This window comes from Lotus japonicus, chromosome 3, assembly GCF_012489685.1.
Source record: "Lotus japonicus ecotype B-129 chromosome 3, LjGifu_v1.2".
In the NCBI taxonomy this organism is placed as follows: Eukaryota; Viridiplantae; Streptophyta; class Magnoliopsida; order Fabales; family Fabaceae; genus Lotus; species Lotus japonicus.
The window spans coordinates 86,950,027-87,233,353 of NC_080043.1; the positions used below are offsets into that span (position 1 = coordinate 86,950,027).

Here is a 283,327-nt window from a genome sequence, read left to right on the forward strand (position 1 = left end):
AGCAAAGAAATTGAGAAGAAGATGGTTGAAGGTGGAAAGTACCATTGATTATAGGAACAACTGCCAGAGGATAGGTAGTAGATAACCTCCTTAGGGAACGACCTTCTATGCACCAGCACGGCAACAGCTGGCCGGTGGGATGTCGAACCTCCTGGCTCCTACATCTAGAGTGCCAGAGTGCGTGGGAAAATCGATGAAGTAGAGGGGACGAATGGGGAGGGGATGCTTGATGCTCATGGGCATAGATCATAGATTCTCTTCTAGGGTTCAAGCATCAAGAACAACCATGAAACAAGTGGAGTATGCAGCTGTCAATGACGAAGAAATTGCTGGAAATCACGTGAAGAGAGAGACGGAAATCATGTAGTCAAGGAGGATAGGTAGTAGATCAGCTCCTTAGGGAAGGTGACAGAGGGCTGTGTAGGGAGGTCTGAGCTCCTACCTCGGTGACAAAGGTTTGTGGAGGGAAGGAGGTTTCAAGTGGCTACTACTCCTAGACATACCCAGCCCACGAAACCGGCAGGCCCAATCGCAAACGCAGTGGTAACAAAAAAAAAATGGCACTGGTGAACAGTGCAATTGGATCTTGCATTTTAAGTTACTAGGATTATGCCCGTGCGATGCACGGAGCTTGATTTCTTAGTTTCATTGTAGTTTAAAGCCTGTTTGGATGCAGATAAAAAAGCACTTATTGGAGCTTAGTATTTTTTTTTTGTAAAGAAGCTCTAATAAGTTGGTATCCAAACGGTTATGTATTAGTTACATAAATATTAATTAACATAATTAAAATGTTTAAATTCAATGGCATACTACTACTAATTTTATAAGTTCTTAGCTGTTTCTTCTTAGAAAGAGGGTTAAAGTATTGAATTAAAGGGATGTGCACCGTCTGTGTAAAATTAATTTACACGTACAACCAATTGATTTCCGCAATCATAAAATGTATTTTTATTGTAATTATAATAAAAAATGAACATCACTGTTCATCGTACGTGGCATGATGTGATTTGATGACAATGTAAAACAATTTTACACTGGCGGTGTGTATCCATTAAACTCTAAAGTATTTAGATATAATAATACAAAAAATTGTTCGGTATATAATTATAAGTTAGTGAAAATATTGGATTTACGTCCCCGAATGATAGCTCATGTGGTAAGAGCTAGCTAGGGACATATGAGTTGCGGTGGGAAGGTCAAGGGATCAATTCCTGTATGAAGCAATTTATCTTTTGATGTACCAAACGAAAATATTTGATTTACTCAACATATGTTAATTCTAACTCAACATTATTTCTTGTTTATATCCAAAATATTAACCAGCAAATTGAATAGTGCGTACAGGAAAAATAGACAACTAACTTATAATCAACGACGTCCCTAAGGTTAACTCAAGTGATAAGAGTTAGGAGATAGAAATGTTGGGTGAGATGAAGGGTGAAGGTTTAGGGTTCGAACCTTGAGGAGTGGCTTATTTACTAACATTACTAACATTTGCCTATAAAAAAAAACTTATAAGTATCAACGTAAGCGTAGGAAAAATCACTATTATTATCCTCCATTAGATTTTGATTCTAGATAGAAAAATCTTATGTCTAGTATCTTAATTTATAGTTTACTTGAAAAGTATTTTTAAATAACAAAGAAATATTATTAAATTATTAATTAGTCACCACTATTATCATGTATGTAAGATTATAGTTTACACCTGCGATGCACGTAGTAGCAATTCTACAATTGTTAATTGTTCTTTAAAAAAAACAATTGTTAATTGTTATGATAAATTAATTAATTAACGGATGGATATGAATATTATAGACGATAAAGTTCTACCTACCGGTCATTTAATACAAGTGTAATCACAATAACTCAAATGCAAGACAATTTACTTAAAGTTAGTTGATTTACGCTCTTTAACACTACTTTAAGTGTAGAACAATCATTTTACTATTTAGTTATGAGAGATGCTCTTATATGAGGATAGTCAAACAAAACCAAAACATGGCCATCAGATCTAATAATGAATGATGATGATTAAAAAATATTTAGATTAGATCAAGAAAAGAAAATTAATAGAAAGCAAAAAAGCAAACATATGGATATAGAATTTCGAGAAAGCAAAAATATCCATTACCCAAAAGTCCAGAAATAAATACTTAGTAAGAGATGATTACAGTGGTAGTAGCATATGTTGGTTCAAAACCTGAAATGAAAATAAGGCCTTTTCCATATCTTGATCTATAACCCGTGATTCAGAAAAAGAATTAATGTCAAACTCCATAAAGGAATTGAAGGTGCAATGGGAAACTAAAATCAAATACAAAACATGTCACTCCATGGCCATGATTCGACAGCACAATATTTTCATAACAATGGTCATTCACATAATTGAAATTCACTGCTATTAGGTGCTCAACATTTATTGGAAATATGACATTTGTTTTTTTTTATAAGCAAAAGAGTATATTTAATGAGAAGTATGAAGGGTACTTCAAACCCGATACATAGAGAAAGCTTTAAAATCTAATACAATAAGGACAAAACATGCCTAAGAATAAGCTTAACAGCTACAGGGTGTAGCCTAATACATAATTCTAATCCATCCCTCCAACCCTATGCAAGAAAGCACTAAGAAAATCACAATAAACTTTACATGCTCACTAATAGCCAACTAAACATATCCACGCAGCACATAAAGCATGGTTGTGCCAAGAAAGAAGACTTGCCAGTTTTTATTTATCTGTCAAAACCAAAACAGATAGTTCCAAAATCCTCCAACATCCAATATCATTAGCCACGAGACAACACAAACAATTAGCTATCTTCATCAAATCTGCCAACTCGGTCCTTAATGGTTTCCAAATTTCACCAGCCAAGCAGAATACTCGCCTGCAAAAATCCACAGCCCACACCACTAATCCAGCTTCTATACAAACTGAAGACAGTGCAGAAAATAGAATATGACATTTAATTAAACTCATTGAAAGATAAATATTAAACAGATGGAAAAAATTAAAACAGAGGCGGTATTATCAAAACCAAACAAAACATATTCTTCGCACGTGCATAACAGTGAACAACAAAACATAATGAACCCAAAATGTCATCAACACTTAGCAGGTTTGGATTTTCTGAAGGCTGCTGATATGGCTTGGGTTTCCATGTATTTTTTCCAGGCCGCAGGCTACGTATTGGATGCAATTGACCACCAGTACATGCCATTGTGATGGATAGGTTAACAACTGAAATTAAAGGGAACTGGATGAGCACAGAACGTCTGTGTAAATCAACAACAAAGGGGTCAATTTATAAGCAAAAGAACGGGCATGCATCAAGGCCTTCAGATCAGATAAGAGCAAAGTTGTAAAGGAAAAAGGGGGAAATAGGGTGTAGGCACACAACCTGTAAAGAAGAACTTCCAGCTGGTTTTGGTAGGTATCAGTGACTAATCATACCAGCTGTAAATGAGTAAGCTTCAATTAGATGACAGAATAGGTAATAGGTATACAGAATGTAGAGAAGGGTTCACACCTGTTAGAAGAGGTGGATAATGGAATGCAATACCTCTTAAACCGGACAACCCTTTACAGTCATAGATCATAGATTCTCCTTTTAGAGTTCATGCATCAAAGAAAGAACCGCAACACAGCTGGTCAAATTCCATGTGCTTGAGTATTGCAGCGTTGTATGATGATGGAAAAAATAGCTGGTGGGATGGAAAGAGTAGGGGTAGCTGGTGTTCCGTCAGGTACATTGGGGAAGGGTTTTCACAGGTTTTTTTCTCTTTAAACCAGAATGTAAAGACTATGGCTAGCTGACTGGTCCATAGGTATCCAACAAAGCCCACTAACTGACTGGCCCAGTAACATGAAATGTGACAAAAAAAATGGCAACAATGAACAGTAATTTGGGATCCTGCCTTTTAAAGTAGTAGAGTAGACTAGTGATTATACCCGTGCGATGCACGGGATCTAAATCATTGATTTCGTTGAAAAAATTACAATTAATTTAATCCAACAATGATTAATTATTTTATTATTATTATTTCTCAGATCCCAACATACCTCATATATTTATATTATTTATTTTTTAAATTTAAAATTAAAACAATGATCCAACTACAATTTATTTAATTAATATTTGTAACAATAGGATTTAGATATAGATTTAGTTAATATTTAAATCCGGACAAAAAGATACAAAAGAGAAGCAAAACCAGATTTCGATGGTCAAAACTAAGTACACACAGGAAATAAAACATATATAATAGAATGTATCACACAGTGCGATGCACGAAGACTAAGTCATTGATTTTATTAAAAAATTATATTTAATATATCACAAAATATAATTAAGATTAATTAAATCCAATCATGCTTCCTTATTTTACTATTACTCATATATCACCATACCACGTATATTTATATTATTTTTTCTAAATTTAAAATTTAATATTAAATCAATACTCCAACTGAAAATTAGTATTATTAATATTTATAAGAATATAATTCTGTCAAAAAAAAATTTAAAATTAGATTCAATTAATATTTAAAACCAATTTCAAAAGTAAAATACATTTGTATGCTAAGAACATACAAAAATACACTCCCCTCCCTCAAGGTTTTTGATAATAACACTTAATCTATTCTTACTTAAAATCTACACTCCACCCCCAACTCATCAAACAAATTAACCCTATATTAAAATATGTTAATATAATATTCTTTTTGCATACTATTAGGTGATTCTAGTGAATATTAGTGAGCATTGATCTACATAAAAAAATCATCCTCCAACTCCATCCGTATTTATTTGATGCTACATAACCAACTCTTGTCGACAACTAAATAAAGAGAAAATCAATCAATTAGCGAAAAATCTGTAATTGGATTAGTGTTTGTTATTCAGTTGCAATTAAACTTGTAAAGATTGGAGAAAAGGGGTGGCCGAAAATTAAGGGTGCAGATATTTTAGGGAAAACCGGTTACAATTAAGTAATTTAGGAGAAAATAGTGAAATTGGTGAGAGCATTAAAGGAGTGTATCAAAATTATAACAAAGTAAAGTTTGATCGTTAATGAGGGATTTGAAGAAGGCAAAAAAACTGACCAAGTAGTGGAAATTTGCTTTCTGATCATGCCAAGATGAAGACCGACAGGAAATCTTTCTATTAATACCATAAGCTTTCTAAAGCATGACGTTGCACTGTGCAAAAAGATCAAGTATTCTATACTGATATCATCCATTTTAAATTACATTACATTACATGTATACCAAAGCATAGAATAATTCTACTAAAAGCATTAAGCAATGGAGGTAATCAATTGGTGAGCGATGTGGGATTAGGGTAAACATTAGTTGCAATAGATAAAATGGACAGCAACGTAAACACCTATATTTTTTTTAGAAAAGTATTAAGGTGTTATTTACTAATTAGGATGAATTTTTTTAAGAGTTGTATTATATGTGAAAGTATATCTGACACAGACATACACACTCAAATAGGGTAAATTTAATTAAGACCATACAGTAGATGCCTAATGTGATATAAAAGTGGTGGGGTTTTGATTCAGGACTTCAGGTGTTACTTAAAGCATAGACAATACATGTCTACTATTGAAGGACACATACATTAGTTCTAACCTATCTTTATAACCTATTGAGTGGATCACAAAGGGTCTTCAATCACAAACCCAGTTCCACTGATCGTACCTTACATCAATCAACACATAAACAACTTTCGCTTGGTGCCAAATTCCACTCAAAAATGCTTTTTTTTTTTTTTCATTCTTTCCACCATCCATATATGAAAATTATTGCAGTAGATTGATGATTTCCTGATTGTTGCCTTAATCCGCTGGCCCTGTAGATTAACGAAAATGACATGTTGTAAGCTATATAATAGATCAAACCACATCACAACAAATAGATTCAATGATTTAGTGCTATTTATATATGAGAAAGTAACTTAAATTATCTATTATATAAACAAATCAACAAATAACACCCCTGGGATTGAATGACAGTAAAACTATAAGAGTTACACTGATTGGTTAAGAACCCTCCTTAGATCTATTAGAACATGCTCATAATACATACACAGACAATTTCAAGAACAACCCAATGAAAATGTCAATATTGAGGTACATGAAAGCAATTGGTGAATTTAAACAAAGAGATAGTATCTATCATACCTGCAGAAATAGAGATCAGTGTATATAAACCAAATGTCTAGCAAAGGGATAATTAGTTCCATATCACAGTAGAAACAGAAGAGGAAATGCAGTTCAAACCCAAACGTTAAGATACAAATGACATCAAAATAAAAGAAAATGAAAAAATAGGTTCAATAAGTGGGAACCCTATCAGTTAAGCAGAAATTCACGGTTCTTCACACTGATTCCTCGTCACAACTGATAGTGTAAACTTTTAAAAACATCATTTTGAATACCAAATATATATTAAAATAATAGAAGACCAGAAATTGTGAATCCATGTACCTCCAAAGAGAAAGGTTGAAATTAAGTAATAATTGATATGTTAAAGGATTTGGGAGAGCATTATGTGATTGTCGAAAATAAATATAGCTGAAGTTGAAGAATTGGGAAAAATGGCACACTTTAGAGAGTTCAGGCATGATGATGAGATTGTTGTGACTTGTGAAAGACCAAAAATGAATATAGCTCTGAATGACTTGGCTTCTTATGGAACAGAATAGTCAGTAGAATCCTTAGGGAGTACTGGTGCATATTCTTCCTCAGCTTTAAATGCTTATACCATCATTCATGTGTGTGTGAGGGAGCTTACTCATTTTTATTGAGGTTGAGTGCTTCCACAGTTATCATGTCAAAGTCAGTTTTCTGAGTTTGTCAATATGTCTTGCTTCAATTGATTTAGTTGAATATTGTTTACATTACAGTAAAATGTAGAACTCTAATCCACTTCTAATCCAATACTCAGTATAGTAAATTTAACTATACTGATGAGCATGTGACCATATGGTGACATAAAAAAGTGGGATAAACCAACATTCTATCCAAAAAAAAATTGGTTCCACATCACAGCAGAAAAAGCTTACGAAATGTATATCATAGCCAACGTACAGTCTAAGAAGACCTCTAAATAATGGATATACAAAAAAATAAGTACAATACGTTCACACACTATCGGTCAATCAAAAATTCAAGTTTCTTCACAACTACATTATGTAATCTGATATGTAATAATGGGTAAATTTGAAGGATTAGCGAGATCATTGCTTTAATTTCGAGAATTGAAAGGTTTGACATAGAAATAAAAACTAAAGACAACTTGGTCATCCATCGAAAAATTGTCTTCATAATTAATACCAATAAGTGCACACCATATCAGTCAAGCAGAAATTCAGTGTTCTTCACACCTAAATTATGGACCCTAATATGTAATAGTGATAATTATAAAGGATTTGGTAGAACATTAAGTGACAGTTAAAAAGGGACAGGTTTGACAGAGAAATAGAAACTACAAACCTATTGGTCATAAGTCGAAAAAACAGATGTTTAGAAGTAGTCATGCATGTGACTTGGTTAGCGAGGTCTGTTAGTTAGTTTTGGGGGAGTTAGTGGTTTGGTGGGAACTGGTCATTGGGTATCAGTGTAACTCTCAGAAATAAAGACTTGTCCACTGCTAATAAAATTGCTAAAATACTATAACTGACATTAACTGTTTAGTCGTCACAAAATAGAGCTCTCCCAAACACTATAGATTTCTAATGTGCTTAAAAGAGAAGGGAAGAAGTAATAGCTTGACAACATTACTTAAATTTAAGAAAAATATATTGGTAGATAAAGTTTGGTCTCCACTTACCTGAAAGGTAAGCAAAACTTTCTGCTTCCTTGTATATAATTCAAAAAAGAGCAAGAGTGTCTCTAATGAATCAGGTGAATTCTTCTGCAGCAACTTCAAGTATTTAGTAGCTTCCGACAGTGGAGCATCAACCTAAGAAGGGAAAATCACACGCATAACCGGACTATATCAGTCCTAACAATCATAATGACTACAGTAAAAAAATATTTTGGAATTATATCAGTTTTTGATAAACATGACAACTTACAAACGTTTTAATAGTTTGATAAATGTGTCAAGTACACAAATAATGAAAGTATGTTTCTTTTTCATCAACTTTAATTAGTCAGTGACTCAATTCCATATAGTAGTTTTATTTGAAATAAAAATATTCACATTCACCTAATGAATCTAAATCCTATCTTCCCATATGCAACAAAAGATATGCAAATGCATATGCCCTTGCAACACCATCCTTTATAATAATGAGCAGTGATTTTCTTTTGTGCATTTCTAAATCTTATCACTTTTTAAGACCCATATTCTCTATCTCTAAGTCAAATATAACACCCTTTGATTATCTTAAATATTTAGTGTTTTCTACCAAGATCTAAAATGTCAATATGCATGGTGATTGGTGAAAATGACCATAATGGTAACCGGTAGTAAGAATCAAGGAGAAAACTTCTATTTTATCCATTAAATTATAAAATATAAAACACATGCTAAAGAGAATCGCAATGGTTACTGAAGTTGAAGGCACTAAAATTTAACCTGCAATAACTTCTCCCCATGTGGATCAGGATTCACAAGTTTTACATGCCGTTTTCTAGACTTGGATACCTCACTGGCACTTAACTCTTCATTCTTTTCCTCTGCCCCCTGAAAACAAAATAAAACAATAGGATGAATGAATGCCCTTCCTGCACCAATTTCAGAAGAAGCTATAGAAATGAGTACAATACTTTCTTAGCTCTTGCTTCTGCCTTTCTTTGTTTTTGTCTCATTTTATTTTTCTGAGAAGGAAGTAACTTTGACATCTCCTCATCTACTTTGACACCATCACCACTCACCAGCAAAGAGAAGCACATGATAGGAAGCAGTAAGCTTTCCAAACCAGCACACTCTAGCCATCCCCCCTTTTTTTTTGAAAGAGTAAGAATATCATTAGATTTATTTGAGATTAAGCCACTGCCAAAGTAATAATAAATACAAAACAATTACTCATTAAGAGTTTATGATGTGTAAAGCATGCATCTGTAGATGATAGAAATCAATTTGCATGGCCAATGCACACAACCTTTCCAGCAAAAACCCAAACACGACATTATCACTCTTGATGAGTAATTATAGTAGCATGAACAAAAGCCCAACTGTGAAACAATAGATTGAGGATATCAAACAGCCAGCTAACATAGTTAAAGGCAGCATACCTTATGTTTCAGAAAAGAACACAACCAATCTGGCGAGTTTTCCCTTGAGCTGCTCATTTGGAGTGAAGAGTGGTGAATGAAAACATGATCTGATCCCTGAAAGGAAAAAAAAACACAGTTGACAAATTGAATTTAATTGAAGCAAACTATCGAACATGTTGTGTGCACAATCTTAATTAGAATGAGACATTGTGAGAACTAATTGTAACCTGTGAAAGAGGCAGAGAATTAGCCACAGAACATTGAAGAAAAACGGCTGAGGTGCTTTAACCACTCAACTTCGTTCCTCTTCTCGTCGCCGCCGCTAGGTTAATCAAAAGCATGAGGGCCTACGATGATCCGGAATAAAATCAGGAAGCGGTTTTGGTTAATCATCTTCCTGGTTCCCTCTCTGAAGCTTGAATCGGGAAGATGATTTGGTAGAGAGAGAAAAATCTAAGGCTATGCATCTATGCAATCTGGAGAAATTTTGGATGCGTTGGAGAGAAGGTTGAGCAGAGATTCTTTGGTCATGGTGTTGTAAGCAAAGGGAATTAGATTGATCCAAACGTGCCCGTGAATGAAGCTCAAACCAATTTTTATAGCAACCATCATCAACTAATTTCAGATATTCAACCTCAATGAGAGGGGTAATTAGGGTACAAATTCTATGACCAGATCAACCCTAGGAGATTTGTTGCATAGAGAGGATAGGTAGAGGTGAAGATTGCAGAAGATTGCAATATGCAGTAGAAGATTGAGGGACCGTACCTGGTAGCTGTATCGGATCTCTGCATAGGGCACGGAAAAACCGCTCCAAGACCCGACCCTTGACCCGACCCTTGCAGATTTCTTTTGATGAACAGTGCTGAAAACCCTCTAGCTTTAGTTAGTTATAGATTAGATGGCAAGTGATATGGCTATATCATTAGCATGTAATGAAATGATTTTTATACGATGAATGAGAATGGAAATTGATTTATATCCATTGTAAGCCTTTATTTGTTAACTTCCAATTACATGAGAAAAAGCTAAGTAAAATGCCAATATCTAGTACAGCCTTTGTTATAGAGTTAACATGAGCATTCCAATAGCATGTCTAGTAAAAAGCTAAGTAAAATCCTTCATGTACAGGACTGAATTAGCAATAGCATTCCAATATCTTCATCTTAAAAATCAGTTCATAGAAGTACACAGCAATGTTTGTGAACGTGAGGGGTAGTCAAAGCATTTTCTCCTTAGTTAAATTGTATTCCAAATTCAATGAAATCTTTGTTGTTACACTAAACTTACTTTGTTATAGCAACAAATCTTGAAATCTGAGAAACTCAATGATAGAAATATATTATAAAGCCATTCATGTGTTAATCAGTGCTACACCAGAAACAAAACGTAAATCTCATTTACTACAGATCAGTGCTACACTAGAAGTTGACTAATCTCTAGAACTCAAACAAGCACTCAAATGTCCATCGCGGTAAAAGAAGAAGTGAAGGACCACGTTCATTTTCTCTTTGACAGGGGAATGAAGTTATCCTATGAATTGAATTCCTATATAGGAAAAAAAAGAATTGTCAATCTAAAGCACAAACAAAACAGTAATTAGATTTAAGCAAAAACAGCATACATCTATAGGGAAAATATAGAAAACTTGTGTCATATTAATTGAACCTGTGTCATATTAATATCAAGTGATGTAGGACCTGGACCAGAATCGAATTCCTATATAGGAAAGAAAAAGGATTGCCAATCTATAGCACAAACAAAAGAGGAATTAGTTTTAAGCATAAACAACATGTATCTATAGGGAAAATATTGAAAACTTGTGTCATATTAGTCTAACCTGTATCATATTAATATCAAGTGATGTAGGATCCATACCTTCATGTAAAAAAGGCACATTCTGCATACACAATAGTCAAAAGCAAATTTAACTCATTAAATGCAGCATATATTTTTAACTTAGACAAAATTTTAAAGACTAGCAATTGTCTAGTTATACCTGAACAGATGGATCTGGGATGCTCGAAGAGTATTTTTTTAGCAATGGACTTAACTTAAAAGTGCCTTTTCTTCTTTTTTTCTTCTCCAAGCAACTTTTTGGCCTACCTCTTACCCGAGATGCACTATCCTTCTTTTTTATACCCTTTGCTTCACACACTTCATCTATTTCAGTAGTTTGCTCATTCAAATCATCTAATTCTGCATTTGGTGTGGAAGATCTCTTACTTAAGATATTATCAACTCCAATGCCAACTTCCACCATTTTTCTTGCAAAGAAGGCTGAAGTATCCTCACACTCAGCAGCTTTACTTGATATTTCTACTGCAACACGACAAAAATCCTTTTTGCGATTTGAGACAATCAACTTTGGATCTTCTTTGACAATTTGTCCCTTGTTGTCTATAACACATCCGCTTCGTGCATCCTTAGTCCATCTCTTGAGGATATACTCTGCCGGAATAACAATTATATTCACATGATTAAGTATTCGAAGAGCATGGCTACAAAGGATACCAATAAACTGGAAAAGTTGACAACTACACTCAACACTTTGATCTTTAGGATTGAAAGTAACTTTGTGTTGCCTTGTAATCCCAAGTAGACACACTTCATATTCATATACGTCCAAGTATTGGTTGCAAACTTTCAGAACAAGATTACAAGATTTTTCGTATTCTGCACGAACTAAAGAGAAAATTGTCGGTGTGAAGACATCTCTGGCATTTTTCAGTAATAGGATATTCATTTTCAATGATGGCATTTTCTAGCTCATCTCATAGTTGGACTCTATCTCCTTATATCGCATGTCCTCCAACAATCTTTCAAAGTTCCGAAAAAATTCAAGCACATTAAAAGTGGACTTCATGTAAAGCCTCAAACGACCATTGAAGCTCTCACATAGTTGGGTTGTTGTAGCATCAGCTGAAAAAGTATGCCGCCCATACACCAAAGCCTATTTTTCTTTCTTCTTAAATAAATCTTGCATCCACTTATTTTCTTGCAGGTCGTGCCTTTCAAGCATTAAGAAATTCAGCCTCACACTCAAAGTGATAAATGCATTTTCTGAACTCTCCAGCAAATGATTTAGTTTTCTAAAAGACATGATTTAGATTTTTAAGTGCATTTTGGAATAAATGCCACAAGCATAAACGATGATATGATTCAGGAAAAACCTCTGCAATTGCTCTTGCCATGGCAGCATCTTGATATGTGAAAATTGTCTTTGGCTTTTTTCCACACATAGCCTTGAGAAAAGTCTTAAACAACCACTCAAACGATTCAGCGGTTTCATCATATAGTAATGCTGCACCAAATAATACACTTTCCCGATGATGGTTGAAACCAATGAAGGGAGCAATTGGTCGTAAATTCTTATTAGTGCGGTAAGTGGTATCAAAGCATACCACATCTCCAAAATAAGCATAATCCGCAACCATTTTTGCATCCGTCCAGAAAATATTAGTTATTTGACTATCAACATCAAGTTAAATTTCATAGAAAAAGGACAGATTCTCTGTTTTCTTTGATTTAAAGTAATGAAGAAGAGTGTATGCTTCACCTTCTTCCATTTCCTCTATCCTCTTAGAACTCAAATGATTGCTGATATCTTTAGCTGTGCATCCAACATTCTCTCTCCCTCCAGCCTGTCGACTCATAAACTCAAAAATTAATTTTTGATGTATACCAGAACAAGCTGTCATTTCAACTTCAGCCGCTTGAGAGACAGAAACTCTCCTTTGTGAGGGCAATTTATGCCTACTCCTCGGAGTTGCAAGCTCATGATTATGTCCTTTCACAAAAGAAGTAACAACATATTTTCCATTTGATGATCGACCAATAACCATGTGTGCTAAACATCCTGTTATGATATCTTTTCGGGCAATTTTTCCTTCATCATCTTTGATCCTTTTAAATCCTTCCTTAAAGCAAACATATTTTCGAGATATCACAATCTCCTTATCTAATTTGCTTGTATTCCTCCAATCTTTTCTAACGCTGAAACCAATGAATCCAGCATACATGTTATAAAATCTATATGCATGATCTTCCGTATCGAACTCCATGCCAACATAGGGGGTTATATCTTCCTGAGTCACTTCATGCTCAATATTATCCTTCCATTTAACTAAATAAAAAGATAATATATTAAATATAAGAAAGGTAATAGTGCAAAACAGAGGCTTAGAAAACAATAAACTAAACCAGTAAAAAGACACCTTAAAAGACAAAAGTATAAAAGAGTCAAAGCCCTCTAACAGAACCCGCACACTATTTGATCATATAGTCCAAACTTGATTCATTGGATTATTTTGTTTGCCACATTACTGCAGTAACATCATGCAGTTTTAGTATAGAAACTATAACTTGATGAATCAACCACAATATTCCTCATGCCACCGTAAACTCTAAAGACTAAATTAATGATAGGGACCACAGGAATAAAGAAAGAAATCAAGGATTACTCACCCACCAACAAGAAGGATCCAGTAACAATCACAAAAGATAAAACTTCTCTATTTAAAAAAAAAAAACAGAAATTTCGTTTATAGTTCTAAAGATCTATAGAAATTTTCGAGAGTTGTATTAGAAAAGAATACATACCATTGGAATCAGGAATAGTATGTCCATCCCCTTTTTCCCTTTAATACCTGAGCCACTTCATGCTCATTGTTGTTAACTCTATGTGAAGCAAAGAGAAACTTTGCAATTGTAGAAGGTAGAACGATTGCAGAAGACAGAACGTTTCTTTTGGTTCCCACAAAGAAGAGTAAGCGTTGAAGAAATACGTGGGGAACAGGTTGGTTAAAGGGAAAAGGGGAAAACGACACTGAAAGGTTTAACAGAGTGAATTCCCTAAACCCTTAATTATTGTTAAGTGTATTCACTAATTCACATGTCAATTTTTTAGAGGACAACAGCACCAACAGTACCAATGGTACTGCACCTAAGTTTTTCCCTTTTCACAAATGATTATGTGGAATGAGCTTTTCAAAATGTTTGACAAAACAAATATTACGAACCTTTATCTAGTGTTGGAGTTGATATATAAAAATAGTAAAGTTTTATCGGAGAGAATAGAGAGGAGATAAGAAGAAAATTGAGAATGTAAAAGATGTGATAGGTGATATGATTACAAGAGAAGACAGAGATAGGTAAAAAGTGGAGCGAAAATGAAGTGAGAGTGTGAATGAATTATAGCTCTAAAATCAAAATTAATTTATTAATGAAAAGAAATATTTTTTTTTGTTAGTGTTTGGAAGATAAGAGAAATAAGGGTTAAATATGTTTCAATGTTTATATAATATAGGGTCATCATCAAAAGGCTTAAATAACTTTTTAGTCTTTGAAATTGTAAGGGGATCAAGTCTGGTCCCTATAAAATTTTCGCATCTAATTGGGTTGTAAAATTGTTTTTTTATTCTAATTAAGAAAAATGATTTAATTAGATTAAAAAATAATATGAGAGACTTAATTTAATGCGAAAATTTTACCGGATCCAAATTTGATTTCCTTTATAATTTCATGGATAAAAGAGTATTTGTCCCTCATCTAAATCAGGTTTTTAATATAAGTGTATCTAAAATAAGAACTAATGGCGTTATAGTGTTTACATGACTCATTTGTCGACGTGGTGGATTATTAGAATCTGCATAAATTTTCCGTACATGTTTTAAACACTCTAAATATTTCTTTCACCAATTTTAGAATCTTGGACTTTCAATCCTTCTTCTCCTCCCTCTTTCTCTTTCGCCTCTCATTCACCTCACCTTCATTTCTTTCAACCTTTTAAAAATAAATTTAATCAATTAAGTTCTTAAGATTTGAAATATAATTTTTTTTAAGCAAGTGAATTAGTGTAGTGGTTGAGCACTTCATCTTTTAAATAAGTAGTTGATGGTTCGAATCCCAGCTCTTACGAATAGAGAAAACTCATTGGTCAGCTTCCTACCGCTTAACGCGTTTAGTCTTACGGCCGTCGACCTTGGTCAAGACCAGAAATATAATTTTAAGAAAAAGAGTGATAGTGAAATTCAAAAGTCAAAACCCAGCAAGCAGTGATCTGAGAGAGGAAGAAACAAACAATGGCGGAAGCAGCGAAAACCAGAGAAGCCCGAAGAAGACGAAGAATCCTCGAACAAGGTTCCGACCGCATCGCCTTCATCACGGGTCGGGTCCAAACCCTTCCCCAACCCAATTCGGATCCTCCTCCCGCCGCTTCTTCTTCCTCCACCATCTCCGACCACCCAAACACCGCCCTCCCTCCGCCTCCTCCTACTGGTTCGTACCCTCATTCCAACTCTCCCTTGTGTGCAGTTGCGGAACCAGATGAAGACTCAATTTCCCTTTTGCAAAATCTCGATGCTGCTGTAGAAACCCTAATCCAATCACTTCCTACAGTTGAGAACGAAATTTCAACTGCCCCATGTTCTGAAATTGAACCTGAGCTAGTAGAAAATCCACAAGCAGCACCTCCAGATTCATCGTCTCTTGAAAATTCACATTACCAAAACCTACAGGATCATGAACAGCGTTTCACCATCATCCCAAGTGACATAAGTTCCGCTATCAATTCCTCGAGGGGAACCCGGTTTTTCTGCTCCATTATTATGGCCATGTGGGTTATTGCAGCTTATGGGGGTTTGTTCTCATTGCTGGGTATCCATTTGGTTAAGAGTGTTGTGATAGGCTTTAGGCCAATCTACATTGTTCTGCTGACGAATTGGAGTGTTGTTGCGGCGAGGCTTTTTGCTGGGAGGCAGAGAGGGTTTGGGAGGTTATCTAGGAGGGGAAGTGATGAGACTTTAGCTTCTTCTGGTGATTGGGGTGCTCAGCTTGCTAGGACATTGGAGATTGGGTTGTTGCTGCAGAGTGTGTTGGATGCTGTGTTCATGGATTGTGCTGTTTATGCAATCGTTCTCGTTTGCGGTCTTTCCCTCCTGCATACATGACAAGTAATACTTTTGTTGATTTGAACCTTGTCTTGTGTTCTTTTTCCTTTTGTTTGTGCTTTGTGTTTGTGACATAGCACTCAGCGAGGATGATTAGTTTTTGATAATTTACTCCCACTATTGATTGGCATGTGTTTCTTGCATTGTACTCTAGTTACTGTGGTTGCTAGTTACTAGGCTAGAATAGCATAAACCCAACACTTTTGTAAATAGGGTATAAGTGATTCTTATCAGCTTAACCAAACATCTGCTAAATTACTTATGCTATACATGAACTCAAATAAGAACATACCATGTTTTAGATTTGAAAGAGTGAAAGTGGGAGTGTGTTTTACCTATAAGGAATCTGCAATGTATATCTGAATCCGGATTTTTCATATAGTGATGCATAGGTTGCTAGGTCTTGGTCAGAAAACCATGATAGTAGGGGTGTCAATGGGTTGAACTAGTCCATGAGCTCTGAATCATTAGCTGCTACTAGCCCTTCACTTATAGAGAAGAAAGTATAGATGTTCCTTATGACTGATTTCACAGCAAAGTGGCCAAATTCTGCTTCTGCCCTCCCAGACTCATGAAATGAGTTAAAATTACGACTAACACATTGGAATGAATATAAAATTTTTGATGCCTTGTGGAAAATTGTATCTTTCAGACTTCCAACTTGGTAATATTATAGAAGCCTTAGGGGTGATTGGTGAAGGTGGTTCTGGATAGCAAAGGGAACTGGAACTATGAAACAATGCTAGCATTAACAGCTGCTGCTCTTTTTAGGTGCACTTCAGCTGCAAGATATCCCCTGATGGCACTAAAATCCTTACTCCATGCCAACAAGGAAAGCCTGATATAAACAATTTAATCTGTGTCTGCAGCTTTAAACTATTCCTGAATCAGAAGCAGCTCTATTTTCCCCATCCTCTCATTCATTTTCCCACTGTTTATACACAACCTGTTCAAGCTTACTTGCAATACAAGATAAAAAAAAAAATTAGACAAGATTAACCATCCCCTAGTTTCTGTTCGTGCGCTTCCATATCTATTTGAGCTTGTGGCTGCTGCATATTGAAGATCTGAACTGAAGTTCACAACTTGGACCTTGAAACTGTATATCAATGTCATCTCAGTTGCGATATCAAGATGAACGCGACCGCAATTTAAAATCTTGTATGTAGTAGTTATGACGTGGTATATCCACAACTAGGAAGGGTCCAGGACTATTATCCACTGGACACTCACTTGGCTCTGGTCATAGAATACTTTCAATATGCAAGTAAAGCCCACCCAAGTTTTGTCCAAAAAAAAGCCCACCCAAGTTTTGTCCAAAAAAAAGCCCACCCAAGCTCTGCTTGGCAATTGATCTTACATTCTCAATTCGTGTACCACAATACAACATTCATATGCATCTTTCTTTCTCTCTATCTCTTTCTTCTTATCACATTATTATATCTATTATTTTTCTCTCTCCTCTTCCTATATTTAGGTGTCTATAAAAAAAATTGATGCACCAATCTTGTTGATCTTATGGTCATGCCTGTTGACAAATTCACAAGTACAATAGCATGTGTACTCCATCTTGATGCTTGAAGAAAACAGAAGGACCATGATTTCAAATCAACTAAGGCGTACATACTTCCCTTTCCTGGCTTCGGTGGGTGCTTGGAATTTAGAAAGTTCATAGCCTCTGAAATGAACCAAAGGCAACAATCATTTTGTGCCTCCATCTATACCAGATTTGTACATATTTATTTGATTTTTTAAACTTTAACATCAATTCATTCTCATATGAATATATTTTTTTAATGAAAAAGATGATATGAATTAATTCAGATTATGATTGAATTAAATATACTAGTATTTCATTAAAATTAATGAAGTGTTTATCATTTTTTATTTTGTATGAAATTTTGAATAATTACTAGTTTGAAATGAAAAAAAAATAACATTATTTTTCCATACCTTGGCAACCCAAATCTAAAACTATAACTTAATCTATAAAAGTGGATGAAGAACGTAACTCTCGAGCTGAATTATAAAACATTTTATATTATCGATTATTGAAAATTAGGTGGCATTTGTTTCAAGTTATTTTTTTTTTTCTCTTTCAAAATCTTAAAATATTTTATTAATGTAAAAATTGAGTAAAAATTGTACCCAAATTTGATTTGAGATACAACTGAATTCATAATCGTTTAAAAAAGAGAGAACTACTAAGCAATATAAACTATGGGTGTTGCTGTGACGGATCATGGTTGTCTTTCATCTGACCTTGAATATTAATTAGTTTGCTATTTTAAACCCTAGTTCAATCATATATCTGAAGAACTTGATGTCTCCGAATGATAGCTCAAGTGGTAAAAGTGAAGGGTGAAAGATTGGGTGGGATGAAGGGTGAAGGGTCCAGGGTTTGAACCATGAGGAAGACTAATTTACTAACATTTCTAACGACTAACATTTATATATATAGAGAGGATGTATCATGTGAGAAAGGTGTTCTTATGTGAGAACATGAGAATAAATCATGACCGTTAGATCTAATTATGAACGGTCCAGATTAAAACATTAAGTCATGTGAGTTTTTAAGAAAGTCACATGACTTTTTTAAGTGATCATGTGAGCATTAAATTGTTTTAATCTGGACCGTTCATGACATGATCTAACAGTCATGATTTATTCTCATTTTCTCACATAAGAACATCTTTCTCATATGATACATCCCCTATATATATATATATATATATATATATATATATATATATATATATATATATATATATATATATATATATGAAGAAGTTGATGAAGTGCAGGTTTAACTTAGACTGGATGATAATATGACAGGTCTGGATTGGCTCGGGTGACAAATTATATGTGATTTTTTGATTATATATATATATGAAGAAGTTGATGAAGTGCAGGTTTAACTTAGACTGGATAATAATATGACAGGTCTGGATTGGCTCGGGTGACAAATCATATGTGATTTTCTGATTCAACCAAGAATTATAAATATTATCTATAAATTAAGCAGTAACAAAAAATATTGAGGAACAATAACAATTTTTTTCCACTCAAGCAAAAAGAGGTACAAGATTTAAAGAGAGACGGAATAGGACTCTTGATGTTATATATTTTAATTTAAATCGTTATATACATTTCAATTCGCAAACGAATATCTCTTGATGTTATGAAGTGTTGTGTTTGAAAACCATAATCAATTCTATAGGTTAAAATAAATTCTATGAAGTTCAATGATGTTTGGTGTACCAATAAAATCAATTCTACTTCTTCAAAGAATTGGATCCATTTAACACAGATAGTTGCTTCTCTATGAGGTAGAATTGTTTTTAGCCAATTATAACTGAAGGATAATACCAATTATATGATAACTTCATAGAAACATGATATCAATCGAAACTATCAATGATCAACTATTAATTTTCATGTCACCACAACTTTAGAGGGGTGGAGTATTCATGTTCATCACCTGAGCTTTCCAAAATACAAGGATGTTTCATGTGATGTGCCTGTTAAATGATCCTTGAGTACACATGTACTGATAGTGATAACATCAAAAGGTTCATAAAAAATATTTTGTTCACACTTCTTTTACGCTCACAACAAGAGAGGCGGGAACAAAAGAAAAGAGACAAATGAAAAATATGGTGAGTGATAAGATAAGTTCGTTAGGATATCGATACTTTATAAACAATCATGTTGCTGATAAAATGTCACAGTCCCAGACAAGTTTCCTTTAGAAGTTAGCAGCATTATTTTGACAGTAACTTTCAACCTGAACTTGCAAAAGGAAATCCTACCAACTCTAGTTCTTCACTAAAAATTACTTTGATCAAAGGAGGCCAGCTTATTGCCAATTACATTATGAGCCAGTTTGAATACTTAAACAAAAGAAAAGTTAAAATGACCTTGTCATAACAATGAGTCTTTACTCTTCTAAATAATAGTTTCCCACATAAATTTAAATAAACTTTAGCACCTAAACTTTTTAGAAGTTCTCTCATCTAACTTCTCCATACATACCTATAAACTCATAAGGTCTTTTATGAGTAGCTAAAACTCCCATAAACTAGAACCTAATCCAAACTTGACCCATGACACTGAACATATTTGCTTTGAGGTCCAAGATGATGACAATTCAAACACTAGAATTGAAAGAATATAATCTGTTAAAGAATTTCATATTAATTACATCCCTCATGGAGTGATGGTACTATCAATTGTCCCAGAACATCTCATAAGACCATATGGAGACAAGATTATCTCCACCAAAAATCTCCTTCCATATACAATGTTATTATTGTCTTAAATGAAACTAAACAAATAGAATAATTGTACAGCTAGGAAAAGTTTGTGTATACTGTGAGAATGCAATTTGTCTCAAAGGCTTCTATGTCCCTTACTCACAGATCTCAAATTCTCTGGCTGCAGAAGATCATATCCATCCATGCCAGTAAAGTCCTCCCCGGAATCACAAGATTCATAAAGCCTTAACAAATGAAGTATGTGTAGCTATGCAATGACAAAATCATCAGGGTCATGACACCTATCATAGTCATCGAAAGACGAGGGGTGATAACTTAATTTGTTAACTCAGTTTTGTTCAGCTGCTTCTGCACAAGTTGTTCCCCATCTCCTAGCTCCATTTCCTTTTCTAGATTCCCGTGTTCATTCTGAAACATCATCTCTATCTGCTCCAATGACTTCCCTTTGGTTTCAGGTACAAGTGTGAAGACAAAGACAATGGCAAGAGCAGAAATAGCAGAAAACAAAAAGAATGTTCCAGGAAAAGTAATTGCCTCAGATATAGACAGGTAAGACATGGCTACAATGCCGCTGCAGACCCTATTAGCCACAGCTCCAAGCGCAGATGCTTGAGAGCGCACTCGCAAAGGGAAGATTTCAGATGTCAAAACCCAGCACACAGGACCTAGTCCAACTGAAAAGAATGCTACATTCCCACAAACAAAAAGAATACCTAATGCAATCGTAATCGACCCTTTTCCAAACAAAGCAAGAGTAGCCCCCATGCTGAACAAACAAACTGTCATGCCAATTGTGCTTGTCAAGAGAAGGGGCCTTCTACCTACTTTGTCAATGAGAACTATGGCTACCAAAATAAAAATGGTTTTTGCTACACCTACAGCAACAGTTGCAGCTAAAAGTTTTGAATCATCCTCAATCCCAGCAGCTTGCAAAATTTCAGGACTGTAATACACAGTTGCATCAATTCCCGAGATCTGTTGAAAACATTGGATCCCGAGTCCAGTAATCAGCATCTTGCGAAGTGCCGGAGAAGGAGATAGCAGTTCACGCCATACTGGTTTCTCCTCATACTTATCAGAATTGGAAAATTCAGCAGCCTGTTGTATTTCTGCAAGCCTCTCCTCCACTTCTTTCTCATCTTCATTTGTTTTCAACAGCACTGATCTAGCTTCATCAATTCGGTTCTGCATTACCAACCACCTTGGGGACTCAGGAATAATGAAAAGAGCAACGGCAATGAACACTGAGGGCCAAATTCCCACACCAAGCATTATTCTCCAGCTTATGTGTGGCGAAAAGCCAGAAAACGCGTAATTTGATACATAACCAAGCAAGATTCCTACATTTATAAAAATCTCAGGGAAGGTAGTGAGAGAGCCTCTAGTGAGGTTTGGTGAGATCTCAGCGATGTAGATAGGGGAGATCATAACTCCAAACCCTATTCCAATCCCAGCTAGAAATCTTCCGACCATTAGTATTGCATATGAAGGAGCAAAAGTCATTGTGAGTCCACCCATTTGGAAGATAATTGCAGCTAAGCCCATTGTCCATTTTCTACCAATAATATCCGCTGTTCTTCCACCAGCCAAGCTACCCAGTAGAGAAACAATGCTCAGAATACCAATCAAAAACTCAACCTGAAACTCGGATATCTTCAGATCTTTTTTAATATATAGTACTGCTCCGCTCATCACTCCTACATCTGCAAAATCCAAAGATTAATTCAAGTGAACTTTTATGCATGTTTGGAAATCCTTCTACAATTGATTCAAAAGTCAAAATCAATTCAAAAGGAGAAGCTTATGCAACTAGTTTCTGGGTGCTAGCCAGAACTGATTCTGAGCAAAAAATATGTTTATGTGATTCTGGAATTAGATTTGAAAATCAAAATAATATCCACAACAAAAACCACTAATTAATCAAGATATAGTTGAAATCTCTCAGATGGCCAAACCCTGAACCCAAAATCTGGTAGATCTGATATCATTGATACTAAGAATGCAAAGATGAATCAGACATGAGACATGAAACAGAATTGGTCAACACAATCTAAATATCACAGTCAATGAAAAATGCAGCAACAAAATTGAAGATGGTTTTGACAAAATCAGGACTTTTCAACATACCATAGCCAAGAAGGACATTGTTGAGAGAAGCAAAGATAGCACATGCAATCACATATTTCCTGGTGCTGTTCCTCTTATCTTCTCGTTGCTGTTGGTGCAGAACATCATCATCGTTATCCTCAGGAAGCTGAGAGTCCATCCTCCTGTACTTGTTCTTTGCTCCCAAGGGGATTGCCGACAACCCCATTTCCCCATTCCCGTTTTCCTGGAACATCATCGCTATAATCTGACACCCAATTGGACAAAGAATCGTGGGGTGAGTGGTTTTTGTTGTTAAAACCAACAAGTTGTGAAAAGTTGCAAACGTTGAGTGGTTGGACTATGCTATGAAATATCTCAGACTAAGAAAACGGAAATGATGGATTGGGGTGTTAGATCTGAGACTGAAACTGAAGGAGAAAATGGAGCTCCGAGATTAGAGGACAAGACTGAGCAACAAACAGGGTACAAAGTGCCAATCCCTTTTTGTCACGCAAGCAAAGGCAGAGGAAGCAATGTTTCTTCAGTTTTTACTTTTTACATTCATATGACACGGTTTTAAGGATTTGACTCCGACAATAATCAAGGTTAAATGGTGCTTTCAGGGCAACAGATATGCTTGTAAGATGTAACCCCCCACATTTATGTTATTATTCCTAGAAAAATTTGATATAGAAAACTTGGTATATGTTAATTTTTTCATCATACACTTTTGCAGAATTGCTTTTTTTTATCTTGATTGGAATTTTGGTCTTTTACATACTCAGACATATAAATTAAATTATTATATATTCATATTGTTTAATTTAATCTATATGAATTATGAAACAGAATACTCCCTCCGTCCCTTATTATAAGACTCATTTTTATCTCACAATAAGAGGTCTTATAATAAGGAACGAATGGAATAATATTTAAAAAGTTCACAATTAATGAATATGAAAAGCAAACATAGCAAATTTAAAAGTAAGTGTTTCGTCATAATCTTTTAGTTAAATGTATTGAAGAGGGAAACGCTGTCGCAGATCCTTTGGCCAAGCTTGGTTCGACTAACGTGAGTGTTTGTAATGTTTAGAGCTCTCTTATAGTTGGAGCTATGCCCCTTTTTACAGGCTGATGCGCTTGGTGTGGTTTTCTTAAGACCGTAATTTTTTTGTTTTTTATTTTGTTGTTATTAAAAAATGCATTGAAGAAGAAATAAGAGAAATATCCTAATTAAAAAAAATGGTGGGAAATGTTTTAATTAAAGAAAGAGCATAACTTACAAAGTACGAAATGCCATATGATGAAAAATAGAGTAACTTATTTTGTATTAGTAAAAAAACTGATGGGTACTTTCATTAACCGCATAAGCTTGGTCTCCTTTGAACAATTCAACAAATTCATGGGGGAAAAGTCCTGCTAGGCAGCTTGGTGAGGAAAAAGAAATTTCTTTACTTCAAAGGCCAGAAGAATTATAGTTGACTTTGGAATTTGAACAATGAAACGAGTCTACAAAATACTATGAAAAATGGTCACGATAAAAAAAAAAAACTCAAGAATAATAGGTGGAAAAAACTCCCTAAACCTAAAGAGGAACCCAGAAACAAAAAAGAAAAAAATAAATAAATTACCGATTTAAATTAATTAAAATCCATTATTTTCTTTTGTTTTAGGAAAGTTAATTAAAAATGTAGTTGGTGAATGGATAGCAATTGCATGCATCAGCATTGCTGTTAAAATATAAAATTAATAATATAAGTAATGTATAGTTTTTATTTTAAAAACAAATATTATCTAGTTTGACTAATAGGGCACTTTGCATTTTGCATGCGTGCTTGCTTATACAGTTACTTATCATCATTTCTTTCATAAAACAAAAATTAAATATTTAAATATTGGACTTTCGATATTAATTTGAAAATCATACTATTAGTCTTAGACTTCAACTTGGACTATTTAAGAGAAGGACTCCCACAATATGGCTCTATGAGGCGTTAGTTGAGTATTTACATAGTTGAGGTGTTAGTTTTTTTTTGACTGACTGAAGAAAAAAAATTAACACCTAATGGAGTAATATTGAACTAATGGAGTAATATTGAAATAATAATTATAATAGTCAAATTTAATCAATGATCTACAAAATATGATTAGATAAATATATGAAAATATTTTAGGCTGAAGTTGAATAGAAAGTTTTTTTTCTTAACATAAGTTGAATAGAAAGTAAATTATATAAATTTTACCATTGATATCACCATATAAAATATCTCAGCTTGTGACAAAATTATCTTTTGTTTATTTATACATATATTTCAAAAATGAAAATTGTATTACCTTCCAAATCCAAGGTGTCGGTGGACTGTAATAATGTGTTAATGGATTTGCAATTCATTCCCGCGACGTACCGACAATATTTCGGTACTACCGCAAAAACTCAAACAGCCATTGCCAGCAATCATCTATTTTAATTTTAAAGGCAAAAAAATTGAAAGAATTTAATCAAGGGTTGATAATGAAATTTGAGTAAGAGATTTTATAAACACCTATTGTCCTATTAGTTATTGACGTTTTTTTGATTATCGACAATAGTCAGTACTCAGTAGCTCATGGAAAATTTTCAATAGGCTGGCCAAATTATCTGGCCGATGAAAATTTTAAATTTTGAAATAACCAATAGCCAAATTCGTTTGTAAGTATTGTCCAAATTTTTAGACCTCAAGTTATTGACAAACGACAATTTTAATTTTAAAATCGTCGGTAAAGTCGTCAGTAATTTAGTAGTAACCAATTTTAACAAAAAAATAATTATCGTCAATTTACCACCGAAGGTCCATGTTGTCAGTAACATTTTTTATTTTATTTTTTAGAAAACACATTAGATTGTCGATAACAATGAAATTTTGTGACAGTTTACATGCCGTCGGTAAAACTCGACAGTTTTACGTGTTTTCTTGTAGTGAAATATGCATGAGTTGGTTAATGATAACTTAAATCCTACAAGGCATCTTGGACCAATGTGAATAGTGTTAAGCAACTCAAATAAGAAACCACCATTGTAAGTGCTCTAATTAACTTGAAATAAAAGGGATCAAAATCACACATCAATTATAGTAGACGGATAAAAATATTGAGCATAAATTTGATGGTGTTTGTTAATAAAACAGTTTTATGAAGGGAAAAGAAACTTCAGTTGGAGAGCTAGCTCTTTTAGGAGGTTGATGATATCAACTAGAACATTATTGCATCTCATGGATGATATTACTTATTAAAAAAATTATTATACATGGAATCACTTAAATTAAAGATTGTGAAATTTGATGATATGTAAGCTGATTCTAATTTCCTTGCAATAAAATAAAATACTTTTATGGAATATATAGTTATTTTGTTATTGTGTAGGGCATGACACTATGCTCTAAGGATAACTTGCATTCATACCTCGACCACCACTCAATGGGAAGGTCAAAACTATGAGATTACTGTTATGATACGTGATATGCACCGTCCACAAATGACAACTTCTATTCATACATCTGATATCTCACTCAACTTGAAGACTAGAGCTAGGGGACTATTCGTTGAACATTTTGCCACCATGCACAAGGTCCAAGTTTCGACAATCATGGAATGACCCGGAACATCTTCCTAGTGCACGATAATCACCGAGTGAAGAGGTTGAGTAACACTAGCGCATGATGACCCATGAACACCTTTCTTTGATCATGCAATGACACAACCAACCAAGACCAAGTTATAATATAGGGAAAAACCTCCTTGGCCCATGGTCGGCATGAGTACCTAGGCCAAGTATTGTTTACACACGATGATTTAGAATCTTGTTGAAACATGATCGATGCCACACACTGTGATCGACTTCTCAATTGTCAACTTACCCGAGGACGATAACTTGTCCGAAAATATTCAAACCACTCCCAACACTCTAGCGCTCGAATATCTCAAGGTCAACAAGACAACAACTCTTTGAATGGTTTATAAATTATTTTTATTTTATTAAAATAACTTTAGTTTATTCTAGAATAATATTTATATGTATAAGAGTAGATCCTATGTATTAAAATTTAGTGTTACATAATAAAATGTTGAATTTAGTTTTCTATAAATTCTTAAATATTAAATACGTCATATTTTCAAAATTTATAAATAATAAAATGGGATTTATTTACTAATTAAAATTAATAAATCATGAAAATGCTTTCAATTTATTATACCCAAACTCATTGAAAATTAAGTACCGCCTCTGAATTTCAAAAAAAAAAAGTACCACCTCTCTTAATCTATCCCAATTAACACACAAAAAAATATATACCTTTATTACTGTAAATATATTCCAAGTAAGGTGGTTGATGCTAGGTCTCGACTTCAGGGTCTACAAGGTCGTGTTCAGGACCAGAGTATGGTAGTAGCGACGGGGGAGGTGGAGAAAGAGTTGGACGTTTTATTAGAGCAAGAAGAGATTTTATGGGGACAACGATCAAGGACAAATTGACTTAAACATGGAGATAAGAACACCCGGTTTTTCCACCAGAAAGCGTGTCAACGGCAGAAGATGAGCATGATTGAGTTTATAAAAGATGATGGGAACATTGATCGCGTGCTGGCAGGGTATTTCTCACAGCAGTTTACCTCTTCAGGGCCTTCAGGTATTGAGGAGGTCACATCTTTCAAATGGAGGAGGTGGTGGGGTCCCGGGGAAGAAGAGGAAGAAGATCGATGGTGGGGGAGAAGAGGCTTTTTTTTTTGATACATCGGAAGATTAACAAGTAAATAAAACGAACTAACTAAACCCAATAATGTCCTTCAACAGAAGGACTTCAAGCTCCGGGGAGGGGGTAGCCAACGCACTGTAGCCAGCAACGGGGAGAAGAGACCCTATCTTCGCCAGACAATCTGCTACCATGTTCACGTCTCGACAGCACCAAAAAAGCTCCACTCGCCAGTTCCTTGTCATCAAAGCATGGATTTCACGCAGCACCCACCCATGGGCATGAAAGCTTGCACGGCTAGGGTCAGCTATCGCATCAATCAATTCTTTGCAGTCAGAGTTGCAAACCAGCTTACGAGTACCGTTGTCCCAAGCTAACCGGAGACCATCCCTCAACGCGAGCGCCTCAGCAAGGAAGGAGCAGCTAGCAGCTTCCAAATATTGAGATATGAAGCCATTAACCCACTTCCCCGAAGAGTCTCGAAGCACGCCACCACCTCCCATGACAATCGCATCTTCTCTATAGCTCCCGTCACTATTAAGCTTCAAGAACTCTGGAGAAGGAGGTTGCCACCTATCAATGAGAAGGTGATTATCACTATGAATCAGATCAGGTTCCAAAATGCGAGTTACATCATCATGCTCATGGCATAACCTCCTCCAAGCACAATCCAACGACCAAGGGTGAGGATCCAATATCATGTTACACCGCCATTTCCAGACGTTCCACAAACCAACCAGAAAACGAGTAGCATGGCTGCCACGAGCCTGGGATTGGATCCAGGATGAGAGTTCCAAATTCCAAAAATCTTTCCAAGCCCAAGCGCCAAGCTTTCCCCAAAGCTCCTTCGAGTGAGGGCAGTCACGCAAACCATGAAGCTCATCTTCACGAGGACCAGAACAACGAGTGCAAGCTTCAGAGGAGGCCAAATTGCAGCGAAAGCGATTAGTGTTGACAGGCAGAGCGTCGTGCAAGCAAAGCCAGACAAAGACACGAATCTTTTCCGGGACAACAAGCTTCCAAACCCACGACCAGTTCTGGACAGCTGCTGGCAATGGTGTGCGATCCCGAAGCCAACGATACCCCTCCCTTACGGTGTACCTTCCATCATTAGTATGGTTCCAAGTCCAGTTATCAGCTGCAGCAGGGTTCAGATGAGGAGTCACCCTAGAGAAATAGGCTTTTAGCTCATCGGGCAACCACGTATACAACTTGTCAAAGTTCCACTGGTTGTTTTTAATAAATGGGGAATTTTATTAAAATAACATGGAAATTAACAAATGACATGGAATGACATGTAAGAGAGAGACCAATTGCCAACTCATCACTTAACAGAATTAATTAACGGCAGGACAATTTACATACATTTTATAAATGTTTTTTTTTTTGTTTGAAAATCACATTTTATAAATGTTAAGGACCTTTTTCTATGAATTTTTTTGTAGGGATGGATTCCAATTCACATCTATTTAAGCCTTTCAAGAATCTAGAAATTGGAATTAAATTCCAAACAACCACTTAGTTAATCTAACTCGTGAATTTATTAGAGTTTATATGACTAGTATTGCAAAGTGCTTCAATTATGTCAGGTTTGTTATAAATTTCTTTCAACTAACTTCGATTTACTTAAAGGGTAGTTTGATTCAGTTATGCAAGATTCGTTATGATTTTGTTTCAATTAATTAACTATGTATTCAATTAAACAGCAGCTTGATTTAGATTAGTTATTCACAAAAAAAAGATTTAAATTGGTAATTTTTATTAAAGAAAAGATTAAATCTGGAAATATGATATAATGATTTTTTGTATAAAAAAATTTAACAAATTATAAATTTTGAATCTCTATAGTTTAATTTAAACCAGCAAGTAATTAATCTTTTGAAGTACCAAAAAAAACCACTAAGTAATCTCACACATTATATGTTTAATTTTAATTTTTACCACCTATATTTCAATATGTAGATTTAAGTCAAGTTAAAAATTCTTTATTTTGGACTATCCACTTTTTCATTATTTTTTATCCAATTTTAAAAAATCAAGTTAGCATTTTGACTATTTTCTTTTCAATTATCAAAACTTATCTTTATTTCAAAAAAAAAAACTTATCTTCAATTTATATAAGTAAATCAATAACTCCTTAAAAAAAAAAGTAAATCAATAACGAATCAGAAAAGATATTATATTGATTTAGTTGGGGTTTTGAGCTTTAAATAGAGTTGTTTCACATTTTCACTTCACTTATTTCCAAATCACATTTCACTGATTACGTTATTCCTTTCTCTCTTGCACAAAACACAAGCTCTCTCCAATGGCATCAATGGCAATGTCAGCAGAGTCATCCCAACCCAGAAAATCACTCATCATTAAGCTTCATTATCCTCGTTCTCTACAGCGTAGTCCTTCTTCTTTTTCTTTATCCTCTGATCAGGCTATGGATTCTCATGCCAAGAAGAGGAAACTACTGGATGATGATTCTTCAAAGCAATCAAGTAAAATCTTCAAGACTCATTCAAGAAGAAACGTGTATGGAGATCAGTTGGAGATGAAGGATTCTCACCGCAAGAACGTTGTTTCCAATGATGATTTTTCTGCAGTGACTACTGCCACAAGGTGTACTGGAACAAGAACTGAAAGAACAGAGCAACCTGCGAAAAACCGAGGAACCAAGTTGGCCTCAAAATCAAGAACTTCAAGAACAGGGTCTGAGGAAGAGTTTGAGTTGTTCAAGGATTCTACTTGCATGAGTGTTTCTTCTTCTGTGGATACAACTGCAAGGAGTAATGGAACAAGACCCAAATGGATCAAAACAGAGCAACCTGCGAATGATTCAAGAACAGGGTCTGAGGAGTCGGAGAAGAAGATGGAGCTTTATAAAAAGATGCAGTTGTGGGTGATTTTGAAGCGGATGATGATTGGAAGAGATGGTTGGGCTTTCAAACACCCTCTTGATCCATTTGACTCTGAGAGTCTATTAATGGAGAAGAACAAGAAAAAGAAGCCAATATTGGGATTTGTGGACATTGAATCCAAATTGAAGAACTGGTTGTACTCAGAGCCTGAACAATTTGTTGATGATATGCGGAATGTGTTCTCTCATGCATTGATGTACCCTTCCAGGAGTGAAGTTCACATAATTGGAAGGAGGCTTAGTGACAACTTTGAGCACAATTGGACAACTTTGAAGAAAAAGTGGGCCTCTGAGGACAGAAAACAAAAGAGATCGAAGAAGGTTTGATCCAGGGAACTGAATGCAAAAGCAATGTCTTGGACAACAATTGATGATGTTTTCATTCTTGTCAATGTAATTAATACCATATGATTTGGTTAATTAGTTTCAATTTTCATGTTTTTCCTAGTGTTCTGGAACTTATATGTAGCATTAATATTGATTATATATGCTCAATTTTGTCAGTGTAATTTTGTTTCTCAGATCTTATTCTCCATGATCATTTGTTTCTCTGATTTTATTCTCAATGATCACTTCAAGAAAACAAACATTATTGCCATATTGATTGAGACCTGTTTAATTCAAGCATACAAAATCTTAATAACTAAGACAGGTGTGTGTATGCTATATATCCACCAATAGTTGTGAATCTGAGTCAGTGGAAGAAAAGAGATGGCGATGGTGAAAGCAAAGACCTTATGTCTGGTTTTGATGGATCCACTTCCCCAACCTTAGCTTCTTCTTTGCAGCTTGTACCAGACATGTTCCTCATGATTAATTTGCCTTTTAACTGCATTCTCTCCTTTCTCAAACTAGGTTTATGCTTGCTCTAGTGGTGTCAAACTCACATTTACTTCTACTTCATTCTAGGTTCATAAACATGACACAAAAAATTTAAGAAAGTTTATTTATTTATTAACCAAAATTTGAAGTACATATAAGGCAAATTCAAACTACAACAGTAGTACCTATTGTTAATTGTAGCTTATAATTTACATCCAAAGTTGTAGATACGCTAAATAAAGGATAACATTAGATGAGAGCAAACTATAATTATCTTGACATTGCATAATAACAAGTAAAAGGAAGTAAGTAGTATACAACCATCCTTGAAGCTGAAAAATGAAGCTCATATAGGATGGAGGGAGAGCATTGAGAAGGAAATAACAAAAAAGTTTCCTTCTACTTTGTGATCATCATGCTAAACTAATAAAAGCAGCCAATAGTGCAAAACAGTAAAAATTAGAAGGGGGAAAACTGGAAAATCAGAAAATTAACAGTTATCTCCTGGTCTCTGAGCATCATTGCCATCATGAAACTCTTGCTGATTTTGATTCATAAAAGGAAGCTGTGATGACTGCAAAAGAAGATTAGTACTGTTTAGGTCCAAATCATCCCACACAAGGCTACCAGGACCCCAACCTTCAGGAATTGCATTAAACCATGAAGCCATTTCACCCCAAACCAATTCCTGAGACTGTGAAATCCCAGTTTCAGCATCATTGTCAGCATTCTCTCCTGTTAGTGGTGCTGATTGTCGAATTGGTTCAGGTTGCTTTGATGTTGTTGATGTTGAACCTTCATGAAAAGGAGGAGAAGGAGTCGGAGCTGTTATGGAAGATGCTTCATCCTTGTTAAGGAAGAGGTGAGGGAAATTGAGCTTAGCGTTCTCTCCTCTCAGCTTAAATGCTTCACGATCATAGGCCATGGCAGCATCTTCAGCCTTGTCAAATGTCCCAAGCCAGAGGCGAGTCCTGTTTCGAGGCAGTCGAATCTCAGCTACCCATTTTCCCCAATGGCGTTGCCTCACTCCTCTATAGAGCTTGGTAGCATTCAGAGCCTGTGTTGGGGGTCCAAACATTGGTCTCTTACCTGCTCCTAACCTGTTATTCATCATCATCACCCTTTCTCTAGGACTTAGATGATGAAGTTTTTGTTGTTGGTGAAGAGGGACAGAAGAATTTTGGGCTAAGAATTGTGGATACCCCATGTTCTGCTGTGGCTCAAAAGATATTATCTGTTGTTGAGTTCGATGAAGAGAAAAATTTGTGGTTCCAGATTGGTGTGGGAATGGCATTGGAGGTTGAGAGTCTTCCAAAGCAAAAGGAAAGAATATTCTAGATGAAGGAGGAACAGAAGAGGAGGAAGGAGGTTGCAGAGATATATCAGAGGATAGTTTGTTTGGGGTTTGGAGTTCAGGGCTACAAATCTTCTTGAGAGGTCTATGTGACTTGGAAGCATCATCAAAAACTGGCTTCCATTGACTTTTACCTTCACCTTCACCAATAATTTTGGAAGTGTCATCAACAATCTCTTTGTTAGATTTTCCACTGTTCTTAGCTGTGTCCATCAACACCCTTCTTCTGATCAAAATCTAAAACAGAATCGGATGCCAAAGCTCATCAATTTGGATGACAAAAACAGAATGACAAGCAATGCAAAGAAGCTCTTCAGTTTGGTGGTTAATGCAAGCAAACTGGTGATGGAGGAGAGTTTTTTATATGTGAAGAATGAATGAAATGGTTGAATTCAAATCAAACCTTTTTCTTTCTGGATAGCATAAAGCAGCAAGTCTCATCAACCTTGGGTCCCTGTGCTGCCTCTTCAGTGTTCACTCGTGTGGTTATGTTTGAGTGACTCATCTGTTGTCGCTGTCTGTTTGAACCTTTACAAGTGTTGCATTAAAACACCAGGATCTGCATTTGTGTGGTCGGAAGGAGAACAATCATAGACTCTTTTTGGTGTTGTAAGAACAAACAGGGATGAATGACCTGCTCATGCGTGTAGGGGAAAAGCCATATCATATTCATATGGTGTTGGTGTTTCTGTTCCTGTTCCCACCTTTGGAGTCTTCTGTCTTAAGGAGGAAGAATGTAGTAAAAGCAGAGGGTTTCATTCGAGTTATAGGCACCAAAGGCAGGGGACAAATTTAAATAATAATAAAAAAGATTGATTAAAATAATGAATTAATAAGTAAAAATAATTATATTAATTTTTAACTAATCTTAATATATAATAAGGCTCAGGATCTGTTGTCATTGCCTAATGGGAAGCCTTTACGAAGGACATTCTGAGTGTAAGGTTGGCTCTAGGTCACCTAGCTTGTTTGTTTATACTTCAGATCGTTGTGCGACTGCTTAACCTTTAGATTGGATGGACTATTCCTCTACTATGTCATTCAATCCGCCCTTATGACATTTGCTTAGTTGCGAGTTCTTTGTATCGGTTGAGATGTTGTTGATCCTTTTTTGCTAGTCGGAATAAATGATGATTTGTCAAACAACCACATCACCTTTAGTTAATTGATTTGTGTTTTTTTGTACATATAGTAATGTTAGGGACTAAAACCACCTTATTTCTTTGTAATTAAGTACTATTTTTTTAAAAAAAAATTTGGGACTAAAATTAAAGGACATCTATTTTTTAAGGACCTAAAACATATTTAAGTTAAAAGAAATGCTAGCAACACATTTTTCTAACATTCACTCTTTGACTAATCAAAACCAAAGATTCACTAAATTATATGAGTTCACACTCAATTTAGTGAGACATATATGAAATTTAATCAATAAAAAAATGTTAAATGACTTCTCTTAAACCGATGATCGGAGTGCTATAAACACTTACTTTAACCTTTTCTCATTAAATTATGTGAGTTCCTCTAAATTGAGACACCATATTCTCTAAATTGAGACACCATATTCTCAATGGGTCACATGATTTTCATCTTATCAATAAAAAGAAGTTGATAAAAAAGAGTGTTAAAGTGAGCGTGGAGTAGCAATTTTTCTTTAAGCTAATTGGCAGCGCGCTGTTTCTGCAGGCAATTCAAATCGCAGCTTTCATTTTGCTCCGTGCAACTCAAGCATGTAAGGGTTTTGATGTTTTTCACTATGCCACAGTTCCTTCTTCCTAACCCTAACTTTAGCTTCTTCTCCCTGTTCTTGTTTGCAGTTGATGGCTGGAAAATATGAAGGAATTGCAGTGGGAATCGACCTGGGCACCACCTATTCATGCGTTGGAGTGTGGCAGGAAACTCACAGCAGAGTAGAGATTATCCACAACGACCAAGGCAACAAGACAACACCATCTTTTGTTGCTTTCACTCAAAACCAACGCTTGATTGGTGATGCTGCTAACAATCAAGCTTCTGCTAACCCTGAAAACACTGTCTTTGGTGAAGTTTCTACTTTATTTTCTGCTTATTTGCTTAAAGTTTCTATTTTTATTTGACTATAGTGCATGAATGATAATACATTGTTGTACTATATTTCTTCAGATGCAAAGGGATTAATTGGTAGGAAATTTAGTGACCCTGTGGTTCAAAAAGATTTAATTTTGTGGCCATTCAAGGTCATTGCTGGTGTTAATGACAAGCCTATGATCCTTGTTAAGTACCAAGGTCAGGAGAATCGCCTTTCAGCTGAGGAAATCTCGTCGATGGTCCTCACCAAGATGCGCGAGAGTGCGGAGGCGTATTTGGAATCGCCGGTGAAGAATGCTGTCATTACTGTGCCTGCTTACTTCAGTGATTCGCAGCGAAAAGCCACGATAGATGCTGGTACCATTGCTGGCCTGAATGTTATGCGGGCAATCAATGAACCTACTGCTGCAGCTCTTGCGTATGGTCTTGACAAGAGAAGTAACTGTGGTGTTGAAGAGCGGAATATTTTTGTGTTTGATCTTGGTGGAGGTACTTTTGATGTGTCTATCCTTACAATTAAGGATAACGTTTTCAAAGTTAGGGCCACGGCATGAAACACTCACCTCGGGGGAGCCGACTTTGATAACAGAATGGTGAACTATTTTGTAAAGGAGTTCAAGAACAAGAACAAAGTGGGACATAACTGGAAATCCAAGAGCTTTGAGAAGGTTGAGAGCCGCATTTGAGAGGGCGAAAAGGACACTTAGTTTTGCTGTTGATACCACCGTTGAGATAGATGCTCTAATCCAAGGCATTGATTTCTGTTTTTCAATCTCTCGTGGAAGGTTTGAGAAAATGAATATGGAACTTTTTGAAGAGTGTATGGAGACTGTAGATAAGTGTCTTAATGATGCTCAGATGGCCAAGAGTAGTATACATGATGTTGTCCTTGTTGGTGGCTGTTCTAGGATTCCAAAAGTGCAGCAACTATTGCAGGATTTTTTCAATGGGAAGGATCTGTGCAAGAGCATTAATCCGGATGAGGCTGTTGCTTGTGGTGCAGCTGTCCAGGCTGCTCTGTTGACTGAAGGCATTAAAAATGTTCCAAAATTGAAGCTGTTGGATGTTACACCGCTATCTCTTGGTATAGCGGTAGGTATAAATTTAATGAGTGTGGTAATTCCTAGGAACACTACCATTCCTGTCAAGAGGCAAAAAATATTCACTACACCTAAAGATAACGTAGATACTGTCTCAATTAATGTTTATGAGGGCGAGAGAGCAAGAGCGAGTGATAACAATAAGCTTGGTATTTTTTGGCTTTCTGGTTTTCCTCCAGCTCCTCGTGGCCATCCGCTAGATGTATGCTTTGCTATAGATGAAAATGGCATTCTAACTGTTTCTGCTGAGGAAAAAGTCACTGGTAATAAGAATGAGATTACCATTACCAATGACAAAGAAAGAATGTCACTTGAAGAAATTGAAAGATTGATTAAAGAAGCTGAGATATACCAGGCTGAAGATAACAAGTACCTTGTTAAGTTCAATGCAATGAAAGCTTTGGATGACTATGTTTATGATATGAGGCATACTTTGAAGAACTAGAATATCTATGCAAAGCTCTCATCAGAAGAGAAGGAGAAGATCAATTCTGCAATTGCGAAAGCCAGAAATTTGCTTGATGATGATTATCAGCAAGATGAAGATGTGTTTGTGGATTGTTTGGAGGATCTTGAGAGCATCTTTGAACCCATTATAGCCATGGATGGCTAGTTCTTATCAGTCCTAAGTTTTTATTGTGTTGAATTGTCATTTTGTTTGGGCTAAATAAAAACCTTTATGATCATATTAACTATAAATATTTTAGTTGAACTATTTTGTGTTGGACATGTTTTAATTTTTACTGTGCTTGACTTAGACAGTTGCTAGGATTTCTGGAATTTATCCCTGAACTCAAAATCTATCACTTGCTAAATAGTATACTAGTGATCTATCAGTTCATGAATTTATCTGGGTTTGGGTGTTGGATGATTGAGTACATATCTTTGACTTTTTTTAAAGAAATAAGATGTTATTCACTACAATAACATTCACATTAGGAGGATACTGTTAACTGGATGTGATCAATCTTTGCCAAAATTTAGAAGATAGCCAATCTTGTTGGTAAGCGGAATGTTTTCATCTTTGATCTTGGTGGAGGCACTTTTGGTGTGTCACTTCTCACAATGAAGGGTGACAGCATTGAAGTGAAGATTTGTTCCTAATTGTATCAATTAAATAAATTACGACTTTGTGTCTTGTGTGTTTGATCTGTTTCTAATGTTTCACTCAGTTGCTTACTGAGGTTAGGTTCGATATTTTTTAGTTTATTTTTGTGGTACGAATCTTCAATCTGGAAAAATTCAGCGATGGATTTTCTCCATGCTTAGTTGTTCAACCTATTTGTGCGCGAGTTGTTGTTGCACATACAGTTTTTCAACTCCTGTATACGAATTTTAAAAGATTGTTCTTTTGCATATTAGATGTTTAAAAAATGGCCAAGGTAGGGAGAGATCTTAGCATGAAATAGCAGAGTCACATACTTGGAAATTAGAGGCATCTCACTGGTTTATTTTGTGGTCAATGTGCTTCTACTAATTGTAGGTGAGCCGGTGAGGGCAAGGCTGTGGAAAAAGAGCTTAAAACTACGACAACAACAAATGCTGTAAACCAAGACAACACAAATATTCTGTTCTCGGTATGATTGTTCCATCCTTTGTTCAACCTCATGGCTGATTAGCTTTAAGGACTGTTTTTAAGACTATATAATGGTTTGAATATTTTCAATCCAATTTGTGTATGAGGGGATACTGTCTCATTCCCTCTTTGTGTATATATAAAAATTGTTGAGATCATTGAAGCTACTGCATTACCCTGAAGTCCTGAATTCGAAGATAAGAACAGAAAGTAATGAACGTAGTTCATTTAACATTGTAACTTAAATAGTCTCATTCTCTTGTATTCTCCTTAAATCATTCTTGTCAATGTCAATGGTAATACTGTTATTTTCCAGGCACTAGTTCTACTGCTTTATATATATATATTGATGTCCATTATATTAGCTATATATTGCTAGCAACTATTCTTTTTGAAAGTTGTTTATGGCTTCCCTATTGATTTCTCTAGTGACTATAAGCCTAAATTTATTGCATGACTAAAAACTATAAGTTCATAGAAACTTGGTTATGCAATATAGTAATATTATATCAAGTCTTCAAGATGACGAGGCAACTTATATTCCAACAAAAACTCCATGTATATATGAATCCATAGGGCATACATAATTGTATTATTCTCATTAGACATCCCATAAAATAAATCAATGCTGAACTACTTTGACAGAAAAAAAAAATCATTAAGCTATCTTAGCCTTTAAAAGTAAGAAACAATAGTCAGGATTTTGCAGTAGAGAAGCCTTAGAGAACTTGGATGGAGATAATCCATTCTGCATTTTCTCGTTAGACATTTTCTTCTGTTCACCTTGTTGAATTTAAGTAGATTTGATCTTCATCTGTGGCTTCACTGACCAAGCTTCCCAACATCCTTGATCATTGTAAACACAACAGTAACAAGGTTGGTCCAAATTGCACTCACACATGATGAGAGTATGCAGTAGTTTTCCTTTTCCCTTTCTGCCACCTTGACCACATGGTGAGAGTATGCAGTAGTTTTCCTTTTCTGAGGCTGCATGTTGCTTCAGTCTCTTTTGGGGATAACTACTTGATTGTGAAGTTCCTTCTACCAAATGCTGTCTATAATGAGTGTGATGATGCATTTGAGAAGAGTGTTCTCTGCGGGGCTTTCCATAATACATCCTGTATTCAGTTTCCAATGTGTCATGTCTTTCAGGTAAAGCTGACCTCCTTCTTAATATTCTCTTTGTGGAGCTCCTTTTCATTAACTTGTCACTAGTTGATTCATCTTGATCCCTGAGAAACTCTTCACATTCGTCATCAATGACATTAACATATTCTACCATTTCTTCAGCATTTGCCTCGAAACTTGGCTCATCAAAAGAGTCATCTACTTTCTCCACTGTCTTTGGTGGGGGATAATGTTGCACAGTTGACACCAATGCAGAAGAATCACTCAAGGTAGATTGTGGGAGAGAGAAAGCATCACTTGATGTGACATCTCTATATTTTTAAATTCTAAGTTATTTATATTTTAATATTATTTTAATATTAAAATATTAAATTCTAAGTTAATATTAAATTCTAAGTTATTTATATTTATATTTTAATATTATTTTAATATTACTTTTTAAATTCTAAGTTATTTATATTTTAATATTATTTTTAAAAGTTGTTCCCAATATGTGCTCTTTTCTTTTCCCATTAATTTCCCCTAAATTGTCTATTTTTCTCCCTCAATTTCGTTTCTCTCTCTTTTCTCTCATCTGGCATTTTAAATTTTCAGTTTCCTTTTATCTTTTTTCTATTTCCCCATTAATTTCCCCTAAATTGTCTATTTTTCTCCCTCAATTTCGTTTCTCTCTCTTTTCTCTCAACTGACATTTTAAATTTTAAGTTTCCTTTTATCTTTTTTCTATTTCCCCATTAATTGCCCCCCCCCCCTCTCTCTCTCTCTCTCTCTCTCTCTCTCTCTCTCTCTCCCTCCCTCCCTCCCTCTCTCTCTCTCTCTCTCTCTCTAGGGATCTTTGTGGACCTTGGGTCTTTTTTCTTGATATTTTGGCCGGTTATCTTTAGGCTTTAGGACTTTTGTTTCTTCTTTGAAGCCTAACATGGTTGGCAGTTTTTTATGGGTTGGGTTGGTTCTTATTTTTTGGTGGTCTACACTCATGAGGTGGACCGTATATCTCTGACTTTTTCCTCAATAATACTAATAATTTTTGCTTTCGAAAAAAAAAATTCTTATTTCTGAAATGATTATTAAAACCTTTTATTTTCTTAAATATCTGGAAATCAATCAAATTAAAATATTGCAATTTTCCCCGTATCCGTCAAATAATAACTACTTTAATTCTCCAAAATAATTAAACATATTTATAACCTATTTAAATAAGATTGATGAAAAAAATTTAGTAAGGAGTAATAACATTTAAAATAATAATAAGAATATTAACATTTAAAATTTAATGTATTGTAATTTAGGTTCCTTGTAGTACGAATGTCCTGTACGATGCTAGGACAATAGGTTCGACAATCACTTAACAGTAAAAACAGAACTTAAACCAGAAACAACAAAACACAAGAATTGTTAACCCAGTTCAGTGAAAAACCTTTCACCTACGTCTGGAGGGTTTGCACCCAAAGAAAAGAAATCCACTATCTCAAGAATCAGGAATTATAGACACTCATGAACACAACAGTTCAAAGTTCACTTCCTAATCTACCAAGTGTATTTCTACTTAGAATCTCAACCTAAGTATGAGAGTCCCTCTCACTTTCTCTCAATCACTGCCACAGTGATTGGTGAATACAACGAACAATCGGAGTTTGAATGTAATCAAACACACAAAACCCTTATTTGATTCTCTCACTTTCTCTCAATCACTGCCACAATGATTGGTGAATACAACGAACAATCGGAGTTTGAATGTAATCAAACACACAAAACCCTTATTTGCTTTATAGAATCAGTGAGCAAAGAGGATTCACAACTAACAAAAGACAAAGCACAAACACAAATCCTAAAACACTTGATCTCTCTCTCTCTTTTAGCTTCGGTTGTCTACAAGTTTTAGGTCTTCATCCTTTTATAGACTTCAGCAGCGGTAGCATGGGCTCTAGGGTTAGCATGAGCTGAAGTAACAGATTGCAGTAACAACAAATCAAAACGCAATCTTGAAAGATTCGGTTTGTTTATTGCACAAGTAAAGATAGAAATCAATCTTTTAACAAAGATTGTTTCAACAAATAACAACCCATAATTAAAACCCTTCTGGAATAGCTACTTGCTTCTCAAGTAACTCAAAAACATATCTTCAGTAAATCTTCAGAGGGCCCACAATAAAAACTCAAGCTAAGGACTGATGCCCTAGCTACACGGAATCAAATGCCACGACATCTGCTTCGACAATCGGTTGTTTTGACAAAATGCAAGGCAACATGTACTAACATGTATGTTTTTTTATTGATACACATTATTTAGAGCATGTATGACTCAATCAAAACATGTATATTTATTGCTACACATCATTTTAAATATCATACATTGATCTAGCTTAAGGTACCACAGCAAGCACCAAGATTTTTTTATTGATTTTTTTGATCTTGCATTTAATTTCCAAATCACAATTTTCCCTGATTACCGCTATTTCTTTCTCTTTGCACTTCAAAAGGCTCCAATGGTAATGGCAGTGTCATTAGAACCTAGAAAATTACTCATCATAAAACTTCATTATATATCCTCATTCTCTACAGCATGGGCCTTCATTTTCATCCTCTATGTGTATGGATTCTCAAGAAACTACTGGATGGTTCTTCAAAGCTAGAAAGTAAAATCTTGAAAATTCATTCAAGAAACGTGTATGAAGATCAACGTGAGAGGAAGGATTGTCACTGCAACAACGTTGGGTATGAGGAAGAGTGTGGGTTATAGAAGGGTTCTCATTGCAAGATTGTTTCTGCAGTGGCAACCACTACAATAAGTACTAGAACAAGTCCTAAATGGATAAAAACAGAGTGATCGGGGGGCGGCCAAACTACCCGGAAACTGGGGGGGTAGAGGAGTGAAGGAGGGGAGGTGGTGAGCCTTCGAGCTGGACGTTCCCGGGAGGGGCTCCTGCAAGGGACTCTGATGCCTAAGTCAGTAATGGAAGGTGGAGAGTTTAGCAAGAAGGGTTGAAGAGAATATGTTACCTTGACAAGGGGGGGAAGCCCCCCTTAATTATATACAAGTAGAGGGATTAGGGTTGGAGTCATGCAACGACATGCATGGCTTGTACTTGGATCATCCACGGCCGTTGGATTCTCTGCCGCAAAGCTGTGATCCAACGGCCTAGGGTACCTCGGGATCCGTGCCCAACCACTAGTACCGTGGGGTGGTTGGCCTAGGTCAACCCCTACGTAGTGGGACCGACGGTTGTCCTGTACTAAAGGGGAAGACCCGTCCGTCAGCCCTATGTGGGGCGAGGGGGCGGTGGTGACCGTCTGGTTAGGTGATCGTCCCTCAGTGATGGTGGTTGTCCTATTAGGTATCTGTCCCAGGGTCTACCCCGGTCGTCCGTACCCAGGGTTTCCTAGAACACAGAGTAACCTACGAAAAATAGAGAAATCAACTTGGCTGATTCAAGAACAGGGTCTGAGGAGTCTGCATTCAAATGCAAGAAGGTGGTGATGATGGAGCGTTACAAAAAGAATAAGTGTTGGGTGATCTTGAAGCGGATGATGATTGGAAGAGATGGTTGGGATTTCAAACACCCTCCTGATCCTAATAACTCCGAGAGTGAGACTCCGTTATTGATGAAGAAGAAGAAGCCAATATTAGGATTTGTGGACATTGAATCCAAATTGCATAATTGGTTGTACTCTCATGCGGAATGTGTTCTCTCATGCATTGGTGTACCCTCCCAGAAGTGAAATTCACAAAATTGGAAGGAGGCTTAGTGACAACTTTGAGCTGGCATGGAAATCATCTGTGAAGGCTAAGTGGGCATCTGAGGACATAAAACATAAGAGATCGAAGAAGATTTAAAACAGGGAACTGAATACAGAAGCAATGTGTTGGACAACAATTGATGATGTTTTTATTCTTGTTAATGTAATTAAGACCATATGATCCCGTTAATTAGTTTCAACTTTCATGTGTTTAATTCGTTTTCTTCTAAAACTTATGTAGTACCTTGATATTGATTTGATATATGCTCAATTTTGTCAGTCTAATTTTAATTTGTTAATTTCTCCGGTTTTATTCTCATTTATGACTTCAACAAATCAAGCATTATTGTCATATTCATGGTGAGGATCCCTGGAGGTTAGTTAATTTGGAGGCTTTTAGTTTTGCAAACTTTGATTGGGATTCCAGTAGTTTTAATTCGTTAAGTTTAAAGTCACTCATTTGTTTCAGTTCGTGTACTGTGTTGTTTAATTATAAGGTGATCATTGAAGTCCTTAATAAATGACCTTTCTTGGATGAGTTTATTGAACCATTGTAAATCAATTTTATACCTTGAAAAAGCACATCAGAGAATGGCAATCTTAGCCATGAGTTAATTCATCATATCACATGCATAATTTTGTAAGGAATTTTCTAACTTACTAACAACTAACCACTAACATTTTCCTATATATAAAAAAAGGCTTAAATACTCTGTAGGTTCTTGAAATTATATTGACTTATGAAAATAAGTCCCTGAATTTCTTTTCTGATTTGGGATCCTTGGAATTTTTTTTAATCTAAATAAGTCCTTATTCGTGTTATGTGCTTATGTGGCTCGAATTTTGCACAATCATCAATTCCATATGGATTTTTTATTTTTCTTTTATTGCACATGTGTTAATAAATTATAATTAACAAATAATTTTTAAAATTAATTCCTAAATCAATTAATCCCTAATCCCTAACAAATAAATCAGAAGAAAACAAATTATTATTCACTATGCAATTCTTATTCATCTTTATGATGAGTTCATTTTCATCTTCATCCTCTTCATCTTCATCATTCATCCACTCCCACTCCCACTGCCAAACCTCCATCGCAACCCACCCCCAACCATCAAAATCCCAAAAACAACCCCCAACCCCAACCCCACCGTAAAAACTCCATCGCAACCCACCCCCATCCCCAAGACCCCAACCACCAAAATCCCAAAAACCAACCTCCAAATCCAACTAGCGCACCCCAACCACCACCTCACCTCCAAATTCATCATAATAGTCCAAAAGTTCTGATTTTGAAATGACCCATTAACAATGGAAGAGAGGGATCGGGATTGAGTCGACAAGGGGAGATGGAGCGGCGCGGTGCGAGGGGCCAAGAAATGACGGAGCGAGATCTAGATACGACAGACCACTACCACGTCGTGCACTTTCCATCGCAAACTTCAGATCGAATTCCACCTTTGCATTCAAAGTTTCAACTTTTAACCTTAAAAAACACTGATTTTTAAACCGCAATATTTGGATCTCTGTCTATGTGAAGGTTGGAATTTTTCTGGGTTCTGAGTTTGAATTAGAAATGGATGAATTTGGGTGATTGAATGAGGGATTAAGGTGAGAGACATTGGGTTCTGAGTGAGGGGTGATTGGGTTCTAAGTGAGAGGTGATTAAGGTGAGAGAATTGAAAAACCCAATTTGGGTGATTGGGTTCTTCCTCTGTTTTAATGGTGGATATGGAGCAGGTGGTGATGTTAGTGGAGCACCTAACACACGAGATTTTAGGCTTTTGGGATTATGGATTAGGGATTAATTTTAAACTTTATTAGTTAATCATAATTCATTTAACACGGTTGGAATATAAGAAAAATAAAAAATATACTTGGAATTGATGACGGGGTAAAATAAGAGCCACATAAGCACAGAACATGAGTAGGGACTTATTTAGATTAAAAAAAAATTCAGGGATTCCAAATCGGAAAAACATTTTTTATAGACTTATTTTCATACGTCATACAATATTTCAGGGACCTCTAAAGTATTTAAGAAAAAAAAATATGCATTAGTCCAAAATTCAAGTCCAAGTGTGACCTTGAAAAAACATAAGATTATTGTTTCTTAAATGCTCACGTGACCTTGAAAAATATTGCTTGAAGCATTTTTTTTTGAAAGGCATATGATTTGTGATATCTCAATGTTTTAAACTTGCCTAGGTTCAGGTGGATGAATTTTATACCTTGATTTTTCATGATGAAGCAATGAAAGTTGAGCATCTGCTTGCGACGTACTTCAGAGCCTAGACACGACCATGTTTCAGTGTGGCTGTGTGGGGTGTATTGTGCTTAATGAGAATACACTTGATGTAGAAAAACACGTGGCTAGGCATATCTAAAAGACTTGACTTTGCACTTGCGGATCTACACTTCAATACTTTTTTCTTTTCATTTCATAAGAGTATTACAATAGACAGGGCATCGGATGAACTTATGGTGATTCACAAGGGCACATAATCTCATACATTAAAAGTGATAATATTCAATTTCTAGAGCTAGTCATGATTGAACTGATGCTGGTAGGATTTGTTTTGTATGGAAGCATGCTTATGGAACACCACATCTCTAGTGTCAAATATGTCCGTTTATGTATATTTTGGTAAATCAATAAAGTGAATTTTAAGGTACCCGTATTTTCTAGAGTGTGATATCTACATTAGGCGGTTCAATAGACTAATGATATGTGGTAATAAAAATTATGATTCTTGTAGTTATAATTATGATGCAATAGTGCTCTCTTTCACTATGCAACACAACTGTCATCTGGTGACTTTTGTTGTTGGCGTCCACTCTCTTGAAGCGGTTAACACGAACCTCGATCCTAGCATTGGGCTTGAACGACATGGTTTCAATTAAGAGAGATGCTTTCACTGATTGAATCACACAATTAATCTTAAAGTACATTATTGGAAAATACAATTATTGACTCATGTGATACATGAGTCTTTATTACTATGTTAACTCATTTTAGGTATCATATCTTAACCTGACTTAAAGTACCACAACAAACACCTAACAAATAAATAATCAACGAGCAATCTAGAATTGTATACAAGTAATATTTGGGTACCTTATGAAATATTTAGATCATGTTTGGTTTGTTCATTTACTTTTTTTATTTTTAAAGAAAACAAAACATTTTTAACTGATTACCGTTTAAAGAAAACAGAAAAAAATATGAAGAAGATTATGAAAATGGTAGTGAAGAAAAGGGTGTGAAGACCCAAGTGGTGCACAAGCTTGCTCTCCACCTCTATCTCCAAGATCCACTCACAATCACTTAAGAATCAAGAAGAAAATTGGTTTAATCCAGTTTTTGGTCCCCAACCTTTGCCATAAATATGGCTCTAGTCCCTCGTCGGATTCAACGTCTTCCTCCTTCCTCATCTTCAAACCCCACAACCTCACCCAGCAACAATCCTCTTTACTCGCCCACAAGACCACCACCACCAACAGCAGCAGCCGCCACTGATTCTTCCTCAAAATTGCAACGTTTAACAACCCATTCCCCCATATCCAACCTTTTATTCACTGTCAAAACACCATGGTTATGGCATCCTCAAACCCCCAACCCAGATCCAACTGAATCCCTATCCCTCAAAGCCCCAACCCAGATCTGGAAACTACGGTGGCTGGTCTCCATGACGATGATGGTGGCGGCGCGATTTCAGAGCATAAATGTCGCGGCGGTGCGCGTTTGACGAACCCTCACCGACCACCACGACCTTCGTCTCACCTTCGATCGAAGCTTGCATCACCAAGCCACCATATCGAAGGTTCGAACTTCAAAGATCAGCTTCTTGATCTGCCACAGAGGGTGGGGACGGGGAGTGGGGGTTGAGGTTTCAGTTGCAGGTGGAGGGTTGGGGTGGAGTTGCGGTTTGGGGGTGGGGGTGGAGGTTGAGTTTCAGTTGCAGATGAAGAATGATCTAGGGTGGGGTTTCTTGATCTGAGAAATGTTGAAGATGAAGATGAGGATAAAATTGGGTTTCTGTTTAAGATTTTTTTTAAATAATTTTACTTTTTAAATTAATTATATTTTTTTAAATGAAAAAGAAAAAAAAAGCCACCTAGACCTCATTAATTGACGTGGCAAGAGCCACATCAGCTAGCGGAGCTTCGACGTTGACTCAACCAGCCGGAAGGACCAAAACCAATCATTTTGCCAAAAACTGGGGACCAACCCCCACCTTTACTCCGACGAGGGACTAAAGCCATATTTATGGCAAAGCTTGGGACCAAAAACTGGATGAGAAAATTTAAAGTTTTTCTCCTCTTTCCTTTCCTTCTCACTCGCGGCCTTTTTTCTCTTTTGGTGGTGGAATAGTGAGTTTTTCACTTAAATAAGGAAAGGAAGGAAAAGTGTGTGGAGGTGAGTGATTGGCTCTTCTCCACCAAACATAGTGGACAAGTGTTCCTCCACAAGAGGTTGACACTTGTCTCGGGTCCACTTAAGTGAAAATATCTTGGAGCAATAGTCGGTATGTTTTTTACCCAAAAATCTTTCTTCGTCTGGGAAAATTTCCTTTTTGGAAAAATATTACTCGTGGAAAAATAATCAAAACAGAAAAAGAAAAATCTTAGAACAGGTCCTGAACATTTTACTTCGTGATCTGAAAGTTCCCTAAAAAGCCTCTGTGGAGGTTGAGGAAAACTTCTCCTGGTCCTGGAAATAAAACATATTGATATTACATTTAAAAGTTTCGAAATTGTACACACATTCACAATCAGAATCCTTACAGGTCTTTTTCCCGCTCCGATTAATAATCAGGGTTTAATTAGTATTTTTACAACGAGAAATCGTCTTTCAAATCTTCTGAATCGTAGTCAGGTTGTAAATACGATTCATACATTCGAAGTGGTTACGACTTCAAAATTGAAGATGCAATGAATCAAAATAGAAGGTTACACTCTAGAATACAAACCCAACGTAAATTAAATTACTAATTTCTATAGGTAAAGAAAGAGAACTAAAATTGAAATTAGAATCTGTCGGAACCACCTCTGTTACCCACCACTGCCTCGCCCTCTCTGCTGGCCGCCATTCGAGAAGAGAAGTAGTGGAAGGGGAGGTGAAAACTGAAAGGTGTTAATGAGGAGAGAGAAAAATCATTAACTTTGTTTGGTACGAAATTACAAATATACCATTACCAAACTCTTTCCAAAAACAAAATTGTGGGGGTTAAATGTGTCCAAATAGAAAGGTGTTGAGTGCTAACTTATTCCTTCTAAAAAACAAGTGGGAGTAAGTTGGCATTCCCCATATATATATATATGTATGTGAAGAATACTAGTGGTTCAAGGGAGATGAGAGAGGCTAGAGAGAAATGCTCTGATTGGAGGCCACCGGCGCGATGGCACCGGCCATGGAGACAGTCGGAGGCAAACTTTGCACGGCGGCGGGTGGAGATTCCACGATGGCGGCGGGACCACCACTACACGGGATCCATCGGAAGACAACAACAGCAATATCACCGGAGCTATGGAGCTGATCGTGCCGGTAACAGACAGACCAGTAAGCAACTAGAAAGAGATGGTAGATTTGCTGACCATGGAGGACTTTGGAGAGAAACCGATAAACAACTAAATCGACAGCAATCACGTTTTAACCAAAGGGGAGCTAATGTGCAACAACATAGGCAACATCATGATTCAAAAATCCAGTCAAGAATTAATGGGCCACAAAGAACCAAACATCAAACTGAATCATTCTCAGTTTTTGTGGATGGTTTAGGTGATAGAATGACAGCTCAGAAATTACGCTCAATTTTTGAAAAGGCAAGACGATTGTAGAGTGTTTTCATTCAGCAGAAGAAAAAGTATCATCGACGTTTTCGCTTTGGTTTCCTTTGTTTTCATCGAGATGATGAGGTACATACCTGGTGGTCCAAAAATCGAATATTCAGAGACCATTGCGCACACCTGTGGCTCCTCAACCCAGGAAAAATGATCAACGGAAAGTGTGGAGACCAAAAGTACAACAGCTGGGGAAAAACCAGGAACCGTCTCCAGCAAGAGAAATAAATTTAGGGACGCAAGGTGATGTATTCCAACCAGAAACATGTCAACTAAGTGTGATTGGGGCTGATATAGATGAAGACTGGGTTCTGAGATGTGCTAGGGCACGCACCTTATTGACCATGCCAGTGGAAATATTACAGGATCAATTCAGTCAGATCGGTTTATTCAATTTTCGCTTAATCCCCCTGGGAGCGGATGAGGTGATACTGGAATTTGAAACGAAGGAGGAGATGGAGGGACAGAGTGCATCTTCTTCTTAGAACAGAAGCTGTATGATATAAAGTCCTGCACAATCCTTTCTTTTGGTATGGCTCAACTAGTCTGGATTCGACTATGGCAGATCCCGTTGGGCATGTGGAGTGAAGCATTCTTTACTTCTGTCGGAAACAGGTTAGGGACCTATGTTCAGTCTGATTCAGCTACGTTGTTGAGGCATAGAGCTGATTTTGCTCGTATCTTGGTTCGTACGCATCATCCGATTCTTCACAGTTTTACCATGGCAGTTGATGTGAGTGGTACGTCCTGTATTGTTTTGGTTGAAAAGGATCCTATAGCTTATGATTATGGGGCTGTACAGGAGAAGCTGTCAACACCAGTAAAAGTTTACAATTCAGAAGAGGTCTTGAGCGATAATGATGGAAGCATGGGGGAAGAAGGGAGAGATGACGAATCTCCAGTTGATGTTGATTAAGATGAAGAGGATGAGGTATATCGGGAGGGAGCGGCGGAGGGATTGCAAACTCGCAGTGAACCAATTTCCACTGATGCATTGGGGGATGTGTGCGTGGAGGACCTCATCAATTTTGGTTGCACAATTGAGGAAATTAAGGTGTGGAGAGAGAATTTAAAATATGAAGATATCAGATTTAAAACTAAGGATATCAGTTTTAATGAAAAAGAAATATTAGATAAATATTTTCAAAATCAAGGAAGGGGATTTGCAGTTATTGGTTACTCTTTCAATCCTGAAGATTTGAATAAAAAATCAATTATTTGGCCTTATAATGTATTAAACTGGGACCCACAGCTACCAACAAAAAAATCAGGAGATAGAGCGTGTTTTCCTATCGTCCAAAATCAGAAAAACAGCTTCGTGGATTTTGCTGTATCTGTTGCAAATTTGCCAGTTTCTGAGGCTAAGGGCATCACAGACGTGTTTGTGCATACATCCCCTCACCAAATCATTCGACAACGTGCAAGTCCAGAGGCTACTATGCGCCTAGCTTCTTCACTCGAGAATATAGAATTTCCACGCTCACCATGCTCATATTCTCTTGCTGTTCCTGACCCAATCACGCCTGTTGTTGTTGCTGCTGATCCTGTGAATCAGGCAGAAGAGAACACACCAAACACAAATTCATTAAAGAAGTCTTCACAGCGGGGACGTCAAAAGGGAAATAAGAACAAACCGAAGCCCCTTCCACTTGATTTTCTAGAGCCGGTGCCCGGGGAGGATGGAATGTCAACTAGAGCTCAGAGCACATGGTTACTTGGCAAACGTTTGGGTTTGAAACCGCGAGGATCAGAGGCTCAGATGCTTCGTGGCTTAGAAACTCAAATACGCCAAAATCATCCACATCTTAATTAGTATGTCAGGACCTTGGCTGACATGGAACGTCCGTGGGTTAGGAGGAACAACGAAGTGTGAGGCAGTGAAAAAAAAAATTTGCATTTGAAACTAGAATTGGTTCTGTTGCAGGAAACCAAACTGAATGAACTTCGGGAGCGAACAGTAATTTCTTGGACTAAAAGTTTGAATATGTAGCATGCTGAATCTAGTTCTGTTGGAACAGCTGGGGGTTTGATGTGTTTGTGGAGGGAAAATTCTTTGCAGGTCCTGACAGTGGCTATAGAAACTTGGTTTATTCTGCTGACTGTGAAGTTGCCTAATACTGATCACACAGTGTTGATTGGAAATGTCTATGGTCCTCATTTTGTGACGGATCGAAGCCTTTGTTTTGAAGCTCTACAGCAATGGGTTTTGCGCCATTGAGGTCTAGTGTGTATAGGGGGAGATTTTAATGCGGTGCTATTGGCCTCTGAACGCTCTTTAGGGCGTGCTCTGGATGCGAGTGACTCATCCTTTCAGCAGTTTGTACAAGACAGCAATTTAATGGATTTGCCACTGAATAATGGAGAGTTTACTTGGTTTTCCAGCCGTAATGACGGGATTTAGAGTCGTTTGGATCGTTGGTTGGTGTCTGATGAGGTCCTGGTAACGTTCTCTAATATTTCTCAATCTGTTTTACCTTGGAATGTGTCTGATCATAGGGCGGTGGGTTTGTTTTTTGGGGTGTCTGATTCGGGACCTAAGCCATTTTATTATTTTAACCATTAGGTTGATAAGGAGGGTTTTAACGACTTAGTGGAGTCTTGGTGGAGGTCTGTTGTGTATCAAGGGTGGTCGGGTTATGTGTTGCAACAAAAGCTAAGAGGGTTGAGAGGAAAAATTAGAGAGTGGCGTAGGAAGAAGGGTGCGTGGGGAGTAGAAAAAATTGCAAATTTAGAGAAGAGATTACAGGAGGTGATGGGTGAGTTAGACGCTGAGGGGGGTTCAGAGGTTCTGAATAAGGAGAGAAGGACGGTTTTAGAGGCTTTGTCGCGGGCATATCGTGAGGAGGAAAGAATATGGTTACAAAAGTCAAGGGTAAGGTGGTTGAAGGAGGGGGATAGAAACACAAAATACTTCCACCGTGTGTGTAAGGCACGTACAGTAAAAAAACCATCACGCAGCTAAGGTATGGTGGGCGGTTGTTAACTACCCCAGATGAGATAAAAGAAGCTATGCGAGCCCACTTCATTAATTTTTTCCGAAAGGATGGTGGTCCTAGGCCGTGGTTCTCCAACATAAAATTAAACAAGGTGTCAGATGCACAAAAGCATTTTTTGGAAGCTGATTTTACAGTGGAGGAAATATGGGATGTGGTGAAAACTTTTGATGGAAATAGAGCCCCGAGACCTGATGGTTTCAGTATGGATTTGTAATTCATGTTCCCTGTAGTACGATTGTCCTGCACGATGCTGGGACAAGAGGTTCGACAATCGCTTAATAGTAAAACAGAACTTAAAGACAGAAACAATAACACACAATAATTGTTAACCCAGTTCAGTGAAAAAATTTCACCTACGTCTGGAGGGTTTGCACCCAAAGATAGGAAATCCACTATCTCAAGATTCAGGAATTACAGACACTCATGAACACCTCAGTTCATAGTTCACTTCCTAATCTACCTAGTGTATTTCTACCTAGATACTCAACCTAAGTATGAGAGCCCCTCTCACTTGCTCTCAATCACTGCCACGATGATTGGTAAACAACAATGAACAATCTGAGTTTGAATGAAATCAAACACACAGAACCCTACTTTGCTTTATAGAATCAGTGAGCAAAGATGATTCACAACTAACAAAGAACGAAGCACAAAACACAAATCATAAAACACTTGATCTCTCTCAATAGCTTCGGGTGTCTTCATGTTTTAGGTCTTCATCCTTTTATAGACTTCAGCAACTAGCATGGGCTCTAGGGTTAGCATGGGCTGAAGTAACAGATTGCAGCAACAGCAAATCCAAACGTAACCTTGATAGATTTTGTTTACTTATTGCACAAGTAAAGATAGAAATCAATCTTTTAACAAAGATTGTTTCAACAAATAACAACCCACAATTAAAACCCTTCTAGAATAGTTACTTGCTCCTCAAGTAACTCAAAAACATATCTTCAACAAATCTTCAGAGGGCCCACAGCAGAAACTTAAGTTACAGACTGATGCCCTAGCTTCAGGGAATCAGATGCCACGGCATCTGCTTCGACAATCGGTTGTTTTGACAAAATGCATGGCAACATGTTCCAACAGGATTTTTTCAAAAAATTCTGGAACTTAATTAAAGATGATTTGCTCTGTTTCTTCAATGATTTTTTCCTTACAGGGCGGCTAGTAAGGGGATTAAATCCTACTTTTATAGCTCTTATTCCTAAAGGGGGTCAACAAGAGCAAATATCAGACTACAGGCCAATCAGCTTAATTGGAAGTATTTATAAATTGTTGTCAAAAGTCCTTTCTGTGCGTCTGAGTTCGGTGCTGCCATGTTTGTTAAGTCAGAATCAATTCGCTTTCACAGCAGGCCTCCAGATTGCAGATTGCTCTTTAATTGCTAATGAAATTGTTCACACCATGGCTTCAAGGCCAGAAGGAGGTTTGTTATTTAAAATTTATTTTGCAAAAGCTTATGATAATGTTGAATGGGATTTTATGCTGGAGCTTCTGCAGGAAATGGGTTTTGGGAAAAAATGGATTAGTTGGATGCAGGTTTGTGTTTCTACAGCTTCTTTGGCGGTCCTGGTTAATGGCTCGCCTTCTGATTTTTTCAATATTCAGAAGGGATTGCGTCAGGGTGACTCCCTCTCACCTTTACTATTTAATATTGTGGCAAATGGGATGTCTTGCATGCTTAATCAGCTACTAGAAGGGGATGCACCATGTGGAGTGGAATTGGTGCCGGGGTTCCGCATAAATCATTTACAGTTTGCAGATGATTCTTTGCTGTTTTCTAACTGTGATGAGTTTCAGTTCCAGACTTTGTCTATGGCAATTGAAGCTTATTTATACAGTTCAGGTTTGAAAGTAAATTTTAATAAATCAGCGGTGTACGGGGTGAATGCTCATCCTTCTTTGGTTCAGCAAGCTGCATCTTGGTGGAATTTTAAAATAGGTACACTACCTTTCATTTATCTTGGGTCTCCATTGGGTGGTAATCCTAGAAGATTGTCTTTCTGGAATCCGGTGCTGGAAAATATGACTGCAAAACTGGGCTTATGGAGTTCCCGCTTTTTGTCTTTAAGTGGGCGATTAGTATTGATAAAATCTGTTATGAATGCTATTCCATTGTACTATATGGCTCTTTACAAAGCTCCAAAGGGGATAATTCAACGGATAGAGAAGATTATGCGTCGTTTCTTATGGGGAGGCCCTTCCGGTGAAAATAAAATCATGTGGGTAGCATGGGAAGATTTATGCAAGGGTACTCGGTTTGGAGGATTAGGAGTTGGTTTCCTTGAGTGGAAAAATAAGGATATGCTTTTGAAGTGGGTGTGGCGGTTTGGAAGGGAGGGAGATGCACTATGGAGGGAGGTGGTTTGTAAAAAATATGGCTTACCACTACAGCTGATATCTTTTAATGTTGATCCTGCTGATGTGAAAAAATTATCTAAGCCTTTGGCAGATGTGTATGGCATTTGGCGTGATAGTGGGCTAGTGGGAAATGTTTTTAGGGATGGGATAGCTTGCCATATAGGGAGGGGGAGTGGTGTATTTTTCCGGTTGGATATGTGGGTAGGCTCTGTGCCTTTTCGAGTGGCTTTCCCTCGGGTGTTTGCTTTGGCAGTAAATAAAAGGGCATTGGTGTGGGAGTGTGGCACGGTTGTAGGTCCTCAGTGGGTATGGAATATTGCCTTTGTACGTGATTTTCTGGGTTGGGAGAGACAACAGTATCATGATTTGTAGGCACTTCTTCAGACTTTGGTTCCCAAACAGGGGGAGACAGCGGATACAGATTTGCTCATTTGGAAACATGATAATATGAGACTATACAGTGTTAAGTCTATGTGTGCAGTAGTGGAAGCTCGGTGGTTCACTGAGGAGGGATGGTATGTCCCTCAATTCTTGAAGCCTATTTTACCTTCAAAAATTGCTTTATTTTTGTGGCAGGTGCAGAAAAACAGAATTGCTTCGAAGGAGAATTTGGAACAAAGGGGGGTGGTCTTAGAGAATGGAGCGTTCTGCAATTTTTGGCTTGTTTACAACAGAGACGGTGGCTCATCTTTTTTTGCATTGTCCCCGGATTTGGATGCTATGGACAGCTGTGTTACAGAGGGAGGGCACTACGTGGTTCTGCTCCAGAATTAGTTTCAACATTGCTGGCTGAATGGAGCCTGTTACGCAAAAATACCTCAAGAATTTTGTGGGAGTTGATTCCTTATGCATTGTGCTGGGAGATATGGATGGCTCGGAATAATGTGATTTTCCATGAAAAACTTTTTGATGCAAAAGCCATTTGGGAGTCTCATGTATTTTTATTATTTACTTGGATAAGAGCTTGGTGGCAAGATTGTCCTTATGATGTAAATCAGTTTGCAAGGGGTTTCTCAAAAATTGATTTACATTCTAAGGGTAGTGTGCGGCCTGTCATACCTTGGAAACCATCTCAAGGAACGACTTTGAAATTCAATGTGGATGGTTCTTTCCAATCAGGAAAAGCAGGCATTGGGGGGATTCTGAGGAACAATGCGAGGAAGGTGATTGGGAAATTTTCTAGAAAGGTGGAGGTAAGACGAGCGGATGAGGCGGAGGTTTTGGCAATCTTGTATGCCTTATTATTTTATCAGCAGTTCATGGTATGCTCGGTAGAAATTGAGATTGACTCAAGTCTTGTTGTGGATTGGGTGAGCGGATCAAAAAACAGACCTTGGAATTTAACTAATGAGTTGAATATGATTGACTATTTATTTCCATTGGTGGGGTGTTGTGGGGTGTCCCATATTTTGAGGGAGGGGAACATGGAGGCGGATGAACTAGCAAAGGAGGGATGTTTTCGTGAGGTGCCAATTTGGCACTATGCTGGGCAACAAGGATGACATAATTTTTTGGGCTTTTGTTTAGTACTTATTGTTTTTGCAGGGCCACAAGCTAAGGGAGAGTTTGGCTGTGGAATTTTTCGGCCCAATTTTGCAGCTGGTTTGCTGGTTGTTGTTTGCTGTTTGGGCTTGCTGGATGCTATTTTTCTGGGTGTCGTTTGCTGTTTTCTATTGTTGCTGTTGCTGCTGTTGCAGATTTATGTTCTGATGTTTGCTGCTGCTGCTGTTGTTGTTTTTGCTGTCTGTTTTGCTGATTGTTGTTGTTGCTGTTTTGTCTGGCTGCTGTTTCTGGTTGCTGTTTCGCCTGGATTCTGTCTCTGATGGCTGTTTACATGTTACAGAAAATTCAGAATGCTGCTGTTTTTACTATATACGAATTTCAGCTGCTGTTTGAGCTAATTTTCATGTTTTCTAGTAGCAGGGTGGCTTTCCCAAGTTGGTGGTACTCTTTTTCCTTACTGGGTTTTTTCCCAATGGGTTTTTCTCAGTAAGGTTTTAACGAGGCTCTTTCTTGGGAATACGTTAGAAGCCATCATGCGGGTTGGTGGTGGGTTTGGTGCCCTTTTTTGCACATAGTTTTGTCAGGAACCAATCTGTTTCAGTGTCAGGAACCTTTCTGTTTCAGATTGTACTTTGCTTTTGTCTTGAGTTATTTTGACTCAAGCATTTACTTAATAATATTCATTTCGTTTTCAATATATATATATATAGAAAAAGAAAAATCTCAGAACGGGTCCCGAACTCTTTACTTCGTGACATGAAAGTTCCCTAAAAAACCTTTGTGGAGGTTGAGGAAAACTTTCCCGGGTTCTGGAAATAAACCATTAGATATTACATTTAGAAGTTTCGAAATTGTACACACATTCATAATCAGAATCCTGACAGGTCTTATTCCCGCTCCGATTAAGAATCAGGGCTTAATTAGTATTTTTACAGCGAGAAATTGTCTTCGAATCTTCCGAATTGTAGTCACGCTGTAAATACAATTCAGACATTCAAAGTGGTTACGACTTTATATATATATATATATATATATATATATATATTGTTTTACTTGCAAGTTTTAGCACACGCATATCTTTACGCCAGCATAAAAACCGAGGCGTAGGTCAGAAATTAACCATTTAGTAATTCCAAAAATCAAGGTCTTTTAGATATACTAAGGGTATACCGAACCTGGAAGGGACCATCCTTTATATAAAAAATATTTCAAGACATAACATATAAGATCCATTCATATTAATTATTACCTTGATTTAAGAGTCCTTATTCTCACACAGGCTAGACATTGTTGATATTAGGCCAAAGTACAAGGGCCAATTATTTTATTCCATAATAGAAACATAATGCTAGACATTAATTGGTATTTGATATTTAAAAGTATTAGTTATTGCATAAGAGTAATATAGTTGGCATCTAGGAGGGATGTCACAGTTTGTGTCGGTTTTTTGTTGATTAGTGTCGGTTTGAATACTCTTTTTTGGTGAACAAATAGTCGTCATATAATTCATTGATGAGGAAAAGTTAATTTCTACCAAACATTGGAAAAGACACCAGCACATTAAATAGGGGGATATATGGTTGAAGGGGTTTCACTATAAAGAGGGGAATAGATGGCTGAAGGAGGGAATTGAAGTATTGATGCAAATTTTTTGGTTGCGATATTATGTCTGAATTAATTTATTGTGTAAAATTGAAATAATTATTTTTGTAATTAAGAACCAATAGATGGATGAAACGTTTTACGAAAATGTATTATGTGATTTTAACATCAATTTAATTTCCTCAAACTTTTATTCAACTGAACATAAATATATATTTATTGTTATTCATACTAAGTTCCAACTTCCAAGAATCCAAATCTATAATAAACAACCTTTTATTAAATAAAGTTTTGAATATGATCATATACCGCATTGCCCACCTGGCCCACCAAAGAGAAAGGCTTGGCGATAAAAAGGTCCTTCATAACCATGATACAACACGTCATAACAATTAGATGTTGTGTCACAATTTGGCTTCATGTACTTGGAATTTACTTCAACTTCATTGTAATTTGAATCCACAATCATTAGATCTGCAATGTAACCCGAGTTTTTGAATAACTCTTGAGGCAATCTTCCACTACCCATTGGGGGACTAATCGTATTGGGCGGAGCAAATGTTTCACCACCATATCTAACCAAAGACGAACCCTTACTTAAGTGAGTAAATATTTGTTTAGGCCAATATCCCATTGGAATATGATCAAGACTACCAAACAACCACCAATGACCTGTGAATTTATCCTACAAATAATGATTCAATTAAAAAATGAAGATATTTCCCAAAGACATATTTAAGAGGATTTTAAATCTAGGTCAATAGATTATCAATTTGCTACAGCCGTATATATTTAAATTATGTTACCTGTTTGACTTTTATATCTGATAAATATTTTTCTTCTGATCCAATAACAGAGCTGTGCTTTAAGACTTCTCCTAAGCTAAATTGTGAATGGACTTGCACAAAACCTGGACATAGTTGATTAAAACATCCAGTTTTATGATAGCCATCTGCCTGCATGTATTTATTTAAAAAAGCATAAACATATTATGTAATTTAGAAAGAAAATACAATCCATTAATTTATAAGTCTTACTGTCCAATGTGCAGTTAAACGTATTTGATGGTCTCCATACAAGCTAGGATGAATCTTGCACAATAATGTTATTATAATTAGAAATAAAATACATAGAATAAATAAAATAAAGGAAAAAAATTAAGAACAAATTAAATAAGGTCATTTAAATTATAACATTATTCTCAAAAGTTTTACTATGTTATGAAACCTAAAAAAATCATAAACAAGATAAGAAGTCACTTACACCGGTTCCGACTTGTATACTATTGAGTTCTGTAGGTGGACCACTTTGAATCCAAAATCCACATATGCTATATTGGTTTGCATGAAGCGATAAATTATACGTGCTAATAGCTGCACTTGCTCCATGAAACGTTATATCCTGGGTTGTATCCAGGGTAGCAAACTAGAGGAGGATAAGATATGAGAAAATGAGTAGACATGTTTATATGTAATAATTAGTTTAAAAGATTTAATAATGAAAATATAATTAATTATGAAGTCAGCATTATTGACAATAATTACACATTAGACCAGCTTATTTGCTTCTTTTATAACTAAATGTGTTTTAAATTGAAAATATATGTTAGGTAGTATAGTAATGAAAATTTAAATAGGGAAGAGTAAAAAAAATAAAGTAATGTTTCTATATTTTTTAAACCAAAATGATTTTCTATATAAATATTTTAATAATAATCAATCAAATAAAAAGTTTGAAAACAAAATACTTAAAATTAATCGACTTACATGATGCCCAGGGTAACTTTTAGAATATTGAGTAAAATTATCAAGTTCGGATCTTGAAGATGGATGAGTTTTCAACTTCTGTCTCATTGTTGTCTTGATAATGGGCACTTTACCGGGACGACATCCTCTCATGGAATTTTCATCTTTGTTAGCTTTACCAAGGTAAGATGATCTATTTTGCATGCGAGTCCTCATAAAAGTTGGAAAAAGCTTTGTTAAATGAGAAAAATATATTAGATACAAAATTTACAATTAAAATCTAAAAAGATAAAGGATATAAGAATTAATACAAAAAATGATTTCCTCGTGCAAGGTCCGGTGATGGTTACATAAGAATGGAAAACAATAAGAAAGGCTCAAACAATAAGGATATTTACCTGAATTTTGTGATTTTTTAGTAAAGGGTGTTGAAAAGCAGGTTGCTTATAAATTTCAACGCAATCAAAATCATCATCTATTGAACCCTGCATTTATTAAGCATATGTGATTTAAATAAGTCAGCAATATCCTTTGAATTTGAATAAATCCTTTTTGCTCTAAAAAAAATAAGTCAGCAATAAATCAAAGACTTTAGATAGGACAAGTTAAGAATGCAATACCTGGGTGCTTTGGTGGTCATGTAATCTATGAAATTGTTGTTTCTTTGGTTTGTGTATTCTTCCTCCATCAATTTCATAGCCTTGTACACAAAAACTAACAATCAGAAAGAGAAATATTATTTTCATAATTTCCTTAAAACAATCTTAGTTATTGATATATATTAGTTATGTGTGCAAGCTTATGCCACTATATATATGTAAAAGTCACATGAACAAGTATTAAATTATACATTTATTATAACAATATACAAATATTGTAAATAAAGAGAATACAATATTACTTAGTTACTAATAAATATTTATATTAACTATTTTAGTAATTTCTAATTGTACAACTTTTCCTTTTCTCATTATGAATGACAACTTGAGAAAAAAATAAAGATAAAATTGGCTTGACTTTCACATTAACAATACTATTAATTGGTTATTAATGACTTTTTATATTATTCATTATATTATATTAATTACTAATTATGAACTTTTTCTATTTTTCATATTATCCCAACTAGAGATTTTTAAATAATAATAATAATTAAAATTGACTTTAATTAGTTATTAATAACATTCTATATTAAAAACTAACCAATAATAAATTTTATGTAATGTCAAAAATATTGTAAATAAAACAAGAAATTGATTACTCCTTTCTTTCACACTATTCCCATTTTTTCCCATAATTCCTAGTGTATAAGTAAAAGCCACTTGAACAATTAATAAATGCAACATTTAATATATTAATGCATGAACATTATAAGTAAAGGAAATAAAAATTAAAATATATAAAAGTAATATATATATATATATATATATATATATATATATATATATATATATATATATATATAACCACAAGGTGTGGCGTGATTTTTGCTCTCATCATTTCTTAAGCATAAGATCAAGGGTTCCATCCTTGTCTATGGGAAAGAATCGCATTTTGTGGTAAGTCACTTGTTACTTACGGCAAACACCACGATAACGTGATTAGCGACTTTTGTCTCGATGTTGAAGACTCAAGTCTCAACAAAAAAAATTACATAAATATTAAAATCGAATTGGGTATTATAATAATAGAAATATTAATGTGCCATTGAAAAAACTTTAATGTGTACACCAACAATAACTAGCTATATTGAATGACAATTGACACCCAACAATAACTAGCTATATTGAATGACAATTGACACTATTAAATATGCTAATTATAAATTTAAAAACTTATAATATATAATTTAGCATTGAATATATTAAATTTACATGAGTTTAAATTTATGCGTTTTAAATAAATGAAAATATTTATGAGTCATTGAAGACACGTTATAATATTCATTGTATTAACCATTAATGTTTTAAATTTCCAAATAACTATTACTTCTATTTTTTATAAGAGGGAAATAAAAAATTTATGAGTAAATCAGTATTAATTACCTTTATTGAATAAAAAATAATTTTATTAATTATTGATTTTAAAACTTTTAATACACATAGATAAAATATTAAATATAGTAAATAGAATTGAATTTTAAATTAATAAATGACATCTTCCATAAGTACTCTTTTAATAGGTAAATGTTTTGAAATTAGTTTGGGGAGTGAGGTTCAATGTAACCTATACTGGTATGAGGGACTACCTATTATTAGCCCATAAGCTTCTGCACAACCCTGGGATGGAGAAGTGGCTTAGGTCAATTTTGCTAGCTAAACGACTGTTCTCGCCAAGAACATAGAGTGAAGGCATAGTGCCAAGAGTGTGTGGAATGTGATCGGAGATTTTAGAGAGATGAGCTCTTAACTGCTTAGAGAGAGAAAATATAGCTGAATTTCAATGTTGTTATTGCCAAATGAGCTAAGAGTCCCTTACAATTGGTGCTCGTTCCCTATTTATAGGTGTGGGGTTGGGCCTTCGCGCCTTTTGTATACACAAGTGGGTCAGTTGGGCCTCGGGACGAAGGGCCCAAAGGTGTTGGTTTCGTCCCGCGCCTAAGGCTGGGGCTCCTGGGGCCTCGCCCAGTCCAACGACTTAGGTCAATTTTGTTTGACGGGTTTAACAGGCAAGAACAAAAAATATTTGGGCCTTAAGGCCGGAAGTGATATTAGGCCCATATTGGAAAATAATCTTTTAACAAAGTCTGGTGGGGTTTTAGTTGTGGGATGGCTGAGTGGAGCGGACGGGTCGACCCGTGGCCCTTACCCGGATACGATTGACAATCAAATTGATGTCGCTGCTTATCCTCTAGCAATAGAGGCACCTAATTCTCCAACATTGACAGATTTGATCTCTGATGCGCCTAGTCAATCTCCTTCCCTGCGTCCTCGAGGAAGAGTGGGATAGGATCTGGTCACACCACTGTTGCTGCTTCGGCGGAAGGGGTAGTGTCTTCGCCGCTGAGTGTCTTCACAAGAGCCAGAAGTGCATTATTAAGGTTGGGTATGATGTTTAATTGTAGTGATGAGAAACTGCATCAGTCGATCTTCTTCCATTTGTTCATTATGTGCTTTCATCTGGTTGCAAGTGGGCAAAGTGCGATATGTCTCCAATTCATCATATAGGCCTGAGTTTTGAGAAGTAGGTTGAGACACCCATGGTTCCTTGAGAGAGAGAGATGCTAATGAATTTTGAATTTGATATATTGCTGGAGCATTTTTCTGTGAAAATTGATCTTTGAAGTCCTCCCAAACTTGATGGGTTGTTTTAGCATGAACAACCCCTTTGGCTAAATTTGGTTCTACTGAATGAGTGAGCCATGATAAAATCATGTTGTTGCATTGATTCCAGATAGCATAATCTGCCGGATGGTCTTTTGCAGAAGGTGGTTGAATCGATCCATCAATAAAACCGATTTTGTTTTTGGTTGTGAGGGTATGGATCATGGATTTACTCCATTCTGGATAATTGGTGTTGTTCAACTTTGTTGGAACAAGCATGTGACCAGGGTGATCATAACGATGAACATAGTATGGGTTTGATGGATCTATACCAGAATTGTTGCTTTTGTTGTCTTTGGATTGTTTGGAGCGAGATTCTTTTGGTGGTGTGTGATCACTGTGTGATGAGGTTTTTGGATCTTGCTCTGATGTCATCTTAAGAAGATAGTAGAACAAAAGAAATAATATGTCTGTTGTTGTAGAATAGTGTGAATGTTTCTAATATTTTATTCATTAACTAAGAAGATATATATAATACAATACATGTGTGCAAAAGAATGGAAAACCTACTTTTTTTTGAAGTTTCATACTTGTATTAATTAAGAGGTAGAAGCCTCATTACAAGTACAAAATATAGCTTCTTGTCTAAGCCAGTGGGTTGTACCAGGAGGATCAAGTTCTACCCAAACATGATCCTAGTAACTAAAAGCTATGTGAGCAATATGATCAGCTACAATGTTAGCAGTCCTACGACAATTAGAAAGATTACAATTATGAAAGCTGGAAGAAAGGGATCTTCAATCTTGTACAATCGAGGCCAGGTTGTTGTTGAAAGGGACCGCTCTCTTCTAAGCTTGAAAGAGGTTCAGGCAATCAATTTCAAACTCAATCTCCTGGAATCCCAGGTTCTTTGCCAGTGTCAAGCTCCAGTGGAAGGCCAACGCTTCTGCGATCTCAGGATCGAAAGTGGAGGGAATAAAGTGTGCTCCAGCAGCCATGGAAATTCCCAGGTGATTACGGAAGATAACTCCTAGACCTGTGCCCTCAACCTCACGGATAGAGGCATCAAAATTTGCTTTGATGACATTCCTAGGAGGAGGCTTCCAACGAGGGGGAATAGCTGTAGGGTTGTTGGCTTGTTGTTGTTCACATTTTTCCTCTGGGATTAGCATCATAGAGGCCTGATTGACTACCTGCATGGGAGACAACTTCTTATGCTCAAAGAGTCAGAAGTTCCTTCTCTTCCAAATGGCCCAAATCAGGCTAAAAGCTCATTGGGTTCCTTCCTCAGGAAGCGAAGCCAGCAAAGATTGCAGCCACCCCTGGAAGGTTTGGTCAGGGTACGAAGACCAAGGGGGGGGGGACAGAAACCATATGCCTTTTGCTTCAGGGCAGGTTAAGAGGGCATGCATAGTAGACTCAGTTTCTTCACCGCACATGGGGCAGGTCAAACCAACCATGATCCCTCGTCTAGACAAGTTCAGCATCACTGGAAGAGCTTTGTTAGTAGCCCGCCACACAAGTTCCTTGCATCGGGGGAGGGTTTTGGTTTCCCATAAATCAGACCAGAAGTTATCTGCAGAGGAGGGGGAGGGGGCTGCCACGTTATGCTACGTATGGAGGAGATGGTGGCCTGACCTCACATAGTAGTCTCCATTCTTGGAGTTGCACCACATTAGTCTATCAGAGGTTTGGATCAAGGGGAGGGGTATCTTGAGGATTTGTTCTTTTTCAAAGGGGAAGAAGTCTATCAGATAACAAAAATGTCCTTCAAGTTATCTAAGGCTTGATAGTCGTGATCCACAATCAATGGGATACAATGAAATATATAAGGAAGGGAGTAAATACATAGAAGAGAATATTAGACCATCTACAATGGTGTTGAAGTTGGTATGTTTAATGTTGAAATGTGTGTGCAATGGTGTTTAAAACAAGTGTTGAAAGTTGAAAGGGAGAGATAGAAGTTGAAAAAATTCAACACAGCTTAAACCTGCATCCGGAGCCACGTGGCACGCCCTGGTTGGTGACCAACAGGCGCGTGCCACACATGCGCCGACAAGGCGCGTAACGTGTCAGGTGGGTTGCATGTGGGACCCGTGGGCGCTGCAGGTGGGACGCGTGGCACGCCCTGGTTGGGCATCGACAGGCGCGTGCCACACACGCGTCAGAGGAGAGAGGGAGGCGCTGCAGTTGGACACGTGGCGTTGTTTGATTGGTCCGGGCGATTTTCGTTTATCCTAATCTTTCCAACTCAATTATTTCATTCAAAAAAAAATTTAAAAATATAATTTTTTTACCAAAATTCATGATTTTTTTCTCTATAAATAGATACTTGATTCGTTTGATTTGAACACAAAAAAAAAAACCAAGTTTTCCATCATCTTATTATCTTTCTATTATCCCCTTTGCTTTGAAATGGATCCCAACAATTACCATTTCAACACCCATAATTCTTCTAACTCATTTAGAAACCAAAATCCCAACTAAGAAAATTAAATATATTATTGTGTGCTTAGTTTGTTGTCTTGCATTTTAAGTTAAGCAAATAAAATATATTATTGTGTGCTTAGTTTCTTTTCTTCCATTTGAAGTTAATAAAATAAAATAAATTATTGTGTATATTTTTTTAAAAAAATATTAAATTGTTAAGTGTTTTAATTTAATTTACGTTAAAAAAATATTACGTTAATTTAATTAATTTAAAAAAATAAAAAAAACATTAAATTAAATTAAATCGATAATAGTTTATTTAATTTAATTTTTATCGAAAATTTTAATTTTATGAAATCATAAAAAGAAAAATATAAAATTAAATCAAAATATGAAATAAAAAAAGTGGTGGGGTAGAGGGTTGAATGAAAAATCATTGGAGTGGGTAAAAGTTGAATGAAGTGTTGAACTAGAGAAAGAAGGTGGTGTGGAGTGTTGGGAAGAGAAAAAGTGGAGTGTTGAGAGTGTTGAATGTTGAAACGATTGTAGATGGTCTTAGGAATGGAATAACTACAGCAGACACATGTAGTCAAGAAATAAATTAGGTAGTATTTGACCCGACTTTTTTTTTAACTTTAAAGTTACTTTAAAGTAAAAGATAAAAATAAGACCTTAAAAAAAGTTAGAAGTTGTTTGACCGTTTTCTTTTTTTATAACTTAAAAGAGACTTTTAAGTTAAAAAGTGTTTGGTAAAACATTTAAAAAAAAAATGATTTTATTAAGAACTTGTAAACATCTAACAATCTTGGACTCCAACAATCTTCAAAACATAGGGGCGAAGCTTTTGTGATTGAGAAACCACGTGGGGAACCCATAGTACCAGAGGCAAGCTTCAATATAGGTACCACGAATGATCCTTCCCTGATCACAGAAATTGATTTCAATTTCAAACAACACCATCTCACACAAGCTAAACCCTTCAATTGGCCCCTCAACACCCACAACAAAGACCCAAAGGGTACTGTTGGTAACTATGAACATAGTGAAGCTGGCTTTGTAATTACCCTTATGTAAAGTAAACTGTAAGTGCTAAACTTGCAGTACATCATTCCAAACCATCCATCGCCGCTGTAGTGGACTTGGGTTGCTGCCATAACTATTTGATATGCAGATTGGGGAAGAAGACGCTGCCGACATCCATGGCGGCGAGCGGAGAGATAGGTTGTTGTTGTAGCTATTTTAGATGCAGATTGGGAAGAAGACGTCACCGAGATCCGCGACGGCAAGCGGAGACTTCAGTTGATCTGTTGCTGTTTGTAATGCAGATCGGGGAAGATAGATATGGAAGAAACCAAAACCCTGTTTTGGGAAGACATTAGAAACAACTCAGAGTAAAAAGCACAAATAAGTTACTTAAAAGTAAAAAGCTCATCTCCCTTACTTTTTCTTAAAAGTTACTACTTATTTTCATTTTATGTTGTAAAAAATAAGTTACTTAAAATTTTAGAGATTTTTAAAGATTGTGTTTGGCCCAACTTTTACTTAAAAGTCTAAAATAAGTTGGGCCAAACACTAGGCTTCGTTTAGCCCAGCTTATTTCGGACTTAAAAGATACTTTTAAGTTAAAGATAAAAACAAGAGCTTTTAAAAAAAGTCAGAAGAAGCTGTTTGTCAATTTTGATTTTTATATAACTTAAAAGCTACTTTTAAGTTAAATGTTGTTTGGTAAAACTCTTTTAAAAAGTTTCATACTTACATTTTTATTTTTTATATCAATAAATATAAATTTATTTTAGCTAGTAATTTATTTTTACGACATAAAGATAAATTTTATCACAGACTTATATGTTATTTTCAACACAATTAAAATAAAAGACATGCCAACAATAAATCAAAAGACACAAATCCATAAAAAATCATAAGTGTTTAATAAGTAACACGTGAGCAAACCATAAATCACCGAAAAATTATAAGCCACAGATCTATTCAAAGAATTCATAAGTTAACGATTTCTATTTTCTACCAATCCAACTACTATTTGATTTCTAACTCTATCCATGACACCATCTGTTGCTCTTATAGAATTATATGAACTCGTATGTTCATCAATGTTCCTTTCTTCTTCACACTTGGTCATGTATCCTGGAACACTATCACACTTGTTAAATTCTTCATCTTCAACACCACATATTCGAATAAAATTATGAAGTGCTGTTGTTGCAACTATAATCTTCTGTTGTTTGATCAATGAATATGGTCTCATATCACATAAGATATGCCATCTTTTCTTCCATACCCCAATTGTTCGTTCAATGACATTTCTCAATGAAGAATGTGCATGGTTGAATATTTCTTGAAAACCTTCTGCTTAACTACCAGCTCTAAAATCAGGAATGTGATATCTCTCACCCTTGTCTGGTGCTAGATAACCTTTCATGTTTGGGTATCCAGCATCCACAAGATAATACTTTCCTAGATTTTAAAATATTTTATCATTAAAAAGAAAATGTTAAAAAATATAAAAATAACAAATCAATGTTAAAAAGATAAGTTCTTATATACCTTGAGGAGGGTGAGGAAACACATTTTTCATTTCTTCAATAGCTGATGAAAGAATGCGTGTATCATGTGCAGTACCAGGCCAACCGACAACAACAAAAGTGATCAACATGTCAAAGTTGCACACTAACATGACATTCTATGTTGGATATCCCTTTCTACCGATATAGCGAACTTGATCTTTGGTGGGAATAATGGCAGGTATATGTGTTCCATCTATAGCACCAATGCATCCTTCAAAATAAGGCCAAAATTTACGATCATTCATGCACTTGGACTATAGTGCATGAATGATGATAGTCCAAGTGCATGAATGAATGATAGTCCAAGTGCATGAATAAACCCGGGATAATTCCCAAGAACATATTTCGACACTGTAACCCTTTTTTCGAGGTGGTAAAGCAGCATTAGCAAAGAAGTTGAGAGAAACCCGTTCAATCCACTTGGGCAAGATAGTCTGAAAAGCCAGCGCAAATTGGCACGTCGGAAATGGAGGAAAAGGCGTATGCGTTTTCACCAACGTGTATACGAACTTGCTCCTCCCAGGTGGAAATACGAGTCTGGACTTCTTAGCCCGAGTCTCCCACTTCTCCTTTAGAACTCTTGCTGCTTTGTTTAAACTATCCCTAAAGTTAGTGGGATAGTACACCACCTCAAAGTACTCTTGGAAAGCTCTAATCTTGGCTAAATTCATACCTCTGGATTTCGGCGCAGCCGGGTCCTTCTGCAAAGCACCAAAAGCAGTTGTCATTTTCTCGTAACAAACAACTATACGAGTCTCAATGGGGACACAATACCCGACCCACCAAGAGTCGAATTCTGGAGTCCCATAATTGATGGGCTCGTACTGGAAAGGCGAAATTTAAAAAGTACTAGAGTTGTAGTGCTCCAAGTTGATCCTAAAAAGCTTGATGGATTTGATGGTGTTGGGATACAAGATGAACCCTTCAGTAAAAAGAGTTCGGGGCACCATCTGACACAAACCAAATTGCCTAGCAACTAGTTGCGGGTTATGATCAAAGAGGTTAAAATCCGACTTATTGAAACCGACATAGAGGGCTTTGGAAGACAAGAAATCCTCCCAAATGCCACGGTTATCAGTTGTGACCCGGAGTCGAGAAAAGGGTAAGAAGTTCTCAACCACAATGACCCATAAGAAGGTTGGGTATTTGGACTCAATGAAGGGTGGTGGTCTTCTAATTTGTAAAGGAAAGTGAAAAAGTTCCTAAACTCCGCTTGGAAATTGGAGCTGTCAAAGGTTGGCGTAAAAAAGAGAAGACGGTGAGCGTCGATTTCAAAAGGACCCTGAAAAGGGGTGTCGGAATCCCGTCGAAATTCAGGGCCAGAAATAGCTACAAGCCAGAATTGCAAGAGCCACATAGGGCCAGAAATCGAGAAAGCCCCATCAAGTTGAGGTTGACGAAGAAGCTCGACAGCTTCACTAAGGGATTCGTAAAGTTTTCCAAGGACCATCTGGCCCAGACCAATTGGCGTCCCTTCATGAATCAGGGTGTCTAAGGGCAAAAGCTTGACGGGAACCTTCAAGGATTTGGTGCAAAAAACATGGGCTGAAAGCCAAAAGAGCAAGAAAGCGAGATGTTCTTGGTCGGTAACAGGGCCGGAACCAGGATTGTGGAGCTTGATGAAGTTGGAAAAGTTGAAGTCATTCCCTGGCTTGGCTTTCAGCGTGATCGGAGTTTTCGGCTCAAGATCGTGATAAAGAAGGCCACCCGGACGAAGTCCCGTAATGGCGGCCACGTCGAGAAGAGTGGGGTAATCATTCCAAAAGGCACGTGAAAGTAGTTACTAGCTCTTTCCCAAAAGAAGAGAGCGCTTAAGAGCATAGCCACCGTGCGTATGTTCCGGAACCGCCTAACGACGCATGGCAGTTCTCTTCCTCGTTAGGCGGTTCCGGAACATACGCACGGTGGCTATGCTCTTAAGCGCTCTCTTCTTTTGGGAAAGAGCTAGTAACTACTTTCACGTGCCTTTTGGAATGATTACCCCACTCTTCTCGACGTGGCCGCCATTACGGGACTTCGTCCGGGTGGCCTTCTTTATCACGATCTTGAGCCGAAAACTCCGATCACGCTGAAAGCCAAGCCAGGGAATGACTTCAACTTTTCCACTTCATCAAGCTCCACAATCATGGTTCCGGCCCTGTTACCGATGATAAGCCAATCTGCAAGTATACAGATTTGCCCGTAGTAATATAAAAGATATCGTACCCAAGGGATTGTGTTCAATTATCGATTAAGACTAGTTCTATGATTTAGTAAGCAAAAGTAAAATAAGATTGGGGGATTTGATTTAATTGTTCAATTGCAGGGAAAAATGAGAAAGCTAATATAATTTGTGAAACTTAATTTGGAAAAATAGCACCTGGATTAGCTTCGCCAATTATCACTTATGCCTAATCAAACTTGTTTGTGTGAAATAAAAATTACTCTCTATGGTGATCTAGCCTAAGTTCTTAACTTGCTAATTCCTTAAACAAGAAAGACTTTTAATCTGAATATTAAGTCTGTGTTACGAGCACCTAAACCAACAGATTAAAGATAAAATTATAATTCCGGCCACCACTATTATCTCCTACCCTCATTCCTAAGGTCGTAGAGAAAAGTTAATAAATTCCGTTCCCTTAAATCCCTAATTTCTAATCACTCTTCCAAGTCTCACAGAAATTAGTAAGGTATTGGCTTGCAATCAAATAGAATTAAAACTGAAACGGAATTCATAGATTGTAATAGGAATTCATCACACAACCAAAGTACAAATTAAAGCATAAGATCAAAAAGACTAGGCATCCCAAGTGCTAAAGAGAATTAGTTCCTCATAGACATGAGGAATAATTCAAAATCTAAGAAGAAACACATAGAAGATCAAAGAAAACCTGGAAAAATTCCTTCAAGAACCAAAATTGGGTCTCTGGCTTGCTCAAATTCGTCCAAGGGTGCAAAGAACATGAAAAATTAGGTTTAAAACGCTATTTATAGTGTTTTCTACGTTCTGGTGGGGCTGAGATCCAGTGTGGCGGGGTGCAGCTTAAGAACATGCACCCTCGCAATTCCTGACGTCTGATGCGGATCAGGTGGTGCACATGGGTGCTAGTGCACCGTAACAGCATGTGCGCGCAGCAGGGAATCAGAGCCACGTTTTTGTCCTTTTCTCCTGAGGAATGATCTGGTGCGGTTGCACGCGCGGTAAGCCTAAATGGCGCGAAATCTGGTGCGTCTTTTTCCAGTGAGCTGACAAGTGGCGCGATCGCACCAGGAGTACACGGTAACTTCGCGCGGTCGCGCGGCACATAATTCCAGCCTCCAGAATTCTTTTTTTAATTCCGAATTTTCTCTATCTTTTCCAAATCTTCCCCTAAAACAACAATAAAAATAAAATAAAATCATTAGAAGATAATAACAGAAAATAAATAAAAGATAAAAATACTTATAATCCTAATAAATCCATAAAAATAATATATAAACTATAAAAATAACTAAAACATATTTAAAATATTAAAATGCATGAATTACTTCTAATGTGTCCTAAAATGACCAAAATATCCTAAAAAATATTTAAACTAAATGACAATAAACTAGGAAAATAGCTCTAAATCTCGGGTCATCAACCGACCAAGAACTTCTCGCTTTCTTGCTCTTTTGGCTTTCAACCCATGTTTTTTGCACCAAATCCTTGAAGGTTCCCGTCAAGCTTTTGCCCTTAGACACCCTGATTCATGAAGGGACGCCAATTGGTCTGGGCCAAATGGTCCTTAGAAAAATTTACGAGTCCCTTAGTGAAGCTGTCGAGCTTCTCCGTCAACCTCAACTTGATGGGGCTTTCTCGATTTCTGGCCCTATGTGGCTCTTGCAATTCTGGCTTGTTGCCATTTCTGGCCCTGAATTTCGACGGGATTCCGACACCTCTTTTCAGGGTCCTTTTGAAATCGACGCTCACTGTCTTCTCTTTTTTACGCCAACCTTTGACAGCTCCAATTTCCAAGCGGAGTTTAGGAACTTTTTCACTTTCCTTTACAAATTAGAAGACCACCACCCTTCATTGAGTCCATATACCCAACCTTCTTATGGGTCATTGTGGTTGATAACTTCTTACCCTTTTCTCGACTCCGGGTCGCAACTGATCACCGTGGCATTTGGGAGGATTTCTTGTCTTCCAAGGCCCTCTATGCCGGTTTCAATAAGTCGGATTTTAACCTCTTTGATCATAACCCGCAACTAGTTGCTAGGCAATTTGGTTTGTGTCAGATGGTTCCCCGAACTCTTTTTACTGAAGGGTTCATCTTGCATCCCAACACCATCAAATCCATCAAGCTTTTTAGGATCAACTTGGAGCACTAAAACTCTAGTACTTTTCAAATTTCGCCTTTCCAGTACGAGCCCATCAATTATGGGACTCCAGAATTCGACTCTTGGTGGGTCGGGTATTGTGTCCCCATTGAGACTCGTATAGTTGTTTGTTACGAGAAAATGACAGCTGCTTTTGGTGCTTTGCAGAAGGACCTGACGGCGCCGAAATCCAGAGGTATGCATTTAGCCGAGATTATAGCTTTCCAAGAGTACTTCGAGGTGGTGTACTATCCCACTAACTTTAGGGATAGTTTAAACAAAGCAGCAAGAGTTCTAAAGGAGAAGTGAGAGACTCGGGCTAAGAAGTCCAGACTGGTATTTCCACCTGGGAGGAGCAAGTTCGTATACACGTTGGTGAAAACGCATATGCGTTTTCCTCCATTTCCGACGTGCCAGTTTGCGCTGGCCTTTCTGACTCTCTTGCCCAAGTGGATTGAACGGGTTTCTCTCAACTTCTTTGCTAATGCTGCTTTACCACCTCGAAAAAGGGTTACAGTGTCGAAATATGTTCTTGGGAATTATCCCGGATTTATTCATGCACTTGGACTATCATTCATTCATGCACTTGGACTATAGTGCATGAATGATGATACATTGTTGTACTATATTTCTTCAGATGCAAAGAGATTAATTGGTAGAAAATTTAGTGACCCTTTGGTTCAAAAAGATTTAATTTTGTGGCCATTCAAGGTCATTGCTGGTGTTAATGACAGGCCTATGATCCTTGTTAAGTACCAAGGACAGGAGAATGCCTTTCAGCTGAGGAAATCTCGTCGATGGTCCTCACGAAGATGCGGGAGAGTGTGGAGGCATATTTGGAATCGCCGGTGAAGAATGCTGTCATTACTGAGTGATTCGCAGCGAAAAGCCACGATAGATGCTGGTACCTTTGCTGGCCTAAATGTTATGCGGATAATCAAGGAACCTACTGCTGCAGCTCTTGCGTATGGCCTTGACAAGAGAAGTAACTGTGGTGTTGAAGAGCGAAATATTTTTGTGTTTGATCTTGGTGGAGGTACTTTTGATGTGTCTATCCTTACAATTAAGGATAAGGTCTTCCAAGTTAGGGCCACGGCTGGGAACACTCATCTTGGGGGAGCCGACTTTGATAACAGAATGGTGGACTATTTTGTAAAGGAGTTCAAGAACAAGAACAAAGTTGACATAACTGGAAATCCAAGAGCTTTGAGAAGGTTGAGAGCCGCATGTGAGAGGGCGAAAAGGACACTTAGTTTTGCTGTTGAAACCACCGTTGAGATAGATGCTCTATGTTAGAATTTTGGGTCACAAATGTAACTTTTAATTGTGTTAGGGCCATTATTTAATTAGCCAAAACTAAAGTGGTCTATTTAATATTGATCTTATGGCTAAGGGCATATGTGTTATGAAAATGTATTGTGCGGATACCATAAGGCAATATTCTAATTTGATGAGGGGCCAAATTAGAAATATTGAAAACAGAATTGTAACTGATGCAGTTACTTATAGGGTTATGGTCCCCAATTGTAGACAACACAGTAACGTGAAAAGTTTCTCCTCATCCCCATCAGAGGAAAACATCAGGAAACCCTAAGGGTGATCTACAATTGGAAGATCACAACCCCAGATCCTTCAGCGATTCCCATGGCTCATTCAGGTACGCTTCCGCTCTAGATCTTCATCATGTTTTTCGGGTATGAGTTAATCAAGTGTGGTTTAGGATTATGCTCCTATTTTCTATATGGGTAGAAAAGGATGTGGTTAGGAATAAATCCTTATTTGTTAGAAACTTACAAGTGGTATCAGAGCCACCCATACCTAATTCATGTATGAATTTGGTAATTCTTGAAATTAGGTTTTCAATTTTGTGTTATTTGAAATTATACTCATTCAGTTTCATGAGAATTGGTGTTTGGGTTATAGTTTCGTGATTGCTGCTTCGGTGAGTTATCTTGGTGAATTATTTATTGGTTATCCATGTGTGTCAAAATTTTGACATTAACGTATCATATATATGTTAAACGAAACTGTTGGATGCATGTTTTTTTTTCTAAAACAGTTCGTTGTTGAATTTAGATATTGATATTCACATATTGATATCAATAACCGTTTTTGATATTCACGTAATATATATATGCTGCAGTGATAACTTTCATTGATGCTTGTTGAATGAATTTTGGAAATGCTTGTTGATTTATATGCTATAGAATGCAACATGAAAATTCATTGCTGTAGAAAGCCAATGATCTAAATTCAGTTTCGGTTCCTGCAATTTGTTCATACTGTTCATGCAGTATATGATTTAAGCTGCAACTTTTGTTTGCAATTCAGAAACCATATTCTAGATTGCCGTTTTGTTTTGTTTTATGGTTTGATTAAAATCAAAATCAACAAGAAAAGGAAAACTGTATGTCTGCTGCTCTCTGATGATATTAAATTGATACTAAATTCTTAGTATTTGTTAGTATAATCTTGGGCAAGAGAAATTTGTTTCCAATATGGTTATATCGAAAGATTCTGGAAAATTATTAGTGTGCGTTCAAATTTTGGCTATGGTTTGTATTTTTTATACAATTGTTTAATATTTTAAATGAGTCAATTAAAATAAGAAAGTCACAAAAGTGACCTCTTTTTATGGAGATTGCTCATAAGAAATATTAAAAGTTTGTGCGTGTGTATGTTTATCCATGCGAGTATTAATGGACCCCAAAGGAAAAGTTAATGCTTGGCCGGATTTCATACACACCTGTGATGATAAACATGTGATAATTTTAAGGGTTTACATGTGAATGATAAATCAATCCAAAGAAGGGTTTGTTATTTGACATGATTTATTATCAATGTTTGATCATTACAACAAGAGTACCACTAGCAATTAGTATTACTGTCAAAAAACATGATATTGATGGTGCACTAGGTATCTTGAGATGGGTTATGCCATTATTTGAACATATTGATGATTCTATATTTTATGATATGAGCATATTTATAGTATCTATTTTGTTCTACATTCAGCTACTATTGGTTCGAAATCTGCTAATCTAAATTTCGGTTCCGATCCTTAATGGAACAAATTTTAAGGACTGGAAAGAGAACATGGAAATTGTTCTTGGCTGCATGGATCTTGACCTTGCACTAAGGGTGGAGAAACCTGCTTCTCCTATGGAATCTAGTACCTCTGAACAGAGGAAAGATTATGAGAAGTGGAATCGCTCCAATCGCATGAGTCTTATGATCATTAGGCGCGGCATTCCTGAGGTCTTTAGCGGTACTATCTCGGAAGAGATAAAAGGTGCAAAAGATTTCCTTGCTGAAATTGAAAAGCGCTTTGCAAAAAGCGATAAGGCGGAAACAAGTACTCTTCTTCAGAACTTGATTTCCATGAAATATCAGGGCAAAGGAAATATAAGGGAATACATTATGGGCATGGCAAATATTGCTTCAAAACTTAAGGCGCTTAAGCTTGAGCTGTCGGATGACTTGCTCATTCATTTAGTATTGTTTTCTCTTCCTGCACAATTCAGTCAGTTTAAGATATCCTATAACTGTCAAAATGAGAAATGATCTCTTAACGAGCTCATTTCATTTTGTGTGCAAGAAGAGGAAATGTTGAAGCAAGATAGGAAAGAAAGTGCTCATTTTGTTAGCACCTCTAAAGACAAGGGCAAAAGAAAGAAAAATGTTGAGCCCAAGAATGAAGCTGCTAATGCTCCAGCACAAAAGAAACAGGAACATGATGATAATTATTTCTTTTCCAATGTGTCTGGACATGTGAAAAAGAAATGTCCTAAATATCACGCTTGGCGTGCAAGGAAAAGGTTGCCTGAACTACCGAAAGCCAAATGATGTTGAAAGATACATTTATGTTGGAGATGGAAAGTCGGTGGAGGTGGCATCTACAGGTCATTTTAGATTATTATTGTGTACTGGATCTTATTTGGATTTGAAAGACACTTTTGTGGTACCGTCATTTAAACGGAATTTGGTTTCAGTTTCTTATATGGACAAATCTGGTTATTTATGTTCATTTGGAAACAATAAATTCAAGTTGTCTTTTAACTCAAATATTGTTGGAACCGGTCCACTTATGGGATATGATAATCTATATTTGCTGACACTGTAGCTACCTATAGTGAATCTCTGAATGTGGAATCGTCCCACAATACACCATGCCAGGGTCACCTAGCATGAATGGTGTGGGTGAAAGACGTAATCGGACTCTTAAGAATATGGTAAGGAGTATGATTTGTCATTCTACTTTGCCAGAGTCACTCTGGGAGAGGCACTAAAGACTGCAGCTTACATTCTAAATAGAGTGCCAACTAAGGCAGCTGCCAAAACACCTTATGAGCTTTGACTGGGCGAAAGCCTAGTTTGAAACATTTTCATGTATGAGGATGTCCAGCTGAGGCAAGGCCTTATAGGCCAAATGAAAAGAAATTGGACTCCCGAACAGTGAGCAGCTACTTTATTGGTTATTCTGAAAGATTCAGGGGCTATAAATTTTATGATCCCAAATTAAAGACAATTTTTTTATAGACGGGAACAGCCATGTTCTTTGAGGAAATTGAGTTTGGAGGGGAGAATGAGATTAGGGACTTTGTTTTAGAGGAAGAGTCGGTAACAATTCCAAAACCGATTCATACAGTTGCTTCTGATGAAGCAAGTACGGAACCTCTACAAGACATTGTTGTTGAACCTCCTCCTACTCAAGATGATATGGTGGTTCATGAAGAACAAACTCAAGATCCTCAAGAACAACTGTTACAAGAACCAATACCTTTGCGGAGATCCACTAGAGAAAAGAGAAATGCTATTCCAGATGATTACATAGTCTTTCTCCAAGAACATGAGGAAAATAATGGTATGATGGAAGCTGATCCAATCAACTTCCAGCAAGCCATGCAGGATTCCAACTCTGAAAAGTGGATTGAAGCAATGAAGAAAGAGTATAAGTCCATGCAAGACAATAAGGTTTGGGAACTTGTCCCATTACCGGAAGGTGTGAAACCCATTGGTTGCAAATGGATATTTAAGACCAAGCGGGATTCTAATGGTAATGTGGAGAGGTATAAGGCTCGTCATGTGGCTAAGGGTTATACTCAAAAGGAAGGGATTGACTTTAAAGAGACTTTCTCTCTGGTTTCATCGAAAGACTCTTTTAGGACAATCATGGCTCTTGTTGCACATTATGATTTGGAACTCCATCAAATGGATGTCAAGACAGCGTTTCTCAATGGAAACATTGATGAGACAATCTATATGGTGCAACCAGAAAACTTTGTGTCAGGAGACCCAAAGAATACGGTTTGCAAATTGACAAAATCCATTTATGGACTAAAGCAGGCATCTCGTCAGTGGTACCACAAATTTCATGAAGTAATTCTCTCATTCGGTTTTGAGGTGAATGTTGTTGAAGATTGTGTGTATCACAAATTTAGTGGGAGCAAATATATTTTCCTGGTTCTGTATAATAATGACATACTGCTTGCCACTAATGATATAGGCATGTTGCACGAAACCAAGAGATTTCTATCAAGAAAATTTGAAATGAAAGATCTTGGTGACGCTTCCTTTGTATTAGGAATTCAGATACACCGAGACCGATCTCGGGGTATTCTGAGATTGTCACAAAGGAGCTATATCGAAAAGGTACTTAAAAGGTTTGGCATGCAGAATTGTACATCAGGGGATACTCCAGTTGCTAAGGGAGATAAATTTAGTCTCAGTCAATGCCCAAAAGGAAACTTAGAAATTCAGGAAATGCAAAAGATTCCTTATGCATCAGCTGTAGGGAGTCTTATGTATGTCCAAGTTTGTACGCGTCCAGATATAGCGTTCATAGTTGGGATGTTAGGCAGATATTTGAGCAATCCAGGAATGGATCATTGGAAAGCAGCCAAAAGGGTTATGAGGTATTTACAGAGAACAAAAGATTATATGCTCACATATAGGAGGTCAGACCAATTGGAGATCATTGGATATTCTGACTCTGATTTTGCTGGATGCCAAGATAGTAAGAGATCCACTTCAGGCTATATCTACATGTTGGCTGGTGGTGCAGTTTCTTGGCATAGTGCCAAGAAAACTCTCATAGCTTCATCCACCATGGCAGCAGAATTTGTAGCATGTTTTGAGGCATCTAACCATGGTATTTAGCTGAGGAATCTTGTCACTGGGCTGCGAATTGTGGAAGGAATTGAAAGACCGCTTAAGTTATACTGTGACAATAAATCAGCCGTCTTATTTTCCAACAATAATAGGAGCTCGACCAAGTCAAAACATATTGACATCAAGTTCCTAGTTGTTAAGGAAAGGGTACAAAGTGGACAGATTTCTATAGAACACATAGGGACAAACTCCATGATAGCGGATCCTCTTATAAAAGGTCTTCCGCCTAAGGTCTTTCATGAGCACACTGCTCACATGGGTGTTTTGCAGTGTGAGGAATGCTTAGTTTAGTGGGAGTTACTCATATATAAATTATGTGTTCTATGTTTGGTATTATGCATGCATACTCTAGTATTTGGATATTTTTTTGGTTAATTATAAAGTTTGATATTCTGTTATTTATGCTTTGTACAATAAGGTTATTGAATGATCTCACTAAAGTAAAGTAGGACCAGTTGAAAATTGACAAGTACAGGCCACTTTCTTGTGATTTTCATGCTGCACATTTCATAATGAATCTATGTCATTTAGTTATGTCAGTACTAGTAATCATTGATGGGTTTAGTTATGATTGATATAACGAAAATCACTTTGGTTCTATGTACTGGCATGGCTAATGGACGAGATTATTTGGATATGCTTAAGGTATATAATGGCATTTTTGAGCTCATAAAGTCTAACACATGTGTAGAGTTACATATGTGACCAGTGGGAGATTGTTAGAATTTTGGGTCACAAATGTAACTTTTAATTGTGTTAGGGCCATTATTTAATTAGCCAAAACTAAAGTGGTCTATTTAATATTGATCTTATGGCTAAGGGCATATGTGTTATGAAAATGTATTGTGCGGATACCATAAGGCAATATTCTAATTTGATGAGGGGCCAAATTAGAAATATTGAAAACAGAATTGTAACTGATGCAGTTACTTATAGGGTTATGGTCCCCAATTGTAGACAACACAGTAACGTGAAAAGTTTCTCCTCATCTCCATCAGAGGAAAACATCAGGAAACCCTAAGGGTGATCTACAATTGGAAGATCACAACCCCAGATCCTTCAGCGATTCCCATGGCTCATTCAGGTACGCTTCCGCTCTAGATCTTCATCATGTTTTTCGGGTATGAGTTAATCAAGTGTGGTTTAGGATTATGCTCCTATTTTCTATATGGGTAGAAAAGCATGTGGTTAGGAATAAATCCTTATTTGTTAGAAACTTACACTCTAATCCAAGGCATTGATTTCTGTTTTTCAATCTCTCGTGGAAGGTTTGAGAAAATGAATATGGAACTTTTTGAAGAGTGTATGGAGACTGTAGATAAGTGTCTTAATGATGCTAAGATGGCCAAGAGTAGTATACATGATGTTGTCCTTGTTGGTGGCTGTTCTAGGATTCCAAAAGTGCAGCAACTATTGCAGGATTTTTTCAATGGGAAGGATCTGTGCAAGAGCATTAATCCAGATGAGGCAGTTGCTTGTGGTGCAGCTGTCCAGGCTGCTCTGTTGACTGAAGGCATTAAAAATGTTCCAAAATTGAAGCTGTTGGATGTTACACCGCTATCTCTTGGTATAGCGATCCGTATAAATTTAATGAGTGTGGTGATTCCTAGGAACACTACCATTCCTATCAAGAGGCAAAAAATATTCACTACACCTAAAGATAATGTAGATAGTGTCTCAATTAATGTTTATGAGGGCGAGAGAGCAAGAGCGAGTGATAACAATAAGCTTGGTCTTTTTTGGCTTTCTGGTTTTCCTCCAGCTCCTCGTGGCCATCCGTTAGATGTATGCTTTGCTATAGATGAAAATGGCATTCTAACTGTTTCTGCTGAGGAAAAAGTCACTAGTAATAAGAATGAGATTACCATTTCCAATGATAAAGAAAGAATGTCACTTGAAGAAATTGAAAGATTGATTAAAGAAGCTGAGATATACCAGGCTGAAGATAAAAAGTACCTTATCAAGGTCAATGCAATGAAAGCTTTGGATGATTATGTTTATGATATGAGGCATACTTTGAAGAACAAGAATATCTATGCAAAGCTCTCATCAGAAGAGAAGGAGAAGATCAATTCTGCAATTGCGAAAGCCAGAAATCTGCTTGATGATGATTATCAGCAGGATGAAGATGTGTTTGTGGATTGTTTGGAGGATCTTAAGAGCATCTTTGAACCCATTATAGCCATGGATGGCTAGTTCTTATCAGTCCTAAGTTTTTATTGTGTTGAATTGTCATTTTGTTTGGGCTAAATGAAAACCTTTATGATCAAATTAACTATAAATATTTTCGTTGAACTATTTTGTGTTGGACATGTTTTAATTTTTACTGAGCTTGACTTAGACAGTTGCTAGGATTTCCGGAATTTATCCCTGAACTCAAAATCCATCACTTGCTAAATAGTACACTAGTGATCTATCAGTTCATGAATTTATCTGGGTTTGGGTGTTGGATGATTGAGTACATATCTTCGACTTTTTTTAAAGAAATAAGATGTTATTCACTACAATAACATTCACATTAGGAGGATACTGTTAACTGGATGTGATCAATCTTTGCCAAAATTTAGAAGATAGCCAATCTTGTTGGTAAGCGGAATGTTTTCATCTTTGATCTTGGTGGAGGCATTTTTGGTGTGTCACTTCTCACAATGAAGGGTGATAACATTGAAGTGAAGATTTGTTCCTAATTGTATCAATTAAATAAATTACGACTTTGTGTCTTGTGTGTTTGATCTGTTTCTAATGTTTCACTCAGTTGCTTACTGAGGTTAGGTTCGATATTTTTAGTTTATTTTTGTGGTACGAATCTTCAATCTGGAAAAATTCAGCGATGGATTTTCTCCATGCTTAGTTGTTCAACCTATTTGTGCGCGAGTTGTTGTTGCACATATACAGTTTTTCAACTCCTGTGTACGAATTTTAAAAGATTGTTCTTTTGCATATTAGATGTCTAAAAAATGGCCAAGGTATGGAGAGATCTTAGCATGAAATAACAGAGTCACATACTTGGCAATTAGAGGCATCTCACTGGTTTATTTTGTGGTCATTGTGCTTCTACTAATTGTAGGTGAGCCGGTGAGGGCAAGTCTGTGGAAAAAGAGCTTAAAACTACGACAACAACAAATGCTGTAAACCAAGACAACACAAATATTCTGTTCTCGGTATGATTGTTCCATCCTTTGTTCAACCTCATGGCTGATTAGCTTTAAGGACTGTTTTTAAGACTATATAATGGTTTGAATATTTTCAACCCAATTTGTGTATGAGGGGATACTGTCTCACTCCCTCTCTGTGTATATATAAAAATTGTTGAGATCATTGAAGCTACTGCATTACCCTGAAGTCCTGAATTCGAAGATAAGAACAGAAAGTAATGAACGTAGTTCATTTAACATTGTATCTTAAATAGTCTCATTCTCTTGTATTCTCCTTAAATCATTCTTGTCAATTTCAATGCTAATACTGTTATTTTCCAGGCACTAGTTCTACTGCTTTATATATATAGATTGATGTCCATTATATTAGCTATATATTGCTAGCAACTATTCTATTTGAAAGTTGTTTATGGCTTCCCTATTGATTTCTCTAGTGACTATATAACTAAATTTATTGCATGACTAAAAACTATAAGTTCATAGAAACTTGGTTATGCAATATAGTAATATTATTTCAAGTCTTCAAGATGACGAGGCAACTTATATTCCAACAAAAACTCCATGTATATATGAATCCATAGGGCATACATAATTGTATTATTCTCATTCTCATTAGACATTTTCTTCTATTCAGATCTTCAACGGCCTCTACATCCCATAAAATAAATCAATGCTGAACTACTTTGACAGAAAAAAAAAATCATTAAGCTATCTTAGCCTTTAAAAGTAAGAAACAATAGTCAGGATTTTGCAGTAGAGAAGCCTTAGAGAACTTGGATGGAGATAATCCATTCTGCATTTTCTCGTTAGACATTTTCTTCTGTTCACCTTGTTGAATTTAAGTAGATTTGATCTTCATCTGTGGCTTCACTGACCAAGCTTCCCAACATCCTTGATCATTGTAAACACAACAGTAACAAGGTTGGTCCAAACTGCACTCACACATGATGAGAGTATGCAGTAGTTTTCCTTTTCCCTTTCTGCCACCTTGACCACATGGTGAGAGTATGCAGTAGTTTTCCTTTTCTGAGGCTGCATGTTGCTTCAGTCTCTTTTGGGGATAACTACTTGATTGTGAAGTTCCTTCTACCAAATGCTGTCTATAATGAGTGTGATGATGCATTTGAGAAGAGTGTTCTCTGCGGGGCTTTCCATAATACATCCTGTATTCAGTTTCCAATGTGTCATGTCTTTCAGGTAAAGCTGACCTCCTTCTTAATATTCTCTTTGTGGAGCTCCTTTTCATTAACTTGTTACTAGTTGATTCATCTTGATCCCTGAGAAACTCTTCACATTCGTCATCAATAACATTAACATATTCTACCATTTCTTCAGCATTTGCCTCGAAACTTGGCTCATCAAAAGAGTCATCTACTTTCTCCACAGTCTTTGGTGGGGGATAATGTTGCACAGTTGACACCAATGCAGAAGAATCACTCAAGGTGGATTGTGGGAAAGAGAAAACATCACTTGATTTGGTGACATCTCTATCTATCTCTTCTCCTTTTGTGGAGTGTATCTTAGATCCTGCTATTGTGTCATTTATTTGGTCATCACTTTCCACAAATTGATATTCTTTACAATCTTCCACCTGGACATCAATATTGAACATTATAATTAATGTCGTATTAGTTAACAATGTATTATATTATCACATTGACCATAAAACAACAGAACCACATGCAATTGTTGTGTTAAATATCTCAGACCTTTGGTTGGAGACTGTTGTGAATTTCATCAACCACCCTGCACTTCATGCCATCCGGCACAGGCTTTACTGACAGTGAGAGGTTCTCTATCAACTGTGATTTTGAAACTACATGAGTATGAATTAAACAAGATGGAACAGAATGCATCAACTTGAAGTTGTTGTTTTGCATTTAAAGAAAATTGGAGAAAAAAAAAAAACAAAAGGAGAAACCTTTTTGTTAACAAGATTCCTCGGAAGAAGCTCCACAGCTACGGTTGCAAAGTTCTTACCATAACGATGTTGAAAGAGCTTTCTGATGAGGCGGAGTTCAGGAAAACCCGCACATCTTGCAGAAGCAAATATGAGACTAGAAACTGCTTCATTAATACCAGGTGGGCAATCCCTGATTTTGGCAAGTTAACCATCCATAATTAAGAAACTTTCAATCAAGACTAACTTTGATAAATGTAGGTAGGTAGGTGTGAAATAGTACCTTTGCTTTCTGATGTAAGAGAGTTTGTTAAGGATAAACTCAAGGAATTGGTCTATCAAATCATATGCTGCAACTAGTCTTTCACCTTGAATGAGCTCCTCAACCTGAAATATTGAAACAATTACTTGACCAACTTGAAATTTTGTGGTATATTAATTATTTTTTGACAAGAATGCGTTTGTTTAATCTCTCTATTTCTACCCTCCCAAACATTAAAAAAAGCTTTGTTACATGAAGTAAAGTAGTTGTTCAATTCTTACATTAAGGTATATGAAGTAACAGGAATATCTGGTTATATCAGAAAGAAGAAATTAAGCAGAGAGGAAATACTGAAGTGATTCTTTATGATTATTCATGACCATTCATTCAATAAATGCAATTAACCAATAGGCATAACATAATACCAGTGTAACAGCAGTTTCATGATGATGACCATTGTTGAATAGCAGAGCTATTTCTTCCCGCAATTGTGTTGATATTGACTGCCTCTTCCACTTGAGTAGCCGGAGAGTACACCGGGCTTTTATTATCAGCTTCTTGCTGCAAACCAAGAAAAAACTCTTTACTAAGTTAAACATTCTAGTTAAATTAATGAAAGAATGACAAGCTTCTAGACAATGTATGGTTACCATTTTGAAGCTTTTGACCATCCGAAGAACGAGATGCCAAACATGTTAGGAGTAATCTGGTAGTATCGCAAACACAAGAAAGTGAGAGGAATTGTGGGAGTGAATAGAAGATGAACGAAGAAGATATGTAGAAGGGATCGTGTGACAGTTGTGTACTAATTCGTGGAGTTATTTATAGCTTGAGGAGAGTGGGGTGATCCCACAACTATTTCAGTACAAAATAATGGTTTGAGTCTTTGAGATTGTGTTCAAATATATAATAATGATTAAAACTCTAGTTATTGATTGTAGAAAAAAATAAGGTAATGTGGTATCAAGAATTTTTTTTGGGTGTGGTACCCATGTGATATTTAAAGTTATAATTTTGTTGAAAAAATGCGAAATGATTTATTATTGCAATTTTAAAAAGGTTAATAATCAACTTAATGAATTAATAAAGCATAAAAAAAACTTAATGAATTAATAACATAGACTTTTTAAGCTTGTTTAGATTATACTCTCTCCGTCCCCTATTATAAGTCACTTTTTTTGAGTTTTTCTTGTCTCATAATATAAGTCACTTTACATTATCTATGAAGCATTAATTATATTTTTCCATGTTTACCCTCATATTTAATACTCCACATTCAAAGAATTTTTATGTTTCCCAAAATTTTGCTTGATTTCCAAGACCCTTATAGTTTAAAGGTAGTGGAATATTAATATAGAGAGAGAATTTCAGGGCGATTTTGGAAAGTTTTTTTAAAAAGCTACAAATTTATTGCTCTTAACTAATTTTAACAATTTTTCTTAATTCTAGAGAATTGGTTAAAAGTGACTTATAATAGGGGACGGAGGGAGTATAATACACAATATGAAAATTATGGTTTTTAGTTCAACTTGCAATTCCGAGAGATCATCTAAATTCCTTTCATGTTAGGATCTTCCCTCTTCATGCTCTACCCATATTAAACCTCTAAATCTTCCTCCATCCTCTTCCTCTAAGTTTGAATTGTATATTTTCTATTGCTCTATATCATTTTAGGGTACCATGTCTTGATCTGGATTAAGGTACCACAGCAAACACTAAAAAATAATCATGAACTAAATTTGAGTAAAATTGTCAGTAATGATGAATGTCTCAAACTTATTATACCCCAAATTTATCGGAAATTAGGTGACACCTTTTTTTTATAGGCAAATGTTAGTTGTTAGTAATCTTAGTAAATTAGTCATACTTAGGGTTCGAACCCTGTACTATTCACTCTTCATCACACCTAACTCTTATGTCCCTAGACACTTTTTTTATACATCGGAAAGATAAATTGTACCTGGCAGGAATCGATCCCTGGACCTCCCCCTATCTAACTTATATATCCCCATCTCCTACCACTTAAGCTATCCTACGGGGACATGGACACCTCTTCTAATGTATCCTCACTCACACACACATATATATATATATATATATAAATTAAAACCTGCAGAATTGTAGAAATAAAAAATTAATTTACGAAATTTGATATGATGAATTCTTTTATTAAAACATCTTAATTTTTTCTGAATGGTTTGAAATTAATTTGAATATTTTTGGACTCAATGTCCAAAAAAATGTTTAACCTTAATTTTATTGTTGAACATAATCTTTTATTTTATTATAAAATATAGATTTAAATTTTTTGGTACAAAATATAGATTTAAATGAAGTCAAAAAAATGAAGTATTTTTTGAAATGAAAAAAATGAAGTTAAAAGGTTATTTATTTATATTTTCCGTTTTTATTACTTTTTTCATCCAGTAAAAAAATTAAATTATCTTCTTGTCTATCATCAAAAGTTATCTTCAGTTTCCTTGCACCAAAAGTTATCTTCAGTTTAAATAAGGAAATCTGAATCGAATGGGTAAAGATTTTATTGATTGATTTTTATTCGGCTTGCATTTAATTTCCAATTCACAATTTTCACTGATTATCGTTATTCCTTTCTCTTTTGCACTTCTAAAGGCTCTCTCCAATGGCAATGGCAGTGTCATAAGAACCCAGAAAATCACTTATCATAAAGCTTTATTATCCTCATTCTCTTCGTCTTCATCCTCTGAGGCTGTGGATTCTCATGTCCACAACCAGAACAAGAAGAGGAAACTAATGGATGATTCTTCAATGCTAACAAGTAAAATCTTGAAAACCCATTCAAGAAACGTGTATGAAGATCACTGTGAGACGAAGGATTCTTTCTACAACAAGGACCATGTCGGAGAAAACAGAACAACTTGTGAAAAACAGAGAAACCCGGTTGGCTGCAGAATCAAGAGCAGGCGCTGACGAAGAGTGTGAGTTGTTAAAGGATTCTCATTGCAAGATTGGGCTTAATTGCATTTTCGTCCTTGATGTTAGACCAATGTGTGATTTTGGTCCCTTTATTTAAAACGAACAATTTTGGTCCACCAAAGATCAAATTGTGTCAATTGGGTCCTGTCGTTCAATTGTTAACCAAGTTAGTCTATGTAGAGCCCTTTGATGATATGGATCTGACAAAAATTGTCACTAAGCTGCCATTAAGCTGCCATTAATTAATAGAAGAAATAAAAAAATAATTACACACATACAAACAACAACAACTTTCCCCATTTTCTCTAAGCTCTTTATGAATCTCGTTTTCTGTTTATCTTCCTGATATTCAGTTCCTTTTTCTTTGGAACTCACTATCTCTACGTCTCTCTTTCTCTCTCTTTGGACCTCGATCTTAGCTATCAAAGAAGGGTGGTCGGCGCGTAAGAGCTCTCAATCTAGTGGTTGTGGGGAGCTCGTCTTCTCCTTCTCCTTCAACAAAACCTCATCGTTCTCATTGGTTCAGATCTCCACTCCATCGTCGTCATTGATACCCGAGTTGAGGTCGTTTCATGTTTTGTCACTCATTCAGGTCCATCACGACCCCCGAACCTCACCATAGATTAGCCTATTGCGGTCACAAATAAAGGCCATCAAGCCCATTGTGGTCACTTGATGTTAGACTCATGCCATGCAAGTTAGTTATCATCTCAAGGCTCCCAACCTTACATGGGCACCTCAAACATCATCACATTTATAGGAATATACTCCCTCCATTCCAGAGAGTTTGTAGTTTAAGGTTGTGGCACAAAGAGTAAGAAAACAATTATTGATAGTACAATTTGACTAGATTGCCCTTATTTATGATGTTGTATTTCCAAGGATAGTGGTAACTTTATCAAGAATTGCACTAAACATAGTGGATAGAGAAAGTTTAATAAATAAGGGTATAGAAGGAAAAATATGGGAAAAAATGTATCGGCATACTAAAACAACAAACTATTTGGAATATTGAAATCATACCCAAAACTACAAATTTTCTGGAACGAAGGGAGTAACTTGCATGCATATCATAAATAAAGGGTAGCAACCTAATCACATAGGGCATGCTCATAATAACAATAGTCAGCAATCATATATTATCTCTAGCATATATAATCATTGACAATCCTACTATCATATTCACTATCACATAGTTCATAGCAGAGTCATACATAATCACATCTTCAAGTTTAGCTTTTATGCTTCATGATCTTCTGCGAGAGAGAGATAATATATGTTGGAGCTTGTACTTCACAAAGATTCTAGCCATTGGATCAAACGGTGCTTTTGTCAGATGCATTAAATGCATGACACTGTTTGATGAAGACTTTTTTTTTTTTGAAAAGATGTAGTCTGACAGCTGGTAGGTAGCATTGGTCTTTGCTTCTATCCGTTGATAAGCAAATACGACAACTTTGTAGTGACAACGTTGTACTTCAGCTTTGGTCATTGTGCTTTGTCAGTTCACATGATCTTCTATCAAGACTTATTCTCTAAGTTTGTTTGAGATATTTTTCTAATTTGAAGGCGGGGCTTATTCTTCAAACACTGCAACTTGCTTTGTTTGAAAGTCTTCTTTCTTCAGACGTTCCTTTTGCTTCAAACGATCTTCTTTCCTCAAACGGTTTTCTTCCATTTCCTATCATTGGTCATTTTGAGTAAGACGATAAGCTTTGACCAGTAGAATGTAACTTCTTCACTGGGATTGAATTGTCTTTCCATATAAGCTGTTTAGCTTGGACAAAACAAAGTAGGCATATACGATGAGTCAAAGCGTTCCTAAAATATGAAATTTTTAGTGTTCCACTTATGCCCTTAAAATTGTTATCATTCAAAACATGATAAACGATATGAATAAACATTTGAACTTAATAATACACTCATAGCCCATCAACTCAAAGCTGGAGGCCAATACTAACCTTTGCTCAAAAAGCTTCCAAAAAAAATATGAAGAAGATTATGAAAATGGTACTCAAGAAAAGGATGTGAAGACCCAAGTGTTGCACAAGCTTGCTCTCCACCTCTAGCTCCAAGATCCACTCACAATCATTCAAGAATCAAGAAGAAAGTTTAAAGTTTTTCTCCTCTTTCCTCTCCTTCTCACTTACGGCCTTCTTTCTCTTTTGGTGGTAGAATAGTGAATTTTTCACTTAAATAGGGAAAGGAAGGAAACGTGTGTGGAGGAGAGTGATTGGATCTTCTCCACTACACATTGTGGAAAAGTGTCCCTCCACAAGAGGTTGACACTTGTCTCGGGTCCAAGATCAGTCAGTACGTTTTTTACCCGAAAATTTTTCTCCGTCTGGCAAAATTTCCTTTTTAGGAAAAGATTACTTGTGGAAAAAGAATCAAAATAGAAAAAATAAAATCTCAAAATGGGGTCCTTAACATTTTAATTCGTGACCTGAAAGTTCCCTAAAAAACCTATGCAGAGGTTGAGGAAAACTTCATCGGGTTCCGGAAATAAACCCTATCGATTTTACAGTCAAAAGTTCCGAAGGTGTACACACATTCACAAGCAGAACTATGACGGGTCTTATTCCCGCTCCGATTACAAATCTTGTCTTAATTACTATTTTTACAACGAGAAATCGTCTTTCGTCCGAATTGTAATCAAGTTGTGAATACGATTCAGACTTAGCATTCGAAGTGACTACAACTTCATACACACACACACACATATATTTATTATATCTTGCAATATGTTTATTATATCAAGGATGGTCCCTTCCGAATTGTGTGTGTGTGTGTGTGTGATCTATTATATTTTTTCACTTGCAAGTTTTAGCACACACTTCTCACACAAATCTTTACGTCAACATAGAAATCGAGGCGTAGGTCGGAAATTAACTGTTTAGTAATATCAAAAATCTAGGTCTTTTTAGATATACTTAGCGTATACCAAACCTGGAAGGGACCATCCTTGATATAATAAACATATTGCAAGATATAAAATATAACATCCATTCATATAAAATATTACCTTGATTTAAGAGTCTTTATTCTCACACATGCTAGACATTGTCGATATTAGGCCAAAGTACATGAGCGAATAATTTTATTCCATAGAAGAAATATAATGTCAGACATTAGTTGGTATTTAATATTTAAAAGTATTAGTTATTGCATAATAGTAATACTAGCTAGTTGGCATCTAGGAGGTATGTCACAGTTTGTGTTGGCTTTTTGTTCATTAGTGTCGACTTGAATACCTTTTTATAGTGAACAAATAGTCGTCATATAATTCATTGATGAGGAAAATTTTATTTCTACCAAAAATTGGAAAGGACACCATCACATTATAGAGAATGATATATGGTTGAAGGGGATTCACTATAAAGAGTGGAATAGATGTCTGAAGGAGGGAATTGAAGTATTGATGCAATTTTTTTGGTTGTGATATTATGTCTTGATATTATTTATTGTGTAAAATTGAAATAATAATTTTTGTATTTAAGAATAAATAGATGAATGAAATGTTTTACGAAAATGTATTATGTGATTTTAACATCAATATAAACTTCCTCAAACTTTATTCAATTGAACATGTATATTTATTTTTATTCATACTAAGTTCCAACTTCTAAGAATCCAAATCAATAATGAACAACTTTTTATTAAATAAAGTTTTGAATATAATCATATACCACATTGCCCACCTGGCCCACCATAGAGAAAAGCTTGGCGATAAATAGGTCCTTCATAACCATGGTACAATGCGGCATAACAATTAGATGTTGTGTCACAATTTGGCTTCATGTACTTAGAATTTACTTCGACTTCATTGTAATTTGAATCCACAATCATTAGATCGGCAATGAAACCCGAGTTTTTGAATAACTCTTGAGGAAATCTTCCACTACCCATTGGAGGACTAATCATATTGGGCGGAGCAAATGTTTCACCACCATATCTAATTAAAGTTGAACCCTTACTTAAGTGAGTAAATATTTGTTTAGGCCAATATCCAAATGGAATATGATCATAAGTACCAAACAACCACCAATGACCTGTGAATTTATCCTACAAATAATGATGCAATTAAAAGATGAAGATATTTCCCAAAGGCATATTTAAGAGGATTTTAAATCTCATGTAGGTGAATAGATTATCAATTTGGTACCGCCGTATATATTAAATTACGTTACCTGTTTGACTTTTATATCAAATAAATATTTCTCTTCTGATCCAATGACAGAGCTGTGCTCTAAGGTTCCTCCTAAGCCAAATCGTGGATGGACTTGCACAAAACCTGGGCATAGATGATTAAAACATCCAGTTTTATGATAGCCATCTGCCTGCATGTATTTATTTAAAAAAAGCATAAACATATTATGTAATTAAGAAAGAAAATACAATCCATTAATTTATAAGTCTTACTGTCCAATGTGCAGTTAAACGTATTTGATGGTCTCCATATAAGCTTGGATAAATCTTGCACAATAACGTTATTATAATTAGAAATAAAACACATAGAATAAATAAAATAAAGGAAAAAAATTAACAACAAATTAAATAGGGTCATTTAAATTATAACATTATTCTCAATTTTTTTACAATGTTATGAAACCTAAAAAAATCATAAACAAGATAAGAAGTCACTTACACCGGTTCCGACTTGTATACTATTGAGTTCTGTAGGTGGACCACTTTGAATCCAAAATCCAGATGTGCTATATTGGTTTGCATGAAGCGATAAATTATACGTGCCAATAGATGCACTTGCTCCATGAAACGTTATATCCTGGGTTGTATCCAGGGTAGCAAACTAGAGGAGGATAAGATATGAGAAAATGAGTAGACATGTTTATATGTAATAATTAGTTTAGAAGATTTAATAATGAAAATATAATTAATTATGAAGTCAGCATTATTGACAATAATTACACATTAGACCAGCTTATTTACTTCTTTTATAACTAAATGTGTTTTAAATTTAAAATATATGTTAGGTAGTATAATAATGAAAATTTAAATAGGGAAGAGTAAAAACAATAAAGTAATGTTTCTATATTTTTTAAACCAAAATGATTTTCTATATAAATATTTTAATAATAATCAATCAAATAAAAAGTTTGAAAACAAAATACTTAAAATTAATCGACTTACATGATGCCCAGGGTAACTTTTAGAATATTGATTAAAATTATCAAGTTCGGATCTTGAAGATGAGTAAGTTTTCAACTTCTGTCTCATTGTTGTCTTGATAATGGGCACTTTACCGGGACGACATCCTCTCATGGAATTTTCATCTTTGTTAGCTTTACCAAGGTAAGATGATCTATTTTGCATGCGAGTCCTCATAAAAGTTGGAAAGAGCTTTGTTAAAATGAGAAAAATATATTAGATACAAAATTTACAATTAAAATCTAAAAAGATAAATGATATAAGAATTAATACAAAAAATGATTTCCTCGTGCAAGGTCCGGTGATGGTTACATAAGAATGGAAAACAATAAGAAAGGCTCAAACAATAAGGATATTTACCTGAATTTTGTGATTTTTTAGTAAAGGGTGTTGAAAAGCAGGTTGCTTATAAATTTCAACGCAATCAAAATCATCATCTATTGAACCCTGCATTTATTAAGCATATGTGATTTAAATAAGTCAGCAATATCCTTTGAATTTGAATAAATCCTTTTTGCTCTAAAAAAAATAAGTCAGCAATAAATCAAAGACTTTAGATAGTACAAGTTAAGAGTGCAATACCTGGGTGCTTTAGTGGTCATGTAATCTATGAAATTGATGTTTCTTTGGTTTGTGTATTCTTCCTCCATCAATTTCATAGCCTTGTACACAAAAACTAACAATCAGAAAGAGAAATATTATTTTCATAATTTCTTTAAAACAATCTTAGTTATTGAGATATATTAGTTATGTGTGCAAGCTTATGCCACTATATATATGTAAAAGTCACATGAACAAGTATTAAATTATACATTTATTATAACAATATACAAATATTGTAAATAAAGAGAATACAATATTACTTAGTTACTAATAAATATTTATATTAACTATTTTAATAATTTCTAATTGTACAACTTTTCCATTTCTCATTATGAATGACAACTTGAGAAGAAAAATAAAGTTAAAATTGGCTTGACTTTCACATTAACAATACTATTAATTGGTTATTAATGACTTTTTATATTATTCATTATATTATATTAATTACTAACTATATACCTTTTATATTTTTCATATTATCCCAACTAGAGATTTTTAATAATAATAATAATTAAAATTGACTATAATTAGTTATTAATAACATTCTATATTAAAAACTAACCAATAATAAACTTTATATAATGTCAAAAAATATTGTAAATAAAACAAGGAATTGATTACTCCTTTCTTTCACAGTATTCCCATTTTTTCCCATAATTCCTAGTGTATAAGTAAAAGCCACTTGAAAAATTAATAAATGCAACATTTAATATATTAATGCATGAATATTATAAGTAAAGGAAATAAAAATTAAAATATATATAAGTAATATATATATATATATATATCATGATGCTAAAATCTTTTCTAAGTTTGACATGAAATCCGAATTTTGGCAAATTCAAATCAAAGAAGAAGATAGGTATAAAACCGCTTATATAAAACCACAAGGTGTGGCGTGATTTTTGCTCTCATCATTTCTTAAGCATAAGATCAAGGGTTCCATCCTTGTCCATGGGAAAGAATCGCATTTTGTGGTAAGTCGTTTGTTACTTAGAGCAAACACCACGATAACGTGATTAGCGACTTTTGTCTCGATGTTGAAGACTCAAGTCTCAACCAAAAAATTACATAAATATTAAAATCGAATTGGGTATTATAATAATAGAAATATTAATGTGTCATTGAAAAAACCTTAATGTGTACACCAACAATAACTAGCTATATTGAATGACAATTGACACTATTAATTATGCTAATTATAAATTTAAAAACTTATAATATATAATTTAGCATTGAATATATTAAATTTACATGAGTTTAAATTTATGCATTTTAAATAAATGAAATATTTATGAGTCATTGAAGACACGTTATAATATTAATTGTATTAACCATTAATGTTTTAAATTTCCAAATAACTATTACATCTATTTTTTATAAAAGGGAAATAAAAAATTTATGTGTAAATCAGTATTAATTACCTTTATTGAATAAAAAATAATTTTATTAATTATTGATTTTAAAACTTTTAATACACATAGATAAAATATTAAATATAGTAAATAGAATTGAATTTTAAATTAATAAATGACATCTTCCATAAGTACTCTTTTAATAGGTAAATTTTTTGAAATTTGTTTGGGGAGTGAGGTTCAATGTAACCTATACTAGTATGAGGGACTACCTATTTTTAGCCCATACGCTTCTGCACAACGCTGGGATGGAGAAGTGGCTTAGGTCAATTTTGCTAGCTAAACGACTTATGTCAATTTTGTTTGACGGGTTTAACAAGCAGGAACAAAAAATATTTGGGCCTTAAGGCCGGAAGTGATATTAGGCCCATATTGGAAAATAATCTTTTAACAAAGTCTGGTGGGGTTTTAGTTGTGGGAGGGCTGAGTGGAGCGGACGGGTCGACCCGAGGCCCTTACCCGGATACGATTGACATTCAAATTGATGTCGCTGCTTATCCTCTAGCATCAGAGGCACATAATTCTCCAACATTGACAGATTTGATCTCTGATGCGCCTAGTTAATCTCCTTCCATGCATCCTCGAGGAAGAGTGGGATAGGATCTGGTCACACCACTATTGCTGCTTCGGCGGAAGGGGTAATGTCTTCGCCGCTGAGTGTCTTCACAAGAGCCAGAAGTGCATTATTAAGGTTGGGTATGGTGTTTGATTGTAGTGATGAGAAACTGCATCAGTCGATCTTCTTCCATTTGTTCATTATGTGCTTTCATCTGGTTGCAAGTGGGCAAAGTGCGATATGTCTCCAATTCATCATATAGGCCTGAGTTTTGAGAAGTAGGTTGAGACACCCATGGTTCCTTGAGAGAGAGAAAGATTCTAATGACTTTTTAATTTGATATATCTTTGAAGTCCTCCCAAACTTGATGGGTTGTTTTAGCATGAACAACCCCTTTGGCTAAATTTGGTTCTACTGAATGAGTGAGCCATGATAAAATCATGTTGTTTCAATGATTCCAGATAGCATAATCTGCCGGATGGTCTTTTGCAGAAGGTGGTTGAATCGATCCATCAATAAAACCGATTTTATTTTTGGTTGTGAGGGTATGGATCATGGATTTACTCCATTCTGGATAATTGGTGCTGTTCAACTTTGTTGGAACAAGCATGTGACCAGGGTGATCAGAATGATGAACATAGTATGGGTTTGATGGATCTATACCAGAATTGTTGCTTTTGTTGTCTTTGGATTGTTTGGAGCGAGATTCTTTTGGTGGTGTGTGATCACTGTCTGATGAGGTTTTTGGATCTTGCTCTGATGCCATCTTAAGAAGATAGCAGAACAAAAGAAATAATATGTTTGTTGTTGTAGAATAGTGTGAATGTTTCTGATATTTTATTCATTAACTAAGAGGATATATATAATACAATACATGTGTGCAAAAGAATGGAAAACCTACTTTTTTTTTTGAAGTTTCATACTTGTATTAATTAAGAGGTAGAAGCCTCATTACAAGTACAAAATATAGCTTCTTGTCTAAGCTAGTGGGTTGTACCAGGAGGATCAAGTTCTACCCAAACATGATCATGGTAACTAAAAGCTATGTGAGCAATATTATCAGCTACAACGTTAGTAGTCCTACGACAATTAGAAAGATTACAATTATGAAAGCTGGAAGAAAGGGATTTGCAATCTTGTACAATCGAGGCCAGGTTGTTGTTGAAAGGGACCACTCTCTTCTAAGCTTGATAGAGGTTCAGGCAATCAGTTTCAAACTCAATCTCCTGGAATCTCAGGTTCTTTGCCAGTGTCAAGCTCCAGTGGAAGGCCAACGCTTCTGCGATCTCAGGATCGAAAGTGGAGGGAACAAAGTGTGCTCCAATAGCCATGGAAATTCTCAGGTGATTACGGAAGATAACTCCTAGACCTGTGCCCTCAACCTCACGGATAGAGGCATCAAAATTTGCTTTGATGACGTTCCTAGGAGGAGGCTTCCAACGAGGGGGAATAGCTGTAGGGTTGTTGGCTTGTTGTTTTTCACATTCTTCCTCTGGGATTAGCATCATAGAGGCCTGATTGACTACCTGCATGGGAGACAACTTCTTATGCTCAAAGAGCCAGGAGTTCCTTCTCTTCCAAATGGCCCAAATCAGGCTAAAAACTCATTGGGTGCCTTCCTCAGGGAGCAAAGCCAGCAAAGATTGCAGCCACCCCTGGAAGGTTTGGTCAGGGTACGAAGACTAAGGGGGGACATAAACCATATGCCTTTTGCTTCAGGGCAGGTTAAGAGGGCATGCATAGTAGACTCAGTTTATTCACCGCACATGGGGAAGGTCAAACCAACCATGATCCCTCGTCTAGACAAGTTCAGCATCACTGGAATAGCTTTGTGAGTAGCCCGCCACACAAGTTCCTTGCATCGGGGGAGGGTTTTGGTTTCCCATAAATCAGACCAGAAGTTATCTGCAGAGGAGGAGGAGGGGGCTGCCACGTTATGCTCCGTATGGAGGAGATGGTGGCCTGACCTCACATAGTAGTCTCCATTCTTGGAGTTGCACCACATTAGTCTATCAGAGGTTTGGATCAAGGGGAGGGGTATCTTGAGGATTTGTTCTACTTCAAAGGGGAGGAAGTCTATCAGATAACAAATATGTCCTTCAAGTTATCTAAGGCTTGATAGTCGTGATCCACAATCAATGGGATACAATGAAATATATAAGGAAAGGAGTAAATACATAGAAGAGAATATTAGGAATGTAATAACTACAGCAGACACATGTAGTCAAGAAATAAATTAGGTAGTGTTTGGCCCGACTTTTTTTTAACTTTAAAGTTACTTTAAAGTAAAAGATAAAAATAAGACCTTAAAAAAAGTTAGAAGTTGTTTGACCGTTTTCATTTTTTTATAACTTAAAAGAGACTTTTAAGTTAAAAAGTGTTTGGTAAAACATTTTTAAAAAAATGATTTTATGAAGAACTTGTAAACATCTAACAATCTTGGACTCCAACAATCTTCAAAACATAGGGGCGAAGCTTCTGCGATTGAGAAACCACGTAGGAAACCCATAGTACCAGAGGCAAGCTTCAATATAGGTACCACGAAAACATAGAAAAGGAAGGGTGAGTGCGGCCTTGCCCCGCTTAGATGCGAGCCCCCTCGATGTCGAGGTTGAGAGGAAGAGGAGCGCCGCCGCTGTAGTGGACTTGGGTTGCTGCCATAACTATTTGATATGCAGATTGGGGAAGAAGACGATGCCGACATCCATGGCGGCGAGCGGAGAGATAGGTTGTTGTTGTAGCTATTTTAGATGCAGATTGGGAAGAAGACGTCACCGACATCCGCGGCGGCAAGCGGAGACTTCAGTTGATCTGTTGTTGTTTGTAATGCAGATCGGGGAACACAGATATAGAAGAAACCATAACCTTGTTTCGGGAAGACGATAGAAACAACTAAGAGTAAAAAGCACAAATAAGTTACTTAAAAGTAAAAAGCTCATCTCCTTTACTTTTTCTTAAAAGTTACTAATTATTTTCATTTTCTGTTGTAAAAAATAAGTTACTTGAAATTTTAGAGATTTTTAAAAATTGTGTTTGGCCCAACTTTTAATTAAAAGTCTAAAATAAGTTGGGTCAAACACTACCTTAAGCCTTCGTTTGGCCCAGCTTATTTCGGACTTAAAATATACTTTTAAGTTAAAGATAAAAACAAGAGCTTTTAAAAAAAGTCAGAAGCGGTTTGTCAATTTTCATTTTTATATAACTTAAAAGTAACTTAAAAGCTACTTTTAAGTTAAAAGTTGTTTGGTAAAACTCTTTAAAAAAGTTTCATACTTAAATTTTTTTTTTATATCAATAAATATAAATTTATTTGAGTTTAATTTTGATGCACCGACGGTGTAAAGTTTTTTTACACCGTCAACCAATCAGAATTCAAGGATGTAAGAAAATCTCTCTTTTTATTTAATTTCATTAATTGACATGACACATCCTTGATATCTGATTGGTTGACGATGTAAAAAAACTTTACACCGTCGGTGCATCAATCTTTTTCTCAATTTATTTTAGCTAGTAATTTATTTTTACGACATAAAGATAAATTTTATCACAAACTTATATGTAATTTTCAACACAATTAAAATAAAAGACATGCCAACAATAAATCAAAAGACACAAATCCATAAAAAATCTTAAGTGTTTATTAAGTAACAGGTGAGCAAACCATAAATCACCGGAAAATTATAAGCCACAGATCTATTCAAAGAATTCATAAGTTAACGATTTCTATTTTCTACCAATCCAACTACTATTTGATTTCTAACTCTATCCATGACACCATCTGTTGCTCTTATAGAATTATATGAACTCGTATGTTCATCAATGTTCCTTTCTTCTTCACACTCTTCCATGTATCCTGGAACACTATCACACTTGTTAAATTCTTCATCTTCAACACCACATATTTGAATAAAGTTATGAAGTGTTGTTGTTGCAACTATAATCTTCTGTTATTTGATCAATGGATATGGTCTCATATCACATAAGATATGCCATCTTTTCTTCCATACCCCAATTGTTCGTTCAATGACATTTCTCAATGAAGAATGTGCATGGTTGAATATTTCTTGAAAGCCTTCTGCTTGACTACCAGCTCTAAAATCAGGAATGTGATATCTCTCACCCTTGTCTGGTGCTAGATAACCTTTCATGTTTGGATATCCAGCATCCACAAGATAATACTTTCCTAGATTTTAAAATATTTTATCTTTAAAAAGCCAATGTTAAAAAATATAAAAATAACAAATCAATGTTAAAAAGATAAGTTCTTATATACAAGGAGGGTGAGGAAACACATTTTTCATTTCTTCAATAGCTGATGAAAGAATGCGTGTATCATGTGCAGTATCAGGCCAACCGACAACAACAAAAGTGATCAACATGTCAAAGTTGCACACTAGCATGACATTCTGTGTTGGATATCCCTTTCTATCGATATAGCGAACTTGGTCTTTGGTGGGAACAATGGCAGGTATATGTGTTCCATCTATAGCACCAACACATCCTTCAAAATAAGGCCAAAATTTACGATCATCTTTAATTTTGCTGGAATTTCAAAAAAGTTAAAATCTGGAGGCTTCACAATTTCCTTTGCTAATAAACATAAGCCATCAAGAACTTCACCAAACTTCCTACTTACGGTCTCTCCTGACTTCCCAAATTTATTCTGAACATTCCTATTTATCTCACTATGTGCACAAGTCCAAAGAAACATGGCTATTGCCTCCAATGATGTCATTTCCTTAGAGGGATCTAGCCAACCATTACTCACCAATAATTTTTCAAGATTTAGTACGCCATGAGACTCCATTCTAAACATGTTGTAACTTTCACCTGGAGTATTAAGAGTTTCTTTAACCCACTTCCATCCTTGAGAATATGCACTAGTTTTATAGAACTCTGCACATTTCCTTTTTTTAACTTTTCTTGAATATGCACTAGTTTGAATAGAAGTCATCTGTAGAATAATTTGAAAACAAGTTGTTAATAACATCTTAAAATGTAAATCCATGTTTATAACCATAATCCAAATGCATAAACATACACTTTCAATGCAAAGTTCTAATGATTAACATGAGAAAAACAAACAGAAAGCCAAACCCAAACCAAAAGACTAGAGTTATTTCTATGCCACATACTTGAACAAAATCCAACCTACCAAAGCATCTATTGAATCAATTAAGGATATAAATATGACTCTATTTTCGCTAACGGTAAGTAATTCTAATGCATAGTTAAATTGATGGTCATCTAAGCGCCCTTAATTGATAAGAAGAAGAAAAAAAATGAAAAAGTAAGACTCATAACCACTGTTTCCCCTCAAAGACTATCTCCTTCTTCTCAAGAGTTTTCTCTAAATTGACTTCACACTAATCACTTTGATGAAAGACCAATCGGACCCTAAAAAATTGTCCAATAAAAATTCATACACTTTACTCTATTTAGCATGTTCTATAGACAAGGTCCACCATCATCATATTGTCTATCAATATCTTTCACTAATATTGCAGAACATAGATGATATATTTGGCAGAAAAAGGAACCTAGTGTGTGATAAATATTTTTAACAGCCAATTGAATTAAAATTAATAGGTGCTCACAAGGTGCTCAAACAGAAAGATAATGAGTATATACCAGAAGTCCAAGAACAAAACTAAACAGAAAAAATCTAAGAGGATACAACGAGGTTACAATCCAGAAAAAACATTAACCCTTGGTTCCATACATGATAACTTTTATTCTATCTTGGTTATATCCCCTTCCCGTTATGCAGCAAACCCAAAAGCGTGATTATTATCTAACCCAGCCCGCTGTGAAATAACACACAGTATAACAATGGCAATTTAATAACCAATTTGATAACATGTCTAATTCCTGGGAAAAATCACAATTAGGGGAAATAAAAAATAAAGAACGAGACAGTAGAAAAAAAGAGGTGCAACGTACGGCTTAGGAAGACGGTAAAAGCTCACCACGAGAGTCCGTAGAGGAAGATGATAGAGGAGACGGTCAGGGTTCCAAGAGGAAGAAGTTGGAGATAAACCACAATAAACCCACGTAAACAGACAGGTACAAATAAGTTGGGCAAAAAAAAGGCTCCTTTTTTTCAAAGCTCCTCCCAATACCTTTTACTAAAAAGTTACTTTTATCATTTTTCTTTAATAAAAATAAGTAACTTTTAAATCGAAGAAATTTTAATGAAATTTGTTTGGCCCAACTTTACCTTAATAGTGACTTTTAAGTAAAAAATAAGTTGGGTAGTTCATAATTCCTTGTGGCATATTTCTTCAGTAAATTATCATAGACTCTATTTACATTGAAGCTGACAACTATTCTGTTGTTTCTTTTTCAATGGGTCTAGTAACAAAGCCAGACTGACAAGGTAGATCTCATCCATTGTGGCTGGGGCTGATTAAGTGAAGTTTGAATTTGAGAGACATGTTATTTGGGTTATGTTTTTATTTACTTAGTATTTGGATTGTTTTTGTCAGGATTACTAGGATTACTGTTAGTGGTTTTTAAGTTGTGGCATTTTTGTTCATGTTTATTTTATAGTTTCAATATGTGTATTGTTTCTGAATTGGTTCTTACTAGCAGAGCGAAACTGAGAATAACAAGGTATATAGATCTCTTCTCTTATGATTTGTTTTCTTTAGTTAGTAGTACCTAATCCTTTATGTCGACTATATATTGTCAATGATTTTGTTTTTGTATCATAGAAGAGATTGAATTGAGATGTTTTAGTAAATTTAAATAAAGATTTTTTTTATATATTTAGATTTTGCTCGTTCGAAAGACTTTTTGTGTATTTATTAACTTGGTGGTGATATGATAAAAATATTATAGAGTTTAAAAAAATAATCTAAGAAAATTAAATATAGAAATGAAACATAATAATCTAATTTTGTTTCCCTCATGTAACAAAAAAAATCTAAACATAAAAATCTAATTTTTTTTTGAAATTGGAATAATATATAAAAATCAAAGAGCCATGGAGACGAGTACATCCGAAGTGAGCAAAAAGTCTAGTTCCGACGGAGTCTCTTCAATCCAAACGGTGTCTGGAAATTTTAAAGAGTGTTTGGCCAAGTAATCAGCCACCGAGTTACCAACGACGAACAAAAGATAAATCAAAACAACTAAAGTGTGAGACCAAGTCTCTACAATCATTCAAAACTAAAAATAAATAAGAAGACCCATGCCTATCCTTATGCCTTGCTTCATATAATTGTAAGCAATCTGTCTCCAAGATGATAGTAAAGAAACCCAAGTCCCTGGCCATGCATATACTCCACCTGAAGGCCATTGTTTCCGCCACAACTGAAGAGGGAGCACCCACCGGTCCTGACGTTGCTGCTGCCAACACTGCAACATCTGAATCTCTAGCAATCATCCCAAAGCTGGCCCCTGCAGCTGCCGTCCAAGAGGCGTCAAAATTAAGCTTGAAAAAATTCTCTCGTGGGCGCTGCCAAACCGCACAGCACTGCGCTACGCTGCTGGCCCTGGCTTTTCCTGTGTCAACCTCCTCTTCCGTCCATTGAAGCGCAGCCAAACGCTGCAGAACCTTGTCAAAAGTGGGCTGGGATCCTTGATGAACAACTCTATTTGTCAATTCCCATATAACATAATTCATAGTTAATCCCATCTCAATTACTTCCTCTTCATTGGTCCCAAAAATCTGCTTCACATAAGCAGTTGCACTGTCTCCAGGAGTGAAACGCATGCCAAAGGGGATGGCAAACCACCACCGCGAGACCACCGGGCACTCAAACAGCAAATGTGACCCTGTGTCAGCTTGGTCATTGCAGAAAGAACAACCCCCATCAACCTGCATTCTTCTTCCTTAACCGGAAAAATTTCCAACGTCGCCCTCCAAACCGCCTCCTTCACACGTGGCGCCATTTTGTTGAATGGATTTTTACCGAACCACTTCCGACTCCCTCAAAATTCAATTGTAGTACAATAAGGGTTTTTATCATCCTCATGGAATTGAAAATACAACGCCGTTCTCTAGTTGAATTACTTGAACAATGGATTAAAGGTTGATTGTGGGTGTTTTGATTACCGATAAATAGCATATGGAAAAACGCAACAAACAATAATAAAAGGATTGTAAACAAGTTGAGAAAATGGTTGGGATCGGGTTTCATCAATTGACTTCGCTCTATTCTATGATTTCACATACAAACCATGATTTATGATTGATTTCATCACACCATTTCTTAACTTCATCATAGTTCCCTAATGACAAAGATTATCAAATCACTTCCCAACTATCAATTCCTTGAATAAATTAGAAAGCAAGAAGCATTAAATTTAGGTGTTCTTTGACTCTTGATTTGTTTTGCACAGTTGAATTTGCTTGAGTCTCTTATCAGTATTGATTGCATGAGAATGATGGGAAATGATCAAGGCAATTTTGTTCAATAGTATATATAGCTACTTGACCATATAGCTTACCCTTGTATAGGAATATCTTTTGTTACCCCATTTGAGCAAAAAAATTGATAATTTTCTTGTATATGATCCCAAGCTTAAAAGAAAAACAATGTCTCTTCCTTACTTTCTAAGTCAAGAGAGCATGCATAATTAGATTGTATATAAGTGTGCAAGTTGGGGGGAGTGGAGGCTATTAGCATCTTGTTTTGAAATTATCAATTTCTCAGTCTTGTGTGTTTGAAAAACAGAAAAAAAGAAAAGAAAAAAAAAGAGAAAAAGAAAAAGAAAAAAATGGTGTATATAAGAAAAAGAAGAAAAGAAAGAAAAGTGTAGGATTGAGGAATTGAATGGAAATAAAAGGGTTTGTGATATAATTTGTGAGAAAATGGTGACAAAAGAAAATATTGGTGAGGAGAGTGAAGGATTCATGATTTGCATTACATTGTGTTTGCTCTCTTGATTAGAAAGTGTTTGAATATCCAGAAAAACCAATGTTTCTTTGAAAACCAAGCCTCATTACAACCCTATAAGACCTTAGTGATCCTTGATTTACCATGCAATTATGACAATTGTGAGACAAATATCAAATTTGAATTGTTGTGATTCAATGGTTGACATTGTGTGAAACACTTACCCTATTTTGGCTTTACTATTTGTCAATTGATTGATAGATTCCTTGATTGATAGATTCCTTCTGTAAAGTCTGTCTTAATTGGAGAGAGAAACAATAAAAAAATTTGAGAAATTCTATTTCTATTGTACTTCAGATTTCCTATCTCACTAATCCAAACCCTATCTCTCACATTTTCACAATCTCTTTTATCACTTTTCTGATAGAAGATTTTTCTTCTGCATTTTCTACACCCATTCGATTAGTTTCATCTCCTCTCTTCAAGCTTAAAATCTATCTCTTTGAAGGCTTACTATTTGACAAAAAAAGGAAATTTCATCCGTTGTTCTTCTTCCTTGGGGTCCTCACATTTTCATCAGGCTTGATTTTTTATGATTTTACTGCCTCTTTTGTTCTTCTTCTCTGTTGTTCTTCGTCCTCCCTCTTGCATGCAAGGTGTTTGAGGTATTGTTTTCATTCTCTGCTTCTACTAAATGTCTCTCTTTTCTCTATACCGGATTATTTCTCCCCAAACCCTTCTCTCTATTTTTCAGACCCTTTCTCTTCTTCTGCCTCTCCCTCTTCCTCTCTAAGCAGCCATCCAACCACTTGATCTAATCATCCTCCAAGGCTTGATTTTTATTTTGTACTTATCTGTATAATTTTTCTTCTATTTTATTGTGTAATTAGTCCTAAAGAAACAATTTTTTCGCACTCTACCTTAGACTCTCTGAAGTTTTGATCTGATGCAGGTCTCCACTAAATCAAGGTTAGTTTGTTTTATTTTCTTAAAGTTATATTTTGTCTGATTTAGAAAAAAAAAAGTAAATAGATTTTGTATTTTAAAGTATTAAGTTTGTTTGTTATTCATTTAAAAAAAATTGTTATTGAAGTTGTTTTGTTTACACAGGGTTTCAGGAGTTTCAATTTGTTAGAGGTTTTCACTAATGAAGGTTCTTCTTTGCATTTTAAAGTTGTATTTTTTTCTCTCGTGATATTTGTATTTTGACGTTTTCAATACCCTGAAATGGTGTAAATTGAATAAAATAGAAACCCCAATTAAGGAGTGATACAGTACAGTGTTTTGATATTAAATTTGTAAAATGTGAGTGGATGGTTGTTTGTGGCCTTACTATTTCTCTTGAGTTGCAAATTGTTGGAGGATTCCACTAATCAAGGATTGTTCATTGAGTTAAGGTTTAGATTTTGATTGCACAGTTTTTTTTTATCAATTTGTTTTGTTTTTTAGATTTGAATTTGTTTAAGGGCTGCTTTTAGAGATTTTGTTATTGATTCTGTTATCAATTCTTTCTATTTTATTTTTATTATTTTATCTTCTCAATTTTCAACTTAACACTGATTTTTCTCCCTCTTCACTCTTGAATTTTTAATTATCTGCCGTTCCTTTTTGGTTCTTTTTTCTTTGTTGTTCCTCATTCTTTTACATTCTACCGCCTGACTAATTCTTTTTTATTCTGAGATTTTGAATCCTTCAACTTTGAGCTTATTTGTGTTCTATAATGCTTTACTCATGCTCTCACTATTTTGTATATGAAACAGTTTGCTACAACTTCTTTGAATACAAATCTTTGATATCTTTTACGTTCTATTTCAGATTTGACCGGTCAGATGTGTGTTCCTGTCAAGATTTTATCTTTATTTTTTTCTATTTATATTCTATTGTCTCTCTATATTGCTTTTGTTTTCTTATATGGATTGTTTCTCTGTTAGGTATGGCACGTAAAGCTAACTCGATCGCTGGAGTTGATGAGTCAAAAGAAACATGAAAATCAGGTGTCAGAATAACTAATCTGTCAAATCTGGGCATTCTTTGTGGTGCACATAAGGTGCTTGATGAAATGCTTGCTTCGTATATGCCTTTTTTGTTCACCTAGGCACCAATATAATCTTGAGTTGTGATCATGGCTATATTTTTTGTTGTAGGACCAACCCAAATATACTCACTTTTTGTTAGATTGAATGGATCTTGATTCCATTTTGACTTAATTTTGGGCTTTCATTTGTTTTTTCTTTTGTATATTTTAATTACGTTCGTTCTTCTTCATTATTTCTCTTCTAAGTTCCACTATTGTTTCGCAGTGCCTGGCAAGACTTTGACGGAAATTGGGAGGAAAAATCAGAAAGTGCACGTGAATTAATAACTCAGGTCCAGAAGGGGAAAGGAAACCTTAGACAGCGCATTGCACTTCTAGAGAAGGACCTGGTTAGAGCTCAATCGTGGCCTCCTACTAGAGACAATATTGAGGACAGGAAAATGATGGAAGAAGAGTTATCGGGGCTGCTGGAAAAAGAGGAGATTTATTGGCGACAACGATCTAGAGCTATATGGCTAAAGGAGGGTGACAAGAACACAAACTTTTTCCACAACAAGGCCAACCAAAGACAGAAACGAAACACAATCAAGAAGCTCAAAGATCAACAAGGCAACTGGATCCATGGAAGACAAAAAATTGCTGACATGACCCGAGACTATTTTATGAGACTTTTTGGCAGCGAAAGCACGTCAAGGACTGATGAAGTTTACAGCTGCATTCCAGGAAAAATAAACCAGGCGAATATGGAAGAGCTTCCAGAACCTTTCACACATATGGAGGTTAAAGAAGCTCTCAATCAAATGCATCCATTAAAAGCCCCTGGACCGGACGGTTTCCCAGCTCTCTTCTTTCAACGGTACTGGACACTTGTGGGTGAGGATGTTGCCAAAACAGTCCTATCAGTGTTAAACGAAGGTGCTGATCCAGCAAGCATCAATCGCACTTTTGTATGCTTGATACCAAAGGTCAAGTGCCCTGAAAGTCCGAAGGATCTCCGGCCAATAAGCCTTTGCAACGTGATTATGAAGATAGTCACCAAGTGTATAGCAAATAGACTTAAACCCATGCTTGGTGACATAGTCTCGGAGCAACAAAGCGCTTTCATTCCGGGTCGACTCATAACAGATAATGCCTTAACAGGATTTGAAGTTTTCCACTACATGAAGAAAAAGAGGAAAGGAAAAAAGGGGTATATGGCGGTTAAGCTAGATATGACCAAGGCATATGACCGCATAGAGTGGAATTTTTTGGAGAAGGTGCTCACAACAATGAGGCTACCACGACAGCTCATATCTGTTATTATGAGGTGTGTCACCTCAGTCTCCTATGGGATTCTGGTCAATGGAGAACCCACCCCTTTCTTTTCCCCCGAAAGGGGGTTAAGACAAGGGGATCCTTTATCACCTTACCTTTTTATTCTGTGTGTTGAAGCTTTTTCAGGTTTAATCACAAAACAGATACAGAAGAAGAAGCTGCATGGAGTTAATGTAGCAAGAGGAGCCCCTCAAATAAGCCACCTCTTCTTTGCTGATGATAGCTTGATTTTTACCCGAGCCAACATGGAGGAAGCAGCTAAGCTTATGAAAGCCATTGAAATGTATGAGCAAGCATCAGGCCAACTAGTCAATTTAGAGAAGTCCGAGATCTCATTCAGCCGAAACGTGCCAAACTCCAGCAAGGATATGATCCGCAACAGGATGGGAGTAAAGGCTGTGGATTCTCATGACAAGTACTTGGGCTTGCCAACCATCATTGGTAGATCAAAGAAGCAAATTTTCTCAAAGGTACAAGAGAGAGTTTGGAGGAAGCTTCAAGGATGGAAAGAAACGACTTTATCAAAGGCCAGGAAAGAAATCCTCCTCAAATCTGTGGCTCAAGCTATCCCAAATTATATCATGAGCTGTTTTCAAATACCAAGTGGAACTTGCAGCAAAATTGAAGGCTACATGGCGAATTTTTGGTGGGGACAAAAAGAAGGAGAACGAAAGGTGCACTGGACAAGCTGGCGGAAACTTTGTATGCCAAAAGACAAGGGTGGCCTAGGCTTCAGAAATTTAGAGGACTTCAATAAAGCTTTGCTAGCCAAACATGTTTGGAGACTTCTCACCACGGAAGGCTCTCTTTTATTCAAGGTGTGGAAAGCCAAATATTTTCCTAGAGGATCTCTCCTAGATGCCAAGATAGGCTACCAACCCAGTTACGCATGGAGAAGTATTTGGAATGTATTGGAAGTGGTAAAAGAAGGTCTAAGATGGCGGGTTGGAAATGGTAGAAAGATAAATATATGGCATGATCAATGGATCCCAGGCCCAGGAAGTGGAAGAGTTCTCACAGCTGCAAATAATCAGCTTCATACAGTGGCAGATTTGATCCATGAAGATACGCGCACTTGGGATTGGCAAACCATCAATATGAACTTTAACCCTCAAGAAGCGGCAGCGATCAGAGCTATCCCTTTGAGCTGGAGACAATTGGAAGATTTTCCATATTGGCAATGGAGTAAGGATGGTATGTTCTCTGTTAAATCCACTTACTATCATTTGCAAACCAAGAAATACTCTCATATGCCCAGTTCAAGTTCTCAAACCTTCCCCTGGAAAAAACTATGGGCAGCACCGGTACCCAACAAGACTAAGCACTTTATGCACCGTGCCATAAGTAATAACCTCCCTTTTCGTGAAAATTTGAGGAAAAAGGGTATACAGGTTGAGGAAGAGTGCGCTCTATGTGGTCTCCATGTGACCGAATCTCTGCAGCACTTGTTTCTTGAATGTCCCTGGTCTAAAGCCGCTTGGTTTGGTCACCCTATGGGCATTATGACAGAAGCAGTAGAAGGAGGCACTTTGCAGTGGTTCAAGTCGTGGTGTGTTGCACACAAACCGGAAGAATTGGCCTTACTTTTCCAAGGAACATGGACCATATGGAAAGCTCGAAATGAACATCTTTTCAATGGTAAGCTTGCAGATCCTATGGTAGTTATGCAAAGAGCCATGCTTTCATTACAAGAGTGGAACGATGCGCAAGGAACAGAAAAAACGAACCCCCTGGAACCCATCGTCAGAGTCTGGAATCCTCCACCCTCAAATAAGCTCAAGATCAACTGTGATGCAGGGTGGACTGGAGATACAGCTACATGCTTTGGAATGATAGTTAGAGACCATGAGTCGTGTATGATGATTGCAGCAACTCACATGGAGCCTTGTCGTTATGACCCAACGGTGGCAGAAGCTTTGGCTATGCGGTGGTGCTTGTCAACGGTTGCTGAGTTAGGCATGGAAGAGGTGATAATTGAATCAGACTCAATCATAGTAATCAAAGCCATGCAGAAACAAAGATGCAAACCAGATATTGAGCCCATCATCCAGGACTGCAAATTCCTAGCACAAGCTTTTAAGTCCATCTCTTTCTCTCATGTCAATAGGCAGGCTAATAATTCAGCTCATGTAATAGCTTCCTTAGCTTCTAATTTTCCTTCTCATATTTGGTGGGATAATCCCCCTGCAACAGTTGCAGAAGCTATTTTTGTAGACGCTTATTCTACTATTCAATGATATTGCCGTACCGGTATTCAAAAAAAGTTCCACTATTGTTTAGAATTAAATTTAGTGCTTAATTTAATTTTCTTAATTTGATTTAATTTATGAGTGTAAATTTTTATTTTTATTTTAAATCCATGTCAGCACACTTAACCTTGTCAGTGTGTCATTTCATCACTCGTCGGAGCTCCAGGCTCCGGCGAGAACTGGCTCCACACGCTTTACAAAATCGGGGACGTTTTCCACAAATTTTTCCGATTAGGGACTTAGATCATATGGCGAGATAAAGACAGGGTGAGGATTAAGCCTAATAATAAAGTATAAAAAAACATTATAATTTATAATAAAAAACACAAAGGTTGCTATTACAAATTATAATTCAAAAATATAAAATAAAAATCTAATTAGGTTTGATTTCCACACAATGGACATGGTCTATTCTGTGAAGCATATTCAGACATGCAATTCGATTGATATGCGTGTCTGCATGGATAACTGAGAAGTGCGTCATCATCTACAAAAGTATCTAGATATATGACGCACTCGGTTAGATTGAACGGGAGTAAGTTATCTGAATGAGAAGATAACCCACTTAAAAAATATGAAGAAGATTATGAAAATGGTAGTGAAGAAAAGGATGTGAAGACCCAAGTGCTGCACAAGCTTGCTCTCCACCTCTATCTCCAAGATCCACTCACAATCACTTAAGAATCAAGAAGAAAATTTAAAGTTTTTCTCCTCTTTCCTTTCCTTCTCACTCGCGGCCTTTTTCCTCTTTTGGTGGTGGAATAGCGAATTTTTCACTTAAATAGGGAAAGGAAGGAAAAGTGTGTGGAGGAGAGTGATTGGCTCTTCTCCACCACACATTGTGGACAAGTGTTCCTCCACGAGAGGTTGACACTTGTCTCGGGTCCACTTAAGTGAAAATATCTTGGAGCAATAGTCGGTACGTTTTTTACCCAAAAATATTTCCTCGTCTGGGAAAATTTCCTTTTTGGAAAAATATTAGTTGTGGAAAAAGAATCAAAACAGAATAAGAAAAATCTCATAATAGGTCCTGGACATTTTACTCCGTGACCTGAAAGTTCCCTAAAAAGCCTCTGTGGAGGTTGAGGAAAACTTCTCCGGGTCCTGGAAATAAACCATATTGATATTACATTTAAAAGTTTTGAAATTGTACACACATTCACAATCAAAATCCTGACAGGTCTTATTCCCGCTCCGATTAATAATAAGGGTTTAATTAGTATTTTTACAACGATAAATCGCCTTTCGAATCTTCCGAATTGTAGTCAGGTTGTAAATATGATTCATACATTCGAAGTGGTTATGACTTCATATATAGAGGATGTATCATATGAGAATGGTGTTCTTAGGTAAGAATATGAGAATAAATCATGACCGTCAGATCTAATCATGAACGGTCAAGATTATAACATGATGTCCTATGATCATTAAATTGTTTTAATCTTGACCGTTCATGATTAGATCTAACGATCATGATTTATTCTCATATTCTTACCTAAGAACATCATTCTCATATGATACATCCCCTATATATATATATATATATATATATATATATATATATACTTGTAAGCTTTAGCACACACACATCTTTACGCCAGCATAAAAACCGAGGCGTATGTCAGAAATGAACCATTTAGTAATTCCAAAAATCAAGGTCTTTTAGATATACTTAGGGTATACCAAACCTGGAAGGGATCATCCTTGATATAATAAAAGTATTTAAAGATATAACATATAAGATCCATTCATATTAAATATTACCTTGATTTAAGAGTCCTTATTCTCACACATACTAGACGTTGTTGATATTAGGCCAAAGTACAGGGGCCAATTATTTTATTCCATAGTAGAAACATAATGCTAGACATTAGTTGGTATTTGATATTTAAAAGTATTAGTTATTTCATAATAACAATATAGTTGGCATCTAGGAGGGATGTCACAGTTTATGTCGGTTTTTTGTTGATTAGTGTCGGTTTTAATACTCTTTTTTGGTGAACAAATAGTTGTCATATAATTCATTGATGAGGAAAAGTTAATTTCTACCAAACATTGGAAATGACACCAACACATTAAATAGGGGGATATATGGTTGAAGGGGATTCACTATAAAGAGTGGAATAGATGGCCGAAGGAGGGAATTGAAGTATTGATGCAAATTTTTTTGTTGCGATATTATGTCTGAATTAATTTATTGTGTAAAATTGAAATGATTATTTTTGTATTTAAGAACCAATAGATGAATGAAACGATTTACGAAAATGTATTATGTGATTTTAACATCAATATAAACTTCTTCAAACTTTTATTCAACTGGACATATATATTTATCGTTATTCATACTAAGTTCCAACTTCAAAGAATCCAAATCTATAATAAACAACCTTTTATTAAATAAAGTTTTGAATATAATTATATACCGCATTGCCCACCTGGCCCACCAAAGAGAAAGGCTTGGCGATAAATAGGTCCTTCATAACCATGGTACAACGCGTCATAACAATTAGATGTTGTGTCACAATTTGGCTTCATGTACTTGGAATTTACTTCAACTTCATTGTAATTTGAATCCACAATCATTAGATCTGCAATGAAACCCGAGTTTTTGAATAACTCTTGAGGCAATCTTCCACTACCCATTGGGGGACTAATCGTATTGGGCGGAGCAAATGTTTCACCACCATATCTAATCAAAGACGAACCCTTACTTAAGTGAGTAAATATTTGTTTAGGCCAATATCCAATTGGAATTTGATCAAGACTACCAAACAACCACCAATGACCTGTGAATTTATCCTACAAATAATGATGCAATTAAAAGATGAAGATATTTCCCAAAGATATATTTAAGAGGATTTTAAATCCCATGTAGGTCAATAGATTATCAATTTGGTACAACCGTATATATTTAAGTTACGTTACCTGTTTGACTTGTATATCCAATAAATATTTGTGTTCTGATCCAATGACAGAGCTGTGCTCTAAGACTTCTCCTAAGCTAAATTGTGAATGGACTTGCACAAAACCTGGACATAGATGATTAAAACATCCAGTTTTATGATAGCCATCTGCCTGCGTGTATTTATTTAAAAAAGCATAAACATTTTATGTAATTAAGAAAGAAAATACAATCCATTAATTTTTAAGTCTTACTGTCCAATATGCAGTTAAACGTATTTGATGGTCTCCATACAAGCTAGGATGAATCTTGCATAATAATGTTATTATAATTAGAAATAAAATACATAGAATAAATGAAATAAAGGAAAAAATTAACAACAAATTAAATAGGATCATTTAAATTATAACATTATTCTCAAATTTTTTACTATATTATGAAACCTAAAAAAATCATAAACAAGATAAGAAGTCACTTACACCGCTTCCGACTTGTATACTATTGAGTTCTGCAGGTGGACCGCTTTGAATCCAAAATCCACATATGCTATATTGGTTTGCATGAATCGATAAATTATACGTGCCAATTCTTGCACTGGCTCCATGAAATGTTATATCCTGGGTTGTATCTAGGGTAGCAAACTAGAGGAGGATAATATATGACAAAATGAGTAGACATGTTTATATGTAATAATTAGTTTAAAATATTTAATAATAAAAATATAATTAATTATGAAGTCAGCATTATTCAGAATAATTACACATTAGACCAGCTTATTTGCTTCTTTTATAACTAAATGTGTTTTTAATTGAAAATATATGTTAGGTAGTATAATAATGAAAATTTAAATAGGGAATAGTAACAAAAATAAAGTAATGTTTCTATATTTTTTAAACCAAAATGATTTTCTATATAAATATTTTAATAATAATCAATCAAATAAAAAGTTTGAAAACAAAATACTTAAATTTAATCGACTTACATGATGCCCAGGGTAACTTTTAGAATATTGATTAAAATTATCAAGTTCGGATCTTGAAGATGAATGAGTTTTCAACTTCTGTCTCATTGTGGTCTTGAAAATGGGCACTTTACCGGAACGGCATCCTCTCATGGAATTTTCATCTTTAATAGCTTTACCAAGGTAAGATGATCTATTTTGCATGCGACTCCTCATAAAAGTTGGAAAGAGCTTTGTTAAAATGAGAAAAAGATATTAGATACAAAATTTACAATTTAAATCTAAAAAGATAAAAGATACAAGAATTAATACAAAAAAATGATTTCCTCGTGCAAGGTCAGATGATAGTTACATAAGAATGGAAAACATTAAGAATGGCTCAAACAATAAGGATAATTACCTGAATTTTGTGATTTTTTAGTAAAGGGTGTTGAAAAGCAGGTTGCTTATAAATGTCAATGCAATCAAAATCATCATCTATTGAGCCCTGAATTTATTAAGAACATGTGATTTAAATAGGTCAGTAATAAATCAAAGACTTTAGATAGTACAAGTTAAGAGTGCAATACCTGGGTGCTTTGGTGGTCATGTAATCTATGAAATTGATTTTTCTTTGGTTTGTGTATTCTTCCTCCATCAATTTCATAGCCTTGTACACAAAAACTAACAAACAGAAAGACAAATACTACTTTCATAATTTCTTTAAAACAATCTTAGTTATTGAGATATATTAGTTATGTGTGCAAGCTTATGCCACTATATATATATGTAAAAGTCACATGAACAAGTATTAAATTATCCATTTATTATAACAATATACAAATGTTTTAAATAAAGAGAATACAATATTACTTAGTTACTAATAAATATTTATATTAACTATTTTAATTATTTCTAATTGTACAACTTTCCATTTCTCATTAAGAATGACAACTTGAGAAAAAAAAAAGTAAATGTAAAATTGACTTGGCCTTCACATTAACAATACTATTAATTGGTTATTAATGACTTTTTCTATTATTCATTATATTGTATTAATTACTAATTATAAACCTTTTCTATTTTTTATATTATCCCAACTAGAGAAAATATTTTAAACAATAATAATAATTAAAATTTACTATAATTAGTTATTAATAACATTCTATATTTAAAACTAACCAATAATAAATTTTATATAATGTCAAAAAATATTGTAAATAAAACAAGAAATAGATTACTCCTTTCTTTCACAGATTTCCCATTTTTTCCCATAATTCCTAGTGTAGAAGTTAAAGCCACTTGAACACTTATTAAATGCTACATTTAATATATTAATGTATGAATATTATAAGTAAAGGAAATAAAATTAAAATATACAAAAGTAATATATATATATATATATATATATATATATATATATATATATATATATAATAACCACAAGGTGTGGCATGATTTTTTCTCTCATCATTTCTTAAGCATAAGAACAAGGGTTCCATCCATGTCCATTGTAAGACCTGGATTTTCAGAACAAGCTAATTTCCGACTCACGCGTAGAATCAGTGTAAGCGTGACAGGAGTTTGATATTTGAGAAAGATTAATGAGGAAGAAAGTTCAGGAATTGCTTGAGGAATGTTGCGTAGTCATTTTAGGAATTAGAGCGAGTCGTCTGCACACCCGCCTTATGGCAAGCGTGTCCAGAATAGGCTAATTTCGCTTTAGAGCAACGTTTTAAGTGAGATTTCGAATCCTTGGAAAATTTAAAGATTTTCTTTATTTTTCCTTCGACCAGCGTTTCATTTCGGAACTCTGGACTGTACGCACGATAGTATTCACTTTTCGGAAGTCCGACGACGCTAATTTCCTTGCTTCGAAACCCTAGATTCGAGCGATGGATGAAGACTTTTTCTATTCGGGACTTCTAAAGAAGTTTCCGTCCGCGTTGCCAGATTTGTTTCGACATTTCCAATCTTTCTTCAGAAGGAAGTTTTGTCGTCTGAGCATCACAGCAAAAAGTAGTTTAACGGGACAGATTAACTTACACCGCCTTTGGGATTTTAGATATCGTTTTTCCCAAATCATAGATAATTGTTTTGAGTTCTGGAATTCTGACGCCAGAATCTCTCTTAGAATTCCTCGGTGGACGTGCTGCAAAAATCGGAATCGCGAAATTTTCATTTTCCCGCGATTTCACCTGCCTATAAATAGCTCGAAAAAGCAAAATCTCTTCATTCTCACCCATTCAAGGCCGCGAGCAAGGAGAGAGGAGGATAGGAGAAATTTTCGCGAAAACTTGACCAATCTTCGTGCAGTTCGTCCCTACTTCTAGGTATTGAGGTAACTAGCATGAATCCTACCTCTGTTTACTGTTTCTGTTGCGTTTCTGAAGTCGTTTCTGTGCTCACAGTTTTGAGCTTTTTCTAAAATTGTCCGATTTCCTTGATTTCTTGGTTGGGTTATGTTCCTTATGTTCCCATGAGTCTAAAACCTCTGTCAGTAATCGCCGATTGCGATTCAGTTGTCCAAGATCTGAAAAATTGATTCAAAACCCCATTAGTCGCACATTTCGAAACTTTATTGTCGAAAAGCTGTAATCTGACTTCGTGCCTTTAGGATTTGTTGTCACGGATGTCATGAGGATCAATGCTGTCAAATTTGTTTTCCGAACTGATAACTTTGAAGTTTTGAGCCTTTATTTTGGACCAAAATGCCCCTGGATAGTCGTATTTTGACCCGATTGTCCGAAAATTGTTCCGACAATTTCTTTGCCTTAGTTTTACCCTAAAACTACCTTGTGAATTGATTTAGATCGAAGAAAAAGTTCGAAAACCCTATTTTCCATAGTGGCCGAAACCTTATTGCTTGGGTACCGTGTCCAAAAATAATTTTTGGGTCTCTATGACCTGAGCCATTGCGTAGCTCTTTCAATTGTCGAAATTTTGGCGCCGGTTTCGTGTCATTCTGAGTTCTGTAGCTCGAGTTATGCTCGTTTTAGCGAACGAAGTCTCCGTTGTCAATTTGTGCCTAAATAGGAACTCTGAAGCTTTAGAGGCTTTCTTTACGATTTAGATTAGTATTAGTAGATCGTGTTGCTCCTAGTGAAGCTTGTGTTGATGATTGTGTTTTCTTTGTTCTAGGTTCGCAATTTCCATGCCCAACTTCTACTCACGAAGGTAAGGGTAACTCGGTTTTAGAGCGTCTTTGAGTCTTGCATGCTTTTATCGCACTGCCTGTGTTTGAGATGAAGATGTTTATATTGATTGGCACATGATTATGATTATTATGCTGAATTTGGAAAATGTTTTCTGAGAGGCTTCGGCCGTTTACTGGTTTCTGTCGTTACTGCTTCCTAGTGGATGGAACATGTGGTTACTTTGGATTGGTCCTTGGGTGGGCTTTGTTATTGTCTGACTTGGCATATAGGGCTTGAGTCAAGTGGCGATGAGGAGGTGTGTCCTATCATTGTCCCATCTTGCGAGGTGCTAAGTGGCGATCAGGAGGTGTGTCCTATGATTGTCCCGTCTTGTGTGACGTTAAGTGGCGATTAGGAGGTGTGTCCTATGATTGTCCCGTCATGTATGACGTTATAAGTGGCGATGAGGAGGTGTGTCCTATCATTGTCCCGTCTTGAGAGACGATATTGATCGATCCATTTTGTTAGCAGCATATAGTTGCATTATAGGGAACTAACACCTGACCCTATGTTGTTGGATTTTCGTATTGGTTTATTGATATCTGATTTGATGTTACATTGTTGAGGTTATTATTATCTGAGTCCGATTTATGTTTAAGTTGTTGATATATGAGTTGAGTTATGTTGCTAGTTATTTACCATGCCAGGTAATTAAATTCGAACAGCATGATTTTTCTCTTTTATACATGGTAATTGCATGGAGTTAACCCTTTCTATTTGCTACTTGTTGTTTGGGCGCTTAACGCTATTAGGCGATGGAGATCCTTCCGCCGAGGCATAGCTACTCGAGTTGGAGATCGAGTTGTAAGCGGTGGAGTAGAGGTATGAGAAGCAGCTTTGCTTCTCTTCTTGTGGATTATGTTGGAGTCTCTTTTTCTTTATGAGAACTCTGTTATTAAAGTCTTGCTTCCGCCACTGTTAAAGTGCGCATGTTTATTCTGAACCTTACTTATGGTATTGTAAACTATTATTACTGTATATCGGGAAACAAGTTATCTAAATAAAGTTATGGTATGTTTCCAACCTTTTAGCCGAAGTGTTTAGTTGTTTTACAGAAAAAAATTCCCTTGGTTTTTAGGGATTGCAGATTGGTCCTTAGACTTTGTTAGGTTACTAATGTGACTCCTCAGTTGAGAAATTGGGGTGTTACAATTGTGGTATCAGAGCTTTGGTCTAGAAAACCAGAGCTTTTGGGTAGAGTGCCTGCTTAAGATGTTTGAACTCTGTGACCGATTGATGGGGTGTCATTCGGAGGAAGAGTGTGCTTGATTACTGTTTATATAGATTATTTTTGAAGGTTATTCGTAAGTGAATAACCTTATGCTAGTTATTGTTAATTATACATTTGATATAAGTATATACATAGTTAGTTATTATAGAACTTTGTGTTGTTCTGGCATGAGTATCTGTTGTGGTCTTTGACTGTTCATGAGAACAGGAACATGAGGTTTCCACAACCGATCGAGACTCAAGGTTCAGACAGCATGAATCCGATGGAGCAAGCTATTGCTAATCTGACTGCCCTTATGGCACAACAAGTTACTAACACTGCTGCAAGGGAGGAAGCTGAAGCTCAACGTGCTGCTACTGCTGCTTTGGTGGCTGCACAAAACCAAGCTGAAGAGAATGCTCGCCGTGTTCAGCGGGAGGAACGTGAATTAGCTGCTGCTCAGACCAGGGGTCTGAATGATTTCAAGCGTCAGGATCCGCCGAAGTTCTCTGGGGGCTTCGATCCGGAAGAAGCTGACTTATGGCTCCAAGAGTTGGAGAAGATCTTTACCTTCTTGCGTACAACTGCAGAGATGAAAGTTGATTATGCAACCTACCTGCTAACGGGTGAAGCTGAGTATTGGTGGCGTGGGGCTAGGGCTATGATGGAGGCTGACCATCAAGCCATCACTTGGGAGTGTTTCCGTGGAGCTTTCTTGGACAAGTACTTTCCTAGAAGTGTTAGAGCCGCTAAGGAAGCACAATTTCTGAGACTCCGTCAAGGAGGCATGACCGTTGCTGAGTATGCTGCAAAGTTGGAGTCGTTGGCTAAACACTTCCGTTACTTTAGAGGACAGATTGATGAAGGCTACATGTGTGAGCGATTCATTGAGGGGCTGTGTTATGAGCTGCAGAGGGCGGTGCAACCGCTAGGACTGAATCGCTACCAAGTGCTGGTGGAGAAGACCAAGGGAATTGAGGCCATTGATAATGCAAGGGGCAAATTCCAAGGTCTGAACAAGCCTTACCAAGGAAGTGGAGGTCCGGCTAGGACTAACCAAGGAAGAGGTGACAAGGGTAGGCATTTCCAGAAGAAGCCGTATGTTCGTCCTCAGGGTAGGGGGACAACTTCTGGGTCCTTTTATCCTACTGGTGGAAATGCAATTGCACTAAGAACCCCATCTGGGAATCGGGAGGATGTGACTTGCTTCAGGTGCAACAAAAAGGGGCACTATGCCAACCACTGTTCTGAGAGTCTTGCGGCGTGTTGGAACTGCAACAAGCCAGGCCACACTGCTGCAGAGTGCAGGATTCCTAAAGTTGAGGCTGCTGCAAATGTTGCTGGGGCTAGGAGGCCTACTGCTGGTGGAAGGGTCTACTCGATCAGTGGAACTGAAGCTGAGGAAGACGATGGTATGATCCGCAGTACCTGCGAGATTGCGGGTAATTCCCTTATCGCGCTATTTGATTCTGGTGCTACGCATTCATTTATAGATATAGCTTGTGCGGCAAGGTTAAAGCTAGAAGTGTCAAAGCTACCGTTTGACTTGACAGTGTCTACCCCTGCATCTAAGAGTCTAGTAACTAACACTGCATGTCTGGAATGTCCTTGGATGTACCTAGATAAGAAGTTTGTAGCAAACTTAATCTGTTTACCTCTCAAGGGATTGGATGTGATCATAGGCATGGATTGGTTGTCCCACCATCATGTTCTTCTTGATTGCGCCAATAAGGTAGTTATCTTTCCCGATGCTGGACTCGCTGAGTTCCTGAACTCGTACTTTTCAAAGCTTTCTTTGAGGAAAGGAGCTTTGAGTTCTCTCATGTCTACAACCGTGGTGGAAGCTAAGGAGAATGGAGTACACGGAATTGCTGTTGTGCAAGATTTCGAGGATGTGTTCCTCGAAGACGTACCTGGAATACCTCTGGTCAGAGATATGGAGTTCACAATTGATATAGTCCCAGGCACTGGACCTATATCAATCGCACCGTATCGTATGGCACCGGCAGAACTGACTGAGCTGAAGAGTCAACTCGAAGATTTAACCAAGAAGGGGTTTATCCGACCTAGCGTTTCTCCGTGGGGAGCGCCAGTGCTGCTTGTGAAGAAGAAAGACGGAAGATCGCGACTTTGTGTGGATTATCGACAGTTGAACAAAGTCACGATAAAGAACCGTTATCCGTTGCCAAGGATTGACGATTTGATGGATCAGTTGAAGGGTGCTGCTATTTTCTCGAAGATTGACCTGAGATCGGGATATCACCAGATTAGAGTCAAGGATGAGGATATTCAAAAGACGGCGTTTAGGACACGCTATGGGCACTATGAGTACTTGGTGATGCCGTTTGGAGTTACGAATGCACCAGCTGTATTCATGGACTACATGAATAGGATCTTTCATCCATTCTTGGATCGCTTCGTTGTGGTGTTCATCGACGACATCTTGATCTACTCGAGGAATCGTGAAGAACACGAGGAACATCTACGTCAAGTATTACAAGTTCTTCGGGATAAGGTATTGTATGCTAACGCGACAAAGTGTGAATTTTGGCTCGAAGAAGTAAAGTTTTTAGGACATGTCATCTCAAAGGAGGGTATTGCTGTGGATCCCAGTAAAGTGGAAGCGGTACTTGCATGGGAGCGTCCTAAGACTGTGACAGATATAAGGAGTTTCATCGGTTTAGCTGGATATTACCGACGATTCATCGAAGGTTTTGCTAAGATTGCAGGACCATTGACGAAACTCACCCGGAAGAACCAACCTTTTGCTTGGACAGAGGATTGTGAACAGAGTTTCCAAGATATGAAGAAGCGTTTGACAACCGCGCCAGTTCTGACATTACCACAAGAGAAGGAACCCTACGAGGTTTACTGCGATGCTTCGTACCAAGGTTTGGGTTGTGTGTTGATGCAACACCGAAAGGCTGTGGCTTATTCTTCAAGGCAATTGAAGATACATGAACGGAACTATCCTACGCACGATTTGGAGTTAGCGGCTGTGGTATTTGCGCTCAAGATTTGGAGGCACTATCTTTATGGGAGCACTTTCACTGTTTTTAGTGATCATAAGAGCTTGAAGTACCTGTTCGATCAGAAGGATCTGAATATGAGACAAAGGCGTTGGGTGGAATTCATCAAGGACTATGATTTCACTTTGTTGTACCACCCAGGAAAAGCAAATGTTGTAGCAGATGCACTAAGTCGCCAGACAATTCATGTTTCATCGTTGATGATTAAGGAATTGGAACTTATCGAGACTTTTCGCGACCTCAGTTTGGGTATGCAAGTGACACCTGGAAAATTGAGCTTTGGGATGGTGACGATCACTAGTGATTTTCTGAACGAGATCAAGGTGAAACAACTGTTAGATGAGGAGCTGAGCGAGAAACGGAACTTGATCATTTTGGGAAAAGCGCCGGATTTTGAGGTAGGAACCGACAACATTCTGCGTTGCAAAGGACGTGTCTGCGTACCATTGGACATGGAGTTGAGAAGGATGATTCTTGACGAAGGTCACAAGAGCAGATTGAGTATTCATCCGGGATCGACAAAGATGTATCAAGATCTAAAGTTGAATTTTTGGTGGCCAGGAATGAAGAAGAATGTAGCAGAGTTTGTGGCGGCATGTCTGACATGTCAGAAGGCGAAGATAGAACATCAAAAGCCTGCGGGTATGTTACAGTCACTTGATGTGCCGGAGTGGAAGTGGGACAGTATCTCTATGGATTTCGTGGTAGCTTTGCCAGCTACGAGGAAGAGATTTGATTCCATTTGGGTCATTGTGGACCGTCTGACGAAGTCAGCACATTTCATACCGGTGAAGACCACGTTCAATGTGGAGGCACTTGCAAAAGTGTATGTCGCTGAGATTGTACGACTTCATGGAGTACCATCGAGTATTGTTTCTGACAGAGATCCGAAGTTTACTTCGCATTTCTGGAAGGCGTTGCACGAGGCGCTTGGGACGAAGTTGAGGTTGAGCTCTGCCTATCACCCTCAGACGGATGGACAGACAGAGAGGACAATACAGTCATTGGAAGACTTGCTGCGAGCCTGTGTTCTGGATAGTCAAGAAAGCTGGGATGAGCTGTTGCCGTTGATCGAGTTTACTTATAACAACAGTTTTCATGCTAGTATTGGAATGGCACCTTATGAGGCTTTGTATGGGAGGAGATGTAGAACTCCTTTATGTTGGTTTCAAGATGGCGAACATCTTCTCGTTGGACCTGAATTAGTACAACAAACTACTGAGAAAGTGAAGCAAATACAAGAGAAGATGAGGACGTCACAGAGTCGACAGAAGAGTTATGCTGACACACGACGGAGAGAGTTAGAGTTTGAGGCGGGAGACCATGTGTTTCTTCGCGTGACACCAACTACCGGAGTGGGAAGAGCGATAAAGTCGAGGAAGCTGACACCGAAGTTCATTGGACCGTATCAGATTATCGAGCGAGTCGGTAAAGTAGCTTATCGGACTGCGTTGCCACCTTTTCTTTCCAAGATTCATGATGTGCGACACGTGTCACAATTGAGGAAGTATATTCCTGATCCCTCTCACATCATCAAGGAAGATGATATTCAGCTTAGAGACAACTTGTCTTTTGAAGTGGCACCAATGAGGATTGAGGAACGTAGGATCAAGCAGTTGAGGAACAAGCAGGTTCCTCTGGTAAAAGTGATTTGGAACCAAGTCACGGGCGATGCTACTTGGGAACTAGAAGAGAGGATGAAGGAACAGTATCCGGAACTCTTCACTGAGCCTTAAGTTTCGAGGACGAAACTTTCTTTTTGGGGGGTAGTATTGTAAGACCTGGATTTTCAGAACAAGCTAATTTCCGACTCACGCGTAGAATCAGTGTAAGCGTGACAGGAGTTTGATATTTGAGAAAGATTAATGAAGAAGAAAGTTCAGGAATTGCTTGAGGAATGTTGCGTAGTCATTTTAGGAATTAGAGCGAGTCGTCTGCACACCCGCCTTATGGCAAGCGTGTCCAGAATAGGCTAATTTCGCTTTAGAGCAACGTTTTAAGTGAGATTTCGAATCCTTGGAAAATTTAAAGATTTTCTTTATTTTTCCTTCGACCAGCGTTTCATTTCGGAACTCTGGACTGTACGCACGATAGTATTCACTTTTCGGAAGTCCGACGACGCTAATTTCCTTGCTTCGAAACCCTAGATTCGAGCGATGGATGAAGACTTTTTCTATTCGGGACTTCTAACGAAGTTTCCGTCCGCGTTGCCAGATTTTTTTCGACATTTCCAATCTTTCTTCAGAAGGAAGTTTTGTCGTCTGAGCATCACAGCAAAAAGTAGTTTAACGGGACAGATTAACTTACACCGCCTTTGGGATTTTAGATATCGTTTTTCCCAAATCATAGATAATTGTTTTGAGTTCTGGAATTCTGACGCCAGAATCTCTCTTAGAATTCCTCGGTGGACGTGCTGCAAAAATCGGAATCGCGAAATTTTCATTTTCCCGCGATTTCACCTGCCTATAAATAGCTCGAAAAAGCAAAATCTCTTCATTCTCACCCATTCAAGGCCGCGAGCAAGGAGAGAGGAGGATAGGAGAAATTTTCGCGAAAACTTGACCAATCTTCGTGCAGTTCGTCCCTACTTCTAGGTATTGAGGTAACTAGCATGAATCCTACCTCTGTTTACTGTTTCTGTTGCGTTTCTGAAGTCGTTTCTGTGCTCACAGTTTTGAGCTTTTTCTAAAATTGTCCGATTTCCTTGATTTCTTGGTTGGGTTATGTTCCTTATGTTCCCATGAGTCTAAAACCTCTGTCAGTAATCGCCGATTGCGATTCAGTTGTCCAAGATCTGAAAAATTGATTCAAAACCCCATTAGTCGCACATTTCGAAACTTTATTGTCGAAAAGCTGTAATCTGACTTCGTGCCTTTAGGATTTGTTGTCACGGATGTCATGAGGATCAATGCTGTCAAATTTGTTTTCCGAACTGATAACTTTGAAGTTTTGAGCCTTTATTTTGGACCAAAATGCCCCTGGATAGTCGTATTTCGACCCGATTGTCCGAAAATTGTTCCGACAATTTCTTTGCCTTAGTTTTACCCTAAAACTACCTTGTGAATTGATTTAGATCGAAGAAAAAGTTCGAAAACCCTATTTTCCATAGTGGCCGAAACCTTATTGCTTGGGTACCGTGTCCAAAAATAATTTTTGGGTCTCTATGACCTGAGCCATTGCGTAGCTCTTTCAATTGTCGAAATTTTGGCGCCGGTTTCGTGTCATTCTGAGTTCTGTAGCTCGAGTTATGGTCGTTTTAGCGAACGAAGTCTCCGTTGTCAATTTGTGCCTAAATAGGAACTCTGAAGCTTTAGAGGCTTTCTTTACGATTTAGATTAGTATTAGTAGATCGTGTTGCTCCTAGTGAAGCTTGTGTTGATGATTGTGTTTTCTTTGTTCTAGGTTCGCAATTTCCATGCCCAACTTCTACTCACGAAGGTAAGGGTAACTCGGTTTTAGAGCGTCTTTGAGTCTTGCATGCTTTTATCGCACTGCCTGTGTTTGAGATGAAGATGTTTATATTGATTGGCACATGATTATGATTATTATGCTGAATTTGGAAAATGTTTTCTGAGAGGCTTCGGCCGTTTACTGGTTTCTGTCGTTACTGCTTCCTAGTGGATGGAACATGTGGTTACTTTGGATTGGTCCTTGGGTGGGCTTTGTTATTGTCTGACTTGGCATATAGGGCTTGAGTCAAGTGGCGATGAGGAGGTGTGTCCTATCATTGTCCCATCTTGCGAGGTGCTAAGTGGCGATCAGGAGGTGTGTCCTATGATTGTCCCGTCTTGTGTGACGTTAAGTGGCGATTAGGAGGTGTGTCCTATGATTGTCCCGTCATGTATGACGTTATAAGTGGCGATGAGGAGGTGTGTCCTATCATTGTCCCGTCTTGAGAGACGATATTGATCGATCCATTTTGTTAGCAGCATATAGTTGCATTATAGGGAACTAACACCTGACCCTATGTTGTTGGATTTTCGTATTGGTTTATTGATATCTGATTTGATGTTACATTGTTGAGGTTATTATTATCTGAGTCCGATTTATGTTTAAGTTGTTGATATATGAGTTGAGTTATGTTGCTAGTTATTTACCATGCCAGGTAATTAAATTCGAACAGCATGATTTTTCTCTTTTATACATGGTAATTGCATGGAGTTAACCCTTTCTATTTGCTACTTGTTGTTTGGGCGCTTAACGCTATTAGGCGATGGAGATCCTTCCGCCGAGGCATAGCTACTCGAGTTGGAGATCGAGTTGTAAGCGGTGGAGTAGAGGTATGAGAAGCAGCTTTGCTTCTCTTCTTGTGGATTATGTTGGAGTCTCTTTTTCTTTATGAGAACTCTGTTATTAAAGTCTTGCTTCCGCCACTGTTAAAGTGCGCATGTTTATTCTGAACCTTACTTATGGTATTGTAAACTATTATTACTGTATATCGGGAAACAAGTTATCTAAATAAAGTTATGGTATGTTTCCAACCTTTTAGCCGAAGTGTTTAGTTGTTTTACAGAAAAAAATTCCCTTGGTTTTTAGGGATTGCAGATTGGTCCTTAGACTTTGTTAGGTTACTAATGTGACTCCTCAGTTGAGAAATTGGGGTGTTACATCCATGGGAAAGAATCGCATTTTGTGGTAAGTCTTTTGTTAATTAGAGCAAACACCACGATAAAGGGATTAGCAACTTTTGTCTCGATGTTGAAGACTCCAGTCTCAACACAAAAATTACATAAATATTAAAATCAAATTGGGTATTATAGTAATAGAAATATTAATGTTCCATTGAAAAAAACTTTAATGTGTATACCAACATTAACTAGCTATATTGAATGACAATTAACGCTATTAATTATGCTAATTATAAATTTAAAGACTTATAATATTTAATTTAGTATTAAATATATTAAATTTACATGAGTTTAAATTTCTGAGTTTTAAATAAATGAAAATATTTATGAGTCATTTTAGACACATTATAATATTAATTGTATTAACCATTAATGTTTTTTTTTGGTACATAACCATTAATGTTTTAAATTTCATAATATCTATTACTTCTATTTTTTTTAAGAGGGAAATAAAAAATTTATGTGTAAATCAGTATTAATTACCTTTATTGAATAAAAACTAATTTTATTAATTATTGATTTTAAAACTTTTAATACACATAGGTAAAATATTAAATATAGTAAATGGAATTGAATTTTAAATTACTAAAATGGCATCCTCCATAAGTACCCTTTCAATAGGGAAATGTTTTGAAATTGGTTTGGGGAGTGAGGCTCAATGTAACATATACTGGTCTGAGGGACTACATATTATTAGCCCATAGGCTTCTATACAACCCTGGGATGGAGAAGTGGCTTAGGTCAATTTTGTTTGACGGGTGGCAGGAACAAAAAAGATTTGGGCCTTAGGGCCGAAAATGATATTAGGCCCAGATTGGAAAATAATCTTTAAACAAAGTCTGGTGGGCTCAATTTAAGAATCAATAGATGAATGAAAATATTTTACGAAAATCTATTATGTGATTTCAACATCAATATAAACTTCCTCAAAATTTTATTCAATTGAACATATATATTTATTTTTATTCATACTAAGTTCCAACTTCCAAGAATCCAAATCAATAATGAACGACCTTTGATTAAATAAAGTTTTGAATATAATCATATACTACACTGTCCACCTGGCCCACCAAAGAGAAAGGCTTGGCGATAAATAGGTCCTTCATAACCATGGTACAACGCGTCAAAACATTTAGATGTTGTGTCACAATTTGGTTTCATGTACTTGGAATTTACTTCATCTTCATTGTAATTTGAATCCACAATCATTATATTTGCAATGAAACCCGAGTTTTTGAATAACTCTCGAGGCAATCTTCCACTACCCATTGGGGGACTAATCGTATTGGGCGGAGCATATGTTTCACCACCATATCTAATCAAAGATGAACCCTTACTTAAGTGAGTAAGTATTTGCTTAGGCCAATATCCAACTGGAATTTGATAAACACTACCAAACAACCACCAATGACCTGTGGATTTATCCTACAAATCAATATATATTAGAAAAGAAGAACTTCCATCAGGCTGATTTAGCGACGTGTCATTCTCACGTTAACTCCCGGTGACGTGTCGTTCTCACGTTAATTCTCATTAAAAAAATTTCACGTGTCATTATTAGGTTAATTCTCATAAAAAATTTATTTTTAAATTTTAGATTTGATTAGGATTTAGGTTGTTTATTTCTTGATTTAATCTTGATTTAATCTTAATTTATTTTTAGAGCATTAATTAATTTTTAATTTTTTAGTAAAAATATTACTTAGTTACTAATTAATATTTTATATTAACTATTTTAATAATTTCTATTGTACAACTTTTTCATTTCTCATTATGAATGACAACTTGAGAAAAAAAATTAAAATTGACCTGACCTTCACATTAACAATAATATTTTTTTGATAAGCACATTAACAATAATATTAATTGTTTATTACTGAATTTTTCTATTATTCATTATATTATATTAATTACTAATTATAAACTTTTTCTATTTTTCATATTATCCCAATTAAAGAAAATATTTTAAATAATAATAATAATAATTAAAATTTACTATAATTAGTCATTAATAACATTCTATATTTAAAACTAAACAATATCAATTTTATATAATGTCAAAAAATATTCTAAATAAAACAACAAATTGATTACTTCTTTATTTCACAGTTTTCCTCTTTTATCCCACAATTCCTGGTGTATAAGCAAAATCCACTTGAACAATTATTAAATGCTACATTTAATATGTTTTTTTTTAAGCAAAAGGAAATATATATAGATAATTAGAATGAGACAAGAGCTCAAAGAAAACAAAGGGGATGAGATGATTAGTGCAACAAAAAGCTAATCATCGCGCAACTAAAAACAAACCCAAAAGAACAAAAGCTAGAAAGACCCCTAGCGGCAGCTAAGCAGACCAAAAAGAACCCCACAACTACCCAAAAAAATACAGGATATACCAATAATAAAAACAAGCCAGACAACCAATTCTGCCCTAACCTACGCGACATGATATTAGCAGCAATGCCTTGAAGGGCCACTTCGTCAGAGCAGTCATAAGTCATACCCAGTCGAACCCCTAAGGCCAAGGCAGCTCTCGCACGCGTCATAACACCTTCAGGTCCCTTGGAACTCTGAGAGTCAACAACCACCAATTGGTTTTCCGAATTACCCTTAACAACTGCCCCGAAGTCAAGAGAGGACGGGAACTCAAGTTCCACATACAAGGGCGGAATAATTTCTTTCTTAGGTCGCCCACGGGGGCGAGGCGCCTTATGTTAATGTTTGAATCTACTAACTTACAAAGGAAGGATTGAATTCACTGTTCATTGCTCCAACTTTTTTTTTTTGGGACGGGAGAGAAAATTTGGGCTGGACCTATTGAATGATGAGGTGACCCCTTTCATTGCTATTCATTCTATTAGGTAATAGACAATTCAGAGTATGCTACCCCAATTGTACTTGTCTGCCCTCTTCCCGGTAGGTGTATAGCAAGCAGCAAGCTATCCAAGAAATCAGGCTATGACTTAGGGAAACAGGGAGAATAGCATGGTGTCATTGGAGTAGCATATTATGTGTCATTGCGGGCTGGATTCTCGACCACCACTGGCGCCGCCTCACCGTTCGTCCACGTCCGGCGCCAGCATCCAGCGCCCCCCGTCGGAGAGATCTGTCGAAGGTGAGGAGGAAGATAATGCGAGGCCGCGACTTGGTGAGCTCGAGACGGGGAATGGCCGGGAAAGCTTGAATCAGACGGCGGCGGTGACGGTGGTGATGGGTGTCGGGAACAGGGTGATGTATAAGCTAGCGTTGGTTCCTTTGAAGCAGTACCCTTTCTTTCTGGCTCAGACTGGAACCCTATATCTTGGTCATCATCTCATGCTCCACAAACCAGCTGTCGATTTGCTTTACAGGTTGGTGCCTACGCTCTATTTTGAATGATGCCCCTCTATATTGTAAGCAACAAATTTCTCTTATAAATCATCTTCGGCTGGATTCTGGCATAAAGTTGGACCTATAATCCTAGAATGTTCATCCAGCACCCATTCTCCTCTATCTGTTAAAGCTACGAAGGTACCTACAAGCTATCAAAGTTCATTTTGCTTTACAGGCTGTGTATCTGAAGCCTACACCCATCTTCATCATCTTTATAGCTTGACTGATTTCATGCACCACCAATTTTGTCTATAAATTGAACCATTGTGTGTGAGGATGTGCATCTGTTTGTTGTTCGTCCAGTCCTCCCTCTTTATGTTGCCCTCTTCAGTTAAGATTCATAATTGGATAAATGTGCAAGTTACAAAAGATGCATTTCAAATCATGCTTGATTTCTCTTTTTCTATGATTTGATATTTTCAAATTCTTCACTGATTTCAGTTTTTCCATATTTTTTCCTTGATTTTTCTATGATTCCATGATGTTTGGTTCAGTAAAAGCATGGAGGGTGCTTAATGTGCCATGAATCGTGGTTTTTTTACCTGTTGATGTGTTCACCTGTTCCCTTTGTAGTTTATTTTCAGTTTTCTCCACTTTTGTTGATCTATTGAGGGCTAATTTGTTGATTTGTTTAGTGTTAGTGTGTATTGATTAATTTGCTTTCTTCAGTTTTGTCATGCCTCTGGTCTTCTTCTCAATGTGTTGTGTGGAATTGTTAGGAGAAACTTCTTTAAGGTAATTAACCCAATTGCTTTTTCTCACATTTATTCATTTGTTCTTGCAAGGGCAGAACTCAGAAGCATGCTTGTGTTAGATTGAATCGATCACTAGATGTGTGTTTGGTAAGTGCTGTGTATTTTTTGTGTATCCTCTATACTTTAATTAAAAGTCCCAATGTTAAACATAGCATAAGATCTAGCTTATGTGTACTGTGTCATCGCTATGACACTATCTTTTGGAATTTCTGGCATATTAACTATGTTTTCACCTTAATTTCCTTCAGGTTCTCTCGCCAGTTCCTTCTCCTATTTGTCATACACATGACTTCATTATCAATGTTTCTGGTACCATGACCATAGTAACTGTTTCACTATTTGGTGGCTTCATCATTTCACAACGTAAGAATCAAGAACTTCTTTTCTTTTAACCGTGATTTTTAGTTAAATAATTATGTTCATTTTCTTAATTGTAAATGAATTTCTGGCTCCTAGATGGGAAAAGGTAACCATTTATTACTTTTGTATTTCAAAGAATACACATTGCATGCAACTAAAAGTGGTGGCTAAGCCTCTCTTTTCTTTTTGATTATTAAGGAGACCAGTTAGATTCAATTGTTAATAAGGTAATTCAAAGGCTCAAATTACTAATTAGAAAGCCTCTACCCCTTTTACTTTAACTTTCAAAGTTTTTTCCATGCAATGGAGTGCATTATAATCTGTATTGCAAGTGTCTATTTCCATTGCTTGTGGTAGATATTAGTGGGAATATGAATACCCCTTTTGCTTAATATTCCTCTTTTGAGTCATTAGTCACCAGTGTTTTTCCATATTTCATTGACAAGTGAGACTAAGGGATTTCAATTGGAATAACCACATGCAGTTGCGCAACAATTGCTTCTAAATTCAAGGACAAAACGACAAGACAGTGCAGAACAAGGTGAAGTTTTTGGAATTCAGAAGTGTTCTTTCGAATCTTGATGATGATGATCCATTCAAGATAATCTATGTGGTTTTTTGTTTTATACTTTGACTTTCATGGCTCTTGCTTTATTGCTATTATCTGTCTGATGGTTATGTAACTGATAAATTACCAGATGGTACACTTACTTGAATTCTGACTTCAAAAAAGGAGGATGGACTTATGAGGTAGATTGCTGCTCCCTGTGTTAAGCTGCTCTCTCATGCCACATATTTGGCATAGGAATTTAACAAGCTTACTTTATAATATTTATCTATAGAGCTTGTAAAAATATGCGCTTCACTTATAATATTGATCCTTAGAGCTTGTAAAATATGGACTTCATCTTTTCTTTTTTGTTTTTCTTTTTGTATTTTCCTTCTTTGTGGGTAGGTTTCAATCCATTCATGTACTTAAGGATATTTTTAGTGCTACTATCACTGAAAAGCCATTTGTTCGGCATCAAAATTTACTTTAGCCAGAGTAGGTTATAACTGAATCTAACCAATATCTTGTATTTCTATAGGTCTGCAGATGACACCAATTAGTGTTTAACTTAACATTTAGCATATCTGATTAAATGTGACTTTTGAGCTAATTTCTTGCTATTAACAAGAAGCTTACTTTCCAACAAGACCATAATACAGATACAACATCAGAATCTGCAATACTTGAGAAGATGAGGTATGGTAACCTAGATATCAAAATACACAACTTCTATGAAAAAGAGTATGAACATGTCTCTCTATGGAGTATCCAGTAAGTCCAATTTTCAGATTTAATATAAAGGGTGGGGAAGGGGGAGTCCAGACCTAAGTATTGTCAAGTTTAGAGAGATTTTCTCTTTATCTGGACTGGAAAAATCAGAGAATTTATTTAATGTTGCTCCATGATGTTTATCACATGGGTTCAGTATTAGAATATGGACTTCACAGGTTTCTGTACCGATTCATGGTATGGAATTCACGTTTGTGTGTGCCTTACCTTTGGTTTTAGATGCATGAAGAATCTCAGAAATTTAATCTGTCTTGAAATTTCATATGATTTTGTGTATCTTAAATCTGAAAATTAGACTTATTGGATCCTCCACAGTTTGTCTCTTGCCCATAACTCTATGAAGTTTTTATGATTTCTCTCCTTTTGCAGGTCTTTTGTTTGAAGCAAAACAATGGACTTCTTTACTAGAGACATAAATGAGGAATCTCTCCTTAGATGTCCATTCTTAAGGAACATCAATGAGCCTACTAGCTTCTTATTCTCTTCACCGTTGGCTTTCTCAATGCCTGTAAGTTTTCCTTCTTAGTTGACATAATTCTCACTTTATCATTTTCTCCAGCTTGTTTGCATGTGTTTTGATGTTACCTAGCATTTAATCTTAGAATGATGCCTATCATATCTTCCTCTTCTTACATACTTACATCTATCTAATACTAAAGGAAGGCTTGAAAGATGTGCATGTTAACTAAAGCTTATATTTCATGAAACAAATTGTGCTTTTATGAGTTCCACTCCCATGTACTGTGACTTATAATATTCTATGAGATCATCTGTAATATGAAGAGCTAAGAGTTAATGCTGCAAGCACTCTATTTTCCCGTTCTGTTATTACTCTTAAATAGACCACATGCTTACATTATGTCTTTCACAGGTGCGTGGAGGTGGAGCTAAAGGTCCAATTTTTGAAGATATATGGTCTGAATTTTGATTTGGCATTTAGGCTTTTCCATTGGAGTGATTTAAGATAAATGGGTTGGAGTGGTCTGATGAGGGTGTTATTTGGGTAATATGTGGGTTGGAGGGGTAAGTGTTGTATCTGTTTTGTTCTTTTCTATTTTTTCTTTTGTTCTTCTCTTTATTGTAATGGGTTGGGGCACCCCTTGTACTTCCCATTAATAGACATTTGACTTATCTAAAAAAAAATGTATAATTTCCACATACGGATTGTTGAACTGTTTATTGTATAGTGCTTAGTTCTGCTTCATTTGGCTACAAAGGCATGATACATGAGACATGATGGCATGAGCAATGGTCGACTTATACGTTGCTAATGCTCTAATAATTCAAAGTTATTATTTATATGTTTTATCAAAACTGGAATCCCATGAATTTTTTCGGTTGCAAATCTAAATCCAGATTTGGAACCGATTCAGGTTACTGGTTATTTGAGTCTTGCAATTTTTATGGCTAAATTTAAGCTAATAACAAATTAAGAATTAATATTTAATTAAAAACTGTAAAGTCATTAATTTAATTAGGGTTAATTCTTTTTTTTTTAAGTGGTAGGAGTTTTGGGGGTGGAATATATTTCCACTGTTTCCCTATAAATACATTTCTATGCTATACCTGTCAACTTCACATCCCTGGTCATCCAATTTCTGATTGAAGATTTACTCAAACTGTGCATAACAGGCATTAGCAACTATTAAACAATGAAATCTGTGATTTTGGGAAATTTCAATAACAACCATCATTCCTTCTTGAAGCCCCTTTACTTTGATATGGTATGTACATAACAATATTCATTCTTTTCCATAGATCTTTAGTCCGTGCTCTTTTCCATAGATCTTTAGTCTGTGTTGCTTCTACATATGTAAAAGGGATCTTTGTTTCGTAGGAATATGTTGTTGTCTCAAGGCGGTTTATGAAACGAACATCCACATATCCTACATGCTGCAAAGGATCAACTTTCTGACCCCCTCGAAAATATTTTCTATGTGCAAGTGAGTATGGAACCAAATGAAGTGCACTTTCAAGGAGGATTTGAAGTTATTCGTGAAAGATATCAGTTTGTTGGCACGGTCTTTATTCATTTTAGCCATGTTGGTGGAGCAAAGTTTGATGTCTGTATGTTTTATGATGATGCTGTGGAGGTAGAATATGCGAACTTTATTCAACCAGCTCCTGCCAATGAATAATTTTTGTGGACTTCTAATCTGTCTCCTGCATTATGAAGAGGGAATCGACCTCTGGTTCAAAGTTTTGCGTTTTAAAAAATTGATAACAAATCCTTTAAACTATTTTTTTTGTAGCCCATACCGGTATTAGTTGTGATTGATCATCTTCACCATCGCCCACAATCAGTTAGTGTTAGACTAGGTAATGGTATTACTAATGAATGACAACTCATTTGGGACAACAACAGGCAGTCAATGCATGATGTGTATTGGCTGGTATCAATTTTTCATATCGAAGAAACTCAAGTTCCGTGATCAACTACAATTCTTCAAGCTTCCACAAAATAATACTTTTAAAGTTGTTCTTTTTCAAAACTAATAGCTGCTCTTGACCGTGTGTGAAAATGAAGAATTCGTTTCTTCAACTACAACAGTTCCTTTGATAATTTAGCTTTGTCATCTTTTTGCTAGCTTGCATTTGATGTCTGTTGTTCTTTATCTAACGGCAAAAACTTTATTCTATCTCTTGTAATGATTATTTTATTTGATAAGCCCTTATATACTGTTCATCCTATCGATTTTTAAGTAAGCTATGTCGTAATCACACGGTTAAAGCATGTAACAGAATATATTAAGTCGTCTTTGATACTTGATAATCGTTTACTGGTTCATATTCAACTGATGCTCCGGCATTTTTAATGATTCATATCAAAGTCACAGATCTATCTAAGAACAATCATTTTAAATGCATAAAATAAGCATTAGTGATATGTATATACACTTGAAGGATAAAAATCCAGATAAAGAGTAAGATAAACAGGTTCCGTGCATCGCACGGGTAACATCCTAGTACTATAAGTAAAGGAAAAATTAAAATATATGTAAGTAATATATATATATATATATATATATATATATATATATATAACCAGAAGGTACAGCGTAATTCTAGCCCTCATCATTTCTTAACCATAAGATCAAGGGTTCCATCCTTGTTCATGGGAAAGAATCGCATTTCGTGGTCAGTCATTTGTTACTTAAAGCAAACACCATGATAAGGGGATCAGCGACTTTTCTCTCGATGTTGAATAATACAGTCTCAACAACAAAAATAACGTGAATATTAAAATAGAATTAGGTATTATTTTAATAGAAATATTAATGTGCGCTTTTCCAATGCAGCAATAAAAAGAAATATTAATTTGCCATTGAAAAAAATTATATTTTTAATTATAATAGTTAATTGTAAGAAACTTTAATGTGTATACCAACATTAACTAGCTATATTGAGTGACACTTTATGCTATTAATTATCCTAATTATGAATTTAAAAACTTAGAATATATAGGCTATGTTTGGCATGTCATTTCAGCTAGCTTATAGCTTATTTGACTAGCTTAAAGCTTATTTGACTAGCTTAAAAGCTCTATAAAAATGTTTGGTGAAGGAGCTTATTTCAGTAGCTTAAAGCTGTAAGCTATAAGCTATCTCAGGTAGCTTAAAGCTTAAAGCTTATAGCTTATTAAATATATTCTCATTTTTATCCTTATTATTTTATCAAAATTTCACATTTAGCCTTATATGTTTTTTACTAAACCTATTTACCTACTCATTTTCCGATGTACAAAAAAAAACGTATTTACTTATCAATTATCACACTTGTCTCATATGTACACCGTTCTCGCACATAAATAATTACTACTTTAGAATAAAATAAATAATTTTATATTACAAATTACAAATGATTTGTTTTACTCTATTTAATTTAATAAAAATATAGAAAATTAAATAAGTAAAAATTAATATTATATTTTTAAGATGATAAATAATTTGAGTGAAATTAAAATATTTATAATAATTTTAATATTAATATCATATAGGTATTAATGTGAAAATAAAGTAATGTTAAATATAAAAAGAATTATACAAGTATGTCCTTTTATGTCATTTTACAATTTCAGCTTGTTCAACAACTAGTTTTACCAAACACTTTTGTTTAAATTACGTAGCTTTTCAGCTTTCAGCTAGCTTATCAGCTTTCAGCTTTCAGCTAGCTTTTCAGCTATCAGCTAGCTTTTCAGCTTTCAGCTAGCTTATCAGCTAAACGTGCCAAACATAGCCATAATTTAGTATTAAATATATTAAATTGACATGAGTTTAAATTTGAGTTTTAAATAAATGAAAATATTTATGAGCCATTGAACACATTTTAATATTAATTGTATTAACCATTAATCTTAATAATATATAAAGCTCATCCACCAAAGTGGGACACATTGCTACATAATTTCCACATGTTTGCATTCTATTGGTTGTTGCCATTGAATTTCCAAATGACATCTTCTCATTGGTCCACATTGATTAGTTTTAATTGGTCAAATTAAGAAGTCAGTAATCCAATAAATAATGAACCAATAAATAAAACGTAAGGATTTTTTTAACCAGAAATTAAATCACCGTTTGAATTATTTTCAATAACTGTACTTGCAAATCTTCATTGATGATATATGTGGAAATATTTTTTTGGGTTTAAAGTAGGAAGATTTAAATTTGGAAAAATACCAAGTTCTTAGCCTATTTTTCTTTTTTCCATGCTTTATGATTTCATTCTTTGGTCAAACGGTATTAAATTTTTTTTATTAATAAAAAAAATTAATCATTCAATCAACAATGTGGGAAATATATAAAGCTCATCCACTAAAGTGGGTCACATTGTAACTTAAAAACCACATGTTTTTCTCTCATTGATTGCTACAATGATTTTCCAATTGTTTAATATTTTTTTTTTGAACTCTCCAAATATTTAATTTTGATCGGTCCATATTGTTAATTATATAAATTAGGAAATGTAAATAAATCATGGATTAAAATAATGCAAGGATTCAGGTAGGCCTAGAACGAACCTGACTTCTCAAAAAAAAAAAAATGAACCTAGCTTGATCTGCATTCATTACCGTGTCCTACTCTGAATTTCAAATTCAAAAACTCTTTTTCTATCGAGAGTCTCATTAATCATTTTAAACAAATCTGGTGAGGGAAATCAGATTTGGCGTAAACCTCAATCTATCAATGAAGAGGTTTCTAACCCAAAAGAAAAGAAATCTTGACAAGGTAAAATTGAAACTCGTTTAAAAGCTTTTAACTTAGTAAATAGACTTTAAAACCAAAAGTCGTTCAAACATAATTAATTTAGTAATCATTTTCCTATTATTTAGAACTTAAAGAAATCCTCAAGGTTCAAAACTTAGTCTTAGGAGTTCAAAATCCAACTTCTTCATTCTCAATTCAATAGAATAATATGTCGATTCATGTTGAAGTAAACAAAATATGACATGAGGTGAAAAGGGCTTAAATGAAAGAAAAGACTCATTTTGTGCTCTAATGTATTAACAATTTTAATTCCCCATCTTGAACTTCTACGATTTTCATCTCTACTAAGTATTTATTTCATCATGAGTATAAAATTAATGTTCCACAATAGTTATTACTATCATATTGTTTATTCAAAGTAAAATCAACTTTCTATTCTTTCTTCGAATTCTTGGGCACATCAAGAATGCCAAAACTCATCTTTTAATTTAACATGTGGGAGTAAAAGTGTTAGAATGCTCATGCCCAGAACATATAAAGACTACTTTAAAGTTTAGATTATGCAAGACCATTTTCAAACACATTATGGAATCAATTAGTCATACCCCTTTTCTTTCAAAACCTTCTGTTTAATCTTTATATCTTTATAAGAGAAACTTTTTCTAAAACTTTAGCTAACTTAAACTTTGAATGGGAATAGAGAAACGTAAACACTAAGCCAAAGTTTTATAGGTTTTAATTCCCAAAAAGTAAACAACACTTAGCACCGAAAATCATTGGTAGGGACGTGTGTGTAATTGATTTATGCTGAAAATGGTAGTTAAAATGAGAACATATACAATAACTAATTCATAACTAGAAATATTCAGCACCAAACTTGAAACACATTTCAAGTCCCAAAACTATGTATTTGTCAAGAAAACAAGAAAGAATTTCAGTTTATGTTATACCCATTACTTATGGTTAAAGTAAGACAATTATTACTTATTATTTTTACTACTTCATACAGCTATCACACAATGCTACCATATAATCAGAGTTTTAAAATTGATTATTACTTATTCCCTAATCATGCATAACTTCCAATAAAATGAAACAGTACATTCACAAAGGTGCTACGTTTCAAAATCTACAATTTTATGTAGGCCTTCACCAAACCTTTCAAGTGCAATAAGAACTGAACTCGCATGCCCTTGTAATGGACAACCAAGACACCAATACTCACACACAAACAACAGACGCATAAGGGCCCTATTGACACAAAACTTTTAAGCACAAAGTCCATGTCTTTCTCCTTCTACCTCAAGTCTCATGGTCATGGGACTGAGCTTCAATTCTTCCTCTGTTCATGGCCTTCTCTTCCTCTGATGACCAGCAAGCCCTGAGCACGGTGGCAGAGAACAAGGAATTTGGAGATTAAGAGAAAATACAGAGAAAAGAATTAGGGTTTTGAAAAGAGAAATTTGAAACTGATTAGGAGAATCACCCCTTACTGATGATTGGGCCTTGGATTCAGGAAGAGGAGGTTGAGAGCTTCAAGAAATATGGCCTCCTTTCTCAGAACAAAGCTCGCCGGAGAAGACGGCGGCGGAGGCGGTCGCCGGAGTCACGGTGGCCGATCATCGAATCGATAGAGGGGTTTTGAAGCGGATGTTGAGGGGAGTTCAGTGGTGATATTAGTTTCTCCAAAAAACTGAATGGTTCGCCGGAGATCGGGCTTTGAAGGTGGCGGCTAGGGTTTGGTGGTGGTGACCATGGTGGCTTGTTCATGGTTGCGTGAGGATTAGGGCGTGGAGGTGGCGGTTGGCACATGGTGGTGGTGGTGGCGGCGGCGGCTCTGGACTCAGTGGCGGCTGCCATGGGAGAAGAAGATCGTGTGTTGGTGATGATGAGTAGTTTAGGGTTGCAGAGGAAATAAAAGTGAAGAGAAGATAATGAGAAGAAGGAGAGTCAGAAGAAAGAGAGAGATGGTCGAGTGTGTGTGTGGGGGGAGCGTGAATGAGGGAAATTAATTCTGATTGGTGGGGCCCATGGAGAGAATAATTGGGTTAAGGAGAAATTCTTTTGAGTAATTAAAGGGAGAGAAAGTGATCAGAAAATTTGAATGTAATAATACACAAAAAAATAATTATAATTAAATTCTTACTTTTAAATAATTTTATAAAATCGAATTATTAAAATTAATTACTACTTAATTAATTTTTCCGAATCGCAATTAAATGCTGTGAGGAAAATATTCGTAAAGGTATTTTCCGCCTCCGTGGCGTGAATAATTTTTCAATAACAAATAATTAATAATATAATTTAAGGAAATTAAATGTATAAACTTTTTATTAAATTTCGGGTCTTACATTACATTACACGGTGTTGCTATTACAAATTATAATTCAAAAATATAAAATAAAAATATAATTAGGTTTGATTTCCGCACAATGGACATGGTCTATTCTGTGAAGCATATTCAGACACGCAATTCGCATGATATGCGTGTCTGCATGGATAACTGAGAAGTGCGTCATCGTCTACGAAAGTATCTAGACATATGACGCACTCGGTTAGATTGAACGGGAGTGGGTTATCTGAATGAAAAGATAACCCACTCAATTCAATCTGAGGTTGTGCTTGAGCACGTGCTGCTTCTGCAGCAGCAGCAACACGTGCTGCTTCTGTAGCAACACGTGCTTCAGCACGTGCTTCAACATCTCTTATAAGAAGTAAAATAATTCTGTAGAGTACATAAGTTAATACACGAATCAAAATAATAGAAACTATAAATGTAATTATTTTGTGATGATGATGGCCTTCATTACTTTGAATAGGAGTCATTTTCCTGGAAAAAAGAAAGATATGTTAGTTTTAATTTTAAGCTATATGAAGTCAAAGGAAATACAAAATGAAAGATTTGATTTCTAGGAACATCATTCCAAAGAATACAATTTTATACCTTGAAACAAGTACCATATAGGCTATAGCATATGCTTCACAATTAACCCCACTATATTAGTTTTGGGGTCAGCTGTCTACACATATTTATCCTGGATAACTAACTACTTTACTATGATGCCCTTAACATATAGAACTAACAAACTTTAGGTCCCTTTACCATACTGTATAAAATAATGGGGAGCTCAACATACGAAGTTCAAATCTTAAAGGAATTCAATAATTGGATAACACCTATAAGCTATATAACCCAATCATTCATAGCTTCTAAATTGCTATTTCACAAAATATGTTAAGACATAAACACACGTAAAATTCAAAGATGTACCTCAAGCCCCTCAACTGTGTCCCTATATCCAGATAGCAAATATTCTCTGGTCAGAGTCTCCTCAGGGCAATTTGGTGTTTGGGGGTGAAAGTCTGGGGGCCCAAGCCTGACATTAAAAAGTAGCATTTATAACTAATAAAACTAGCTTATAAGGAAACATAAAGCAAAACTAAATATTACCAAGTTGAAATCCATATGGCTTATTAAATTAAAGGAGTGTTTCAATTTTCAAAGGAAAAGTAGACATAAAATGAGACTGAATTTCTTAGTAACTGATTGTTAACTCAAATACAAACTCACTCCCTGTGAACTCCAATCTAATTATTTTCATAAAAACTTACCAAAGCCGATGTTACAACATCTGGATTCAGGATTTGGACCGTTAAAATAATTTTTTAATTTTTTAACATAATTTAAAAATTCCCACTGTATCTTAGAAGAAAATAATTGTTTACCTTCTGGCTTAGATACAATAAAAACAGGGAGAAATAAACAAAGAGATTACCATTTCTACAGACTAGTAACAATGCCAAATGAATGCAAACAAAAATATATTTATGGTATAAATTGGTTCAGTATGTGTGAGTGTGAATAAAAGGCTAATTCAAGCTGTTCCACACGCCACCAAATGACTCAAAAACAAGTAACATGAGACCAAAGTGTAGAAGTACAACTAGAAATGACAACCAACAATGAGGAGTTATAAGAGCTGAGAACCGCTAGAGTAGCCAAGCAAATGGTAAAAGCTTCAGTCCAATATGTATCATATTTAACCAATACAGCAAAATAGAAATTGATTGTGAATCTGGAAATATTAACCTGGTTCTTGAATAACGACTCCAGCAAGGGGAATGTTGCAGAACTATTCAATGCATTCACAACGTGTAAAGCTCGAGATGCAACATAAGCATTGTCATGGTATCTGCAATTTCCAGAATGAAAAAAATTGCTCTCAATACACCACATATATATGGAATAGCTTTTGAAGCCATCATACAGTTATGTTAATTATATGATGATGATTTACTCTACTAGCACACTCATCTACCTTTTCTGAATTTCAGGACTGAGCATGATTACAGGATTTATAAAATCTAAAGATGAGACCTCCCTATGTCTTTCAAGTGCTTAAAAGAGTTTTCTATTCAAGAATAATACAACTTAAGCAAAAGAAATCTAGCCTAGCAATAGCAACCATTCCAAGCCAAGCACAAGTCACATGATTTGAATACTTACGAGGATGCCAATTAATATACAGTTTCGTAGATTGTGTGTTTGGCCTCCAATCAACCAATCAATCTTGTTTCTCTGAAACGAATGCACATTAACCTCATCATATTCACACAAATAATCACATCCAACAATTATATATAACAAGAAACTTCTATAAATGACTATACAGTAGGTAAATAACAAAAAGCAAAGGAAAGAGACCTGCGAGCAAAGTAGAAGCTGGGAGACTATAGCATCCGCCAAAATAGACCTGGGATGTAGAATAGAGTTTTGTAAGTTGTTGCCAGAAGCAAAATTGAAACTCAGATCGAAGTGGAGTTGAGTTCTTACCAGGAAAATGCAAGTGAAGCTGAGAGGAAGAGGATTGAGAGGAGATTTAATCAAGAGTGAGTTCAGAGTGAGAATGAGAGCGAGAGTGAGAATGAGAACAAGTTCAGATTGAGCGCGGGGGTGAGAAAGAGAGTTAATTAATAACAAATTTGTGGGCCCCCTTAACTATTAAAATTAACGACATTTTCCGGGGTTATCAAACCCCCACGAAATAGCCTTTTTTTTTTGTAGTGCTATCTTACTATCATAGCTGTGTCGTATTATTTTCTTCAGTTATATAATCATCCTTAATAAGATAATATGTTCACCAATTAGCACTTCTATTATGGATATTGTTTTGAAAAAATAAAATCACATCAGTTACACCTATGTACGCAAACCTGTACAAAAGTGACTAATTAGTGTATTGATTTTTTAAAAATGCATACATTCTTCCCTATTTAACCTTGGTCATTTTCTCTCACTAATAATCATTGCATTTATACCAAAAGTCATAGTTAGTTGGATTAGTAGTACTTAATGGTAGGTGGTAACTTTGGAATTGAAAACATACAATTAATGTAAGGGGTAAATATGGAAGAGTACAAAACCTTTTGCTAGATTATTGTAAGAGGTCTTATATTTAGGAACATGAAAATTTTGAAACAAGGTCTTATAATTAGGAACGGAGGGAGTACTATGTAACACTGGACATATCTAAAGAAGTAACTCAATTTGATTTTTCAAGAACTTCCCGTTCTGGAAAAGCTAAAGCATGCTGGTAGTTTCCAACTTCAACTAAAAATCAAAAGTAGATCAGATTAGTATAATAGTATGAGTAGAATGAAAGATTGAGATTTCAATAGAGTATAAAGACGAGATTTTCTAAAGATCAAATTAGTAATAAAGAAAGGTACACAAAATACATAGTATAAAGAGGCTTAGTATGGTGATAAAAACACAAACAAGATAGCACATGATAGTAAACATAACATTGGAGGATAATAAATCTATAAATTACAAAAAATCATGAAAAATAATCAAAATTTAGACCATGATTTAAAATTTAATGTTGACAATCACAGCACATGATAGTAATATGTCATCATTGCAGTTATTAGCATGAGTAACTGAAACAATACAGCTGAAACAAATTGTAAAACTGTACATTATTAGCATGCGTAGTCAAAACATGTTAAAGAGCAAATGCAGCTTTTATCTTGAGAATGAACTAACCTTAGAGTGAAAGTGGTACTAGCTTGTATTAAAGCTCAACCTGAAATCTATAGTGCTTTAGTTCTCTGTTGCCTTTCTAAGGAAACAAACTGTTTGTAATTTAGTTAAACTATTTCCACTTGGTTAGGACTGGTTCGGACATATGTAAATGCTAGATGTATCTGTCTGGGTGAGGGAATGGTTTGGACATATGATTCTATGCTATTATTTTAATGTATGCCTTCATGTAATCATTTTGCTTTCAGCAAGATAAGATGCTGAGATCATTTGGCCCTGCAAACTACCTTCCCAACAGAAAAATGAAATTTAACCACATAATAGTAAGCGTAGCTCTTGGTTACATGCTTTATTTTTGAAGTGTAAAAGAAGAGATATATGTCAATAATTAGATTCCACCTAATTGTCTTGTTATGCCTCTGGCACATTTGTCAAATGTTTTTAGTTTGTCTCACAATTCATGTGGGCTGTAGATAATCAACATGTAAAATGCATGGAGGTATATTTTTGAATTATTTCGATGTCTATAAAAAAATTAATTGAAATTTAATTTCTCTTAAATTTGTATTCATGTATCTTAAAGTCGATCGGTATTTAAATATTTAAATGTTACAAAAACATTAGTAACATTTTTTATTTGTTACAAATAAGTAAGCTAGAAACTTTAGAAATGTTACAAAAATGTTAAATCAGTAAAATGTTGTTAAGGTAAATGAAAGTGCTGTTAAAAGTCAAAACCACGACGTGGGGTATTATTTATTGCATTTCATAAAATGTTGCTCCCCCACCGTAGGCTTTATAGTAAGGATGTATGAGAGTAGGCATGTGCTTGCAAAACTGTTTGATTCCTACGTTTTTTATGCTTTGCACAGTTTAGTTAATTCTCCTTTTGTTCCTATTGTATTTGAAAAGTATAATTGAAAAGAAGCATAATTGAAAAGTAATAAACAAATATAGACTAATAACAAAATACATAATCAAAATTGGCAAAGAAGCATAATTGAAAAGTAACTAACAAATATTGATTAATAACAAAATACAGAATCAAAATTGGCAAAGAAGCATAATTGAAAAGAAACTAACAAATATAGATTAATAACAAAATACATAATCAAAATTGGCAAAGAAGCATAATTGAAAAGAAACTAAAAAATATAGATTAATAACAAAATACATAATCAAAATTGGCAAAGAAGCATATTTGATAAAATGTTGCTAATTAAGGGAGATGTCAACAACTTTTTTTCCCCATCGTAGGCTCCTTCTCTCGCTATCTCTCTCTACTTCTAGGCGTGGCATGATTGATTATGGAAGGTGGGGGAAGAGGCGAGCTTGGTAGAGGGAGGTTATAGTTATAGACAATGGATGGCCAGAGATAGAGGATGGGTGGCCAAAGTTGGTGGTGATGGTGGCATATGCGGTGGGGGAATGGCTTGACAAAAGGACTTCTGACTCAATATTTAAGTGTAGGTGAAATTACAATTCTACCCTCAATTATTTGTTTGCATATGATGCAGCACTACAACACTTCTCCAAATGCTGCATATTAGACAACACCCAGATTGAAAACCTGCTTTTGCTCAATTGCGAACTACAGTCTACAAGATATCATCAACTGTGCTAAAATTCTTTATAAGTGTGTGAGATGAAATTTGGACAACAAGAATTTGATAATTCACGGTGTGGAATACAAGTTGTTTAAATTAATCCAATTATAATTTATTTCCCCAACAAGGACCAGACCTCAGTCAACCTTCAAATCCCTTTCATTCTTTTTTGAACCACTGATGATAAAAAGTATAATGTTAATAACTGGAGCTCAGAAAGACTCCTTTCTACTTTTTTTTATCAGCAACAGATAAACAAATGAAATAACAGTTTAATTTTTTAGTTTTCAGAACAGAATGAAAGTTGAAACAGGGGCACATTAGTTAGCTAAACAGCTTGCTAAAAGAGAAACCATAGCAAATGATGAAAATGGATATTGGATTAAGCATTATGTACAAAATAATTGATAGTCATCTCCTAGCTCTCATCACTCGACATATAAATAGTAGTAAAACTGCTTCCTTATTGGTCTTCTTAAACCCCACAGTGAAGAAAACACTGAATCGATTGCAAACAAGAACATGGTCAAGAGAGAAAACAAATCATCAAACACAAATCAAAAGCTCTTCTTCCTTTCTGGTGACTTGGCAGAAATAGCAGACCTAGAATTGCAGGATCTGCTGCAAGAACCAGTTCTCATGAACATCAAAACTGAAGACACAATTTTCTTAACTTTCACAGCAACCCTCTTGAGTTTAGGCTTTTTGGGCTCCACAAAACCATTCAAAGAAGACAACGTGTAGGTAGTGAGAAAGATTTTCCTTTGCTTGGCTCTCTTGCGTCTGTAGCTGATAGATTTGAGCTTGTCTTTGCCTTGCAGACCGATAAGCTCGTATCTGTATCTTCTGCTTATCAGCTTATGGAAGCAGTGGTGTTGCGAACAAGTGTGGTCATAGCTACAAACTCACTGAGACAAGAACACAAACACCTTTTGAGAGATTTTGATTTGAGTGTGATATAATGGTTTGTGCTTGTGGTTTTGATGTGTTCTTTCTTTATAAGGTTCCTCTGTTTATGTATGTGAATTTGGAGTGCTTGATGATGAGAGTGGTCTTAAAGACTGGTGTAAAAGGGTGTTGACCGTTATTTTCATTCTTGGCGTGCGCACCTACATCTACATGGTTCGTGGAAACAGGTAAGGTGAGAGATTTTTACCAAGTAGAGTATGAGTTTTGTTATTATGATTTTACAAGTTAGGTAGCTCTACACGTGGTACAAAGGACACTGCCACTAACTACTTCTAGAATTCATTCTTGAATCTTTGTAGATGAGATGAGATAGCTTTAACACTGAAAATCTACACTTAATTTAAATTTCTTACTGATATAAATAATATTAATTTTGACATGAATTTATTTGAGCTTATATGATAAGTATCCGAGTATTTAGATGAGCTTATGTTGTAAGTTTTTTTTTTGAAAAGTTATGTTGTAAGTTGTTTTCAATTTAATTTCATAAGAATAAGCACTTATACATTTTTTTTTGGATCAATGTTAGTTGTTAATTGTTAGTAAATTAATTCATTTGTCAGAATTTCGAACCCTAGCCCTCACCCTGCAAATCCCTTCATTCTCTTAGCTCACCAAGTGACTTAGCTCACACCCTCCCCCACCCCAATATGCACTTATGCATAGATGTATGGTGTGTTTAGGTAATAACTTAGTTAACCTCTAATAGCAAGAAACATTTATTATATAAGTAATTATTAATAAATTAATTTTTAAGTTTGTTGCAATTCAAAAAAAATTACGGTAAGGTATAACTAGAGGAGAAGCTATTGATACCCCTTCTTCTGCCGCTGCTCACCATGCAATTTCCAAAGTATGCTTTTATATATAATGTTATATATAGATCACTATTAACACACTTGTTTTTGTATATGTGTAAAAGAATTGTTTTATTTACTAAATAAGTTCTTATTTATTTACCTTTTACCTTAATGTAGACGGGGGAGCTTATTCCTGATAATCTGGGGAGCAAAAAAGGAGAAAAGGATAAACCTCATAAGAAGCGACGTGTGAAGGATTTGGATCCTCTGTGGACTGGGCGAGCCCTTAGAGGGGCAACGCCCAGCATGTATCCCGCCCTGAGGCGGGGCCCTGGCCTTCAGATGAGCCTTGATCTCGGAGGCCCAATTGGCCCAATAGGTAGTACCCAAGCTCTATAAATAGGAGGTAGTTATCAATTGTAAGGGACTTTTGGCTCATTTGATGAAGTAACACATAAAATTCAGCATTCTCTCTCTTACTCTCTCTCTCTAGCACAATCTCTCTACCCTTAGGTACTATACCTTTCCTCAATGTTCATTCCCAGAACATTTTGGCGCCGTCTGTGGGGACTGTAAACTTTCTACTCCCATTCACGTGGATTGATTGTGCATGAAGTTACCTCTGATTGTGATTAGGCAACTCTCTGGTTTTCCGATTTTGATTCTGTGACTAGTGTTGGTTTTCCGATCGAGTTTGCATCGTTTCTGGTTTAGATGGAGACTCGACGCAGGAGGCAACATCATTCACCAATGCGACAGCGGATTTCGCCGCCTCGGCGGCCTCATCGTGTGGACCTGGATTCTCCGGTGCGAACGGCAGGAGTACAGTCGCCCTCTCCTCCTCCATCACCACCACCTCCTCCATCGCCTTCACAGGTGGGATCTCGGGAGCACTCACCAGGGAATTCACCTGCTCCGGAACAACAACCGGCGGTGACGCAGGAGCAATGGCGCCATTTGATGCGCAGCATTGGCAACATCCAGCAGCGGAATGAGCATCTACAGGCTCAGTTAGATTTCTACCGTCGCGAGCAGCGAGATGATGGAAGCAGAGAAGCAGATTCCGTGGCTGAGTTCCGTCCGTTCTCGGAAGATGTCGAGAGTGTGGCGATTCCGGATAACATGAAAACGTTAGTTCTGGATTCTTACAGCGGAGATTCCGATCCGAAAGATCATCTACTGTACTTTAATACGAAAATGGTGATAATTGCGGCGTCAGATGCGGTGAAGTGCAGGATGTTTCCATCGACGTTCAAATCGACGGCAATGGCGTGGTTCACAACTTTGCCGCGTGGATCGATTTCAAATTTCAGAGACTTCTCATCCAAGTTTCTAGTGCAATTCTCGGCAAATAAGAATCAGCCGGTGACGATCAATGACCTATACAATATTCGCCAGCAGGAAGGGGAGTCACTGAAAGAGTACATGGCAAGGTATAGCGCGGCGTCGGTAAAGGTAGAGGACAAGGAGCCTCGAGCTTGTGCTTTAGCATTTAAAAACGGTTTGCTGCCGGGAGGGTTGAACAGCAAATTGACACGTAAGCCGGCGCGCTCGATGGGAGAGATGCGTGCTCGTGCCAGCACTTATATTCTCGACGAGGAGGACGACGCTTTCAAAAGAAAGCGCGCGAAGTTGGAAAAGGGCGACACGTCGCCCAAGCGCGTGAAAAAAGATAGGAGCGGCGAAGATAAGGGGGATGGCAAACAGCAGAGGCCAGGTAAGGGGAAGTCGGTATTCAAACCGACCAAGGAATAGCTGTATCCACGGCGCGATGATTATGAACAACGTCGGCCTTGGCAATCTAAGTCTCATCGCCAGCGGGAGGAAACTGATATGGTGATGAACACAGATGCATCGGATATGCTCCGAGGGGCAAGCGACGCAAATCTAGTGGATGAGCCGGAGGCCCCAAAGTATCAGCCACGGGACGCCAATCCCAAGAAGTGGTGCGAGTTCCACCGGTCCGCCGGGCATAATACGGATGACTGTTGGACTTTGCAGCGGGAGATTGATAAGTTGATTCGGGCGGGATATCAAGGAAATCGTCAAGGCCAGTGGCGCAATGGTGGCGATCAAAACAAAGCGCACAAGCGGGAGGAGGAGCGAGCGGACACTAAGGGCAAGAAAAAGCAAGAATCAGCGGCTATCGCCACAAAAGGGGCTGATGACACGTTCGCTCAACACTCAGGACCGCCCGTCGGGACCATCAACACCATCGCCGGGGGATTTGGCGGCGGTGGCGACACTCATGCGGCGCGTAAACGCCATGTTCGTGCCGTTAATTCCGTTCATGAGGTCGCTTTTGGATTCGTACACCCTGACATAACAATCTCGATGGCGGACTTTGAGGGGATAAAGCCTCATAAGGACGACCCGATTGTGGTACAGTTAAGGATGAACAGTTTCAACGTTAGAAGGGTACTCCTGGATCAGGGTAGTTCGGCTGATATTATCTATGGTGATGCATTTGACAAGTTGGGACTAACTAACAATGATCTAACTCCATACGCGGGAACCTTGGTAGGTTTCGCGGGGGAGCAAGTAATGGTGCGGGGATACATTGATCTAGACACAATATTTGGGGAAGACGAGTGTGCTAGGGTTTTGAAGGTAAGGTATCTGGTTCTCCAGGTGGTAGCATCCTACAATGTCATCATTGGGCGAAATACATTGAATCGCCTTTGTGCTGTAATTTCGACAGCCCACTTAGCGGTCAAGTATCCGCTAAGCAGTGGAAAGGTGGGAAAGCTGAAGGTGGACCAGAAGATGGCGAGGGAGTGTTACAATAATTGCCTTAACTTGTACGGCAAGAAGAGTGCGTTGGTTGGTCATAGATGTTATGAAATCGAAGCTTCGGATGAAAATCTTGATCCCCGGGGCGAGGGGCAAGTAAATAGGCCCACGCCAATTGAGGAAACGAAGGCGCTAAAGTTTGGCGATCGCACTTTGAAGATTGGGACCAGACTGACGGAAGAGCAGGAGACGCGCCTGACAAAACTGCTTGGGGAGAACTTAGACTTGTTTGCTTGGAGCTGCAAAGACATGCCTGGAATTGATCCAAACTTCATATGCCATCGATTAGCATTGAATCCAAGTGTCAAGCCAGTTTCACAACTTAGGAGGCGCTTGGGTGGCGACAAAGGGAAGGCGGTGCAACAGGAGGTCGACAAGTTGCTGGCGGCAGAGTTCATCAGGGAAGTGAAGTATCCGACGTGGTTGGCGAACGTCGTAATGGTGAAGAAGGCGAACGGGAAATGGCGAATGTGTGTAGATTACACAGACTTAAACAAAGCATGTCCAAAAGATTCGTATCCCCTTCCCAGCATCGATAGCCTTGTTGATGGTGCCTCGGGCAACGAACTGCTTAGCTTGATGGATGCTTACTCTGGCTATCATCAAATCCGCATGCACCCGGCAGACGAGGACAAAACGGCTTTTATGACTGCCAGAGTCAATTATTGCTATCGCACCATGCCGTTTGGACTAAAGAACGCTGGGGCTACCTACCAAAGATTGATGGATAGGGTTTTTGCTGGGCAGGTGGGAAGAAACATGGAGGTTTACGTTGATGACATGATTGTTAAATCAGTACGAGGTTTAGACCATCATCAAGATCTGGATGAGGCATTTGGCGAAATAAGGAAGCACAGTATGCGCCTCAATCCGGAGAAGTGCTCTTTTGGTGTTCAGGGGGGCAAGTTTTTGGGATTCATGATCACATCCAGAGGAATCGAGATAAACCCAGAAAAATGCAAGGCGATTCAGCAGATGAAAAGCCCTTCCAATGTGAAAGAAGTCCAACGTTTGACGGGGCGAATAGCAGCTTTATCTCGGTTTCTTCCCAAGTCCGGTGACAGATCTTTTCCTTTTTTCAAGTGTCTTCGTAAGAATGTCGCATTCGAGTGGACGGCGGAGTGTGAGGAAGCTTTTGTTCGCCTCAAGGAACTCCTATCGTCACCGCCAATCTTGTCGAAACCAATGCAGGGACACCCGCTGCATTTGTATTTTGCTGTGAGCGATAGTGCTCTGAGTTCTGTGATGTTGCAGGAGATAGATGGCGAGCATCGAATTGTTTATTTTGTTAGTCACACACTCCAGGGCGCGGAGGTCAGATATCAGAAAATTGAGAAGGCGGCGCTGGCGGTCCTCGTCACCGCCCGGCGGTTGAGACCTTATTTTCAGAGTTTTCCCGTAAAGGTGCGGACGGATTTGCCCTTGAGACAAGTATTACAAAAACCGGATTTATCAGGTAGATTGGTCGCCTGGTCGGTTGAATTGTCAGAGTATGGTTTGCAATACGATAAGCGGGGCACGGTTGGTGCGCAGTCACTAGCTGACTTTGTGGTCGAGTTGACTCCAGATCGGTTTGAAAGAGTGGACACTCAGTGGACTCTCTTCGTGGATGGATCCTCCAATAGTAGTGGCAGCGGCGCGGGAGTAACGTTAGAAGGGCCAGGGGAACTAGTGTTGGAGCAGTCTCTGAAATTTGAGTTCAAAGCAACGAACAACCAAGCAGAATATAAAGCTCTCATCGCCGGATTGAAGTTGGCGCGGGAAGTGAAGATCAGGAGTTTGTTGATAAGAACGGACTCACAATTGGTGGAAAATCAAGTGAAGGGAACTTTCCAGGTCAAAGATCCTAATCTGATCAAGTACCTTGAGCGGGTACGGTATTTGATGACACTCTTTCAAGAGGTCGTGGTGGAGTACGTTCCTCGGGCAGAAAATCAGCGGGCGGACGCGCTAGCCAAACTGGCAAGCACGCGGAAGCCCGGCAATAACAAAAGTGTGATTCAGGAAACGCTGGCGTACCCAAGCATCGAAGGCGAGCTCATGGCCTGCGTGAACAGAGGGAGAACATGGATGGATCCCATAATATCTATCTTGGCGGGGGACTCGGCAGAAGTGGAGCAATGCACGAAGGAGCAGCAGCGGGAGGCGAGTCACTATACTCTCATTGACGGACACTTGTATCGCCGTGGTTTCTCGACGCCATTGTTGAAATGTGTACCGCCAGAGAAGTACGAAGCGATAATGTCTGAAGTACATGAAGGAGTGTGCGCGAGCCACATCGGGGGAAGGTCTTTGGCTTGCAAAGTGTTGAGGGCGGGTTTTTACTGGCCCACCCTCAGGAAAGATTGTATGGACTTCGTGAAGCAGTGCAAGGAGTGTCAAGTGTTCGCGGATTTGTCTAAGGCACCGCCAAAAGAGTTGGTAACGATGAGCGCCCCGTGGCCTTTCGCCATGTGGGGTGTGGACTTAGTAGGACCTTTCCCGACCGCCAGGGCACAAATGAAGTTTATATTGGTGGCGGTGGACTACTTCACTAAATGGATTGAGGCGGAACCCTTGGCCAAGATTACTTCTGCAAAGATAGTCAATTTCTACTGGAAGCGTATTGTTTGCAGGTTCGGGATCCCAAGGGCGATCGTATCTGACAATGGGACCCAGTTTTCAAGCTGTCAAACAAGGGAGTTCTGCAAGGAAATGGGCATACAGATGAGGTTCGCCTCTGTTGAGCATCCGCAGACGAACGGGCAGGTGGAATCTGCAAACAGGGTAATCCTACGAGGACTAAGACGACGACTCGCGGAGGCTAAGGGAGCTTGGTTGGATGAACTTCCGGCGGTGCTGTGGTCGTACAACACCACCGAGCAATCTACTACAAGGGAAACCCCCTTTAGAATGACCTACGGGGTAGATGCAATGTTGCCGGTGGAGATTGACAACTGTACATGGCGGACTCGACCAGGTTTTGAAGAGGAAAATCAGGCCAACATGGCGGTGGAGCTGGACCTTTTGTCGGAAACGCGCGACGAGGCGCACATTCGGGAAACAGCAATGAAGCAGCGCGTGGCGGCAAAGTTCAACAGCAGGGTTCGCGTCCGAGATATGCAGGTTGGCGACCTGGTCCTCAAGTGGCGATCGGGAGCCCCGGGGAACAAGCTTACTCCCAACTGGGAAGGGCCCTACCGCATTATTAAAGTTCTTGGTAATGGGGCCTATCACTTAGAGGAGCTTGATGGGAGGCGGTTACCTCGATCGTTCAATGGTTTGAGCTTGCGCTACTTTTATAGTTGATCGCAGGCGAGAAAGTGAACAAGGCGGAATCGCCGGAGCCAGATATCTTTAAGATTTTCCGAAGTGTTCTCAAATTCTCCAATGTACTGCAACGACAAATCAATAAAATAAAACGAAAATTCACGAAATTCGTGTCCAAAAAATTCCAGGGATTCCCTGACGATCGGAATTGCCGATCGACATAAAGAATTACGGCGATCACTAAGTGGGACAAGCTTGATCCCCAAAGGGGCTTGCTGGAACCCTGAAGGTTGTGGTGATTCCACAAATGGCCTTTGACGCCTGGGAATCACCCTCCGGAAAGTCTGACGTGATCGCCGGTCCCGTAAACGATGTGCTGGGTAAGTCTCGCCAGAATACGACGAGCGCCGTTAACTAAACGAAAATTCACGAAATTCGTGTCCAAAAAATTCCAGGGATTCCCTGACGATCGGAATTGCCGATCGACATAAAGAATTACGGCGATCACTAAGTGGGACAAGCTTGATCCCCAAAGGGGCTTGCTGGAACCCTGAAGGTTGTGGTGATTCCACAAATGGCCTTTGACGCCTGGGAATCACCCTCCGGAAAGTCTGACGTGATCGCCGGTCCCGTAAACGATGTGCTGGGTAAGTCTCGCCAGAATACGACGAGCGCCGTTAACTAAACGAAAATTCACGAAATTCGTGTCCAAAAAATTCCAGGGATTCCCTGACGATCGGAATTGCCGATCGACATAAAGAATTACGGCGATCACTAAGTGGGACAAGCTTGATCCCCAAAGGGGCTTGCTGGAACCCTGAAGGTTGTGGCGATTCCACAAATGGCCTTTGACGCCTGGGAATCACCCTCCGGAAAGTCTGACGTGATCGCCGGTCCCGTAAACGATGTGCTGGGTAAGTCTCGCCAGAATACGACGAGCGCCGTTAACTAGGCAAAAGTCTTGGGACCCCCAAATGGCCATTGGGATCCAAGCATTGTAAGCCCCGAGCGGGCAAAGCCCCGGGCGAAGTCCTCGAGAATGGAGGCCGTTTCTTCCTATTAGGGAAAAAACGTCTAAAGTCTTGGTGGTGGAATACCAAGCAACAAGTCCTAGTTAAAATTAAGGCACGAAATCGTTAGGCGTAATTCAATCATATGACGCGTGAAAAATAGCGCAAGATATAAGGTCAGCGAATGAATAGGAGGGAAGGCGAGTAGTGTACGGCGAACAAAATATCCAACGGCGATATAAAAAGCTATGGCGAAGGGTTCCTTAAACATAGACGAATGGCGGAAAAGTACACTACAAGGTGACAGTAAAAGATAAAGGTAATGTTAAAAATTACATTATTCATTGTTTTCTTTCTCCTGTTCTTCTTCTTCCTCTTCTTCTTCAGTCGCTGTCCAGAGGTTTTGGTCAATCAGGGGAGGATCGTCGGGACCAACCAGTCCTGCGGCGGTTATATCTTTCATTACTCCCATGGCGCTAAAGTCAAAGTTCGGGTACAAATGTTGGGCCTGATCTTTGGCGAGGTAGAAACCGCGCTCGCGGTTGTCAAGGGCGATATCAGCGGCTTGTTCCCTCGCCTCAATGGCTTTGGCCTTCTCCGTCGCCAGCTCGTCCTCTAGACTTTTGATCTTTGCTAGTTGGGAAGCAATCTCAGCATCTTTCGTGGCGAGGGCCTCGGCATGAGTTTCGGTCGCTTTCTTGATCTCCTCGGACGTAGCCTGCATCACCGCCTCCATGTCAGATTTCGCCAAGGCCAAGGATTCCGCAGACTTTTTCTCTTGCTCCGCCAACGCCTTTTTCACTAACTCCAGCTCAGCGCACAGTATGGCAAGCTCTGACTCCTTAGCAATCAGCGCCTCGCCTCGGGCGATCAAGTCCTTCTCAGCTTGCTCTTTTTCCTTCTTGCAAGCTTGAAGACTTGCATCAAGCTCATCTGCTTCTTCCTTCATCAGCGCCAGCTGATCCTCCAGCTCGCCGATTTTAATCCCCGCCGTGCCAATCATCTTGTCGGCATAGACTTTGTCTTTTCCTGCCTGCGTCGCCAGTTTGTCGAAACGCTTTTCCCAAGCAGCGGCGGCTTCTTGATGCTTAGCACTTTCGGCCTTCAACCGCTCAGCTTCAACGTTGGCGGCATTGAACTTCTCAAACGTGTGAGCAAAGATGCACCCAGCGCGTAGGAGGCAAGCAAGAGTCTCCTCCTTGGTGTCATTCAGGCCCCGACTCAAAACTTCTTTTTCTATAACGTCACGGTTGAGACCAGCAAGAAAGAATTCTGAGGGTTCAATGGCGTTGGGGAGCATATTATAATAGCTTGAAGAACCGACCTCGGGAGCAGGGGCTTGTTCAATTTGAGCTGCTTCAGAGGTAGTGGCAGCGCCAGGACAGGATTTTTCCCCTTGATGAGGCGGGGAAGGCATGGAGCCTGCATCATGTGTTGAGGGCGGGCTAGGAGGCGCATCTTGGCGAGGGGGAGACTTTGGGGTTTCATTTTCTTTTTCCTTATCTCCAATAGGAGTGTCGGAAGGCGCAGCAGCTTTTGTGGCGTTAACGCCGGCGGAGGCGGCTGTTGCGCCAATAGAGGACTCAGTGGCAACAGCAGCGGTCGCACCGGCGGAGGCAGGAGAAGAAGCTGGTACGGCGGTTGGCTCGGTAGCTGCGGCGACAGAGGCTTCAGCGACATTTTTGCCTTTAGGCGCAGCAGCAGTGGTGGGCTGAGCGCCAGGGTTGGATGTGCCGGCGTCGGAGGAGGCTTTGGTCAATCTTCTCCTCTTGGGAGCTTTGGTGCTCTCGGCTTGGTTCTCAGCACCGCCCCGTTTTTTCGCGTCGCCCTCAGTGTTGAATTTTGGGGAAAAGCGAGCCATTCTCCTCTCGCGGGCCTTCAGGAGCTCGGCGTTCGTGAAATTCATATCTTCTGTAACAATAAAAAAAAAACGATCAGTGATAACATAGGAGTCGAGAAAGGAAATGTCAATAATAAAAGTGAGCTATGGGCAACCTAAGTATTTGGGAGTTCTTGAGAGGTCAGCGCCCTCAAGGACTGTTGTGCAGTCAAGGATGGGAAGTGGGGCAAGGAGATTAAGAAAGGCTTTATCGTTGGCGGACAAGGAATCCTCTGAAGGATCGGTGATCCCGTTGGGCTTCTCTGTCCAGTAAAGAGGAAAGAGGGCGGTCCCGTCTCTGAGGGTGAATGCCTCTGGGTAGGCGGGATGAACCGCCACACGGAAGTACTTTCGTGCGAAGGAGGACTTCGCGTTACTTTTGTGGGGATGCAAACACTTCCGGCCGGCTCGGGCCTTCAAGGAAATCCATCCTTTGTTTTTGATGGACTTGGGGTCGACGTCGTAAAGGTAGAAGAAACTGGTGGGGGATGGGGCGATGCCGACAGCGGCGCTTAGGATTTCAAAACATCGAATGAAGGCCCAGGCGTTAGGGTGGAGTTGACAGGGAGCCGCGTTGATGTCGCGGAGGACGGTTTGGACAAAGGGCGAGAAAGGAAGCCTGATTCCAAGCTCGCTAAACATGTATTCGTACGCAAAGAAAAAATGGGATCTCTTTACGTCGCCGTCTGGCTTGTGAAGCCAGGGGCGATCCCCGGGACTGCAAACCCAGATCCTGAGTTTGGCGTTAAACTCATCGTCATTGGACAAGCCACCCAGGGAGTTCACGAATTGCACAATGGGATCGCTATCTTGGAAGATGGAAGGTTGATCTATAGCCTCGTGTTTGGGGGCTACTTGGACTGGAAGGGGCAGAGTGGCGTAGGTTTTTAGTCGGTGAGCTGGGATCTCCGGAACCTCTAAACGGAGGCCGCCGGCAGCGGTGGAGTCAGGGTCGCTTTCGGAGGAGGAAGAAGAGTGATTAGGGGAGGTAGGGTTTGAAGCCATTTTTAGAAGACAGTGAAGTGAAAGAAAGGAAAAGATCAGTATGTGTGTGATGTAAAGATAAGGACAGTGGGACTCACCGGAGTAGGACGTGAAGAGTGGGTAGCGGAAAGGGTGATAAGCGACGGCTCCGGAGCGGAAGTGGGCAGAAGGAGTTTGGTAAGCGATTAGGGAAGTGAAGAGGGGTCTCGGAAAGGGATGACAGTGGGGAAGAAGGGTTTTTATAGGAGAAGGGGAGAAGCTGGAAGGGTGACGCGTGTTGGACGCGTGTGGAAGGTTGGAAGTCATGATGGTTTTGGGGAGGTGGGTCGCGTGCAAAGGGGAGTTACTGCGCACGATGGGACGGTTATGAAAGGTGAAGTGACGGTTCCGGAGAAAGAGGGAAATTGATGTAACCAACACATCACGTGGGGCAGCCACGTGAGGCAGATAGAAATTTGAAAGGGTTTTAAAATAAGGGAAAGCGCGAAAAGCCTCGCCACTATAAGGATCAAACGCCATCGCCTGACGATTGACACCAACAACGAAGTTCAGTCGCCGCCAGTCAATGATTGAATGATCGGCACATGACCCATGCCTGCCACCTTTCCCGCCGGCGAGCGATCATACACCTCCAACTTATCACCAATACAAAGTAGTCGTTCTCGCCGCTTGCGGACTTGTGGACTTGCCAGCTTGGTTTGCTCGTCAAGTCGGTGGACTGGGTAACTGAAAATGCTAGTTTCCTTTTGCTCACGCCATGTTGGCGATATAGTTAACTTCTCTTTTCTCAAGCCATGTTGGCAGTGTAGATTCCGGTGTACAATAAGACATGTAACAGCATTTAAAAGACACCCTTAGCTCTCGTACCTCGAGCTCGGTGTCTTGTGGACTAGTGGACTGGGCGAGCCCCTAGAGGGGCAACGCCCAGCATGTATCCCGCCCTGAGGCGGGGCCCTGGCCTTCAGATGGGCCTTGATCTCGGAGGCCCAATTGGCCCAATAGGTAGTACCCAAGCTCTATAAATAGGAGGTAGTTATCAATTGTAAGGGACTTTTGGCTCATTTGATGAAGTAACACATAAAATTCAGCATTCTCTCTCTTACTCTCTCTCTCTAGCACAATCTCTCTACCCTTAGGTACTATACCTTTCCTCAATGTTCATTCCCAGAACACTCTGCAGCAGTTAATTCCCTCAATCTCTCTGCTGCAGAGTTTCTAGCCTTTAGATTGATCCAATGATTCACAATTTTCACGCATTAAAAAGAATTTAAAATACCCATGTGACCATCAAAAGCATTGCAGGAAGCGTGGTAACCATATTCTCCTCCTTTACCGCTGCGCCGCTCCACGCCGGTCACCGTCCGCCACAGTCCATCAATATAGTCTCCGGCGAAACCGATTCTTCATCAATCTTCCGAAACAAACTCCACCACTTTCTGATTCCCGTCAATTCCTTTGCTTACTCTACGTCTTTTCATCACTGTTGCAGAAAAACCCATAAGATTCAACCTTTGCACAAATTGCGATAATGATATGATGATACAGAGAAAGTGGAGAGGAGAGCAATTTGATGAAAACATTCAATTTTGATGGGCAACATATGTGGAGGACTCAACCTCGGCGGTTCAATCGTTACAACAGCGCTGGACGACAGACTTTTGCCGTTGAACGTCAACGACACAACAATTTTCCGGCGCCGGCGAATGTTGCTGCCACCAATTCTTCCAATATGGGTTGCGTACCGCCTACTGGCAATGGTTCCCTTGCTTCTAAACACCCTATCAGTTCCAATGGCGTTGTTCTACTCTTTGCATCACTTTGATGGTCACGTGCGTGTTTTCACTTAATTAAAACATTTTTTAATGCTTGAAAATTGTGAATTGTTGGATCAATCAAATGGCTGAAAACTCTGCAGCAAAGAGATTGAGAGAATTAACTGCTGCAGAGGATCCATTCTCACGTGTGAATGGTACATAGAATTAACTGCGTATTGATAACTTACATGTAATATGAAGATTTATGGATGTATCTTTCTAAGTTAGATCAATGTTGAAATTTGTTGTCTTTGTTTTTTTTCTGAGCTGTTGTTATTTTTCTTTGTTCCATAAAAACTTAATGAAAGGAGGTCCCAGTGGCAAGCATCCTAATCCTACTGATGAGGAGCAAGGTACGTATTAGGTATTTTTTTTTTTGAGAAGCAACTGAATATTTATATAGATAATGAAAAATAAAAGTCATAAGAACAATCCTCTCATGTGGACAAAAAGTCTCAAACTGCTAAAATGATGTGGTAAAAGAACGGCCAAGGAGAAAGCCTCATCAAAACCTCTCCAAGGGAAAACCCAATGGGAAAAAACCCAAGGAGAGGAAAAAGAGTACTTTAACCAAGGCAACCAACCACAAACCAGAAAACGCAAGCAGAATAGAGATAACTTTGCAAAATAAAATACAAGAACCCACAAACTAATACAGCAGACTAAAAAAGTAAGGAAGAGCTAATAGATAATAAAAGCAAATTCCTCTCTGATCCATCACTACTCTTGCCGTGAAGAAGATAAGCCAGCATGAATACTGGAAGTCTTGAAATAATAAAGGTCCCTTGAAATATCAGCCCCTCGCTTAGCCAATTTATCAGCTTCGCCATTTGCTTCTCTAAAAATGTGTTTCACCGATAAACAATTTACCTCCGCAGCCCACAAGTCAATCTGGTTAAGCTTGTTCAGTAATTTCCATGGTCTGTTACTTCGATTATTGACCCAACCGACAGCTAGAGAAGAGTCACTTTCAATTGTTAAATTCCTCAATTGCCAACTAACACAGAGCAAAAGTGCCTCAAAGATTGCCCAGACCTCTGCTTCAAAAGCAAAGCCTTCCCCAACATGTTTAGAGAAAAACCCCAGAATCTCATTATCGCTATTTCGAAAAATGCCACCGATACCACATCTTCCCGGTGAACCTCTGGCAGCACCATCAACGTTAATTTTAATTAATCCCGCCTCAGGAAGAGTCCAGCTCGCATGTCTTGCGATAGGCGCCTTGGGCACAAATCTAATTAGCTCGAAATTCCTGGCCAATTGGTCAATACTGAACGCATTTTGGAGGAGCAGATCGTGAGTCCACCATCCAATTCGTGAAAGGTGAAGATCCCACACTTCAGTACAGTTGAATAACTTCTGATTAAAGCACACATTATTCCTTTCAATCCAAATTGACCATGATAGAGCATATGGTAATAGACTCCAAAGCAACTTATCAGAATGTTTGGGCAAATGGTCCCATTCAGAAATAAGTCCCTCTAAGGACGAGGGAACAGCCCAATAAAAGCCTTCGCGATTTACAATCGAGCACCACAGATGCCAAGTGTACTTACAGTGTAGAAATAGGTGAGAGCAAGTTTCTGTAGTGGCCGAGCATAGAGGGCAAGAAGATGAGTCAGCTAGATCAATACCTCTAGAAATTAAATTGGCTCTAGTTGCAATTTTATTCTTCTGAGCCTGCCAAAAAAAGAGCGCAACTTTGGGAGGAATGAGTTTTGCTACATTTTTAGGAACTTGCCAAGTGCGGTTGGTGAAGGTTTGATCTTCAGCCCAACTGCAAAGTTCCTTAACCGAGAAGAAGCCCGATTGATTGAGACACCAGATCAGATAATCACCCCCCAAAGAAACTGGAATGATGGAATTGATTGAGGCCAGAAGCTGAGAATGAAGTTCCTCATTAGGTATGTTATATCTACGGTTCCCCTAGACAATTTGATCAGCCTCTGAAATAGCCATTTGCGACGATTTAATAATATGATGTTCTGTTTAAGATTCTCACGGTCCTCCTGCTTTTCACTTCTCCAAGCCACCCCAATAAATTACTTGACTGTAGGACAGGAGGAGAAAAAACGGTCTCAAATTTGAACCCCATCCAATTTCCACGACTCATCACTTCTACTAAATCCTTTTTTCTGTCTTTGCAAATTGTCAAGAGACAAACATCTTCAGGTGTAATGCATAGTAAAAGTTGAATGAGGTTAATTTTGCTGGGAAGTACAACAGGCATGAAGTTAGAGTGAAAGTGGTACTAGCTTGTATTAAAGCTCAACCTGAAATCTATAGTGCTTTAGTTCTCTGTTGCCTTTCTAAGGAAACAAACTGTTTGTAATTTAGATAAACTATTTCCACTTGGTTAGGACTGGTTCGGACATATGTAAATGCTAGATGTATCTGTCAGGGTGAGGGAATGGTTTGGAGTTTGGACATATGATTCTATGCTATTATTTTAATGTATGCCTTCATGTAATCATTTTGCTTTCTAGCAAGATAAGATGCTGAGATCATTAGGCCCTGTAAACTACCTTCCCAACAGAAAAATGAAATTTAACCACATAATAGTAAGCGTAGCTCTTGGTTACATGCTTTATCTTTTCAGTGTAAAAGAAGAGATATATGTCAATGATTATATTCCACCTAATTGTTTTGTTATGCCTCTGGCACATTTGTCAAATGTTTTTGAGTTTGTCTCACAATTCATGTGTGCTGTAGATAATCAACATGTAAAATGCATGGAGGTATGTTTTAAGCTGGTTTTTTAATCTGTGAATGGTACATGGCTCCTTTATCATTTATAATATTTCAAGTATTATTAAATTATTATTTCTTATTGTTTGGGGTTACTGTTTCAAACGGTCACGATATTTAATGCTTAAACCAGTGATCCAATAATAAAAGAGGCATGTATTTCGTATTTTCTGTTGGTGACTATTAATATGAGGGTTTTAGAAGAATAATAGTATAATAAAGGATTAAAAAAAAAAAGCTAAAAAGCATTTTTGGCCCCTGATGTTTCAAGTTTGTGCAAATTCTGCCCCTACTCTATTTTTGTCGACGTTTCTACCCCTCATGTTTTCAAACAGTGCACCGTCTACCCCTCCGTCAGTCAGGCTTTCTCAGGAGAGGTTCCTGAGTGGATTGGAGAGATGAAGAGGAGTATATGAAGTTGATGATGATCAAGAAAATGATATAAATTAAATTTGCTTGATGTGTATATCAATTATATATATAACTGAACTGGTTAAATGCATGTTTTGCTACTTACAGATCTTGATTTTGAATCTCCCATACCCCATTTTTCCAATTTCACTTGTAATTTCCACATGGTAGGTCCAGAAAATATTTAAAAAAAGTTAAATCAGATCATTCCATTAGTTTTTTAACGTCTGACTGACGGAGGGGTAAACGGTGCGCTATTTGAAAACATGAGGGGTAGAAACATCGACAAAAATATAGTAGGGGCAAAATTTGCACAAACTTAAAACATAAGGGGGCAAAAGTGCTTTTTAGCCTAAAAAAAATCAGTTGTCAAGAAAACTTTAAGTTGTGCAACGCACAGGTGAGCATACTAGTTTATTACATCAGCAATCATATATTATCTCTAGCATATATAATCATTGGCAATCCTACTATCATATTCACTATCACATAGTTCATAGCAGAGTCATACATAATCACATCTTCAAGTCTTGCTTTTATACTTCATGATCTTCTGTGAGAGAGAGATAATAGATGTTGGAGCTTGTACTTCGCAGAGATTCTAGCTGTTGGATCAAACAATGCTTTTGTCAGATGCATTAAATGCATGACACTGTTTGATGAAGACTTTTTTCTGAAAAGATGTAGTCTGACAGCTGGTAGGTAGCATTGGTCTTTGCTTCTATCCGTTGATAAGAAAATACGACAACTTTGTAGTGACAACGTTGTACTTCAGCTTTGGTCATTGTGCTTTGTCAGTTCACATGATCTTCTATCAAGACTTCTTCTCCAAGTTTGTTTGAGATATTTTTCTAATTTGAAGGTGAGGCTCATTCTTCAAACACTGCAACTTGCTTTGTTTGAAACTCTTCTTTCTTCAGACGTTCCTTTTGCTTCAGAAGATCTTCTTTCCTCAAACAATTTTCTTCCATTTCCTATCATTGGTCATTTTGAGTAAGACGATAAGCTTTGACCAGTAGAATGTAGCTTCTTCACTGGGATTGAACTGTCTTTCCATATAAGTTGTTTAGCTTGAACAAAAAAAAGTAGGCATATACGATGAGTCAAAGCGTTCCTGAAATATGAAATTTTTATTGTTCCACTTATGCCCTTAAAATTTTTATCATTCAAAACATGATAAACGATATGAATAAACATTTGAACTTAATAATATACTTCCAAGCCCATCAACTCAAAGCTTGAGGCCAATACTAACCTTTGCTCAAAAAGCTTCCAAAAAAAATATGAAGAAGATTATGAAAATAGTACTGAAGAAAAGGATGTGAAGACCCAAGTGTTGCACAAGCTTGCTATCCGCCTCTAGCTCCAAGATCCACTCACAATCAAGAATCAAGAAGAAACTTTAACGTTTTTCTCCTCTTTCCTCTCATTCTCACTTGCGGCCTTCTTTCTCTTTTGGTGGTAGAATAGTGAATTTTTCACTTAAATAAGGAAAAGAAGGAAACGTGTGTGAAGGAGAGTGATTGGCTCTTCTCCACTACACATTGTGGACAAGTGTCCCTCCACAAGAGGTTGACACTTATCTCGGGTCCAAGATCAGTCAGTACGTTTTTTACCCGAAAATCTTTCTTCGTCTGGGAAAATTTCCTTTTTGGGAAAAGATTACTTGTGGAAAAAAAATCAAAATAGAAAAAATAAAATCTCAAAACGGGGTCTCGAACATTTTAATTCGTGACCTGAAAGTTCGAACATTTTAATTCGTGACCTGAAAGTTCCCTAAAAAACCTATGCGGAGGTTGAGGAAAACTTCCTCGGGTTCCGGAAATAAACCCTATCGATATTACAGTCAAAAGTTTCGAAGGTGTACACACATTCACAAGAAGAACTATGACGGGTCTTATTCCCGCTCCGATTATGAATCTTGGCTTAATTAGTATTTTTACAACGAGAAATCGCCTTTCGAATCTTCCGAATTGTAATCAGGTTGTGAATACGATTCAGACTTAACATTCGAAGTGGTTACGACTTCATACATACATATACATATACATATACATATATATATATATACATATACATATATATATGTATATATACATATACATATATATACATATACATATATATATATATTGTTTCACTTGCGAGTTTTAGCACACACTTCTCACACACATCTTTACGTCAGCATAGAAATCGAGGCGTAGGTCGGAAATTAACTATTTAGTAATTTCAAAAATCTAGGTCTCTTTAGATATACTTAGCGTATACCAAACCTGGAAGGGACCATCCTTGATATAATAAACATATTGCAAGATATAACATATAACATCCATTCATATAAAATATTACCTTGATTTAAGATTCTTTATTCTAACACATGCTAGACATTGTCGATATTAGGCCAAAGTACACGGACCAATAATTTTATTCCATAGAAGAAATATAGGGGTTGTCTAAATGATCCATGATAAAGTTTGGGTTAAATAACCCATCATCCAATCACATTGGAGATAAATGAGTTGGAATTTCTATATTTTATTTATTAATTTATTTCCAACTCATTTATCTCCAATGTGATTAGACGGTGCGTTATTTAACCCAATCTTTATAATGAGTCATTTAGACAACCCCAGAAATATAATGTCAGACATTAGTTGGTATTTGATATTTAAAAGTATTAGTTATTGCGTAATAGTAATACTAGCTAGTTGGCATCTAGGAGGGATGTCACAGTTTGTGTCGGGTTTTTGTTCATTAGTGTCGGCTTGAATCTATATATATATGTAAAGCTCACTTGAGCTTTTGCATTAAACTCATTAGCAAAGAGTATTAAATGCATTAAACCATATAATTCTCAAATTAAAAACTAAAAAAAAATTATTGTCAATATTAAAAATTAATTTTGTTAAAAAAAACTGAAATTTTCTTTAGTTTTGTATTTGACAAATATTGAAAATTAAAATTAGTTAATAATAAAATAATATTTTTAATAAATAATGTAGATAAATAGTTTTAAAATTAAAAAGCGCCGCTAAAATGAATTTAAAGTTAACTATAACATATATGTGCATTATTGAAAAAATATCCAATAATAATTTTGATCTATGATATATTAGTAAAAATTACTTATCCATGAGAGGGTTGTTCTCATGAATCATTTGCTATTAATAATATTCATCTTTTGTTGTAAAAAAAATTACTTAAGGAAGCATAATAGAGAAAAATAATAATGGTCAAAGTTGAATAAATGTTCGTTGTGAGAGGCATATCCATTTAATGTGATCGTAGAACCTCGAGAGATTATAAGTCTCTTGGCTATCGGCTTTGAGAAAACATTCGGAAACCAAATAAGTTAAATAAATTTAAATTCTCTTGATAATATTTTAAGGTATTTATGTTATCACTTATCATAATTCTAAAATTTAAAATTAATTTATTCTTCTTGACCTTGGCAAGTCACAAAAATGACTTTCTTGGGAAAAATTTGGATTGGGCGAGCCCCCCACACCCTAGAGGAACTTGCCCAGGGACGAACAAGACCTAAAAGAGAGGAACTCGCTAGGGGCGAGAGAAAGGACTTAGGAGATTAGAGACCCCTTTAGGGCAAGCGCCAGGGGCGGTTGATGTATGTAAGGGAGTTGGGCCGAGTGAGGTACGACCCAACAAGCCCCATTAGTGGCAAAGTTAGGGTTTCATGTAACCTCTATAAAAGGGGACTTTATGATCATTGCAAAGGATCATTCGGCATTTATTCTAAAGGATTAGGCTATTACTAGACTCATGCTTTACTAGGGTTTGAGGCTTATATCATTCTTGAGTGTTCATTTCCAGAACAAAAGTATAAAAAATGATATTAAAATTTATTTCATGACACTAGCACTTAACGTTCTTTTACGTAATTTAAATATTTCAAATTAACTTAATAATTTTTCATAAATTTTTTTATTTCTAAAAATCATTTCTATGCTAATAATTAAATATCAATAATAAAATTTGAGTAATATTAATTATTTATACAAAAAAATCTAATAATATTTATTGAAATGTCTTAACACAGTTTATTTACAATTATAATTAAAAAATATTTTTTATTTAGTTAAACTATAATAATTTATATATAATGTTAAAAAATATTGTAAGTAAACCCGTGCAACGCACGGGTATAATATCTAGTACTTTTTTATAGTGAACAAATAGTCGTTATATAATTCATTGATGAGGAAAATAGGACACCTAGTCACCAACACATTAAAGAGAATGATATATGGTTGAAGGGGATTCACTATAAAGAGTGGAATAGATGGCCGAAGGAGGGAATTGAAGTATTGATGCAATTTTTTTTTGTGATATTATGTCTTGATTTTATTTATTGTGTAAAATTGAAATAATAATTTTTGTATTTAAGAATCAATAGATGAATGAAATGTTTTATGAAAATGTATTATGTGATTTTAACATCAATATAAACTTCCTCAAACTTTTATTCAATTGAACATGTATATTTATTTTTATTCATACTAAGTTCCAACTTCTAAGAATCCAAATCAATAATGAACAACTTTTTGTTAAATAAAGTTTTGAATATAATCATATACCACATTGCCCACCTGGCCCACCAAAAAGAAAGGCTTGGTGATAAATAGGTCCTTCATAACCATGGTACAACGCGGCATAACAATTAGATGTTGTGTCACAATTTGGCTTCATGTACTTGGAATTTACTCAACTTCATTGTAATTTGAATCCACAATCATTAGATCTGCAATGAAACCCGAGTTTTTGAATAACTCTTGAGGCAGTCTTCCACTACCCATTGGAGGACTAATCGTATTGGGCGGAGCAAATGTTTCACCACCATATCTAATTAAAGTTGAACCCTTACTTAAGTGAGTAAATATTTGTTTAGGCCAATATCCAAACGGAATTTGATCATAAGTACCAAACAACCACCAATGACCTGTGAAATTATCCTACAAATAATGATGCAATTAAAAGATGAAGATATTTCCCAAAGGCATATTTAAGAGGATTTTAAATCTCATGTAGGTGAATAGATTATCAATTTGGTACAGTCGTATATATTAAATTACGTTACCTGTTTGACTTTTATATCAAATAAATATTTTTGTTGTGATCCAATGACAGAGCTATGCTCTAAGACTCCTCCTAAGCCATATCGTGGATCAGGGGCGGATCCAGACCTTACATACCAGTGTGACTAAATATAAAAGAAATTATAGACTAAAATGTATTGAAAATATTTTTTTCAAAAAAGAGAAATATTATAAATAAAACCATGAGAGAAAGTTTCTCATGGACATATAAGAGTTTACAGTCCAATAAGGACTAGGTTCCAAGACGGACTAGGCTTACAACGAAATATAATAAAAGAAGCAAAGTGAAAAATAATTAATAACAAACCCAAATTCTCATGTTCTTCCCCTTTTCAGCGTGTATTAATAATTATTTTCATTTACCATCGTTTTAAGCTCTAGTTTGATGCATTACTATTTTTTCTTGTCATGTGAATATTCGATTGTCTCATCTTTTTGCAAATTGTAAAAGTACAGTCTTGAACTTCTTTCTTCCTTTCTTTGTTTTATAGATTAGATAGCTCAAAATTGTTCTAATCTGTTAAGTGATACAGTTTTACAACTTAATTATAACGAGCTTACTGGGAGTATACCTACTGAACTGGGAAAGTTAAGGAAGCTTAGCTTTCTCGCGCTGAAAAATAATCACTTAAGTGGAGCAATTCCGGCAAGTATTGGTAAATTGGAGACATTAGAACGATTGGATCTGAGCTTTAATAGCCTTTTTAGTCCAATTCCAATGACATAGAATTTGGGTTTGTTATTTTGCAACACTACACTCCATGGTATATAAATTTTTTCTAATAAATAAAATAAAAAAACCAATGTGGCTAAAGCCACACCTGGCCTCAATGTAGATCCGCCCATGTCGTGGATGGACTTGCAACACTACACTGCATGCATGTATTTATTTAAAAAAGCATAAACATATTATGTAATTAAGAAAGAAAATGCAATCATTAATTTATAAGTCTTATTGTCCAATGTGCAGTTAAAAGTATTTGATGGTCTCCATATAAGCTTGGATAAATCTTGCACAATAACATTATTATAATTAGAAATAAAATACATAGAATAAATAAAATAAAGGAAAAAAATTAACAACAAATTAAATAGGGTCATTTAAATTATAACATTATTCTCAATTTTTTTACAATGTTATGAAACCTAAAAAAATCATAAACAAGATAAGAAGTCACTTACATCGGCTCCGACTTAGTATACTATTAAGTTCTGCAGGTGGACCGCTTTGAATCCAAAATCCAGATATGCTATATTGGTTTGCATGAAGCGATAAATTATACGTGCCAATATATGCACTTGCTCCATGAAACGTTATATCTTGGGTTGTATCCAGGGTAGCAAACTAGAGGAGGATAAGATATGAGAAAATGAGTAGACATGTTTATGAAGTCAACATTATTGACAATAATTACACATTAGACCGGCTTATTTGCTTCTTTTATAACTAAATGTGTTTTTAATTGAAAATATATGTTAGGTAGTATAATAAAGAAAATTTAAATAGTGAAGAGTAAAAAAAATAAAGTAATGTTTCTATATTTTTTAAACCAAAATGATTTTCTATATAAATATTTTAATAATAATCAATCCAATAAAAAGTTTGAAAACAAAATACTTAAAATTAATCGATTTACATGATGCCCAGGGTAACTTTTAGAATATTGATTAAAATTTTCAAGTTCGGATATTGAAGATGAATGAGTTTTCAACTTCTGTCTCATTGTGGTCTTGAAAATAGGCACTTTACCGGGACGACATCCTTTGATGGAATTTCCATCTTTAATAGCTTTACCAAGGTAAGATGATCTATTTTGCATGCAAGTCCTCATAAAAGTTGGAAAGAGCTTCTTTTTTTTTTTGAAAATGAGAAAAATATATTAGATACAAAATTTACAATTAAAATCTAAAAAGATAAAAGATACTAGAATTAATACAAAAAAATGATTTCCTCGTGCAGGGTCCGGTGATGGTTTTTTTTTTGGTTATCCAATCCGGTGATGGTTACATAAGAATGGAAAACAATAAGAAAGGATCAAACAATAAGGATAATTACCTGAATTTTGTGATTTTTTAGTAAATGGTGTTGAAAAGCAGGTTGCTTATAAATTTCAAAACAATTAAAATCATCATCTATTGAACCCTGCATTCATTAAGCATATTTGATTTAAATAAGTCAGCAATATACTTTGAATTTGAATAAATCCTTTTTACTCTCAAAAAAAAAAAAATTAAGTCAGCAATAAATCAAAGACTTTAGATAGTACAAGTTAAGAGTGCAGTACCCGGGTGCTTTGGTGGTTATGTAATCTATGAAATTGATGTTTCTTTGGTTTGTGTATTCTTCCTCCATCAATTCCATAGCCTTGTACACAAAAACTAACAATCAGAAAGAGAAATACTATTTTCATAATTTCTTTAAAACAATCTTAGTTATTGAGATATATTAGTTATGTGTGCAAGCTTATGCCACTATATATATGTAAAAGCACATGAACAAATATTAAATTATAAAGAGAATACAATATTACTTAGTTACTAATAAATATTGATATTAACTATTTTAATAATTTCTGAATGTCCAACTTTTCCATTTCTCATTATGAATGACAACTTGAGAAAAAAAATAAAAAGTAAAGATAAAATTGGCTTGACCTTCACATTAACAATACTATTAATTGGTTATTAATGACTTTTTTTATTATTCATTATATTATATTAATTACTAATTATAAACCTTTTCTATTTTTCATATTATCCCAACTAGAGATTTTCAAATAATAATAATAATTAAAATTGACTATAATTAGTTATTAATAACATTCTATATTAAAAACTAACAAATAATAAATTTTACATAATGTCAAAAAATATTGCAAATAAAACAAGAAATTGATTACTCCTTTCTTTCACAGTTTTCCCATTTTTTCCCATAATTCCTAGTGTATAACTGTATAAGTAAAAGCCACTTGAACAATTAATAAAAGCTACATTTAATATATTATCTATATATTTTATAAAAGAAAATCCTTATCCACAAAAATTTAACAAATGACATTCTCAGAATGATTTTTCTCTCACCCCTCTCTCTGGCTGACATGTGTCACAGCCACAGCTACTCACAGATATTAATTACTTGCACTTATAATTTGGTTTTTTGTCCCCCATTAAATGTATTTTTCAAAAGCATTTCCTATAATCTTTTTTTGGACAGATTGGATGGCAATGAACAACCAATTGACTTTATATCAAATTGGCAACGAAGTATATATAAAATTCCGGAAATAAATTGTATTTATATCTTCCAATTACCTTCATATCAAATTTGGAATATACACATTATTTACGTACGCGTGGAAAATAACAACGAAGTGTTTTTTTCGAATTAAAAATACATATTCTATTTGGGAATGCAATATTTTTGACAACTTTAGTTATCATTAACCCTAATTTCAACTATATATACGCCCTTATGTTACATTTCTCCTCCATAATTTCATCATTTTTCCTGCAATTTTTTAGTTTCATGTGATTTATCAGATGAAAGATTCTAACCATTTTTTTAAACAAGTTGAATGCTTTTTCAATTACAGGTGATGATTACCAGATCATGATATGGAACTACATATGCATAGGTGAAGTCGATTTTTGATTTTTCATTGTTTATAATTTTCAAATAGATTTTTTTTATCTCCCTGTAATGTTTACTCATAACGTATTGATTTTAGGAAAAAAGTTTCATGTGATATATCATGTGTGTTGAATGTGTCTGGGAATATGAAATGTAATTTTTTGACATATCATATGCGTTGAATGTATTAGGTGGACAATGATGGACTCAAACTTGCAAATAATTTTAAATTTTGAATACCAAGTCTACAGAACTCCCCAGATCACAGAGTTCTACTACAGTTCAGATTTCAGAGTACCAAATTATCAGCAAATTCACAAACATCGCGTCTAGAAAGGTTTTAATTTTCTGATTTGATTTCCTAATGCACAAACATCAGCAATTTCCTATTATTAAATTTGTAGTATAAACTTCTGATTTGATTGTGTCTAATTAATTTTCAAATCTCAATATATAAATTCATATTTGACTAAAATCTAAATATTTTTTTATTCAAATGTGTATATTTGGTATCAGAATATAATTATTTAATGGTTTAAATCTGCAAGATTTTCCTCCATTTAAATGCTATATTCGAAATTTTTTTGAAAAACCTTTTGACTAAAATTATTTAATGATTATTTCTAAAATTGAAGTTAGTCAAATATCAGCAAAATTAATGTTAGTCAAAATTAAAGCTATATTCCAAGTTAATTAATTTTAGTTAAATACTATATCTCTTACCCCCTCTGTTCCAAAACTATTGTAGTTTTAGTTTTTTCACTAAGTTTAAGAGTTCATTAATTGATGTTATAATTTGACTAAAACACCCTTATTTAATATGAGTTATATGAAAGAGAGAGAATGAAAATCATTGGTTAACTAATTGGTGATAATTGTGATTGGTGGAAATAAGAAATGGTACTTGAGACATACAATATTAAATGAGGGCATAGATGGAAGAGAATGAGATAAATTGCTTTGAAAATGTAAAATAACAATGGTTTTGGAACAAAACAAAAAAGCTAAAACTACAATAGTTTTGGAACGGAGGGAGTACGTTTTTTTTAAATTTGATTGATTAGTGCACTCATTTAATGATTTTTGAATTAGCCTATTTAATGATTATTTCAAAAAATAAAGTCAGGTAAATATCAAAAACATTAATTGCTGGATTAATTTTCTTTTATAAAAAAAATAGTTTTTAGTACACCTATTTAATAATTCTTAATTACATTATTTTTTATTCAATTAATAAATTAAATAAATATTTTATTCCTTTCCTAAAAAAACTAGTATGTATACCCGTGCCGATGCACGGGGACATATTTCCAAGTATATAATAATTTTCTTTTAATATATAGAATTATTTATTTTGTATAAATGAAAAGTAAATGTAAATATTATTTTTTATTTGATTAATTTGTTTATGATATAATAATATAATAAATTGTATGACAAATTGCTCTCTCTCTCCCTCCCTCTCTCGCTCTCGCTCTCTCTCTCTCCCTCCCTCCCTCCCTCCCTCCCTCGGTCCCTCTCTCTCTCTCTCTCATGTATAAGTTATTCCAATAACCAACTTGTGTTGTATTAATTTATGTTGTAAGATTGTTATGCTGATTTGATGCTTAGAAAACTTGAATTTAGCGAGTCAATAATTTATTTTACTTTCTCATCATAAAACTTAAACATAAAAAATATAAGCTATATATGTTCATTTATTCTAAACATCTAAACTTATGAAAAAAATTATAAAATTATATTGTTTGTTATTTTCAACTTGAAAATATTTTAAAATAAATGTTCTTTCCCGTGGAATTTATGTTTTCACAATCAAATTAAAATGGTTTCGTAAAAAGTACTAAAATTTTATTAAAACATTTTCTATTAGTTTCAATTTAAAGTATTTTCATGCAAAATGTTCATCATGTAGGAACTTTGTACTATATAATTAATAAATATAGACTAAATATGTTAATTCTTCTCTAATCCCTCGTGGGAGCCCTTTTACCACAGTCAAATTATAATGCTTCTGTATATATACTCCTAAATTATTTAAAAAGTATGGAAAATTTACTAAAATTGTATTAAAACATTTTCTATCAGTTTCAACTTAAAAGTATTTCCATGCAAATTGATCCTCATGCGGGAGCTTTTTACTATATAATTAATAAATATAGACTAAATATGTTTATTCTTCTCTAATTCTTCGTGGGAGCCCTATATTCCCAATCAAATAAAAATACTTATGTATATTTACTCTTAAATTATTTAAAAAGTATGAGAAAATTACTAAATTATAACAAAACATTTTCTATTAGTTTCAACTTGAAAGTACTTTCATGCAAAATGTTCCTCATGTAGGAGCTTTTTACTATACAATTAATAAATATATAGTAAAAATGTTTATTTTTCTCTATATCCCCGTGGGAGCCCTATATTCACAATCAAATTATAACTCTTATGTATATCTACTCTTAAATTATTTAAAAGTTATGAGAAAAGTACTAAAATTATAACAAAACATTTTCTAAGTTTCAACTTGAAATCATTTTGATGCAAAATGTTTCTCCCCGTATGAGTTTTTAAATATGTAACTTAAACATAAATAATATAACTGAAAATATTCTTCCCACTGTCTTCCCAATTTTCACAATTAAATTATATATTCCCTTAAAATCATTTAAAGATTCTAAAAATAGCATATAACATAAACTTATGTAGAAAATTTTATCGGAAATGGCTGATAGATACCGTGGAAAATAGCACGACATATTTATCATAGATTTATATATTTTTTTACTTCTAAAAATATTTAATTAGAACTCCACCATCTAAATTAGAAAAAGAAGATATTTATTTATAAATTCTTGGTAGCAATAATAATTAAAAGTTATTTCCGGTCAAAACTGGAAGAAATTTTAAAAAGTGAAAATTAATAAGATTAGAATATTATATAATAATATAATAATATTTAAAAATCAAAATAATTATTCCTAATTTTTTATGCTGAAATAGTTACAAAACTATCAAATTTTAATTTTTAAGAAGTTTATTTGAAACTAATAAAAAAGTTAGTATTTAGGTTACCATAAATATTTTGCCAGCTGATTAATGTATCAATACATTCGTATACAAACAATATTTTATTAATATAATTTAATTGAAAAACTTTGTAACTTTCTTAATCTTTGTTCTCAAAGATGTGATTAATACATCATTTTATTCTTAAAAAAATATTTAGTATCAAAAATTCATATTTTTATATATATTTTATTTACTATGTAACTTATAGATATGTAGAACTAAATCCAATTCGTAAAATTTAAGAGGAAAAGATAATGAGCTAAAGCCAATCTAACTGAATCATGATAAATGCACCAATTCTCTACATGGATATATTTTTAAGGGTTAAGGGCCATATTAATCTATGTGTTTGTAAAAACGATCGATTTTGGTCCCTCAGTAAAAAAACAGTCAGTAACTGTAAAAAAAAAACCGCCACTAATCGTCATTTTTTTAATTACTAAGGTACCAAAATTAAACACTTTTACAAACACAGGAACTAATATGACCCTTAACCCTATTCTTAATGAACTGAGATATATTATATTAATTTTTTGATACATAGGAATAATGAAAAGGCATGTTTTAGCCTCTAAATATAAATGATTGACAAAGCAGCACCTTAACCAAGTACTACATAGTATTCTTTGTATGTTTTGTCATCCTTCTTTATCATGTTTCAAAAACTGGTAGATAGAGAATGCTTCCCTTAGGATAGAAAGATGTTTCTTTTTATTGAAGTCACCAACCTCTACATATTCATGTTTTCTTTAAAGCAAGATGGACTGGGCGAGCCCCTAGAGGGGCAACGCCCAGCATGTATCCCGCCCTGAGGCGGGGCCCTGGCCTTCAGATGGGCCTTGACCTCGGAGGCCCAATTGGCCCAATAGGTAGTACCCAAGCTCTATAAATAGGAGGTAGTTATCAAGTGTAGGGGACTTTTGGCTCATTTGATGAAATAACACTCGAAATTCAGCACTCTCTCTCTCATTCTCATTCTCTCTTAGCACAATCCCTCTACCTCTAGGTACTATACCTCTCTTCAATGTTCATTCCCAGAACATTTGGCGCCGTCTGTGGGGACCTTAAACTTTCTACTCCCATTCACGTGGATTGATTGTGCATGAAGTTACCTCTGATTGTGATTAGGCAATTCTCTGGTTTTCTGATTTTGATTCTGTGACTAGTGTTGGTTTACCGATCGAGTTTGCATCATTTCTGGTTTGGATGGAGACTCGACGCAGGAGGCAGCATCATTCACCAATGCGACAGCGGATTTCGCCGCCTCAGCGGCCTCATCGTGTGGTCCTGGATTCTCCGGTACGAACGGCAGGAGTACAGTCGCCTTCTCCTCCTCCATCGCCTTCACAGGTGGGATCTCTGGAGCGCTCACCAGAGAATTCACCTGCTCCGGAACAACAACCGGCGGTGACACAGGAGCAATGGCGCCATTTGATGCGCAGCATTGGCAACATCCAGCAGCGGAATGAGCATCTACAGGCTCAGTTAGATTTCTACCGTCGCGAGCAGCGAGATGATGGAAGCAGAGAAGCAGATTCCGTGGCTGAGTTCCGTCCGTTCTCAGAAGATGTTGAGAGTGTGGCGATTCCGGATAACATGAAAACGTTAGTTCTGGATTCTTACAGCGGAGATTCCGATCCGAAAGATCATCTTCTGTATTTTAATACGAAGATGGTGATAATTGCGGCGTCAGATGCGGTGAAGTGCAGGATGTTTCCATCGACGTTCAAATCGACGGCGATGGCGTGGTTCACAACTTTGCCGCGAGGATCGATTTCAAATTTCAGAGACTTCTCATCCAAGTTTCTAGTGCAATTCTCGGCAAATAAGAATCAGCCGGTGACGATCAATGACCTATACAATATTCGCCAGCAAGAAGGGGAGTCACTGAAAGAGTACATGGCAAGGTACAGCGCGGCATCGGTAAAGGTAGAGGACGAGGAGCCTCGAGCTTGTGCTTTAGCATTTAAAAACGGTTTGCTGCCGGGAGGGTTGGACAGCAAATTGACACGTAAGCCGGCGCGCTCGATGGAAGAGATGCGTGCTCGTGCCAGCACTTATATTCTCGACGAGGAGGACGACGCTTTCAAAAGAAAGCGCGCGAAGTTGGAAAAGGGTGACACGTCGCCCAAGCGCGCGAAAAAAGATAAGAGCGGCGAAGATAAGGGGGATGGCAAGCAGCAGAGACCAGGTAAGGGGAAGTCGGTATTCAAGCCGACCAAGGAACAGTTGTATCCACGGCGCGATGATTATGAACAACGTCGGCCTTGACAATCTAAGTCTCATCGCCAGCGGGAGGAAACTGATATGGTGATGAACACAGATTTATCGGATATGCTCCGAGGGGCGAGGGACGCAAATCTAGTGGATGAACCGGAGGCCCCAAAGTATCAGCCACGGGACGCCAATCCCAAGAAGTGGTGTGAGTTCCACCGGTCCGCCGGGCATGATACGGATGACTGTTGGACTTTGCAGCGGGAGATTGATAAGTTGATTCGGGCGAGATATCAAGGAAATCGTCAAGGTCTGTGGCGCAACGGTGGCGATCAAAACAAAGCGCACAAGCGGGAGGAGGAGCGAGCGGACACTAAGGGCAAGAAAAAGCAAGAATCAGCGGCTATCGCCACAAAAGGGGCTGATGACACGTTCGCTCAACACTCAGGACCGCCCGTCGGGACCATCAACACCATCGCCGGGGGATTTGGCGGTGGTGGCGACACTCATGCGGCGCGTAAGCGCCATGTTCGTGCCGTTAATTCCGTTCATGAGGTCGCTTTTGGATTCGTACACCCTGACATAACAATCTCGATGGCGGACTTTGAGGGGATAAAGCCTCATAAGGACGACCCGATTGTGGTGCAGTTAAGGATGAACAGTTTCAACGTTAGAAGGGTACTCCTGGATCAAGGTAGTTCGGCTGATATTATCTATGGTGATGCATTTGACAAGTTGGGACTAACTGACAATGATCTGACTCCATATGCGGGAACCTTGGTAGGTTTCGCGGGGGAGCAAGTAATGGTGCGGGGATACATTGATCTAGACACAATATTTGGGGAAGAGGAGTGTGTCAGGGTTTTGAAGGTAAGGTATCTGGTTCTCCAGGTGGTGGCATCTTACAATGTCATCATTGGGCGAAATACATTGAATCGCCTTTGTGCTGTAATTTCAACAGCCCACTTGGCGGTCAAGTATCCGCTAAGCAGTGGAAAGGTGGGAAAGCTGAAGGTGGACCAGAAGATGGCGAGGGAGTGTTACAATAATTGCCTTAACTTGTATGGCAAGAAGAGTGCGTTGGTTGGTCATAGATGTTATGAAATCGAAGCTTCGGATGAAAATCTTGATCCCCGGGGCGAGGGGCGAGTAAATAGGCCCACGCCAATTGAGGAAACGAAGGCGCTAAAGTTTGGCGATCGCACTTTGAAGATTGGGACCAGACTGACGGAGGAGCAGGAGACGCGCCTGACAAAACTGCTTGGGGAGAACTTAGACTTGTTTGCTTGGAGCTGCAAAGACATGCCTGGAATTGATCCAAACTTCATATGCCATCGGTTAGCATTGAATCCAAGTGTCAAGCCAGTTTCACAACTCAGGAGGCGCTTGGGTGGCGACAAAGGGAAGGCGGTGCAACAGGAAGTCGACAAGTTGCTGGCGGCAGAGTTCATCAGGGAAGTGAAGTATCCGACGTGGTTGGCGAACGTCGTAATGGTGAAGAAGGCGAACGGGAAATGGCGAATGTGTGTAGATTACACATACTTAAACAAAGCATGTCCAAAAGATTCGTATCCCCTTCCCAGCATCGATAGCCTTGTTGATGGTGCCTCGGGCAACGAACTGCTTAGCTTGATGGATGCTTATTCTGGCTATCATCAAATCCGCATGCACCCGGCAGACGAGGACAAAACGGCTTTTATGACTGCCAGAGTCAATTATTGCTATCGCACCATACCGTTTGGACTAAAGAACGCTGGGGAGACCTACCAAAGATTGATGGATAGGGTTTTTGCTGGGCAGGTGGGAAGAAACATGGAGGTTTACGTTGATGACATGATTGTTAAATCAGTACGTGGTTTAGACCATCATCAAGATCTGGAGGAAGCATTTGGCGAAATAAGGAAGCACAATATGCGCCTCAACCCGGAGAAATGCTCTTTTGGTGTTCAGGGTGGCAAGTTTTTGGGATTCATGATCACATCCAGAGGAATCGAGATAAACCCAGAAAAATGCAAGGCGATTCAGCAGATGAAAAGCCCTTCTAATGTGAAAGAGGTCCAACGTTTAACGGGGCGAATAGCAGCATTATCTCGGTTTCTTCCCAAGTCTGGTGACAGATCTTTCCTTTTTTTCAAGTGTCTTCGCAAGAATGTCGCATTTGAGTGGACGGCGGAGTGTGAGGAAGCTTTTGTTCGCCTCAAGGAACTCCTATCGTCACCGCCAATCTTGTCGAAACCAATACAGGGACACCCGCTGCATTTGTATTTTGCTGTGAGCGATAGTGCTCTGAGTTCTGTGATGTTGCAGGAGATAGATGGCGAGCATCGAATTGTTTATTTTGTTAGTCACACACTCCAGGGCGCGGAGGTCAGATATCAGAAAATTGAGAAGGCGGCGCTGGCGGTCCTCGTCACCGCCCGGCGGTTGAGGCCTTATTTTCAGAGTTTTCCCGTGAAGGTGCGGACGGATTTGCCCTTGAGACAAGTATTACAAAAACCGGATTTATCAGGTAGATTGGTCGCCTGGTCGGTTGAATTGTCAGAGTATGGTTTGCAATATGATAAGCGGGGCGCGGTTGGTGCGCAGTCACTAGCTGACTTTGTGGTCGAGTTGACTCTAGATCGGTTTGAAAGAGTGGACACTCAGTGGACTCTCTTCGTGGATGGATCCTCCAATAGTAGTGGCAGCGGTGCGGGAGTAACGTTAGAAGGGCCGGGGGAACTAGTGTTGGAGCAATCCCTGAAATTCGAGTTCAAAGCAACGAACAACCAGGCAGAATATGAAGCTCTCATCGCCGGATTGAAGTTGGCGCGGGAAGTGAAGATCGGGAGTTTGTTGATAAGAACGGACTCACAATTGGTGGAGAATCAAGTGAAGGGAACTTTCCAGGTCAAAGATCCTAATCTGATCAAGTACCTTGAGCGGGTACGGTATTTGATGACACTTTTTCAAGAGGTCGTGGTGGAGTACGTTCCTCGGGCAGAAAATCAGCGGGCGGACGCGCTGGCCAAATTGGCGAGCACGCGGAAGCCCGGCAATAACAAAAGTGTGATTCAGGAAACGCTGGCGTACCCAAGCATCGAAGGCGAGCTCATGGCCTGCGTGAACAGAGGGGGAACATGGATGGGTCCCATAATATCTATCTTGGCGGGGGACCCGGCAGAAGTGGAGCAATGCACGAAGGAACAACGGCGGGAGGCGAGTCACTATACTCTCATTGACGGACACTTGTATCGCCGTGGTTTCTCAACGCCATTGTTGAAATGTGTACCGCCAGAGAAGTACGAAGCGATAATGTCTGAGGTACATGAAGGAGTGTGCGCGAGCCACATCGGGGGAAGGTCTTTGGCTTGCAAGGTGTTGAGGGCGGGTTTTTACTGGCCCACCCTCAGGAAAGATTGTATGGACTTCGTGAAGCAGTGCAAGAAATGTCAAGTGTTCGCGGATTTGTCTAAGGCACCGCCAAAAGAGTTGGTAACGATGAGCGCCCCGTGGCCTTTTGCCATGTGGGGTGTGGACTTAGTCGGACCTTTTCCGACCGCCAGGGCACAAATAAAGTTTATATTAGTGGCGGTGGACTACTTCACTAAGTGGATTGAGGCTGAACCCCTGGCCAAGATTACTTCTGCAAAGATAGTCAATTTCTACTGGAAGAGTATTGTTTGCAGGTTCGGGATCCCAAGGGCGATCGTATCTGACAACGGGACCCAGTTTTCAAGCAGCCAAACAAGGGAGTTCTGCAGGGAAATGGGCATACAGATGAGGTTCGCCTCTGTTGAGCATCCGCAAACGAACGGGCAGGTGGAATCTGCAAACAGGGTAATCCTGCGAGGACTAAGACGACGGCTTGCGGAGGCTAAGGGAGCTTGGTTGGATGAACTTCCGGCGGTGCTGTGGTCGTACAACACCACCGAGCAATCTACTACAAGGGAAACCCCCTTTAGAATGACCTATGGGGTAGATGCCATGTTGCCGGTGGAGATTGACAACTTTACATGGCGGACTCAACCAGGTTTTGAAGGGGAAAATCAGGCCAACATGGCGATGGAGCTGGACCTTTTGTCGGAAACGCTCGACGAGGCGCACATTCGGGAAACAGCGATGAAGCAGCGCGTGGCGGCAAAGTTCAACAGCAGGGTTCGCGTCCGAGATATGCAAGTCGGCGACCTGGTCCTCAAGTGGCGATCGGGATCCCCGGGGAACAAGCTTACTCCCAACTGGGAAGGGCCCTACCGCATTATTAAAGTTCTTGGTAATGGGGCCTATCACTTAGAAGAGCTTGATGGAAGGCGGTTACCTCGATCGTTCAATGGTTTGAGCTTGCGCTACTTTTATAGTTGATCGCAGGCGAGAAAGTGAACAAGGCGGAATCGCCAGAGCCAGATATCTTTAAGATTTTCCGAAGTGTTTTCAAATTCTCCAATGTATTGCAATAACAAGGCGTGCTCTTTTTCTCCGAAAGGAGTTTTTTAATGAGGCGCTCCATCAATAAAATAAAACGAAAATTCACGAAATTCGTGTCCAAAAATTCTAGGGATTCCCTGACGATCGGAATTGCCGATCGACATAAAGAATTACGGCGATCACTAAGTGGGACAAGCTTGATCCCCAAAGGGGCTTGCTGGAACCCTGAAGGTTGTGGCGATTCCACAAATGGCCTTTGACGCCTGGGAATCACCCTCCGGAAAGTCTGACGTGATCGCCGGTCCCGTAAACGATGTGCTGGGTAAGTCTCGCCAGAATACGACGAGCGCCGTTAACTAGGCAAAAGTCTTGGGACCCCCAAATGGCCATTGGGATCCAAGCATTGTAAGCCCCGAGCGGGCAAAGCCCCGGGCGAAGTCCTCAAGAATGGAGGCCGTTTCTTCCTATTGGGGAAAACGTCTAAAGTCTTGGTGGTGGAATACCAAGCAACAAGTCCTAGTTAAAATTAAGGCACGAAATCGTTAGGCGTAATTCAATCATATGACGCGTGAAAAATAGCGCAAGATATAAGGTCGGCGAATGAATAAGGTGGAAGGCGAGTGCTTGGTCACTCAGGATGTTGAATATTTTACTACTCTGGCGTGTTGAGGGGTTAAACTATGAAACTTATTCTTAAATTTTTTAAGCCATAAGAAGGCGGCGACTAAAAAGTGTACGGCGGAAGCATTCCAAACATGATTTACAAAATATCCAACGGCGATATAAAAAGCTATGGCGAAGGGTTGCTTAAACATAGACGAATGGCGGAAAAGTACACTACAAGGTGACAGTAAAAGCTAAAGTAATGTTAAAATTACATTATTCATTGTTTTCTTTCTCCTGTTCTTCTTCTTCCTCTTCTTCTTCAGTCGCTGTCCAGAGGTGTTGGTCAATCAGGGGAGGATCGTCGGGACCAACCAGTCCTTCGGCGGTTATCTCTTTCATTACTCCCATGGCGCTAAAGTCAAAGTTCGGGTACAAATGTTGGGCCTGATCTTTGGCGAGGTAGAAACCGCGCTCGCGGTTGTCAAGGGCGATGTCAGCGGCTTGTTTCCTCGCCTCAGTGGCTTTGGCCTTCTCCGTCGCCAGCTCGTCCTCTAGTCTTTTGATCTTTGCCAGTTGGGAAGCAATCTCAGCATCTTTCGTGGCGAGGGCCTCGGCATGAGTTTCGGTCGCTTTCTCGATCTCCTCGGACGTAGCCTGCATCACCGCCTCCATGTCAGACTTCGCCAAGGCCAAGGACTCCGCAGACTTTTTCTCTTGCTCCGCCAACGCCTTCTTCACTAACTCCAGCTCAGTGCGCAGTATGGCAAGCTCTGACTCCTTAGCAATCAGCGCCTCGCCTCGGGCGATCAAGTCCTTCTCAGCTTGCTCTTTTTCCTTTTTGCAAGCTTGAAGGCTTGCATCAAGCTCATCTGTTTCTTCCTTCATCAGCGCCAGCTGATCCTCCAACTCGCCGATTTTAATCCCCGCCGTGCCAATCATCTTGTCGGCATAGACTTTGTCTTTTCCTGCCTGCGTCGCCAGTTTGTCGAAACGCTTTTCCCAAGCAGCGGCGGCTTCTTGGTGCTTAGCACTTTCGGCCTTCAACCGTTCAGCTTCAACGGTGGCGGCATTGAACTTCTCAAACGCGTGGGCAAAGATGCACCCAGCGCGTAGGAGGCAAGCAAGAGTCTCCTCCTTGGTGTCATTAAGGCCCCGACTCAAAACTTCTTTTTCTATGGCGTCACGGTTAAGACCAGCAAGTAAGAATTCTGAGGGTTCAATGGCGTTGGGGAGCATATTATAATAGCTTGAAGAACCGACCTCGGGAGCAGGGGCTTGTTCAATTTGAGCCGCTTCAGAGGTAGTGGCAGCGCCAGGACAGGATTTTTCCCCTTGATGAGGCGGGGAAGGCATGGAGCCCGCATCATGTGTTGAGGGCGAGCTAGGAGGCGCATCTTGGCGAGAGGGAGACTTCGGGGTTTCATTTTCTTTTTCCTTCTCTCCAACAGGAGTGTCGGAAGACGCAGCAGCTTTTGTGGCGTTGACGCCGGCGAGTTTCTCGGCAGCTAAGGATTGAGAAGTGTTGGTGGTTGTGGCACCGACGGAGGCGGCTGTCGCGCCAGCAGAGGACTCAGCGGCAACAGCAGCGGTCGCACCGACGGTGGCAGGAGTAGAAGCTGGTACGGTGGTTGGCTCGATAGCCGCGGCGACGGAGGCTTCAGGGACATTTTTGCCTTTAGGCGCAGCAGCAGTGGTGGGCTGAGCGCCAGGGTTGGATGTGCCGGCGCCGGAGGAGGCTTTGACCAATCTTCTCCTCTTGGGAGCTTTGGTGCTCTCGGCTTGGTTCTCAGCACCGCCCCGTTTTTTCACGTCGCCCTCAGTGTTGAATTTTGGGGAAAAGCGAGCCATTCTCCTCTCGCGGGCCTTCAGGAGCTCGGCGTTCGTGAAATTCATATCTTCTGTAACAATAAAAAATACGATCAGTGACAACATAGGAGACGAGAAAGGAAATGTTAATAATAAAAGTGAGCTATGGGCAACCTAAGTATTTGGGAGTTCTTGAGAGGTCAGCGCCCTCAAGGACTGTTGTGCAGTCAAGGATGGGAAGTGGGGCAAGGAGATTAAGAAAGGCTTTGTCGTTGGCGGACAAAGATTCCTCCGAAGGATCGGTGATCCCATTGGGCTTCTCCGTCCAGTAAAGAGGAAAAAGGGCGGTCCCGTCTCTAAGGGTGAATGCCTCTGGGTAGGCGGGATGAACCGCCACACGAAAGTACTTCCGTGCGAAGGAGGACTTCGCGTTACTTTTGTGGGGATGCAAGCACTTCCAGCCGGCTCGGGCCTTCAAGGAAATCCATCCTTTGTTTTTGATGGACTTGGGGTCGACGTCGTAGAGGTAGAAGAAACTGGTGGGGGATGGGGCGATGCCGACAGCGGCGCTTAAGATTTCAAAACATCGAATGAAGGCCCAGGCGTTAGGGTGGAGTTGGCAGGGAGCCGCGTTGATGTCGCGGAGGACGGTTTGGACAAAGGGCGAGAAAGGAAGCCTAATTCCAAGCTCGCTAAACATGTATTCATACGCAAAGAAAAAATGGGATCTCTTTACGTCGCCGTCTGGCTTATGAAGCCAGGGGCGGTCCCCAGGACTGCAAATCCAGATCCTGATTTTTGCGTTAAACTCATCGTCATTAGACAAACCACCCAGGGAGTTCACGAACTGCACGATGAGATCGCTGTTCTGGAAAATAGAAGGTTGGTCTATAGCCTCGTGAGTGGGGGGCTATTTGGACTGGAAGGGGCAGAGTGGCGTAGGTTTTTAGTCGGTAAGGTGGGATCTCCGGGACCTCTAAACGGAGGCCGCCGGCGGCGGTGGCATCAGGGTCGCTTCCGGAGGAAGAAGAGGAGTGGTTAGGGGAGGTAGGGCTTGAAGCCATTTTTAGAAGACAGTGAAGTGAAAGAAATGAAAAGATGAGTATGTGTATGATGCAAAGATAAGGACAGTGGGACTCACCGGAGTAGGATGTGAAGAGTGGGTAGCGGAAAGGGTGATAAGCGACGGCTCCGGAGCGGAAGTGGGCAGAGGGAGTTTGGTAAGCGATTAGGGAAGTAAAGAGGGGTCTCGGAAAGGGATGACTGTGGGGAAGACGGGTTTTTATAGGAGAAGGGGGGAAGCTGGAAGGGTGACGCGTGTTGGACGCGTGTGGAAGGTTGGAAGTCATGATGGTTTTGGGGAGGTGGGTCGCGTGCAATGGGGAGTTACTGCGCACGATGGGACGGTTATGAAAGGTGAAGTGACGGTTCCGGAGAAAGAGGGAAATTGATGTAACCGACACATCACGTGGGGCAGTCACGTGGGGCAGATAGGGATTTGAAAGGGTTTTAAAATAAGTGAAAACGCGAAAAGCCTCGCCACTATAAAGATCAAACACCATCGCCTGACAGGTGAAACCAACAACAAAGTTCAGTCGCTCGCCGGGGTTACCGCCAGTCAATGATTGAATGATCAGCACATGACCCATGCCTGCCATCTTTCCCGCCGGCGAACGATCATACACCTGCTCCAACTTATCGCCAATACGAAGTAATCGTTCTCGCCGCTTGTGGACTTGTGGACTTGCCAGCTCGGGTTGCTCGTCAAGTCAGTGGACTGGGTAACTGAAAATGATAGTTTCCTTTTGCTCACGCCATGTTGGCGATATAGTTTACTTCTCTTTTCTCAAGCCATGTTGGCAGTGCAGATTCCGGTGTACTGTAAGACATATGTAAAAGCATTTAAAAGACACACTTAGCTCTCATACCTCGAGCTTGGTGTCTTGTGGACTAGTGGACTGGGCGAGCCCCTAGAGGGGCAACGCCCAGCATGTATCCCGCCCTGAGGCGGGGCCCTGGCCTTCAGATGGGCCTTGACCTCGGAGGCTCAATAGGTAGTACCCAAGCTCTATAAATAGGAGGTAGTTATCAAGTGTAGGGGACTTTTGGCTCATTTGATGAAATAACACTCGAAATTCAGCACTCTCTCTCTCATTCTCATTCTCTCTTAGCACAATCCCTCTACCTCTAGGTACTATACCTCTCTTCAATGTTCATTCCCAGAACACAAGAGAACTCTTAAAATTTCTTTCTCAAGTTTATAAAAAACACTTAAAGAAAGCCTTAACAAAAAACATGCATCATTGAAGATTAATGCATTAAAATAGAGATGACAATGCTTCATTTTTTAACATTTTTTTCTAGTTCAATTTCTTTATCCAAAATTATTTCTCCCTATGACTGCATATGTCCAAAAGCTCTTCCTTCCTTCTACTATTTCTTTGAAGAAATCATCGAGTTTCCTTGATGTAGTTTTAAAGTAGCTCTTCACGTTATCAAATCATGTCAAACCTGTCCAAGCTGTGCGCATTACCTAGGGAAAATAGAAGTATTAAATGCAAATAAAAATCTAATTACATTCAGCCAAAGAAACAGCCTGGAGCTATGCACAATTTTTAAGTAAAATACAATTGCAGTCCTCTCCTCCCTTTTCTATCTTCTCTAGTCAAATAATTTTTTCATGTTTAATGGTTCATCCAAGTGAAAATCTAATTACATTCACTATCATGTACCTCTCTTTCCCACTTCCCTGATGAGTTATGACCCTAATTCCCATCTTCCAGAGCAACTATCATAATTTCTACTATTATTATTAAAATTTTAAAAACAAATGATCAACAATAATTATTAGCAAAGTCTTGACTAATTAATCTCCTATATTACCAATGCTTGGCCCTTTTAAAACTTCCAATTTTTTAAAAAAAAAAATCAATATGTTCAACAATAGTCTCGAAGAATTGAAAGGTCAGGTACAAAAGGTATAGTACAGCGTGAAATTAGATAAATTAAGTTTTAAATGAGATTTTGAAAAAGAGAGAGATAAATTGGGTTTTAAATAATGATTTGAAAAGAGTAATTTACATTTAGTTTTAATTCGTGAATCAAGAAGGTGGTTTTTAAAAGGAAGATAATAATAATTTAATTTGTTTTTAAGAAAAATATGATTGGTTCATATTTTGGTAGTGGGAGACAAATTTGAATTAGTCATTAATAGTAGATTTTTTTAGTGCATAAATAATTCAAAACTAAAATAAATTAGATGAGCTATTACTTGCTTACCCTTAACTAAAATTACAATTTTCAAGTGAGCCACTCTCAAGTTTCCATAAGTAGAAATAATATTTTATTATTGATTTATTTTAATCTTGGAAAATAGGCTGAAAGGTACTCCATTGCTTGCCAAGTGTCAAAAGTTTCCTTCTTATAGGTTCTCTTTTATATTGTATTTAGATTTATATTGCTTCTATATATATTCTCTTAAAATCATTTAAAAGGTCTAAAAATGGCATAAACTTATGTAGACAATTTTATCGAAAATGACTGATAGATACCGTGGAAAATAGTACGACATATTTATCATAGTTTTATATATTTTTACTTGTAAACATATTTAATTATAACTTCACAATCTGAATTAGCAAAAGGAGATATTTCCTTATAAATTCTTGACAGCAATAATAATAATTAAAATTTCTTTATGGTCAAAATAGGAACATTCTTGAAAATAAACAATTTAATCTTTCAACATTTCAAATTCATAAATTCGACTACTCAATTAAAAATATCTACTACCCATTAATAACTTCAATAAGCCCCTAAAAATAAGTATAGTCTATATTGTGTTAACATTTTCTATTCTCTATATGACATACTTTTAAGGAGTCATACCCATAGAAAGGTACAAAAAGTTTATTAGGATAAAAATATTTCTTTTAATAGCCTGCCGAATTGCATGATCTCTACCTCCAACAGAAAAGTTCTCATATTTTAAAAGCTCTATAATTCAAGATCATCTTCTCTTTCAATGGTAATAGCACCTAAAAGTTCTTGAGTTATTTATAGGAGAATGCTATAAGAGGGGGTGGCAAAATTAACCAATCAAATATAATAGGTGAATTAATGCCTCTGGATTATGGAAATACAAAATTATCCAAAAAAATTGAATACAAAAAATAAAATACGTTTTGGAATATAAAGAATTAATGCCTTTGGAATTTTTTTTCAAGGCAACTGTGCACATGAAACATTACAAAATGATAAGCTATTTATTTCTCCTTTTTTTAACTGGTCAGATTGGGAGGCAATATTTTTGTATTTGTTTTTCAACAATAGGAAATTAGAAGATAGGGAGGTAGTCAAGGGAATGGAAGTAAAAACAAAAAAGAATCAAAAAGGAATTTATGAGGTTTAAAAGAGCACTCACAATGCCTAAATATGATTGACTATTGATGAAGTGGTTTTAATTATAGATAAATACATGGTTGAAAATAATCAACTGAAAAAATATGATTGGCCAACAAAATATTAGTGGGATTCCAATTTGAATTAGTCATTAATAGTTGTTTTTTTAGTGCATAAAATAAATTAAAATTAAAATAAATTAGGTGAGCTATTACTTGCTTACCCTTAACTAAAATTACGTACAATTATCAAGTGAGTCACTTTCAAGTACAATACAAATAAGAACACAACTTCAGGCAAATAGGTAACGTGTCATGAGATAAAAATGACTTTCATTATTATTCATTCAAATAAAAAAAAAAACTTATCATTTAAAAAAAACTCATCACTCAATGAAAAAAAAAATAAAAAAGGCTCTTATTAAACATAGGTTTATTCTTAATTTGAAGACTACTTCTAAATTATTTGTGAGATCATTTCCACTATTCTTCATCACTCTTATTTTGATCATTTGGGTTGTCCTTAGCAGCATTTGCAGGATTGACTTCATGGGCATTGTTATGTGTAGGGAGATTAGCAGACAATCTACATTGATAATCAAAAAGAAATTAGAAAAAGATCAGCAAGCTAAAATTAAGGAGAAGATATTATTCCAGATTAATAGCAGCAAGCTTAATATATGGAAAACAATAAACATCCTTAATTTACAAATAACAGATTGAATGATTGTTTCTATCTTGAGAATGAACTAACCTTAAAGATGATGGATTCAGTTTGTAAAACCACTGGGCACCGGCGATCATCTTTCATCCCGTCAACCTTCAACCTTCAACCTATTGAAACCCTTCTTTTCGTGACAATGTTTGGAAAAAGTCTAGCAGAAAAGTGTTAAAAAAATTGCTTCCTTTCAACTCTGGCATTATTAATCTGTAGAAAGAAGCAAACTAAAGTTGGATCACTTAATGCATTACTCTTAATAATATTTTTCAGTTTAAAACTTCTAATACTACAGTATCACCTTGCTTTTCTCTTTATCACCCTGCCATCATTATGCTAAATGCAAAATTGAGAATGATCATCAAAACTAAAGAGAATTACAGGAGTAGAACACAATAGTATCTTACTAACGTCTCAACTTCTATAGCCAAACGAATCAAGGAATTTCTCAGTAAATTGCAACTAATCAGATATAAGGATGAGAAGGAGTAACATAAATAAGAAAAATAAGAGAAATGCTACGATATATAACCAGAAGCATGTAAAAACGCATGCAAACATTCAGGTTCATTATCATATATATGAATCCTCGTGGCCTCGCCCTTGGTTGTTAAGCCTCACTCTGAAAAGAAGAAAAAAAAAACAATCATGATAAGCATCACCATGTGAACAAAAAATCATGAGTAAAGGGTTGGGATAAGAATGGTGTGAAGATTGCCTTCAGATTTCGCAATTATATAGTAGAATTGGGATGGAAGTAAGATGCTAGATGAGCTTGAGAATATCAAAAGTGGGTATTTATTATGCTTTGTCTTTCCAACGATGAATACATTCAATTTTTTAGTCTATTACTTTTAAACGTGCCACATAAATTCAAGTTGAAGGATACATTGAATTTCATTGGCTAGTTTAATTTCATTTGAATCTGATACGTTGAATTAAGTAGAATATGGAACTTTTTTTTTTGAAACATTCAAATAGGACTTAATCACATTTAAATTTGGTTGGGCATCATTGAGGTGGTATTTTTTTTAGTCAAAATAATAGTTTAAATTGTTTTTCAGAAAAAATTTGATTGGTCAATAAATGGGTAGTGGGAATCAAATTTTAGGTAGTCATTAATAGGAGCCGTTAAACTGATTAAAATAATTCTAAATATAAATAAATAAGATGGCTTATTACCTGGCTACCCTCAACTTAATTCCAATTATCAAAAGTACCACTTTGAAGTTTCCATAAGTAGAAATAAGTTTTTCTTTTTGATTTATTTAATTCTTGAGAAAATAGGTGAAAGGCGCCCCAATACTTGACATGTGTCAAAAGTTTCCTTCTTATAGGTTCTCTTTTATATTGTATTTAGATGGTTTTAATACACCTATTTACAGGTTTTTAATTACAATAATAGTTAGTCAATTAATGAAAGACATTAAATGCTATATATATATATACAAAATATGCTATATTCAAAATTTTGTTTTCGTAAATGAAAGATATATTATTCATATAAAAGCCTAAGCCAAAGAAGCAACAAGGCAGATTACAAGATACAATAGTTTGAGCATGAAAAAACTCACCACCAACCCGCAAATTTTTTTTAAAAACCTTTTGAATTAATCTAATTAATGATTATTTCAAAAATTAAAGTTAGTCAAGTATCAATAACATTAAGCTGAATTAGTTTTCTTTAAAACATTAATTGTTTACTCAATTAAAAAATTTAATAAATGTTGTATACCTTTCCTAAAAAAAGGTTTTAATACACCTATTTAATTGTATTTAACTACGTAAATTTTTAGTCAACTAATGAAAGACATTAAATGCTATACAATAAATGTTATATTCGAAACTTTTTAAAAACCTTTTGAATTAACCTATATAATAATTCTATAGATGAAGTTTAATTTTTGTTCAATTAAAAATTACTATAAATGCTATATTCCTTTCCTTAAATTTTTTTTTGATAAACCAATAAAATAATTATTTCAAAATTAATGTTAGTCAAATTTTAATATCATTAACTGGTATGCTAACGTATTTAACCGTTTTTAAATACATGATCAGGGGTCAATGGTAGAAAAAAAAATAATAAAATTTTTTAAATACATTAAGTCTTAGTCAATAAAAAATTACAATAAATGCTATATTCCTTTCCTTACAAAAAATATGGTTTTTATGTAAAATATTTTCTTTGTGGAAGTCTTTTACCATGTAATCTAGACACACGCACACATATAGATAAATAAAATAGTGTTTTCAAATCATATTTTGACTTTCAATTTATCATACCATTACTTATATTTACTCTTAGTATTTTTAAAAAAATACTTCAGTAATATGAAAAATCATTTTGATAATCACGCAAAATTTTGCAAGTTGTGTGACACTCATTGTGATTTTGTTTGGTTGAATGCTCATTTTTTTTCATATCTTAATTTATTAATACGTGTCTAAATAATAAGATTAATATTCGCCGTGCAACGCATGGGGTAAAAACGCTAGTAATGTATGAATATTATAAGTAAAGGAAATAAAAATTAAAATATATAAAATTAATATATATATATATATATAACCACAAGGTGTGGCGTGAATTTTGCTCTCATCATTTCTTAAGCATAAGATCAAGGGTTTCATCCTTGTCCTTGAGAAAGAATCGCATTTTGTGGTAAGTCGTTTGTTACTTAGAGCAAACACCATGATAACGTGATTAGAGACTTTTGTCTAGATGTTGAAGACTCAAGTCTCAACAAAAAAATTACATAAATATTAAAAGAAAAATGCTAGAAGGCACGAGCCCTTAGACGCACGACCACGCACGAGATAAAAAAATTGACATTTTTAAAATTAAAATTAAAATAAAAGAACTGAGTTCTCAATGCAAAATCCCCTGAACATTCAATCCATTCCAACCCTTTTGATTCACCACACCATCCATGTAACACTCCATGAAAACCGTCCTCGAATACATCTTCCAAGGCTGCGGTGGCATTGCCGAATACGAAGTCAACAATGTCGTAGATGTCGCAGGTTTTCTAGATCTGTTTGTGTGAAATCGCCACCATCAACAGAACTCCTTTATGGCACAAGCAGGCACTTCAAAGTAACTAACTTCCACCCTCGTTTTCTTGGGTTTTTATCTGTAAAGTAACTAACTTTCTCAGATTTGGAGTTGGGTGAGTGAGAGATTGAGGAAGAAATTGAAGAACAAGATGGGTAATAAGTTTCTGGGTTCCATCATAGAAGGCTAAAAAATTGATTTTCCCCAACAAAATGAGTTTTTTCTTGATATAATAATGCTTATAGAAATACCCACCTCGTGGTAACCAATTGTGCCAGCAAAATCAATTTTGAACTTGGAATCGAGACTCTTTTTCTTGACCGAGTCAGTGAATACTCCATGGAAGCTTGAATTGGAGAAAAGATTCGGTTTTTGTAGGAAATAGCAGATGGGGTTGGGGTTTTCTGAGTGAACAAGGAACAAGGAATAGGGAAATTGGGGTTGGAGAGAGGAATTGCGAACAGTGGCAAAATCGTAAATTAATAGAGTTCAGTGCTTCACTGTTCAGTGTTCACGTCAGCTCGTGCCTCATCGTGCCTCTCTCTCTCGTACCCTATAGCGGTGCTCATATTAAAATCGAATTGGGTATTATAATAGGCAGTGACTATTTGCGCCTCCTATTTTGCTAAGTGCGCCATCTCCAAAACTGTAAAAAGACCAAAATACCCTTCAGTAATTTAATTTAAATTTTTTTTAAAAAAAACTACCTCATCTTCATCTTTCCCTACAAACCCTCCCCCCTCTCTCAACCGTATAACCCCTCTTCCTCTCCAACCAAATTTCAAAATTTTCAACCCTCACAAAATCAAGTCTCTCAAACCCATATTAACCCACAACCAAGTCAAGAAGAGGAAGAGAAAGGAGGACAACACCCACAAGAAGAACAACAATGTAAGTTATTTCTTACAAGTTTTCGAGGCTTAGGTTGTATTTTGTGTCTTCATTCAGTCCCTCGATTTGATTCTGCCATGGGAGGATGTTTCGTGACTTACCCTCACTCTAAACTGCGGACATGTTTTATGACTACCGCATGTTGAAGTGCGGTTAGCCTGTGAGTTGTAGAAAAATACGTTCCGCAATTTTAAGTGCGGAGGCTTCCGGAACTATTATTCCAACACATCAAGTTCCGCACTTTTTAGTGCGGGAAAATCAATTTTATTTAGGTAGCAGTACCAGACCTTAACACGATTGAAATGACTAAGTTTTTCACTTCCGCACTTATGTTAACGGGAGTGTGTAATTTGTTTCACTACCGCATGTTTAAGTGCGGGACTAACCAGTTACGTCGGGAAGTCGCGAAATCGCGATGAAAGCTAAAAAAAAGCTGAAAAAAAGCTCGAAAAAAGGTAAAACTTACATGGGTAAACTTCTATTCTTGACTTGAGATCACCCAAAAGAAGTTGGGAGTGGAGGATGAAGAGGAGGGTGAGGAGGAGGGTGAGGAGGAAGAATGAGATGGTGTGTGGGAAGTAACCTTTTTATGTTTTTTTACTAAGGGCAATGTTGGAATTTTTAAAAAAGGAGATGGCGGACTTAGTAAAATGGGGAGGCGCAAATAGTCACTGCCATTATAATAATAGAAATATTAATGTGCCATTGAAAAAACTTTAATGTGTATACCAACATTAACTAGCTATATTGAATGACAATTGACACTACTAATTATGCTAATTATAAATTTAAAAACTTATAATATATAATTTAGTATTAAAAATATTAAATTTACATGAGTTTAAATTTGAGAAAAATGATGATGCACTAACGGTGTAAAGTTTTTTTACACCGTCAACCAATCAGATTTTAAGGATGTGTCACGTCAATTAATGAAATTAAATAAAAGAAAAAAATTTCTCACATCCTTGAAATCTGATTGGTTGATGGTGTAAAAAAACTTTACACCGTCGGTGTATAGAAATTAAACTCTTTAAATTTATGAGTTTTAAATAAATGAAAATTGTAAGACCCAAGTTTTTAAGCTTAGAATAAATTAATTAAATTCATATTCACGATTAGGTTTCGATGTATCGTGAAGGAAACCTGAACAAGTGTTTATCAAATAGAATAAATTTATGAAGGAGAAAGTTCAGGAAAAGGCTAAAAATAGTATTAAAGTCGATATAAGTTATAGCGTGAGTCTTATACGCTTACACCTAGGGCAAGAGCGTTAGTAAACAATTAATTTACCCTTAAAACACTGTAGGAACTAATTCCAAAAATCTTCAGAGGAATGTTAGAATTTCTCTTAATCCTTTCCATGACAAGCGTTTCGATACGAAACCCTGAGACATACGAACGTCCGATTCCAATTCTCGAAAGTTTGCCGAAACTGAATCTCTGATAGCTCAAGAAACCTAAAATAAACGGTCGATGAAGACTTTTTCTATTAGGAGCTTCAAACGAAGATTCCACACGCGCACACCCATTTCTTTCGATGTTTCTAATCTTTCTTCAGAAGAAAGTTTTCTCATTCGACATCAACTGTAAAAAGTAACTTTTCGGGTTAAATCGATTCACACCGACTTTGGATCGTTTGCTTTAATTCCAAGAAACCTGTTTCGAGTTCTGGAATTCTGTCGCCAGAATCTATTTTAGAATTAACAGAGGAACACGCAGGAAAAATCGGAATCGCGAAATTTTCATTTTTCCGCATTTTCCATAAACTATAAATAGCTTGAAAAGAAAAAAAAAATCAAAAAAATCCCACACCACCATAGCCAAACCCGCGAGCTTGAGGAAGGAAGGGGAGGAAGAGATTTTCGCCGTTTCTTGCCTGATCGTTGCACCGTTCGTTGCTACGCGTAGAACTCGAGGTATATATGCTATTCCTTACTTCTGATCGTTAATTCTGTCGCTTTTCTCTATGTCTTTCTATGCTCAAAGTTTTGAGATTTTAGTAAAACTGTCCAAATAACTTGATTTCAGTGTCTAAACTTATTGCCTACATGCCCAAGAGCATGAATATCCGGTTGTTTTCTGCTGAATCTCGCCGAATTGCCGCCGAGTTTCAATTCTGCTCGAAAAACCCTTTTTTGGCCAAAGCTTCGTCCTTTAGACTTAAAACTCTCGACTGAGCTTAGTGTCAGTAGGATTAGTTGTTATAAATGTCGTTAGGAACACGCTCATCAAATTTATTTCTCAAAATTCCGAATTTGAGTTTTCAGGCTAAAAACACTGACCAAAATACCCCTGTGTTAGTTTTCGACCCGATAATTTTTCTGAGAGTTTCCCTGACCTAGATATCGCCTAAGAATACCTAGGAATTAAATTAGATCGAAGAAAAAGTTTGGGAAACCCTATTTTGATAGTGGCTGAAACTTATTTGCTATTGTACCGTGTCCAAAAATAATTTTTGGGTCTGTATGACCTGAGTTATAGTGTACCCCTTTCAATTGTCGAAATTTTGGCGTCGGTTTCGTGTCATTCCAAGTTCGGTAGCTCGAGTTATGCACGTTTTAGCGAATAAAGTGTTTTTGTACAAAACCTGAATCGAGTCAAAACTCATCCATTCGGGGAAAGCCCTTCCATTCGTGCCTAAATGTTGTACTCTAAAGCTCTTGAGCTTTGTCGAACATTAGTTAGGATTGTTTCGACTGTATCGACTTGGTTTGATACATTATTGCTTTGTTTGCTCAAAGGTTCAATTGTGGAAACTTTGGGGTTGACTGAACAAGCTTGTGAGGGAGACCTGCACCGCGAGACTGGAACAACTCGAGGTTAGGGCAACTTACTTACTAGCTATTTGTATTGTAGGCGTCAATAACTTCGACTTGAATATTGCTTGATATTGAGGATTGCATTGAATGTTGTTTATCACTTTGAACTGAAAAATGTTTTCTGGAGGCTTCGGCCGAGTGAACTTATATGAGACGTGTGTCTCTGTTTTCTGAGAGGCTTCGGCCGTTTACTGGTTTCTGTCTTATGATTTCCGCACATAATTATTGTCGTATTGCTTCTTATAGCTTGAGATATTGATATTGTTGTCGAATCGTGTGCTTTGACGCGATTGCGAAGTGTAGGACATTTGAATTGATTCTTTTTTATCATTCGGGTTGAAAGAATAACCCTAGGAAGGTCCTGACCTGAGGTCTGAGATCTAGCCCTCTTTGAAATACTTAGACTTTTCCCGGGGATTATATTTGGGGGATTTGGGAAACTTTGAATAGTTGGAATTTGGAACTTGATAATTCATGAAACTCAGATTTTGACAATAAACCTCATAACTTGATTAACTCAACTTGAAATGCTTTGATTAACTAACGAGACCTTTAGGGAAACTTAAGAGTTGGAAATGATTGTGAAAAATGGGAAATAGTTGAAAAGCCTTGAACTTGAGATGATTTGATGGTCACCACAGGGATGAACCATGGTGACCAGGGAAATGTCACTGAGTGCTTTACGTACTCCAGCTTTTCACAGCCTAGTCGCAAGACGACTTTGACCTTCGGGTACTTTTGAATCGAAATTTGTAGTTAAACACGTACGCGCGAATCTGTATGTTCAAACCCGACGGGTTGGACCTATTCGGCAATAGTTGGTTGACTCGCGCGAGTATGTATATTCAATCCGATGGATTGGGTCGATTCGGCGGTAGTCACTCAGGCACGCGTGAGTCCGTACATTCAATCCGATGGATTGGATCGATTCAGCGATCGCCATTTTAACTCGCGTGAATCCGTATGTTCAATCCGATGGATTGGATCGATTCAGCGATAACCTTTCGACATGCGCGGATCCGTATGTTCAATTGAATGGATTGGATCGATTCGGCATAGTCATTGCACGCGCGCAACGTCCGTATGTTCGACTCTATTGAGTGAACTGACTTGGCGTTGTCATTTGTTGCGTGTGCGAGTCTGTATGTTCAACCCGATGGGTTGGATCGACTTGACATGCCTATTTGTTGGGATCATCTTTTGAATTGACATTGCATGCATACATGCACCCTTATTGAATTGTTGAGCCATTGTTTATTGAACTGGTGAGATAACAGATATCGAATTGTTTATTAGAGCCTTGATAATATGTTATGTATATACCTTAGGGTAGGCAATACATAAGTTATATGTATATATACAACCTATATGTATACCCCCTTATTCTTCACATGTTGTTTGTATTATCTATTATATTCTGTGAGTTGACCCTCGCGCCTTGGCTTTGTTTGTATGTCTGTGTTTGGGCGGTCGGCCTGCTGCCAGACGTTCGACAGCGGTTTCGTGATGATTCGTCACTCGAGGAGGACCAGGAGCGTAATGATTATTACTGAAGCTTTCGACGAGGACCCAGACTGAATGCATGACCAGATGAGGGTCGATGATGGAAGTATAGTGTATAGGTGTTTAGAGCCTACTAAGGTTGGGTGTTAGTGTCATAGCTCTGATTGTCATTTCTCATTTTGGGGCAGGGTAGGTCCCCGACTATTAGCTTTTTGTGTGGTTCTCTTCCATGAGGATCACAGGGAGTTGTCGGACGTAGGAAGTCTTTTGGAGGCGCCGTTTTGGGCTGACTTACTTTCTTGGAGGACTGTATTTATAAAACTTATGACTATATCTATGGGTCGCACTTGTTTGTCGTTGGGCAATACTTTTAGTTACTTGATGTTACTTTCCGTCACTTGAGGACACTCGTGACGATGATTTTGGTTGCAGCGAGGGCTGTGCTTTTATTGTATATCAGTCGTTGTTAATCGCGAATGGGTTGAGTCTTTATTTCGACAAGTCATTTTATTTAAAAAGAAAACAAAAAAAAATACCTACTTTTCCGCTTCATTTTATTTTTGAGTTACTAAAGTGACACCCGAAAATCGGGGTGTTACAAAAATATTTATGAGTCATTGAAGACACATTATAATATTAATTGTATTAACCATTAATGTTTTAAATTTCAAAATAACTATTACTTCTATTTTTTATAAGAGGAAAATAAAAAAATTATGTGTAAATCAGTATTAGTTACCTTTATTGAATAAAAAATAATTTTACTAATTATTGATTTTAAAATTTTTAATACACATAGATAAAATATTAAATATAGTAAATGGAATTGAATTTTAAATTACTAAAATGGCATCCTCCATAAGTACTCTTTCAATGGGGAAATATTTTGAAATTGGTTTGGGGGGTGAGGCTTAATGGAACCTATACTGGTCTGAGGCTCAATTAAAGAATCAATAGATGAATGAAATATTTTACAAAAATCTATTATGTGATTTCAACATCAATATAGACTTCCTCAAACTTTTATTCAATTGAACATATATATTTATTTTTATTCATACTAAGTTCCAACTTCCAAGAATCCAAATCAATAATGAACGACCTTTCATTAAATAAAGTTTTGAATATAATCATATACCGCACTGCCCACCTGGCCCACCAAAGAGAAAGGCTTGCCGATAAATAGGTCCTTCATAACCATGGTACAACACGTCATAACATTTAGATGTTGTGTCACAATTTGATTTCATGTACTTAGAATTTACTTCAACTTCATTGTAATTTGAATCCACAATCATTAGATCTGCAATGAAACCCGAGTTTTTGAATAACTCTTGAGGCAATCTTCCACTACCCATTGGGGGACTAATCGTATTGGGTGAAGCAAATGTTTCACCACCATATCTAATCAAAGATGAACCCTTGCTTAAGTGAGTAAATATTTGTTTAGGCCAATATCCAACTGGAATTTGATCAACACTACCAAACAACCACCAATGACCTGTGAATTTATCCTACAAATAATGATGCAATTAAAAGATGAAGATATAAGTTTTCTAAGAATGACATTACTTTTAAAAAAACTAATATCTAAAGATGGCATAAAAATTATAGAGAATAAATCACCTCATAATATAAATTACCAATACATTTTTTTATTTATCATTGTTTCAAGATATTTCATATGTTGGTTTATTTACTATTTTTTCATTCTTTAAGTTCCCATAGACATTTAAATCAATTATTTATAGTTTTAATTAATTAAAAATATATAATTTGAAGTTTCAACAATTCCACCTATTAGTGAATAGTCTATTCAAGGAAACAATCTCATTTACCAGTAAATTGTCCAACAATATATTACGGGTAACACCATGTTAATCATCCAACAATATATTTTAGGTAACTATATTGTCTAAAGTTATGAATTCTAATTTCTAACCTACATTACAGCTGATACATGTAACTTTGAAATTTGGTGCTCATACTGAAAAATTAAAAGGAAAGCATAACCATAAGATATGAACGTAAACACATTAAAAATTGAATAAATATCATTTTACCATATAAAATTATACATATTAATGCATTTCAATAAACAATATCACTCATTTTTCACTATAAAGAAACTTAGTAAACTACAATCTAAAATTCAAGAAAAAAAACTTTTGTCCTTTATATAGGAAAATTAGTTTCATTTACTATTTTTTAAAAAATTTCAAATTATCTATTTGTCAAATTAAATATGAAATGTAAATATAATGCATTCTTCTAAATAAAATATTATGCAACAAATATAATTTTAAGATAAATGAAAAGTTGAATCAGGATTGAGCTTCATTAGTTATTTATTGTTTAAATTGAATATAAGTGTTAGATATAAAAAAAATAGTTAGATTTATAACTTTGATAATGTTTTATTTTTAAAATAAAAGAAAGTCTTCATTAAGATTATCAATATTGAGAAACAAACATTCTCAATGAACCAAACAACCCACATACAAAGTAGACAACTCTATGTATAATAAACAAAAAATCTACCCTTAAAGTCACTATCCAACACAAAAATAAGAGGCTAGAGCTCACCCTTACAAGTGCTTCTTCCACATAAACCAGCACTCCACTACTAAAAACTTTACTTTGATAATATTTTTTGCAAAATTGTTGTATGAAAACACTTCCATATAAACATTTATATTAAAAAAAATTCTTCACTTGAAATATCCCAATTTTTTATATTTTATATTTTTTTATTTAGTCAGAATATTTTAACTATGTATATTTATCTTTCTTCATTAAAGTAATCATTCAATAATATTTTCTATAAATTGGTTTTATGATTATAAGTTGTAAAAATGTCATCTTAACAAAGTAAACGTAAATGCTTTTTGTTACAACAATGATAAGAGGATTTTAAATCTCATGTAGGTGAATAGATTATCAATTTGGTTCAGGCATATATATAAAAATTATGTTACCTGTTTGACTTTTATATCATATAAATATTTTTCTTCCATTCCAATGACAGAGCTGTAGTGTAAGACAAATCCTAAGCCAGTTCCGGGATGGACTTGCACAAAACCTGGACATAGATGATTAAAACATCCAGTTTTATGATAGCCATCTGCCTGCGTGTATTTATTTAAATAAGTATAAACATATTATGTAATTAAGAAAGAAAATACAATCCATTAATTTATAAGTCTTACTGTCCAATGTGCAGTTAAACGTATTTGATGGTCTCCATATAAGCTAGGATGAATCTTGCACCATAACGTTATTATAATTAGAAATAAAATACATAGAATAGATAAATTAAAGGAAAAAAATTAACAACAAATTAAATAGGGTCATTTAAATTATAACATTATTCTCAATTTTTTTACAATGTTATGAAACCTAAAAAAATCATAAACAAGATAAGAAGTCACTTACATCGCATCCGACTTGTATACTATTGAGTTCTGCAGGTGGACCGCTTTGAATCCAAAATCCAGATATGCTATATTGGTTTGCATGAAGCGATAAATTATAGAAGCCAATAGTTGCACTTGCTCCATGAAATGTTACATCTTGGGTTGTATCTAGGGTAGCAAACTAGAGGAGGATAAGATATGAGAAAATGAGTATACATGTTTATATGTAATAATTAGTTTAAAAGATTCAATAATGAAAATATAATTAATTATGAAGTCAGCATTCTTGACAATAAATTACACATTAGACTAGCTTATTTGCTTCTTTTATAAACAAATATGTTTTTAATTAAAAATATAAGTTAGGTAGTATAATAGTGAAAATTTAAATAGGAAAGAGTAAATAAAAATAAAGTAATGTTTCTATATTTTTTTAAACCAAAATGATTTTCTATATAAATATTTTAATAATAATCAATCAAAAAAAAAGTTTGAAAAAAAAAAACTTAAATTTAATCGACTTACATGATGCCCAGGGTAACTTTTAGAATATTGATTAAAATTATCAAGTTCGGATTTTGAAGATGAATGAGTTTTCAACTTCTGTTTCATTGTGGTCTTGAAAATGGGCACTTTACCGGGACGACATCCTCTGATGGAATCTTCATCTTTAATAGCTTTAACAAGGTAAGATGATATATTTTGCATCCGAGTCCTCATAAAAGTTGGAAAAAGCTTTGTTAAAATGAGAAAAGGATATTAGATACAAAATTTACAATTTAAATCTAAAAAGATAAAAGATACAAAAAATTAATAGAGTTAATACAAAAAATGATTTCCTCGTGCACGGTCAGATGATGGTTACAAAAGAATGAAAAACATTAAGAATGGCTCAAACAATAAGGATAATTACCTGAATTTTGTGATTTTTTAGTAAAGGGTGTTGAAAAGCAGGTTGCTTGTAAATTTCAACGCAATCAAAATCATCATCTATTGAACCCTGCATTTATTAAGCACATGTGATTTAAATAAGTTAGCAGTAAATCAAAGACTTTAGATAGTAAAAGTTAAGAGTGCAATACCTGGGTGTTTTGGGGGTCATGTAATCTATGAATTTGATGTTTCTTTGGTGTGTGTATTCTTCGTCCATCAATTCCATAGCCTTGAACACAAAAACTAACAATCAGAAAGAGAAATACTATTTTCATAATTTCTTTAAAACAATCTTAGTTATTGGGATATGTTAGTTATGTGTGCAAGCTTATGCCACTATATATATATGTAAAAGTCACATGAACAAGTATTAAATTCTACATTTATTATAACAATATACAAAGATTATAAATAAAGAAAATAAAATTGACTTGGTCCTTGACATTAATAAAAATATTAGTATAATTTTTTTAAATTTTTAAATTTTTAATTATATTAAATAGAAATTTTAAAACTTTTGATGAATTTCTCATTATGCATGACAACTTGTGAAAAGAAATTAAAAATAATAATGATAATAATAAGTAACAGTAAAATTGACTAGACCTTCACATTAGTAACAATATTACTTAGTTACTAATAAATATTTTATATTAACTATTTTCATAATTTCTATTGTACAACTTTTCCATTTCTCATTATGAATTGACAAAAAAAAAATTAAAATTGACTTGACCTTCACATTAACAATAATATTTTTTTGATAAGCACATTAACAATAATATTAATTGGTTATTACTGAATTTTTCTATTATTCATTATATTATATTAATTACTAATTATAAACTTTTTCTATTTTTCATATTATCCCAACTAGAGAAAATATTTTAAATAATAATAGTAATTAAAATTTACCATAATTAGTTATTAATAACATTCTATATTTAAAACTAAACAATAATAAATTTTATATAATGTAAAAAAATATTCTAAATAAAACAACAAATTGATGACTTCTTTCTTTCATAGTTTTCCTCTTTTTTCCCACAATTCCTGGTGTATAAGCAAAAGCCAATTGAACAATTATTAAATGCTACATTTAATATATTAGTGTATGAATATCTATATATATATATATATGTAAAGTTCACTTGAGCTATAAGTATTAAATGCATTAAATAATGAAGTTAAACAAATTTTTATTCAAGTTTTAATTTACATCCACTTATTATTAATTGTTAATTAGTAATTGTTAAACTTTTCAATTTCCCATATTTTAAATTAAATATTGATATTACTTAAATTTTAATTATTAATTACTACATGAGGGCAATTTTTTGGTAATAATAATAATAATTGAAATTGACTAACTTTACACTAATAACAATATTACATAGTTAATATTAATTTTTTATACTTCTTTCTAATTGTAAAACTTTTAAATTTTTTATATATTAAAATTAAATTAATTTAATAATAACTATTCATCATAAGTTGAGGAATTTTAAAAAAAAAATTAAACTTATTACTATTTTTTACACCACCTACTAAAATGTAAAATGAAAAGTTACTTTGAACCTCTGTATTAACATTTTCCTTTGTATTAAATAAATTATATTAAAATATGAAAAATGAATAAAATTTCCGAAGTCATTATCTATTCAAACACCTACTAAAATGTATAATTAAATTGAAATTTTGTTATAAATACACCAAAAAACAAAACAAAAAAATCATTTGTATTATATACATTGAACTAAACTAAAATCTGATCAATAATATTTTCAAATTAATTAGTTATTCAACTACCAACTAATTTTCATGTTTGTTATATAAGATAGAATAGAACATGACAAAAGACTCCTGAAACCTAACTCTTTAGTTCTCTAAAAAAGTGTGGGAAAAAAAACCAAACAAGACACTCTAATAAACAAAAACTTCACTTTTATTTCAGGTAGGGAGGTTAATACGAGTTAGTGTAATGATTTAATAAAATATTTAATTAGATACAAAAATATTTCAAAAAATATATATTAGTCATAGTCATTTATTTTTTAATTTAATTATCATAATTTTTTTATTAAATACATTAAGCAGTAAAATATTCCTACCTTTGTACTAAAATAAAGGAAGCAATAGAAAATTTCTTTGTAATTAATGTATTGAATAATAAAATTAAAAACTGAAAAAATTGTATTGTCAAAAGTAATTCAACTACCTAAATTGAATAATAATGGTCATAAACTTAAAAATCGACTTGATTAATGACAAAATAATGTTATCAATAAATAATTTACATAAAATAGTTTAAATTTTAAAATGACGCTATAAGGTATTTACTATTAACTATAACGTAACGTTAAAAAAAAACTATAACGTATGTGTGTTTTATTTGAAGAAACAATCTCAATATAATTTTATGATCTTATTATATATTAGTAAAAATGATTTTGAGCAACCTTAATAGATAAATATAGTTATGACCGAAGTTGAATAAATATAAATTTATTACATAATTCTTAATCTATTTAATTTATATTTTATTATAGTTGAAAAAGATAAAATTACTTTATTTTTCACGATTTTAACATGTGTTAAGTTGTTTGGGAAATTGTGATTGCCCTTTCCAAAAAATGACTTTCTCCGAAAAAAGTACAAAAAATGGTAAAACAACTTTTTTGATGACATTAAAAACTTATTGCTTAATCTTTTTTCAAATGGACTGTATTATTTTTCACATTATTAAATCAATAAATAATTAAATTTATAAAATGATCTAACATGTGTAAACCTGTTGAGGAAATTGTGATTGCCCTTTTCAAAAATGACTTTTTTCGTAAAAAGTACAAAAAATGGTAAAACAACTTTTTCGATGGCATTAAAAACTTATTGCTTAATCTTTTTTCAAATGGACTGTATTATTTTCACATTATTAAATAAATAAATAATTAAATTTATAAAATGATTTAATGCTGATTATTAAATATTAATTATTAAATTCGAGTAATATTAATTATTTATAATGAAAACTCCAATACTATTTATTGAAAAGACTTTTTTTTCAAAATTATTGAAATAATGAACACAATTATTAATTTTTATTTTAAAATAAAAACTATTTTAATATTTATGTAATAATTTAAACTGTAATCATTATTATATAATGTTAAAAAATGTTGTAAGTAAACTCGTGCAACGCACGGGTATAATACCTAGTTATAAGTAAAGTAAATAAAAATTAAAATATATGAAAGTAATATATATATATATATATATATATATATATATATATAACCACAAGGTACGACGTAATTTTAGCTCTCATCATTTCTTAATCATAAGATCAAGGGTCATTCTTGTCCATGGGAAAGAATCGCATTTCGTGGTCAGCCATTTGTTACTTAGAGCAAACACCACGATAAGGGGATTAGCGACTTTTGTCTCGATGTTGAAGACTCCAGTCTCAACAACAAAAATAACTTAAATATTAAAATACTCCCCCGGATCCTTTTTATAAGAAACACTTTGGAGATTTTTCTTGGTCCTTTTTATAAGAAACACTCTTATAAAATTAAGTCAAATAATCAATACCAATGCAAAGGGACCTATTCCCAATACAAAAATATGGAGGAAAATTGCAAGCACCCAATAGGTATGATCAACATTTATGGTAATTAGCATGATTGTTCTTGTAAAAAGGAAAAAACATCATTGGAATTAAGCATAGTAGTTAATTTTATAAAAAATATTAGTTTCATTGGTTTGTGTGATTTTGTCCAAGTTTTTCTTATAAAAAGGATCGGAGGGAGTAGAATCTATACTTATATTAAAACACTAACATTCCAAGAAATTTTCTGCAAGGAGAGTTATCCAACCCTCTTCCATCCAATCACAAGCTTACACCTGTCCCCTCATGTATTATTTTATTACTTTTTATTCTCTATTTCTTCATTCTGATGGGGCCCTTTCTCTAAAATAATAATATTTTATTCTCTTTCTCTTCAGATGGGCCCCCTCCTCTCTTAAATAATATTATTTTATTTCCTCTCTCATTCAATTTAATTTTTTTCCTTCATTTGTTTTAATGATTTTTTTTTTGAAAGGTAAAAGTATATAAATAGATTATCACAAAAAACCCCTAAGGACAGGACCCTCAGGGGGCGAAGATCACCCACTAATAACAAGGCACTTCGACGAACAAAAAGAAGCCCGCTAAACCGAACAGGAACTAAACAGGCAAAAAAACAAGAGCATAGGCCACAAAGAACATCCTAACTCTTTCACAGACATAACCAGGATATACAAGCGTGACTCAAGTCTTAAAATGATCCTCATAGACCTTCTCCAAACCACGGATAGCCTCTATGTCGCTTCCCTCGAACTCTAACCCCAATACTTTGCCAAGCAACCACGTCTTTTTCGAGCGCGTGAAGTAAGGTCCACCACTACCAGGAGAAGCGCCAGCTTCCTCTAAATCACCCCGCTGCTAATGATTCTCTTTCCCCATGCATTATTTCCCATACTTTATTTTGTTTTCGAAATACTTTTAACCTTAAATTTGACTAACATTCATTATTAATTCACATTAATTATCCACTACCTACTTCTTAGCCAATCACTATTTAACAACTTAAACCATTTGATATTACTCACCATTTTTTAATCTATAATATAACTATAATTAATTATCACTACCCATTTATTGACTAATCAAATTTTTTCTGATATAAAAATTCATCCATAATTTTAGCTAAAATTAAAACCACATCAATCATTGACCAATCAGATTTAAACAGCCTTTTATTCCCATTAATATTCTACACGTGCAATGTCTTTTCAAACTCTCCACCTACTAATTCGATATTGTTCTAAATAAATAAAAAATCAATGCCTCCCAATTTGACCTGTAAGAAATGGAGAAATCAAAATCTTGTCAAATTTATGTTAACATGTGCTAAGCATTGCATTGAAACTAATTCCAATGACATTCATCATCTATATTCCATATACAAGATTTAAGATTCAGAGTTTAATTTTATACTAGTTTCTATCAAAAAAAAAAAATAGTGGATTCATGAGGCTTTACCTATAAATAACACATGAATTTTGTTTCAAATAATCAAACCTTCTTTCTCTATACCCGTTTCTTCCTCCCCAAACTCTTCTCTCTCTTTTCAGTCCCTTTCTTCTGCCTCTCCCTCTTCCTCTCTAAGCATCTGATCTAACTACTTGATATTAACTTCCTCTTTAATTTTTATTTCGTACTTTAGTCTGTATAATTTTTTCCCTCTGCTTTTTTCCCCTGTTTTTCATCGCTTCTTTCTCTTTACTACTATCTAGCTCCCACTCTCCTCCTTCTTCCACTAATTCATTATCCTTTTGCAATAACACCTCATTAAAAATCGTGCTTACTATTTGGGAAAGGTAAATATTTTCTTTTTAAATTTCTTTTTTTTATTTGGATGGAGGATTTTGGTTCTAATTTTATTTTGATTTTGAGTTTCCTTTGTTTTCCATGTTCATTTTCACTACTATATTTTGATTTTGGATCTTCTATATGTTTGTTATGATCTTGATTATGTTTCTAATTTATACCATTTTAAACTTAAATTTGCAGGATCTGTTGCAACAATAGGTAAGAACAATTTGTCAGCTTAGTGACTTAATTTGATGTTCACTTGGTTTCAATTGAGTAAAGCACTCATTTATGTTTTGTAGACACAATATATATGGCTGTTAATTAAACATAATTTGCACTCATTGATGCTTTCAAGTTTTGCAGTTGGGACTAGAAGATCAAAATAGGTAATTTGGAAGTTAGCATTTCACCTTACTCTCCCTCTAGAGTTTCAATTTATTGGAAGTTTCCCTTAATCAAGGTTCATTCTTTTCATTTTAGAGTTTACATTTATCAAAGATGTTTTTGTTTCCTTTCATATTTTGCCTTTGACGATTTGGTTTTGTTTTTTTTGGTACAAAACAGCTTAAAAAACCAAAAATCCAAAAGACTAAGGCCTCAAGAAAAGAATGCCACGATAATCCTCTGATAACAAGGGGATGTATGGAGGGACATGTGTCATGTAACGAATTTAGTTGAGTTTAGCTGCTTTTGAAATTCTTTTGAATAATTTTATAAGAATATATATAAAATATTATCATTAATTATCGGGTAATACTAAAATACTCTCATGAAGGCGGATATTGGACCTTTACATTACTTTTCTTTTTTCATGTATTATACGATAGTAAGCGGAAAATATAAAAATCAAATTTAGAGTTTAAACATTAAGAACAAAAAAAAAGTTTTGATAGAAAAATTTTAAATGTAGCCTACATGAGAAACATTTTGCATGAAAATACTTTCAAATTAAAACTAACAGAAATTTTTTCATTTATAATTATAATATTTTTCCCAAAAATTTTAAATAATTTAAGAGTTATAAAGAAGCATTATGATTTGATTTGTATCTGTGTTTAATTCATTCTTTATTTTATAGGTACTTCCTCAGAGATTGTAAAAGCAGCATTGCTACCTAAAAATTAGGTTATGCGAGATCAGAAAAACGGGATATTTTACTGTGAATTGGTTTGAAACCCAATGAGAGATTCTGAGTGCACCTTTAAAATAAATTTAGGATTATATATATATATATATATATATATATATATTTTGGTTTCACTTTGTGAGTCCCTAACCTAATAGTTTTAAATATATGTATTTACATCAAGGAAAAAAACATTTATACATCACATGTGGAAAATTGAAGATTTTGGCTAATTAATTTTTTTTTGTTATGAAATTTTTATATTGATTAAATCAGTGTATGAGTATAAAAACACTATAATTGAGTGCCCGAATTTATGCATTTTGAATATCTACTTCTTTATTATGATTGTTCTTTCATTTTTAGCATATTAAATTATTTATAATTAAAATAATTATTGATTTATCAAATGTAATAAAAAAATTCGCTGTGCAGTGCACGGGGAAAAACACTAGTTCGGTATTATATTAATAGAAATATTAATGTGGGTTTTTCCAATGCAGAAAAAAAAAATAATGTGCCAATGAAAAAAATTATATTATTAATTACTCCATCTGTTCCAGAATGTAAGTTGTTTTAGAATTTGTACTATATTCCAAAATATAAGTTGTTTTGCAAAACCAATGCATTTTTTCTCTCTTTCTTCCTCATATACCCTCATTTAATATTATATCTCTTAATTACCACCTTCAATTTTCACCAATCACAACTCTCACTATTCACTTAACCAATAATAACATTTCTCTCTCCTTAATATAACACAACTTTAAATAGGGGTATTTTAATCAAAAAAATTATCAATTAATGAGCTCTTAAACAATGTGCACAACCTAAAACAACCTATATTTTGGAACGGATGGAGTATAATAATTAATTGTAACAAACTCTAATGTGTATACCAACATTAACTAGCTATATTGAGTGACACTTTATGCTATTAATTATGCTAATTATGAATTTAGAAACTTAGAATATATAATTTAGTATTAAATATATTAAATTGACATGAGTTTAAATTTATGAGTTTTAAATAAATGAAAATATTTATGAGCCATTGAAGACACATTTTAATATTAATTGTATTAACCATTAATATTTTAAATTTCAAAAGAACTATTACTTCTATTTTTTTTGGAAATATGAAATATTATTGATTAAAGGTTCACAATACAAGATAGAAAAGAAGACAGGTTATGAGCCAACATTGCTCTAAACGCAGCTTCATCAGAGAGCATTAAAACAGAAAGGAGATATGGGAATATAATCCCTGTGAAAAACAAAGACAAATCTAAATGCCTTCCTCATTAACACCCCTCTTGTCCTCTAAAAGTACTCATATGGGATCTTGAATTTCACAGCCTATTTTTTTATAAGAGGAAAATAAAAAATTTATGTGTAAATCAGTATTAATTACCTTTATTGAATAAAAACTAATTTTATTAATGATTGATTTTAAAATTTTAATACACATAAATCAAATATTAAATATAGTAAATGGAATTGAATTTTAAATTACTAAAATGGCATCCTGCATAAGTACTCTTTCTTTCAACTTGATCTCCAGCCTATTCTATGTCTGACCACGACCAGAGACCCTTTAAGGAAATCCTCTTTGAATTATTGATATTTAATTGGTTAAAAAAATTAACATCTACAAAATAAATAAAAAAGTTTCAGTAAAGAGTCATGAATGTAGTAATAATTTTTTGGTATTGATGACTCCATAGATTAATTCATTAACTTATTTGAATTCAAATTTGAAAAATATGACTAATATAAATTATTTAATATTTCAAATAAAACTATATTAATAATTAATTAAGTAATATTTTATTGAATTAATCCTTTTTTTTATAGTTTTTATAGAAAAACTAAAAGAAGAAGGACGAAATAAATTTAGAAACAATAATTGTTAAATAGTTTTTTTATAGGGAAATGTTAGTTGTTAATTGTTAGTAAATTAGTTCATTCGCCAGGATTCGAACCCTGACCCTTCACCCTGCAAATCCCTTCATTCCCTTAGCTCACCAAGTGAGCTACCCTCCCCCCCCCAATAATTATTAAATAGTGAGTAGGAAAATTGATTTTCAGTTTTAGTGTTGATATTTGCTTTAATTAGCATTAATGAATATATTGATGGATAATTTTTTTAAAAAAAAAAAGGTGAATTATTTTGATTTTGAATTTCGACTTCTAATTAAGAATATACACTAATTCTATTTAAGCCTAAGTTGACTAATTTCGCATTAATTAGAAATGAATTCAACAATTCATCATATTAAGAATCTCGAAAAAAAAAATTGTTGAGTTAATATTTTTATTCATTTTTTCAAAAATTGTGTAGTGGTTGGAAATATTTTTTATTTATATATTTCAAATTGGTTAGGGTAAAAATGAAATAAAATGTATTATGAATCTAGGGAAAAATACAATAATTATTTATTCACACCTCAAAATGAGGTGGAATGAGGTGGAGAAAGAGAGAGATAGGAAGAAAAGAAAAAGTAAGAGTGAGAAAATATAAGATGTGATAGATAATAAGAGGAGATAGATAGAAATAAAAATAGGTGGTAATGAAGTGTATAAAAAAAGAGGTGTGTATATATCATTACCCGGGAAAAATATCCCAATTGTGTGGCTAAAAAGATCCGATCGGAGAGGTTGGAGAGTGGAGCTAGGGTTTCTGCAATGTTTGTGGTTGAGGATGAAGGCTAGGGTTTGTTTTTTTTTTTTTTGGTCAAAAGGGTTTGGGTTTTTTATTTATTAAAAAACAAAAAAAACAAAGAAAAAAGGGTTTGGTAAGTGAGAGTATTTTTTTGTTGGTCGATAAGTGAGAGTATTTATATGAATGTGTATGGGTTTGCATAATATTGGGCTGGGCTCTCATATATTATTTTTATTTAAAGCTGGGGCCGGTTAAAACTGCACCTATAGGAAAGTTAATTCTCCAACATCGACAGATTTGATCTCTGATGCGCCTAGTCAATCTCCTTCCCCGTGTCCTAGAGGAAGAGTGGGATAGGATCTGGTCACTCCACCACTGTTGCTTCGGTGGAAAGGGTGGTGTCTTCGCCGCTGGGTGTATTGACAAGAGCCAGAAGTGCATTATTAAGGCTGGGTATGATGTTTGATTGTAGTGATGAGAAACTGCATCAGTCGATCTTCTTCCATTTGTTCATTATGTGCTTTCATCTTGTTGCAAGTGGGCAAAGTGCGATATATCTCCAATGCATCATATAGGCATGAGTTTTGAGAAGTAGGTTGAGACTCCCATGGTTCCTTGAGAGAGAGATGCTAATGACTTTTGAATTTGATATATTGCTGGAGCATTTTTCTATGAAAATTGATCTTTGAAGTCCTCCCAAACTTGATGGACTGTTTTAGCATGAACAACCCCTTTGGCTAAATTTGGTTCTACTGAATGAGTGAGCCTTGATAAAATCATGTTGTTGCATTGATTCCAGAGAGCATAATCTGCAGGATGGTCTTTTGCGGAAGGTGGCTGAATCGATCCATCAATAAAACCGATTTTGTTTTTGGCTTTGAGGGCATGGATCATGGACTTACTCCATTCTGGATAATTGGTGTCGTTCAACTTTGTTGGAACAAGCATGTGACCAGGGTGATCAGAATGATAAACACAGTATGGGTTTGATGGATCCATACCATAATTGTTGCTTTTGTTGTCTTTGGATTGTTTAGAACGAGATGCTTTTGGTGGTGTGTGATCACTGTTTGATGAGGTTTTTGGATCTTGCTCTGATGCCATCTTAAGAAGATAGCATAACAAAAGAAATAATAAGTTTGTTGTAGAATAGTGTGAATGTTTTAGATATTTTATTCATTGACTAAGATGATATATATAATACTGCGTACAAAAGAATGGAAAACCTATTTCTAAGGCTTGATGGTCGTGATCCACAATCAGTGGGATACAATGAAATATATAAGGAAGGGAGTAAATACATAGAAGAGAATATTAGGAATGGAATAACTACAGCAAACACAAATATATGATGAGCCCATCTTGCACTGCACAGTGCTATTTTGGATCTTGCTAACTCAAATTATTTTCTTCTCATTATTATTTGGGCATTATTGATTTAGCTCAAAAAATATGATGAGCCCAACAAATATTGAATGCCTTAAATATTATATAGACTTCAAATTTCAATAACCACGAATTCTTTTCTTTGTAAATATATCAAAGGAGTAGATCCAGAAATTTAAAAAAGTAATACAAATGCATGTTAAGAAAAGAGTTGGATGTGTAGGCCCCACTATAATCCATCTTTTGTTAAGAAAATAATAACTTTACTTACTCTACAAAATCCAATATATTACCACAATCTTTAAGTGAAAATTGACAAATAACATAAAGTATCACCATCCACCAACAAGAGCCCAACCAATTTTCTGCCAGTACATAAAATTATTGCAACTTTATGCCTCGCTTTAACTAAGATATACAGCTTGATTACAAAAGTTTTTCTTTATATATAAATTAGGGTAGTTCTACAGTGCCAGTAAAAAAAATGGTCTATAGAAGTGATTATGGATTAATGAACCACCCAATGAGTCAATGACCGTTGATTTATATGATGTTGCGAGAAGGTTTGGTGTGGTGCTGTCCTAATGGTGTGCTGGAACTTATGTTGGAATGGATATCAGTTGAGAAAGGGAGCAGATTGTCTCCCATGGGAACTTATCCCCCTTTCTCTTTTCTGGTCAATTTGCTTATTATCATGGCATGGGGTATGTGAAGAGTAATTTGGGCCCGGAAGTTAGTTTTTTTTTTTAATAAAGATCTTTCGGTTTGTCATTTTTTCACCTTATGATATTTATTTGATATATTTCGACAAAAAAAAATCAATTTGATATATATGGATGTGTTAGCATTAAAGGAATTCTTTACGTAAAAATAAAAAACACAAAGGTTGATAACAATAAAGTATAAAAAAAACATTATAATTTATAATAAAAAACACAAAGATTGCTATTACAAATTATAATTCAAAAATATAAAATAAAAATCTAATTAGGTTCGATTTCTACACAATGGACATGATCTATTCTGTGAAGCATATTCAGACACGCAATTCGCATGATATGCGTGTCTGCATGGATAACTGAGAAGTGCGTCATCGTCTACAAAAGTATCTAGACATATGACGCACTCGGTTAGATTGAACGGGAGTGGGTTATCTGAATGAAAAGATAACCCACTCAATTCAATCTGAGATCGTGCTTGAGCACGTGCTGCTTCTGCAACAGCGCGTGCTTCAGCACGTGCTTCAGCATATCTTATTATAATTAAAATAATTTTATATAATACATATGTAAATATACAAATTGCAAAAATAGAAACTACAAATATAATTATTTTGTGATGATGATCTCCAGCGCCTTGTTTTCTTGGTTGATATAAGGTCATGTCCCTGGAAAAAAAATTAGCACATTCATCAGCTTATAAGCTATATGAAATTAGAAGCCGTTCAAAAGAAAAATATGAAATTAGAATCAAAGAGCAAGTTAGAAGGGAGTAAATAACGTAGCATTGACAGTTAGGCACTCTTTGCTCCCCGTTAATCAGTTTTGATAGCAGACACAGAGATATTGTTTTATAACTTGAAGGAAATATTGTGTCCAACAAAATGTTTCCCCTCCCATTCCCCCCACTTTTGGAGAGACACAAAACTGAGTTATGAGGGATTTTGGTCCCATCTTTACCCTCCCCTCCTAAAAATTGAACCAAATAATACAAGTTAAAAAAATCCCTCCCCTCCATTCTTCTCCAACCAAACAATATGTAAATGCTCAAATTCCTAATTTTCGCCAAGGAAGCCTTGAAATCAGCAAGCAAATAAGCAAAAGGGAAGAAAGACAGAGGATTTCTGAATAGTCTCTTAGAAATAGTCTCTTATACTAACCTTAACACTTCCTTAAAAACTTTTATTTTCTTCATCTCTTTCTATTCTTCTTGAAACTGTTCTGGACCAGGAATCTTCTTGCTACAAGCAGGGACGGATCTACTTTGGGTGTGGGAGGGTCACTTGCCCCACACCATTCTCATGAAATTTATTAGTAATACACTTCTCTTTGTTAATATACCACTTATATAGGAGTATATTATTGTATTAAGTTTCCCCTTTGCCCCCACGTGCCCCACATCCATATACATATAGTAACTATATAGCTAGGCATTTTGGCCATTTGTTCCAATATGGTTGTAGTTTTTTACTTTTACATCTAGTTTTTGTCAAGAAAAAGAGTAAAATATATTATGCTTCACTAATTCTCCTTGAAGAAATGAGATTGTAGTTTGGACAAAGGCCCAGAAGATGCAATTTGGAATTATAAAGAAACAAATAACATTATTGGCCCATTAGCTTGAGAAGGAACACATAGAAAAAAGGAAAGATCGCCAGAAGATAAATCATTGATAGAAATAGCTTGAGCTCCCCACCACCAAAAGCTCTAGAATATCTATCTGATAGAAAAATTAACTGAATTCCATCATTAGAAAAATGAAAAATTAATTAATCAAACACATGCCTATATGTATTTTTTTTATACTAATTAATCAGATGTATTTTTCAAATGATTTTTAATAGTATTATTATTAAATTTTTATCATTTTAAATTTATATGCGTCTTTTGTCTATTTCACTTGTAGGCTACAAGTGAAATACCTGTGAAATTGAACAACAAAAAACTCAGTTGTGAAGAATGAACATGAAAATGAGACTGATTTGTTTAGATGTTTGGGAAAGTCCTTGTATCCTGCATATGAGTAAATTCAAAGCTTAAGACCCTTGCTGTGGAAATAATCTATAAGAGCTTTGATGCTAGAAGGAAATGTGGATTTCTTTGTCACCAATTACCCTACAACAATGTTTGGAATTGAAGAAAAACTTAACTCAATGCAAGAGCTTCAAGGTCTCCAAGAAGAAAATAGAATAAAACGTATATTCTTATTCCCTCCCCCCTTTTTCATTCGATATTTATAATGTTTCAACTTTCAACATTTAATGTTTCATTTTACTTCTGTAAAGCCATATGATAAATTGAGCAGGAGTAGGACAAACAATAATTGGACTAATATAATGTTTTTGTATGATTAGGCAATGAAGAACCTTTTGACACACAAGCCTAAAGATAGCAATTCAATGAATGAGGAAACTCGTAGAATGGATTATTGGCAAAGTTTTGGAAAATTAATCTATATTTTAGCTGATAGTAGAATAAATTGCTTGGCACAATTAATTACACATAAGAGAAACATGGAAAAATTGGCAAAGAAGCATAAATGAAAGATAAAAAGTTTGATGCACCGACGGTGTAAAGTTTTTTTACACCGTCAACCAATCAGATTTCAAGGATATGCCACGTCAATTAATGAAATTAAATAAAAAGAGAGATTTTCTCACATCCTTGAAATCTGATTGGTTGACGGTGTAAAAAAATTTTACACCGTCGATGCATCAAAATTAAACTCTAAATGAAAAGTAACTAACAAATATAGATTAATAATAAAAAGAAGGCTTAATTGCACTTTTGGTTCCTCATTTATTACTTTTATGCGGAATACGTCCCTAAACTAAAAAAAATAGCATTTGGAGTCCCCTACTTATTGAAACGGCACTGATATTGGTCCCTCCTCTCTATTCTGTCAAAACTAACGTTTTCCGTAAAAAAAAAATAGCATTTTTTTGCCTATGTGGCATTTTTTAATTGACATAATTAATTAAGAAAAACAATACTTCAAATTAACTACGTCTTCATCATCTGCAACACGTACCATCCTAGAACCAACCCAGGCACCACTTGAAAACCTTGATAGGGTGGACGAGCTTCATCACCGCCGCATCCCGTCATAACCAGAGCCGCTGCGAGTCCTCGTTTCAGCCTCTTACCTCCAAATTCATGCGACCATGCCGCTACCGTGGGCTCACCATCGCCCTTCAAGATGGCCTCCTCCGTCTACGCCCTTCACGTCTACGCCCTTCGCAGACAATAAATAAGAAAACACATATCTGAAGAAGTAACCCAAAATGATTCTATGTAAACACTGGACATATCTAAAGAAGTAACTCAATTTGATTTTTCAACAACTTTTTTCCCCACCGTAGGCTCCTTCTCTCGCTATCTCTCTCTCTACTTCTAGGCACAGGGTGATTGAGCATGGAAGGGGGAAGAAGAGACGAGCTTGGTAGAGGGAGGTTATAGTTATAGACAATGGATGGCCAGAGATGGAGGATGGGTGGCCGAAGTTGGCGGTGATGGTGGCATATGCGGTGAGGGAATGGCTTGACAAAATGACTTCTTACTAAACCTTTAAGTGTAGGTGAAATTACAATTCTACCCTCAATTATTGCATATGATGCAGCACTACACCACTTCTCCAAATGCTGCATATTAGACAACACCCAGATTGAAAACCTGCTTTTGCTCAATTGCGAACTACAGTCTACAAGATATCATCAACTGTGCTAAAATTCTTTATAAGTGTGTGAGATGAAATTTGGACAACAAGAATTTGATAATTCACGGTGTGGAATACAAGTTGTTTAAATTAATCCAATTATAATTTATTTCCCCAACAAGGACCAGACCTCAGTCAACCTTCAAATCCCTTTCATTCTTTTTTGAACCACTGATGATAAAAAGTATAATGTTAATAACTGGAGCTCAGAAAGACTCCTTTCTACTTTTTTTTATCAGCAACAGATAAACAAATGAAATAACAGTTTAATTTTTTAGTTTTCAGAACAGAATGAAAGTTGAAACAGGGGCACATTAGTTAGCTAAACAGCTTGCTAAAAGAGAAACCATAGCAAATGATGAAAATGGATATTGGATTAAGCATTATGTACAAAATAATTGATAATCATCTCCTAGCTCTCATCACTCGCCATATAAATAGTAGTAAAACTGCTTCCTTATTGGTCTTCTTAAACCCCACAGTAAAGAAAACACTGAATCGATTGCAAAGAAGAACATGGTCAAGAGAGAAAACAAATCATCAAACACAAATCAAAAGCTCTTCTTCCTTTCTGGTGACTTGGCAGAAATAGCAGACCTAGAATTGCAGGATCTGCTGAAAGAACCAGTTCTCATGAACATCAAAACTGAAGACACAATTTTCTTAACTTTCACAGCAACCCTCTTGAGTTTAGGCTTTTTGGGCTCCACAAAACCATTCAAAGAAGACAACGTGTAGGTTGTGAGAAAGATTTTCCTTTGCTTGGCTCTCTTGCGTCTGTAGCTGATAGATTTGAGCTTGTCTTTGCCTTGTAGACCGATAAGCTCGTATCTGTATCTTCTGCTTATGGAAGCTGTGGTGTTGCGAACAAGTGTGGTCATAGCTACAAACTCACTGAGACAAGAGCACAAACACCTTTTGAGAGATTTTGATTTGAGTGTGATATAATGGTTTGTGCTTGTGGTTTTGATGTGTTCTTTCTTTATAAGGTTCCTCTGTTTATGTATGTGAATTTGGAGTGCTTGATGATGTGGTCTTAAAGACTCATGTAAAAGGGTGTTGACCGTTATTTTCATTCTTGGCGTGCGCACCTACATGGTTCGTGGAAACAGGTAAGGTGAGAAATTTTTACCAAGTATGAGTTTTATTATATGATTTTACTAGTTAGGTAGCTCTACACGTGGTACAAAGGGCACTGCCACTAGCTACTTCTAGAATTCATTCTTGAATCTTTGTATATGGGATGAGATTGCTTTAACACTGAAAATCTACACTTAATTTAAATTTTTTACTGATATAAATAATATTAATTTTGACATGAATTTTTTTGAACTTATATAATAGTATCTGAGTATTTAGATGAGCTTATGATATTTTGTAAGTTGTTTTCAATTTAATTTCATAAGAACAAGCACTTATACATAGGTGTATGGTGTGTTTAGGTAAATAACTTAGTTAATTTCTAATAGCAAGAAAAAATTATTATATAAGTACTTATTAATAAACTAATTTTTAAGTTTATTGCAATTCAATTTTTTTTTGGTAGGTATAAGGAAAGTTTATTTATGAACTAGTCATTGTAGCTAATGAAAATAAACTCAAGACTTTTAAGCAGATCATAAGTTATTTATATAAGTTCTCAAAAACACTTATATAGCGTTTAACTTTAAATAACTTTAAAAAAAAAGATAACTTTAAATAAACTTATACATAAGCTATTTAGAACTTATTTTAATAAATTATTCAAATTAGTTTATGAACAAGTATTGATGATTATAAACACTTGATTTAGCTATTTAACACACCTTTTATCTAATATATATTGTGATATCAAGTGTGAGTATCACATTGGAAAAAAAATGACAATTTTGAGCAGTTTTTTTTTAAATCGAAGAGAAAATTTTTTAGCAATTTATAAGTGAGATAATTCATACACCTTATATTTTAAAGTTGAGTAAAATTAAATATATGATGTCTAATTCACTTGTTCTTTAACTCATATAATAATCTCCCAAAATTTTATTATGCAACTCCTTTCTCCTTTGGCCAACAACTTACGGATCTTGATTAATTCTACATTATATTATGTAATACTCCCCTATTATATTGTTGGATCATACGTAATAAGTAATAAGATACTTCACCCCCCCCCCCTCTCTTCAATATTTGTTAGAATGATATCATACCGACAAAAAAAAGTTTATGTCAATGTTAAGCAGGATTATTAAATAATTTACTATAATATAAAAATTGTATTAGTCATCTTTTTAATGATAATAAAACCAACATATTTTACTGTATGAGTATGAGATAGTGTATGTATGCAATGTTGGGGTTGAATGTCAGGCCGACGTACATAAATAATGTCTGGGAAAACGTGGTTTGGAGTTACTATTGTTGACCATTGACTATATATACTACTACTAGACACTAGTTATTATCAATGTTGCCTCAAATGGCTTTTCTTTATTCCGTTTCGAGAGCGAGTGTTCTTTGTTATATAGAGGATTAAATGAGAATTCTTTTTTTTTTATTAATTTCTAGAAGAAAAATAGTCACATGGAAATTCTCTTATATCTTTGTTTAATTTCTAGAAGCAAAATAGTCAAAACTACATATTCTTAATTGTTTTTCTTTTTGAAACTCAAATTCTTAATTGTTAATCACCTGTGTAGATGGTTTTAATTAACTTTTAAAAATATACAACAAAAGCAAGAGATTCAATGTATATTCATTCTGGTTTTTGGAAGATATGATGTCGGTTAATTTAGCTTAAATGGGAATATGAAAAATAGTTTTTTCTTTTTGAAATCAAAAAAATGAAAAAAGAAATAGTTAGTGAATTGTATAAAGATCAATTTAATCATTGAAAGATAAAAATTAAGTGAATATAATACTTGTTGCACTAAATAGTTGATAATGAGAGTTACTTTATAGTGGTCATACCCAATAGAATCATCATATTGAATTATTTATGTAGTTTAAACAAAAAATGAAAATGGGAAAACCAATTTTAGTCATTGAAAGTTTATATTAAATTTTAGTTTCATTTTTTCAGGACTATTTTATCTAGTTTTTTAATAGAGAGAATGAAGGTGACTTACCCTATATATTAAATTCATGATGGTTGTGACTATGGGTGTACTCCCTATTAAAAAGAATTTTAAATAGACATCATAATCAAACACAAACTTGTGTATAATGTATACCCTTAAACACAACCCTAAATTTGCTGAGTCAAACATGTTCTTTCTGAGTAAAGAAAAAAACCAAATTCTACTCCAAGCTCAAAGAGGTGGCCATAGAGATGGGTTGGGTGTGCAATACCCGCACCCAAGCCCGTTAATAATTAAATAATTTAACTTGTGATACTTTTTTGGTACACATTTAACTTGTGATACTAGGTGTCCGTGAATGATAGTTCAAGTGGTAACTGGTAAGAGCTAGGGAGCATGTGAGTTGAGTGGGGGAAGTTCAAGGATCAATTACCGGCGGGTGCAATTTATCTTTCCGATATTAAAAAAAATACTAGCTAAATATTAATAATGTTAGGTTCAAAATTATTTCACAAGACAAGTCGAATGTTTTATATTTAACTCTTTTAAAATGATGATTGCACTTTATAGAATAAAGCATATATAGTTATATTTGATTATCGAGTTGCACGATAGAGGCAATTGCCCCCACAAGTTTTTTTCTTTTCTTCTCTCAATGTCATACTATATAAGTTTTTATCCTCGTTAAATAAATGACTTGATTTTAGTCAATTGTTGGATTAAATCTGGAAAGCATCCCCACTTAACGATTCTGATGTAGTAAATCCCTCCGTCTGAATCGAACATCACAAGACCCCATACGCGTTCTCATGAGCATGTGAGTTATTTCTCATTGTGTGTTAGATGACCTCCCCCCCCCCCCCCAATGTATATTCCCACCCCTCAAATAGTGGGGTAACACATCTTATGCGTTAAATGTGAATGGGGCTTTAAGCATCAATTAACGTTCAAATAAATGACTTTAAGGGTTGAATTTTCAATAATAGATTCTCTTGACACTCTATGCAACCAAAATCCCAATTATTAATGCTTTAAGTATGAGTAAAACATGTAACATGTTTATTGCTAATCATATTAATTAATTAAATTTTGTAGATTCGAGATGGGTTGTTAGAAAGCTCCTTTAGTACCCAACTAGGATTATGATCCGTGCGATGCACAGGGTCTTAATACGTAATTTCATTTCATTTTGTCTCAATATTGAATTTTATATAAGCAACTGACTCAGCATACATTGTTGAATAGCTAAAATTAAGAGCTATAATAGAATAGGAATAATGTCACAAATGATTTTAGAATATGCAAGAGATGAAATTAAATATCAAAATATAATAAATGCACGGATCACACATATACTTTTATAGTTTTTAAAATTAAAATTAATGTCACATAATATAAAGTAATATTAACTTCTAATCTTCTCTTTGAGGAGGAGGTGGGTGGGGTGGGTGGTTCGTATTAGGCATATTCCAAGAGAGACGAATAGCACGACGGATGCTTGGCAGGTGAAGGTGATCGGATGCTGTATGGACTCACAGAGTTTGTGGTTCCCCCTAGTGTGGTTGATTCGTTCCTTTTTAGGGACATTTTAACTCTTAAGTTCTTCTTGTCCTTTGTTGCATGTACCAAAAAACTTCCATTATTATAAACTTATAATTTGTTTAAGAAAAATGAAACTTATAATTATGATACGAAATTTAAACTCTAGTCCTTTTAAAATTTAAAATTAATGTCAATGATTACAAAGTAAGATTGATTTCTACCGTTCTAGTTTTAAAATTTAAAATTTAAATTCATAAATTGCATAATACAAAGTTAACATTAATTTCTATAATCATAATTATATTATGAAATTTAAGCTTACTACTTGGACACATGATAGTATTTTATTATTAGTAGATTATATGTATTATAATTTATAAATTTTTATTATTAAATTATACATACAATTTAAAATTCTAAATAGAAAGATTCAGTCCTATCACGCATCCAAGCTGATATCCAGTCATTAAAATTCCAACGGCCCTTGGCCAAAGAGGAGGAAATGAGGTTTGAGAAGCCAAAGATCTCATAAGCATTCATATGCAGTGTACTGAGAAGGGAATAGAGTATTCTAACAGGCCATTACTAGTGGTAGAGTTTGAGCTTGATTATGATCCTTGAAAGGCAACCGCTTCTCGATTATGGAAATAGATATAAAAAAACTTCCACGACTAACTCAGCAGCTGTCATGTACTTGAAAATGAATTTAAGGACCAGTCTTGAGGGAATGCTAGGAATGATCATCATGATCAATTTATTTCTCCCCTGATACCCAGCATTTAGCATATTAGCAAAGGAAAGCCAGTCAGATAGGGAACTGTACCAAATTAAAATACAGTAACAAATTAGATTTTACTTGCAAATTAGAAGGAGATAGACAAAACCAATCAACCCAACTTCAGCAATTACTTCTTTCCATGAAATTTTTAATTTTCAAGGCCCCAACTGTCCAAATCAATCCTCTTAAACTCTTGTTCCCATGCCAAAGGAAAACAAATGTCAATAGTATCACAAAGTTAAACTGGGGCACACTAATAGGCAAAGTATTAGGGAGTTGAGAATTGCTAAAACAAAGCTGTTTTGTTATTATTGAAAATGCTTAATTACACATTTGCTCCCTCATTTTTTACCATTGTGCGAAGTCCCTCCCCTATGTTTAAAATGAGCAGATTCTCTCCCTCATGTTTTAATTTGTGAAAATTTGATCCCTCCGTTAGTTTTCCATCCAATTACTAACGACAGTTGCTATTTTCACCCTCCCTTTATACTATCTGCACCACCTACACTAAATTATAAATTTCTATCTTCAAAAACTAACTATTTCTGAAAATCCATAAATATTCATACACAACTTCATCTTCTTCCATCATCATCATCTTCATCTTTTTTAAAAAAATTCCAGAAATTCAAAGTTCTTCAATCCAAAAAATTCAAACCTCAATTTCTTTTCCAGATTTATTCATCTTCTTGCTCTATCTTTAAAATCTTCATCATTCTTCTATCATCTTCTCATCTTCATAAAAAGTAGCAAACAACACCATCCAAAAATCCTCAAATCATAAACCCAATAAATCTTGATAAAAGCAATTTAAACCCACTTTAAAAAAAAAACAAAAGATATAACATACAATCAAAACAGAAACAAAACAGCAACATCAACACTGTTAGGTGAGAAATGCAAACCCATGCACCACCACCAGATTTGCATTTGTATGGTAGACATTTAAACCCACGCACCACCAAAATCCAGTATAAAGGGGGAAAAGAAAACTCACGCACCACCACCACCAACCCACCCCAAATATCATCTTCTTCAGCCAGCAAAACCGAAACCCATCCCAACCCACCTCGCAACCTACAAACCCACACACCACCACCATCTACCCACCCCAAATTTCATCTTCTTCACCCAGCAAAACCGAAAATCTTGTTACTCTCCTTGCTTCCCTTTTCTTGCTTCATGGATGAAGATGAAAACCTGAGCAATGTGATGACTTGTCAGATCTGGAATTTGGGATTGTGACTTGTTAGATTTTGATGGAAGAGTGGGGTTTTATTTTTAAGTTTTATTTTTCTGGGTTTTTTTACCATGAAGAAGATGAAGATCATGGGGAGGAGATGAAGATGAATTTAGTTTTTTTCTTCTTTTATAAAAATATTCTTTTCTGTTTTTAACTTATTTTTTTTATTTTTTTCTTTATTTTTATTTCTGATTGAGGGGTGTGGTTAGTAAAAGGAAGAGGTGAAAATAACAACTCCGTTAGAAATTGGATGGGAAGCTAACGGCTGCACAAATTGAAACATGAGGGAGGGAATCTGCTCATTTTAAACATGGGGGAGTGACTTCGCACAATTGTGAAAGATGAGGGAGCAAATGTGCAATTAAGCCTATTGAAAAAACATAAACATGATACAATTTTGAACTTGACCTGTTAAAGAGATTGAAAATGAAGTTTCATTAAACACCTGGACATTCAAAGTCTCAAAAGCAGATGAAACCAAGATAAATATGAAACAAAAGTAATGTCATATACTGTTTAATAGTGGAATATAGTGAGGGTGAATCTTATAGAACATAAAGCATCATATAAAAAATATTAAAAAGATAAAAGTACATATTAGCTCCTGAAACAAAGGTGATCTCCTTCTATAAACTGTCCATGTTGAAAGAAGTCTTGGTGAAAAACTGAGGCATAAGAGAAATTTATGACAGAGCTTGACATTTTCATGAATTGAATATAAGACAAACAGGGTTCTAATTATGTGCATGCGCTTAGCACACTGAGCAATTAACTTGTTATTGTAGTGTGTAACATAAAATATTTTTGGTAATGAAATCATGTACAGGAACTTTTAGCTTATAACTGCATTATGTTAAAACTCATTTAGAAGCTGCCAGGGACAACTGTAATTCGATTAGGACAGTGATGATGTTCGAATCCCAGAAAATGAAGACGAAAGATTGGTTGAAGAAAGAACTAAAAGAAAGGTGAACTCATAGATAAACTTATAAATGGAGAATGAATTCTCCTAAGGGTCTATCCTTTTAATCTCAATGTAACAATTAAACTTTTGGCTATCATCAATTTTTTCTTCTTTTTTATGCAAACATGGTCAGTTTACATAAAAAAGAAATGAATAATATTAGATTACTGAAACCAAATTAATTTGCATAGAATATAAAGGACTAGGTTTTTTCACTGAAACATCAATTCTTTCAAAAACAGAACATGTAAAATGAGCTGAGTACCTATACTAAAAAATTAGACTATAATCAAAACTATTAAACAATAGAGCACCACTACTGACCAACAGTTGATTCCATTATGCGATTGACTAACTCATTTTCTTTTCCCAAGTAAGACGATATACATTAGCCCCAGCCACAGTTGATTCCATTATTTCATTGACTGATTCCATTATGCCAGTGATGACTAACTCAATCTCCAAGTAATGCCTCAATAACTACTTCTATCCTTTTTAATATATAATTTCCTGCCTACACAAGCTAACAATTTAATGGCCTACAAATGCCAAAATTCTTATAAACTTCTCTTCAATTTGGAGGAGATATTAATGGTTATCTTGGTCAGCACCTATCTACTACCTTTTCAAATCAGATTTTACATCTCTTGTTTTACTAATATGAAAGTGGCCAGAAGCAACACATTCTAAACAAAAGGCATTATGGCAAAAATTAAGCGACAAAAATAATGTAATTAGCATTCAAAATAAGTTACACAATTTAAAGAAGACACATAAGAGTTGAAATCAAGTACATCTACCCGATATGAATCACTGGAAGAGTTGTAGATTGAGGAAATTTCTATTGTTATTACCTATAACATTTGTTGCTGAAGTGTTTCCAGCTTGTGTCCTGCTTCCTAAAAATGATAAAACATAGTGCAAAGTTGGATATGGAGGATGATCACAAGAAATTACAGGTGGCATAAGTACTCTCACTACCTGTATTAATTACCCACATCAGGACCTTGGCAATGCACTCGTGTAGGATGGCTTGATCAAAAAATATCTAGGAGTTCCCAAAAAATAATCAGTTGTGGATAATACTCAACCTGCATTCTATAAGCAAACAAAAATGGAAAATTCAATAAAATCATCCAAGTTCAACTCACTGCATTAATAGATCAATGAAACTATATACAGATTTTAAGATGTAGGGTGGATTGACAGATTTCTTTTGTTCATGGTCTAAAAGGAAATCACACCATGTGATAAATGCTATGAAAATTTATCAATATATGGTAGTCACATGAACTGCACAATCAGAATCAAGACAACCACACTTTGATAAAGCATTATCCACTGCAATATTTACCAAATGAATAATTGAGTAAAAGTTGTTTTTTTCATGGACAGATAATTAATAATCATCCATCATATCATAAACTGTGTTTGTCAACTAAGTGCTCAATATTTTTTTAGAATCTACTTCAACTAAGCACTCAATGTTTTTTTTAGAAAGCGAAACAGTTTTATTGAAGGACAAAGAAAGCTTGAGAACAACCTTCTCAAGGTAGGTAAAGTAAGGCTGCCTAAAAACACACAAGTAACCAGCATCACAAGAGCAAAAAAGAAAAGCAAACAAAACACAAAACAGGGAAACCAGAAACAAAAGCAGATAACAGGGGGCATAACTACAAATCCCTTTAAAACAACCTAGCCCCTTAGGATAAAAGCTACGCAACATCAATGAATCAAAAGGACTGACATATTGAAGGAGCAAAAAAAGAAAGAAACAGTCCCCCTCAATGATCAATCTACAACAGCAACATAAATTAAGTAAGGAACCAAATAAGCAGGCATAAATAGACATAGACATAGACATGGACATAAGGAAAATCTAAACGAAGTTGGTGCAAAACCTCAGAATCAATTAGCACAATGTGAAGTGAATATGGCTTCATTGGTAGATTCACTGGGCAACTTTCCCACATACGAATGATCCTAACCCTAATACTTCCATTACTTTTACCCGAACGTAAGCTACTTAGTTGATTCAAACGCCCAGCCATCCCTACCTCTTCTCTAGCTCTATCTCTATCTCTAATTCAGTTCAAAGCACAGAATGAAGCACAAGAAAATACACTTGGTGGATGGTGAATTTATAGGGGGAAATTCTAGCTTACCGTATAGTAAGAGCCTCCATCTGTATCTGTAATTTGTGATCCATCTGTAAAGCAACCTACACAGCTGTTAATGGTAGCATGAGGGAAGATGACGAAGGGCCTTGGGGAGTATGAACCCACGCAGTTGCTGATTGCATACACAGACAAAAAACCTTTCTTCAGGAATACTTTGGGCATCTGCTGAGAACCACGTCACAGAGAGGTAAAATACGTAATCCGTAGGCCAACATTCGAGCCTGAAGGCAACCTAATTGAGAAGTAAAGAAGGAGAAGTAGAGAAGGAGCACAAAGGGCAGAGCAAACGGCTGCATGATGACGGAAATGCTGAGAGAGTCGACTCTGGAATGGGGATGATGCAATTGTGTGACAACATGGGTTGAGAACAGTGACGGATCCAGAACTTGAGTCGGGGGGGGGGGGGCAATTTCACAATATATTTATGAATCGAAACTCAACCACTTATTTATGATGTGGTGTTGAAAACACACATACTTATAAATAAGAAGTAATAAAATATAAAATGTTTAACGTAAACAATATATATATATATATATATATATCTATATAACATCAATCAAAAAAAAATTGTGGGGCAATTTCCGCTATAAGCTAGCTACATGGATCCGTCCCTGGGTTACCAGGCCCATGGAAAAATATTTAAAAGATTTACGTTATAATAAAATACTGAATACATTTATTTTAATATAAATGTATATATATATAAGTGAATAAAAATATAAAATAAATTAATTGTAATGCCATTATATTTGAAAAAAATGTGACTACATTTTAAAAAAGTGAAATGGAAGTAAATAAAAGTAATATAAAAAGAAAAGGTCACATAACACATACATGGTACCCAGAAAAAAAAAGTGATAAAATTCATAGCACAGCAAGAAAGTAATCTTAAAAATCTATATTTATTTTTTAAAAAAGGAATTTCTATTTAATAGATATGTTGATCACTTTATTGTAAAAAAATAAAGATGTTTAAGCAGAAGAATATGATAGTAATGTAAACAAAGACTTTATTTATCTAAAAAATAAAGCATGCATGTGCATTCGATAGAGAAGAAAATGGGTTGGGCTTAGCTTGACAGTTTCTTGTTAGAGCACTGGGCCGTTAGAGTGGCTTGATCTATAACTTGGGGGCATTTTCAATATAATGAAAAAGTTATGGGGGCAACTTTGTATAGAATTTAGAAATGCATACTAGTATTAAAAGAAAATCTGTAAATCACGTGGAATCATTTTCCCACACCACTGTGTGAGTGGGTCCGTCCCTGGTTGAGAAGTAAAGAAAGGAGAAGTAGAGAAGGAGCACAGAGGGCAGAGCAAACGGCTGCATGATGACGGAGATGCTGAGAGAGTCGGCTCTGAGGTTGGGCATGATGCAATTGTGTGACAACATGGGCCATCATCCACATGGGCCATTGGAAAGAGAAGTTGTCCCAAAAAAAAAAATGGCCCCGTGAACAGTAACCAGGATTAGGAAATTAAGGGTAGAAGATACCTACTTGACAAAGCTGTACCTGTTTCTTGGTGAAGTATCTTTCTCTTTGGTACATGATAGGTTACTCTTTTTTGGTACATCTTTCACGAAGTATCTATGACAATCACTTCATTTGAATAGCTAGTTGCAACTTGATCAAAGTTATCCTAAGCATAATTGGATTACCGTCTTTACCCTCTCAAGTGCGCTATCCACTTTGTCTTTTCTTTTTACGTCTGTTTGTCAACTATAGTTGGTTTGGTCGCGGACAAGAAAAAAAAACTATGGTTCTTTTGAAATTTGATTAAGAATGGAGCCCCATGCTTGACCACAAGCTTTGTGGCTATGGCGATGTGCGTGAATGAAAAGCTAATGATTGGCGACACAAAAGATAGGAAAGGATAAATTCCATATTAAAATTTTATAAAGTTAATTAGTTATGCTTTTTTTTCAATTTAAATTACACTAGAAATAAAAATTTAAAATAATAAATGTGATATATAATACTCGAGAAAGATGAAAATAAAATAAAATTTGTTTACATTGTGATAATTTTTACTTTGTTTTTAACTGTGTAAATTATATTTGTTATGTGTAATACTAGTTGACAATGCTTTATAGATAAGTGTTACAAAATGTAATTTGGACAACTGTTTTTTGAAAGCAATTGTTCAAATTAGACCTTGTAACATGAGAGTCACTTTCAACAAATGATTTTTACATGGTTTAAATTTGTGTAATCACTCATACGAGATATACCCCAATAGTCCTAATTGGTAGTGTACTACTCTTTTGAGTATATAAAAATCAGGATGGGCATGGTTTATTTAATAGTAATACTATAATAGTGTAATGGAAGAGATAGAGATAGAGATAGAGATAGAGATGTACGTAATTTTAATCCGACAAAATGATGTGAAATTTCAAGAGAAGTTATTCGCCTAAAAGATATCTTATCCTGGACACAAGCAAGTTGACAACGCATGCTGGCGTGGATCCTAAAATGAAAGTCTCAAAACCTGGCACATCACATTACAGTTGTCGAGTTAAATTCCTGGTTGGCTGTCACTAACTCACTCAATTTGGTTGCGCTGAAAAGATTGACATTTAGGTGCCATTTCGTGCCTTACAGGTATCTACTACTTCAACTTTGTTGTGTCTGTCTCCATTAAATTCAAATGGGTGTCGAAACATGTACATAGGAGGAGGAATGCCACTTTCTCCTTGTTGGGTGTGTGAGTGAATCTCTTGCCTCAGAGGAAAACATGGCTTATGCAGAGCCTGCTCTGAAGCCTATATATTTGCTGCTCTTTTGGAATTAACAAGGTATCATCATCTGTCCGCCTGTCATGAGACTAATTATCTCATGAAAATTTTCTACATATATACTCTCTGCTCAGAGAATGAACCCTCAACTAAATGTAGTGTAGTAGTGATAGCAAATATATAAGCTTCATTACATTTAGTTGAGGGCCTCGACTAAATGTTATGAAACTTATATATTTGTTATTCTCTGATTTTTCTTTTATGGCACATTCTCAAATCTCAACCATGGTTCCATCTTGGAGTCTAGCTGGGTAGCTTCATCTTGAAATATGACTAGTTTGTTCATGTTTTTGTTCATTTGTTTACTGTTGTTTTACTAGAATTTCCTCATGTTCATGGTGGCAGTAGCTAATGCAATTGTTGGTTTTGAGACCTCAAGAAGAGGGGGGGGGGGGGGGGGGGGAATCTTTGGTATGCTAACAAAGGTGAACAATAACTTTACTGTTATGTCCAACTATGATTCTTCTTTGTGGTTCATGATCTGTTTAAGTTTTCTGCTGAAAGTGTTGATTTGACCATGAGCACATCACATACTTTGTTTTCTTCCTTTGCTATTTTTGTTTTACATGATGCTAAGTGTGGTGTGTAAATAGCAACATGATGATGCATGCTGTCATGACATGTCCGGGCCGAGGTTTGTGTTTGCAACTCCTTTCACTTTATCTTGGGCCCTTAGGTTCAAGTCTTGGATATGAAAAGGAAAATTTAAAAAATCACTTTATTTACATTTTATTATGCCCTTTGAGGTCTTTGTTCCAAATGAAAGACTAAAAACTCGTTGAAGTTAAAGTTTCATCAGGCTGAGATTCAAGATGGAAACTAGTTATACACACACACACACATATAGCTGGATTGCAGGACACATAATTATTAAAATCTCATTGCATATTGTTTGTTTGTGTTGGTTGTAGCTTTTTTCCAAATTTTATTTCATTCATACAAGTTTCCTCTTCCATACTAGTTATAATCATGGCAGATCTTTTTGTTAACTAAGTCTTATTCCCATTGATTTATGAAGCATCTCAAGAGATTCTACTTGCTGAAAAATCAACCTTCATTTCCCTTCAAGCACTGATTTTTCTCACCCTCTTCACATAGTGATATGCTGAATACAAACCATATGTTTTTTATTTTGGGTCTAAAACCTGGGGTTAGTTGAGTAGATCTATTATCTTTTCGCGAAAGTTAACTACTTCTTGCTGATGCTGATACGTATAGAACTATGGATTGAGGCCCTAAGGCCCTGTTAGTAACAGGCTGACTCTGCCATTCTGAAATTGACTTTATGCATACAGAAAAGATGGGCTGGGCCCAACTGGGATGGGCTTGGTTGGTCCAATCTACCAACTAATTTCTGGTATAATTCCATAGAAGTTGTATAGTTTTATGATACACACACAAGAGAATTTGTGCTATATGTTTTGGCCACGTATACAGTGTTACACCTCTGAGATATTGACTTCAACACATCTAAGAAGGTTCACATTGACTAGAAATATGACCAAATAGTTGCAGCCCTCATCTCTAAGGTGGCTTTTGGGGTAGAGTTAGACTTAATCTAAATTCTAAAACATTTCTATACAACAATTTGTTGAGGAATTGTATCCCTCAAACTATTGTTTTGCTTTGACTAAAAAAAGAAAGTAATGTTATATGAAGTCATCCTCATCCTTGCCCCTATTTTACTGCATGGATTGAAATCACCTCTGATTTAATATCTTTCTTTCCTGATCTTTCAACATAAAAAAAATATTTACTATGAAACTGCGATATTCTCCTCAGTTACAAGTTTTCATTGTTGAAGTATCACTCTTCAATTAGAGGAACAATGAAGGAGAATCAAATAGAGAGGAGAGATGAATCCTTTCTTACATTAGGTAGCAGTACCTGTTAGTGGCTTAGCAGAAAGACTTTTCCAACACCAATTTCTATCTCAATTATTGAAGGATTACTTTTTTGCAAATGTACATTTGTGTTAACGTGTCAATATTCAAACGGTGCAGAAAATTGGCGATGTGACCCCATGTTTGTCATTAGCTATGCTAATTAGTTTTTTCTTTAAACATGACCCTGCAATCAGATCATCTTCTTGTTCATTGGAGAACTAATGATACAAAATTATACTAATGTTCTTCATTAGATGTATCCCATTGGATTCATTCACTTTCCAAAATTCGTACGTGTCAGATGAATCATGGTTCAAATTCACCAGAGCTGCGATTCATGTTCAATATCTCCTCTCAGTACCAAAGTAGTAGCTCAAAAGCAGAACACATGCTTTAATGGTTTCTAATATGCACCACACACTCATCCATCACATTATCATGTCGACATAAATAATTCACTTTCACCATCATAGAATTTTGTTTTTCCAATCTCAACCGCACACGTATGTTAAACTCACCAATCCACCATACACGTCATGCTACCTCTTCATCTTTATTAACCGATCATTTGCAAGCAAGCTGCACAGAAGCAACCAACTCTGAGGGGAGCAAGTTGCTTTTGGTAAAACAAAAGGTTCTTCTGTTCTGAACACGCGTCTTATTCTTAGTATAGAATTCCCACAAATCATGGAGACTGTTCTTTCCAAACACTCCCCCCCTTTGGCCTTCAAGGTGAGTAGCATGGTTAACACTCAAATAACCAATCTTAATAATGAGACTTGAGTAAATAATTGGTTATAAGTTGGTCTTAAACATGCTGATATGATGCCAAAATCAAGTGTAAACCTAAAGAATATGTAAAAGCTTAGGAACAATATTGTGTACATAGCCATGTTTGATTAAATTTGTGACCATTTTATGCATTGTTACATATAAAAATGGATTTAGCTTTATTACAATTGATCTTGAAATTTGATTGATTTATTGGCATGTTATTTGCAGTTTGATTATTAAGTGATCTAAACTTTGAATATATGAGGTTTTGTTATTCCAGTTTGGTACACTGGACCAACACTATACCCCTGCCTTCACAGTTTGGATAAAGTTCGGGTTCCATGGTTCTCTGGCTAGACAGCTTCTGAGAGAATAAGGAGTTTTGAGAAACTCTACAGGAAATGGAATTCAAAAAACAAAAAATAAATAACTGTGACTTCAGTTTTTTATGGTTACAATTAGCTTATATTGGTGATTATGTAAAGTGGTAATAGAAAAAAAAATCTGCAATTGATGAAATTATAAGTGTTGACTTTGGAGGTTTTTGATCCGTATGTATTATTGCTTACATCTGCATGTGATTGACAACTAAGTATAATTTTTTTTATAACAGAGACGGCAAAAGCACTGTAGAATCTTAATTAGACTGTGTCTGTGTTTGGATCAATTTATTTTTACTTTTAAATAACTTCTGAAAAAATATCAATTGCCATAAGAAAAAAAGAATAGAATTTTGATTAATTATTTAACCTTGTTTAAGTCTGTAAGTGCTCTAAGATAGCTAAACCAGTGAAAACCAGATCAGACTGACAGGGTATGTAAGTTCATGTTTCATGGGGTAGTCTAACAACTTACCTCATGAGATTATAAGTACATTGAAGGCGAACCAAAAGTATGTTTAAAAGGTAAATGATGATTAGACATACAGCTCACTAACATGTATGTGAATTGGATGTCAACAACAATCATATGTTTATAGAATCACTTCTTCAAAAAATTCTGGTGAAAATTTGGTGTAGTACCCAATTCACTTTTTCTATAAATGATATTTGATTATGTGGTTAATAGGATAAGTTAGATAATCATATCTTTTATATATTGTAAAATTTGTGCAACCACTTTTCATAAACTTATTATATAAGTGCAAATATTTTATAATATAAACTTTGTGCAACCACTTTTTCAACCGTTCTAACTTTAAGTTAATAAAAGTTAGGAGAGACTTCCTCATTTAATGTGATCTACAAACCTCGAAAAATTAGTTTCATGGTTGTCGTCTGTCTATCGGTTGTGAGATACCTTGCGAAACAAAAAAAAATCTTTTAAATTAATAAATAAATTTTTTATATTGTTAAATATATTATCATCTAATTTGATTTTAAATACATATTAACATATCATTTTATTTCTTTGTCTTGGTTTGAGTTTTCTAATTTTGATTGATAGTAGTATAAAAAAAAACTCCTGTAAAAGTGACTTGTATCAAGGATAAAAATATCATTAATGGAGGATGAAAATATTTGTCGAAATAATATTCTAATGATGTTCTAAAAAAAATTGACCAGCTATTGAATCCGCAAAGATATTGGTTCATGATTGATAGTTTAATTAAGATCGAACTAGTAATATTAAGTATTTATTTTAATATTATATAATATATCAATTTTTTTTAAACTAATATATCAAATAATTAATTAAAATGAAATGTTAGAAAATTAAGTCAAATTAAATTTTAAATTAGGCTTTTATTTGAATAAAATACATTTTATCAAATTAAAAATATATAGTAATGTTTTTTTTTGCAATATACTCGTTCAAAAATATGTCTTCGCCTGTTACGGTCCGATTCTATTGGTTCTCATCTATTTTGAAATTTACCGTAGTTTTTTCATCAAATGAATTGATCACTTGACTGAATTTCTATTCAACGATCGGATCAACATGACCGGTTTGGTTTTCCTAATAATAATGTTTTCAGGTGGTGTAGCTTTTTTTCGCACTTGCAACAGGATCTATAGCTCACGTGAACCCCTTTTTAAAGTACTTATATTGAGCCAAAAAAATTAATCTGACTCATTTCTTTTAATCGGTGTAATCTCGATCGAGAAACGGTGACAGTCTCTCGAGACATATGACTTTCCTGATGTTTGAAATTGTACCCTCACTCGTACATATGTCTAGTTTGTAAACCCACACTATAAAAATAACAAGTTAGATATGGTTATCAAGTGAAAGCAAATTTAATGCATAACAAAACATTGTGGGTTAGGTGAGGAAGTTCCAAGCCAATGAACTTGATAAGATTTATGTAAAAGAAATTTAAAAATAGTAAATATAATTAGTAAAATGATAATGCAAACTTAGGGAGGGGAATGCAGGTGCAAATTTCTTGACCGAAGTGGAAGCTCAGCAGGCGAGAGATTTTCTTCTCGCCTTGGATCCCCGTGACAACCATTACTCCGCTTCCATTGGCGAATGCGATAAGAACTAGTTTCGCTTGACCTTTGTTTCGTCTCGGGTGTTTTCTCTTCTTTTTCTAGTTTTGTTTCTTAGCCTCTTCTAAAAAACATAGCCTGATTTGATCCAAACCAAACATTTATTTGAATTAGATTTTATTATTATAGAAATGGAGTGACAAAATTTATTTTAGTACGAGTAATACTTTTTTCGAAATGTAGTACGAGTAATACTATATCTTGTTCATATATTTATTGATGAAATTATTGACACATACAAAATGATAAATGTAACTACTTCATTTGTATTTCACACCGTAGAGCATGCATGACATACCAATATGTTTTCCCTTGACACTACGTGGCACAACATAAGTTGCCTAGGATATTAGATTAAACTATATTTTTAGATTGGCAACGGGTAGGATCGGGCACGGGTTTTACAATTACCAAACCCAAACTCAAATCCTAGAACCCAAACCCAAATCCAAATACAAACCCTCTTGGGCGATAAAATGAAATTCATGCCCAAATCCATTGGGTTTCGAATTTACCCGAAACCCAAACTCAAACCTATTAGTTACATAAAATAGCAACCCGATCCAGAACCTACTTTCATTGAAAGAAAGAAAAAACAAATACTATTCATCATCTTCATCTATCACAAAAGTGAGACAACAATAGTTTAGAGTTTACTTTCTCAAACATACAAAAGTACAAATAATCATCAAACATTAAGAACAAAGTTTATAAATATATATATGTATGAGGGTTTTTTTGTAATTTTATGTTTCGGGTATCTTTGGGTTCGGGTTTGGGCGGGTATGGGCACGGATTTAACTATTACCAAACCCAAACCCAAATCCAGTCAACTCGGATTTTACCATTTAAATCGGATCGGGTTCGGGCGGATACCCATGGGTTTGGGCAAAATTGTCATCCCTAAGTGCACACATGACAAGGATGTGAGGAAATATTCTTATGGCATGAGTAATGATATATCTTTTTCATACATTTTCTTAATAGTTTCATTAATGACACATCATGAGAAGGACAAAAATATCTATTTCACTGTTTTGTTTAATCTCTATTTCAATTAGTACATAAAAAATTAATTTAGCTAATCAAACACAAATGCATCTTAAATCTATAAAAACGCACAACATGAAATAGTTCTAGCTCAATTTGCAAAAGAAATGCGAGCCAACTAGTTCTCAATACGTGCTATTTCATACTAATGCATTTTATTTGAGACACATTTTTTCATCGTATCTCTGCCACATAATTTAATTGAAGCCATTCCACTGTGAACTTACGTTTCTTGAAATGGAGGGAACATAAATTAGTTCAATTTAGACCCATTTTACAAGGTTAACATGCCCAGATTTATATAATACGGAGTATATTTATCATGCTTAATTAGTTCACTTAGTTCAAATGATACATACCTGATTTCCTTTAAGTAAGATCTCAAATAAACCATTTTTTTCTTGGATCGACCAAGATTATCTCCCATTAAGATATCTGTGTTAGACCAGAAAAATATACAGTTATAAACCTATCAAATTAAGTATTTGCACTTGCAAATTTCAATGTTCATGTAAATAGTTTTGTCCATTTTTCTGGGCTTATGATTCTCATATATCTATTTCGTTCCAATATCAATTTTATTCTCAGGGTGTGAGCAAGGAGGAGGAAGAATCATTGCTTGGACAAGTTGAAATATGGAGGTACATGTGTGCATTCACAGACTCTGTTGCTCTGAAAAGTATTATAGAGCTGCGCGTAGCTGACATCATAGACCGTTTTGGCAAACCACTTTCCCTGTCCCAAATTGCTGCCAACATTGAAGATGCACCCTCCCCAGATGTCAAATTGCTAGAAAGATTGATGAGAGTGATGGTGAGAAGAAAGATCTTCAGTGCAGAGAAGTCAGAGAGTGGAGAGACGCTCTATGGCTTAACACGGGCTTCAAAATGGATCCTAAGGGACACAAAATTGACCTTAGCACCCATGTTGCTGCTAGAGAACCACCCTATTCACTTGAACCCTGCTCACTACATTAGTGACACTGTCAGGGAAGGCAAGGAAAATGGCACTCCCTTTTTTAGGTGCCATGGCCATGATCAATTTGAGATGACAGGTTTAGATGAAGAGTACAACAGGTTATTCAATGAGGGTATGGTCTGCACGGCTAGGATTGTGTCCAGGGCTGTTATCTCTGGGTACAAGGATGGGTTCAACCAGATTGAATCATTGGTTGATGTTGGAGGTGGTATTGGAGGATCTCTCTCTGAGATTGTCAGAGCCTACCCTCACATCAAAGCCATTAACTTTGACTTGCCTCATGTGGTCGCCACAGCACCACCCTACGATGGAATCACCCATGTTGGAGGAGACATGTTCGTCTCTGTTCCTAATGCTGATGCTATTTACATGAAGGTATCCAAAACTATTTCATTGCTGGTACTTAAGATTCTGGGATATTGGCTGATAACATTTTGCTTGTAAACATTATGAAAATGATCTTTGATAAATTTAGAATATCGGTGGGCATCTAACACTTTCAAATATTTCTTTTGGTGAATTGCAGTGGATTCTTCATGACTGGAGCGATGAGCATTGCATCAAGATTTTGAAGAACTGCAGAGAGGCAATACCAGAGAAGACTGGAAAGGTCATCATTGTGGATCATGTTTTGCAGCCTGAAGGGAATGAACCATTTTCTGACACTGGCCATGCATTTGACATGATGCTGCTCGCACACAACTCTGGTGGGAAAGAAAGGACTGAAGAGAACTGGCAATATCTATTTAAAGAAACAGGATTCCCTCGTTACAACATCATCAAGATCAATGCCCTGCCATCCATCATTGAGGCATTTCCAATCTGAATAACTAATTGTGGCTTTGTGTGATTAATGATTAACAGCGATATGGTCTCTGGTGTTCTGTGTGGCTTTCCTGGGAGTTTTGTTAGCCAAGGCAAACTGCTCCTTTTCTGGTTTCTGTATCATAATTTGAATAAAACACCCACCACCTACAGCTATGATCCATGGGCTACCTATGGTTCCATCATATTGTTACATAGGGTGTATGAAGGATCTATTGCTGTTAATGGATTTGAATTGGTGTGTCACATTTTTCTTCCTTTCTCTCTCATTGTTAAACACTAATGGTCAAAAACCTACCTGTTAAAGCAATCAAGTTCAAACTTAAGCTAACCTGAACATGCATGCTACACAAATGAAAGTGAAAAACTTAAACATGTAAAGAGGAAAGAATTGATAGATGCAACTGTTCTTCTACATATAGGATGTAAGAACCCTTTTCCATTGTTTAAGTACATCCTGAGTTCCTGACCATTCTTAATCAAACAGTCTGAAAAAATCATCCCAGGCAAATCAATCATTATGCAACCATTAAGTATACCCATTGGAATCAATCAAAAACTTTTTTTAGTAAAACCATATAGTGCCAATTCTTTTCAATGATTTATTTAATGTTTTGGTAAGTCTTCCTGCACCTCTTTTAATTGCATTATCTTCCATTTGACTCATCACTTGCCTCACTCAAGCCTCCAATTTATTCATTTATCTCATTCTGCATATTCAGTAACTTGGTAGCTCTGACAAGTGTCCCAAGATTCCCAGTTTTCGAAATAGGTTTCTAGTTCTAAACTAAATTATGGAAATTATCTAATAAGAAATAAATGCCTTATTAGAAAACGAATGGAAAATATTATTAAGATCAGGTAGCAATAGAGAGAAGGAGTAAAGCTCACTAGCTCAATTATGGGGCCTGTCGAAAGCATATTTTGCCATTGCATAAAATACAGCTCCAGCAGTCAGCTTATTGTATTTGTATGACAACCTAACACATAAATAAATGCAATGCTTCTATCAGTTAAATCCCATTAAAAAGTGCTATCATATAAAACAATGAAAACATATGTTGAGAACACCGAAGGCGCACTGCTGCTCACTATTTCCCCTTGGCCGATACCCTTGAAGACAGAATATTCAAAGTTCAAGCAGAAAAGTAATCTCATAAACCACTAGAAATGACAGTGGCATCCAGCAATGATATACATCAACATCAAATACTAGTTCCCTTAAATTTGGTTCACAAAGAGATAGAGGCTCCAACAATTATTGGCTTGAATGAAAGTGCCGGTGAGTGGCGACAACAACCCCAATTCCCAGCCTCAATCAATATTATAATCATCCCCACCTAAGCGGCCTCGACTAGTCAATCTCGTGGCAGGATGCATCATTCATCTTACTTAATAAAACCTTAACCTTACGCTAAAAACAGGGTTATGCACGAGTTAGTAATTTTATCAAACACCTAGCGTGCAGTTCATGAACACACATTTGGTTCACACAATTTACTCAACAACCAAGAGATGCATGAAAATGAAAGTCACACACTAAGGGATCAAAACACCAAAGTAAGGGCAAGTAAGAGATTGAAAGTTTGAAACCAAAGATGCAAAGAAATGGAATGTGCTTTACGACTCACACTCTCATAGCTTGAGACCAAAGGGTTCATGCTGTGTTGTTCCTGCTTCGTTCGCAGACGCAGATTGAGACTTATGAGTTTCAAGGGTGTATTAAAATCACTTATTTTGATTAATGATTATAATCACTTATTTCAATTTCTCTAAATTATACTATCTCTTTTTAGAGGAGATGGACCCTAGAAGAGAAAAGCGGAATTGGAGTGAAAGGAGAGACTCAAAAATCTCTAATAACTTATTTGTCTCCCTCCAAAAGTAAGGGAATTGGAGGGAAAATATTTCGTTAGATAAAAATATCATTCTTTTTAAAAAAATGTTTGTGTTAGAGCATCTCCAATGCAAAGTTTTTATGACTCATTGTTTGTGTTTAAGTATTCCAAGTCTAACAAAAAAAGTAAGTTTATTTTAAAATGTCTCTTCTTTGCTCATTAACCAATTAAGTACTCACTTTGTCTCTTATTATAAGTCACAATTACTTAGTATCGATAAATTTGTAATTCTCCTTAAAAAAAATTAAATTACCCGCATTGAAAAATTTCATCTATCTTTAGATGATAGTGGTCTTAAAAATAAAGCAAAATTTTGAAAAGCGAAAAAAATCTTTTAATGCCCTTCCTTCTCAATGCTCGGGCATCCATCCAATGCATTCTTTTTTCGATCTTGTACCCAATAAGAAACGAATGTGTGAACCATTGTTCCAACAACTCAATCTCTTGCTAGTTCGTTTTGCGTAAGAGTAGAGATGAAAAAAATAATTAGTATTTTATAAATATTGTAAAATGACTTATATTTTTATGGAAAAAAAAACATATAAAAAATGATTTCTAATAAAGGACAATAGTAAACTTTATTTTCCCTCACTTTCACTATCGTGATGTCTCATTCTCTAAACCGTGCATGATTGCAATTAAAACCTCTAATATTTTATCTCTTCTCTTCTCCTCCCCTCCATTCAAATATTTCTCATCCCCCATCTGTTGAACCAAACACACCTTTCAAGGGCGTGATAAGGATGTGAGGAATTTTAATAAGTTTTGACTTATATCTCTTTCGTTTCATTTTCACACATTTTTTCTTCATGTATTTTTTTTTTATCACAACACTTTTCTTCCTTTTCTGATTCATTTTTCTGACTTTTCTTCCTTTCACTCTATGCATGGTGGGAGTAAAGTATGAGCAAAAACTTATTGAATTTTAATTCAGTTTAACTTAGGAGAGAGAAAATAACTTATACATCTTGTTAAGTTTAGAGTGAGATTTAAAATATTTTTTTATGTTGAATTTAAAATAAATATACTTTAATTGTTGTTACTGAAAATTTAAAATAGAGTTTTAAAACATTAGAAATGATAATTCTTTCATTGAAATATTTCCCCTTGAATCTACCACTTTTGGATGAAGATGAAATTTAAAAGATTAATTATGCACTGTCAGTGTAAAGAAGTTTTACACTGACGTCCAATCACATTATGCCACATAAGACTAAGTAGTTACAAATCTTTTTAATTTTAATTAGTAAATTTATAAATTGCTGATGTGGCGGAAATCAATTGGGTGCATGTGTAAAACAAGTTTACACTGTCAGTGCATCTCCTATTTTCTCTAATTATGATGCGCTATCAATGTAAATAAATTTTATAATGACATCCAATTATATTATGAAAGAATAATTACATTCATTTAAACTTTAATTAAAATAAAAATTCATTTTCGAATTTATCAGAAATCAATTAGATGTCTCTGTAAATTAAATTTACACTAACGTTGCATATATTTTTAAAATAGTTTAATTTTAATGCACTGATAGGGTAAAAAAAAAATTGACTGTCAAAGAATTAAATTTCAAAAATTTATCATATCAATCAATTTAATTAAATAAAAAATCCATATTTCTGATCAATTTTTTTTCATAAGCACTCCCCTAAGGCAATTTTAGTTTACGAGGAAGGACAATTGCTAGTTAATTTTATTTGGGGGACTCAAAGTTCATCCCTTTGAGTAGGTAAAATAGTAAACTCCAAATTACTGATCTCATATTTGAGGGGATCTGAAACAGCTCCACTTGAACCAATATTATTTAAGCTCAAGTATGATTGCCTTGGACTTGATCAGCATATTTGTCAATCAAAATCCTATTTTTTTTTTCAAAAAAAAACAAAAGAGTTTGATTGTTACTTACAAGTTACAAATATTATATATATATATGTTCACAGAAAAACATAAATATTATTTTGAAGGAAGTATGATTAATTGGTTCCTAATATTTGACATATTGCTGTCATATTTTTTGTCCCTAATATTCTTTTTTTTAATCATATAAGAGCATCTCCAATGCATGGTTGCTTGTTGGGTTGCTTAAATTCTATTTTGGTGGGTCCAGACTGCCACATAGGATTTAAGCAACTCTTAAGCAACCCATGCAGAATTCACTCCAGTCACGGTTGCTTATTTTACTTTTAGTTGGGCCCCATTGTACCACATATATTTATATTATTTATTTCCACATAATCATGACTTAAATTTAAATATTAATTAATATTTATAATAATATACTATATTTAAAATTGGACTTTTTTTATAAGCATTTAAAATTGAACTTTTTTTATAAGCATTTAAAATTGAACATGGTATTGAATTCATTGGACCCATCTGACTTTTTTTTTTAAATAATCTGGGCCAAACAGTTATAAGATTTTACTAAACGACCCAAAAAAAAATATAGAACAACCCAAAAAAATCCAAAACGACCCATAAAACCCTAAACGACACATCTTTCACTCATGCTTTCAAAACACTCATCCAAATAAACAAAACGCGTTCTCTTTCTCTGTCAAACGCTCTCCTCACCAACCTCTGAAAACGCATTCACTCTCACCGCCGCCGTCCTCTTCCTCTCCTCTGAAAACCGCTGCCGTCCTCTTCCTCTTCTCTGAAGTCGCCGCCACCCTCTTCCTCTCCTCTGAAAACCGTCGCCCTCTTCCTCTCCTCTCAAACCCAGATCGAAGTCGTGCGCCAAATACCCATATTGTCTTCTCACCCCCTCTTCTCATCTTCGATCAGTGCATGCATGATATGGGTTTCGCACAGATCGAAGTCAGAAGGCACAAATCGAAGCCGATTGGAGGTTCCTCCATGGTTTCCTTCACGAATCGGAGGTTCAGGTGGAGGTTCCTTCAGTGTATTTTACTTGCAAGCCGCCAGATCGGAGGTTCAGGTGGAGGCCTCCGCCAGATGGGACATGCAAGCCGCCAGATGGAAGTTCCTTCAGTGTATTTTTATTTTTGCTGTGTATTTTTTTTATTGGATGCATGTCAAGCTTCATTTTGTAATAAATTTCTTCTTCTTTTTGATATTTTTTTTTCTGTTTGTGTTGAATAAATTTCTCCTTTCCTCTTGTACTGGATTCTGTTGATGGTTTGGGTTTCCCTCTTCTTTTAACTGGATTCTGTTGCTGAATGGAGAGAGGAAAAACAATTTTTTAAGTCAGGCAGGAAGTTAAGGAGCGTTGCTTAGCGTTGCTTAATAAGCAACGTTGCTTAGCTTTGAGCTTTTAGCAACGCCACTTCAGCAAGCTCCAATGGAGCACAAAAATAAGCAACGTTGCTTATTTCCTCCAACCAGGTTAAGCAACCTGCGTTGGAGTTGCTCTAAACCATCATTATCCAAGAAACTCATTAGAGTTTCTAATTTAAATTTTGGTAATGCCACGTCATTTAAACCACTTTAATAAACTCTACTCACTTTTTACTCCAACCCAAAAATTTTAAAAAATTTCTTAAATGGACCCCACAATATACCCCCCACTACTTTCTTGTAATTCCAGTTACCTATTTATTTGCTTTTTTATTTGTTTTTTTTTATTTTTTAATCATTAAAATTAGAAGAGAGCTCAAAGTTTCTCTAGAAAGAAACTTTGGAACAAAGTTGCTTGCCACGTGGAGAAACTTCATTTTCTGTAACAGTTAAGAAATTTTACATTAAATGACATGTCACAAAGAAACTTACAAAGCTTCTTTGTTGCTGATGCTCTAAGGGGCTAAAAGTCCAAAAAAAAATCAGAACTATTGCTATTAGCCTAACATTCTTGACTCAATAATTTTGATATAAGCAAGGTTCACGGGACACTAATGTCCACGTGGTAGTACAGTAGTACTGACACATACATTAGACTATATTATTTTAAGCATTCTAGAGGTAGAGGAAATTATATTTTAGTACAAGTAATACGGCTGTAATTTTACTGTGTAGTTTTTTTAATGAGATTAATTTCTATGCACCGACGTTGTAAATAAGTTTTACACCATCATTCAATCACATCCCTCCAATTTGTTAGCTCACAATTAATTTTAAATTTAAAAATATCTAAAATAGAAAATGGAAGGTTGTGATTGAATGATGATATAAAACTTTTTACACCGTCGGTGCATAGAAATTAATCTCTTTTTTAATTACCTACCAAGTGTAAATCGTCAATGATACTTCTTTTTTTTTCTTTAAAATCAGTCCTAATTGGCGATACCATATTTTGTTACTTTCATTTTTTCTCGACTTCATTCCACATATTTTTATTTTTATTATTTACTTTTATTATCTATCACATTTTATATTTTTTTTGTTACACCACATCTTATACTTTCGCTCTCTTACTTTTTATTTTCTTTTTATTTCTCTCCTCCTCCACCTCTTTCTAATTCTAACTCATTTCTAAAGTGTCAAAGAATAATTATTCAAAAAAAATGTATCAAAAATGGAGTTGCAACTTTAAAGAAAAATAAAATAAAATATTAAGTTTGGTTAATGTTGATGGCGATTTACACTTAGTATGTAATAGGTAATAGGTAATAACTTCTAAAATTTCACCATCAATGTAAAAAAAAAAAAAAATTCTAAAGGGGAGGTGCTAAGCCCGAAATGTGGATGACACATAGGATTTGAACGAAAAATTGTCAACCATCGAATGCCACATTAGATATTAGGTGACCTAGAATGTTTCCTAAATGTATATACTATGTATTATAGAGAATTATACATAATAATATAAAAAAATAAAAAATTTAAGTAAAAGTCATGGATAGAGATACTCTTTAGTACTCTCTCTGTTTCAATATAAGTGTCCATTTATAATTTTAAGGTTGCATTAATTGTTTTTTTTCATATAATACCCCTATGAGAACAATAAATGAGAAGACATAGAAATACGCCTTTAGGGCAAACTAGGAAAATAAATAATATATTTTTAAGAGTTAACTATATTTATTATAATTCTTAATATGAGTGCATCTTCTCTAAATGAATACTTATTCTGAAATGGATTGAGTATATGTTTGGTTTGTTGTTATAATCAATGTACGCAATTTTATGTATCTCAAAACATAAATGTAAAAGTTAAAATTTGTCACTATTTATTGTGGATTTAAGAATTTTTTTATACATTGACATTAATATAGCATGTTGAGTTCAACATTAATTTAAACAACTTCAATATATAGTTGTTAGCACTTAGCATTGATTTTGTTGTAGTTAAAATGATCTTATCACAAAAAGGAAGATATAAACATATCATCGACACATAACTCAAATGGTAAAAGCTGATGACGTGCACATGAGTTGGGTTGGATGGATTTTTTGTCAAAATAAAATCCGAACCGATCAAAATTGTCTGGGTTGGGTTGGATTTCACGAATTTCTTCTTCGGACCCGATCCGAACCAACCCGACGAAGTTCGGATTGAGTTGGATGGATTGATTGGGTCACTATATTAAAATAATAATATATCTGAAATATTAAAAAATCTTGCAAAAATTATTATAAATTCAGAAAAAAGTTATAAAAAATACTAAATATGTTATAATACTAAATAGCATGAAAAAGACACAAAAAGTCATATCAAATAGCATGAAATAGTACCACATAAATGACATATAGCCAAATATCATGAAAATAAAAAAACTTCATTACCAAATGACATGAAACAATCTAACGTAAATAGTACATAAAAAGTGAAAAACAACACTAAATGTCATGACATGATACTTAGAATTTAGATAATAGATGTCTCCAACATGCCAAATAACTATATATAAACATGTAACAAATAACTACGAACAAATACTCTAAGTTCTAATATGACAAATAACTACAAATACTTAAGTCTCAAAGTTTCAAAAGTCATCACTCCGACACTAGCACTCCAAATATGAGTAAAATTACAAAAAAATTATTATTATATGTATGGATTCTGGGTTGGGTTGGATGAATTTGAACTGAATCCGAAATCCGATCCAAACTTGGTTGGGTTGTAGTAAAATTCATCCGATTAATCCAATTGTCCGATCCAACCCGTATTTTTTCTATTTGATCGGATTGGGTTGGACGGATTCATTAGATCTACCCGACCCATGTTCACCCCTATATGTTGCGATAAAAAAGTTTAAAAATTAATTCATGAACAGTGTAATTTATGTTTCTAATGTAAAAAAAAAAAAAAACATGAATGCTCATGCTATCATATGGTAACTAGCATAAAAAAAATGCTATCTAGCATCACAAAAAAAGCTATAAGAGCCAATTGCTCTGGCCATCACCGAGAACTACGGTATAGGCTAGCATTGGGGAAAATGTATGGCATCCAAAGCCACAGAAACAGACTCACAAACCAAACAATCACAAGACTCTTCCTCCTCCTCCTCCAACTCCTCTCCACAATCCAGAAAAAAACTCCATCAGAAACAAAAATGCCATTATTCCACTTCCCATGTCCCATCCCCTTTCAGACCCCACCACTTCCCTCTACTGTCCCAGTGGTTCTCTTTCAGACATTGATACCACCACCAACATTACCACTGACACCTCTTCTTAGATACCCTTGTAACATAGCAGGTAGTAATAGTACTATTTATTAAATGTTACATGACATTATATCATCAATACATGATACATTTCATCACCTATGCTACAAACAAAGGATATCATGTTTGTCTTGCATGTAAAGTTGGTGGGCTAGGAAAGAAAAGCAAGCAAACAAACAAACAATGCTAGCCATAGCCAGAGCAGGGACACCCACCACCACTTTTCACCCAACTTTTTCAAAAAATTCATCTTTTTCCATCACTAACTTTTTTGCAGCATAAAGTTAGGCAAAAAAATGATGCCTTTTGCTTTGATTGCTCTCTTATTATGTTTCTCATTCAATTGAATTGGGAATTAGGGTTTTTAATCTCTCTCTCTCTAGTAATTGCTACAGGTAAAATCAGCGGACAAACAGATTAGGAATGATGGAGAGGTTGAAGAATTATAGGAATCACATGAGTGCAATCATGGGTCCCTCCAATTTCTTTCAAAAATGGAATTTTTTTTTTGCCATTTTGCTTTTGGTTAAAAAAAAGGGTGAAAGTCCCTTGTGTTTCTGCGTGATTGCATCCTCATGAGATTAAGGAAGCGGAAACGATGTTTTCCTTCTTGTTCCTCTCGTCTCAAAGTAAATTCAGCTCAGCATTCTCATATCTCTCTCTTAATCTCATTAGATCCTTCAGAATGTGCCTCTTTATCCTAAACTACAATGCATTTAAATAAATTATAATAGGTGGATTGTAGTTTTCAATAAGTTCTTGAAAGTGATGTAGTTTCAAGTGTTTTTTGTTTCAATTGTATGTTACTTTGTTGTCTAACATTTTGTTTAATCTGTCTCTAATCTTGTTGTTGTTCTTCTTGTTCACATTTATAGCCCTAGTAATTTGAAGCATTTTTTCTTGTTAAGTAAAACAAAAACACTAAAGTAAAGATTCTTCCAATGCTATTTTTTAAGCTCTTTGAGATAGTGTACTATAATTCTTCCAACTAAGTGCATGAGATGTTTTGGTTGATTCATGAGTGGTTCATGTTCTCTTTATGCTATTACTCTTTGCTTAAAGATGCTTCCTAAATTGAAATGCAGGTTGATGAGGATGAGATTTATTGGAGACACAGAAAGGAAGATAATGAGTTGGAATGGTCACATAATTCCACTCACTTAATAACTCAGTTGACTCGATGTTTGGGTGAGTAGATTATTTTTTTCTTGATCTCTGTCTTCTGTTTACATTTTTGTATCTCATGTAAAATCAGTTGGCTAATTGATTGATGTTATGTGTCAATGAGAGTATAGAAGATCACTGCACATTGTGAAAAATTGCAAAAACTAATCATATACTTAACAGATATTTTTACAAGCTTTCATGAGGACATTATCCTTCTTTAAATTAAAGTTTTTAAATGAATTTGAGTGAGCATGGTAACACTGAGAAGTGTGTGAAATACACATGTCAACCTCTGCCTTTTCAAACAGAGAATAAGGACCTTCTTTGTTTGTTCTATCTAGGATTCACTTCTTACTTTCCCTAGACATTTTTGCAAAACTCAGTATCAAAGCATGCCTCTTCTGCATTCTATTTTATTTATTAGCAAACAGAGCATAGTGAATCGGTAGAATGTATCAGAAGAACATATTTCAGTTCTGGAATTTAATATGCCATGATCTTTAACAATAAGCAACACAGCAGTTTGATGATTCTGTCCTATATTGCTATATCAGTTTATTCATCATCTAAATTCCTTCCATTGCTAATCCATATTTTGTTGCGTGTATAGCTAATGCTATGGTTGGACCACGATCATGGATAGGAGGATTCTTTCACCGCACAAGCACTAAACGAAGTGAAAAAATTGTTGACTATCCTTTGAGTTCTATTGAGGTAAAGGGAAAGACACAAGTTGGTGATATGTTGAATACTTTTAGCCACTTGTGACTTATGCTGTCAATATATACAAGACAATGTTCCTTTCAAACAGTAAAGGTGAAAGAATTTGGAACATTAAAGAAAAAGTACACAAGTCAAACTCTGCAATGCACTCCCCCACTTTCCAAGTTCATCACTGTTGTTACAGGTTCAGTGAGCTTAACTTGTTTCATGTTTATGTCAGGAGGAAAGACTTCACAGGCTTCAAGAACGGCTGCAAGTGCCTTACGATGAAACTTGCCTCGACCATCAAGTAATTTTGTTTTTCTTGCAGCTACCATGCTTTCTTCTTGATTTCTCTTTTGTCCGTAGTTTGCTTATAGGAAATTCGGCAAAACTCGTGTTAGTTCTGTGTCTCTGTAGTATATGAATGGTTGAATACTTCAATTTTTTAGTTGTTAATTGGCTATGGTCACACCACATTTTACTAACAATGTCATTAACTTGCAACAGGAATCACTGAGAGCTTTATGGCATTGTGCCTTTCCTAATGTTTCTCTGGAAAGCCTGATATCTGACCAATGGAAAGACATGGGATGGCAAGGTCCTAATCCGTCAACCGACTTTAGGTATACAGTTGTTTGCCTTACATTGACATTTTTGGTCACTTGTTTTCTATTTGAAAGGCTGCTTATTGAATATGGTAAAAACAGTGCCATTGTAATTTGTAGTGCTTATTAAGGTTCATATAATGAGATTTCATCTCATCTTTTTTCCTCATATAGTCATATTTAATGATTTCTTAATTTACAGACACAATTAGACCAAACCGTTTTATTTTACAGAAGTTAGATAGTCCTTCTAATATCAATTTTATTAGATAATTACTGCAGATTAAATTATTGTCCTGGACTTTTTCTTGTGGAGATCTGTGTTATCTATGCCATAAACACTCTAAAGCACGAGTAGAGAGATCATCAAATTATGAATTCTTTTAAATATCTTTCTGGGGCATCCCAAACTCATGCATATGGTGACTTGATAATGAGCCCGTTTGCATACGGACTTATTGGAACTTATTTACTAGAAAAAGCACTAGACAAGCTCCAATAAGTGCTCTTTAGTTTACATCCAAACGGGTTGAATGTTTGATTAGTTACTACATTGTATATGAAATCACTTGTTCATATATAATTAAGTTGTGTTATTCTTCACTTTTCCATTACCTCAAAATTTCTATTTGAAGGGTATTATTTCTGATAACCTGATTTCCACAGAGGATGTGGCTACATTTCCCTTGAAAATCTGCTTTATTTCGCACGGAAATATCCGGTATGCTTTGTATCTTCTATTATGCAAATCTGAAAGAACTTAATCTTCCTCTATGTCCTCTCATTTATCAGTTCCTAGATATTTTTCTTGGCGGAAAAGATGAGTTATTACTAATTTTATGGAAATTCAAATATGAAGGCATCTTTTCACAGGCTGTTGTTGAAGAAAGATGGAGATCGAGCTACATGGGAATATCCATTCGCTGTTGCTGGCATTAACATATCGTTTATGTTGATACAGATGTTGGATTTATACTCAGGTTTGTATTAAACATTTGGTCAATGAAGTTTTTTAGATATATATATGCATTCAGTTACAATTTCTAAAAGCTTTTCCACTTAACGTTTCTTGCAGAAAAGCCTCGATGTCTTCCAGGCATGAATTTTGTCAAGTTATTAGGAGGTAAGTGTGGTACATGTCAATCTGTCTCTTTCAAATACTTTTGGATGTTTTACTCCTTCAAGTGCTTACAAGTTTCATTTTTTGGTTCTACAGAAAACGAAGAAGCATTCGATATTCTGTACTGTATAGCTTATGAGATGATGGATGCACAATGGCTGGCTATGCATGCTTCCTACATGGATTTTAATGTATTCTTTCTTTCCCTGTGTTTTCTGCATTTCCATTACTTTCCCTTCTATGCCTCTAACTCCTTCAGTCACACACATACGAGGACAAAAAAGAAAAACATACTACAAGAACAACCAAGCCTTTTCCCACTAGGTTGGGTCGGCTTGATGGATCATACGACACCATAAAGCTCTGTGATGTATTAATTTAAACTGTTTACCTCTAAAAGAGTTTGGCTTATACTTTTTCTCAGTGTACTTCTACCTTTAGCTATAGGTCTATCCTCAATTTGATCAACCCTCATAGTCATAGGTACTGTGATTTAGGGCTTTATGTTACTAAACCACCAAAGGCAAAACTCTACAAACTTTTCTACAATGAGGGCTATTCTATTTTTTCGCTAACTATTTCATATCCTTCTTTTATCATGAATCCACCAATCTATCGTAACATTCTTTTTTCCACAATACCGATTTTACTTTCATTCTGACCTTTACCGCCCAAAATTCAGTCTCATAACATTACAGGTCTTATAGATGTATGGTAAAGTTTTCCCTTAAGCTTGATCAACCAAAATTGTAACATGGTTCACAAAAAAGGGAAAGTAATGATTCTTTACTTAATTTGTTATCCTGATTCCAAGCTCCTTTACAACTGTCTTCTTCCTTTTTCAGAAACTGCATTAGTCTGAATTCTAAAACACATACTACCTATCTTGTTTGGTCTTTTCACCTTTTGCTTTGCACTGCAATATATTAACCCTTCAAACTGCTTAATGGCTTCAGGAGGTTCTACAAACAACACGGATGCAATTGGAGAGAGAGCTATCCTTAGAAGACATCAACAAAATACAAGACCTGCCTGCATACAATCTGTTGTACAATTAGCTTTACTCTTTCTCCTGTCCCACAGGCAACAAATTTCAAGTGGCACAATTTTGTAAGTATTGGATAAAGTTCCGTTACCAATTACCATGTCACTATCTGCATTCAACTGAAGGGATTTGCTTCTCTTGTGAATGAAAAATTGTACAAGTCACCTTTGAAGTTCTTCATAGCTGACATTTGGTAAATGAGCTGTTGACATTGAAAATGCATTTTTTTTGAGATTGAGATGCATTTTGAAATGGCAGCTGGAGTTTCATCAGTTGGGGAAAGAAATGAGAAGTGAGTACTCATCTGATATAATATAACAGTTCAAAAGAAAACTAGACATAAAAAACTAATAGGATTAAAATCTTTAAGATTATGGCGAGCATAAGCACTACAAAAGTTAATTCACTTGTTTCACCCCTTTTGGTCTTGAGTCTCTAAGAAATACATACTCTTAGCTTCACATGTCACCTTTCTGCATTTACTGTCTACAATTATAGAAAACATTGATTGAATTGGTTTTAATTGATGTTACAGGGACTCAATAAGATTAATTCTCTCATTTCTCCTCCAGTTTCTATCTTATTGTCTTAACTGAAATCTATCTTACTTGTTATCCATGCCAAACTAATATAATTATGAAAATGATGATAATGGTTGCATAAAATTTAAAACAATCATTTTGATGATACCATCATGAGTAAACTGATTAAGTTTTTTCGTAATTTACATGAAGAATACAATACAACATGGTTATTGCAATAAGTTGTTCAAAATGCTGAAGACAATTGTCTAAACTGGGTGCTAATTTGTTCCAAATTCTTAAGTGATTCTTTATGCACTTGTTGCAATATAGTGAATACGAAAGAGAATTTGCATCACTTTCAAAACTCTAATGGGCATGATCTTCTGAATCTTCGTAATAGCGAAAAAGCTAATACAGTAGAATTGACAATAATGATTGAGTGCCTCTTTGGTTAACCTTGGGGCACCTTTCTTTATAACTAACTATTTGGACCCAATTTTCTATTTATTAAAGCATGTCGTGCGTAGAAAACTTAGATTAATGAGATAAGAATATATAAGAGCATCTTCAATGCAAGGTTCTTAGTTCTTATTTTTAACTTGAGAACTAAGAACTGAGTTCTTAACCATTGGAGGGGATGACGTGAAGTTCTTAATTCTTAAAAATAAGACCTGGGTTCTTATATAAAAAGTTTTACTTTTTGAGTTTTTAGCATAAAAAATTAATTTTTTCTCTTTTATTCATTTAATTTAAGTATTGAATTAACATTTAAATTAAAATTAAAATTATATGGAAATAAAAAATATTAATATAATGATATTGTGCGACCGGATTAATAGTGCTAAGAACTAAGAACTCATGATTGGAGCAAAATCTGCAAAAGTTGCTTAAGCACATGTGGCAATACGAGCCCACATGAATAGTGCTAAGAACTAAGAACTAGCATTGAAGATGCTCAAAGAATTGAGGAAATTGAACAATGAAAAATAATGGAATTATGAAATGTATTAAAAAGCATGCTTGAATAAGATGACGTGTTTGTTGCGCGAGCATTATATGATAGTATAATTCTGTCATTATCTTATCGTGCCCATCACGTGTATATTTTATCTTGAAGGAGAGCTAGGTTAAAATTATCGTGACAGGGTAATAATTTTCAATTATTTTTTAGTACCAAAAACTCAAATTAAATTAATTCAATATTTATACTTTTTATAATTTGTAATTTTACTCTCAAAAAAAATAATTTGTAATTTAATAGTTGTTAGTTGTTACTATAAAGTTTTTTTTTGAACTTTTTGTTACTATAAAGTTAAAATGAATTGTAGTTACTCATATACGCTTAATTAAAACTAATTTAACTTATAAATGGTGAAAATATAAGTCTTACTCGTATAAAAAGAAATAACTTTTGATTCCTTATCACCTGCTACTACTTTATTAATATTATTTTGTTACTTATATTATAATTTCTAAAATATAAACTAACTATACAGTAACACTAAAATATCGAGTAACTCACCTATAAATATTAATAATAAATATGGGTTCACTTTCTCATATCGTTTGGTGTTAATTACTTAAAACTATTTATGTACCTATACAATAGTTTCTGATTAAAATATTGACTATTGTTTTAAAATTTAATTAATGGTATTATTTATCACTTGCTACTATTAAATTAAATTAAATTAAATTAAATTGTTTACTTATATATTTTAAGTTTAAATACTAATTTATAAAAAATAACTTAGTTTTAGTAAATTTTAAAGCATATATAGACTCATTTATAGAAAATAAAAAATAATATATTAAAATTATTAATTTAGAAGAATAAATCTAAAAAGAATTATATACTCAACTCAAGTTTTTTCTTGCCTATGAAATGATGTTGCTCTATTAAACCATTGTTGTTGCCGTCATTACCATCGTCACTGCTACCACTATTGCCACCACCACAACTGTCACAACCACCACCATTTTCCACCGCCCCTGCAACCACCATTGTCGTCACCACCACAAGCGCCATCACGACTGCCAACTCCCTACAAAACTGTCATCACCACTATTGTCACTGCCACCACCGCCACAACAAACCCCACCACCTCTCACAATCACCTCCCGCCACCACCATCACCACTATAACCACCCTCATTCTACCACCACCACAATTGTCACTGCCGCCACCATCGTCGTTGTCGTCACTACCACTCGTCGTTGTCGTCACCACCATTGCTGCCGCCACTGTCCTACAAAACTGTCACCACCACCATTGCCACCGCCGCAACCAACTCCACCACTTCTCACAATCGCCACTAAACCACCATCACTCTACCGCCATCACCAACCACAACCACTGTCACTATCGCCACCACCATTACCGTTACAGCTACTACCCTCTTCCACCACCACCACCGCCATCTCTACCACCCTCACCACTATCGCCTCCACCACCACTCTCCGTACCAAACATATAATTGTATCAATTTAAACAATATGATAAGTTATACAAAGTATAATAATCATACGTCTTATAGTTTCAAATTTTTATCTAACCTTATCCTATAAGACATAATGTCATTAGGTCTAATACTATCAAATCTAATATAATACCACATATCAAACGGGATGGTATAGATCGAATTAGATTAAACTAGATTCCCAAAACACATTTAATAAAATGCATTCTTACGAAATTAGTTTTTCTAACTTAATGCAACGAAAACCAACGGATGATTGGTTCAAGTGATACATGTTTGATTCTCCTTAAGCAAGTCTTAGGTTTGAGTTTTATGAATGGAAAAAACTCTCACTAGGACAGTTAGCTCCACTATAATGTGGTTGTTCTCGGTTCGAAAAAAGATCGCCTACAGAGGAGAATACCTGTCTTAGACCAAAAAATTCAACGAAAAACATCCGACTCAACTTTATGAGTAACTAGGATAATAGCCCGTTTCCGTGCAATGCACGAACGAGCGATTCTATATTTTATGATTTTTTATTTTATAATTTTATAAAATGAACAAATTAATTCACATACCAATGGTAATAGTTTGTAATTTACGCAATTATTTAAAATGAAGTAAGGAGGATAAAAGGTGCAAGGGAAGATATTTCAAAGAATTGATAAATGAATTTCATTGATGACCATATATGTACGATTCTCATTTATATTGAGAGTAAAAAGGAAAGGCAATAAAGAAATCTACAGAGAATCCCATGAGATATTTTTGAACCTCTAAGCCATGCAAGACACCAGTATACTTGACCTGTTGACCAGTCCAACTTTGTTACCAAAGTAAACTTTCATGATATTTTCAAAAGCATGCAGAATAAGCAAACTGTCTGAACCCACTTGGTGACTCTTCCCAACAACCCTTTTGAAATCTAGTATCTTACTTTGTTTCCCATTTACATTCTCAACCTTAAGCAAATAATGAAAACCATAAAACATACTTTGGGCAACCCCATTTAAATGCGAAACCATAAATAAACACTTAATATAAGTAAAAATAGATACTTAATGGCATAAAGGAGCAAGGCATGTGCATCTTCTGCAATGGTGAATGGTTGAATGCTATTTTAGAAAGATAATAAAAAGCCATTAACAATGAAAATTTAAACAATGTAGATGAGCAGAAAGGGTTAATCAAGATTTTGACTGATTCACCCGTTTAAACATATCTTATTGTGCAGATTTCATCATCTAAAACCTCATGTGTGATAAAGAATCAGCACCTGATGAAACATAGGGCTCATCCACAGTAAAAATACACACACGGTTGATGAGAAAAGGAATAGTCTAATACATGATTCAGATTTTAACATATGAAAAATAAAGAGCTTGGACAATGGTGCTTACAAACATATGTCCTGCAAATAATGTATTAAGTTAGCATATGAAATTACGAACTAATAAAAAGCCACGTAATTAGGGGCTTACTTGATAAAAGAAAGTTTATCTCATCCATCTGGGATCTGGATTCACTGCATTCAGTACTCACTGCAGTCACTTGATTCAGCCAATCTCTCCACCCTTTGGTTTATCTAAAAGCTTGAATAGTGTCAATTCATCTATTCCCTACTGAAACACTATTGTTTGCAAAACACAGAATCGGTAAAATCACTTACCCAATAGTTCAACATGCTGTCATATATTTAGATTTTAGAAAAGAATTATGCAGTGGAATGGAAACAGAAACGAAAGCCCTGAGTAGAGCAAGTTAATATGTCCAAAAGATCAATTATCTCTTACTCATGGATTTGAATTATGTCCTTATCATTTCTATCATTTAGAAATGAATTGTCCTACCTTCCTTTCTCTCAATTAGTAACATGGAAAATATAGAAATAGCAAAAAATGGGTTGCAGGAAACTTTTCATACTTAAAATCAATATCTCAATAATTTCATGATTTAATCAGAGGTTCATTATCAAACCAAACCCAAATCAAAACCTTAAATCGTGTGCGAGCAAAAGAGAAGGGTGAATGTGAATGAAAAAGAAGGTACCTCCAAGAAATTTGTCATGCCTGCATTACACACTCGGGCTCGCCCACCAGCCCCTTCAAGCTGCTTCCGCCGCCTCACAAGATCCAAGGGAAATGTTACTGCAGATAGGAAAACAGATGAATTGAACCATAATCATTCTAGTCAAAAGACATTCACATGGGATTGAGATTGTATTAAACCTTAGATTATTAATATTTTGTGTCATGCATCATCAAATATGGTAAAGTAACAAATGGGCTGAAATGGACACCAATTCCAAAACCAGAAATTCAATCAAAATTAACTATATTTGAAATCGATAAGCTATATAGACAAGACACAATTTCAAATTGTAGTGATCTTAATTCCTTTGACAAAGGTGCAAGCCTACACCGCAACAGCTATGCTTAATGATGACTACATAGCACAATATTGAAACCATGGGGTTCTCAACCCAATATTCAACACTAAATCCTTATCAACAATTGGTAACCTATTTAAGTGTTAGAAACCAACGACCACACACTACCAAACACACTAAGATGAGATTAAAGCACATTTGTTAGGAACAACTCAGTACTGTATCCATTGACTCCATATACTCTTTGGAAATAGCCATTGCAATGTAACCACACTCCTATATTTCAAAGTCATATGGATCACAAACAAAATGGACTAAAAAGAATACTTCGAAAACAGAACACTAAAATGTAGTTGGGTCATGGATTAAAAGTCATGATTAGAAAATAGATCATTAGAATGTAGTTTTTTTATAAGCCAAAGATTTGTTAAAATGAAGCATAAGGGGAACTTCAACCTAATACAAAGATAGAGAATCGCAAAATGAGAGAATAGATATAAGTTACAAAGAAATCATAAAAATTAAAAGTTTCCCAACAAACCCCTTGTGCGTATAGATTATCCACTATAGGCCCAACTCCACAAGTCACTAATCTCATATGGATCCACCTTCTTCCTGCCTATATTACTCAAGTACCTCCCATCTTGATTATTCGACAGCAACAGTAGCACCTATGTTCAACATATCAGGAAGTGATACCAATCAAGTGATACATGGTGGGGCAAATTGAAAGCTAACAAACATTAATTGGATAATATTACCTGTTGCAACCTCTTATCTTATCTGCGGCCTCTAAGCTCAAATAAACATAGCAATCTGGTGAGCCAACAGAATAAAAAATCACACTTAGATATCACTCCAAATTAAAAGAAATCAAATAAAGAAAACACACACACTTATAAATGAAACAACAGAAGAAGGAAGAGATTAACCATGAGTTGGTCCAGAACACTGCATGAACACACTCTCCAAAACCAAAGGAGTATTTATAGGAGTGGAAATGAAAGAAGCCCATTACTCTATACCAGTAGGACATCAATTGAATATTAGTGGGTTAACTATTTGTACTAACCTGATGTGATCTGACGAGGACAAGGCAGAAATCAATGACGAAAGAGTCCATCATCTTCTCTGTTTCTTCTGATCCACACCTGACAACACTCCATCTCAATCCATCATCTTCCCAAGTGAGTAGCAAAATCAAGTCCAACAACACAGATAAGAGGTGCAAAGAAACCTTCATTATAATATATGAAAAAGAAAGTAAGAAAACAGCCCCATAGTGTATAGCATCACGTGACAGCCCCACCACCAAGAGCAAAAAACTAAAAAACAAGTCCTAGTGTTATCTCAGAACCAAAGCACAAATGAAGGAACGTGGAGAAAGATAGTGTAGTGGAGTCTCTTCTGCGAGGAAAGGTAGAGAGACATATCAATGTAAAGGTAGAGAGACACAATGACAAGACCATAGTGCGATAAAGATAGACAAATCTTAGGTAACCATCAAAGGCAATGTCTTCCCCGAGATTTCAAAATCTATGTAGTCTCATCTCAGGAATCTTAAGAATGTAAGTGTCCATGCTTTTGCACATAATTCCCACATAATGAGCAAAATTTCAGTTACTGATTCAACATACAAATTTCAAAATGGCATGTTAAACTGCATGTTTCTATATTGAAATTGAAATCTAAACAAACTGTGAGTATTTACCTGGACCTCCATCATTGTCTTCAAGATCTCCAAGAAGAAATGAATCGAAGTCTTGCTCAGTGGATGAATTGGAAGATTTACTCTTCAAATTCTTCTCTGTTGCTTCAGCCTTTCCAGTTCTCCAGTACCTCAGTATCCACATTCTGCTTTGCTGCTTCTCTGAGCTGAACCTCCTTTCTCATACCTGATTGTAACATCATTGATCGTTATTAGACAACAAATATTAAATTCAAAAATATTCTAACTTTTGCTGTCAAAGATAAACAAAAATAGGGTTTTCAGAACCCATATAAATATGAAACATACACCTGCATATCAATAATGAGCCAGTGTTTCCAGAAACAGCAAAATAGGTGATTTTGATCAAAAATACACAGAGGAAAACAAAGCAAAGTGAAATTTGAGAAGAAGAAAGATGTGTACATTGAAAAAAACCCAAACATTAGCAGTATTTATAGAGATATGAGAGGAAAATTGAACACTTGCAAAGTCCTACTAACCTGATGTGATACAACGATGACAAAATAGTGCATCATCTTCTCTGTTGCTACTGATCCTCATCTAACAGCAGTCCTTCTTTCCCTCTTCTTCACTCTTCCTTCAAAAATCGGGATGATCTATCCTGTCATCTGAGCTGCCTCACCTAACCATTGACAACCACCATCTTCTCTTCTCCCTCTGAATCGGATTCTGAAAATTTTGTACTTTCCATCATCATCTCTTGTCCTTCTCCTTGCTTTCTCCTTCCTCCATTGTCTAATCTCCATCAAAGTCTAACATAACTCAACCCAGTTCTTCTGTTCCTCCTTCCTCATGTGTTGGGCCTTGATCTCGGAGGCCCAGTTGGCCCAATAGGTAGTACCCAAGCTCTATAAATAGGAGGTAGTTATCAATTGTAAGGGACTTTTGGCTCATTTGATGAAATAACACTTGAAATTCAGCACTCTCTCTCACTCTCATTCTCTCTTGGCACAATCCCTCTACCTCTAGGTACTATGCCTCTCTTCAATGTTCATTCCCAGAACATAAACCATGGAGACACTCATCTCCTTCATCCCATACTCCATCAACGCGTTCTGTGACGTCATACAGGAGCTTGAGTAGAATAGAGGGGAAAAAAGTCTCACAGATGAAGAGATGAAGGGCCAGGATTTAAGAGTGAAAATGGAGAGAGAGTCAAATAAATGGCCCAGATTGGAAGTTCTCTTAGGAATAGTGATTTCTTGTCTTTCTTTTAAGGTGTAGTAGATGATATACTCAGATCTTTCTTTTTCATCTCATTAACACACGTTATTTGTATCTTTTTCTGCATTTTCTATCACATCATATATCATATCACTCATTTATCTTATTTATGAAGGTGGAGGTGAAATAGAGGTGTTAATATAACGTTATTTCAACTTATGCATGTTTGATTTATCTTCAGACTTGAGAATTGAGAGGACTCCTAATCACGTACGAAAATTCAGAGCTACTATTTACAACTCCCAAAATAAGGGATTATGCTCACACACTCGATTCTGCACCGAACAAGTTAAATCATTCTTGTGAATGAGACGTTAACATTGAGATTTTGAGTCCTGTCGGTGGAAATCCAATTTTTTTTTTTTTAGCTTTATCCTTTACCGTGTTCTGACTTCTGAGTTCTGAATTCTGATAGTTGAATATTTGTTTTTGTTCCTTTTAATTTTTACCCACTTGGATATTCTTCTAGATACCATAAGTTTTAAGTATCTTTTTTGATGCTTTAAGTTTTAAGTATCTGATTAGTATTAAAGTGCATATCACGCAACCTACTACTACTATTATTATTATCCCATGATCATAATAAAGTTAGCAAGATATATGGTGATAAATATAGCCAAATGTTCCAATGCCTAAGAATGTCCCACCACTAGGAATTTAAGTAAAGCTTTGATTTGATATACTAATTTAAGAGTAAAATACCCGTGTCAAGGATCTTAATTTGGGAACACTGACATGTGCCATTATGCCGGTGATCCAATCCAAGTTAGGTTGTGACATGATGAAATGAAATCTAAAGTGAAGTCCGAATAAGTCAAAGTGCCAAACAACTATTTGATGTCGATGCATTGACTTTGAGTACCAAAAGTTCATAACCCATGCGTTAGTGATTGCAAAGGTGATGGGTTTGTTGGTGGTTATTGGTTACCACTCTCAACTTTGATCATCTCTTTGCAATTGCATTACAAATTGATTGGCTTTCAAACTTTTTAAATAGATTTGTTGGTGGTTACAATTTGGGTGTCAGTTCAATATTGTAATGTCCCATTTAGGGGTTTTATTTTTCTCAAATTAGGCAACTTTTTAATATTAATATGAAAGTGGAAAACAATCTGTGTTGAGCACTGAAATTAATGGAGGTTGAGAACCCTTTGATGTCACTAAAGATGTCACTTAATTTTTTTTGCATAGCTCAAACGTAGGCTTGATTGTTTAAATCAAACACAAACTTAAGGACTAGCTCAAAATGCTAGTTGTGATGATCAGTTCAAAGTGCTTAAGGTCATCATAAACAATACAAATTATAAGTCTTTAGAGTAGCCTAGTGGACATATCTTCACACTTCGAGCACTTTCGCCTCCACAATTCAAATTATAAGTCTTAAGTTCAAAGTGCTCCAAATGCATCTCCAAAATACCACGCTGAATTGATGCTTCGTTATGAATTTAGGCCACGTTTGGATAAACAATTTAATTAAGCACTTATTTAATAAGTGTTTATTATATAAGAGCTAATGTTATAACTTACAAGTGCTTTAATTTATTAAGCTATTTGCGTTTAGAATTTAGATACACACATTAATAAGTTCTCCCAAATACTTTCATAAAAAAGTTCATGTTTTAAAATAAACTGTAAATAAATTCTTCCAAACGCACATTTAGACTACATGCATTAAAATCAATTCAAAATCAAGGCATCCAAGATCAACTTGAAAAAGTCCTTGAAGAAGTCCAAACCCTCAAGGCCAGTCAAACTACAAGCTCAAATGACTAGTTCAAATACAAGCTCAAATGACCAGTTTAAAATTAGAACAGAAAATGATGTTGTCCAAGCTTCTCCAATTTCCCATTCTCCTTCCTGCATGTACAATCAAACTCAGCATAAATTATCTGGTGCGTACAGAGAACAAAAGTAGGGAGATAATTATGCGGCTACCTAAAACCGCACTTGTATCTGGCACAATTAATGGGACAATTCATCAAATCAATTAACAACCTTTTTCCCTCCAAATTTTAGGTGAGGATCTTTATGCACCATTCACAAATCACAACCACTTACTTTGTTTTCAAAGGTTTTAATTAAATCGAATCCATGGGATATGTGGGATTATAGTCCGTTATTCTTTATTGGTCCACACTGAAATAAGCTCAGAGCTTGCATATCATGCATCACAGCTTAATTATCAACAATTCTCATTAAAGTTAAATAAACTGATTGCAGTAATTAATTCGCTCACCGGCAGATATTTGTAATAAGCGGTAAATTCATCATGAAATGTATTCTATTTTCACAAATAAGGATCAAATCTCTAAATTATGATTAAGAGACGAAGTGAGCAACCACTATATCATGACTCATGCTTAATGCAAATCAAGATATTGATTTTGTGATTGTTATCTATTTGTAAACAATAGTCAATAGCCATTGGCAAGTATGACACTTGCAGAAAAATTCAACCTCTCATCTCATCCGTTAACTATCATTGTCAATACGAAGTTATGAAAGTTCAAATTACTATGCTCACCTGACCTCTCTACATACAAATACCTCATGAGAAGAGGTTACTAAGAGTAGTCAATTAATGTGTTAACCAACCCCACAAGTTCTTGTCCTAAAATGCTCACAAGGGTTACACAACTACAATTCCTCATTCCCCACACTTACTCAAGAGCAGAGAAAAGAAGTGCAACTAATGGTCCAAGCAAAGGCCGAATCAATTTCTCGACATCTAGAAGCTACTTAGAGAAGTTTCTTCTCATCATTGATTTGTACGTTTAGCCATGCCGAATGCCCCTGAAGTAGTTGAAGTCATGATGCTGTTGAACCTTTAGTTGCTTTAACCATGAATCTGCCACGCTCAAGAGTGAAACTACCCTCTCTTGGTCCCTACCACAATGGCCTGAGATCCACACATTCCCTTGCATCTTGTACGTGGCCAGACCAAATGGGGGCAGGGAGATGCCTTCACCTTCCTTTCTCTTCTCGTGGGCTCCCTCAATGTCATCATCAAGGTCCATATCTGCACAAACATATCAGCAAAGTTTCCATTTTAGTGCATGTTCTTTTCTAGAATTTACAGTTTTCTTGGAGTAAAATTTTTCAAGATCATTGCCCTCCAACACCAAAAGTACAAAAAGTTAAAAGGCACAACATGCTTGGATATCAGTTGAGTTGAGTGTAGTGTAACATAAACTGACTTTTTTTCCAATCCAGTTCTCTTAACTTTTTGACTCAAAGTGAGTACTAATGTTCGTTAGCACTAGTTTCAACAGTTATCCAAACATAGTCATAGCAGATCCTCATGATTACTATAGGAGGGCAACATGGATAAGAAATACCTTGGAATGAAGATGAAAGTGTGTGGTAAGTGAGGAAGGATGTTGAAAGATCTTTAATTGTTCTTCCCATAGGGATATGATATATAGGATACCTGAAAACATCAACCATGAGTGGATTATTCATCAATTACGCTTAAACTCAATAGTACAAGGCCTAACATCAAGTGATGTATTAACTTAACCACCAGGACTAGAATTTTTAGTGGAAAAAGGACAAAAAGAAAACAGAGCATGTTCATGATGTAGCTATATAGCATGTTTGGATCATTTTTATTTTTCCTCAAAATGAATCACGGCATTCTGAAGCTTCTTTCAAAAATTAATTTTAGATTTAAAATAAATTATAGCAGAATTTCCAAATGTGCCTGTGATAAGAAAATTAATTACCAAGAAACTGCCATCCAACTTGCTGGTGAAAGATCAACGCTTTTAAGTGACATCAACCCTGGGAATCTTTCGGCTAACCCAGTAATCTGAAAGCAAGGAACCAATTGGTCAGTTATGCTAAAAGCCTAAAACTTCTTTTTAGCAAACTCCTAAATTAGTTAACATATTATCACATCTATGTTTTAATATTTTTTACATTGAATTCATTTCTCAAACATCTAATGCAATACCATGTTTGTCCTCACAAGTCTCAAAGGACTAAAACGGTAACATAGAAGATGAATTTGAACTATTTTGTATCTTTAATTGACTAATTATTAACAAACATTTTTTTGTTAAAGAAATCATAATGACACGCTAAGTTAATGAAAGATTAATTTAAGGAATCAAATCAATAAACCAAAGTTTTGGAAGAACATATGCTCAAGAAGTATAATAACTGATAATATATTTGAAAAAAATAGAAAAGGAAAGGGAATAGAATATCATGTAGACGTAGTGTTTCTATTTCCTGAAGATAAGATGGAGACAAAAAAAAAGAGTTTTCTGTATTCACATTGAAAGGTCAAAAGCCACAGTTTTCCTTTTATGGATAACTATCAAATAAAGAGTTTGGGAAATATCCATTAAATTAAAAAACAAACAAACATTCCCTAATCCTATGCCTTAATCTATGGGGCTCTCATCTTAATAGGAAGGTAGAATCAGAATATAGCTAATTGGATATAGATGAAGGACTTTCCATGCTTGAATAAAGGAAAAAAATATGAAGATTCATGTACCATTTTTTTGTGTAGACACCTAAATATAGGAATACAAGAGAGAGAAAAGTAATGTGATATGCGAATATGTGATTTTACTGTTTTGTAATGCATGGATCCGGGATTGCATTAGAAAATATGCAAAAGTAAGAAACTACACACCTTATCCATTAGAGGAACTCTTCCATAAGGAGTTGATCTTTCAAAATACTGGAAATAGAGGTGACCCAATCTGTCATTTTGGTGCCATAAACAATCCTGCTCAAACCCTCCTTCTTCTGATGAAGTTCCATCCCATCTCCATAGCTTATCACACTCACTCTCATCACTGTAAGAGTCACTGTAAGAATCCCTTGTCTCACATTCACCTAACTCAGTCTCTTCCCTGAAAAAACACATTCAAATTCATCATGCAATGATGCATCATTTTCCCGTGATAGATGTTCAATTAAAGGTTGCAGGCTACTAATTAACCATCAAAGCCTAGAAACATGCACATCATAATTAACAAAATCGCTCCTAAATAAATGAAAACAAAACCACCTCACATGCATCATAAAAGTTTGACCACATAAGAATTTTAAAACCAGATTTACTAGCATATTTGGACGGGCTTCTCTTTCCTCAAAATGCCAGAAGAACTGATTGAAGATTTGACGGTCTAAAATTAGTTGCGGTAAATTGGAGTTAAAAGATGAACTAATCTTAACCGTCTAATTCTTCAAATGCTATAATTTGATGACAGTAGTGACTACACCATTTTTTACTGCACCAAATCCAAATTAACTATGAAACTTCTCCCAATAAATGATTCTGGTTTAGAATCAATTGTAGAAAGTTTTACAAACATTTATCTATTATAGTAGGAAAAATATGAATATTAAATAAAAAAAATGGTTCACACACACTAGGGACATCAATGGAAACTAAAACTTTCAAGTTGAAACAAAAAGCCTTGATTTGATTAAATCTAGGAAAGATAATGATGATATCTTCATATGCATATATGTGTGAATTATACCTGAAGGTGTTGCTGGTGAATATTTGAATTGCAGAGAGGTAAGGCACATAGTACTGCACAAGTGTCTCCCCTTTGGCCAAGGTGATTGGAACTCCAGCTCCATAGACACTGCATTCATGGAAGCAATTCCATAGATCACCCAGAGTGAAATACTCAACTGCTTCTCTATTCCATGGATGCCATAAAGGGTTAAGCTTTCTAATATCATGCTGTCCCCAGAAAAAAAATTAAACCCAATTTAGTATAAAATAATCTTATTATCACATTGGAAATATGAAAACACATTGAATTTTTTGAAAAAAACAAAAAAAAAAACCTTTGGAAGAAACTGAGATGGCACCACAGGTGTGGTGCACCTTAGGAAGCAGTCAAGGTTAGACTTAGATTGCATTGACCCTTTATCCAAAATCATGGTATCACAGAAACAGAACAGAAACAGAGGGAAGAACTAAAGAGGAGTTTCAACTTCTTCTCTTCCAACCTTGAATACAATGAGAAGTATGGAGAATCCAGATCAGGGAAAAACAGAGGAGAAAAGTAAAAAGAAACAGAGAAAATAAAGACAGTTTGAGAAATTATTGGGATTGAAATTTTTTTGTTTCTTTCAAAGAAGAAGAAAGAGAATTGAGTCAAAGTCTTCTATTTATTGGCATTTAGATACCCATTTTCCCCCGCAAATTGCTCAATCTATCTGTTCAATCAACACCAATCTCTCTGTTTTTCTTTTTTTTTCTTGATAAGCACCAATCTCTCTGTTTTACATAAGGTGACTTGGCTAACAATGTTGCAAATTCCACACCACACTGTAACTAGGCTCAGAAATTGTTACGTGTCGAATGGCTACTTCTCTTTCCGTCGCTGTTAAACCAAGCCTTGAAGAAAACTTAATCCCCCTAACAAGACAAGCCAGAAGAAAAACAGAAACAAGCGAAAGTTGAAACAGAGGAAAGAGAAAACAGAGGATAGTGTGGGAATGTGATGGGAGAGACAAAGTTTCAGAAATATCCAAACAAGGAAGGGGAAGAAACTTTGGTTTCTAGAAACTGCGAATTCATGATGAAGTGCACCTCACGGGAAATCTATATATAACTATAAATTTGTGAAATGAAGAAAGAGAAATATATGAGAAATATATTACATGATGTGATAAAAAAAAGAAAATATATAAGAAGAAAATCAAATGAGATGGATAAAAAGATAGTTTAAATGAATCAAATCTATTGTATAAAGTATACTTATTATGGATTGGGTGCTCAAAACAATTTGCTACCAAGTCAAGGCAGAATACAAATTAAGTAAATATAATGAAGATTTCATTTTTCACGAGCTCTTAATTAAGTTTAAGAGCATGTTTATCCATCTATTCTTATTTTGGGTTCTTATTTCTTAGCTACTATATTAAGTGGGTCTAGGTCTATAAGTAACTTACAAGCGGTAATGATAATATCTTGTACTCGAATTGGTGACTCTTTTTTTTTAAGTAATGGCAAAGGGGACCGAAGTATGTCACTGAAGACTCTGCTGAGACAAAAAATACAAATAGGTTGTCAAGAACATAGAGGAGGTAGAATGGGTAATATTATGGATCGTACATGGGCAATAGTTGGAGTCTGTGGCTCTCCTAGGGTTTACTCATTCTGGATCCTGAGGAAGAGGATCAAGCTGACCTTTGCGAACAACTTGATCCACTATCTCCCTTCAATCATTTTGAGCGAGATGCTCTACACAATTTTTGCTCCAATTACAGGATTTTTTATTTTACTTTTGGTTAGATCTTATAGTATCCATATAATTTTGTTGGTGCAGTTGAATAAGATCATAAAATGTAATTTTTTAATCTAAGAACTGAGGAAGCAAAATTGCTTGCAGAAGCAACTAAACATTATTTTTAAGAATTAAAAACTTCAGTCTTTTTCAATGGGGAAAATATAAAGACCGATTCTTAACTTAAGAATCCAAAATAAGGAGGTGCTCTAACTAGATAAGGACCCACATATTCATTAATAATTTTTTTATTTTTAATATTAATTAAATTAAGTGTATGGAATTTTAGGATGATATGGTCTATTTGTAGAGCAACAACACTCAAAACATGTGGTGTATTCTAATTTGGCCTTCTAATTTTTATTCTTAAAATCTAAGTGAAAGTAATTATAATTTTATGCATAATACTACTCTTAAGTCTTAACTTAAAACAATGTTTTGGAAAGGGAAAAATATACTTGTGTACATATACTTAAAATAGCATTTTTATAAGCCGATTAAAGTTGTTTAAATTTGTACTTAGTATTAAAAGAATATTACATAATGTTTACTAGTTGTCGGTATTTTTTTTTGGGTTACATACGGAAGAAGACTAGTTGTCGGTATTTGAATATATTGAATTGGACATTAGATCTTACATATTTTTTAGAGTTTAATGGTTGTGCACTGTCCGTTTAAAGTGTTTGTATACATACGTCCAATGATTTGATGATACGTATTCAAAAGCATTTATGTTCAATTTTATTATAATTAAATTTAAAGTTTATTTTCTGATTTGGCGACTCATCATTGAATGCATGTGTAAAAAATATTTACACTTACGGTGTATTTCCATTAAATTCTATTTTTTAAAGCAAGCATCATGATATGAACTTTAGAGGAAATGAGACTAAATTATACAATATAAACTATTGACGATTCAAAAGGTCTAAGACAACTAGACAAGTTTTAGACCATATATAGAGTAGGAGGTAGGTTCACGTAATTAGCCCCAATTACACATTATTTTTTCGAGGAATAAAGCATGATACATTCTAACAACTTGATTTATAGAGATTTTTTTTTTACAAAACCCATTTGTGAATCATAAACGTGAGATCAAATCAACAAATATGAGACAATTAAGTTCTGGATTTTGATAAAAATCTCACCAAGGCTGGAAACATCTATTGCAGACAAATCAAATTTTGTCCCTTCTCTATTAAAAACTGAGATAATTCCCAAAAAGATCTACAATAAAAAAAACTTAGAGAAAACAGAGAGGCAAAGGAACAAAGAGACTATTATGAGTTTGTGGCTAAGAATGTTCTTGTGCCAGTGATTTTGTGCTCTATAGTTCCCCATCTGAAACTGATATTTTATTCATCCTTATCATAATGTTCAGTCATATGATTTGAGACTCTGTGCTTATCAAATATACTGTTCCCATAGCTGAGTGTCACATATGAGAGCGGAGAAAAGCCATTTAGAATCATGACTGATAGACTTTCCTGCACAAAGAAGTTTCCCCTATCTTTAGGCATTTGTCCCTGGTCATTTTCTTATCACAGTCATACCAGTTTTCTGAATCCAAAAAAGCATGAAGACAATCTTTGTGAATACTAGTCCACGCAAAACATAGAAAGCTCCATGAGGGAGGGCATGAGGTGCAATGGTTGTGAATACTGATAGGGAAGAGTTGGCCTAATATTTGGCAAATAAAACCTTGACCAACAATGAAGAATCAATTTTCGACTTAAAATACAGTTTATAAAAACAATAAACTAACAGGATTCAAGTTTCTAATTGAATTATCATGTTCTGGACGTGGCACAGTATGAAGTTTCCTTGAATATGGTTTTTCTTCACTCAAGACTCAACATAACTAGGCAGAAAATGTCAACAAAAATCATGACATCAAATAAGCAATGCATAGAATTTCATCGTTTATACATTCAGAAGTTACAAAATGTACAATGTTAGTAACGTCATCTAACATTAAACTTAAATTAACCTATGTTGCATTCTCTTCATCTCCATGACCCAAGGGCCTCATCCTCCGAGAATAAACCTTCAAAGCAGGCTTCTCTTCATCTTCATGCCCCAAGGGCCTCGTCCTCCGAGAATAAACCTTCAAAGCAGGCGTCTCTTTGATCCCAAGACACGATCTGTAAAATAAACATAAAATCAAGACAAATCTTAAATCAGCAGCCCAAAGAACATAATAAAATGTTTGTGTATAAGCATAATTCAACAGTGCTATTGTAGCCAAGGTATAATGTATTTATAATGTTTTGGTTTCACAATTTTCACGTTTATTCAGAAACAAGCATGCTACTACTACCTAATGATATTATCAATGTTCATACTCCAAGAACCTGAAGTTTGCAGTCACTAACCTTGCATTCTTCAACTTTTCGACCACATCAATCATAGCATGCACAGTCATTTTCTTCACCTGTTTCAGAAGCAGCAACAATCAGGCAAAACTAATTTTACATAAATTCCCAATAAGAGACTATTGACATGACAACACAAGTACACAACACAATTGTTAAAGGCTCACAATCAAAGCTTCAAAATACTAAAAATTCATGTCCCAATTAGAGCTTTTAGTGATCAGCAGCAGAAAGAGTGACAAATTACATACCCTCACCCAAGAACTTACTCATAGACTTCAAATAAGCAGAAGGTTTAGTTAACTTAGCTTCACCTTTCAACCACCTTTTCTGTCCTACCACTTCCATCTTCATATGATAAGATCACAAAAGTTTGCACTAACTTCACTAAGAGAAGCCAACGTTCCAGCCCTAGAACCAAATCAGCTCCCACCCAAACCAAACAAGAAAAAATCCTACTCAATTTTCAGTCCTTGAACCAATAACACCACTGCATACACCTTGGCACTTAATTTTATGCCCATCTCCAACTTCTACAAAGTAAGATGTTATGGATGTAAGTAATTGCAATTGTTGCACCAAATCCAATGAAATAAGGTTGTGAGGTGTTCCACAATCCAGCAAAACCACCACCTTTCATCATTGATTGTGCCCCAAGCCATAAAAGATCTTCTAGTAGTCAAACCTACTATACTTTACAATTGAGCCTCCATAACCTCATCTTCATTACCTCATATCTCCTTTTCTGCTAAGTTCTCCACTTGCATCTCTTCACCAAATAATATAACTTGGTATTGCTTATTCTCACAAACATGGGTCGAACAATATTTTTCCTCGCAAATAGTGATTTTTTTCTTCAATTAACTGGGACTGCTTCGTCATTGCCAATAAGAGGCTTAAACAACCTTAATTTAGCTTCTATACCCTCCTTCAATCCATTTAGAAAAATATCCATTAAATACGCTTCATCCAACCCTTTGATTGAAGCAGCATGTTTTTCAAATTCTTCCACATACTCCACCACCAAATTGATTTTGTTTCAACTTAAATAAAGCTGAAAAAGAATAGTGAATAGAAGTAGGTCCAAACCTTTCTACAATTGCTTCCTTAAACATATCCCTAGTTATAGAGTATTCCCTTCCAAAGCAACCATAATTGCTTTCATCTTCTGCACCTCAATTGCTCACCTAGTTCAATTCATATATCTATCAATCACCTTGGTCTAGATGGTTAGACAGGTTCAACTCAACAGTTTAATACTGATTGGGAACAATTACTCTCATTGAAAGCCTCAAAAACCTATATTCTTTTAGTAGGTCTAGTTCAAATCCTAGGAAAGCTATCGATTTATAATTCAAATCTAATAACAAGTAGCACAAAACAGTCATCAGGACAGAAGATGCTATTTCACAGAACAATAAAGCAATCTGCCATACCTCCAATTTATCCTCGGTCGACCTGTGATTTATCGGAAGTGTGCGAAACTCTTCTGTCAAACGGAAGCACTCCCCCAGATTTTCAGGAGAAACAAAATCAAGTGCTACCTTGATGCATGACTACAAAAGGAAGATTCATATCATTGACACTTACATGGAGAACATTTCAATCCTTACTTGAAATAAAAGCAACGCCAAGGAAAGTGAGAAAATTCAGTCTGATTGTAGTAGAAAAAGAGACAATTTCATTTTTGTATCAAATCACAGCGCAGGGCCTAATAGACTGCTAAGCTCTAACTACCTTAAGAGTTACCAGACCTACATTCTGCGGAGTAGCATAATCAGCTACGTTAATCTATTACACTGATTTCCATAGACGACAAATATGTTTACACACACTGTATGAGCTGCACACAGCTCAAACACTCATTTGCACAATTCAAACAATCACTAGTGCATTCACTACAATTAAATACACAGTACAATTACATAAACTCAAGTACATATTCTAATATTCCTCCCTAAAACTTAAGGTGGGTGATTAAGTGAGGACTTAAATACACAGTACATCTTATGCCACAGGATCTCCAAACAAGACAAAGGTCTTGATCCTCTACATATAATTTGAAGCTGACACCGACCCCTTCTTTGGAGTTAGTCCACATGTTAGAAAATAATAATGAGCACAAGATGATTCAATGGGTGCTGCTGAATTTAAGATATTGGGATACGACACAATACTATCATAGTATGTCAGAATCAATACAATAATAGTAGACAACGTACTCTCGCACTTACTTGGCAAACACTTAAACATCAAAGATGAAATAAATTCACAATGTAAATACCTTTAGATTTCTGACTTGGTGAGGACAACCAGCTGGAATAAAAACAGCATCTCCTAGCTTCTGGACAAAAGTCCAGGGCTCAATTCCTACAAGATATCATACAAAGGTACAGGTCAATGTATCAAACGACACCTCTCCCAAACAAAGTAGAAATTTCAAAAAAATAATACTAAGTTACTAACCATACTCTTCCTTAAGCTTCTTCTTGTGCTCCACAGTGAGATAAAAGGTCTGATCATGGATGGGATGAATAACCTACATTACCATACATACAATATGTCATTCAGGTAAAATCATACATGCATAATGTGTGAGTGACTATAGAACACAACAGTATGCTCCCACAAGTAAAACCACTAAATAGGAACCAAGCTTTATTAATGACTCAAGTTAACAAGGAGCATCTAGATATATAAAGGAAAATCATCTTACTAATTTTACCTTGTTTACAGGACTGCAATGGACATGCCTGAACTCTCTGAAATGCTTTTTTAAATACTCCTGCAACTTAGGTACATCTTGTCTCCTAAAAATGTCCCAAAGTGCACCTTCTGAAGCATCCCCCTGAACCAATATACCACATTCATCTTTCATTGTCACTTTCCCATCACCTAGTTCACTTGTATTTCCCTTGTCTAAAGCATTTATGATAGAAGATGTATTATCAGGCATGTCAACATTAGTTTCTCCGTCCTCAACATCTCCAAGTAGCTCCTTTTTGTCTTGCTCAAGGTGGCTTCGCATCAGATTTTCAATAGCACTAGTGCACTTAGGTTTCAATTTGACTTCAGTAATATGAGTCAACACATTTACCTAGAAAAGGAAGATCAAAGAAAAAGATAATGTATTTTTCTCATTCAAGAGTACACACTTAGACCCACACAAAGCAATAAACAGAATAGATAACTGCCATAGCTAGCACAGACTACAAATTATACATCCTACCAAACTATGCAATATGCATTTTATGATACTCTCTTAAAAAATAACAAAAATCAAATAAGAAATGGAAACATACAGCATCAGACATATCGCAATGAAGCTTAGTCACGGAATCACCACGCCCAAGCTCCTGAGCAAATCCATACGCAATATATGTTTTAGGTCCCATGTCAGGCTTTATAAAATCCTGGGGCAACTTCACAGCCAGGTTAAGAGCACCTATGTAAGGATCTGCATATTCTTTAAATGGCAAAGAAGATATAAATTCAGCACAATGGCGGGGTAAACGCTCCTCAAATAAGTTACTAGGAGGCCAATCTTTTAATTTCAATATTTGAGGCCAATCAAGCCAATCTTCACGACCGTCTTTATACCCAGTAAAGAATTGGTGGATATTAATCTCTACCTGCAATTATTCAACAACTCAATAAAATGCAGAAATACCGTTAAAAAAATTCACATATCAAGTAAAAGTCTGGGTGCCCATTTTCCTTGATCTCAGCTGAGAATTAGTGTGACTATTGTCAATGGAACTCTACTGGGTTAATGTGCATGACCTGAATCTTGATTAGGAAATATTTTAGGTTTATTTGGAATCTTTGATTTTGTACAGCTGCATCACTTTCTAGTTGTTTTACATCCAAGTAATTTGTTCATTGTTAGGATCTAATTATTATATGTAATAATTGGATCCTAACATTCATGTTGTTAAGCTATTGAACAAATAGAATTTCTGGAATTTGTCCTGTTCCTAACAATGAACAAAATTACTTGGATGTAAAACAATAAATTTTTTCACTTCTCACAATAGGATTTGTCCTGTTAGAAACGAGCTTCATGAGAATGAAGGTAAACAATAGAATTTCTGGAAAAATCCCTCCAAGATCAAGATTTAGAAATTGAACAAACCTGACACAAATCTAAGCAATCAATTGCAACCACATCCAAATGTTGTTGACTGAGCTTAGTATTAGTTTTCTGACGAAATGCACGCCACATGACAAATGGTTCCCAGCTTAAACCAGATGAACGTTCTAGCACATTGCTGACAATTACAGGCTCCCCTTTGCTCCAATGAGATTGAAAATGTCTTAAATCCTCCTTCTGTAGATCTACAGCCCTAGGAGTGTATAAAAAGTTGTCAATGGAATCTTCACGAGAAGCTGCCTTCCTCATATAAGTATATTCATCATCTGTGTTTCTATCAAGTTTCAAGCAAGAACAGCAGTTATCAAAAGTCTCTCCAGCAACCTTATATGCTTCCGCTAGTTCTTCAGCTTTACATACTAGTTCAGAGATGGAACACAGAAAACGTATGCTTCTCAGTTCAAGAAAACCATGGTTACTCTCATGATTGGATTGTGGACAGGGAATGCTACCATCCTTGTGAGCATGCCAACCAGATCTTGACCATTGACGAATTTTTGTGTTGGCATCCGCAACTGATATATTTTCTATTACCTCTTTATTTTCTTTTATACCATGCAAATAACCTTGACCTCGGAGGACAAACTCCAACTCAACCGGATCTGCACCACCAAGAAGCTGCCCATTACGAAGCTCACGGCAGCAAATAAGACAAAGATCAAACGAGCATTTCGTACAGCTTCTGTGGTAATCAAATATTGACGTCTTGCAGTTATCACTACAAAAGAATGTTGAGTCAACAACTAAATAATATAAGGATACTGAAAAAACAAAAAGAAAACAGACGAATCCCAACCAGAAAATGCGCTCTTTTTTAGAGTATTCTGCCTCTTTTACTTTTAGCTCTGAGCTTGAGAGCCCTGTAGTAAATGAGATACAAACTCAACTATATACTGCAACAGCGCATGCAATAATAGTAGTATAAAGCAGGATAGCAAGTAGGTAAGTAATCCAAAACCCAAGAAGAGAAATAGAGCACTAATGTCTGAAATAAAGAATCAAAACCCACCAATTAATTGCAAAACAAAACCACATTAATAAGAGAACAAAAAACTATAAGAAATGGGTTGCAACAGTCATGCTGTGAAAAAGCCAATAGTTTATCAAAACTTATAAGACAGTCAATTGTTTCCCTGTTGCAGTCTTCATTCAGGATGATGCAAAGGGATTCATGGAATCACTTATAATAAACAAACAACTCTTTTTCTTATTTGTAGCATGATTGAGAAGTACTGGAATACAAATCCACTAATCTTAAACTTGTGCATCAGTATCATTTTCATGACTAATCTACAAACAACATGGATCGATCCGTGAATAACTCTGCTGAAACTTATTAAGGAAAAAATACCTTGTCTCTTAGCTTCTATCTTCTTCTCTATAATTTGTTCTTCATCCAGCTGTTTTAAATACGGCAGAAGACATTTCAGCATATACTTACTGAGCTCAACCTTGTCACCTTCTTCTTCGTTGGTATTTTCTTTACTCTTCAGTTTCTACACAAACCAAATTATCTCATTCAAATTTACAATATTTACAATACATATATAAAATCATCATATATATAAAAGGGAGGGAGAAACTGACTTGAAGAAGTTCATCGGACCGCATGCATGTTTTGCAATTGCAATTACCACGGCATACAGGACATTTCTCAGCAACATCCTCCTCTTTCAAGTGAGGATACCTAACAAAAATTATTAAAAACAGACAACATTAATCTAGATCATCCAATGAAGAAAAATAAAGTAAAAGAGATCAGGCATATTAAGTTATACCAATGTTCCAAGCAGGGGTAGCAAAATCTTTTCCGGTTACATTTCGTGCACCTCACAACCGGGCCCTTATCATTTCTCTGACATTGATGGCACATTAAGGACTCCTGTTGCCAAACAGTAACATTAAAGAAATTAGAAGCTATTTACCTGTTTCAATGCAAAATCAAAGAGCACTCATTGGAGCTTATTTACCACATTTTCTAGTAGATAAGCTCCAATAAGCTCTAATAAGCTCTAATAAGCCCATTTCCAAATGGCCTCATCATATTCACATCCATATCCATATCAGGCTTGTTAATAGCTTCCGCAATAGCGCCTTGGGAGTTCACCGCTAGTCCACTATTCACTGCTATTGCGGTTATTATTCGCTATTTGTCGCAATTGCGCTCGAAATAACCTTTTTTGGGCTTGCCACTACGCTACGCTATCCGCCATTAACAACACTGATCCATATACAATACAATACAATAAATGATCAGATAGATGGTGTCACCTTAGAATCTCTCTTGTTGATTTTGTGCACTTCTGGTTTGTTGACTATACGACGCTTCCGAAACTGATAGGAACCCCCTGGAATGCTGATTCCTTCAGGACTTATAGGGTTCTGATCATCAGTTTCTTCAACCTTTGCCTTAGAACTAGAACCATCTTCTTTAATGACCTTTCTTCTTCTCTTAGGACCTCGCTTATTCAATTTTTGATCCCCGCCACTGCCGCTATCGCTATCATCCATCTCAATTATCTTACTCTTTGGTCTGCCTGAGCGTCTCTGCTGCTCCGTTACCCTCCCACCACCATTCTGATCATCACCCAGAACTTGTGGTGTTTCTTGCCCCTTCTTCCTTCCACGCGCCATGTAGAAAGGAAGGAACTTTTTGTAGCTTCCTGAACAAGTTAGCAGAAAACAAAGAGATTGAAACCAGAATCTGAGTAAAAGGTTAAAAATTTGGGTTATGAACTTATGATCAAGTTTTGGGGAAAAGAAATAGGAAAACCCTAATTAGGTTTCAAATTTACCGCCAACATTAAATTTCAAATTTACTGATATTATTTTTTATTCTTATTTACTATTTGAAAATATATTTTACCATTTTTATCATTTCGATTCAAACGTGCTTATCTAAAAATCTCCGAATTCAACGACCATGAATAATATTTTTCTATATATATTCAAATAATTTTTAATTAAAAAGATGTTAATATGCAACTTGATTTTCAATTTAGAAATGTATTTAACGATTTGACTTATGATCAGAATATTTTTATAAAGAAAATAATTCAAATAATTTTTAATTAAAAAATGTTAATATGCAACTTGATTTTCAATTTAGAAATGTATTTCACGATTTGACTTATGAAGAGAATATTTTCATGAAGAAAATAATGAGAATATTTAAATTTTGAATTGAGTATCATTTTAATTGGATAATTAAGAAAATATTGGATATCATCTAGTCAACTATTAATTATAATTGAGGATCATTGGGGTTGTCTAAATGACTCATGATAAAGTTTGGGTTAAATAATCCATCATCCAATTACATTGGAGATAAGTGAGTTGGAAAACTTATCTCCAATGTGATTAGATGATGAGTTATTTAACTCAAACTTTATCATGGGTCATTTAGACAACCCCTCATTTTAATAGCATTTTTTTAACCAGGAACTGCTGGGCGGAGCCGGGGTGGCTTACCGGTGCTTCGCGCCCCTGAATCTTTTCGATATTTATTTTGATCCTATTTATTTTTTTCTTCTAGCCCCGGTGATAATTAATATATTTTACAAGTTAGAACAAATCATTCAATAGTCAATGGCGTAGAGGTTTGCACATTAATGTTTCTTTTCTTAGTCATGGGTTCGAATCTCCAAAAAGGCTATAAAAACGGTTAAATGTTGGGAATGAGAATCGAACCTCCTACTCCTATGTTAAACTGTGTTAGAAGAACTTCATTTGCAAAATTGACAATTTTATATATTTATACACAAAACTAATATCATAATTGGTCACATTCTCAATCGATTTACACATATGTTTTTCTAAGGATTTACACATATCGAAACATTTGAATTATTGTTTGATAAAATTATAGCCTCTTTAAATAAAATTATTAAAAAAGGCTTTTAATAATTTTAAGTTTATGCATAAGTTTTTAAGTTTTGTCTCTGTAGTTAGACATCAGTAAACGACATAAATAAAAATAATTGGATCGAGGCAATAAGGCTTTTAATGAGGAATTTTCAATATCTTTTCAAATCACTTTTCAAAAATCGATCAAATTATTCCTTAAGTTTCAAAAGCGATTTATTACTCCATTTTAGTAATCTTTCAAAAACCTTATCATTTTCCAACTAACAATATCCAAATTAAAACGACGGTTATTACGATAACAATAATATAAATAATATCGCGAATAAAAACCTAGTTAAAATCGCTAGCACAGAGTTCAAAATTCAAACCGACGGTAGAAAAGATTCAAAATTTAAAGACGACAATTGTTCAAAGGATTCTGCTTGCACGCTTGGACATACGCTCGATCATCTCTTTTCGAAGGGACTCTATCCTCTTTGTGAGCCGACCTCTCCTAGTACGTGCGGTTCGAGGACGAACCAAGCGGAAGTTTGTGGGGCTGTGAGGCCCTTAGCTGACGAGGGCGAGGATTGATCACCTTCTATGTGGAGGGACGCACCACACCCGAAGAAGAGGTATTCTGAGACTGTGTAGGGATGGACTATACAGTTGAGAGGGCATAAAAGATTTGATTGTACTACTCATAACAACAAATTGCAACTTCTTTTCGGGGGCCCGACTCATAAGAACTTCTTGGTTAAGTGTGGTTGCCTTGGAGTTAGGGGTGTACAAAGGACGGGTTGGGACGGGTTTTGGTTAACCCTAACCCGGCCCTAAATATTGACCGGGTCAATTCTTAGACCCTAACCCGTCCCTAGACCCGAAGCAACCCGACAATATGCGGGTCCAACTTAGGACGGGTCTATGTAGGACGGGACCGGGTTGGCCCGAGGGACAATAAATCTAAGAGTATTTGATACTAATTGTAAAATTTAAAGATAATAACATACTAAAAGAGTTATAAGTGAGAACTATTTTTTAGAAGAAAGAACTTGAAATTATCCAATTCTTGCATAATCTATGCCATAATCTATTGCACTTGAGAGGTTCACATTTTGTTTGATATATTTGCACGTGTCACTCATTTTGTTTGATCTCTCTTCACTTGTCTCACATGTGCATTACATGATTTTCTCTTATTAAAGCATGAAAGTGTCCATCTTTTGACCAACGTTTATTTAATTCATAAGTTAGATATTAAACATTTTCATCTCATCCACATGGTAAGATAAATTTGAGCACCATCTATCACATTTTGACCATTATAACAAATTGAAATCTTGTAAAATGTATATGTGGGACGGGCCGGGTGGCCTGAGTGCCAACCCGAACCCGACCCGACCCGAAGCCGGATAACTCTATGATCAACCCTAACCCGACATCTTTTAATGATCGGGCCGGGTTCAACCCGGCCCTAAAGGTTTGGGCCGGGACGGGTTGGCGGGTAGGGCCGGGTCTTGTACACCCCTACTTGGAGTAATATTATGATGGGTTACCTCTTGGGAAGTTTTCCTAGGAAGTACGCGAATGAGAACAAAGCGACTGAAAAGACTCGTGTTGTTACCGTGAGATCAATCGTCAGATTGGGATGTTACAGGACACATCCAGTTAATTGTAACCTCCTAATGTGAATGTTATTGTAGTGAATAAAAACATCTTATTTCTTTAAAAAAAAGTCACAAAGGGAAGATATGTACTCAATCATCCAAGTTCCAACACTCAAACCAGATAAATGCATGAACTGATAGATCACTAGTGTACTATTTAGCAAGTGGTGAATTTTGAGATCAGGATGAATTCAGGAAATTTAGGCATGAATTTTGTATGTTAGTTGAAATTTCTATATTTTATTTATTAATTTATTTTGAACTCATTTATCTCCAATATGATTGGATGATGAGTTATTTAACCAAAACTTTTTCATGGATCATTTAGACAACCCAATCTTTGTGATCTTCTTTTATTTTTACAAGAAATTGATTCAACTAATGTTCTCATGTTTAGTAAAATTTGTTATCCTTATTTCTAAAATTGATCAACTTCAACAATAAATTCAATACTAGTCATAATTTATACTACTCTTATTCATATTTTCTACTCTTATTCAATACTAATTTTCGATGGCTAGCTCAAGCGGTAAGAATTATAGGACAATAAGGGTTTGAAAGGGTAAAAATATCGGTTAAGAATTGGAGAAATTGAAATTCTCAAGAGCGGCTAAAATTGCCGCTAATTAATTCATTAAAACCGCTACCATATAATGTAGATCATCATGATTCATGAACGGCCCAATGACCGTTGATTACTTCTCTAGAAGTGGTATTAATATACATAATCACTTCTAATCAATTGCTAGCAGTTCTTCATATTGTTGTCGTGAAAAAAGTGCATAATATATTGACTATAACTCTAGCATTTAGAGTTGTTTTACCAAAATTAACAGTAGATAACTAACTCTACCCAACAAGAAGTTTACAAAATAAACAAGTAGAAAAACGCTAATGAGAAATTAAGAAGCTATAAGGAGTACAATTGTACTCGTGTTTGAGAATTGAGAAACATGATGATTAAGGGAGTGTCCCACCAGAATTCAATGTTTCTCACTCAAATATAATTACTCTCATAAAGAATATCTATTGTCAAATAAATCAACGGTTATTGGGTGGTTCATGAATACATTTTTTTCGATGAAGAGGGTGGTTCATTAATACATAATCACTTCTATAGACAATTTTTTTTACCGGCACCGTAGAACTACGTACCCTAGTTTATAAAGAAAAACTTCTGTAATCAAGCTGTATTATCTTAGTTAAAGCGAGGCATAAAGTTGCAATATTTTTAGGCTTAAATAAGTTTTTGGTCCCTATCCTTTACAAAATGCTTGGTTTTCGTCCCTCGTCGGAGTAAAGGTGGGTTTTAGTCCCTAACCTTTGCCAAAATGTTTGGTTTTCATCCCTCCGGAGCTCTGGGTCAACGCCGGAGCTCCGGTGGCGTATGTGGCATGGCCACGTAGGATTAATAAGCTTACGTGGAATTTGTTTTTCTTTTAAATTAATTTTTTTTATTAATTAAAAAAAGAAATTGTTTACAATTCTAAAAAAATAAAAAATAAAACTTAATTTATTTAACTTTAATCCCTAATTAAATCTTTAATTTTAGTTCTAAATTTTTTAACTCTAATCCTTCTTCATCATCTTCAACCATCATCTTCACCATCTGCTTAAACTCAAATCTTTTATATGTTGGAAAAGCTTGCAAATTTAGTAGAACTAGAAGCAACGATATTCTGCCAAGAACATTGAAATAACAAGAACATATTCATTGGATCTGAATAAAAAAAGTCATAATTTTACATGTGCGAAAATTATTGAAAATCAATCAGAACAATTTACACTGAAAATTCTTCAAGATTATTTCATTTTTCAAGAATTGTAGCAGAGTTGAGCATTGTCGGTGATGATTACACAAAGCAATCCAATCTCCGTTGGTCTCAGGCTCTCAGCACAGTACAACACATCCTTTCTCGATAGCAAACCCAGATTGAAATAGAAAACCCCAAATTGAAAAAGTAAACCCAGATGAAGAAACCTAGAAACCCAAGAACTACCAAAACCCCAACTTAGAAAACCCAGATCAGGAGAGGTAGAGTGAAGAAAAATGGCACCAATTTCCTTCAACAACCACAACCGAAATTCAGAAAGATGATGAACATGTTTGAGGAAAAGGTTGGAGGAGGGTACTCGAACGTGAAGTGCGATGACCACGAACTCGACATCGAATCAGGGGAAACCCTCTACCCCGATCTCAGCCTCGGCGAGAATCAACTCCGTTTGGGCTCCATCTGCAAGGTTTACGACATCCTCTCCGCTCAGATCGTCTTCACCACCATCGTTTCCCTCATCATCGTCTTCCTGCCTTCATCTGTAAGCTCATGTCCTCTTTCCTTCCCGATCTCCAAATTTAGGGTTTCATAAATTTTCAATGTGATTTTCCTTTTGCTTTTCTGGTTGTAGTTTTGATCCCGTTGCAGAAGCATTCTTACAATTACATCTTGCTTGGAATTTTCACCATCTCAATTAGCATGACCATGGGAGTTGGGTTTGGGGCCCCCTATGGGGCTCCCCGCCAGGGATGGCAACGGGGCGGGTATCCGAACCCGTACCCGAACCCGCAACACTACCAGCGGGTAGTCGACCCGTATCCGTACCCGTTAAGCGTCAAACGGGTACCCGTTTACGGGCCTTAAACGGGTTTGGATACCCGCGGGTACCCGTTAAGCGTCAAACGGGTACCCGTTTACAATTTTTTATTTTCCTAAATTACTGCAAATTAACTTTTTTTTGTTGGAAATTTAAATTGATTTCAGATCTTAAATAACACCCATATAATTGAACATTAATTGAGCGGATGAAGCAAATAAATATGAATTAATTTCAATTAGTTTGAAATATCAAGTTCATTAAAACAATCGAAGATTATAAATATTCTTCTCAAATCGAAACTTAATTACCACCATTATACACCAAACTTTGCTTATATTTTACTAAAAGATAATTATAGAATATTGACTTTGAATGGAGAAGAATGAAACCCTAAAATTTTAATTTGGGCTTAAGTAAATAGTAAGGGCATTTATGTAATTTTACTCTAACGGGTACCCACGGGTAGGGTACGCGGATATCCGCCCCGCCCCGTTTTCGGACGGATATTTAAAATATCCGTTTTTCCAACCCGTGGGTACCCGAACCCGCGGGTTATTATACCCGTGACGGATTTTTATCCGCGGGTACCCGCGGGTTCGGTTTTTTTTTTGCCCCATTGCCATCCCTATCCCCGCCCCACTTAAAGTGGGGAAATTACTGGAAAGCCCCCCTTTAATAGAATACGGAAGACACATTTCCGTATTGAATACGGAAGTCTCATATCCGTATTATATTAGTATGTAAACCGGCAAGGGTTTATTCAAACCCATTTCAAAGCCATTTCCGTATTTTTCCCCTTGCTCTTCTCCCCTCTTCAACCTTCGATCTCCGTCGCTCCCCTTGCTTGAACCGTGTACTTGAAAGGTTCCATCATCTCCATCAAAGCTCTTCATCAACCCCATTCTCAGAATTGAAACCTAGAGGTAAGTATTTTTGGATTTTCCCCATTTAACTTGAAATTATGTGAATCATTCAACCCTAGGGTAGTCGATTGATGCTTGTGTAGAGGTTTTGTTGGCTGAAATGTCTTGAATGTGGTTTGGGTTTAGGGCCGATTCATCATTGTCGTTAATGGCGTTTCTGGGTAAATACGGATCACCGGTTTCCGTATTGAATATGGAAAACGGTCTTCCGTATTTAGTATGGAACCTGGTTTTCCGTATTCAATACGGAAAACCGTTTTCCGTATTCATCTCAGAACCAAACCCAACCCTTATAATTGATTATGGGTTCAGAATCAATTATAGAAGGTTTCCAAAGCATTTATGAGTAGTTTCTAGATGTCATAATTGATTATTAGGAAAATAAAAGTTGATCCAAGCATGCATAATCCACAGAAGATCCGATTATCATCTATGTACTTAAAAAATTCTAGGAATTTTCCATTTGCTTGCATCATGTTTCTGTCTATGGCTGAAATGGTATATATAGTGAATGTTTGCTCTGAATATATAGTGAGAATGAAGAACAGAAAGAGGTCTCATGCTTCTAGTGAGGATGTCGGGGCTACTGAGGATAGACACCGGCGGTTACATGCTTCTAGCCGGCGCGGCGATCATGCTGCAACCTCTCAGGCGGTGGAGGCTTCAGCTCCAGTTGTTTCTCCGCCGTCTCCCATGATTGAGTTGCCTCTGGTTGATTATCCGCCGTCTCCCACGGTTGAGATACCTACAGTTGATTCTCCGCCGTCTCCCACGGTTGAGTTACCTCGCCAGGAGTCATCAGGCGGGGAGTCCTCAGGCGAGGAGTCTTCCGGCGAGGAGTCATCCGGCGAGGCCTCATCCGGCGAGGAGTCATCTGACGAGGATAGTATTCCTCCGCCTGATGTTGATGCTGATGTCCTGCTGCCAGAGCAGGGGCCACAGGGTGGCGAGGATGACCTGATCCAGAGGTTGCCGCCGTTTCCGGGGGGCCTGTTGAGCTGTCGCTCCTCACCCATTATGCTGATCACAAGGCTCCCTGGGCGTGGCATGCACTCCTACGCACCGACGAGCGGTATGTGGACCGTCAACAGTTGAAGGTGGCCACAGCTGGGGGGAAGGTTTGGAACCTTGCTTGTGATGGTGATTCAGACAGTCACAGGCGGGTTCGAGAGTTGATTTAGCAGACGGGTCTTCATCAGCTACCCTATTGCAGCTACCCGGTGACAGATGCAGGCCTTATTTTGGCCCATGTGGAGCGATGGCATGAGGAGACTAGTAGCTTCCACATGCCGTTCGGGGAGATGACTATCACCCTGGACGACGTGTCGGCTCTTCTCCATCTCCCCATGGGGTTGAGGTTCTACACGCCTGGGAGGGGGGAGAGGGACGAGTGTGCAGCGCTCTGTGCTCAGTTGATGGGAGGATCTGTTGGTATTTATGAGGCTGAGTTTGATACGAATAGGTGCCAGACTATTCGCTTTGGGGTCTTGCAGACCCTGTATGAGGCTGCATTGGCGGGTATGTCTTAATTATTACTTGATTAAATTGTATCTATTATTATTGTATTGTTATAAACTATTAACTTAATTCATTTCATTGTAGAGCACCGAGATGAGGACGCTGCGCGGATTTGGCTGGTGAACAGCTAGGTGCGACGCTCTTTGCTAGCAAGAGCGGAGGCTACCATACGACCGTCTACTGGATAGGGATGTTGGAGGATCTTGGCCGAGTGTGCGAGTACGCTTGGGGCGCGATTGCGCTCGCTACGTTATACGACCAGCTTAGTCGAGCGTCCAGGAGGGGGACGGCCCAGATGGGAGGTTTCAGCTCGCTCCTGCTAGGATGGGTCTACGAGTACCTTTCTGACCACGTCATTATCCGGAGTACTCGCAGGACCAGCCTAGGGCGCGGCGGTGGGTTACGTCCCGGGTCCCGCATGCAGGCCTTGATGAGAGGCGAGTCATGCTCGATGAGCTGACGGTGGATGACATTATATGGACCCCATTTGAGGACCATCGGGCTCATCGACCACGGGATCCGAGGGCCATGTATTCTGGCTACATCTGGTCGCCATTTGGCCGTGTTGTTCGACGGCATCTACCAGAGAGGGTTCTGCGCCAGTTTGGCTACATACAGGATGTCCCTCGACACCCCTCTGAGATCCAGACGACTGGGTCCCTTGCTGAGACCGCAGATGCTGCCTATGCTGAGTTTGAGCCGCACCTCCGCCCTCAGGGGATCCCTGCTACATATCCGGGAGAGGCTGTGGAGGATTACATGAGGTGGTACAGCGCTGTGTCCCATCGGTTCATCATCCCTGATGATAGGAGGGAGGAGTTCAGTGCGGTGGTAAGTTTGAATTTTATTTTCCATTCAATTGTGATTTTTTGTTCATGATATTTTATTTGTATGTACATTATTTTTGCAGACTGTTATGCGTCGGGCCGTGGACTTGTTGGAGCAGTCACTCGAGGTGCCAGATGCTCCTGCAGTGGGCACGCATTCCCGATCCCTCATTGAGAGGGCGCTGGATCTTATTAGATCCAATGCCTTCATTGGTACCCAGGGGGTAGCCTTTGCTGCTGTCCGAGGAGCTAGAGCTGCGGGAGGCAGAGGTCGTGGAGACAGAGCGCGTGGGGGCAGAGGTCGTGGAGGCAGAGCCCGTGGAGAGGGTGCTCCTGCAGAGGGTGCGCGTGGAGGCAGAGGCCGTGGAGGCAGAGCCCGTGGACCTAGAGGTCGTAGGGGGGCCGATAGGGGTCGGGGCGAGTGATTGACTGTATATTTGTATATTTTTTGTGTATTTTTATATTATGACATGTGACTCTTTGTATTATGACTCTCTTTATATTAGTCGTGCTTTCTATTTCCACTCATTATATGTCGACTCTTATATTGAAAAAAACCCGTATAACTACACCGTAAATAATCAAAGGCAGGATAAGTAACATAAATAATCCATGGCAAGCAGTTTAAAGGGTACACGAAATTATTCAGAAGCAACACGAAAACAAAATTAATCCTCAGTGATATCGATGAAGTCGTGGGGTCCGCTATCCTGTGGAAATACTTTGACTATGTTGGGCAACGTTATATTCAGATAACGAACAGATTTACTCGGTGCAAACACAGCAACCTGCAAGTAAATTGCAAATTTAAAAGATTAATGCGTACTTGTTCAAAGGAAGCAAGATTAATGTTTAGGTAATAGATGATAGACCTTTTGGAGAACAAGAACAGATCCAACAGTTATGGCATTCCTAAATTCGCCGTCAGTGAAGGCCTTGCGATGGACGCTAGTGTCAACGGTGCCCGTAGGGTCCTAAATCAATGCAATCGTGAGAGAAAATGAGGCAAAAAATTTACGGTTAAAGAAGCTGGACAAAAGCGAGGATGAAGAAGAATAAAGAACCCAGAGAGATTTATAGCAGAATGGTTAAAAGATTTATGGTGTTTGGTGGATAATACAAGTGTGGTTGGGGTTGGTTGGTGGTAGAGAGTAATGTCAGGTTTCAAGTTCGTCATTTAGTGGATGAAAATGACAAGACTCTGATGATGGGGTGGTTGGAAATGACAGGACTCTGATGATGGGGTGGTTGGAAATGACAGGACTCTGATGACAAAGTGGTTGGAAATGACAGGACTCTGATGACAGAGTGGTTGTCTATGTTAATTATCCCTGATGCTGTTTGATAAGTGCCAAATTTACCATTTTTTCTGCTTAGCTAAGGGCACTTATCTTTTGTATCAATGAAAAATCTCTAGTAAATTGACCCCATTTTGATTAGAATTTATAGAAATGAGAGTTTTGATTTAGAAGATGTTTTATATATGATTCTAATCTCAATTGTTGGTGTAGGAAGGTGATTAGGAAGAAATACAAGAGTTGATAGAGAAGTGGATAGTTTTGAAGGCTTCTGTCAAAAAGGCGCTCAGCACCCTTGAAGAGCGCTCAGCACCATTGCCACAGAAGAGGAAAATGGAAGTTCTGTCAAAAGGGCGCCCAGCACACTTTAAAGGCGCTCAGCACCTTTTCAACAGATAGGGTAATCTGTGCAAAATGCGCTCAGCACATGAAAAGTGCGCTCAGCATGATTAAGGCGGTGGCAAAACCCATCAGTGAAGGAATCAGGGTGCTGTCTACATAGCTTAATATTATAAGCAACAAATGAACATCATAAGGGCAAGGCTCATCAGATTAATATTACAGAGCGTTTACAAATGAATATTACACAAAGTGCGGTGTCAATCTGAGGTGATGTCTACATAGCTTTGGTGACTAAGAGGAACACCAAAAGTAACAAGCCAAGCTTCGAATTCTGACGTGAACCTGCGTAAACGTGTATCATATGGGGCGTTCCAGCGTACTGATGTGGGATCAACATACCGTTCCCACTGGAGAGCAATTGGCGGCATAGAATGTCCAGGAGTTAGATGGAGCTACATTATAGAGAAGAACAATAAAATTAGATAACTTGCAAATACCACAAATTAATTCACCAATTGGATGTTAGTGTACTCAATCAAAAAATACCTGTACAAAGTGATTTATCACATGACCAACAGCTATAACAGGATGTACATCCGGTGGACCTTCTCCTCTTAGTGGAAGGTATGAACAACAACTCGTAGAGGAGATGGATATGAAAACCACTTGGAACCTGGTTGCTATAAGGTATCCCATCTCTGGCAGTTGCATCCATTTATCCTCGGTAGCCGGATCACCAGGAGGAAGAGTGAGTCGGGAGTGTAAGGCATTAACCACATGTCTGGACCACATTTCATCATACAATGTTCTATGTCGTTCAAGTTCTTCTACCAACGCTTCCCTAACCCATGACCAACTTTCCTCACCTGATGGTAGTCCGAGTAATGCAGCAACGACTCTATAGCCACATTTACCATCATCCTCAACATTCTGAACTGTTTGTATATATGGGTGGAAAAAGGATGGAAAATGACCCATGAAATAGCTTGTATCAGACTTCTTCACACGCTTCTTCTTCTTTGGTGGTTGTGAAGCCTTTTTTGCCTCTTTGATCTCCCTATCAACATGTTCAAAACCTGAAAGATCACGAGTTAAGGATCCTATTGCTTTATTCTTGGGTGGTATTCTCTCATTCGCCTTAAGAGTGCGCTTGGACCTTATCTTAACCGCAGGAGTACAAAGTGAACTGCTTTCAGGACAATAGATCGCTTGAAGCTTCCTCCTTACCATACTCTGCCCTCCTGTATCCAAAGAACTGAAATAATGTGTCAATGCCTCAACTTCTGGTTGCATATCTCCATGGTTCATGCCGCAAATATGGTTGCTGGTAGTATCTGCAACAGGTTCAGGTACATGCTCCCAACTCAGTCTCTTCCAGAATGGATGAATTGACTCATATGGAATTCTTTCATAACCTGCAAGTTCACAAAAGTGTCACTTTCAATAACAAATAGAATTAATTGACAAGAGAGTGGTTGACCGGTGACCTGCAAGTTCACAACCGCAAGGTAGTCCATGAGTCCCTCTCAACAAGCAATCGCATCCGCCGTAGGACTTCATTCTTATATGTTCAGCGTCAATGAGCTGCAGGCATTTGTTTGACACAAATCCTCTAATATTTGTGTAAAATGGGAACATGAAAATGTGATCAATTCTGTGAATACTGCGCTCAAACGATGCTAATATTTCAGTATGTCGATTACATGTCAAACTATGCGACGCATCCCATGAAGTGGCCAGGTCACCCTTGCAATCCCGCAACATCTTCTTCAAACTGGCATGTGCACCCTCAGCCCTGCAAACAACAAATAGATATTTTATTAACAACAATCTATCAAATGAACAAACAACGCATAAATTAAGCTCATATAATTTTTTTACCTGTTACTTGTTGTTGTTCCAAAGTGCATCACATGATTTGTCCATGCTTTGGCAAATTTCTCCTTGTGGACCAACCATGTAGTAGAACAATAGGAGGTAAAGTTGTTGTATTTTGCCTTGCACATATTAAACAATTGCATCCATTTCACTTCAAATTCTTCAACTGTTGCAGCATCCACCACCTCTGCCCACTTCATCATAACCAATTCAGCAAAATCATCTGTGCCAACATAGAGTTTGCACTTTGCCAAAACACACTTGTTGATGTGCCACAAGCATAATAAATGTGTAGTGTTAGGAAGGCTTTGCTTAGCAGCACTCAATAAGGCAAGATCCCTGTCAGTAACAATCACCTTAGGCAACATGGCTTGATCAGCTAATAGAGACTTCATACACTCCAGTGCCTAAACGTAGTCATCTGTGCCCTCATTAACAATGTAGCAAAATGCTATGGAGTATGTCTTATCTGTGGAAGTCAGTCCAACAATCTC

At 35.9% G+C, this 283,327-nt stretch overlaps 19 protein-coding genes, 4 long non-coding RNA genes and 5 pseudogenes across 44 annotated transcripts; 10 read left to right on the plus strand and 18 right to left on the minus strand.

Moving 5' to 3' along the window:
• Nucleotides 1-2,418: 2,418 nt before the first annotated feature.
• LOC130746920 (uncharacterized) lies at nucleotides 2,419-3,889 on the minus strand. Of its 4 annotated transcripts, none has more exons than XR_009022253.1 (3): nucleotides 3,532-3,889; nucleotides 3,403-3,458; nucleotides 2,419-3,277 (listed from the first exon to the last, which is right to left on the minus strand). It is a non-coding gene; the product is annotated as an uncharacterized LOC130746920 (long non-coding RNA). The 4 variants fall into 4 exon arrangements; XR_009022251.1 differs by having other exon boundaries at nucleotides 3,565-3,861; XR_009022254.1 differs by having other exon boundaries at nucleotides 2,419-3,242; nucleotides 3,532-3,840.
• Nucleotides 3,890-5,510: 1,621 nt separating this feature from the next.
• On the minus strand, nucleotides 5,511-10,161 carry LOC130746921 (N-terminal acetyltransferase A complex auxiliary subunit NAA15-like). Of its 4 annotated transcripts, XM_057599707.1 has the most exons (7): nucleotides 10,007-10,143; nucleotides 9,466-9,585; nucleotides 9,257-9,352; nucleotides 8,789-8,962; nucleotides 8,598-8,705; nucleotides 7,845-7,976; nucleotides 5,511-5,862 (listed from the first exon to the last, which is right to left on the minus strand). In XM_057599707.1, exons 3-7 carry the CDS (start codon nucleotides 9,311-9,313, stop codon nucleotides 5,761-5,763), a joined length of 573 nt encoding a protein of 190 aa, XP_057455690.1. In that variant the 5' UTR covers nucleotides 9,314-9,352; nucleotides 9,466-9,585; nucleotides 10,007-10,143; the 3' UTR covers nucleotides 5,511-5,760. The 4 variants fall into 4 exon arrangements, with proteins under 4 accessions (XP_057455690.1, XP_057455687.1, XP_057455691.1 ...); XM_057599704.1 differs by lacking the exon at nucleotides 9,466-9,585 and having other exon boundaries at nucleotides 10,007-10,161; XM_057599708.1 differs by lacking the exon at nucleotides 10,007-10,143 and having other exon boundaries at nucleotides 9,498-9,975.
• Nucleotides 10,162-12,723: 2,562 nt separating this feature from the next.
• LOC130744920 (protein FAR1-RELATED SEQUENCE 5-like) lies at nucleotides 12,724-13,302 on the minus strand. The gene has a single exon (XM_057597080.1). The coding sequence runs from the start codon at nucleotides 13,300-13,302 to the stop codon at nucleotides 12,724-12,726; it is 579 nt and encodes a 192-aa protein (XP_057453063.1).
• Nucleotides 13,303-15,257: 1,955 nt separating this feature from the next.
• Nucleotides 15,258-16,318, plus strand: LOC130746922 (uncharacterized). The gene has a single exon (XM_057599709.1). It carries the CDS (start codon nucleotides 15,322-15,324, stop codon nucleotides 16,186-16,188), a length of 867 nt encoding a protein of 288 aa, XP_057455692.1. The 5' UTR covers nucleotides 15,258-15,321; the 3' UTR covers nucleotides 16,189-16,318.
• Nucleotides 16,319-20,328: 4,010 nt separating this feature from the next.
• Nucleotides 20,329-23,111, minus strand: LOC130746923 (probable polyol transporter 4). Its single transcript, XM_057599710.1, has 2 exons — nucleotides 22,593-23,111; nucleotides 20,329-22,168 (listed from the first exon to the last, which is right to left on the minus strand). Exons 1-2 carry the CDS (start codon nucleotides 22,807-22,809, stop codon nucleotides 20,781-20,783), a joined length of 1,605 nt encoding a protein of 534 aa, XP_057455693.1. The 5' UTR covers nucleotides 22,810-23,111; the 3' UTR covers nucleotides 20,329-20,780.
• A 6,483-nt stretch (nucleotides 23,112-29,594) lies between these two features.
• LOC130744921 (transcription factor GTE8-like) lies at nucleotides 29,595-30,512 on the plus strand. Its single transcript, XM_057597082.1, has one exon. The coding sequence runs from the start codon at nucleotides 29,595-29,597 to the stop codon at nucleotides 30,510-30,512; it is 918 nt and encodes a 305-aa protein (XP_057453065.1).
• Nucleotides 30,513-31,243: 731 nt separating this feature from the next.
• On the minus strand, nucleotides 31,244-32,670 carry LOC130742930 (ethylene-responsive transcription factor ERF053-like). Its single transcript, XM_057595033.1, has one exon. The coding sequence runs from the start codon at nucleotides 32,572-32,574 to the stop codon at nucleotides 31,498-31,500; it is 1,077 nt and encodes a 358-aa protein (XP_057451016.1). The 5' UTR covers nucleotides 32,575-32,670; the 3' UTR covers nucleotides 31,244-31,497.
• Nucleotides 32,671-33,935: 1,265 nt separating this feature from the next.
• Nucleotides 33,936-37,417, plus strand: LOC130746924 (heat shock 70 kDa protein 4-like; annotated as a pseudogene).
• Nucleotides 37,418-50,826: 13,409 nt separating this feature from the next.
• LOC130744922 (uncharacterized) lies at nucleotides 50,827-54,997 on the plus strand. Its single transcript, XM_057597083.1, has 6 exons — nucleotides 50,827-51,013; nucleotides 51,973-53,480; nucleotides 53,577-53,750; nucleotides 53,849-54,484; nucleotides 54,720-54,776; nucleotides 54,872-54,997. Exons 1-6 carry the CDS (start codon nucleotides 50,827-50,829, stop codon nucleotides 54,995-54,997), a joined length of 2,688 nt encoding a protein of 895 aa, XP_057453066.1.
• Nucleotides 54,998-56,580: 1,583 nt separating this feature from the next.
• On the minus strand, nucleotides 56,581-58,770 carry LOC130744923 (uncharacterized). Its single transcript, XM_057597084.1, has 7 exons — nucleotides 58,645-58,770; nucleotides 58,423-58,509; nucleotides 58,046-58,255; nucleotides 57,543-57,704; nucleotides 57,317-57,370; nucleotides 57,086-57,235; nucleotides 56,581-56,964 (listed from the first exon to the last, which is right to left on the minus strand). The coding sequence occupies exons 1-7, from the start codon at nucleotides 58,768-58,770 to the stop codon at nucleotides 56,581-56,583; spliced, it is 1,173 nt and encodes a 390-aa protein (XP_057453067.1).
• Nucleotides 58,771-67,872: 9,102 nt separating this feature from the next.
• LOC130744924 (heat shock 70 kDa protein 4-like) lies at nucleotides 67,873-79,157 on the plus strand (annotated as a pseudogene).
• A 1,381-nt stretch (nucleotides 79,158-80,538) lies between these two features.
• Nucleotides 80,539-82,801, minus strand: LOC130744925 (uncharacterized). Its single transcript, XM_057597085.1, has 6 exons — nucleotides 82,758-82,801; nucleotides 82,533-82,668; nucleotides 82,129-82,232; nucleotides 81,867-82,038; nucleotides 81,655-81,747; nucleotides 80,539-81,536 (listed from the first exon to the last, which is right to left on the minus strand). The coding sequence occupies exons 1-6, from the start codon at nucleotides 82,799-82,801 to the stop codon at nucleotides 80,784-80,786; spliced, it is 1,302 nt and encodes a 433-aa protein (XP_057453068.1). The 3' UTR covers nucleotides 80,539-80,783.
• Nucleotides 82,802-88,743: 5,942 nt separating this feature from the next.
• On the minus strand, nucleotides 88,744-90,939 carry LOC130744926 (uncharacterized; annotated as a pseudogene).
• A 10,984-nt stretch (nucleotides 90,940-101,923) lies between these two features.
• Nucleotides 101,924-107,237, plus strand: LOC130744928 (uncharacterized). Its single transcript, XM_057597086.1, has 3 exons — nucleotides 101,924-102,620; nucleotides 102,762-103,698; nucleotides 103,952-107,237. The coding sequence occupies exon 3, from the start codon at nucleotides 104,127-104,129 to the stop codon at nucleotides 107,235-107,237; it is 3,111 nt and encodes a 1,036-aa protein (XP_057453069.1). The 5' UTR covers nucleotides 101,924-102,620; nucleotides 102,762-103,698; nucleotides 103,952-104,126.
• A 2,427-nt stretch (nucleotides 107,238-109,664) lies between these two features.
• On the minus strand, nucleotides 109,665-111,807 carry LOC130744929 (uncharacterized). The gene is made up of 7 exons (XM_057597087.1): nucleotides 111,682-111,807; nucleotides 111,513-111,599; nucleotides 111,134-111,343; nucleotides 110,631-110,792; nucleotides 110,406-110,459; nucleotides 110,175-110,324; nucleotides 109,665-110,048 (listed from the first exon to the last, which is right to left on the minus strand). Exons 1-7 carry the CDS (start codon nucleotides 111,805-111,807, stop codon nucleotides 109,665-109,667), a joined length of 1,173 nt encoding a protein of 390 aa, XP_057453070.1.
• Nucleotides 111,808-124,196: 12,389 nt separating this feature from the next.
• Nucleotides 124,197-166,026, minus strand: LOC130744930 (uncharacterized; annotated as a pseudogene).
• On the plus strand, nucleotides 125,990-130,188 carry LOC130746926 (uncharacterized). Of its 5 annotated transcripts, XM_057599716.1 has the most exons (8): nucleotides 125,990-126,508; nucleotides 127,321-127,372; nucleotides 127,534-127,648; nucleotides 128,130-128,186; nucleotides 128,344-128,395; nucleotides 128,734-128,891; nucleotides 129,354-129,492; nucleotides 129,856-130,188. In XM_057599716.1, the coding sequence occupies exons 1-5, from the start codon at nucleotides 126,168-126,170 to the stop codon at nucleotides 128,358-128,360; spliced, it is 582 nt and encodes a 193-aa protein (XP_057455699.1). In that variant the 5' UTR covers nucleotides 125,990-126,167; the 3' UTR covers nucleotides 128,361-128,395; nucleotides 128,734-128,891; nucleotides 129,354-129,492; nucleotides 129,856-130,188. The 5 variants fall into 5 exon arrangements, 3 of the variants coding, with proteins under 3 accessions (XP_057455699.1, XP_057455697.1, XP_057455698.1); XM_057599715.1 differs by lacking the exon at nucleotides 128,734-128,891 and having other exon boundaries at nucleotides 125,991-126,508; XR_009022257.1 differs by lacking the exon at nucleotides 128,734-128,891 and having other exon boundaries at nucleotides 125,994-126,508; nucleotides 127,316-127,372.
• LOC130746928 (uncharacterized) lies at nucleotides 135,215-136,241 on the minus strand. Its single transcript, XR_009022258.1, has 2 exons — nucleotides 135,685-136,241; nucleotides 135,215-135,572 (listed from the first exon to the last, which is right to left on the minus strand). It is a non-coding gene; the product is annotated as an uncharacterized LOC130746928 (long non-coding RNA).
• On the minus strand, nucleotides 142,200-142,871 carry LOC130746927 (uncharacterized; annotated as a pseudogene).
• A 27,838-nt stretch (nucleotides 166,027-193,864) lies between the features above and the next one.
• Nucleotides 193,865-197,358, minus strand: LOC130744931 (uncharacterized). The gene is made up of 7 exons (XM_057597089.1): nucleotides 197,233-197,358; nucleotides 197,064-197,150; nucleotides 196,676-196,885; nucleotides 196,170-196,331; nucleotides 195,944-195,997; nucleotides 195,713-195,862; nucleotides 193,865-194,248 (listed from the first exon to the last, which is right to left on the minus strand). Exons 1-7 carry the CDS (start codon nucleotides 197,356-197,358, stop codon nucleotides 193,865-193,867), a joined length of 1,173 nt encoding a protein of 390 aa, XP_057453072.1.
• A 15,111-nt stretch (nucleotides 197,359-212,469) lies between these two features.
• LOC130746930 (uncharacterized) lies at nucleotides 212,470-213,119 on the minus strand. Its single transcript, XM_057599718.1, has one exon. The coding sequence runs from the start codon at nucleotides 212,992-212,994 to the stop codon at nucleotides 212,665-212,667; it is 330 nt and encodes a 109-aa protein (XP_057455701.1). The 5' UTR covers nucleotides 212,995-213,119; the 3' UTR covers nucleotides 212,470-212,664.
• Nucleotides 213,120-220,396: 7,277 nt separating this feature from the next.
• On the minus strand, nucleotides 220,397-222,303 carry LOC130746931 (uncharacterized). Its single transcript, XR_009022259.1, has 2 exons — nucleotides 221,862-222,303; nucleotides 220,397-220,794 (listed from the first exon to the last, which is right to left on the minus strand). It is a non-coding gene; the product is annotated as an uncharacterized LOC130746931 (long non-coding RNA).
• Nucleotides 222,304-225,118: 2,815 nt separating this feature from the next.
• Nucleotides 225,119-232,933, plus strand: LOC130746932 ((R,S)-reticuline 7-O-methyltransferase-like). The gene is made up of 3 exons (XM_057599719.1): nucleotides 225,119-227,297; nucleotides 231,473-232,237; nucleotides 232,389-232,933. Exons 1-3 carry the CDS (start codon nucleotides 227,253-227,255, stop codon nucleotides 232,686-232,688), a joined length of 1,110 nt encoding a protein of 369 aa, XP_057455702.1. The 5' UTR covers nucleotides 225,119-227,252; the 3' UTR covers nucleotides 232,689-232,933.
• An 8,044-nt stretch (nucleotides 232,934-240,977) lies between these two features.
• LOC130746933 (uncharacterized) lies at nucleotides 240,978-246,067 on the plus strand. Of its 5 annotated transcripts, none has more exons than XM_057599725.1 (10): nucleotides 240,978-241,195; nucleotides 242,250-242,352; nucleotides 242,942-243,045; nucleotides 243,275-243,343; nucleotides 243,544-243,659; nucleotides 244,308-244,362; nucleotides 244,501-244,621; nucleotides 244,717-244,764; nucleotides 244,858-244,952; nucleotides 245,718-246,067. In XM_057599725.1, the coding sequence occupies exons 3-10, from the start codon at nucleotides 242,950-242,952 to the stop codon at nucleotides 245,817-245,819; spliced, it is 702 nt and encodes a 233-aa protein (XP_057455708.1). In that variant the 5' UTR covers nucleotides 240,978-241,195; nucleotides 242,250-242,352; nucleotides 242,942-242,949; the 3' UTR covers nucleotides 245,820-246,067. The 5 variants fall into 5 exon arrangements, with proteins under 5 accessions (XP_057455708.1, XP_057455706.1, XP_057455704.1 ...); XM_057599723.1 differs by lacking the exon at nucleotides 240,978-241,195 and adding an exon at nucleotides 241,300-241,559; XM_057599720.1 differs by lacking the exon at nucleotides 240,978-241,195 and adding an exon at nucleotides 241,574-241,793.
• Nucleotides 245,439-254,028, minus strand: LOC130746934 (uncharacterized). 5 transcript variants are annotated; one of them, XR_009022263.1, is made up of 8 exons: nucleotides 253,393-254,028; nucleotides 252,893-253,076; nucleotides 252,254-252,418; nucleotides 251,723-251,997; nucleotides 250,842-250,939; nucleotides 248,193-250,377; nucleotides 245,905-246,064; nucleotides 245,439-245,804 (listed from the first exon to the last, which is right to left on the minus strand). It is a non-coding gene; the product is annotated as an uncharacterized LOC130746934 (long non-coding RNA). The 5 variants fall into 5 exon arrangements; XR_009022261.1 differs by having other exon boundaries at nucleotides 245,439-246,064; nucleotides 253,393-254,027; XR_009022264.1 differs by having other exon boundaries at nucleotides 245,439-246,064; nucleotides 250,274-250,377; nucleotides 253,393-253,994.
• A 2,549-nt stretch (nucleotides 254,029-256,577) lies between these two features.
• On the minus strand, nucleotides 256,578-260,711 carry LOC130746935 (uncharacterized). 2 transcript variants are annotated; one of them, XM_057599727.1, is made up of 7 exons: nucleotides 260,306-260,711; nucleotides 259,961-260,125; nucleotides 259,645-259,853; nucleotides 258,786-259,008; nucleotides 257,863-257,948; nucleotides 257,476-257,567; nucleotides 256,578-257,156 (listed from the first exon to the last, which is right to left on the minus strand). In XM_057599727.1, exons 2-7 carry the CDS (start codon nucleotides 260,054-260,056, stop codon nucleotides 256,912-256,914), a joined length of 951 nt encoding a protein of 316 aa, XP_057455710.1. In that variant the 5' UTR covers nucleotides 260,057-260,125; nucleotides 260,306-260,711; the 3' UTR covers nucleotides 256,578-256,911. The 2 variants fall into 2 exon arrangements, with proteins under 2 accessions (XP_057455710.1, XP_057455709.1); XM_057599726.1 differs by having other exon boundaries at nucleotides 259,961-260,711.
• Nucleotides 260,712-263,172: 2,461 nt separating this feature from the next.
• On the minus strand, nucleotides 263,173-270,668 carry LOC130746936 (lysine-specific demethylase JMJ26-like). The gene is made up of 13 exons (XM_057599728.1): nucleotides 270,211-270,668; nucleotides 269,718-269,821; nucleotides 269,527-269,626; nucleotides 269,291-269,435; nucleotides 268,736-268,799; nucleotides 267,922-268,657; nucleotides 267,089-267,418; nucleotides 266,512-266,883; nucleotides 266,253-266,325; nucleotides 266,071-266,156; nucleotides 265,223-265,342; nucleotides 263,787-263,845; nucleotides 263,173-263,555 (listed from the first exon to the last, which is right to left on the minus strand). Exons 1-13 carry the CDS (start codon nucleotides 270,571-270,573, stop codon nucleotides 263,402-263,404), a joined length of 2,706 nt encoding a protein of 901 aa, XP_057455711.1. The 5' UTR covers nucleotides 270,574-270,668; the 3' UTR covers nucleotides 263,173-263,401.
• A 4,447-nt stretch (nucleotides 270,669-275,115) lies between these two features.
• LOC130746937 (uncharacterized) lies at nucleotides 275,116-279,839 on the plus strand. Of its 3 annotated transcripts, XM_057599730.1 has the most exons (5): nucleotides 275,116-275,768; nucleotides 275,859-276,970; nucleotides 277,503-278,488; nucleotides 278,573-279,319; nucleotides 279,399-279,839. In XM_057599730.1, exons 4-5 carry the CDS (start codon nucleotides 278,933-278,935, stop codon nucleotides 279,738-279,740), a joined length of 729 nt encoding a protein of 242 aa, XP_057455713.1. In that variant the 5' UTR covers nucleotides 275,116-275,768; nucleotides 275,859-276,970; nucleotides 277,503-278,488; nucleotides 278,573-278,932; the 3' UTR covers nucleotides 279,741-279,839. The 3 variants fall into 3 exon arrangements, with proteins under 3 accessions (XP_057455713.1, XP_057455712.1, XP_057455714.1); XM_057599729.1 differs by having other exon boundaries at nucleotides 275,116-276,970; XM_057599731.1 differs by lacking the exon at nucleotides 275,859-276,970 and having other exon boundaries at nucleotides 275,117-275,768.
• The last annotated feature ends 3,488 nt before the right edge of the window (nucleotides 279,840-283,327 follow it).

Bases quoted from the DNA above. Each gene is read 5' to 3' on its own strand.
- LOC130746921 (XM_057599704.1), bottom strand. From the start codon at position 9,313: ATGAGCAGCTCAAGGGAAAACTCGCCAGATTGGTTGTGTTCTTTTCTG. The intron at 8,963-9,256 runs GTATGCTGCCTT...TCAAAAAAAAAG, and splicing joins GTTCTTTTCTGAAACATAAG to GGGGGATGGCTAGAGTGTGC. The intron at 7,977-8,597 runs GTTAAATTTTAG...TTCCCTTCTTAG, and splicing joins ATGGGGAGAAGTTATTGCAG to GTTGATGCTCCACTGTCGGA.
- LOC130744920 (XM_057597080.1), bottom strand. From the start codon at position 13,302: ATGGAGTTCGATACGGAAGATCATGCATATAGATTTTATAACATGTAT.
- LOC130746922 (XM_057599709.1), top strand. From the start codon at position 15,322: ATGGCGGAAGCAGCGAAAACCAGAGAAGCCCGAAGAAGACGAAGAATC.
- LOC130746923 (XM_057599710.1), bottom strand. From the start codon at position 22,809: ATGATGTTCCAGGAAAACGGGAATGGGGAAATGGGGTTGTCGGCAATC. The intron at 22,169-22,592 runs GTATGTTGAAAA...TGGATTTTGCAG, and splicing joins CAATGTCCTTCTTGGCTATG to ATGTAGGAGTGATGAGCGGA.
- LOC130744921 (XM_057597082.1), top strand. From the start codon at position 29,595: ATGGCAATGTCAGCAGAGTCATCCCAACCCAGAAAATCACTCATCATT.
- LOC130742930 (XM_057595033.1), bottom strand. From the start codon at position 32,574: ATGGACACAGCTAAGAACAGTGGAAAATCTAACAAAGAGATTGTTGAT.
- LOC130744922 (XM_057597083.1), top strand. From the start codon at position 50,827: ATGCGAGCCCACTTCATTAATTTTTTCCGAAAGGATGGTGGTCCTAGG. The intron at 53,481-53,576 runs GTATGGAATATT...GTTCCCAAACAG, and splicing joins CGGTTGTAGGTCCTCAGTGG to GGGGAGACAGCGGATACAGA. The intron at 54,777-54,871 runs GTTTGCTGGTTG...CTGCTGTTGCAG, and splicing joins TCGGCCCAATTTTGCAGCTG to ATTTATGTTCTGATGTTTGC.
- LOC130744923 (XM_057597084.1), bottom strand. From the start codon at position 58,770: ATGAAAATAATATTTCTCTTTCTGATTGTTAGTTTTTGTGTACAAGGC. The intron at 57,705-58,045 runs GTAAGTCGATTA...ATCCTCCTCTAG, and splicing joins AAAGTTACCCTGGGCATCAT to TTTGCTACCCTGGATACAAC. The intron at 57,236-57,316 runs GTAAGACTTATA...AAATACATGCAG, and splicing joins GTTTAACTGCACATTGGACA to GCAGATGGCTATCATAAAAC.
- LOC130744925 (XM_057597085.1), bottom strand. From the start codon at position 82,801: ATGTTTGGCATCTCGTTCTTCGGATGGTCAAAAGCTTCAAAATG. The intron at 82,039-82,128 runs GTACTATTTCAC...TGCCAAAATCAG, and splicing joins TCTTACATCAGAAAGCAAAG to GGATTGCCCACCTGGTATTA. The intron at 81,537-81,654 runs GTCTGAGATATT...ATTGATGTCCAG, and splicing joins ACAACAGTCTCCAACCAAAG to GTGGAAGATTGTAAAGAATA.
- LOC130744928 (XM_057597086.1), top strand. From the start codon at position 104,127: ATGATGGAAGAAGAGTTATCGGGGCTGCTGGAAAAAGAGGAGATTTAT.
- LOC130744929 (XM_057597087.1), bottom strand. From the start codon at position 111,807: ATGAAAGTAGTATTTGTCTTTCTGTTTGTTAGTTTTTGTGTACAAGGC. The intron at 110,460-110,630 runs GTAAGTGACTTC...TTATTATGCAAG, and splicing joins GTATACAAGTCGGAAGCGGT to ATTCATCCTAGCTTGTATGG. The intron at 110,325-110,405 runs GTAAGACTTAAA...AAATACACGCAG, and splicing joins GTTTAACTGCATATTGGACA to GCAGATGGCTATCATAAAAC.
- LOC130746926 (XM_057599714.1), top strand. From the start codon at position 126,168: ATGTGTCATTGCGGGCTGGATTCTCGACCACCACTGGCGCCGCCTCAC. The intron at 126,509-127,320 runs GTTGGTGCCTAC...TTGCAAGGGCAG, and splicing joins GCTGTCGATTTGCTTTACAG to AACTCAGAAGCATGCTTGTG. The intron at 128,187-129,353 runs GTGAAGTTTTTG...CTCCTTTTGCAG, and splicing joins ACAAGACAGTGCAGAACAAG to GTCTTTTGTTTGAAGCAAAA.
- LOC130744931 (XM_057597089.1), bottom strand. From the start codon at position 197,358: ATGAAAATAGTATTTCTCTTTCTGATTGTTAGTTTTTGTGTTCAAGGC. The intron at 195,863-195,943 runs GTAAGACTTATA...AAATACACGCAG, and splicing joins GTTTAACTGCACATTGGACA to GCAGATGGCTATCATAAAAC. The intron at 194,249-195,712 runs GTAACATAATTT...CATTATTTGTAG, and splicing joins ATGATATAAAAGTCAAACAG to GATAAATTCACAGGTCATTG.
- LOC130746930 (XM_057599718.1), bottom strand. From the start codon at position 212,994: ATGACCACACTTGTTCGCAACACCACAGCTTCCATAAGCAGAAGATAC.
- LOC130746932 (XM_057599719.1), top strand. From the start codon at position 227,253: ATGGAGACTGTTCTTTCCAAACACTCCCCCCCTTTGGCCTTCAAG. The intron at 227,298-231,472 runs GTGAGTAGCATG...TTTTATTCTCAG, and splicing joins CCCCCCCTTTGGCCTTCAAG to GGTGTGAGCAAGGAGGAGGA. The intron at 232,238-232,388 runs GTATCCAAAACT...GGTGAATTGCAG, and splicing joins CTGATGCTATTTACATGAAG to TGGATTCTTCATGACTGGAG.
- LOC130746933 (XM_057599720.1), top strand. From the start codon at position 241,740: ATGAGATTAAGGAAGCGGAAACGATGTTTTCCTTCTTGTTCCTCTCGT. The intron at 244,363-244,500 runs GTATGCTTTGTA...TCAAATATGAAG, and splicing joins ATTTCGCACGGAAATATCCG to GCATCTTTTCACAGGCTGTT. The intron at 244,953-245,717 runs GTATTCTTTCTT...TAATGGCTTCAG, and splicing joins CTTCCTACATGGATTTTAAT to GAGGTTCTACAAACAACACG.
- LOC130746935 (XM_057599727.1), bottom strand. From the start codon at position 260,056: ATGATTTTGGATAAAGGGTCAATGCAATCTAAGTCTAACCTTGACTGC. The intron at 259,854-259,960 runs GTTTTTTTTTTT...TTCTGGGGACAG, and splicing joins CATCTCAGTTTCTTCCAAAG to CATGATATTAGAAAGCTTAA. The intron at 257,157-257,475 runs GTATTTCTTATC...ATGTTTGTGCAG, and splicing joins ACTTTCATCTTCATTCCAAG to ATATGGACCTTGATGATGAC.
- LOC130746936 (XM_057599728.1), bottom strand. From the start codon at position 270,573: ATGGCGCGTGGAAGGAAGAAGGGGCAAGAAACACCACAAGTTCTGGGT. The intron at 269,436-269,526 runs GTCAGTTTCTCC...TGGTTTGTGTAG, and splicing joins GGTCCGATGAACTTCTTCAA to AAACTGAAGAGTAAAGAAAA. The intron at 268,800-269,290 runs GTATTTTTTCCT...CATTTACTACAG, and splicing joins GATAGAAGCTAAGAGACAAG to GGCTCTCAAGCTCAGAGCTA.
- LOC130746937 (XM_057599729.1), top strand. From the start codon at position 278,933: ATGCTCGATGAGCTGACGGTGGATGACATTATATGGACCCCATTTGAG. The intron at 279,320-279,398 runs GTAAGTTTGAAT...TTATTTTTGCAG, and splicing joins GGGAGGAGTTCAGTGCGGTG to ACTGTTATGCGTCGGGCCGT.